The sequence below is a fragment of the Chenopodium album genome, chromosome 27 (assembly GCF_948465745.1).
Source record: "Chenopodium album chromosome 27, dcCheAlbu1.1, whole genome shotgun sequence".
In the NCBI taxonomy this organism is placed as follows: domain Eukaryota; kingdom Viridiplantae; phylum Streptophyta; class Magnoliopsida; order Caryophyllales; family Amaranthaceae; genus Chenopodium; species Chenopodium album.
Genome location: NC_137860.1, coordinates 2450965 through 2703219, shown reverse-complemented (window position 1 = coordinate 2703219; position 252255 = coordinate 2450965). Strand labels below are relative to the sequence as shown.

Here is a 252255-nt window from a genome sequence, read left to right as displayed (position 1 = left end):
TACCTATATAAAACTATTAACTAAGAAAAGTTCCAATCTCGTTATCTTCATGCACTAAATGTCTCGAAGCTTTGTTCCTTTCAATAATAACACTTGGATGTTGGATCTACTTATTTCTTGACCTTTGTCAAGAATCCTGAAATAATTCAAAATGGGAATGATATGTTTTAGTATATATAAACAAATATAAAAAATGTCAAACTTTAGAGAATGAATATTTCAGTGTGTTGTGTTAGCTTATGCACAAAATATATATTTCCTACGTTTTCTTTTACTTGCAACACTCCCTAAAAAGGAAATGTCACAATACTTGAAACATACTATAAAAGGAAAGTTACTTTAAGGAAAAACTATACTATATCCTGAAAGGAATGGTGTCCTTCGAACAAGTGTACTATTCCGTTAGCGGGTTCAGAATTATTAGAAAGCTAATATATTCAGTAAGGTCAAGTGATCGGAATGCCTGGGTGGAGGACGCTTCCGATCAGTAATATTAATGGATAATTAATGTTACAGCTTAATCTTGACTGAACCCTTCGGGTCACACCCAAGCATTCAACAAACCGAAACGACGAATTAATTCGGAAGGAATTAATGAGTCGACCGAGTAATATTTATTTAGACGTCGGAAATTCGAGCTTAGAGCGTCGAAACCGAGCGTCGGAAGTCGAGTCGAAAAATAGTGAAAGACGAGACGAGAAATAGTAATAAATCAACAAAAGACCAAAATACCCCTAGCATCGGAATGCCCAAGAAAACCGAGTGCTAAGGGCGTATAGCCTAGCATGGTGGCTAGCATGCGCACCAAGCCGAGCCTAGGCTGGCTGGTGCGTGCTAGCGCACTCATGCTAGCATCGCAAGGCTAGGCGCTGCCTAGTGCGTGCTAGCATGCTAGGCGCAGCCTTGTGCGCGCAATGGCTAGCAAGCCATGCCGCAACAAGCTGCTGGAGCTAGCACGCTAGGCGCGCCAGCTCGCCACAGCTAGCAGCAGCATGGCTAGGCCATTGCTTGCTGCCTAGCAGCGCTGGCCAAGGCACAAGGCCAGCAGCAGCAGCCCGCACAAGCATGCTGGGCGTGCTGGCCAGCAGCGGTTGGCAGCCCGCATGCGAGTGTTGGGCTTGCTGGGCTTGCTGGGCGTGGCTGCCACGGACAGCAGCACATGGCAGCCCACCTTGGCTGCCTTGGTGCCCAAGGGTGGGTGCCATGTGGCTTGTGGTCCTTGAGTGTGTGGGGAGTGAGGTGGCCGGTTATGGGAGAGGGAGTGGGGAGCAAGTTTGGTCCCCCCCCCTTCTCCAAGTGGTCCTCACCTAACCACTCACATGAGCTTGCCACTTGTTGATTTATTACTAGCTTGATTATTGATTTTATTTTAGCTTTAAAATAAAATGGAAAAATCATACTATCCCACATTGATGGGAGAGTAAATGATACTCCCATCATTTCCTATAAATACCCAAGTATGGGCATTGGGAAAGATGCTTGAGTAAGAGTTGGAAAAGGCATCACAATTAGTGAAAACCTTTGAACTCAATATAATTACTCGGGTTTTGTTGGTCGGGTCTTGCTAACCCCAAGACATTGGACCTAGTCGGTTTTGTTGGTGCGGGTGGACTTCGTTGGAGGTCTCCGTGCGAGCGGGACTTGAAGCTTTCAAGTAAGAGCTCATTTGGAGCGAAGCAAGCATCAAAGGTAATTAGCTTATCTTAATCTTGTGATTAATTTAATTATGTTTATGGTTTTATTTATTGCGAGCGCGGTCTTGGTTTTTGGGTTTGTTTCCGCGGTGAGTCGAACTCACCAAACCCCAACAGCGGTATCGGAGCCTCGCTCGTTTATTTTAAAATCATAATATTTTCAAGGTGTCATTATGGCTTATTTTTTCTGGTTTTAAGTTGCTAATTAGATTAGTAACTCGTTTTTCTTTTTTTACCTCGTATTAGAGCTATCTTCAGCTCCCGAACCTAGATTTCGACCCAAAAATAGTGAATTTTGGGTGGAAAAGGTGTTCTGGAAATGGTTTTACCCTTTTAGGACTCGGTTTTTAGCCAGAAAACGACCAGAAATGCATTTTTCGAGGGATTTTTCGTTTTGACGAAAAATTTTAAGTCTTTCTAACCTTGAAAATTGATTGCATATTTATGGTGGTTATGTAAATGGTTCTTTCCTTATTTTATATGCAATTTTAGACCACTTTAAGCATGCTTACTTGGTAGTAATTGGTGCTTGAAAGTTTGGTTTTATTTTTCACATAATTGCAAATTAATTGCATTAAGTGTGAAATAGTTGTTCTTTGTTGCTTCCAAGTATTAAAGATTCAATCTTTACTTATGATAAGTGATTGAAACTTTGAGTTACTAAATTCCATGAATTTTGGTTAAACTTTGTTGATTTAATCATTTTTTAGTTGATTGGAATCATAAAGTTTAAAACTTGTGATAGAAATTGGTTTATCTTCATATTGGAAGATATAATTTTTCATGGAGTCACAAGTATTAAAGTTGGAGTCTTTATTGAACTTATGTTCATTTTTCCAACTCCCTTTTATTTTGTCAAAATCTCAAGATTAATTTAAAGTGATTAAATTAATAGTGAGAAATGCCCTAATTTATTTTGTTACACCAAGTTAAACCAATTTTATTAAAGAATGATTCTTGGAAATAAATTTGGTTAATTGCTTTGGATGAATTATTTAAGTTGGACTTGTTATTTTTCATTTTTCCTCAAAATTGATTCTAAAATTAATTTAGAATTGATTTATAATGTCACACACAAAATTCGATAATTTTCGAAGCATTAGCACGCAACACGAGGCCTAAGAGCCCCGAGCTAGCTCTCGGCCAGCTGGGCTGCTCACGCAACCCATATGTGGCTGCCGAGGCTGCTGGGTGCTTCGTTCTTAGGTGCGTGGTGCTGTGCGTCTGTGTGTGCGAGGAAGGGCGTGGGCTGCTGCTCGCTGCCAGCAACATAGCGCACCAGCCAGCAGCAAGCAGCAGCATGGCGCAGCAGCAGCATAGTGTGTGCGCGCTGTGCATGCTGCTACGCTTGGCTTGGCTGGGCGTGGCGTGTGCGAGCACAAGCAGCCCATGGGCATGCTTGGTGTTGCGGGGGTGCGAATGGGTGTGTTACGAGCTTGTTGTACGGTACGTACGATCCCATAATTGGCACAATAACCCCGGGTTATTAAGGCGATGCTATTTTAAAGTTATTTTTAGCGTTGCTTAATATGTAAATAAGGGTAATTTTGGGTTCCAAGTCTTAGTGCTAGGCACTTAGACATTATGGAATACGTAATTTTGCTTAAATTTTCGTTTTAATTATTTTAATTATTTTGTTTATTTAATTAAAATTTTGGAGGCTAGGCCTCGGGTTTTTGAGCGACATTTGCAAAATTAATTTTGACAAATATTTGGGTTCACCGACTTAATTAATTGGATTAGTTAAGATTGGATGCGGAATTTAGTGGGAGCGTCTCTTAGTTATTACCTTAACCGGTTAAAACAACTTTGACTAGTTTAATTAGGCGTGTTAATTGGATTTACCACCTAGATTAATTACTAGTTCTCGCGCGGTTTTATGCATTGTTACTTGTTTGATCGTTGTAAAATGCATGGGCCATTCACAGATAGTGAATGGATGAATGGAATGTAAAATTCTCTCACAGGTTTTATGAAATGGCAACTAGTGGGGCCCGATTAGGATAGAAAATACGGACTGTGATCCGTGATGTATTTTTGTAAATCTAAATACGGTCTGCGAACCGTTGAGTATTTTTGTACCTTAATATTTAGATTAGTCCTAATCGTAGATACTAGCAATTATATTATTTGGTCAAGTCTTGAAGACGGGGTTCTTAGAAGACGAAGCCATGAAGTTGCAAATGAAGACCTTTTGAAGACTTGAAGATATCAAGGGGTCATGCTAGTTGCCAAATGCATCTCTATTTATGTTTTCGATATATATTTATGTTTATATATTTGAATTATATGTTAGATGCATGGTTAGGATTTCGAATGTTGAGATGATTAATTAAGTTCACTTAAATCAACCAACATAGAAACCCTAGGTCCCTTAAAATTGAGTAAAACTTGCCATTCCAAAACACACTTACCAACCGAACGAGGGTAGTGGTGGGCTACGCCAAAGCGAGGCATCACTACTTCTCCAAGGAACGTAAGGCATACTGGGTATGCAAGTGGTTTTGGTTATACTCAACGATATGAGTGATGGAGTCATAACATGTCGTGGCAAAGTGAATAAATTGTTTAGAGAGCATTGGATGCGACGATTTATTCAACCAAGAGTGGCTTGGAGCCATTATCAAAGCATTGCTTACCTTAGGAGATTGAGTGTTAAGACAAGCCAAAGCATGCTTAACCACTCTTTGTTTCTTTGGATCTTGGAATCGACTTATTCTCACCAAAATTGGGGACAATCTTTAATGTGTGAATAAGACGTTTTAAATAAGTTTGATTAAAATGCATGAATTCAATCTTATTTAAGTATAATGAATGGTTTTTCATTTCAAATTCTTTCAATTGTAGAATCATGTCTTCAAATAACTCAAACAACCAATTCTCGTTACGCTCAATTCTCGACAAGGAGAAACTGAGTGGGCCAAATTTTCTTGATTGGCAAAGGAATTTGCGAATTGTTCTCATGCAAGAGCAAAAGGAATATGTCCTTGATGAGGAAATGCCCGAGGCTCCCAATGAGGAGGTAACTCAAGCTGCCCTAAATCGATGGCAAAGTGCCAATCGAGATGTCAAATGTATCATGTTGGCCACAATGTCTCCTGAGCTTCGAAAGACTTTCTTTGAAAAGGAGACGGCTTTTGAGATCATTTCTGAATTGCAGAATATGTTCCAAGAGCAGGCCCGAACTGAAAGGTTTGAAACCCACAGGCAGATCCTTGAGAGCAAGCTCAAGAAAGGAGAGCCAGTCAGCCCACATGTACTCAAAATGATTGGATTGTTTGAAAACATGGGAAGGCTTGATGCGGGGTATTCAACCGAGATGGCAATTGACATCATTCTCCACTCGCTGCACAAAGGCTATGATCAGTTCAAGATGAACTATAATATGCATAGCATGGAGAAAACCCTCACCGAGCTTCATGGTATGTTGAAGCAAGCTGAGCAAACGCTCAAGGATGAGGGAAAGCATGATATGCTCATGATTAAAAAGGGCAAGCCGTTCAAATTTTCGGGCAAGAAGAAGAAAGGCTTTAAGGGGAAAGGTAAGAAGAAAACTTTTCCGCCTAAGTCTAAAGCTACCAAGGATAAGAGGGTAGCGTCTTTTAAATCTGATTCCGAATGTTTCTACTGTAAGAAGAAGGGACATTGGAAGAGAGATTGCCTCAAGTTCAAGGAAGATAAGAAGAACGGAACCGTTGCTTCTGAATTAGGTATATTCGTTATAGACTTTAACTTCACTAGCTTAACATCATGGGTATTAGATACCGGATGTGGCTCACACCTTTGTTCCAATTCTCAGGGACTAAGGAACGCTAGAAGGCTAGAGAAGGGAGAGATTGAACTCCGGGTCGGCAATGGAGCCAGAATTGGTGCCGTATCCGTAGGAACTCTCAGTTTGTCTTTGCCCACCGGGCTAGTTTTGGAACTCGATAATGTTTATTATGTTCCTAACATTACCAAAAACATTATTTCAATTTCGGCGTTGAACGCCAAAGGTTTTGAATTTCGAGTAAAGAACAAAGAATGTTCATTTTATCTCGATAATGTTTTATATGGTATTGCACATTCTGAAAATGGTCTTTATGTGCTTTCATTAGACAAACAAGTTTATAATGTGAATAATGATACCAAAAGAGCTAAGACCATGGAGTCAAATCAGACTTACTTGTGGCATTGTCGTCTTGGCCACATTAACATCAAACGCATCAAGAAACTTCTACAAGAAAGTGTTCTTGACTCTTTCGATTTAGAATCGTTTGAGAATTGCGAAGGATGTCTATTAGGCAAGATGATTAAACAGCCATTCTCCAAGTTGGGAGAAAGGGCAAGTGACTTATTGGGTCTTATACATACCGATGTATGTGGACCAATGAGCTCAACCACAAGAAATGGACATCGATATTTCATCACTTTCACAGACGACTATAGTAGATATGGCTATGTCTACCTCATGTCGCACAAATCTGAATCATTTGAAAAGTTCAAAGAATTTCAGAGTGAAGTTGAAAATCAGCTTGGCAAGAAAATCAAAGCCCTTCGATCGGATCGAGGTGGTGAATACTTGAGCCAAGAATTCGATGACCATCTGAAAGAAAAGGGTATACTTTCAGAATTGACACCTCCAGGAACTCCACAATGGAACGGAGTATCCGAAAGGAGAAATCGGACCTTGTTAGACATGGTACGATCAACAATGGGTCTTAGTGATCTTCCTATCTCTTTCTAGGGACACGCACTTCTAACTACGGCACTAACACTGAACCGTGCTCCATCAAAAGCTGTAGAAAAGACTCCATATGAATTATGGACGAAGAAACCTCCTAGGTTATCTTTTCTAAAGATATGGGGATGCGAAGCATATGTCAAGAAATTGATCTCTGACAAACTTCATCCCAAATCTGACAAGGTTTACTTTGTGGGCTACCCAAAAGAAACCAAAGGGTATTACTTCTACAACAAATCGGAGAACAAAGTGTTTGTTGCTCGCGATGGTGTCTTTTTGGAGAAGGAGCACCTTTCCAAAATGACAAGTGGGAGGAAAATCGAACTCGACGAAGTTCGTAAGGATGAGCAACAAAATCATAATGACAGTCAAAGTGCTCAAACAGCATCTGTTGACGCAGGTCAAAATGATCAAAATGTGCAAAGTCGAACGGACAATGCAAATGCTCAATCCATTACCCTACGTAAGTCTCTGAGGCCGAGATCTCAACCTGATAGATATCTTGGTTTAGTATTAACCGAGAATCAGGACATCCTGATTATGGATGGAGATGAACCAGCAACCTACAAGCAAGCGATGGCAAGCACCGACTCTGCTAAATGGCAAGAGGCCATGAGATCTGAAATGGATTCCATGTTTGAAAATCAAGTCTGGGACTTGGTTGACTTACCCGAAGGTTATACACCGATCGGATGTAAGTGGATTTTCAAGTTGAAAACCGACAAAGATGGAAATGTATTCATTTACAAAGCTAGATTGGTGGCAAAAGGTTACAGACAAGTTCATGGTATTGATTACGATGAAACCTTTTCACCAGTCGCAATGCTTAAATCCGTTCGGATCCTCCTAGCGATTGCTGCATATTACGACTATGAAATATGGCAGATGGACGTCAAAACCGCCTTCCTTAATGGTTATTTGGAAGAAACTGTGTATATGACACAGCCTGAAGGTTTTGTCGACCAAAACAATGCTAGGAAAGTTTGTAAGCTTAAGAAGTTCATTTATGGATTAAAGCAAGCAAGCAGAAGTTGGAATCTGCGTTTCGATGAAGCCATCAGTAAGTTTGGTTTTATCAAGAATCCAGATGAATCTTGTGTTTACAAGAAGGTCAGTGGGAGTGACATCGCCTTCCTAGTCTTATATGTCGATGACATATTGCTCATTGGAAACAGCATTCCGTTGTTAAAGTCTGTAAAGGCCTGGCTTGGAAAGTGCTTCTCAATGAAAGACTTGGGAGAGGCTCAGTACATACTAGGCATCAAGATCTATAGGGATAGATCGAAAAGGATGATTGGATTGAGTCAAAGTACTTATATTGATAAGGTACTAGCTCGATTTGGCATGGAGGAGGCCAAAAGAGGTCACCTGCCAATGTCACATGGCATAACCCTAAGCAAGAAGCAGTGTCCACAGACACCTGATGAGCGGGTAAGAATGAATCAGATTCCATATGCTTCGCTTATTGGATCTATCATGTATGCCATGATATGTACTAGGCCAGATGTGTCGTATGCCTTGAGTGCTACGAGCCGTTACCAATCAGACCCAGGAGAGGCGCATTGGACTGCGGCCAAAAATATCCTAAAGTACCTGAAAAGGAACAAGGATAAATTCCTGGTGTATGGTGGTGCAAAGGATTTAGTTGTGGAAGGTTATACCGACGCAAGCTTCCAGACAGACAGAGACGATTTCAAATCGCAATCCGGATATGTGTTCTGTCTAAATGGAGGGGCGTTTAGTTGGAAGAGCGCAAAGCAGAGTACAACTGCAGATTCTACAACTGAAGCCGAATACTTGGCAGCTGCTGAAGCAGCTAAGGAGGCTGTTTGGATTCGTAAGTTCGTTGGCGAACTTGATGTTGTACCCTCTATAAAGGGTCCAATAGCCCTCTATTGTGATAACAATGGAGCTATTGCTCAGGCCAGAGAGCCTAGGGAACATCAGAAGGTCAAACATGTCAAGCGGCGTTTTCACATGATTCGAGAATGGAAATCAGAGGGTGAAATCAGAATTTACAAAGTTGGAACGGATGACAATGTAGCCGATCCACTTACTAAACCTTTGCCTCAAGTGAAGCACAACAAGCACGTTGAGGCAATGGGAATCAAGCATGTAGGAGACTGGCTTTGATTTCCTTGTTTAGTGTTTTAGTTAATTTTGAGAAAAGTTAATGTAAGACACTAAGGAAAACCATTCATGTTTTGGAGTAATATAAAATTTCATGCAACATTTTATTACTCCGTTATGCTATTTAATTGTGGTTTAGGATTAAATAATGAGTCCATTCGATTCTGAGAATATTCAAAATAGGGTATCAAGACCAGTCTTGGTAAGGAAACACCTATTAAGTGAACATTAAATATTATAATCGAAAATTATCCCTAATCAAGGTCATTTAAACGATGGACGATTAATGACCAATTAAGATTAGTGTGTAGTCTGATTTATAGCACCGTTTCATGTGCTACGAGGACATGATTGTCATAAATCATTTGCACAGGTATTGGTTTAGAACCATACTGGATCGACCTATGAGAATACTTTAAGAAATTAAAAATTTGTCATAAGTATACTTCTCATTATGGCTATCGGAACCTATTTCCTCGACCATGAGTATTGTGAGTTCTCTTGTTTGAGTACTAGTTCGCTTTGATGTTGTCAAACGTCTGCCGTAATAGGGGATTATAACGGCAACACTCGGGCGGCTAGGTCCTCTCAGTAAGAGGAGCTACATTACAAGACTGGGAATGTCCCCCTAGTAAAATAGGGAAGATGTCTTTGTTGTATACAAGGCCTCTCGTAGAGCGAGACTGTAAAATGCATGGCCGTGCTCGGATGGATTTTAGAAATCATCTGTTTATTGACAGTCGGACTCGGAATCGGGAAACACTTCTGGACGTAATAAGGATGACAAAAAATTAAATCTTACCTTATAGTTCATGAAGAGACATTAAGCGACATAGGAAAAGGCTGTACACAAAATGAGCACTTGTCCGGAAGGACAAGTGGGAGATTGAAAGGAATGGTGTCCTTCGAACAAGTGTACTATTCCGTTAGCGGGTTCAGAATTATTAGAAAGCTAATATATTCAGTAAGGTCAAGTGATCGGAATGCCTGGGTGGAGGCCGCTTCCGATCAGTAATATTAATGGATAATTAATGTTACAACTTAATCTTGACTGAACCCTTCGGGTCACACCCAAGCATTCAACAAACCGAAACGACGAATTAATTCGGAAGGAATTAATGAGTCGACCGAGTAATATTTATTTAGACGTCGGAAATTCGAGCTTAGAGCGTCGAAACCGAGCGTCGGAAGTCGAGTCGAAAAATAGTGAAAGACGAGACGAGAAATAGTAATAAATCAACAAAAGACCAAAATACCCCTAGCATCGGAATGCCCAAGCAAACCGAGTGCTAAGGGCGTATAGCCTAGCATGGTGGCTAGCATGCGCACCAAGCCGAGCCTAGGCTGGCTGGTGCGTGCTAGCGCACTCATGCTAGCATCGCAAGGCTAGGCGCTGCCTAGTGCGTGCTAGCATGCTAGGCGCAGCCTTGTGCGCGCAATGGCTAGCAAGCCATGCCGCAACAAGCTGCTGGAGCTAGCACGCTAGGCGCGCCAGCTCGCCACAGCTAGCAGCAGCATGGCTAGGCCATTGCTTGCTGCCTAGCAGCGCTGGCCAAGGCACAAGGCCAGCAGCAGCAGCCCGCACAAGCATGCTGGGCGTGCTGGCCAGCAGCGGTTGGCAGCCCGCATGCGAGTGCTGGGCTTGCTGGGCGTGGCTGCCACGGACAGCAGCACATGGCAGCCCACCTTGGCTGCCTTGGTGCCCAAGGGTGGGTGCCATGTGGCTTGTGGTCCTTGAGTGTGTGGGGAGTGAGGTGGCCGGTTATGGGAGAGGGAGTGGGGAGCAAGTTTGGTCCCCCCCCTTCTCCAAGTGGTCCTCACCTAACCACTCACATGAGCTTGCCACTTGTTGATTTATTACTAGCTTGATTATTGATTTTATTTTAGCTTTAAAATAAAATGGAAAAATCATACTATCCCACATTGATGGGAGAGTAAATGATACTCCCATCATTTCCTATAAATACCCAAGTATGGGCATTGGGAAAGATGCTTAAGTAAGAGTTGGAAAAGGCATCACAATTAGTGAAAACCTTTGAACTCAATATAATTACTCGGGTTTTGTTGGTCGGGTCTTGCTAACCCCAAGACATTGGACCTAGTCGGTTTTGTTGGTGCGGGTGGACTTCGTTGGAGGTCTCCGTGCGAGCGGGACTTGAAGCTTTCAAGTAAGAGCTCATTTGGAGCGAAGCACGCGTCAAAGGTAATTAGCTTATCTTAATCTTGTGATTAATTTAATTATGTTTATGGTTTTATTTATTGCGAGCGCGGTCTTGGTTTTTGGGTTTGTTTCCGCGGTGAGTCGGACTCACCAAACCCCAACATATCCCTTGTTTAAAGCACATGGCCCACTAAATTACACTCCTAACAACCACTCATCCTATTTTAAAGTTTATTATATCATGTAAACCCCACCTTTCTTAATTATCGCGCTAAAGGGTGTGTTGCATCTAAAAGAAAACGGAGGAAGTATATATTAGGGGTGTTAAAAAAAAACCCGACTAGATTGTCTACACCCGATTTCCCGATGACCCGATAAATACCCGATGGGAAATTTTTATATATTTTTTTGGGACGGGTACCCGACCTGGAAAAATTACTTGTAATCCGGATCGGGACATGGGACACATATTCTAATACTCGGGTACCTGGATTTCCCGAAAATAAAAGAAAAAAAAACCTCAAAGTTTAGCCCAGCCCATTTAGTATTTCAGTATAGTGCAAATTAGGGTTCTCTCTTTTCCCCTCTCTCGCCGTTCTCTCTCTCTCTCTCTTCCCCTTTCTCTCCTCCTCTCTTCCTCTTCCTCTCTCTCTCTTCATTCCTCATCTGCCGCTCTTTCTCTCCTCCTCTCTTCCTCTTCCTTTCTCTCTCTTCATTCCTCATCTGCCGCTCTCTCTCTCCTCCTCTCTTCCTCTTCTTCTCTCTCTTCCTCTCTTCCTCGATCTGCCGACTGCCGCTCTCGTGCCTCTATCTTCCTCTCTGCTTCAAAATAATTAGGGTTCCTCTCTGCTTCGAAAGACTGCAAATTAGGGTTCACGCGAGTTCAACCCTTCACGGATCAGCCTTCACGAGTTCACGCGAGTTCAAGGCTTCAAGTGACTCAATCCTGAGTTCACACGATTTCAAGCGACTCAAGCCTTCAATCTATGGTATTTTTAGGGGTATTTTAAATTTCGTTGTAATTTGTGGTAGATTTGAATTTATGTAATCCAATTGATAGTATTATTGTGGTTATTGGACTTAATCCGTAGTGTATTTCGTTGAATTCGTGGTATTGCGTTTGTCTATGGCTATATTCTTCATTCTTCATGGAATTCAAGGTATCCGTAGTGTATTTGTTTCCCTAGTTTTTTTTTCTCCATTAGATTACAGTAGGATAAATACACAAAATTAAGTAAACATTTATTTTAAAAAAAAAATTAAAAAAATCCGAGTCCGAATTATTCGGGTCGAGACATGGGACAAATGAACAACTACCCGAAACTCCGGGTACCCAGGGTTTTCGGGTACCCGGGTACCCGAAAACCTGGGCACCCGGATTTGAACACCCTTAATATATATACCCTAAGAAAAGAGATTAGGCCTTATAAACATAAATCAGCCCATTAACTAAATACAATACTAAGTACAACATTACGCCTTAACAAAAAAGCACATCGATACCCAATCTAAATGTCGGTCATTACTGCTCAAAAACTTGTCATCCCCAACTCACTCTACCTACCTATATTTGTGTCTATAACTTGTCACTCAAAAATTTATGATGATTCACATTAATACTCTATTCCATCTAAATATCTAATTTTACAACTAAATCACCTTTGTCAGAGGAAGGATTATTGCTCAACATCGATATTTCGATAAAGCTTCCCCCCCTCAAATGGCAAGTTTAGACATCTATAAGTGTCTTAGTGTCTACAAATATACCAACTTTAAACCTCGATGGATTTGCAACTTTCAATTCAATTAAAATCAATCTAGTGAATTTCTTCGACGCTCTAACAAAGAAACACCATTTCAAATTACTCCACAATATGTATTTAACATCGCTTTTATTATAGTGGATTTTATTAAGATTGCTATTGTTCAGACATTCCATTTTACAACAGTAAGGCTAATACATTTATATTATAGCGGTTCTTTGAAAAAGTGCTAGTAAAAGTATCTCAATATGGTTTATTAAAAACTGCTATTAAATGCTCAAAGAAAACTTCGCAGTGTTTCAGCATTTGTTTTCACTCCATTTATAACAAAACTTATAACCCCAACCCTAAGTCCCTAACGCATTTTCTACATTTCTCTCTTTGTATTTTTTTTTTTTTTTTTTTTTTAACCTTGAATTATTAAACTATTTTTCACCAGTACTCATCTATAATTTTTTTATGATTTTGTCTTAGTCTTCATTCCTCAACCACCTTCTTATATTGTTCTCTCTCAAACTCTAATTTAAAGTACAAAAATATGGTATTATAGTTTCAAATAATTGTGAAGGGTCTTTTACTTTTGTAATTATTAGGGTTTTAATTCACTAATTTGTTCGACACTGCCACTATTATCACTTAATCAGAGTCGTTACCAAATCTTAGCTTCAAATCGACTAAATCTTGCAGCTTGAAATAGGTATGCAAGATCTATCTTAAATTTTGTGTACATTTTGGTTTACAATGGGTTTTGGTTTTAATTTTGTCTTGTTATAATTGAATTATTGATGAAAGGTTAAAATGATTGGGTTTTAGATTGTTCTTAATTAGGGCGGAGGTTTTTATTTTAATTTTTAATTTTTTAATTTATTTATTTTTTTATATTGCTTTATTTAACAGAAGTGTTTTATGGATTTATAGACCCATTGCCACCATAAGCTCTTGTGTCAAACACAAGAATGCCAATGCTTGGCGCAATATTATATTTTTCCGCTGACCTAGCACTCCTTCCGTTGGCATGTAATGGCCCTGCTTGATTGTAAAACTTTGCATGGCACCTAAGTACACCTACGCTAATATACTAATGCATGTGACTGAATGTTAGTTTTAGTTTTAAGCTTGCATGTCATATCTTGCTATAACATGCATGGAAATATGGAGTGTTTTCTAAGTACGTTTTGTCCAATCTTTTAAACACAAAATATTTTAATTATTGGTATATATGTACACTTTTTAACTTTTTTTTTTTATTTGACAAGTATTGGTATATATACTTATATTAATTATTATATCAATAATAATGTAATTATATGTAGGCATAAGAGACACAATTTAGGTTTCTAAATGGAGCAATATATTAGACTCATAGAAAGATAGATAGTGATAGAGTATCACCATTAAAAAAATATACATAGAAACTTGATTGATAAAAAAAAAAACTATTGAAATAAAACTCTGAAACTTTGATATGCGGACAAGAACTCTAAAGAGTAATTTTAAATAACTTTATCATGAGTTATTTAAAAGAATTATTGTACTTACCCCAATCTATACACTTCTAATTAGGGCATCTTTTTAGCCTAAACTAAAGATTTATCTTATTTAACGCTCCAAGTTTTTGCCAATATTCAATCACCTTGTATAACCCATCATAAATGTAAGTAATACCATTCTTTTGTTCTGCCCTTTGATGAATTGGTAGTGTCATGAATACCAATTTGAACTGATCCTAGTATTTCACAACACTAATTCATAAAACACTTTGGCAATCTATTCATCTATATATGCACACTTGCTTACCTTATATAAAAACCATTAACTATAAGAAATTCTCTATTCTTGTTATCTTCATGCACTTCATGTTCTTGAAGCTTTGTTCCTTTCAAGAGAAACACTTTGATCTACTTATTTCTTGACCTTTATTAAGAAATCTGAAATAATTCAAAATTGGAATGATGTGTTTTTGTATAAATAAACAATTATCAGTCATTACTTCAAAACCTTAATAACCCAATATTTGTCATCCCCAACTCACCCTATCAACCTATATTTGTGTTAAAACTTGCCACTCAAATTTATGATGATTCACTTTTAATTGTTGCTTCATAGATTTTCATTTTTCAACATCTATCGTTGCTTGGATCACTTATACACTTCATTCCATCTAATCACCTTTGTTAGAGGAAATATTGCTCAACATTGATACATCAACAATGTTTTTCCCCCCTCTTTCTCCTAGCCTGCATAGTCTTCACCAATAATATCGATCGTTTGATAACCCATTATTACAAAATGGTAAGTTTAGACATTTATAAGTGTCTCTCCAAATATACCAACCCTAACCCTTGATAGATTTGCAACTTTTAATTCAATTAAAATCAATCACTCTCTAACGAAGAAACACCATTTAACATTACTCCACAATATATAGTTTTAACAACGTAACACTTTTATTATAGTGGTTTATTAAGATAGCTATTATCCAGGATTTCTATTTTACAACAGTTTTAAGAAAATTAGTAAAGGCTAATTAATACATTTATAGTGGCTATAAAATGATAGATTCATTGAAACCTGCTATAAAATGCAACTCTACAGTGTTTTCCCATTTGTTCGCCCTCCGTTTATAGCAAAACTAAAAACCCTAATGCTCATTCTCTATTTCTCTTATTTTAATTTCTTACATTGAAATCTTGAATACTTAAACTTGTTCATGAGTACTCTATAATATTTTCATAATTTTCTCTTAGTCTTCATTCCTCAACAATCTTCTTGTATTGTTAAATTTTGTTCTCCTCTCAAACTCTAAATCCAAGTACAATAATATGGTTTTATAGTTTCAATAATTGTGAAGGCTCTTCTACTCATTGTAATAATTAGGGTTTTATTTCACGTACTAATTTGTTCGACACTGTCATTATTATAATTGAATCAAAGTCGTTATCAAATCTTCAAACCGACCAAATCTTGCAGCTTTAAATAGGTATGCGAGATCTATCTTCAATTTGGTGTACATTTTGGTTTACAATGGGTTTTGGATTTAATTTTGTCTTGTTGTTATAATCGAATTGATGGCAGGTTGAAATGAAAGGTATTACATATCTTGGATCGTGTTTTAGATTGTTCTTAATAAGAAGAGTTCTTTTTTTTTTTTCCACTGATGTGTTTAATAGATTTATAGACCCAGTTCCTAAAACAAAAAAAAAAAAAAAAAAAAAAAAAAAAAAAAACAAAAAAAAAACAAAAACAAAAAAAAACTACAAAGTGTCAAACAAAAGAAAGCCAACGCTTGGCACAAAATATTTGCGCTGACCTAACGCTCCCTCGTTGGCATATTCACCTAATAATACATGCCAAGTGATTGCATGTTAGCCATAAAGCATTGTTATTTGTTTTACGTACTATGTAATTTTATGCTTGCATATCTTGCTCTATTTACATGGAATGTTTTTTTTTTTTTGAATTATATTTTGTCCTGTCTTTCAAATACGAAACAATTTTATTGTTAGTATTTATTTATATCTGTTAATTGTTATATGTGAGATAGCCAATTTAGATTTCAACATGAAGCAATATATCAGACTAATAGAAATATGGTAATAAAACATCACCATAAAATACATAGAAACTTGATTGATAAAAAATCTATTGAAAAAAAACTCTAAACATTTGATACTTAAAAATAAATGTGGACGAGAACTCTAAAGAGTAATTTAAGATAACTCTCTGATGATGAGCTATTGAAAAGAATTCTTGTACTTACCCCAATTTATACACTTTTGATTAGGGCATCTTCTTAGCCTAAACTGAAGATATATCTTATTTAACGGTCCAAGTTTCCGCCAATATTCAGTCACCTTGTATAACCCATCATAAATGTAAGTAATACCATTCTTTTCAGCATTCTTAAGTCCACGAATAACCCTAATAACGTTTCCTTCATCTTTACTATTCCTTAATGCCAGATTACCTCCTGTAAATTCTTGGCGCGGTTTGGTGACTCTACTTATAGTATCGTAAGTGCCTCCTTCTCCGGTGTATATCACCTCTTCCGGACTCACTAAAATGTCATAATACCCTTCTGTGGCAACAACAGATATTGCTAAAATTTGTCCGTCTGACCTACGATCATAGTCAATACCGCGAACTCTTTGAGCATGAATTCCCATAATATTAAGTTCCAATCTATAATCAAACTTGTCTTCAACTTCGATTCCTTCAACTCGTCCCATGGTTTTAGGTGGTTCATTGAGTAGTTCACCTCTTTGCCCAAGCCTTTTCCATGCAACGAGGTCAATCCTATTGCTCAATTTAAACTTTTCCTTTTTAAGTAACTCACATTCTTTCTTAAACAAATCCAATAGTGTCTTTCTTTGTCTTAGTACACGATTGAATCTAGGAACTTGATTAAGCCTGCGGCGAATACCAATTTGACTCATTATAGAAGTATCTCAGCTCCTTTGTGTTCTTAACCTTGAACAAACAAGTTTTCTTCTCAAAATTTCCTTTTTAAACAAAAGATTGAGTTGTCCAATATAATTCAGTTTGTCATCCTGCATGAAGGTGTGTAAATGTAATGAGAAGCAAATCAAATTAATGTAGTTACTATGAACAGTACAAATAGAACCGTTGCAAACACATTAAACTTTAAATATTTAATAACTAGAGTACATAGAACCTTTTTGAAAATTGTTTGAAAATAGATAATATTAAATAGTAAATGTATGTGTAGTAAGGATAGAGGAACCATAATAGAATATGATTTGGAAAAAAAGGTTAATTATGATATTAAAACAATAAAAGAGTTAAACAAACAACAAAAGAAAAAAAAGGAAAGATTAATCAATCAACAAAGAAAAAAGATGGAAATATTAATCAATTAAGAAATAAATGTAATTCAGGGCATCTTCTGATTTATTGAACTGAACTAAAATGAATTGTTTTGTGAGAGAAGGAAATTAGAAACTGAATTGAAGTGAACTAATTGGAGCTGAACTGAACTAAACAGAACTTATTGGAGCTGAATTGAAAGTAAGTTGAAGAGAACATGCCCTAAGTCCATAAATAATAAATAACAATAAATAAATTACATTACTTATTTTATGTTTATACAATCAACCAATTTATACATAATTCTAAATTTTCAATCAATATAAAATTTATATAACTAAAATCATCTTCCTTAAATTATTATTTTAATTTATCAATGATTATATATTAGTAAATTTAATATCGTTATATGCTCTACATTAGTATTGAGGTTCATTTAAATAGGAATTCCAAAATTCTTCTGTTTTTATTTTATTTTATATTATTATTTATTTTTTTCTCATTTTACAAATCTAAACCATTTCATTAAATACTAGAACTTCAAACCCCTCAAAACTACAAACATGAGAAAAAAAAACCTTTGCTTCTTCACTTCCTTTAGATCCACGATAACTCCATAATTAAATTATTATGATATGTTTGCAATAATTAAGCAATTGTTTACTTCATCACCTTTTCATTTATTGAACTTAAAATATTTTTACTGGGCTGAAATTATCTTTGTTGATCTTGTATAATTTTTACAAAATTTATATTTTAATTATTTACTAAAATGATTTTAATTTTTCTGTACTCAAATTTATTTTTATTGATTTTCTTTAACCGAATTAAATTTTTATTTTACTGATTCTCTATTATAATTCTTCTTTATAATTATTGAATTTTACTAAATTGAACTTAGTTTTATAGATCTGAATAATTATTACTGAACTGAAATTATTTTTATTGAAATGAAATTATTTTACTGAACATTATATTTTTTTTATGGTGAAGAGAACAAGGCCTAAACTTAATTAAGTTAAACACGTATTAACTTTGTTTGTGTTAAATTCTTTTTTTAACAAGTCCATCGAGAACAAATACTTTTTTTTCTCAAAATATGTCAAAAGAAAAATTAAAAGGAAAAAAAATGGAAACTAATAATCCCACATTTGGGTTTTTTGCTCAAAACAATTTTACCTTTTCGAAATCCCAAAATAAGCGATCCCACCTATAACCAGCATCTGCTCAAAACAAGCCTTAGCCTGTTTTAGAAGGTGACTTGCCACGTGTTACCTTTTGATTGGGGGTTTTTTTTTAAAAAATAAATTAAGATTAATTAAAAAAGAAAAAACCTGGTTTTCAAAAAATTAAAAAAAAAAAAGAAAAAAGAAAAAAAAAACTTGTCTTCTTCCCTCTTCCCCAAGTACCTCTCTACCATAGCTCCTCCTCCCCCTGCTAGACCCAACCACCCTACCGGAACTCCCCTTCCCCCTGCCAAGCCCAGCCGCCCTTCCCCACCCTTGCTTGTCCCAATCTCTTCTCGCCGGCAAAGTTCCACCCTTTTTCCCTATCCACGAACAACAACCCCCCACCTCTATCTCTAACCTCTTCACGTCGACGAACTTAAGCCCCAACCTTTAACCCCTTTCCTCGTTTCTCGAAGACGAACAACCCCTACTGGTAATTAACCCCTTCCCTAGGACAAACAACAACCCTTACCCCAATTAGAGTTTTGCATGGGCCAGGTGGGAGAAGGTGAGGTTTGCCGACTTGGTGGCCTAGGGTTAGGTAAGGGGGTCAACTGGGGTGGAGAGAGCGAAGGCAAAATGAAATTTGGGATTTGAGGGTGGTCGGGTCTAGGGATCGGATTAGTTGAGGGGTCTGCTGGACTAGGCGGCGAGGTTGGGTGGTGTGGTGCGGTGGTGGGGGGTTCCGCAGGTCCAAGCGAGGTTGGGACAAGTAGTGGTGGGGCAGTGTTGATGAAGTGGTGGTCTGGTTATGGAAGGGTGGTGATAATGGTGGAGTTGCCATTGAAGAGGTTAAGGAGGAGAGGTTTAAGAACTATTTTTAAAAAAATAATCAACCTGTTAAACAGGTTATGGGTAAAAGGGGTCATTTTGAGCAGATGGGGGGGGGGGGAGTTTGAAGGTGGGATTGTTTGGGATTTCAAAAAGGTGAGATTGTTTTAAGCAGAAAACCTAAAGGTGGGATTATTAGTATCCTTTTTTCCAAATTAAAATTTTGATAGAAATAAGAAATACACAAGAATTGCAAAACAAATTATATATAACCTAATTCAATAAAAAAAAATTTAATTAATTCAAAACATAACATTTGATTTGTTAAAAAATATTATTCTTTTTTTTTATTCTTTATTTTTATTCTTTTTATTCTTTTTTATTTTTTTGTTTTTTTGTTTTTATTTTTTTTTGTGTAAGGATTTGTATGTTTGACGAAATTATTTGGGTCCTATACAAATATATCCAATACATATTAAGGAGTATCAAATACAAATAAGAACAAAATGAATGCATGAAAAGGTAAAGATTTAGTTAGAATGACACTTTATAATGCTAATAATATGAATATATATGATGATACATAGAAAAATTATTATAACTAAATCAAGCAAATTGCACAAGTAACACTTAAGGGGTATATAAAATAGAGAAAGAGATAGAGGAGCATACCAAGGACATAGGCCATTGCGCACTTTGTTGTGGAAAATGGGAGAAAAAGAAAAGAGCAAAGCCTCCAATTTGAAGAGGAGAAAGAGGTGTAAAGGTAAACAAGTTGGAAGTATGGATTTATAGTGAAATAATTAGGGTGAAAAGGGGGGACGCATCACATTTCAAGTTCAACAAGATATGCATGCTATCCTACATAATTTGATTCTTCCCATTAATGTTTTGAAGCATAATTTTCTTAATTATGGAAAGTAAAGATTTTAATTGTATATATATTAGGAATGAAAAGATTTTTTCCACCTAAGTACCAATAAACCACATTGTGATGAACTGGAATACAATTAGGGCCTGTTCACATTTACTTAATTTCAGTTCAGTTCGGTTCAGTTCAGCTCCAATCAGTTCAGTTCAGTTCAGTTCAGCTCTAATCAGTTCAGTTCAGCTCTTAATTTCTCTCTCTCATAAAATATTCATTTCAGCTCAATTCAGTTCAGTTCAGTTCAGTTCAGCTTCAATCAGTTCAATTCAGTTCAGTTCATCTCCAATCAGTTCAGTTCAGCTTAGTTCAGTAAATGTGAACATGCCCTAAGTAGTGAAAAAACAAAAAATGGTTGAATCCGATTTTATTTTAGTTATGTTTTAAAATTCTAACCGTATTATTACTTTCATTTCATACTTTACTAGGGACGTATGGTAAAATATGTAATATTAGGCCTTATTTTCTTTATCTTTAAAAAATAATATGTAGTTTAAAAAATATTACTCAGGAGAAATAAGTTCAATCTAGCAAAAATAAGTTATGTTCAGCAAAAATAATTCCAGTTCAATAAAAATTAGTAGCTTAAAAGTGAAAATATAATTGAGAAGCAATAAAGTAGTACAGTATAGTAAAATTTATTTAAATTCAATGAAAAAATAAAGTTCAACAAAAATAATTTAAGTTCAGTGAAATTAACTTTTGTTTAGCAAAAAATAAATAGGTGAAGACAACATGTTGTTACAATGTTAAACAAATTCCATTAATTGAGTTTCTTTTTTCACTTTTGGGTGGGAAATAAAAGTGTTTCTATCCATCTTGCATACAACGATCTTACATTAATTTTAAGTCGGTAAAATTAATTTCGATTATGTAAAATAACTTAATTAAGTTTGGCAAAAATAATTTTAGTTTTATTAAAAATAGTTTCAGTTCAATCAAAATAAGGTGAAGAGAACAAAGACCAAATATATAGAATTTTTAATGAAAGTATGTTTTAAACTATAAAAATAAATTAAGCATAGAAAATAAATTTATGTTCAATAAAAATATTTGCAGTACAACAAAAACAATATATACATGGTGAAGAGAACAAGTATTTATAAAATTGTGTCGTTAGATTTTTATTAAACCTTTGCAAAGTAAGAACGTGCAGAATTGACGAATATAAGTCGTTTATTCGGGCTAGCTATCAGATGAAATTAAATGCCCTAAAAATTGTATCAAACGTTTAAGGTTTAAAATAAGAGAAAAAAAAATTTTGATGTAAAATATGTGAGGGCATTGTAACAGTATAATTGGATCTTGCCCTAGTTGATCTATTAAATCAACCAATGTTTTCAATCTAGAGAGAATTTTGGTAATATTACATTACAGTATTATAACGTGAGGTTATAACTACTTGTCTAACAAAGGGGCTGTTATCTTCAGTTTAATTTCAATTCAGTTCAGTTTAGCTCCAATCATTTTAGTTCAATTCAGCTCCAATCAGTTCAGTTCAATCGATCTTAGCTTAGTTCAGCAAATTAGAACAGGCCCTATGTTGCGAACTCATATTTAATGGAAACTAACTGAAGCTATCATTTGATAACTTTGCATCGTATGTTAACTTCAAGTTTCATTCCTCCATTGAACATTCCATTGACACCACCATCTTCATCATATCTAGATCTAAGTTTCCTCTATTAAACCTTCCACTGATACCACCATCTTCATCGTGTCCAAGCTTCCTCCATTGAACATTCCACTAACACCACCATCTCCAGTGGCCTCGTTGTCATTAAGGTTGATTTTCGAAGATCTAGGAAGGAAAGAATAATAAGAAAAGGAAAGCTTTAATGGAGGAGGAAGGAGGGGGAAGCTTCAATGGAGGATGGAGGAAGCAGTAATAGATATGGAAAATTAAAGAAACGGAAAAAACATCAATGTTAGTCTTTGTTATACCAACATTAGATATGGTGGTAACCTAGCAATGTTGTACAGATTATCATTCCGCTTCTACCAAAACAACCATTACTAAATGATGGCATAGTCAGATACACCCTTTAGATTTGCTTTATAAGTGAATCTATTAGATCAATTTGCATTTTCGATCTCTAACATTTGATTATTTTTATAGCAAAAGGCTCATATATGAATATTAATGTTTCCGTCCTTGGTAACAAATTGCAAAGATGAGTTGTACAACGTACTTATACTAAAATTATTGGCAAGGATGGATGGGAAGAAAAGACTAGAACAATATTCTGATCTTGTCGATATGCAAATACCATACATGGTGAAAATTGATGGAATTTAAAGAAAAACGAAGGTCTTGTGAACATTATTGTTGTCTCCTTTGTTAGATTACTGCAAAAATGAGTTGTTCAAGAACTAGGACGACTAGAGTAGGGAAGAACACGTACAAATGTTCATGTGTGTTATACCATGCACATCGCACTTCCTCACTTAGGCCTCAAATCGACATATCAACATATTTGTAGTCTTGTGCGTGCGTGTGTGGGTCTCTATACTACTTTAATAATAATATTTGCTAAAAACAAGATAAAAACAGTACAAAATCTAAGCATTTAACGTAAAATATGTTAAAACTAATACAAAAATTTATCAAGTGTCATGGCTGTTTACACTTCAGAAATTATTTTATTTAAAATTTATCTAAGAAAGGCATATGTTTACAAAAAAGATTTAATTTGGTCTAGCTGTAGCACAACATATCAACATGAGCCCAGTTATATAAGGAAAACTTCTTTCTTCTCAACTTCTAATGTCGGAGCACCATAGACACCTTCTCCTCTCTTTTAAGTAGCCTACGTTCCACAGTATAGATTTACAGTCTCTATTTAAGGCTAGTTTTATTCACTTTAATTATGAATTGAATTGAATACATGAAGATATTCTTTCCCTTTCTCATCTCTAATTAAAATTTCAACATGGTATCAAATCTGATATAGATCGAGATCGAGATCAAGAGAAAGAATTGGACGTAAGCCTATGTAGATCATCTTTCATTTTATGGGTGTAGTAAAAACAAATTGAAGGACAATCCACCATGGCAAGAGAGAATGATGCAGGAGCATCCAAGATTTCATTTCTTGATAGTTTTTAATGTTTCTTTAGATAGATTTTTGCTTACAAGTTTTTACCTTTCACTTGAAAAGGTTTTTCTTATTTTTAGCACCTTAGGATTCCTTAATTAGTTTTTTTTTAAGGTAGTTAGTTTAATGTGGATTACTAGGAATTCAAGTTAGAGTTGAATTAGTTTTCTAAACCTAATAGGATTAGGATTCTATCTATTTTATCTTTTCCTTGTAAAGCCTATAAATAGGCCACATAATTAGCAATAAAATTCAGAGTTTGATTCTGGGAATTAATCCTTTGTGAGCATTGCTCATTTGATTGTTAATAAAAAAAAAATCACTTGTTGCGACTCGTGATCATCTTCTAGTTGCGACTTGGAAGAGACCCTCTATTCCTGCGAGAATTAGAGTACTATCCATTTACTTTCATTCATAATAAACATATTTTTCATCACTATAATTCACAAAGCCATTAAACCACAATCGCGGTTGCATTCTACACAAAATCGGACTAAAATCTGCATTAGAGAATAGGGTGTAAGCCTATATAGATTGTCTTCTGTTTTATGAGTGAAAACAAAATGAATGAAAATCCACCATGGAAGGAGTGGTTAGAAAAAAAAACGTGATAATTATGAGCATCTTGAATTTATGATGGCGAAGAGAAGTGTGAGCATGGTATCAATGCTAGGTTAGATCAAGAAAAAAAAGATAAAAATAGGTGATGATGTATATGTTGGCCATTTTTCGTTTTATGAGTGAAAAGCAAAACGAATGGCAAACCACCATGGAAAAGCTAAGAGTGCTAAAAAAATTTTTTTTTTTCAAAAATAGTTTGTGAAGATAAGTGTCACATGTCAAAAACAACCGGTTGTGCGGAGAGAAGTGCCTTGTAAATATGTTTCATAAATATGAAATTGTGTGGGTGATTAATTGTGTATCACAAAAAGATGTGTCAGCTAGATATCAAGAAATTTGCTTGTCAAATAAATGGAAAAAAGGAGACTGTGTTATGGCAGAAGTAAATTTTGTATAACTGATGGATAACAAGTTAGAGCAAGCAAATTCAATTGTTACTTGGACTCGGGAACGAGTGTCAAACGCGGACCCGTATCCAAGTATCCGATTCGACAATTTTCAAAATTTTAGGACACGGGGACACTGTCCAAAATTTGGACACGTGTGTGGGGACACGTCATTTTTTTAACAAATAAATCGTATATAACAAGATTATAAACTATCAAAATTTCATTAATATCAAAGTAAATTATGTTAATAAGTGTACTAAGAGCCTCAACACTCGTGGTACCCCCTCCGTTTTTTTATATGCATCACTTTGACAATTGCACTATTCACAAACCATAATTGGCTTAATTTTTTCACTTCTAAAAAATGAATAAATGTTATTATGTTATATATCATTGGATTCGTTAATGTCTAGTTTCATAATATAATTTTGTTACAGTTTTTACTAATACACAATTAAAGATATTTATGGTCAAAGTAGCTTCTTGGAAAATGTGCCGGTCAAACTGATGCATATATAAAAAAACAGAGGGAGTATAATTTTATACCACGGTGTAAATATTCATCCAAAATATGACAATTTTTACTACAATGGTGGTATAAAAGTATACCATGGAATGGTATATACCATCCCATGGTAAACATTTGCTTTGGTCCCCGTGTAACATAGACCAACTAGGTCACGCCATGTGGCCTGGTTATCATGTATGTTATATATATATTTTTTTCAATTGCATTTTATGAAAAAATTATTAAGTAAATAATTATGAAAAAAATTACCATTGTTCATAATTTTTCAAGACCTACACATAGACACCCATATTGATATAATTTTATATATTTCTTCGAATTCACTTTTTACTACCTAAATTGCTTATTTTATTTAATTAACTTTACAAACATTAATTAGTTATTTCAAATCATAAAAATAAAATATAATTACAATTAAATTAATTGTATAATTAATACATATAGGAGAGAGAACGTGTGGTGGTAAACTTTTTTTATACCATGAGTAGGGTGATTTTTGGAGAAAGTATATTGTATTGTGGTATAAATAATGTGGATGAGTGAGAAAGTGGTAGAGAGAGAGGGATGATATAAATTTTTATACCATGAGTGATGATGGTCTAACAAGTCCTTAAATAAAACAATAACAAAGTGGAGAATGAGGTGTGAGTGGCCCCAAAAAAGTAGATATATCCCTGCCTTATAAAAAGTAGAAACATACTCATATGAATAGTGTAATGCCAATTATACCCTTCAAAATGTGTATTTACAACTATACCCTCTAAAATATTTATGTACTTTTATGCTTTAATAAATGTTAGTTGTCTTGAACATTTATCCCACCTAAATATAGTTGATTACATATTTTCTCTTATTGTTTTTTTTAGGAAAAATTTCTCTTATTGTTAATTTAACTAATTTTGTGATTTAAAAGCCAAACCAAAAAAACCTTCAAGATATGGCTAGCTATGATGCACGCATCGCGCGCGTTAGCTGCCCTAGTATGAATAAAGGAGCTAACAAGTCCTTAAATAAAACAATAATAAAGTGGAGAATGAGGTGTGAGTGGGCCCAATGAAGTAGATATGAATAAAGGAGCTAACAAGTCCAATCCTTAAATAAAACAATAACAAAGTGGAGAATGAGGTGTAAGTTGGCCAAAAGAAGTAAATCCCTACCTTATAAAAAGTACAAAATTACTCTTATGAATAATGTGATGACAATTATACCCTTCAAAGTATGCATTTACATATATACTCTCATTAATATGTACAAGTTATTTAATGAATAGAGTTTGGACAATTATACCTCTTAAGAATAGTGCGTGGACATTTATACCCCAAAAGTATATTTGTTTATATATTTTCTCTCGTTATGCTGCCAATAACTAAATTTGTGATGTAAGGTCAAACTGAAAGAGATTCTAGATATGACTAGCTATAGCGCGAGCATCGCCCGCGTTAGCTGCCCTAGTATGAATAAAGGAGCTAATATGTCCTTAAATAAAACAATTACAAAGTGGAGAATGAGGTGTGAGTGAGCCCAAAGAAGTAGATATGAATAAAGGAGCTAACAAGTTCTTAAATAAAACAATAACAAAGTTGAGAATGAGATGTGAGATGGCCTTAAGTAGATATGAATAAAGGAGCTAACAAGTTCTTAAATAAAACAATAACAAAGTGGAGAATGAGGTGTGAGTGGACCCAAAGATATAGATATGAATAAAGGAGAAAATTTCTCCTATCCCTCACTTGATATGCTAGCGTTTTTTTTTTAAAAAAATCCGCCTTAGGTTATAGCTGTAAACCATAAAAATTTAAACCTGTAATTTACAAATAAAAAGTGTTAAAAAATATATGGCACAATGATTACATTGATAATTTATGGGTTATAATTCTCGAAGATCTCTTGATTCAATTCTCCAAATGGTTAGGGTTTTGATATGTTTATAGTACGGGGCCTTGTCGGCTTAAATCCATACTATGTACCTACAATGTTTGGTAGTATAGAGGAGATGGAGTTTTTGTGACTTATTCCATCCGAGCCTCATTAAACCTTAGCTTGAAACTACGACCTCTTAATATAGAGAGTCATAGAGTAGTTTACAAGATCATAATCATATATATATTCTACGAGATCTGGAAGATACATATCTTATATATATTTCGATATTATTATCTCTTTATTTACATATATCTGACACCTAATAATCAGCAAAATTTCGGTGTCAACAACAGCTGTGACCCACCCACCCCCTATTCCTCCTTTCTCCTTCCCTTTTTCTTTCACTTTGTTCGTAAAATATAGCTATGTCCGCCATTTATAATTTCTACTCATAATTATCTAAAATCATGGCATAGAACTTCAATTTTCAAGTCCAATTATGAGGGTTTTCTATGGTTTTGTATCTGAATGGCTAGGTAGGATTTAGTATGGTCTTTTCTTGTATTTTTTTATAAAAACAAAAAAATTTCAAATTTGTTTCTTCTCTTCTACTCTCTTCTCTGAGTTTAAGTGTCCGAGTGCAAAGTGGAGAATCCGACACGAATTTTGTAAATCCCTAAAAGAATGCTTGTTCAACATATTTATAAAAGTTATTTTTCACATGAAATTTTCGTAAATAAATTTTATCCAGCTTCTCGTAGTGAGAAATAAGTTTTGTTTCTCACATTGCATTTTTGTAAATAAACTAATAATTGTATTCAACTTTATTCAATTGTAGAGCCCACAATAATGAAAAAGTTATTGATTTATTCACAAAAATACCCTCATGAGAAACAAATTTCATTTCCTAATATGAGAAATGGGAAATTTCCTTTTATAAAATTGAAACAAAATGATCAATGTTGAAAGAAAAAAAAAACAACATGCAAATATTAAATAACATATACTTATTTAAAGATAACAAATATATATTAAAAATAACAAGAAGTTCATATTAAAATAACATGAATTTTATACACGGTACTCCAGGAGTAACATAGAATTTGCGGACTACATATTCTTAATTATCATCTCAATTAATTATCGAAAACGCAGAAGGCAATCAGGCATATCAACCCCCACCAGACTATCACCCTCTCTTTTTGCATTGGCAATAGCAATATGACAATATCACCTCATTTCCTTTTGAGTCTTTAACAAGCTTTTAAGTTTTTAGTTCTTAAAAATATTTGAAATTTCAATCAACAAACTGAACAAATCAAATTCTGTTATGAATTTTTTTGGGGCTGCCACGGTGGCGGACCGCAGTCGTGAAGTATGGGTAGCGGTGCAAGGCTAGTCACCTAAAAGGTGGAATTGATCTGCTGTTGTCGCCGGAAATCAGGCCCGATTATGGCCCTGTGCAAAGAGACCAACAGCACAGGGCCCCCAAACTAAAGGGCCCAATTTTCGGTAGCAGCCAGTTTTTTACTTTGTTTGTAGCATACTGTAGGCTATAGGATGTTACTCTTGTGTCGTATACTCACTTCTTGGGTGTAGTAAAATCTACTACAGTAATTATTTTGTCCTATTCATACTTTTCAATTTTCACATGTTCTTCAGTAATGCACTAATGCCTAGGAAGTAGAAAATTCAAGAGTTTCCAAATTTTTCTTTGTTGTCATATTTCATTTACTTTCTTTTTATTTTAATTTTTTCTTTTTATGGGACATTTCCTAACTCTCTTGTTTTACCCAATTATAATTATTGCCTTTTTGGTGCAGCAGGCCACATGGTGTGGCCTGCTGCCAAGTCAGCAAAAATAATGGGAGTTACTGGTATTGTCAAGGTTACTTGTATTTTTCAAGTGTTGTATTTTTTTTTCAGGAGTTACTTGTATGATTACTTATTTAGGGGTTACTTATAATTTTTTTTTTCAAGAGTTATTTGTATGGATTACTTATTTAGGGGTTACTTGTTTTATTTTTTTTTTCAGGAGTTACTGATTACTTGTATTTTTTAGGGGTTACTTGTTTTTTTTTTAAGGGGTTACTTGTATGGATTATTTATTCAGGGGTTACTTGTATGAGTTAATTCAAGAGTTACTTGTATGATTAATTATTCAAGGGTTACTTATATGAGTTACTAGCTTATTTAAGGGTTACTTGTATGCATAGGTTACTTGTATGAGTTACTTATTCAAGGTTACTTGTATGAGTTACTTGTTCAAGGGTTGCTTGTACGTATGCCCTGGCCTATACCAAACCAGTAACACCCTACAAGTAACCCCGACCAAAATTAGTAACACCCTACAAGTAACCCCTGACCAAAACCAGTAACATCGTACAAGTAACTCTTGAAAAAAAAAAATTGTATTCTGGGTTACTTGTTTCAATTTTGGAGTTACTTGTATTATGAGGTTACTTGTATGGAACACTTGAATGGGTTGAGTAACCCCAGATCAAAATCTCGTACCAAACCAATAACACCCTACAAGTAACCCCTGACCAAAACTAGTAACACGTATACAAGTAACCCCATAATACAAGTAATACCTACAAGTAACCCCTGACCAAAACTAGTAACACCCATACGAGTAACCCCAGAATACAGGTAACACTTACAAGTAACCCCTGACAAAACCAGTAACACCCATACAAGTAACCCCAGAAACAAGTAACACCATACAAGTAACCCCTGCCGCACCATGTGGCCAGCCGCATACAAAAATTTGTGATCTATTTATCTTATCAATTTACCATCCTCTTACCTCTTTTAATTTTCAGCTAACATATATTGTGATGTGTCAATAATATTCATTGTAAATAATATTTTCACAATCCTTCAATAATCTTCAATATAATAGCACTTTTAAGATTTCATACTTAACAATTACATCTCTTGATTTCCGGCTATCATCAAATTCACTTCTTATAAATTTTTAATCAATTTAATTGTTTTTATCAACATCTAACTACTCAAAACGATTTAAAGTTAAGCTATACATGGTATAATTTTCAGTATACATTCTCATTTATTGTTGGTGAAATTTTGAATTTCAATTTAAATATACTACCTCCGGTTCAATTTAGTCGCAACAAAGGACACTTTTACGCAAACCAAGGCAAAAGATTGAAAGCATGATTATGGAAAATAAGGATACGTGCTTAACTATTAATCCAACAATTAAAAAAAAAAATCAACCTTAACTAAAATAAAACAGTAACCCACCACCACCACCACCACCGCTACTAACACTACCAAGCATCACCCAAACCACCCACCACCACCACCAAGCATCACCCAAACCACCCACCACCACCCCACGAACCAACGAAACCAACCCACGAATCCAGCAACCCCAACGAAACCAACCCACGAACCCAGCAACCCCAACGAAACCAACGAACCCACCACCACTACGAAACCAGCACCAACGAAATCAACCCACCAAACCAACGAAATCTACCCACGAAACCAACCCACGAAACCATACCCACGAATCAGACCTGCCGATCTGAAACCACGAGCCAAACCCGCCAATCTGAAGCCATACCCACGAACTAAACTCGCCGATCTGAAACCAAAAACCAACCCGCCGATCTGAAACCACAAACCAAATCCTCCGATCTGAAACCACGGAACTCGGCCCACGAACCAAACCCACGACGCCGCCGTTATGCAACCCCCCACCGCTCTTAACACCACAAAGCAACCATGAAATGGGGTTGGAGGAGGAGAGAGAAAATTAAGGGATGAGGGTTTTATTAATTAAGGTTGGGGTTTAATATAATAAAATCAGATTTGTAAATTTAATAAGGTTGTTTTAAGAAAAAAGTAAGGGTATATTGGTCAATTATCACCCAAAAACATACTAAAAAAGGAAAGAAATAAGTTTGTTGCGAGTAATTTGAACCACCCCAAAATGGAATTTGTTGCGAGTAAATTGAACCGGAGGTAGTATATTGTAGTAGGAGCCAATTTTATTTATTTATCTATTTCATTTTTTTTTTGTTGAGGGCCCTTTTTAACGATTAGAACAGGGCCCCGTAATGGAATGGAACGGCCCTGCCGGAAATCGTGGTGGGTCCGACTTATCAGTATGTGCTTTACTTGGTTAAGTTTTGTAAATTTCATCATAAATAGCTGCTTGCACTCCACGTGTTCGACAAAATGTCATAGAGTGCTGACATTAACTATGTTACGCATTCTTTGTATTATTACTTTTACACTATTCTCCCCTCCTTTTTATCCTACTCGTAGCTTGTTACTAGTATTTGCAATTGAGGAAGAACAATATTAACTTTTTATTATTTTACTCTAATATAATTTCATCGTTGTTGCAATATTATTGAAACGGAGGAAGCATTAAGTTTTGTTATTATATTATTTGCCTCAATGTGTATTTTTCACATATCGTGGAGTTTTGTTATTATTTTAAGGTACTAAATATTTATGGAATTAAGCAAACGCAAATAAAAAGGTGTGAATCTTGTGATTTATTGAGTACGGAGTAATAATAATAAGGTGAAAAGAATAAAGCCAAGTCAGCATTTGCGCAATTAAGGGCCTGTTCTCATTGCTGAGCTGAATATTTTATAAGAGAAGGAAATTAGGAGCTGAGAGAGCTGACCTGAGCTGAACTGAATAGAACAGAATTGAATTTCAACGTAAGAGAACAGGGCCTAAATGATAGTTGCGTTATTGAGTTGTAGTATTGTTCAAACCATTGATGGCCAGTCTTTGTCGTGCGTTAATAAAACATGCTCGAAAGACCAAGTCTTATTTTGGGCTAGTTGATAGCAAATTTTCTCATAATTTCTACAAGTCCTTTACTATCTTACCAAAATATTGACTTGAGTTTGTTTGCTCAAGTTTTCTACGCATTATAGTTATCACTAGTGTTGCCATCAACTTAAATGTGTATGTATTTTGTACTTATCATCAAAAATAAGAAAATGTCAACTTAAATGTTCTATGTATTTTCTAGTTTAATATCCATTTAAGTGGATGGTATGTACTTGATGCTTTATTTGCTGATCTCTTAACACCAAAAAATTTGCATCAAATACAAAATTCACACTATGAGGTTTATGCTTCTTGATCAACCCTTACTTTGTTTGATATTATCGCAGTTATATCTTCTTGTTATCCTTAAAAATTCCTTCGCTTTATCCTTAGCACAACGACCCCTTTGCCATGTCTTCGAGAAGTTAGCTTTGCTGCATTTGAAGCAGAGTTTCCTCCTAGACTGTCTTTCTGATAAATCTTCTATTCCTTCTTATCCTAAGGTGAAATTATGGGGATCTTATGAAACTGATGAAACTGGCAATTGTTATACGTGAATTTAGCTTATAATGACTTCAACTTCTCTCAAATCCCGACTTCAATTGGTCGGCTGGATCAGTTGAGACATCTTAATCTATCTCAATCAGCATTCAGCGGCCAAATCCCATCACAGGTTTCGAAATTGTCCAGGCTTACTCACCTTGATCTTTCTCATAATGGTAACAGGTTAGGTAGTACTCAGCTTAATCTTAAACTTTATAATCCTAATCTGCATAAGTTTGTTCAGAATTTAACAGGGTTAAACCAACTCTTTCTTGATTGGGTTGACATATCCTCTACTCTTCCAATTTCCTTGACTAATATAACTTCTTTAAAAGCCGTTTCTCTTATGCACTGCAATTTATGTGGTGAACTTCCAGCTAGTGTTTTTCATCTGCCAAATCTTGAAGTACTTGCTCTGAGTTCTAACAGAGAAACTGGAAATCTTCCTGAGTTTCGATCAAGCACCCACCCTCTTATAATTCTGGACCTTTCTGCCACTGCTTTATATGGAGAGTTGCCGTCTTCCATTAGAAACTTTGGTTCCTTAGAGAGACTGAGGCTGTATGGTTGCCATTTCTCTGGAAAAATTCCATCTTCACTTGTTAATCTGACAAAAATCACTCAATTGTCTCTTAGTGCCAACAATTTTGAAGGTGACATACCGGCCTCTGTCAAAAATTTAACTCAACTTCGTATGCTTGGCATTGCGAGTCTCAAGTTGAAAACTGGAGACTTGCGCTCCTGGTTGCCTAAGCTCAAAGAACTGACCGCCTTATGCCTAGGCCGCATTTCTGTGGAACTTCTTCAATAATTGCTTAGATTATGTATATATCATCATGAATAACTGCTTGCACCCACATGTCCGACAAAATGCCATAGAGGACTATTTTACGCATTATTCTTATTATTGCAACAACGAGACTTTTACACTATATACCACTCTTTTTGATTCTCAGTTGTTTGGTTGAAGAATATTATTAATGCTTGTGAATTTTTCATATTCGTCTGAATATATAATTTCAAATTTCAATATTTTGACTTTTAAAGAGTGACAGATGGCTTTAAAATTTGGAATGACTTTTCTCTCTTTGATGGAGTTGCTGCACAGATTGTCAGAAATACATCAATGTCCAAGTTAAACATCTATTTAAGTGGATGGTACTTAATGATACTTTATTTGCTGATCACTTGACAACAAAAACTTTTGCATCAAATACAAAATTCACACCATGAGATTTTTGCTTCATGATCAACTCTTTCTTTGTTTGATATTAATTATCAGTTTCTCTTGTTGTTATACTTACTAATTCCTTGGCTTTACCCCTTTGCCATGACTTTAAGAAGTTAGCATTGCTGCATTTCGAGCAGAGTCAATGTTTCCTCTGGTGCCTGAGATTGATTATACAAGTGAAGATCAGGAGATACCGTAACTCTCAGGCTGCTTAAGTGGTCTCGCAGTCGGGTTTGTTATTGGACAATACTACATCACAGACAGGTAGCATTAGTGGTTCATGCAGACATTCAGAAGAATGAGATGGAGAGCCCCATTACACAGGAGGTAATGTTTCTTCACCATGCCAAATTTAGTTTATATTCTTTTTCCTTTACTACTACTGTTTAAAATAAATCAGTAATGGCCAAAGTTGCTTTTCTTATATATACTTTTTCCTTAGGCAATTTAAAATATTTTGACCTGCTTACATTTTATGGAGTAATAAGATTACTAATCAATGTAATGCACAAGATTTAATGAAACAGAGTAGATTATGTAATAAATGTACCATGATGTATTATGTTTGTAAGAGTGCTTATTTCTGTAGCAATTTCCTTGATTAATCATCTGAATTATAATGGCTTGCTCTGCACCTGTGCTATCATACAATGCCGCCCCTTGATACTGGGAGCTCTGTTGAATGTGTTGATGATGCACTAAATTGCTAGTTTGAATTAATTTTTTTAATAAAAGAACAAGAAGAGTAGGCTAGTTAGTAGTTACATAACTGAATTTATTTACAAGTAGGGGTTTATTAGATATTTATTGCAAAACTTGTATTATACAAAGTTGCCCACAAAATTCCTGTAATATACAACCATTCTGTCTAGAATATAATTAAAGTACGGAGTACTGTAATATATACTTCGTACAAAGTACAACAAACATACACATGCTTATTACAATAAAACTGAAAGGTATGATAAAAAGGGGGGAATAAATACCAATGCTTTGTTTGATAGCTCTTCGTTGTAACTAGTCCTTCAAAACTGTAACGAGAGGGACATGCCGAATCTTGGGCCAGTCACTACCGTTTGGGCGTTGGCATCTTTCGGTCAATCCTCGACAACCTTCAATTAAGAGCATATTAAGGGAAGTGAGCTTGCGGAAACCTTCTGGCAGAGAATTCAATTTGGGACAGCTCCACAACCGCATGAATTTTAGAGAGGAAAAGCAGCTTATCCATTCTGGTAGTTCCCTCAATTCATAATTGCACGTTATTTCTAGAGAACGGAGGTTTGTCAAATGTTGAAGCCCAATTGGAAGAACCAATAGCTTAGGTATGTAATGGACTTTTAAAGAACGAAGTCTTTTAAAGTATTCCCATGGCAACTGTTCATCTGGTGAAGGTGATAGATCAAGCTGTTTACATGTCATAATAACTAACTTCTCTATCGCAGTCAAATGTTCCAGGCCTTGAACGAAAAATCTCAAGCTACTGCAATGCATGAATTTCAAAGAACGGAGAGAAGACATACTTTTGAAAACATCTTTTCCTATTTCTTCTGTGCTAAACAGCTTCTCATCCTGGACAGCTAGTGTAGACAGTTGGTGCAGGCATTCTGTTGAGAGGGATTTGAGGTCTTCCACATTACTGATTGTCAACTTTTTAATCTTTGAACCAGATCCTGAAGTTGATGACGAAGGTAAGGCCATCTTCGATACTGAGATAGTCTCATTTGTGTCCAATAGTTTTAATTTCTCCACATTGGGACATAGCGGCAGAGATATCAGCTTTGGACAATTTTCTATCTGCAATTTTGATAGATTAGAAAATGACATTAATAGGAAGCGTTGTTCGGCCAATTGATGGTGTGATGCTTCCTTGGAGATATTCTTAGCCGTTCCTTCTCCTTTCCACCATCCCTTCAAAGCATCCATATTCACCAATGTAAGTTGTTGAAGTGATGGGAAGAATACTGTTTCCATCATTGGTGATTTGGATGACATTGTAAGATCATTTGTACTGCTCTCCATGTATTCCACACATTCCAAATGTATAAGACTAAGGCGCTTTAAGAAAGGTAGTTGACTAAAAGTAGGCACTTGCTGACATCTTCTAAATATACAAAGTGTAATCTCAACAAGGTTTGGAAGAGTAATACACAAATTATTCGTCATTGCCCAACTTGGGAGCTTTTGACCTCTATACCAATCAATATTCATGTGTCTTAAATTAGGATGTGGTTTAAGTCCTTCCAGCACTGCTTCATCGTGATTAATACTGCTAACATTTCCCGACTCCATATCAAATTCTATATGTAACTTAGTCAGCCCATGTTTTCCATCTAAGTTTGCCTCAGTTGATTCTAACAAAGGATTTTTTAACTCTCCTCTAATTGTTATGTACAAGACTCCTTTCAGGTTATTAAGTTTCTTTAAAGCACTCAAGTTAGCAGCATGGGGCTTGTTTGGCTTATTTACTAACAAAGGACTGTTTTTATGGTTGACTACAAATCGAGGTAGTTTTCTAAGAGAGGTCAATTCACCTAATCCTGAAGGCATGTATATCAGAGAATCACATTGACCAATATCAAGGTTTGTAAGATTGGTAAGTTTTCTAATATTTTTAGGCAGTGTTTGAAGGCTGAAACAGTTAAATAGGTTTAATGTTTGCAAATTGTGAAGCATTGTGATTGAATCAGGGAGCTGTCTAATAGGTGTCTGGGACAGGTTCAAGTACCTTAAGTGAATTAGCTTACCTATTGAACTGGGCAAACTTCTGATTCCAAGGTTGTGTAGATCCAACACTCTCAGGCATTGAAGAGTTGATATTAACTCTTGACAAATCGATTCACTGAAGGGCGATCCATCTCTCATTTGCCAAGGCAAAAGAAATGTTCGTAGAAGCTTCTTATTCGGTATCCAACTTGGTATCTTCCATTCTGAAGTCAAACGATAACCAAAAGACAAGTGATAGAGTCCCTTGTTTGAGCTGCTTTCTCCGGACTTTGCAATAACCTTGCAGTTGACTCCTGCCACTTCTTGAGCAAGATCATGCATTAAGTCGTGCATTTTGCAGCTCAAAATGTTTCCCCATTCATTTCTTTTTATATCCTGAAAGAAGCACCTTTGCAACAAAATAAAAAAATATTCCTCAGCAAGTTCTTCCAGACTCTGGCCTTCATCACTTTTAGAAATTATAAAGCCCTCGGCCATCCAAAGACTCATCAGTGTTTCCTTATTGAACTCATAGTCTTTTGGAAACAAAGAGCAGTAAGCAAAACAATTCTTCAATGGTGACTGTAGATGCTGGTAGCTCAGCTTGAGAATGTCCATAATGCCATTTTGGCTGTCACATATATTGGCAAGACTTTTATTCTTGATTGAAAACCACTTAGTCTCGTCTTTGCCATAAAGAAGACTGCCTACAGTTCTTATGGCCAAAGGAACATTTGCACACTTCTTAACAATTTCCTTCCCAATCTCCATAAGATGTGGCTTCTGTTGCCCTTGTGCAGGTTTAAAAGCCATTTTTTGAAACAAATCCCATGACTTCTCTTCTAACAGGCCTTGTAATTCATAGGCAGGAACAGTGCCCATAATATTTGCCACCTCCCTTGATCGAGTAGTTACAATTATCTTACTCCCCTTTCTACCAATGTTCAATAGTGCCCTCAGCTTCAGCCACTCCTCGCGATTTTCATTCCAAACATCATCCAGAACAAGCAGATACCTCTTATCACCCACTTCATTTCGCAGTAGACCTTGTAACTGATCCATCTCTAAATTCGGAGTTTCTGTGTTAGTTGCTGACTTGAGGATTTTTTCTGTTATAATCTTTATATCAAAGACTTCGGATACACACACCCATAACCTTAACTCAAAGCAATTAACAACCTGATGGTCATTATATATGAGTTGAACCAAAGTTGTCTTGCCTTGTCCTCCGATTCCAACAATTGGAATAACCTCATTCTCAGTTTCACCGGCAGCAAAGACTATATCTAAGACAGCTTTCTTATCGTCATCTCTACCAATAACTTCTTCTGCATCTACAAATGAATAAGTTTGACCCCTCCCCATTCTAGTATTTATCACAATTCCTTCCTCACGAGGGCGGTGTACAAAGGCAAACTTAGTACTATCCTCGGCTATATTATCCAACTCTTGACTAATTGTTTTAATCTTATTGGAAATGTTCAATGCAAACTTGATCTGATTGGACCTAGAGAAAAAGGTGTGTACCTCTTGAACAAATTTGTTTGCATTAAGGGTTTGTTTACGGGATGCAGCTGTAGCAACCTCATCGAACAGATCATCAGCAGCATAAACAACAGTGGCAAGCCTTTCAAGCCAACCGTGAATGACTCGGCTATCAGTTTGCCTTTCCTCAGCATCCAGGAGCACATCTTTGATGGTGTTGATAGTGTTCTTGAGCTTCTCAAGCCGAGGCTTGAATCCCTGTGCTGAGGCAATCTCATCAATTGCCCTCGATCCCAGATTCTTCAGGATCTCCTCAGCAATGCTAAACAATACTCCCTCTGCCATTCTCTGTTTTTTGGATCAAACTTCCCTACAGTCAACTATTTCAAGGGCTGTGAGTGACTGATGTACAAGGTTAGGAAGTGAGGATTATTGTAAACAATGTTTACCAGTACTAAACTTTGTTTAAGCAGACCAAAGTTCAAAAAGTAGCAAATAAAGTGGGGCACTTAGCACAAAAATCTAGAAGATACATGTGCTAATCCATAAATTATTATTGATCACAATTATTATAGTTATCCTTGGTCTTTCTTTATTATTAATTTTTCTACGCCATTCCAAATACCAACACTACGGGAGTCATGTTAGTAGACTAGTTGTACAAATATATTAGTGATCCAGTATGATTACATTTAATTTTTGATTGATTTTGCCATTAGTCAGTATTTTCTTCGTGCTCAAAACTCTGCATTTGTTATAGCATCTACAATAGTATGCAACAATCACTTGTAGTTTTACAATCTCGCTGATAAAAACCCACATGTTTATTACTTTGTTAGTAATTGAGTGACAATGAGTCCCTATTTTGGGTTGTAACACTGAATGTTTTTATTGTTAGGTAGTCTGATAACAACTTTTGTGCAGCATGTTGTTGGGTATATGTTTATTTGTGAAGATGTGGGGTTGCTCTGTTATTTTTGTGATGGAGGTTTGTATGTGCTTTGATGAATATGGTTACCAGTAAGGGTAGTAACATATGTTGCTCGCCAGTAAATATTAATTTGTTGCTGTCATCGATATTGGTGTTGATGTTGTTTATGAGTTGATGTATTCATACTGCGACCTTGGTTTAGTGCGACTGTGACGTTGGTTCTTCTATCTGTGACCTTGGTTTAGTGTGGCTGTGACCTTGGTTCTATGTACCTGATACCTTGTTTCTGTGTCTGTAGGATCTGATATCCTTTGGTTGCGTGACCATATTCTGTTGGATCTTTGTTTGTTATATTGGAGCTTAAGTTATTTCTAATCTGCTTTTAGACATCAACTGTATATATATGAAAGATTCATGAAATTAGATTATGTGTGATTCCAATTATTTGATCATAGATGGGATGAAGGGAATATGAGTTTTCTTGCCACACATGATCAGCTGACATTAAGCTTCTGCAGTTCTGCAGAATAATTTCAATTAAGCATTGCTTACAACATTTGACATCTTGATTCATCGTCAAAAAGTACGTGATCATGGTTTGACAGTAGAAAGTTTGAATGTTTGTATTCTTTTGAGTGCTAGAAGTTGATGATATTTGCTTCCTTGAGTCTTCTGGGATCTTCTGTTACACTTTACAGAGAAAAAAAATCTCACTGCTTTGACCACTTTACATACTATAATGCTTTGATGGTTCAAAGTACTGGAAGTTGGATTTGTTATTGGACAATATTACATCCCGAGAGATATCATCAGTGGTTCATGCAGTCTTTCGGAAGAATGAGATGGAGAGCCCCATTACACAAGACTACAGGAGGTAATGTTAGTTGCTTCACCATGTCAACTTTAGTTTGTATTCTCTTTTTCTTTCTCTTTCAAAGTTGCTTTTCTTATACAAATTTTCGTAGGCTACTTAACATATTTTGATCTATTACTTTTATGCTGTAACAAGACTACTAGTGAATGTGTCATACAAAATATAATGAAACAGAGTAGTTCACTAGTTTATGTGATGAATGTATCATAATGTATTATGTTTGTGAAAATAAAGAATGCTTGTTTTTTATTGCACTTTCCTTGATTCATCTGAATTATAATGACTTATTGTGCTATAGTACAACGGCGCCCCTTGATGGTGGGAGTTCTGTTGATGATGCACTGAATTGCTGGTAAAAATTATGGTGAAAACAGGTCATAGTAGCTAGGTATCTAGGAATAAATTTTTGGTTATTAATTTGGCATTAACCAAAGATATTTTGGAGTGAATCTAGCTGTGTAGTTTTAGGCCTACTGTATTTCCATGAAGTTTTTATCAACATTAGGCTCTTAGCAGCGCACAATACATTGTGATGAGTGATTGAATCTTCACAGACTTATCATATGTATCTCAGAATGAAACGGTTGAAACTTTGGTACAATTGTCTATACCTGTATACCTCTATTCTTTTCAATTTGGGACCTGATGCAAGAACTATACCTGCAAACATCTTTCTGAGTAGACCGTCTAATAGATTTTCTAATCGTTCTGTGAAGGATCCTCACATTATAGTTTTGCTTTCATTTCAGGCGATGAAGCTTTAAAATTTTACAACATCATACTGTGAATTATCTTCTGCTGTTCTGCATATTTAGGTGCTGTAATGTGTTTAGATACATGAAGTTAGATTCTGTGTGATTATGAAAAATGACCTCAATTATCTGATCATTGGGGAGATGAAAGGAATATGTGTTCTTCTTCGCCACATATGATCAGCTGACATTTAGCATCTGCAAATCTGCTGCATAGCTCCAATTAAGCATGTTGCAGCATTAGACATTATAATTCACAGTCCAAACGTATGCGATCTTGGTTGGATGGATTTGATAGTTGAAAGTTTTTATGTGTATTCATTTTGGTGCTGAAAGTCAATGATATTTGCTTCCTTGGTTTGACAGAAAAAAAAAAAAAAAAAAAAATCTCTGTATTACAATGCTTTGATGGTTTAAAGTGCTCAGCTTAAGGATTTTAACAGGGATGCTCAAAAAATTGGACTTGAAACTTTCTTTACCTTATTTGTGAACACAGGGTACAGAATACATGTTCATTGTCATATCTCTAGAGAAGTAAATCAAAGTATACATCTATTGATCTATATGCTTGGATAGTAGCCTTTCGCGGCTCTAAATAACAACAACAATGGCCTCAATCAGTCTCTAAGATCACAAAACGACCACTTAAAAGTTACAATTACAAACCCCATAATTCTGATAAGATTACAAAAAGCATATCCCAATTATGAACTGTTCGAGCTTTAGATTCAAGTTAAGGACTGAAGCAGAACAATCATTGAATCGACCCGGAGTTGGTCAAAGTAAGAAAGTAGAATGATAATGAAGAGGCCGGGTAGATTCAGATAGTCATAAACTTTTGCTCTAAGGTCATTTTTCTTGAAAGTTTATGATATGACATGGTGGTAGTTCTTTGTTGATTAATCACATTTTTTTTCTTCTTTAGATTAATTTGGTCCATTGGTCCCCTTCCCCCCACTCCATCTTTGAATGACCGTAAATTCGTGCCATTACTTCAATTATAATGTTTAAATATGTTTTGTTCTTTTCACTTAAAAAAAAAATATAAAAGATAAAAGATTTAGAAAAAAAAATAAAAAAAAAAGTCAGTTTGACATTGTTGGTGTCATCAATTGAAGTGTAAGAATCAATGAAACCGTTATTTCATGAACTAGCAATTTAGAAAATCTTTGACTATAAACTTTACATATTCACTAAACTTGAAAAGCTACATCAATCGCTTTAAAAGCTTATCTTTTTGCGTGAATCTTAGAGCCTGTTCATTTTAGCTTAATTTCAGTTCAGCTCCAATTAGTTCAGTTCAGTTCATCTCTCAATTTCCTTCTCTCATAAAATATTCATTTCAGCTATGTTCAGTTCAGTTCAGTACAACTCTAATCAAATCAGTGCAGTTAAGTTCAGTTTAGTAAATGTGAACAGACCCTTAATAATATGAATTAATGAATAACGAGTATTCATTTTAACTAGGTTGGGTTAAGTAACTAGGATCATGTTGGTGCCAAGGTTCATATCTTGAAATGTTTTTCATCACAACAAATCTAGCCTATTTATATCAATACGTTTTCACAGGAAAGCATATTTCTTAAATTTTTACTTTGGCTATATAGTTAGCTAGATTGGCTTGGGTCACATTGATTAAGGAGAAAGGGATTTGGCCTGGTCCAAATGATATTTCCTTTATCATTTATCAAAAGCCACGCGTGGTAGTATTATGATTCAATTTCAACTAGTAATTAGAATAATAGATAGAATTTGACGACTGATATACACTTATAGGGAAATGATTTTGGCACACCCTAAATTGATTTTGGTACACCCCTATGTGAGAAGAGCATAGAAAACTGTGCTCTCACATAGGGGTGTGCCAAAATCAATTTAGGGTGTGCCTAAATCAGTTTTCATATTTATAGTGTCATTGTTAAGATAACTGCTAGTATAAGATTACTATGATAGCATATCAAGCAACCATATCTTTGTAAACCTAACTTACGCGTTGCAATAGAGAGAGGACAATAAATAAAATCATTAAAATAATAATCAGAAAATCAAACCTACCATAAGGGAGCAAAAAGAATTAGGAATTTGAAACATCCAAATAAAGAGAAATATCCCTAGCCATTAATTAGTTGATTCACATGTATCATAATAGTGACAAATAACATCATCACGCTTATCCTAATTTAGCAACACCCACTATTGCAAATTTGTAAGGCCTTTTGACTTTCCTGATTAAAATTTAAATTGTGTTGCCTTAATTTAATTTGCAACAATTATCATGATCATCTGGTACTCTCCCCAATTACTTTACTATATGATGAAGATAACATTAACAATTGGAGAATGTAATAATAAAAATATGTCATAATCTAAAAAAGGCATTTCACTTTTGTTATAGTTTAGGTATTAATTAGTGTTTTCAAATAATATATTGGGAGAAGTACATTATACATTATTATGAGAAATTAAAATATAGGATTATAATAATGCAATATACCGTTTCTAGAAAGTTGATGATCGTAGAGCCTTTAACACTTGCCATCACTTATTACAACAAATTTTGTCTTGGTTATGGGACAAAATACAAAGTAGCTTATATTTCAGTTAACAACTTGTAAAGTTGTAATGTATCCATGGTCCTAACTAGACATAACAAAAATTGTACAATTATATTTCAACTTGATTGAGATTTGATTACATACATATTGTATACTGTGTTGATCACGACGAGATATAATCTCAAACCTTAACTACCATCTTTCAAGACTACCTCTTGAGGAATAAACTGTAATACCATTTTGACGTAGAACCCTCAACTAAATTTCTTTCTCTCACATTTTGACCTCACTCTATTAAATCAAATTTCGTAATATATGAATCCAAACCTAACATGCATGAAGATGATCTATATTCGAAGGGACTATAATTAAAAAGAATTCCTTTTAAATGATGAACAATAATTCCTCTAGAGCCTATGAGCAAGTAGTCAATAATTGGTAAGAACTTTATTTAAGGGAGGTCGGGTAGATAATAGAATAAAAAGAGTTCCATAAAGCTAGCTACCATTAATAATTAAGAGTTAAGAATGAACAACAAAATTGAAGGAGTTGAATGCCAGCATAAAGTTGTTTTTCATTTACTATAATTAGGCGCCTTTGTCGCCATGGTGCCATATATATCAACCCCACAAGCCACCAACACCATTTCAAAGTCTAAATCTATAAAATGAATTCAACCATTTTTGTTTTTCTTTTCTTTTTTGGATTGAGGATGGGGGACTCAAGCTAAGGGAGGACCAATATTCCCATACTTAATAATTTTCTCATGTTTTTTTTATTTTGTCCAAATTCACCCTAAATTGCATTGGATTCTCTATTTTTTAAAAATAAATAATTTAAAATTTTAAAAATAATTTTTATGTAATATTTGGTTTATATAAGGTTAATCTTTAAAAACTTCTATGAAAATTGATACACATGGTCATATAGTACTGTTTTTTAAACATGGTCATATAGTAGTTTTTTTTAAAAAAAAAAAAAAAGTTAAAAAAAAAAAAAATTATTGCAGCTTCCAAAAAATAAGAAATAAATGAACTACATCATATATATACCTATATCAATACGATGTTGCCACATTATGGAGAGTTATTATGTCAAGATAATCTACAATTAATTGTCTGGGTTTTTAAGTTGTCTTTCAAGATTACTTCTCAAATATATCAAAGTTTTTTCGACTGATGAGTACAAAGTGTGTAAGTTGAACGAGTTTATGTTGGTTAGACTAGGCATTTTAATTTCCATATCTATAATGTGTGATCTAAATTTTAATTTATTTATGTTGAGCTTGAATAATAACACTCACGTTGTAATTTAAACAACCTTGTGGTCATGTTCAACGAGAATGTTGTGATTGACAAATGCGTGTATATGTAGCACACATGTCATGCAACCTTCATCAATTTGTGTTATTGTAACATTTAATTAAGTCAAGTGATAGGTGTATGCTTAAAACTCGAATCCACAAACAACTATATTTGGCTTGAAGTAGTATATTGAAATTAAATATCCCATGAAATTTATTTACTACATATATATTCTAAGGAGGAGGCCAAATTACAAGCTTCTCTATATTTAGACCCGATTAGGCCTATTTGCCCCACCCACCTAAATAAAGAAACTTTTATGGGCCTCAATTGGATTATTCTTGTCCTATTGATGAAAACCAAATACACTGAATAATAATAACATTGTTCAAATTAAATAAATCTTAGTTCTCAAAACACGTTATTAAGCACATAAGACAAATTAGTACTAGCACTACTATTACATTGTTAGTGCAATAATAATGCAAATGTTTAAACATGTCGTACGTCCCACATAATTAAATCTTAGTAAAGTGGTATATAACAAGATTTTTATAAAATAGGTCCATAATAATATAATTCTACTATATACACTCATTCACACACCTTCTATGATAGTCACAAGCACTAAGCAAGTAGGCAAAAAGACCCACCACCAACATCAACTTGCCAATTTACATGACTAAAAAAAGCCAATGAAAGTCCCATTTAAAAAGGATCTTCCCCCCCTTCTTTCCATCCCACCACAAAACACACACTAAAAACTTCATTTCTCTCTTTTCTCTCTAAAAACTCCATCAAAATATTACACATCTTGTTTAAGAGTCCTATATATAATATAACATAATCATGTTGCGTACATTGTCCGCGCTAAGGCAACAAATTGTTACCAAGAGGAAGAGCCCTAAGGTCGCCGATGAAACCATGTTTGGTAACACCAACATGGATGCATCAGGCATGCCTATATATGCCCATGACATAAACCGTACCACCCGCCGGCAACACCAAGCTTGGAATAACGGACTCTCGGTTATTTCAACCATTGTTCGTATCCCGTTTTCTATTCTTTCTTGCTTCTCTCAACACCACGGAAACCCTTCAGACGCGATGTGGGTTACCGGAGAAATGGTTAGAACTTCGTCGGAGATTGATCAGCTAATGATCAGTGACAGCATGCGTTATGCAATTTTGATGTAGAACACACTTTTTTTAGTAGGGTTTTTTTTTGGGTTGAGGGTTTCCAAGAGTAAAATATACTTGTACATTAGTACATGTAAGAGCTATATGATGAACTACCAGTGGATGTATTTAGTCTCTGTAAATTCTAGCAAATTATCTTGGAAAATAAGGGTTTTTTTTTTTTTTTTTTTGAGCAACAAGTATAATTTAATTCGGTTTAAGCTTGGGTTGGAGTAGGTAAAGCACTTTTTCTTATTTTTTTTATTTTGGGTGGTCCAATATATGAGAAAGCTTAAAATGTATTTGTACAGAAATTAAATGGAAATTAATATTTGTACATAGCTTAACTAAAAATGTATTAGGATCTCACATATTTGATATTTGATATGCAATTTGTAGGATGAGATATATCCACAATCGAGAGATGATATATATTCAAGTTTGATGTTTATTAATAAGAAAATCCGGTATAAATCTAAGTTTGATGCTTACTAATTTGAAAAATCGATTTCATTATTATCAGGGTATCTTTAGTCAATGGCTTAATACAGTTTTATGTGTTTAAGTTGTAACATTCTACATTGTCGACTTCAAGTTGAGTATCAATATTCTCAAACGAAGTTAATACCTTTAAAATTGAGGTGGATAGTGTTTTGACCAAGGAATGTGACCTATTGGTTTGAATTCCCTTTATCTTTTGCAAGCAATTTGCCTACAAATTTTGGATCAATTTTATTTCTTTTATTATTTATTGATTGAATGTTTATCATTGGATCAATTTTTTTTTTTTTTTTTTTTTTTTTTACATACAAGTTTACATTAGTCATGTTATATTTATGTTGGATACTCAAGATACAAATTTACTAAAAATTGTGTTCCTTTTCCTTCAATAATGTTATTGGGTAATGACGGTATTCTATGACAGTAACATTTACAATAGATTGTCCTTTTGGGTGGGTTGATTGATGTCCCAATTAAATGACTATTGCCTTATTTTTAATTAATTGTCCCATGGTAAATGTGTTTTTGAGGTGGCCTACGTCCCATTGCCCCTTTCTAAGGGAGAAAATTAACTTTCTACTCAATGTTATAAAAAAATTACATATCTATATCTATACAACCCTACCACATGTTTCCTCCACTTGAAACGACATGATATCGTGTTATACAGGATCTCACAGCTTCTTTCTAAACTTTAAAAATTTCAAAATAGCGACTGAAAGAGGTCTTGACAATAAAACTCGAACCCAAACCTTGCTTGTACTTCTACTATAACGTGTTTCAATCATTAAACCAATAAATGTAAGAATTATTAATGTTTTTAGGGGGAAAAAAGTATAACCACTCTATTGGTGAGATCGTGAGATAAAAGACTATAACGTGATTTTATTACTTTTACAACCAATTGACCGAAATATCAATTTTTTTTTTTACTTTTTCCCCCTTATTTTCGTAGGCACCGAACATTTTCAAGTACGTATTAAATAACTAACTAAATATACATGCATTGCGCGGAATCAAACACTGGTAGAAAAATGACGAGAGAGAAAACAAAAGCAAGTCGATGCCTAATGTCAGTTAAAGCAAACGCAAATGTTTTTCCATAGAATGTTTTCCAAACAACCAAACTCTTTGAGATAACGCTCTATTGGATTTTGTCAACATCATCAATCACAACAAATCTCCATTGGCTATCTTCTTTATTTAAAAAAAAAGGACTTGATTCAGTCATACATATTAAATCATTATAAATTAAGACAAAGATGCTTCAGAAATACTAAAAATAATGGATTTTTTTATATAATTACTTCCAAATCATAAGGACAACGTTCTTTTGCATTGCTTTAAAAGAGATGAGATCCAATGTTATTAATGAAGAAAGATATGGGAACAAATTCTGTTATGTAACTTTATATTTCATTTGGTTCAGAAAGAATATATTCTGCACAATCTTTCCCTGCAATATGAACCAATGTCTCCTTTCTAACATGATTATCTGTATAGTGCCATGCTACTAAAGTACTTATATCACAATATAATCTATGTTTGATTTCACAAAGTTAAAAACAAGTTTCTATACTCTTCCTCCATATCCGAACACCTATATAACTTCGTCTTTAAAGAACTAGTTTAATTATATTCGCGACAATAATTGACATATATAGCTAGCTTACTACTCACAGAATCCCAACAACATTGTTATTCCCATATCTCTATGGAAATTCTTAATAAGGACCAAAGGGGGAAGTATTCGAATCGAAACCATACCGATATCTCAACATCTATAACGAAATTCTTACTGAAGAATCAACATGTTACTTTATAGGATAAAAATGAACCACATGACAAAATGACGAGATGTTAACTTAATCCATCATAATCCAAGGTTAAAAGTTTAATGGTTGACTTTTTTCGACTTTGTCGAAAATGGGGAGGTTTGACAAAACTACATCAATAGTTATCCAAATAGGGTAAGCATCATGATTAAGGGGGAAAAATGAAACAAAAACATACTTTTCTTGAAATCATGTGAATAATGTTGCCATGTTGGTAAGAAAATCATTGAAATTAAGCCAATAGTTAAGGAATATACCATATTTACTAAAGCATAGAATAATAATAGCTAATGATGTGGTTCAATCTATAACCATATTAAGTGGGATTTAAGCAAGAGAAGTAAGAAAGCACTCCAATTAGAATTTAGCTCATATAAATGGGAACAAACACCCACTAAGCTAGCTAGTCATGATGATGAGTACATGCACTTCATGACTAATGATATCCATTTATCAATTGTGATAGGGTTGCCAAATATTTGTCAACTCATACATCCAGTTAAAGCAAACTATTTGTTCATTCTAGATAGGGTCAAGCTAAGGGATAATGAAATAAAGTCAACTTATTATGATCTTCAAAAGCATCTTCAACTTATTTTCAAGTTGCTTTCTAAGGTTGTCCTGATAATCTAGAAGGCATTATTTTATTTCACCCTTACCAAACTGCCGCCTTTGGCTAAGGCTCAACAATAAATACCAACATTTAGATTAAGGGGTTATGTTACAAGTTCAAATTACACAATCATAGCAACAAAATTTCAAACGGAGTGAGTAGAATATATATTTTGCCATGTAGTTATTGTTTGTAGAAAAAAATTGGGTATATAAACAAACGTCCAGTATATGATCTCGTGTTAATCTTATCTCATATTCCCTTCATTTGCAATTGATAGACATAATAAAAGCGACGATTATTTAGAGATGTTTAGAAAAAGTTATCACAAAGTATATATTACTCTTAATTTAATTGAAAAGGTACACGAGTACTAATAATCAGCCTATTCCTAAAAAGAATCACACAGTATCACAATATAATAGTGATTTGTGATTGGATCTTTCAGTATGCCCTTAGCTCTAAGGTGATAGGGGTGTTGGATAGCTTTACATTATATTACTATATTATACAAGTACACCAAATCCCGATAATTAGAATTCATGTGACTTCTTTATCTATGAGAAGTTGAAGTAACGTGATAACTAAATCCAAATCGAGTGGAGCATGTCATGGGATTACTAACTTAATAAAACTGAATCTTATAGTTCTAACTTCTAGCATTTCATAGGACATTTGTTATGACGTCAAATCATTAGCAATCCATAATTTTCACGAGTCAAATAACTCTCTGAAGTCAACTAAAGAAAAGATGGAAGAGGTGACAACCAAATACTAAACCAGCATTTCCTCAAAAAATAAAAAACAGCTTTTTTCCTGCACATAACATTGTTCAATAGTTCAGCAACAAGGCCCTATAGTAATATGTAATTAACAAAGGAATGTGGGATCAGTACACACACTAAACAAAACACAGGGAAGCCAATGCGAAACACCAGGATTATACTGTCCTGATAACGAAAGCTAGAACACGGTAAAACCTTTGTACTAACAAAGAGTAATATCAATCACATCGAAACAAAATACTTACGACAATATGAGTACGATTTTAGGCAAACAGAAGAAGATTTAAGATTTGCTGTTAAGGATTTCCACTCCTGTCTACTTTGGAAAAGTAATTAACTAGTAAGTGAAAGGAAAAGGAGCTCAAGGTACAATTACGCGAAAAAAGGCAAGATCAAATCAAGGTTACATCAAATAAATCACTCAGGAAAATACAGGGCAGGGCAACTAAGGTAGCTTTCAAGCTTTACTAGTTATGCCTTTCTTCTTTAAAGAGGATTTTTCCAGATGCAAAGCATTATGCTCTTCTTTACCCCACATCATTAGCTACTTGTTGGAAAATGACAGAATTCATAAAGTAGATTATCAGGTAACTATGGCAATAATAGAGTCTTTAGACTATTAAAGTTACACTCTTTCTTTCCTTTCCTTACAAGAGGTGCAAGAGAGGTAAGAAGAGATCTCAGCAAGTAAGCATTGGATTATAGCTAATCAAGTGAGCACGGCTCAATCAGGACACATAGAGTATGTAAAGAGCTAATCGAGTGAGAAGGTCTCATTCAGGACCGGATTTGGGCAGAGATTTTCTGGCCTGAACTATGATTGCCTCAATAAGTCATTCAGTCAGACCAATTTTTTGAGCTAATCAAGTACTCAAGGTTTTGACATCATGGCCCCAACTATACCAGGCATGGCACCGGCATTTTTGAGCCTAAAAGTGGCCAAATCTGAGATGCCAGGCAGAAATAAACCAGAATTATGGGGTGTATGATAGATCGGCCCACAATCAGCTCTACAACATGAAAAAGTTACATAAAAAAAGATGTAATCAGCACTGAAAAAATATAGACATGGTCACCTTGATCATTAGTAGGAATCTAAGCTAAAGAGAATAATATCTTACTTCTTGTCCATTATTGAGAAATATCAGGTCGGCTGTTTGATGTTAACCTGCAAAATTGATGCATGTAGTTGGTGTGAGTAACAGAATAAGGATTAGCATCACAGAAAGGGTTGAACTTCTATGACCCGAATCCTATAACTTAACCATAATTAGCTGCTACAAGTGACGGATTAGGCATGAAAAACTCATAATTAAGTAAATTAACCGCAATTGATACCATGAGTCCATATGAGAATCTACCAGGGTATAATTATGTGTAATAAGAATCTAATAATCATCATTTACTTTTCTTACCAGAATTTAGCTATAATAAGAGAATAAGGCTAATCCAATGAGTACTGCTCCCCTAGATGCTGAGATGCGTAACAAAGGTATCTTTAGGTACAGCAGTGGGCTGTACCATGGTATTTGGATGACAACCCATGGCATGGCACAGACCACAAGTTGTGCTAATGTGCTGGATTGCTGGTCCATGGCACAATGTTCTACTGACAGTTTGATTGTGCCGAACTAGCACACTGACAATCATAACCGTGTCGTGCCATACTGCCATGTAGACTCTGCCATCATGACCGTGTCGTGCCATCCTGCCAGGTAGATTTTACCGACTGCAACCCAAGCACGGCTCCCTCATATTGCATGACCCACTAACGTAATTCAGTAAAATCTATTCAATATTGTACCCACAGATATGCTACTTGTGCTACTTATGCTACCACTGAACTTCCTTAACAACCTCCCCCTGCCCCGATACACTCCTAGGTCCTGGATAAAAGAGAACTTAAAAAATGGTAAAAATGCAACCATTACAAATCGGTAGCACCTGATACAGTTATGTCGGCCTTTATCTTCTTTGTACCGACAAATTCTCCCCGCATTCTTTCCCCATTCTAGAGATCTTTTCAGAAGAAAATTGAGAGAAAAACAAAATGATGTTCAGCATCAAAAGTTACAATAATACTACATCTAACATGTCTCCATATTTGCAAATTCAGATTGAAGGTTGAGTTCTGACTTACAAGCTTAAGAAAAAAAAAAAAAAATCCAACTTATGTCGGCTAATAACTTATGTCACTGGTTGACGCGTAACTTTGTCATAAATTGTAGTACAATACCAAATCAAGAGATATTCACCATCAATTGATTTCAAATAATTCATATAAATCTGTCTTTGATTAGCAGGATCCTTGTGCAAAAAAACAAAATCTTCACTATTTGTGACAATATATGGTTTGTGTATAGTCATTTTATAGTAGGCCTTCTATTGGACAGAGAAAGCAATACACTGTATGAGTGGTGTGACTGTATCTGCAGCATCCAAATTGTACAAATCACCCCAAACAGAACTCATCATAAGTGACATGCAGAAATTAGAAAAGGATGGGGCTACTCATACATGATAAAGGGGGAAAAAAAGGAAAAGAGAGAGAATTCATTTCATTTGCATCTTCTAAAAACATTGGTATCAAAGTAGTCATGAAATTGCAGATATTCAATGAAATAATTTCAGCAAAAGACCTTTCACATTAACATACATCAAATAGATACAATTATACTTAGTTCAGCCCTTAACTTTATGGTGAAGGCTTTAAATGGAGTGTGACCACACCACAATAGACATCTGATGATTTGCTGAATGGAATCGATCAAATGTAAAAAGAAAAACAGTCAGTTCCTATAAAAGGAGCAGCGAAGAGGAAAGGTAGGTTATATGGCAGATGAAGGATATTAGCAGAAAAAGGAAGTTAACATGACAACTAAACCGGCAAGCATAACTAAATTATTGCAAGTATATTGCAAGAATTAACGATAAAAAATGAAGGAACAAGCACACTCATAGACTAACAGCTCATATCTCCATGGAAAATCATGCCTTCGTCACCATCAGGAGATTAAACGAGAAGCAACAAGTCATCATCAGAGGTAAAGAAGTTTATATTGTTCTATAAGATCCAGACAGAACTATAGTTGACAAACGCTAGCAGTTGGTAAAGCAGAAGGATGCCATTGAGGGCTCCAGTCTCCAACATAGCATTATTCATCCAAAACAGACTATATTTCAAAGTTCAGATAGGATCCAATTTATCAAGATTAATTTCTGGTAGAAAGACACTCTTACCCTGACTTGAGATAAACAAAGTTTTCCACTATTAGATAGCAACCTAATACAACAGGTGAACTCCCTTTTCTATACCGGTGGCTCTATAAACATGGCCAAGAGAACTCAAGAAGCTTAGAAATCGCAGTTTACAAGGTTACAGAACAGGTTCAGTAAGCTTAAAAGTGAGTTACTTCTGTTTAAATTGAAATTGATTAATATTGAGTTCTACTGTTATATGTAGTATAAAAATAGAATATCCAAGAAAAAATAAGGTAAAAAACAGAATTGAAATTTTTTACTAATCAAAGTAGTTTGCAGTTGTAATATAAGTTGTTGGAATCATGAATTCATGACCATTAGCACAGCAAGCAATTGGCAATGCAACAAAATTTTGAGTTTTCAAAAAAGACAGATGGTCACTCTATGCTAAATTTCATTGGGACAACATCCAACACTCAATGGACAATTCACTTTGATAAGATTATATAAGTTTAGCAAGAAAACAAGCTTACCTTTACACACGCCAAGCGCTGTAAAGGTCAACAATCATCCCATTTTGAAATCGATGAAACAACCAAGGCACATAGTCATTAAACCATATAATGGCAATAAGTCGTATCAGTGATGACAAGGGTATATGCTGAGATACTGCCACCTTGCCACAAGATCTGCCCAGAAAAGTACAATAATACTCTGTCTATAGTTCATTTTGTACACATTTCAACAAGTAGAACTGAGAGGTGTCAATTTCAGTTTTAAATAGATTGTGAAGAGGCTGACCACTCTCTATCATTATTCATTTCTGCCCCTCGATATAGCGACTCCTCACTATATCATTTGTATTGTCAATGAGTTTTAGAAACAACAAAGTAGAGCCATTGTAGAGCACAGGACAGGAAGAGGGGGTGTCAGGGTTGAACAACTGTCCTGTGAGGCTTGGGTGCATTAGGATTTCCACGTTCATAGAAAGTTTGAAAAAGAGAAACTGCTTCTGATGCCATTATCCCTCCAGTACACTTATAGCCTTTTGCTCCTCCAACGTTGGAGTGCTCAGAGTTAGTTGAATGAAGAGAAAGAATTGAACCACATCCCCCAAACTTATCATTAGGACATCCATAGTACACTTCCTTGAATCCCATAATTGATAAAGCAGCTGCACACATTATGCACGGCTCACATGTAACATATAGAACACAGTTTGAAAATTTCTTAGCAACATCTGATTGAGAAAGCCCATCTTGTTGCCACTGCAGTAGTAGGCTATCAATAGCTTCCATCTCTGCATGTCTTGTAGCATTCCGTGTCTCGTTAGTGCGATTACTCCCAGATGCAATGACTTTCTTATCCTCAACAATCACACAACCCACAGGCACCTCAAGTCTCTCCAAAGCAAGTTTTGCTTCTTCTATTGCAAGCTCCATATAAGCATTAATATCACAAGATTTACCTGCCTCATCCGAACCCATCACCAACGACTCCAAAGTGAGAGTTCTAAGTTTTACCAAAATCAGAATTCTAAACACCACACGACCAAGGCCTTTGACTTATGAAGGAAATTCTAACAATAACACTGTTTTCCTTATATTGAGAATAAATTCTTTAATTCCTGCATTTACAAGGAAGAACAAATGAAACATTACTACAAATATAGGGACTTCTCAAAAGCCTACATACAAGAATAACAGATCAAGAATCAAATTCCAAAATCCAAACAATAATTGGGTTCGAAAATTGAAGACGAGGCAAGTTGATTACTCATATAAAATTCAGAACAGACTTGAGGGCAACATGTAGCAAAAGTTACCAGAAAATAGTAATGAATCTAATGACAATACATCTGCTGCAATCTCTACCTAGAATACTATCATTATTGAGTGTAATTATGCTAAAACGACTTTATATAGCTGCCGGTTCACAAATTAAATGTCATTTTCCAGATTATATGAACTGAAGCACTTAGATTTCCAAATAAATGAACAATAACAGGTTCTTATTGATATAGTATAGGTCTATAATTATAAAAGCAGACCCATTAAAGCTAACATATTTCGGAACCACATATTCAATAATGTTAACTATTTTAAATTAGGAGCAACTGAAGAATTAAGCATTGAATTCACCGGTGAATGCCAAATTGCTCAATAGCTTACTCGGCAATGTCTTGGAGAGTGGTACTCAAAACCCGGGATCAAATTCCGTCTATAATATACCCTTTGCGGGTCTCTATCCTACAGAATACGGAGTACATATCAATTTCACTAGTGTCTTATTTTAAATTACAGAACAAATCGTCTACTAATTGTCTAAAGATTCTAACATTTTTAAAATATCATATGACAAATATCAACATAAATATGACGAGAAATTTATAGAGACGATTTTAACAATTACAACTAAACAACTAAATAAAATTGAAAAGAGATGTTTGGGAAGATTCTAATGCTTCAATTGGTTTAATTAGATATAATGAAGAGGGTGAACTTAGAAACTTCAATTAAACAATACTTGAAAATTCTGAAAAATTAAAGGAATCAACAAGAAGGCTTCTACTTACCGACGATAGATTCGACAGAAATTGCCGAGCACCCTGTCGCCGGCGGTTGCTCCAGTTTCCGATGATGGACCTCAAATTACTGCTCGATCTCTTGCTTGTTTTGGTGATACGAATACAAGTACTCTACTACCGGACTTGAACGGTACCGTTTGGTTTAAATTTACTCATTAAAACCTTTTTTTTATTTTTTATTTTTTTATTATATTAAGGAAAATTTGACATGTACGGAGATAATCCTAACTTTGCTCGATTCGTCTAAAATAATTTCAACTTTTGATTATTTTTTAATAATCCGAACTTTAATATATATGAATTTGCTTTCAATGGTCCAGCTACTCCCATTTGACCAGTAACATATAAATAGGTAAATTTAAACAAAAAAAATATATTGTACACTTGTCATCATGTGATTGGTCGAAAATAAGTTTAATTTTAATTTTTATTCATATTATTGGTTTTATTATTTAATTAATTAACTTTAAAAACATTATTTTAAATTAAAAAAAAAAGCCACCAATCCAAGCACCACCATCCTCTGCCAGCCTGACCCCAACCACCAACCGTGAGCGCCTAGCTAGCCCATTCCCCCCATACGCTGGCTTATTTCCCCCCTCCCCCGCAAGTGAAGCCCGCCTCGCCCTTCTCCCCTTTCCGTTTTGTTTTTTTTGGTTGTTATGGGTTTTCTAGGTTGTTTTGGGTAGGGTTTATGATTTTGGGGGACGTCGAATAGGGGAGGGGGTCGTTTCGGTGAAGGAGGGGCGTTTATGTGGTCGATCGGGGTAAAAGGAGGAGGGTGGCGTGTCGCGTTGGGGGAATTTGGGGAGAGAAGCAGCGGGCTACTAAGGTTGTTCGTGGGAAGGGGCCGGAAAAGGGTGAGGTAAGCTTCGCTGGCGAGGGAGGGAGGAAATGAGTCGACTGGGGAGTGGGCCAGCTAGGTGCCGGCAGCTGAGGTAGGGGTTTGGTGCTGGGCGACAGTCGCTAGCTGGTGGAGGTTTTTTTTAAGGAAATTTGATTTTTTTTTAATTCTTTTTACATTTTAGTTAATTACTACCTCCGTTAACTATTATTTGCAACAAAAGGGGTGTTTGCGGACTCCTAGGCAAAATTTGTTTGTGAGTGTAAAATGGAGAGAGAAAAAGTTGGGTGCATGTGATGAGGAGAGAGATAGAGAGAAATGATAACTTAAAAAGGAAAGAAAACATTTGTTGCACATAATAGTTAGCATCCATTTATAGTATATGTTGCAAATTATAGTTAACGGAGGAAGTATTTTGATTTAATTTTAAATTTTTTTTACTAATCACGTAAGGTGACTTGTTATAAAAAGTTTTATAACCGGTTGGGACTATTAGAAGCAAATTCATATTAAAGTTTTGATGTTTAAAAAATTAATCAAAAGTTGAGAATATTTTGGGTGAATCGAGCAAAGTTGGGATTATTCTTATTAATTTTTCTTTTTTTTTTTTTTAATGAAAAGTTTTTGCTTTTTTTAATTTATTTTTTTAATTTTTTTGTCGGGAATGAAAAGGAAATTTTGCTATTACTTACAGAATATTGTTTAAAGACACTTTTAAGAACAACTAGCATGTGCTTTTGATTAGCACATTGTGCAAGTTGTTATTAAAACACTAAACAAATCAACTAGGAAGAAGATTAGCACAATATATGCAAATGTCAGGTGGTACAGCTTGACATTACTTGACTCTTTATATCTATTAATCTTGAAGCCAATTTAAGCAAACACCACTAAGATTTATTCATTTTTTAATTTCTGAAGAAGAAAATAAACTATCCTAGCTAGTTCAGTAGTTCTTCTTGGGTTAGCTATTTGCCACAATGAAGATTAGAGTAATCTCTAAAGAAATTATCAAACCATCTCAAAAAACACCTAACCACCTTCGATCTTTAAAAGCTTCTTTGTTTGATCATGTTAACACGCCCAACCTTATACCACTTATCTACTTTTTCTCCCAAAAACTTTCTTCAAATATTGAAACTCATGAAGTCTTGGATCGACTTAAAGGATCCCTTCCCACCACATTATCCATGTTCTATCCACTAGCAGGGCGCGTTCAAGATGCTAACTACATCGATTGCAATGATAAGGGAGTACCTTATGTACATGCCGAGGTTGCCAGTCCATTAGAGGACGTTGTCCACAAGGTAGAAATTTCTCAACTCGACAAACTTGTACATTCTTACAAAGGCCAAGATCAAGAGGGGTATACGAGCTTGTTGTTATCCATCCAAATTAATGTTTTTACATGTGGTGGACTTGCTATCGGCGTAAAGATAAATCATGCCATTGCTGATGGCTACTCAATGTTCATGTTTTTTAAAACATGGGCATCTATGGCCAATGGAAACCTCCACCACACAAGTATATGCTCCCCGTGTTTCGATGTATCAAAGGTTTTTCCACCCTCATCACCAAGAGATATAAATTACTTGGATGTAGTCATAACGGATAGACCGATGGGCAAGTGGTTTATGTTTAATGACGAAAAGTTAGATGCCCTAAGAGAAGTGATACAACTAAAAACAAACGGAGAAAGTATAAGTCTGTCGATGGTATTATCATCCCTCATTTGGAGTAGATTTAAGGTAGCTTGCCATAATAGTGCTAACAATAATATCCCTCATGAAGTGAGTTGTTCGATTAACATTCGTCGTAAAGTGCATCCACCAAATGAGCAATCTTACTACTTTGGAAACATGTATGTTACAAACATAACCAAGTTATCAAACAATGAATTTGGCAATGACTCAAACAATGAATTCGTAGTGAAAGTAAAGGAGTCCATTGGCAAAATGATGAAAAACGATGGGTTCATAAAAGCGATGCAAGAAGGTAAAGAGGACTTGAGGTACATGCCGGAATACTACGAAAGGCTAAGCAATGGAGAGATATTCACACTCGACTTTAGTGATCTACGAAGTTTACCGGTGTATGAAGCTGATTTTGGGTGGGAAAAGCCAGTTTGGGTCACAACCGCAAGTTTAATATACAAGAATTTTGTCATGTTGATCCCTGCAGGTCCGTCTACAAAGAAAATTGTTGCTTATATATTCTTGAGTCGCGAAGATATGATCAAACTCGAAAATGACATTGTGTTCAATGCATTCTTGTCTAAGACCCCTCGAGTTAGGAATAAGCTTTGACATGTACTTCAAGAAAATCACCTTTTCGTGGCCATTATTTCGTAGCATTTTTTTTTTATTCACAAGAAATTCACTTCAGCTGTATTTGTATCTCCATTCTTTTTACTATATTGTTTAAGAGTAATACTTTATTCATTTCTTTATAGGTGCATTATTTTAACTAGGCACATTTGTCAATGCATTGATATATTTATGAGAGGAACTTGTTTAATAAGGTAAGACCCTGTTCACATCACCTTATTAAAATAACATAAAAATCAGATAAGAAATATAAATAAATACTTCGTATGTAATAAAAAAAATCAGTAAATAAAATTAATTTTAATTCTATAAAGATAACTAAAGTTCAGCAAAAATTATTTAAGTTCAATAAAAAATAATTTAAAATTCAGTAAAAATAAGGTGAAGTGAATAGCGTTTAAGGCATATATCTCTTTAATAGGGTCTTTATCTTTACGGTTGTAAAAAATATCATCAATTGATTTCCAATTAAAAAAACTTTTTTTTTTTTTTTTTTATTCTTGTTGGATCTAAATTTGAAATGTCAGCACAACTTTAATGTCAGATTATTCTATTATTATAAAGAGTTGATTCCTACGTTGGTTATGTCGATGTTGTCCAAGAAGATTATGAATAAATTACATCTTATAAAATAAACAATGCATTATTAATTAACTCAAGTTGTTTTCAAAAAAAAAAAAAAAAAAAAAAAAAATAACTCAAGAAATCTCAAATGTAAGTGGTTTTCGTTGCTTTATTTGGCTCTCCAATAGATCTCAAAGCCACATTGACCTTACACTTTACATAATTTAATAGCTTTGTTGAAGTTCTTTGGATGACATTGAACACAATGAACACCAAAGTAATCTCTCGAGAAATTATCAAACCATCATACCCAACTCCTAATCATCTTCGTCTATTACAAGCCTCGTTGTTTGATCACGTAAACTCGCCCACTCTTATGCCCCTTATCTTCTTTTTTAACTCCCAAAAAACTAGTACTAATGAAGCCTTAGACCGCCTCAAAAGATCCTTACCCAGCACATTATCCATGTTCTATCCACTTGCAGGGCGTGTACAAGGCGCTGACTACTTCAATTGCAACGACGAGGGTGTACCCTATGTGCTAGCCAAGGTAGACACGCGATTAGATAATGTAGTTCACAAGGTAGAGGCATCTGAGCTCGACAAATTGTTACCCTTGTATGGCCATGAAAGCTTCATTAACACCTTGTTGTTGGCCATCCAAGTGAATGTTTTCGCGTGTGGTGGGATTGCCATTGGGGTGATGATGAGCCATGCCATATCCGATGCCTTTTCACTATCAATGTTTGTCAAGACATAGGCGTCAATGGCTAATGGTAACAACCACAATAATGGACTACTTGGTTGTCCAATTTTCGAGATATGTAAATTATTTCCTCCATCAACTACAAGCAAGGTAGAAGACATGGACGTGTATGCCAATCAAGAGAGGCCCGTAACCAAGTGGTTTATGTTTCGCGAAGCCAAGCTAAATGCCCTTAAGTCGATATTGTATTCATACACCAAAACCGGCACACATAATGGTAATAACTCGCTCATCATGATTTTATCAGCTTTCATTTGGAGTAGAATCAAGGTAGCTTGTCATAATAAAAGTTCTAGACATATCCCTCATCATGTGTTCCAAGCAATTAATTTACGTCCTAGTCTAAGTCCACCTAATGAACACTCTTACTATTTTGGTAATATTTTTGTTAATGCCATAGCAAAATTATCTCTAATTATCGACGATGATAACTACTCTAACGAGTCTTTAAGTGTGAGTACTTGGTGAAAGCGAAAGAGTCCATTGATAGAATAATGATAAACAATAACGGGTTTGTAAGAAAGTTACAGGATGGTACCCAAGACCTGAGATTCATGCTAGAGCACTTTGAAAGATCGTTTAAAGGAGAGACAGTTTCACTCGGGTTTAGCAATCTACGAAGTTTGCCAATATATGAAGTTGATTTCGGTTGGGGGAAGCCAGTTTGGGTCACCTCTGCCACTCTTTTGTACAAGAATTTGGTTGTTTTGATCCCTGCTGGTCCGTCGAGCAACGACGACATTGTAGCTTATATCAACTTGACTACCGAGGATATGGCCAAACTCGAAAATGATCCAGAATTTAATTCATTTTTATCTAATAAATCTCGTGTTAACAGCAAGTTGTAAACATGTAAGCTTGTAATATTAGATTTTATTACCATTATAGCTAAGATTAATTATAGCTTGTAATATTAGATTTTATTTAATTACATTGTTTATGTACGCCGCAGCTAAATTGGTGAATTCAAAGATGGAATCGACAACTGAAGCACATTTAAAATTGGATATGAAAAACTTAAAATTATACTAAAAAAGGATTTTTTTTTTTTTTTTTAATTTTTTTTTTTTGAAACAAGTAGACAGGAATATTATTGCATGTCAAATTCCACCAAAGCTAAAATGCTTTGGGGAAACAAGTTCATATAGAGCAATTTCCACAAATAATGCTATATTGTAAACTATTTCCGTATATACGTTGGTTCAAAAAATATTTCCCACCATACCGTCCACGTAGGCTCGGTTATTAGGTTCGTTTTTTTTTTTTTAAATCCTAGCTAGTATTAAACCGCTAATATTGATTGCGGTTCTAGCTTAATAGAATCGCTAATGGTGTTAGAGGTTCTTCAAATAAAACCTCTTACGGTATTAGAGGTTCTTTACTTTGAAGTACCGCTAATACCATTAGCGGTTCTACTAACTAGTACTTTGTATCAAGGGGTAAGAGTGGCAATTCTCGTAAATTGTGACTCCGTCGACGATGGCAACAATGGAGGTGATGAATTCGGCACCAATTTGAAGTAGTATTGTCAGGATTTGGGAGTACCACTAGTAAAAATGGAGTATCATACATTCGTGCTTTTTGAACAATCAGTATCGTGCTCTAGAAGATGGGGAAAGACTTTTTTTTTTTTTTTTTTTTTTATAATAATTTTTTTTGACAACTCATAAGAAAACTATGAAATATCTTGGCGGAAGTATATTGTTAAGTAAAAACCGCAAATGACAATAGCGGTTCTTTACTAAAATCGCTAGCGGTTTAATTTTAATAAATGAATCGCTAACGTCATTAGTGGTTTTTAGTCTCGGAGAATTCAAAAACCACGAACCTTACACTAATCTTACGTGGACGGTATTTTGGGAAATAATTTTTAAACCAACTTATATGAGGAATTAGTTTATATTTTAGCATTATTTACGGAAATTGCCCAGTTCATATAAACTAACTCATCATTTCCTCCCATGTCCCATCTAGCTATCAAATAGGCCACTTTATTCCCACTTTATTACAACATGAGAACAAATAAAATAATCAAATAAGCTAGCAATCCTACTAATATAAGAGGAATCTTTTCTTTGTTGCACATAATATGTAGTTTCTGCTTTAGAAAAATGTTACACATAATTCGAAACGGATGTAGTATCAAAAATAAATTATATAGACTACTATGTAACATAATTGTACAAAAATTTAGTTGTTGGGCAATTGGCAATTAATAAAACATTACTCGTAACTAATTAATAATTTTTAGCATGATAGATGTTGATAAATGTACAAGAAGGATTCCAACAGATCATCTTTATTATAGTAAACCTGAAAAATGGAGAGTTGTGACCCGAAGCAGCATGAAGTAGTAGCATCAAGACTTGGTGTTGATGAAGAAACTGAAAACAACAACAACAACAACAACAACAACAACAAAGGAGGTTGGATAACCTTCCCTTTCATCATTGGTATTATTTCTCTTCCCCTATCTCTGATCGTACTCTGTCTCATCGTAAAATATGTGTATTGCATTTGAATAATCAAGCTCAAATTTCAATTAATTTGACTCTAATTTTTACGATAGAGCGGAGAAATACACTCAAATATACTCCAGATATGTATATCTAATGTTCAATAATTTTTCAAGTATGAATAAACTAGAGGTGATCAACATTGGCCCGACCCAAAAATAGGGCGGGTTTGGGCAAGCATAAAACACATTTTTAGTTAAAAAGCCCGAATTCGGCCTGAAAAAGTCCGCAAAGCCCATTTTGGCCCGACAAACCTGTCACTTTTTTTGCGGATTTGGGCACGAGAAAGTGTGTTAAGGCCCGGCCCGGCCAAATTTTTGATCACCTCTAGAATAACCACAAAACACGACATGATGTTAAAAGTTAAACAGTTTTTTCTATGGCCATGTTTGGGAGAAAGCTTATTGGGGGTATATTAGCTTATTTGACTAACTTTAGCTGATTGACTAGTCAAACAAGCTAATACAAGTGTTTGGTAGTAAGCTTATTGAAAGAGCTTATTCTACTAAATAAGCTCTTTTTGAAAAATATCATTTTAGGAGCTTTTTCAATTAGCTTATTCATTAATTATTGTGAAATGACACTTATAACCTCATTTAATTTAAATTCCTATCTAAACTACCTACCTCACAATTAGCTTATTGGTCATTTCACATACTCAATCACCTTTAAGCTATCAGCTATTTACCAAACACTTTTATAAAATCAGTTAATACAATAAGTTAGTCAAATCAGTTAATAAAATCAGCTAGTCAAAATCAGCTAACTCAATCAGTTTCAGCTTTTAGCTTTCTTCCAAACAGGGCCTATATGTTATTATCACTACTTCGTATATGTTTGTCCTACTTTTTTTAAGCTGCGCAGTAATGTAGGCATGTAGCAATGTAGCATAGTAGTATTTAACTTTTAATTATGTTATATGCTATAATACCTCTGTCTCATTAACACTACTAATTTTGTAAAAGTCACAATCCATAATCAATTCGTTGCTCTTTTTTTTGCTGTGATGTAGCCTTCAAAAGTCAACTCTGTTTAGAGAGTATCTTTCATGTTTCCATGATCAAATCCTTATCAGAAGATGATCATCAATGATTACAACTTGGAACCTAACTCCTTTATAATCTATTCACATAATATCTTTACGTATAAGTCTTACTCCCTCCGTCCCTTTATTACATTCCTATTTCTCATTTTGTACTAGAATTAAGAAAGTTAAAGATTCCTTAAAACTAATACGGAGTAATTGGGAGCATAAATATGCATGTGGGGTTAGAGAGTGGAAATTTTATCATAGACCCAGGTGTACCATGCACATAGTACACTTGATCAAAATGCAAGACGTGTAAAAAACGTGGAAAGAACATTGTATATTAATATAATGAACATTATTGTATATTAACATAAAGTACATGAGTAAAAAAAGGTTTAGAACATTTCCTCCTTTGATCTAATGTATTGATTTGTTACTTATATTCCAATATTTGATTTATTATTTACACTCAATCTTATAAAATATTGTTGGTTAAAAAAAAACTTTTATTTCTTTGTATGGAGAGAGAAACAATGGAAAATTATGAATTTCAAAGTGATTTAATATTATTATGGAGTTGTTTCAATGAATCTTGTGATAGAAAGATGTAATTCACGAATTCGTTGTTTAGGAAAAAGGTACTTTTTAATTAATTTATTAATTTTACTTTTTTTCTCTTAATTTTGTGTATTTTCAAAGGTTGAAGAGGATGTTCTTCAACTTATGATGAATGTTCTTTTACCATTCATTGGATCCATATTCATTTTTTTTTATTGGAACGTTCATTGAGTTTAATTAATATGTTTTTTGGGTCTGAATTATATGTTCGTTACAATTCAATTTATTTATATTCTTTAAGGTATATAAATTTAAAATGTGTTTTGATTATAATAATACAAGATACGTTGTTTTTAATTGAATAGCTTGTTCTTTTATGTTCATTTGAAAACTAAACTTTTGAAAATAAAGATTTAAATTTTGAATTTTTGAAATTTGAAAACAAAACCCTGAATTATTTTCTGAAGAAGATAATTTTAAATAGAAATTGAATATTTTAAAATAATTTAACATTATTACGTGATAAAAATCAATTAATAATTATCTTTAACTTTTTTTGAAACTATGTCTCCGAATTTACAGTGTTCTTTATATATCAATGTTGTGTTCTTTTATAAATTAGTGATGTTCTTTACAACTGTAAGCTATGTTCTTTTCGTTTTGATTCGGGTGTACCATGCTCATGGTGCACCTGGGTGTACAAACCAACGATTAGTTAAAGAGAGATAGAGAGAAAGAAAAAGTGGTTGGGAATTAGGAGAGAGAAAATATTGGGAATTGATATTAAAGTACAAAAAAAGAAAAACAAAAAGGGTGACAAATCATCAAAAAGAGTATAATATTGTAAAAAAGTACAACTTATAAATAGAAACAGACACTTAATTTTGGTCACCCTAAAAGGAATACAGGCATGTAATAAAGGGACGGAGGGAGTATTATTATTATTTTTTTTGATGAAACAGTATAAGTTCAGTCGTCTAGGTTGAACAATTCGTTATATTGTATACTACATCACCACTCATTCAACCTTAATCATAATGCCATGTCATATAATGAACCAACATTATATTAATTACTCCATTTAAAAACACGAGGTAAAGGATATTCGAACATCCAATCTCTTATAAAAAGGGTGGTTATTTAACCTTCTAGGCCAATTATCAATCATGTTATAAAATGAAATAAATAAATAAAAAAAAAATTGCAAATCGTATAGTCTAGCTATTTTTTTTTTATCATACTCCATAAATATCAAATACATATAATAGCAAAGGTAAAGTATTGTGTAGAACGGACTCACATGAGTCCGGTCGTACAAACATAAATTGCATGAACCTCCTCTTAGAATAAGATCTCCCAGACTCTTTCTCTCTCCTCTCGATTACCACCAATCAGCTCTCATGCATATTGCATCATAATTCTAGATCACACCCTGTTCTTGGATCAGTACTCCACAATGACCCACATTACACTCCTCAACCTCTCAAAGTTCATCACCCCAGAATACTAGGCTCCTGTTGTTTTAACCTCCACCTTCTTCGCCTGTAAGACGGTCACCAAGGTTCAATGGTGTTATTCAATCTGGGAATTGTAATGTTTCTGCCTATACATTATCGAAATAGAATGGAAAGACGGTGAGAAATTCGGAATCGAGGAATAGCTTTGAGTTTGAGCTCTGATTCAGTTGTTAATGGTGGTAAGAGAAAGCAAAATTCTATGATTGATCGAGAGTTTGTGAGGCGGTCGCCGAGGTTTTCGGCTTTCAATTAAGAGATGAGCGTTGAAATTGATCAGAAATTAGGGAAAAAGACACCATATTGAAGCTGATTGAATCTCCGAGATTGTTGCTATGTTAGATCTTAATTGTTAGATTTTAGATTACAATTGTCATATATTAGATTATAAATATCAGAAATTAAATTATAATTGTCAGAAATTAGGTTATATATACTACTATATACTCCCTCCGTTCCCTTTTGATAGTCCCTTATGGACATTTTTCACGGGAATTAATAAACACAAAAATGAATAGTTAAAGTACATTGAAAAAGTAAATTGACATTGGGTATGCAAAAAAGTAGAGAGAGAAAGTAATAAAAGTACATGGGAAAACAAAATTTACATGGGAAGTTAAATTTGCACATATGTTGTTGCAAATTGGAGGGAATTTTGGTAAAAAATTAATATTAATAGTTGTTGGAATAAGCAAATGGGTTGAATATTTTGGGACTAAAATTTGTCCATAAGGGACTATCAAAAGGGGACGGAGGTAGTAAGATATTTAGATATTAGATTATTAATGTTAGATATTAAGTTATTATAGTCAGGTATTAAGTTTATTTTGTTTGGTAATAAATTAGCTAGTATGGTCAGGTATTAGGAATATTAGTGTCATGTATAAAAATATTATTGTCAGGTATAAGAATATTAGTGTCATGTATTAGAATATTATTGTCATGTATAAGAACATTAGTGTCATGTATTAGAATATTATTGTCAGATTTTAAAACATTAGTGTCATGTATTAGAATATTACTGTCAGATATTAGAATATTATTGTCATGTATTAGAATATTATTGTCAGATATTAAAATATTAGTATCATGTATAAGAATATTATTGTCAAGTATTAGACTATTACTGTCATGTATTTGGTGTTGCGGGCCTCGCGATCGAGTTTAGTAAGTCCGCGCCTTTTTTGTTGGACTTTTGTTATTGAGCCCGGTCTCACGTGAGTCTGGTCTCACACAAAACCTTTTGAATAGCAAAATAATTAAAGTAGCAAACCTGGTGGTGCACCGCTAGGGCTACACACTAATTCCTTTATAATATTTTGTCAACATGTAAGTCTTTCCATACTCGCTAACAACAACAAAGTATTAGCAAAATAGCAAGTTGCGTTTACACTTGTACTCCATTGTGTTTTGGCGCCATTAATTATACTAGTAATTTTGTCAATTTGTTTATAATACGCTCACAAGGTACGAGCACATGTGATGTGGCTGTCAACTTTGCTAAAATTATGGTGTAGTTGTAGTTATGGTCACAATAATCAAATATTTAATCTTATAAACAAATTTAACATTAAAAATTTCATTTATTGTTGTTAATATATCTGTGAAAACTTCCAAAATTATGAATTTTTTTTGTAATAATCACAGGGACAATGATAGGAATATCATTGGCAGCAAGTGCTTGGAACGCCAATCTAGTTGTATATGCAATACAACAATACAACATGAAGGAGATTGCTGCTGCAAAATTGTACAATATAGTTATGGGTGGTATGACTTTAGTCTCCGTCATTAGCGCGGTTCTTGCAGACTCTTTCTTCGGATCGTTCACCATCTTCATTGTTGCATCTTTTGTTTCTCTGCTTGTAAGTAATTGTAACGATCTAGATTTTTTTTTCGTAGATTTTGTTAGAGGCCATGACCAACTCAATCAAAAGATTAAACGGGTGGTTGAGGCCTAGAAATATGTTAAATTAATAGTCTATCAAATCATTAGTACTTTTTCCTTGGTAGTGATGTTGGTTTTTTCCTTACGATACAGGGTGTTGTCCTGTTTACGATTTCAGCTACAGTTCCGTCCTTAAGGCCTGAATTATGCATCAAAAGTAATGACTTGGTAGAATGCAAGCCCCCATCGACAATACAACAAGAATTCCTTTATGCCACAATTGCTTTGGCTGTGATTGGAGCCGGAGGCACGAACTTCCTACTAGGAACAATTGGAGCAGACCAATATCCTAACTCACCAAAACATCGTCAAATTTTCTTTAACTGGTTCCTTGGTGCCATTCAAATTGGCGAAGTTATAGGATACACTGTTGTAGTTTACCTCCAGAGTAATGTGAGTTGGGGAATCGGTTTTGGCATTGGTGTTGCTGGAAATGCATTGGCCATACTAGTCTTCTTTGGTGGATCATGCTTTTATCGGCGTGTAATGCCTCAAGGAGGAAGCCCTTTCACAAGCATAGCTCGCGTTGTAGTGGCATCTGTAAGGAAGTTTAAAACAAATGCAACGAAGTCAGAAATCAATGGTGATTCTTACTTTTATTGTACCTCAACATCAAGTATTATTCATAGAACTCCTCCAACAAATAGCCTAAGGTAATATAATCTAAGTAATTATGTTTATCTATACTCTTTTTGTCTCAAAATAATGTTTCTGTTTGGGAATATTTGTTTTATTTTTATTTTTGAAAAACTATCTACTTGTAATAAAATTCGTATTTTGTAAAATATGACCTAATAAACAATTTTCCTAAGAAACTACCTACTAAAAGGTAAAATGTTGTAAAATATTACCTTGACCGAATTTCCATTGTTGACTTGATTTTTCGGTGTGGACCCACTTCAAAACACCTAGGAAACTACCGCGAGGGTTGGTTTTCAAGGTGTTAAGACTATTTTCGAGGTGGTTGGAGGATATTTCGAGTTGATGGGGGTGGTTTCAGGCTACATGATGGTAAGAGGTGGTGGTCTTGGTGTTGGAGGGTGGTTTTGGCTTGGCGTATGTAGAGGCAATTTCAAGCAGGTTGTGTTGATTTTGGGGATGAAAGCAATGGTTTTGAGGGTGTTTTCAGGTGGGGTCAATGCCGAAAAAATAGGTTAATGATGGAAATTCAGTCAGCCATAGTATTTTACAATATTTATTAATTAAGTATTTTCTTACAACATTTTTTTTTTATTAGGTAGTCTCTCACAAAATCTAGGTTTTATTAGGTAGTTTCTGACAAAAATTTCATCTATTCTTGACAAAAAATTGATTATTAATTATTTGTTTCTCTATGTTGTTGTCATGGAAAATTAATAAGATTTCTTAATCGAGCTGCCCTAAGAAGAACTGGTGATAATAACGCGATAGCAAGCCAAAGATTCACAAAATCATGGTGCTTATGTACAGTGGAGGAAGTAGAGGACTTTAAGAGGTTTATAAAAGTATTGCCAATATGGTCATCCGGTCTAGTTTCAAGTATCATATTCAGAGTTAGCTCTAGTCTAGTTGTGCTCCAAGCTTTAGTAATGGACCGAAGCATGGGACCTCATTTCAAAATCCCGGCAGGAAGCATGCTCATCTTTATCATTGTCTCAACATGTCTAATGATCTTTATACTTGACCGAATTATGTACCCATTGGTGCAATACGTAATTCGTCGAGCATTGACACCTTTGGAGTCCATAGGTTTCGGGTATCTTGTTAACGTGTTGAGTGCAGTAGCTTTTGCCCTAGTTGAAATGAAGAGACTACATTTAGTAAAGACTAACCATTTGATGGATCAACAAGCACAAGTAGTGGCTCCTATGTCCGTTTTTTGGCTCGTCGTTCCCCTTGGGTTGATGGGTATTGGCTCAGCATTTTATTTTCCAACATTAATGGCGTTCTATTATCAGGAGCTTCCAGCTTCACTCAAGAATACTGCAAATGCCATGATTGCTTTACAATTTTCGGTTGGAAGTTATCTTGGCACCGTTTTTCTTAGTGTTGTTCAACATTCTACTTCATGGTTACCAGATGACATTAACCATGGTAATTTAGATTACCTATATTGGACGCTAACAATCTTAGGATTTATAAGCTTTCTATACTATCTTTTATGTGCTAAGCTGTACAAGTATCATAATTCCGAGAATAATAGCGAACATGGATCATTAGTTGACATCATTTACTGATATCAATGTATTGAAACTAGTTTTGAACTCATACGATACCCCTGAATGTAATCATAAAACATACAATCTTTATGATGTTTTTGGTACGGTGAACTTCATGACCGAGTCCTTTTATTATATAGTTTGTTTTCAATTATTGTTATCCATATATTTTGATTATTGTTATCACAACACATAAATATATATAGGGCCCATGGTGGCGGTGGACTGTCATCGCCAACCATATTGTACGGTGATTAAAAAGAAAAGGGTTTTTCTCATTTGTACCCAAGTAGTGGGTAGAGGTTAGATATTAAAGTAGCGGTTGATAGTATAAGTGTTTGACAAAAATATACGTAGCGGTTGCAATACTAAAAAATATCAAAATTCATACATATATAATTAAAAACTAATAAAAATTTGTCGAACGCTACCCAATACTTCTCAACGGCACTATTTTTAACGTTTGAAAAAAGCTACCACAACTCTATCTCTATCGATAACCGCTACTAGAATCGCTACCTTGCCAAACACTTATAAATTTTTTCTACTAGTGTTTTGACTAGTCAAAACGCTAATACTATCACCAAATAGGGCCTAAGCGGATAAATGGATGACTAATTTATTTTAGTAAAAGTAAAAAAAAAAATAGGACACAATCGTTGAATAGATATATTCCCTCCGTGTTTTAATAAATGTTACAGTTTGATTAGCACATATATATTTTTAGGCAATTTAATTGACTTAAATAACATAAAAGATAAGTGGAATAGTTAAAATATTAAAAAATTATAAAAGAAAGATAGTGGGGGTTAATAATTTATTGAAAAATAATGAATGTGTGAGGAATTCATAATAAAAAAAGTGATAGTGGATTTAAGTGGGAACCATGAGAGAAGAGAGATGTAATATTTAAATAAATGTAGCTTTTTGCCAAAAAAAAATGAAGTGTAATACTTATTAAAACACGGAGAGAGTATGTGAATTAGAGTAGTTTTTTTTTTCTCTTTTTAATTATTTATTTATTTATTTTGAGAATACTGATAACAACTAACCATCCTCAACATGACATTGAAAATCATGTATAGACAGTGTAATTATTGTTTACTCATATATTATTTTAATATTTCTACTTTTAATTCTCTAATCTAATGTTTCGGGGTGTATGTTAGCTTTACGTACCTATTTTTTTTTTTTTAATTTTTTTACGGTGTAAATAAACTGACCAATAATGAATTCGTTGAATTTTATAAATAAAACTCAACCCGTCACACGCCGAGCCCTGTGTCTTTAGAGCTGCTCTACTTTGCTCTGCTCTGCCCTGCTCTGCTCTACTAAAATCTACTCTGCTCTACTCTGTTCTGTAGTGTGTGGAAGCTCTGCTTTACTCTACACTGCTCTGCTCTGCTTTGTCCTGCTCTGCCTACTTTGCTATTTCATTATATATTAACAATTAAAATAACTACATCCACTATTTCATTATATATACTTTATTTTTATTTTTTTTTTACATTAGAAAGTAAGCAAATATTGTACAACACACATTAGATTGAGTTTCTTACTTTTTTTTATTTGCATTACTTTCCTTTTTGGGTGTTTTTTTTAAAAATGCATCACTTCTATATTTGGTAACTTTATACTCCCTCCGTTTTTAAATACTTGCTCTATTTCTCCATGCGCGGAGTTTTAGGAGAAATTGGAGAAAGTAATAAAATTTGGAGATAGTGGGGTCGTTGGTGGAAGAATGAAAAATTGTATAAAGCAAAAGGAGTGAATTGGAAGAGAGAGAATAACTGTTGGGTCCATCCACTAGATGAGATAAATTAAAAGAATATTGTAAAAGCTTTCCAAATAACGAAATGGAGCAAGCATTTTAAAAAAGCCACAAATGGAAAGTGAAGCAAGTATTTAAAAACGGAGAGAGTAATATATTTTATCAATTCTCTCCCTTAAACCCCACTCAACTTATTTTATCATTTCTCTCTATTTCATAGTCTCCACTAAAATAATAAAAATATCTATCCTCTCTCACATACTTTCTCATTCATGGTCACATCTACTTTTACTATAATAATTTATTTACCCACTCACAATATTATATTACTCTCCTAAAACTTTGTGCAATACAAAATTATGCAAATAAAAAAAAAAAAAAAAAAAAAAACGAAGGGAGTACAAACTTATAATGTGGTGATTAGGGACGGCCTATCTTTTTCAGTTTTGCTGTTTGATGTATGCCTTAACCAATAATGTAAGCATTGATTATATTTTTAACCTACACATTGCTTTTTAAATCATCGAAAATACTTGTTTTTAGCTGGCTTTGTCAATAAATACTTATACTTTAATTAAATTAAAAGATAGTTGACATTAACTTCAAGTTGCAAAAACTAATGTAGTTGAAATAATCTTGCTTACAACTATTATACAACAAAAGTAAGTAATTAACTAGGACAACATGTCAAAAAATGACCAAAAAAAAATAATAATGAAATTGAGCTCTTAGATTCTTAATTAGAGCTTGCTGGTAGCATGAGGTGCCTTGGACATGAGCGCAATAAGTTCTTTATCATTTTCGAATTTTGCCATATCTTCGCTACTTAAGTTGATATAAGCTACAATATTATTGGACGACGGACCAGCAGGGATTAATATAACCAAATTCTTGTATATTAGTGTTGCCGATGTAACCCATATTGGCTTTCCCCAACCAAAATCAGCTTCATACACCGGCAAGCTTCGTAAATTGCTGAACCCGAGTGCTACGATCTCTCCTTTGCTCACCCTTTCGAAGTGTTGTGTTATAAACTTCAAGTCCTCTTTACCCTCTTGCAAGTATCTTATGAACTCATCATTGTTTATTACTTTTCCTATGGTCTCCTTCATTTGGTTTAAGAAGTCGAGTTGACAATTTGATATGTTTTTATCATTGATCGTCTTACACAACTTTATTATGGCATTTACAACCATGTTACCAAAGTAATACGATTGATCATTAGGTGGACTCACTCGAGGGCGTAGATTAACCGCATGATTAACTTCGTAAGGCTTACTATCGACACTATTGTAACAAGATAACTTTATCCTGCTCCAAACGAAGGCCGATACAACCATAGGGAGGGAAGGCCGATAGCTTGTGTTATTTTCGGAAAATAGTTTGGACCTAAGGGCATGTAACTTTTCTTCGCTAAACATAAACCATTTTGTAACTGGTCTATCCTTGATGAGATTAGCATTTTGGTTTGTAAAATCATCCATACTTTCGAATTTTGGTGTCGCAGTGATACAGTCCATGTTCTATGCTTTAGGATTTGGAGGGAAAGTTTATTAGTCATATTGTTATTTCAGTTTTGTCTTTTTGTGCTTAGTTCTTTTTACAGCTGGATTAGAGAATCTTTTCTGTTAAGCCATGCTTTATTTATGCTCTCAAGTTGTAATTGTGGAATTATGAAATGAATTAACAACTTCTTCCCTAATCTCTTTCTCTCTCTATTCTGTTTCTTCTCTCCCTCTCTGTTCTTCACCCTTCTTCTCCTTATTTTCTGGTTTTCTGAAAATTCTGAGTTAAACTTAGCTCAGATAAGGTTCTACACCTTATCAGTGGTATCAGAGCAGACGCTGCCCTCTCTGTAAAATTCTGGCACCTACACTCTCTACTCGAGTATCCCGGATGGAAGCTCAGTTGCAGGCCTTGGAGAAACGGCTTGATGCTCATGCTCTAGCTTCTGATCAGAAGATGGAAGAACTTTCTTTGGCTTCTAATCGGAAGTTTGAGGATCTGCTGCACATGCTCCAGGCTATGAAGGAGCAAATGATAGACTCCAGATCACCCAGATCAGAGGATCGTTTCAATCAGCTTAAATTGGGGTATAATCCTAAACTGGAATTTCCTAAGTTTGATGGTAGCAACACTAGAATGTGGATTAAAAAATGCTGCAAATACTTTGATTTATGTAAAATTCCTGCTGATCAGAAAGTTAATTTGGCTTCTTTAAATATGACTGGGAAGGCTGAAAACTGGATATCTAGTTATTTGGCTAATAGATCCAATGTTGATTGGAATGATTTTGTAATAGATGTGAGTGCTAGGTTCAGGGATGATAAGGGGTTAAATGTGGTTGAGGAGTTCAATAAATTGCAGCAAACTGACAGCATTGAAGCTTATGTTGATGAATTTGAAAACCTTAAATCAATCATGATTCAGAATAGTCTGTGCTTGCCTGAGAATTATTTGTTGCAGAGCTTCATTGGAGGTCTTAAACCTGGAATAAGACCCTTTGTGAGAGCTTTCAAACCTCAATCCATTACTGCAGCCATGGAGTATGCTAGGCTACAGGATGAGTCTATCTTAGCTAATTCCCCAAAAACACAAAGATCAAACACCACCTACCCAAAATCATACCCAAACACTTTCCAAAACACCAAACAACCTCCATTGCTTCCTACCCCACCAGTCCCACCCTTGACCTCTCCTAAACCTTTCCAGAAACCCTTCAATAAACCTAAGTATGTCCCTGCTGACATAAGAGCTGAGAAGATAGCTAAGGGCTTATGTTATTACTGTGATGCACCATATGACAGAAATCATAAATGTCAATTCAAGGAGCCACAATTGTTCACTATTGAAATCCCTGGATTGGATGAAGTAGACAAGGCAGTTGTTGAGCTGGAGGAGCAGGACAGTGACCTTGAGATAGACCCTAAAATCTCTTTTTGTGCTTTATCTGGTGATACAAATTTTCAAACCATGAGAGTTAAGGCTATGGTGGGTAATGTTCCTGTCCATACTTTGGTGGATTCTGGTAGCTCACATAATTTCTTAGACATTAATCTGGCTGAGAAATTAGGCTGTCAATGTGAAGCAATTGAGGGTCAGTCTATTATTGTGGCTGATGGCAATAAGTTGCTGTGTCACTCTATCTGCAGACAGTTTAATTGGTCCTTAGGATCACATGAGTATGTTGCTGATGTTATGTTGATTCCTCTTGGTAGTTGTGATATGGTCCTTGGAATTCAATGGCTAAGCACTTTAGGCCCTATTTCTTGGGATTTCAGCAAACTCACTATGCAATTTCATAGAGATGGTGAGTTAGTTGAGCTTCAGGGAGTGCAGCCTAAGAAACTAAAAGTCTTGTCTGCTGCACCTTCTCAGAAATTGTTGGATGGGGCTGCTCATATTTGTCTGTTACAGGCTATTGATCTAGCTGACTCAGCTCCTTATTCTTGCTTAATGCAAGTTAGTGGAACTGAACAACACCATCCTGCTCTGCATCAGTTGTTACAGCAGTTTGCTAGGGTGTTTGAAGACCCTAGAGAGTTACCACCTTGCAGGGAGCTGTATGACCATAGAATTCACCTAGAACAAGGTGCAAGAACTGTAAACATCAGACCTTACAGATACCCTTTGAAGCAAAAAGACATTATTGAGCAGTTGGTGCAGGAAATGCTTGAAAGGGGCATTATACAGACTAGTACTAGTCCTTTTGCCTCACCTGTGGTCTTAGTTGGCAAAAAGGATGGGACATGGAGGCTTTGTGTTGATTATAGAGAGCTAAACAAAAGAACAATAAAAAATAAATTCCCAATTCCAGTCTTAGAGGAATTAATTGATGAACTCTCTGGTGCCAGGGTATTTACCAAGCTAGATCTTAGGGCAGGCTATCATCAGCTCAGAATCCACCCTAATGATGTGTTCAAAACTGCTTTTAAGACACATGAGGGTCACTATGAATTTTTGGTCATGCCATTTGGCCTCACTAATGCTCCATCTTCTTTTCAAAGTTGGATGAATGCTGTTTTTAAGCCTTTGCTTAGAAAATGTGTTTTGGTGTTTTTTGATGATATTTTGGTGTATAGCAAGAGTTTGGATGAGCATTGGAATCATCTTGCTGAAGTATTCACTTTAATGTCTCAGCATTCCCTTTTTGCTAAAGAGAGTAAATGCTCTTTTGTTACTACTAGGGTTGAGTATTTAGGGCACTTCATATCTGGACAGGGGGTTGAAACTGATCCAAGTAAGATTGATGTCATTAATTCCTGGCCTACACCATCTACTGTGAAAGACTTGAGAAGTTTTCTTGGATTGGCTGGGTATTACAGAAAGTTTATTAAGGGTTATGCCATTATCAACAAACCCTTAACTGACTTGCTGAAAAAAGGTGCTTTTGAGTGGTCTAACTCAGCTCAGTATGCATTTGTTCAATTGAAGCAGTCTCTGGTTTCTGCTCCAGTTTTGGCACTCCCAGATTTCTCAAAACAATTTGTGGTGGAAACTGATGCTTCTAAAACTGGCATTGGGGCTGTTCTAATGCAAGATAGCCACCCTTTAGCTTTTATTAGCAGATCTCTTGGCTCTAAATGGCAGCAGCTGTCTGTGTATGAAAAAGAGCTGTTAGCTATGGTATTTGCAGTACAGAAGTGGGAACAGTATCTGTTATGGTCACATTTTGTGGTCAAAACAGATCAGAAAAGCCTGAAATGGTTGTTGCAGCAAAAGATTTCTACTCCTTTTCAGCAATTTTGGCTGTCTAAGCTCATGGGGTTTGATTATGAAATTCAGTTCAAGTCTGGAAAACAAAATACTGTGGCTGATGCTCTTTCTAGGGTGTCAGGTTCTGAAATATTGTTGAATGCTATTACAGTGGTGGATTCAAATTTGGTTCAATGCATTCAGAACAGTTATCATTTGGATGACAATACTAGTGCTATTGTGTCCAAGCTTATGCAGGGTGAGTCTGTCCCTGGGTTTTTTCTGCAAGATGCATTGCTTAAAAGGCATAGCAAAATTGTGGTGGGTCCCGATGAGAATCTCAGAAAAAAATTAATCAAGTGGCAACATGATTCCTTGGAAGCAGGACATTCTGGCAGGGATCAAACACTAAAAAGGTTGCAGTCCCTTTTTTATTGGAAGGGCTTAGCAAGAGATGTGAGTCAGTTTGTTAGAAAGTGTAAGGTTTGCCAGGTCTCAAAATATGATACTGCTGCCAAACCAGGTGCCCTACAGCCTTTACCAATTCCTGAACAGATATGGACTGATATATCTATGGATTTTATAACTGGACTCCCTATGTCTATGTCTAGAAATGTGATATTTGTGGTTGTGGATAGGCTAAGCAAATATGCACATTTTATTGCACTTAAGCATCCATTTACTGCTGTTGAGGTGGCTCAAGCTTACTTAGACAATGTATTCAGGCTTCATGGTTGGCCAAGGAGCATTGTTAGTGACAGAGATTCAGTGTTCCTTAGTCAATTTTGGAAGGGCCTGTTCTCTTTATATGGCACTGAGTTTCTTTTGTCTACAGCTTACCATCCTGAGACTGATGGTCAGACAGAGGTTGTAAACCGTTGTCTTGAGACATATTTGAGGTGCTTTACTTGTGAGAAGCCTGCTGAATGGTGTAAGTATATGCCTATGGCTGAGTGGTGGTACAACACTCACTTTCACACTTCTACAGGCATGACCCCCTATGAAGCTGTGTACTGTCAGCCACCCCCAGTTCATTTACCATATTTACCTGGGGAATCCACTAATGAAGTAGTGGATAGGAGTATGCAGAAATGAGAGGAAGTTCTGAAAGTTCTCAAGACTAATTTGATTAAAGCTCAGCAGAGAATGAAATTTCAGGCAGATAAGAAAAGATCTGAGAGGAGTTTTGTGGTCAATGATTGGGTATGGCTCAAACTACATCCTTATAGGCAGCATTCTATGCAAGGTCGAAGTTGTGCTAAGCTTGCTGCAAAGTATTTTGGGCCATTTAAGGTCACTGCTGTCATTGGTAAAGTGGCTTATAAGCTACTACTTCCCAGTTCTGCTAAGATCCATGATGTTTTTCATGTTTCTCAACTTAAGGCTTTTCATGGAGATCTTCCTGCTGCAGCAATACTACCTGATATCTCAGACACCTCCCTTCCTTCTCCTAGTTTACCACAAGCTATTCTTGACAAGCGTTCTGTTCATCAGAAGGGTTGTACTACAGATCAAGTGCTGGTGCAATGGCAGGACAAACCCAGGCATGAGGCCTCTTGGATGCTTCAGTCTGATTTCCTTGCTCAGTTCCCTGGTTCAGCTCATCTTTTGCCTTGAGGACAAGTCATTTAAAGGGGGAGGGTATGATACAGTCCATGTTCTATGCTTTAGGATTTGGAGGGAAAGTTTATTAGTCATATTGTTATTTCAGTTTTGTCTTTTTGTGCTTAGTTCTTTTTACAGCTGGATTAGAGAATCTTTTCTGTTAAGCCATGCTTTATTTATGCTCTCAAGTTGTAATTGTGGAATTATGAAATGAATTAACAACTTCTTCCCTAATCTCTTTCTCTCTCTATTCTGTTTCTTCTCTCCCTCTCTGTTCTTCACCCTTCTTCTCCTTATTTTCTGGTTTTCTGAAAATTCTGAGTTAAACTTAGCTCAGATAAGGTTCTACACCTTATCACGCAGGTAGAAAAAGTTTCCATATATCGAAATAAGGGCGGTCACAAAGATTGTGATGATATTGGTTATTACTAATGGCGGCCATAGATGCCCATGTTTTGACAAACATTAATAACGAGAAGGCATCGGAAATGGCATGGCTCATCTTCACCCCAATGGCAAGACCGCCGCAGGCAAATACATTGACTTGTATGGCTAACAACAAGGCCGTATGCCCTTCTTGGCCGTAAGGGGGTAACAACTTATCAAGCTCAGAGATCTCGGCCTTGTAAGCTACATCTATCAATGGCTTATCCACCTCAGCTTGCACATAGGGTACACCCTCGTCGTTACAACTTATGGAATTAGCATCTTGAACGCGCCCTGCTAGTGGATAGAAAATGGATAATGTGTAGGGAAGGGATCCTTTGAGTCGATCCAAGACATCATTAGTACTAATATTGGCAGTATGTTTTTGGGAGTAAAAGAAGATAAGGGGCATAAGGACAGGGGTGTTTACATGATCGAACAACGAGGCTCGTAGAGATCGAAGATGGTTAGGTGTTGGGGATGAAGGTTTGACAATGTCTTCGGAGACGAATTTGATGTTTATTGTAGTTATTAAAGCCATTACAAATATTAATAGCTACTAAAAATTTATAAATGTATTCTGCTCGGTCAAAATTGCTTGGAGATCAACTATAAATCCAAGGCCAAGATTACATTGTCTAATGTGTTGCACACTTGCACGTTATAATTACGTAATTCTTTTGAATGATTCAAAACAAATTTAATTGTATAAAACTATAGTAATATTTTTAGATTAGGAACAATATATTAAAGCTTCATAGTATAGCTAGCAAGTTGTAAGACAAATTCAAGTAATTTATTTTATTAAACAGAAGATGATGTCTTATGATAAGTGCATCATGATCGATACGTTAATAACACATGATCATTTAGCACGTTGACAGAAGATGATGTCTTATGAGTTATGATGAGTGCATGGTGATCGATAATTGTAAATAAAACACTTTATATGAATAATGGATCCTTGTTATGAAATATTGTGTGGATGACCATTATATTCGTTGTATCATTTCAAAATATTCTAGTTATAAGGTTTATTATTATCCAAAAAAACCCTAATTATATTGTATGTATATATAAAGAGATGACAATTCGGGTAAATGAGTTGGGTTTAGTTCGAATTAGTGTGGGTCAACTCAACATGGGTCAGGTAAATTCAAGTAAATGTCGTAATTTATGCGGGTTGGGTCATGCTTGAGTCTGGTCACGTCGGGTCATACATCTTATGGGGGTTGTGTTGGGTTTATGTCGGACCAATATTAGGTCGGGTTACATTAGGGTCGGGTGAATAATTCGTATGTATTTACTAACCCACCTCTTCTTTGCAAAAACTTAATCCAAAAAAACCAATTTTTTTTTTTAAAACCAAATTGTTTTTCCTTCTTTAATTGGCCATTTTCACAAAGATTTGATTGTTTGGATTGAGTTTTTGCAAAAAAGAAGAAGATTAGTTAATATATACGAATTACATGTTTACGAATTAATGCAAATTAGGACGCCAAAAAGAAAAAAAAAAAACTAACGAACGTCTTCTTCAATTACACAGTTGGAAGAAAACCAATCATTCAACCTAGATCAAAACGCCGCCGGCCACCGCACGAGAATTTAAGGTCAAAGTCTTTAAAGTTTGACCCAATTTTTCGCAATATGAGAAAAATGTAGGGAAAGAGGGAGTACCTTGTAGGAATTTTACTTAAACTCAATTTTGTCTTTTTGGAGATCAAAATTTTTAAAATGATATGCAACTTTTTAGTTTGGGTCTTTTTGGAGATCAAAATTTTTAAAATGATATGCAACTTTTTAGTTTGGGCACCAACTAGACCCCAGCTTGAATCAGTCTTTATTCGAGAGAGAGGAGTTTTTGTTTATGGATTTTTTATAATATCACAATTCACAATAAGTTATACTCTGTGAGTCCGTAAAATAATATAGTACAAAATATTAGTCGTAGGCAATTGGCGATTAATAATACATAACCTTTTTTTTTTTTTTGTGCAAGATTTTGGAGGGCAAGATTTTGTGCAAGTCTTGACGAAGGTCATCAAATCGAAGTGAGGCATTGAGCTAATATGGTTGAGCATCCTCAGGGAAGGTTCAAGCTTGAGGAAAGGAAGTGGCGAGATTGGTTGGTTATTGAAGGGTGCTACAATTTATCGTTTCATCCTTGTCATTGATTTGTGATATATAAATTGAGTTTTGAATTAAAATGATTTTGGTTTTCAATTTAATCACTTGGTTGAACAAATTGGTTTGGAAGTTCTTGAGTCGGCTTTGTAGGTATGCCTTCTGAAAACCTTCACGAGACCATACTCGTCCACTAGGGTAGCCTAGGGGTTTAAAGGGCTTGTTGCACATGCTAAGTGCAATCGTGATTCCTACGACAGTAAGTATTACGATTTATTGCTTTCTAGGTTAGTTTTGTTTTCTTTCCTCGAGGACAAGTAAAGGTTAAGTGTGGGGGAATTTGATAACACATTTATATACTCATTGTTATATGTTATATTTGAGTGTTTCTCATATTTTCTCTATATATTTAATCTTTTAGAGCTATATTTCTTTATATTTCGATGTTGCTCTCCTCGTGCTCTCTTTCTTTACTTTGTAGGATTTACGCGTAAAAGAGCACATTTTCAAGCTAAGTGAGCTAGGAGCATGTAGGAGATTACGAGCCCAACATCATATGGTCACATTCCAAGCTTGAAGTTGTTTTCGAAGGAGTATTGTGTAGAAATTGCCTAGCCTTGGCCTGGTCGTGGCTTGTTGCATCAAGCTTTGGCCTGGTCGTGGCTCCTCCTTTTATGCCCAAGAGAAGCCTACCAAGATCAGTAGACACCACGGGTTGGCCGTGGCAAAGTCCCAGCAGCTTTGGGTAACCCGTGGCTATCACCTGACGAAACATCAAAGCCAAGTTTGAGGCGGTTCGGAAGACCTATTTTTAGGAAACTTCTTTACTTATTCCTAGGGATATAAATAGGCTTTGTTTAGGCATATTAGACAACTTTTTTGGACTCGTTAAATTGAGTTGAAGAATTCTACAATTCCCTTCAATTTTAGATTTACTTTGTTCAAGATTCCATCTTCAATTCCATTAATTCAAGTATTTCTTCTTTCCTATATTATTATGTCTTTTGATTATTTTGTTAATTTAATTATGAGTGAGTAGATTTATATTCTAGGGTTAGGTTGAACCGTAGTTATGAGTAATGCATGATTTCTCCCAATTCCTTATTTAATTAGATTAATTGTTTTGTTTATTGAATTGTGCTAATTTATCAATGTTAGGTTAGACGTAGTTTGATATTGATTGAACCTAGTATCTTTTTTATCAATGGAAGTTGAGATTAGATGGTTTGATTAAATTCAATAAGGGGGCATGAAATTCTCCATGGAAATAGGTAGGATGGATTGCTAGGATTGTATGGATGTTGAGTTTAATGTCTCTAAATTGCATGATACCATGGAAATAGGTTTGATTGGATTTTAGAGAAGCCATAGATACTCGGAAGGGGTTTATTGGTATTTTCAAGGGCACGTCCTTCCTTTGAGTATTATTATTTTGATTAATTGGGGTAGGGATTTATCTTTGCATTTCATACTAGTGGTGATACTTAACTCTGTATGTTTTTATTAATTGATTTATTTCATCTTGATTCTTCTTGTTTATTTTGTTTAGAATTAGATTAGTTGAATATCACTATTGATTGGTTACTTGCTTAGTAGTTACTTGAGTCTAATTAATTAGTTGAACCATAGTCTCTTGGGATCCGACCCTTACTTGCCCGTCTACATAGTAGTGGTCTTGTTAGGTTATTTTTGTTAGGTGCACGACACGCCTATGACCCCCAAAGTTTTGATTAATTCCAGAATAATCCAAAGTTGGGATTATTGAAACAAAATCCGACAAAGTTAGGATCACAGGTTTAGCTAGCTAGCCCACCTCTGCAGGTCGGCGCTTGAGAGCAGAGGAAGGGAGGTAAGGGAATCCCCTATTTCCAAACATTTTCTAGTTAGTGGGACTCGAACTTGTGACCTCTAAGTCATAGCGTGAGTTCCTCACCAGATCCACCAAGCTTTGCTTGGTTTTTACTCTAAGTACATGTTCATTACATTTTAATAATATGTTGTTTTCACTATAGCTATATGTTTATTAATTTTATATATTTTGTTTTCCCTACAAAACGGTTGTACGATGCACCGAACAACGCTTGCAAAGACCAACGATTATACGGTATCCCTTCTTAAACTAGTATCATCCCACACCACGTCACTATTCATCAACAACATTTAGCATCACACCACTTCACAATTCAATGCATTCAAAGAGGTTGAACAAAAACTTCATTAATTAAAGGACTTTTTGTGAAGAACTACCTTATACAAGTCAATTTTTGTGAAAAACTACGCACCTCGTTAAAAAAAATATTGTATGAAACTACCTTTTAAACAATACATGTCGTAAGAAACTACCTTATAAGACAAATAATGTTGTAAAAAGCTATCTTTTGCCGAATTATTGCATTGAATAAGAGACGTTTAATGACCTATTATCTATCATTTTTTTTTCTCCTTTTTTTCACCCAATTTCTCCATAGCCCTTTATTAATTCCCCTCTCTTTCAATGTTAAATCAAGCACATGGTAGCAACTTACAACATTTAGTTTTTATAAGTTAGTTTCTTACAACAATTTTTTTATAAGGTAATATTTCACAAAATTTGATGCATGTACTATAGTTTTTCACAAAAAGTCCTTAACTAAATGAAAACCATATGTATTACTATCTTAGCTAGAAATAAATCATATTAGTACTATAATATTCAACATTAATATATAAATAAATACAAGTATTAGAATGAAGAATAATGACAAAAAACAAAAAAAAAAACAAAATAATTTATTGTTGTCATTATATTCTAATTTACTTAAAATAATAAAACAAATTAACAAGTCTTTTAAATTAATAGTTGTTGGCAATTGGAAATATAAAATAAATTAATAAATTTAAGTGTGATGTTAATGTACAAGATGGATTCCAACGGATCATCTTTATTATAGTAACCTTAAAGATGGAAAGTTGTGAGTCGAAGCAACAAGAAGTATCATCAAGACTAGGTGTTGATGAAGAAAATCAAGAAAACATCAACAACAAAGGAGGTTGGATAACTTTCCCTTTCATCATTGGTATTATTTCTCTTCCTTTCTCTCTTACACTGTTTCATGAACTATTTGTATTACTTGTACATTATAATTATCAATCTCAGATCTCATTAAATTTGACAATAATTTTTACGACTAGGTTGGAGAAATACGTTCAAATATATTCTGACTTTCTACTCATAAATTTATGTGTTAAGATACTCCCTTCATCATAACCTATAGAATAATGCTCGTTTTCATTTTTAAGGTAAAAAATTTTAATTTTATGACAAAATTTCTCATTGATGCATTCACAAAAATACAGTCACGTGGTAAAAAAGAAGTGATCGATTTGTCTTGTTGTAGAGTTTTGATAATATAGATTACTTATAATTAATTTTATACATTAAAATGTAGTTATAGATAAAGATGGTAAATGAGACTATGTAATAAAATTAGGAACTATAGTATGAGATGAAAGAAATATATTGAACAAAATTAAAATAATAATTTAAAAAGGTACAAAATTTTCAAGCCTTGTTATGTTGAGATCGTGAAATACGCTCGAATAGTCACGAAATAGCTAGCTAGTCTCGTTAAGGCTCCAAATTCAAACCAAATTTCACAATCTTTATTTATTTATTTATTTATTTTTTTTTGAAAGATCTTTAATTTATTCAATTGGTATTTAGGCCTGGACAATGTCAATAAGTCAACTTTGTTTAGAAATCTATCTTTCATGTTTCCACGATCAAATCTTATCAAGAGATGATATCAATGATAACATGGGACCAACTCCATTATAATCTATTCACATAACATGATTAATATCAATATAAGTCTGGAAGTCAAGGTTTTATATTCCCCCATTATCTTTTGTCTACGTTTTATAATAAGGCCATATTTTCTTCATCTTATTTTTTGTTGAATCAAAATTATATTTATTGAAAAAATAACTTTACTGAACTTAATTATTTTTTATAACATTGAAATAAATTTTACTAAACTGAAATTATTTATACGGATTGTGTATTATATATTTTTTATAAAGTTATTTTTTTAAAGTAATCAAATTAATTTTTATTGGATTAGAGCTTGACTTATACCCCATTATGTTTTACTTGGAAAATTACAGCAACAAATGGTAGTTGGACTTTCATTCATTATTCAGATACTAACTTTGATTATTCTTATAAGCAACATTAAATACAAACTTTTATCATGAAATATGATGTTAACAAATAGATACTATTTTAAAAAATTATATTCCTAATTTTTTTTAATATTTTTCATTGACATTTAATCATATAAATTTAAGGTTAAACTTGTGGATTAACATGTGTGTCAAATTTGATTGTGTCAATTAATGAGGAACAAAGGGAGTACATAGTAAAGTTAAAATAAATAAAATCATGATCAACATCTTCCTCCATTGAAAATGCTCAAGCTTCCTCCTCCATTTAGACTTCCTCACATTAACCAAGCAACATGTCCACCACCATATTTTCGGCTTCCACATCAAAGAAGAACCCTAACAAAATATTAAGACACAAATAGCAAGATCAACCCAGAGGGTAGGGGTTTGTTGCTATCTTTGATTTTGTCGTTGTATATAATCATCTATCTATACTATATATTAAAAGGCGTTTCTTTTAAAGGAACGGTGTCACATGGCACTCTTCACAGTAAATATGTCATGTCATAATAAAACATGCTATAGGCTAGATTCGAACCCAAAACCTCCGATACATAAATGTGATACGTTTACCATCTCAACCAACTTTAATTAATGTTTTAAATTTCATATAATATTATATATTCTATTCATTAATAAGTACATTAGAGGTGATGTGAATTATGTGATTCATTTATTTTTCACAAGGCGAGAATATAAATGCATATGAGGTTAAAAAAAAAAAGTGACAACCGAGACAATGCTCGAACCACACACTATTAAAAATAGTTGATCATAATTACCAAATTATAGAAATACAAAATTAGCAACTCGGGGCATCACCCGGGACACACACTAGTTTCTTCATTAAAGGTCGTTTCAAATTAAATTTAAGTTCTTTCAAAAAAAAAAAAATTAAATTAAAGTGATGGAAGAGATATAATGGAGGTGTTACTGTATAGTTTACGTAGAAGATGAATTTTGTGGATTTAATTTTGCTTATTGATGAAATTACGTTGCTGCCCTTACCAAATTGGTGTACTTCACTACTTTACCCCTAAATTAACACGTTATGTTTATGATGAAGATAAATTTAATTATATTCTTTTCTCATATAAGTGCATTGAAAAATTAAAGAAATAAATATGAACGACTTGTAAATATGACTTGCAAACTTGCAGTTATATGGTAACAAAAATCAATCTCTTTTAAACTGCTAAGCCATGTATAGGGAAACTCGGTTCCTAACATGGTATCAGATCCTGTACATTGCTATTATATGAAAATTTAACATTAGAAGTTTAGAACACATGGAGTAACTTTTTTTTTTAATATAGATATTTCAACCCGTATCATAAATCACTAAAAGAAATAATTGCAATAATCGCAGGGACTATGATAGGAATATCATTGGCAGTAAGTGCTTGGAACGCTAATCTAGTTGTATATGCAATACAACAATACAACATGAAGGAGATCACCGCTGCAAAACTGTACAATATAGTTATGGGTGGTATGACTCTAGTCTCCGTCATTAGTGCAGTTCTTGCAGACTCTTTCTTCGGATCGTTCACCATCTTCATTGTTGCATCTTTTGTTTCTCTGCTTGTAAGTATTTGAAACAATCTTGATTTTTTTTTTTCTTAATGTCAGAGGACCAACTCAACCAAAAACTTAAGTTGATGGTTGAGGCTCGGGAATATGTTTAATTTATACTCTATCAGTCCATTAGTACTTTTTCATCAATAATGATGTTGGTTTTTCCTCACGATACAGGGTGTTGTCTTGTTTACGATTTCAGCTACAATTCCGTCCTTAAGGCCTGAATTATGCATTAGAAATAACTTGGTAGAATGCAAGCCCCCATCGATGGTGCAACATGGGTTCCTTTATGCCACAATAGGTTTGGCTGTGATTGGAGCTGGAGGCACAAACTTCCTACTCGGAACAATTGGTGCAGACCAATATCCTAACTCACCTAAGCATCGTCAAGTTTTCTTCAACTGGTTCCTTGGTGCGCATGAATTTGGTGAAGTCATAGGGTACACTGTCGTAGTTTACCTTCAAAGTAACGTGAGTTGGGGAATCGGCTTTGGTATCGGTGTTGCTGGGAATGCATTGGCCATATTGCTGTTCTTTGGGGGATCTTGCTTTTATCGGCGTGTAATGCCACGCGGAGGAAGCCCGTTCACTAGCATAGCTCGTGTTGTAGTGGCATCTGTAAGGAAGCTTAAAACAAATGCAACGAAGTTAGAAATCAATGGTGATAAGTACTTTTATGGCACCTCATCATCAAGTATTGATCATAGAGCTCCTCCAACTAATAGCCTCAGGTAATCTAAGTAATTATGTATTTATATACTCTCCTCGTCCCAAAATGATGTTCCTGTTTTAATTGAACTAGCTTGATTTGCTATAATTTAAGTTAAATTTGAAAGTCTATAATTATTTGTTCCTATATGTCATTGGCATAATCAATTAAGATTTCTTAATCGAGCTGCCCTAGGAAGAACGGATGATAAAGACGCGGTAGCAAGCCAAAGATTAACAAAATCATGGAGCTTATGTACAGTGAAGGAAGTAGAGGACTTTAAGAGGCTTATAAAAGTATTGCCAATTTGGTCATCCGGTCTAGTTTCAAGTATCATATTTGGAGTTAGCTCAAGTCTAGTTGTGCTCCAAGCTTTAGTAATGGACCGAAGCATGGGACCTCATTTTAAAATCCCAGCTGGAAGCATGCTCATCTTTATCATTGCATCAACATGCTTAATGATCTTTATACTTGACCGAATTATGTACCCATTGGTGCAACACATAATTTGTCGAGCATTGACACCTTTGGAGTCCATAGGTTTTGGGTATCTTGTTAACGTGTTGAGTGCAGTGGCTTTTGCCCTAGTCGAAATGAAGAGACTAAATTTAGTTAAGACTAACGATTTGACGGATCAGCAAGCAGAAGTAGTGGCTATGTCGGTGTTTTGGCTCGTCGTTCCCCTTGGGTTGATGGGTATTGGCTCAGCATTTTATTTTCCAACACTAATGGCATTCTATTATCAAGAACTTCCGGCTTCACTCAAGAATACTGCAAATGCTATGATTGCTTTACAATTTTCGGTTGGAAGTTATCTTGGCACAGTTTTTCTTATTGTTGTTCAACATTCTACTTCATGGCTACCAAATGACATTAATCATGGTAATGTAGATTACCTTTATTGGACACTTACAATCTTAGGATTTATAAGCTTTTTATACTATCTTCTTTGTGCTAAATTGTACAAGTATGATAATTCTGAGGGTCATAGTGAATCTGTTTCACATGATCATTAGTTGAAATTATATACTGATATCAATGTACTGAAACTAGTTTTGAACTCAGACGATACCCCTAAGTGTAATCATAAAACATACAATTTTAATGATGTTTTTGCTACGGTGAACTTCATGACCAAGTCCTTTTCTTGTTAAATAGTTCCTTTTCAATTATTGTCATCCCGATTATTGTAATTACAACACACAAATATTTTGTATTAAAGTTACAAATAGCTCGAAAAATGGATTAAAGAAAGACTAAAAAAGATGGAAAAAAATTTCACTTTTGCTACCATTCAAACATCCCTATTTCACTTTTGCTACCTACATAAAATTTTATTTTATTTTTCTACCACCTAAAATCACATAATTTAAAACTCACTAACATTAAACGGAATCTGTTAACGTTCCATTAAATTTATTAAATTTATTTTTTTTTTAAAAAAAAAAAAACAAAACCCAACCATCCTCATTACCCAACCTCTCTCATAAGCTGTAATACCCCTAATATTTTATTTACTCTAACTATATATTTTATTAAGATTGTTTTGGTTCTTTTAAATCTACAAGTAAGTTATTTATCTACTTTATGTTTCGAGGACGAAACTTGTTTTAAGGAGGGTAGATTGTAATACCCTAAACTTTTCTGTTTTGTTTTAAGTTTCGAGGACGAAACTTGTTTTAAGGAGGGTAGATTGTAATACCCGAATATTTTATGATTTAATATATTTTATTTTATAAAAAAAATAGTTATTTTTATTTATTAAATAACTTTTCTAATCTCATATTTTTAATTTAAAGTTTGAAAAGTTTAAATCCTATTTTGTTTAAATAGCACTGTACAATTTAAAGAGTACATAAGCTATTTTAAACCCTTAATAATTATCTATATTACTTATGTAAAATATATAAATATACCTTTATTTCTCTGCGCACTTCGTTTGCGGTACGAGAGTCCTCATAAGGTTGGCAGCAAGATGATTTTTCATCTGATTCCACTTCTTTGTTTCCCTAAAAGCAATAATTATCAATTACCTAACCTCAAGTTATCCTTTTTTTATTAGTATTGGGTAACCTTATTTCCTAACCTTTTTCCAATGTGATGAATTTTGCATTCCATAACTCCATAAGCCAACTTTTGATATAATTATGTCCGTGGATTTTGTGAAATCGGAGGCTCTTAATTGAGTCCATGAATTAAAACTCTCGAAAGGTAATCACACAAACTTCATGTTTAATTATTATTTATTATATGTAATCACACGAATCTTATTTCTTGATTTTATTTTATTATAAATTGTTAGTATTGATTGTACTTCGTATTGTTATATGTAAATTTTATTATTTGTGAATTATATATGATCATGATTTATATGTATATGGTTAGTGTGTGGTATTGTATGATTTAAATGTCGCATTGATTGATTGTGTTATTTCTAGGGTTTTAATGTTGTCGTTTTAAGGAGTATTGTTCTTGAGGTTTTAGGGCTACTAATATTATATTGGGTTAAAATTAGATTATATTTGGGTACTAGTTTTATTGCCCTAAGAGTTAAGACGTTTTATGAACCGAATATGTCATCATATATGAATTGGGAACCTGTGCCAATATTGAGATACTATTTATTATCAAGTTTATGATTATTTGATCGATGTATGAGATCAAAAAGGTTGAGATTATTATTTTGTTCTTGGTTTGAGGCTCAGCATTATAAACCTAGTCCTTGGTATGTTGGTAATGAGATAATGATCATGAGTTAAGAATGAGGTACAATCTTTATTTATTTTTCTATGGTCCCCTACAGTGGGAATTGGCCCGTATGTGGTCTGGTTCAAGGTGTTTTCTAATTATTGGGAGTATTCAAGTTTTTATACTTGTTGGTTTTATTCGAATTACCCATATTCAAAGCTAGGTATAGAACAAAGAGCATGGCACACTATTGGTTATGAGTAGAGTAAGGGATTATTATTATTCGAGGTTGAGTTGATTAATAGTTACTTTTCAGAGTACAATGTGTAATGTAGTTTTGAACTACAATATTTAATTGAGCTAGTAATATAGATTATTCAATTATTCTTTGTATTCTGATATGTGGCGATTACTCAGCTTTTTGCTGACGTGTGTGTCGTTTGTTTGTTGTGCTACTTGTGTTTGCGGCCATGTCTTTTTCTTATGGTGGCCCTGCGACGATCTATTTTGGAATTTGTCCTTAATGGTGAGCAGTCAAGTTTGTCTAAACAGGTTAATGAAGTGATCGTAGCTAAAGGAGCTCAAGTGTTTCGATTAGTTTGTTATAACAAGTTTGTAAAGTTGTATAAATAGCTCACCTAGATTTGTTGGGTTGTAATTATTGGGATTTTGTAAGCCTTAACACTTGACAGGTTGTCGAGTGTGGCGGTAATACCTCCGATTTAGGTGTATGCTTCCGCAATTTTGTTTAAAGGTTGTTTATTTTTCCTGTATTTATTGTTTATTATTAGTTAGTAAATCGAGGGTGTTACATAAGTGTTAGTTGAGACGAACTCTACAAGAGGGGGGGTGAATTGTAGATGAGTTCCTAGTGACTATTTTTGGAAATATAAAAACAGAATAAAACAGGAACTTGCAAAGCACACAGTATTTTACGAGGAAACCTTCTAGTGCCCAACTAGAAGTAAAACCTCGACCCTACCTTAGGGATTTCAAACACAAACACTTTCACTATAATAGGGCAAACACCAAGTTACAACCTATTATAATTAAGTCTATACTCTCAAGTTCCTAAATGAACTCTCTACAGCACAGCACCCTGTTCTACCCTGTCTAAGTCCCACACTTAGACTTTCTCGTACTCCCCAAGTACAAATCTTCCCCTTCTCACCAGAAGCTAACTCTCTATGCAATGTCAATAAAATACTCACTCCCAATTAACCCAATCCAAATACAAGAAATAAATACCTAGTATATGATAGGCAAGCTATGCATGAAACCCGAAACTAATATGACAAGTTTATAAGCTTGGCAAACTTACACAATTAAGCTCTGTAATTCTTCACGCATAAAACTCACAAGAACCTTAACTCTTTTCATTCTCTACTATTTATACAAGCATAACTCGTATAGAAAGTAGGTTTTCATAAAGATAAATAAGTTAAACTTAACTTATCTTAAAACACGGTTTTTAAGCAAATCTTTGTGAAGAAAATCTTTTCAGAAAATAAGATAGAAATATTTAGTTAAAAAGTATAATATCTTTTCAACAAACTGATTTTAGGAAATAAACATTTAAATTAAAATCTTTTTCGATTTCTATCTTTTTATCTTTTCCGATTTTAATTAATTTGCCAAGCTATTTTGTCACGCCTCTAATAAATTCCATGCATATCCTACTTAGCATATTTAACAATAAATCTAGAAGATAAAATCTTAACTAAACTATTGCTGCGCTGCGCTCTTGATCTGGTAGGTTAACTTGGGCTCCACGCTTTACTAAGTTCCTCCAAAGAACTTAGTCATCCATCTTCAGGTTCCTGTTAGGGAACGTTCCTGTTAGGGAACTTAGTTCCTGTGAGGGAACTCTTCTTCTTATTGTGAATAACTTTTTGGATAAAGAACTTCTTCAAGGCTTCCTAGAATCAGCTACTTCTTCCATCTCCAAGATCAATTTCACCTAAGCTAAACAAACACTTGAGAAACCTTTATTAGATGAGTTTGCTGTAGTTTAAGTTCCTCATCATCAAAACCTTTATACATCAACAATTTCCCCCTTTTTGATGATGACAAACTTAAGCAAACTCCTTGAGAAAGTTAAAACAAATAAAAGGTCGTATTTTTGGATTTTTAAATAAAAGACAGAAAATAACTAAGACAGAAAGTAAACTAAACTAAACTAAACTATAAGCATCATATCAGAAGAAAGTTTCTGATACTTTCTCAACTGGAACCCAGAACAACTTCAGCCTCCATGTTTGCTTCTTCTTTTCCCCCTTTTGGCATTATCAAAAAGTCCCGCTTTTTCAAGTTTATTAAGCATCTACCCACAGCCCCACAAGCAATTCATCGAGTGTGGGAAACTGAAGGCAACACTGCTAACTTCCCTTAGGAAAATTCCACTCTCCTGTTTAAGCATTCATAATAGACAATAGCATATATGTATAGGCAGTTCCAAAAGCATTCAATAAAAACCAAAAAGTTAACATCCTGCTAAAGTTATTACAATCCAAAATATTTAAAAATGTAAAAACAAACAGAAAATGTCCATGACTGCTAAGGAATTAGGATAGGCTATTTTAGGAAAGCTAAAAGGAAAATAGGATAGGCTAGGTCTGCAATAGGTCCAGGATCTGCTTGTTGTCTGCCCTCTGCTGTGCAACCAGAGCTTCCAACCTTTGCTCAAGACTTTCCAGTTTCTGCTGGAACTGCTCTTCTTGTTCCTTCATAACCTTAAGCTTGTTCTGTGCCTGCACTGATTTCTTCAGTTCTTTTAGTGCCTTCCCCTGCTCTTGCACTTGTTTTTCCAATTTCTGAAACTGAACCTTCCCTGCAGACTCCTTGACCTGAATCTCAACCCTCTCCATTCTGTCCACCAGCTCAGCCACTTGCCCTTCAAGTACCTTATCATCAGTATCCAACACTAAGGGCTTCTCCATGCTGGTCTGAGGCAGAGAGCTTGCAGATAGCCTCCTGCTCTTCCTAACAGGTTTGTCACTCACTTCCTTTTGTTTTCTCTTCCCTGTTGATTTTTCAGCCTTCTCTTCTTCCTTCTCTATTTTCTGAATTTTTCCTTGAACAACCTCTAAACTTAGACCAGCCAGAGTATCTCCATCAATCACATTCTCTGGCTTCTCATCCAAGCCAACATACTTTCCCTTGAGCTTCACACCCAAACTTTCAAAAACTGTAGACAGAATTGCACCATAACCTACTTTTGTTCCACTTGGAACACAATGAGCTAAATGCTGAAACATAAGGGAGGGAAAATTGATTTTAATCTTCCTTGACAGACAAAAGATTACAGCCATGTCCATCAAACATGCTTCACCCTTCTTGGCAATTCTTGGTAAGATGGTTTTCTTAACAAGATTAAATAACAGTTTGTTTAAGGGACTCAGATCATTATGACTCATGATGTTCTTCCCCCTTTTTCCTCCTAGGGCTTCAACTATGTCCCCACTTAAGTAATTTCCAACCTTGACACTTGACTTACCCTTAATGTAAGTCTCATACCCTTCCATGGGTGTTCTCAAAATTTTGCTCAAGGTTTCCACATCTAACTCAATATTGATTTTACCAACCTTACTAGTTATTATCCCCAATTTTGCTTCAAAATTCGCACAAAATTCAGTCATAGCACTCGGATACATCAAATTGTTAGACACTTTAACTAACAGATACTCCCACCCTTGGAACTTAATTAAATCAATAAACTCAAGAAATCTAGCACTTTTACACCAATCTAAATCAATACAGTGACCAACAACATACCTATCAGCTTGTACTTCAAGCTCAGCTTGATCAATTTCTTCCTCGTCCTCTGATTTCTCCTTTTCGGAAGCCTCCTCTTCCAATTTCGAGCAAACTCCTCAACTTCCTCAATGTGATCCTCCAAAGACTTTTCTTGACCTTTCTTCGCCTTCCATTCTTTCAATTTGTCAAGAACTGTGGTGATGTTTTCCAATTGTTCGGGGTTAGGGTTTTGCATGGTGGAAGATGGTGGGGTTATGATTTGCGTTTCAGAATTTGAGACAATCGGAAGTGATGAAACTTCTTCTTGTTCAGAGGTTTGGTTGTGTTGGGAATTTTCAGACGAGCTTAGTGAGGTGATTATGGCCATGGTTTCTTCTTCAAGAGTGTTGTAGAATAGTGTAGAAGGTTTTTCACAGTGGAGTAAATGATTTTGACAGCTTGATGATGCAAGGTGGTTGTGGGTGCCTTTTATATTTAATGAAGCGGTGTAAGGAATTTAATAAGTTTACTGAGCAGTCATTAATTGAACAAATTCAATTAATTTTCCAAAAGCAAAACACGCAGGATGTATTTACCAAAAATAATTTCTTTCTAAATTCATTTAACTTTCAAAACATAATCACTGTTCACAAATACGCAATTGGAACACGCTTTCTACACATATACAATGTACATTACTACTAGCAAAATTAATTGAGCGTTTTAATGAACTTACCTCCAGTAATTAACAACGGTGACACTTCAGCTATGTTTAGCACACCAAAGTTGTGTTAAATGCTCTTTTTGCTTTATTTACATTATTTTTGACTCTGCCATATTTTGGAACTTCAGAGGCTAGTACTTCAGCTTGATCATCCCAAGTTCCAGTCTCAATTTCTCAAACCTTTCTCTGTTCAAGGGCTTGGTTAGAATATCTGTGATTTGATTTTCAGTTTGACAAAATTCTAACTTAATATTCCCTTGCTCCACATTATCTTTTAGAAAGTGATGCCTAATGTGGATATGTTTTACCTTTGAGTGTTGAACTGGATCCTTAGAAATACATATAGCACTTGTGTTATCACAGTAAATAGGTACACATTTAAAAATAATACCAAAATCTCTGACCTGTTGTTTTATCCATAGAACTTGTGAACAACATGCTGCTGCTGCCACATATTCAGCTTCAGCTGTAGATAAAGCAACTGTGTTTTGCTTCTTGGAACCCCAAGAAACTAACCAAGGTCCTAAAAATTGTACCATACCTGAAGTGCTTTTCCTATTTACCAAATCACCTGCATAGTCAGCGTCAGTGAAACTATTCAAATCAAAAGAATCACTTCTAGGATAGAAGAGACTCAAATCGTCAGTTCCTTTCAAGTATCTAAGGATTCTTTTTACTGCTGTAAGGTGAGACTCCTTTGGATTTGCTTGGAACCTGGCACACAGACCTACACTAAAAGATATGTCAGGTCTACTAGCTGTTAAGTAAAGTAGTGAGCCTATCATACCTCGATACATAGATTGATCTATGCAAGTTCCAGATGGATCTTCATCCAATCTAGTAGCAGTTCCCATAGGAGTATTATTGGTTTTGGCATTTTCCAATTTGTATTTCTTGATCAGTTCCTTAATATATTTTTGCTGATGAATCATAATTCCCTCTTCAGTTAGCTTAATTTGCAAACCAAGAAAGAAATTTAATTCTCCAGTCATGCTCATTTCAAATTCTCCACTCATAAGGTCAGCAAAGTACTTGCACAAAGATTCATTAGTTGCACCAAATAAAATATCATCAACATAAATTTGTACAACTAAGAAATCAGTTCCATTTGACTTTAAAAACAAAGTTTTATCAATTTTACCACGTTTAAAGCCATTAGCCAAAAGGAACTTAGATAATCTTTCATACCATGCTCTAGGAGCTTGCTTTAACCCATAAAGAGCCTTGTCAAGCTTATAGACATGGTTTGGGAACTTTGCAGGAGGCTGTTCCACATAGACTTCCTCATTTAAGTATCCATTTAAGAATGCACATTTGACATCCATCTGGTACAGCCTAAATCCCATGTAAGCAGCAAAAGCAATAAGTAAACGAATAGCTTCTAACCTGGCTACAGGTGCAAATGTTTCTTCATAGTCTATTCCTTCTTGCTGATTGAAACCCTGTACAACTAGTCTTGCTTTGTTCCTGACAATAATACCATGTTCATCTAGTTTGTTCCTGAACACCCATTTTAGCCCAATAAACTTCTTGTCTTTTGGTCTAGGTTCCAGATGCCAAACTTTATTTCTTTCAAATTCATTCAGTTCAGCTTGCTTAGCATTAATCCAGTCAGCGTCAGTCAAAGCCTCAACATAATTTTTAGGTTCCATAGAAGAAAGGAATGCATTGAATGCACAGAAGTTCCTAAGCTGAGATATGGTTTGAGTTCCTTTGGTTATGTCACTCATGATTGCATCTACTGGATGAGATTTCTGATGTTTCCAGGACCTTAGAGTGAAATCTTTGATTGGATACAATCTTTCTTCATTATTGTTGGCTGGTTCTTCTGTAGGAACTTCATTCTGGATCTCAGGTTGAACTTCTTCAGGAGTTTCCACTTGTTGCCCTTCATTATGATTTTCGTTTGGTTCTTGAAATGGGGTTCCTGGTGCATCCTCCAACTCTGGTTCAGCATTTGTTTCAGGATTCGTTACCTCAGCAATTTCAACTTGCTGCTTCTGCAGTGATGCTGGTTCCTCATCTGGATTCTGCTTGCGCACAAGTCCAATTTCGAAATCATCATCACAATCCTGTACATCAACCAATTGTTCAGTCTCATCAAATATAATATGTACAGACTCCTCAACACACATAGTTCTTTTATTATAAACTCTGTAGGCTTTACTATTTGAAGCATATTCTAGGAATACTGCCTCATCACTACGTTCATCAAACTTTCCCAAGTTCCTCTTACCATTATTATGAACAAAACATTTACAACCAAAAGATCTAAAGTAAGAAATTTTAGGTTTTCTCCCTTTCATAAGTTCATAAGGAGTTTTGTTTGTGATGGCTCTAACAGATACTCTATTGAGTATATAACATGCTGTGTTTACTGCTTCTGCCCAGAAGTTCCTAGGCAGTCTGCTTGATATCAGCATTGTCCTCGCCATATCTTCAAGACTCCTATTCTTGCGTTCCACTACTCCATTTTGTTGTGGAGTTCTTGGGGCAGAGAAGTTATGGTCAATGTTATCAGGATCGCGATCCGGATCGTAGGATCGTACGATCCTACGATCCTAATCTCATCAAACGACTTGGATCGTCCTTAAGATCGGTTTTGCAAAAAATCGGGCATAGGATCGTTGGGATCGTATAGGATCGGTGGGATCGCAATCCTATGTCGATCCAACGATCCTACATTAAAGCTTATATTTGTGAAAATTTAGTCAGCCAAACATATTATGGGCTGGCCCATTAATATTCTAGCCTTAAGAATCCAAGATATCATTATCTTATTTGTAAAAAAAACCCTTTTTGATCACTTTTTCCTATCCATTTCACCGACATTCAAGATTCAAGTCATTCAACTCCAAATCTCCATTTCACCATTATCTTATTCACGCAAATCGACACATGCATGATGCATAAACTCCATTTTTTTGCTCCAAGCTTGCAAAGGTATGTTATTTTATTATGAAATTTTCAATTTTTCTTTATTTGCTTAGTAATTTAGGGATTGTTTTGGTAAATTTGCATGTTTTTGTTCGTTTTCTACTGTTATTCAATTTTGGGATTTTGTTTAGACTTCAGATTTTGTTAATTTAACTTTAGTTTTTAGAATTTATGTTAGGACTAGTAAATTATGTTGATAATCTAGAAATATTATTAAGTTTAAATTGATATTTGAAGATTGAAGTGCTCAATTTTTTTTCCTCAAATTGAAATTCCCTGTCTATATGTAGGTAGGTATTATTTATGCGACTCTGTTGAAATTGATCATTCGAACTTCAAAATTATGTCAGCCTCTGCAAGCTCTGTTAAAAATAAAAGGAAAAATTTTCCTGGTAGTAGGACTGACCCAGGCTGGGAACATGGTAGTGAGGTAGATAGTGAAACTAAGAAAGTAAGATGTAAATATTGTGGTGTTGTGCGTGCTGGTGGTGTTTATAGGCTTAAACATCACCTTGCTGGGACTGGTTGTAATGTTGAAAGATGTTTGCAAGTTTCGGATGATGTGAAACATAAATTTAGAGACCTATTACAAGCTAATGCAGAACAATCTAGTAGAAAAAAGAAAAAATTTAATGATATAGGTGAGGATGATGATAATCATGAATATCAACAAAGTAATAATTTGAACAAGAGGGGGGGGATGGATGCTTTTGTGAGTAGAAGAAAACCTGGAGTACAAACAACACTTAATCAGAAATATAAAAAGGAAGAAAGAGAAGAAGTTTGTCAACAAATAGCTCGTTTTTTTACACTAGTGCGATTCCATTCAATGTCGTTAACAATCCTGAATTTCCTATCATGGTTGAAAAAATCGCAAAGTATGGGATTGGACTTAAACCACCAAGCTATCATGAAATAAGGGTGAGATTTTTGAGTAAAGAAGTGAAAAATGTAGTGACCATGCTTGAGGAGTTCAAAGAAGAATGGAAAAAAACAGGTTGCACCATTATGTCAGATGGATGGAGTGATAGAAAAAGACGCTCCATTTGTAATTTCTTAGTGAATAGCCCTAAGGGGTCTGTGTTCCTATCTTCAATTGATACATCTGAGATCTCTAAAACAGCTGACAAAGTTCTTGAAATGTTGGATGCGGTTGTAGAAAAGGTTGGTGAAGAGAATGTTGTGCAAGTTGTCACAAATAATGCTGCAAACTACAAAGCTGCTGGAGAAAAATTGATGGAGAAAAGGACTAAATTATTTTGGACGCCATGTGCTGCTCACTGTATTGATCTAATGCTGGAGGATTTTGATAAGAAGATTAAGGTCCATAGTGCTACCATCGCTAAGGCTAGGAAGATAACAACTTACATATACTCTAGAACCATACTCCTCACTTGGATGAAAGAGTTTACCAAAGATAGAGAGCTTATTAGACCTGGTATCACGCGATTTGCTACATCTTACTTGACATTGAGGTGCTTAAATGAGCATAAAGGATCATTACTTGCTTTGTTTTCATCTAATAAATGGACATCAAGTAAGTTTTCTAAATCTGTTGAAGGGAAAAAAGTTCAAAGAATTATCTTGGATACCAGGGGATTTTGGCAGAGTGTTATAATGTGTTTGAAAGCAGCATTGCCACTTGTAAAAGTTCTACGAATGGTAGATTCCGATGAGAACCCAGCTATGGGATTTATCTATGCAGCTATGGCCCAAGCTAAAAACCAAATCAAGGAGAATTTTAACAATGTTGAAAGAAAGTAAGCTGTTAAGTTTCATATAATTTATTTTGTTTTATGTTGTTACTTGTTAGAACATAATTATAGATATATACTTGCGTATAATCTTTTTCTTATAATGTAGCTATAAACCAATCTTGGATATCATTGATGAGCGTTGGGAGGATCAACTTCATAGGCCCCTCCATGCAGCAGCTTATTTTTTAAATCCACAATTTCAATATAAGCCTGATTTTCAAGCCAATGCTGACATTAAAATAGGCTTATATAATTGTCTTCAAAGAATGGTTTCTGATCCGGACGAAAGAATGATGATTGATTTACAAATGGATGCCTTTAAAAATGCCAGAGGGCTTTTTGGGTTGCCTACTGCTGTGATGACAAGAACAAAAAAAAACTCCAGGTTTGGATTTTGGGTATAAAATTACATCTTATTTTTTATTACAACAAATCGAATACTAACATACTATTCTGAATGTGCCTTAATTCATAAAGCTGACTGGTGGGATTCATATGGGGATGAATGTCCAGAGCTTAAAAACTTTGCCATAAGAATTTTAAGCCTCACTTGAAGTTCCTCGGGTTGTGAACGAAATTGGAGTGCATTTGAAATGGTAAAACTACTATCTAATTTTTTTTTTTTTTTTTACTTTATATTATACAAATTTGGGTCATTTGATGTCTTCTAAATTTTTTTTCTATATGTAATTTAAACAGGTTCATACAAAGAAAAGAAATCGATTACATCAACAAAAAATGAACGATTTAGTTTTTGTGATGTATAATTTGAAATTGAAGCGAAGGCATGAGAAACGAGCAAGCCAGTCAATCACAGAACCAATAGTTTTGGAAGAGTTGTCGTCTGATGATGAGTGGATAGCAGAGGAAGAAGAACATGTTCTTCCAACAAATGATGCATGGTTCACTAATCTTGATAGAGCAGCAAGGAGGATTGCTAGAGAAGTTACAAGAAATGGAGATGAAAATCATGAAGACCATGATGGTGAGCTTTTTATTTTCCTTTTCATTCATATTTATTACTTGTAAAAATCTTATCTTCTCCTATTTCACCTTTTTAATTATTTTTGCCACATATTGTGTAGATGAAATCGTTGAAGTAACAAATTTGACCGACAATGATGATGACATTGCAGCAACTTATATGGGCTCAAATGAATTTAATGATGATGACGATTTTGGTGATGGCAACAACTTTGAAAATGAGCCAACTAGTACAGGAGAAACTAATGTTAGAAGTGATGATGTTGAGTATGGCAATTTGAGTTTTGGATATGATGATTGATGAATATACTTTAATTAAAACTAAGATTTTTGTAATTAAAACTATTTTATGTCATTATGTGTATTATTTTGTCATTGAAGTATTGAACTCATAACTATTGCCTTGTTCTCAAGATTTTTATGTACAAATTTATTGAGAAAGATGTCGAAATATTCGCTATAATTAGCTTTTTAATGAAGTATCGCCTTTTCAATGAGTAAATCACTAAGTATTAGCATTATTAGTGTTTTTTTTACATAAAATATGATCCCACAACAATTTTATACATCTACTATGTCTTAGAATTGAAAATTGGTAGGATCGTGCGATCCTACGATCCGATCCCACGATCCGATCCTGCTAGGCCTTTCCGATCCAACTTAGAATCCCGATCCTGAAAACATTGGTTATGGTCCATACCATACTCATTAAAAAATTCATCGAATTTGGAGTTTTCAAATTCTGTTCCATGATCTGATCTTAGATGAATCAAGTGATTACCTGTCCTTCTCTGTTCTTTCTTTACAAAAGCAACAAACTCATCAAACGTTTCATCCTTGCTTACAAGAAAGAAAACCCAAGTGAACCATGAAAAATCATCAACAATAACCATTACATATTTCTTACCACTTCTGCTTTGAATTCTCATTGGACCACAGAGATCCATATGAATGAGTTCCAAAGGCCATTTGGTAATTACCATCTTTTTGGACTTGAAGGAAATTCGGGTCTGTTTACCTTTAGCACAAGCTTCACACACTTTGTCATACAAAAACTTAATGCAAGGAAGTCCTTCCACTAAGTTCTTAGATCTTAATTTATCAAGTAAAGAAAAGCTTGCATGGCCAAATCTCTTGTGCCATAAAAGAGGATCATCCTCAATAACACTAAGACATGTTAAACTGCTGTTAGGAACCTCGTTAAGATCCACAACATATGTGTTCCCTTTCCGAGTTCCTTCTAAAATAATGTTCCCAGTGTCATTGTGGATGATTCTACACTTATTTGAAGTAAAGCTAACATAGTTACCTTTGTCACAAAACTGTGAAATACTTAACAGATTGTGTTTGAGACCCTCGACTAAAAATACATTATCAATAGCATGGGAACGTGACCTTCCTATTTTACCAATAGCAATTATATCTCCTTTCATATTGTCACCAAAGGTCACAGTTCCACCATAGTAGGCATCCAGTGAGAGAAATCTAGTTTTATCTCCAGTCATGTGCTTAGAACAACCACTGTCGAGGTACCAAGTGTTGTTCCCCCTCACTGGAACCTGCAAGAAGAATTAAACGTTAGAGTCAGGAACCCAGGTTTCCTTGGGTTCCTGTGTAACAGGAGTTGATTCATTTTTCTTAACCCAGACTTGTTTTACATGTTTGACATTCTTCTGAGTGCACTTCTCTTTCTTAGGACATTTAACCTGCTTATGTCCAGTATTGCCACAGAAATAACAAACAATACTACTAGGTAAATTAACATACTTCTTTTCTTTCTGGAACTTCTTCTTAAAACCTAAACCTTCAGTTCTCTTAGTCTGAGCTTTAGTGGTCCAATCAGGAACTCTATACTCTATTGGTTGTTTACCTTTCCTAGCTCTCTCAAGTTCCCCCTCAAGACGTGCTTTATCCGATTTTAGATCTTCCAAATTATATTTTAATTTTTCAAAATTCGGATATTCAGTAAGTGGAGGAACTTCAGAGTTAGGAGTATCTACACTGAGCTTTAGTAAAGATAATTCCATATTTAGAAGTATATTATCGTGTTTCAGGTTTTCAACAGTCTCTTTTAAAATCTTATTGTCATCAAATAGACTAAAGAACCTATATTGAATGTCAAACTTCATGTTATCGACCCACTCACTGTTCTCTTTGTAAGTTTCTAAAGCTCTATCACTTTGCTGTTTGGATCTATGTAATTCCTTTAAATCTTCCTGGATTTCCAGAACAGCATTTATTAGATTCTCTTTAGACAGATGTTTTAAACTATTGTAAGAGTACCATACCTCAGATTTTAGCTCCTTTAGTTTGGCAGCTTCATCAGTTTTTGCCATCAGACACAGATGAGCAGTCTCTTCTAAAGGTTGGTCCTCTTCTTCCTCTGAATCTGTATCTCCCCAGGCAACTAGCATGGCTTTCTTGACATTGTCCTTGGTGAAGTAAGGTTTGTAGACTCTTGATTCTTTGGATTTCTCCTTTCCTTTAGCCTTTCCTTTAGCCTTTCCTTTCTCTCCATCCTGAACAGGACAATCTTTGATAAAGTGATCCTTTGATCCACACTTAAAACACGTTGTGTTTCTGGAACTTGTGAACTTCTTGTTCCTATCAAACTTCCTATTGTTCATCATTTTCTTAAACTTCCTAACTAGCATAGCCATCTCTTCCTCATCAACTTCTGATTCTTCAGAGTCTTGAGCCTTGAGAGCCAGACCCTTATTTCTTGAATTTTCAGTGTTGGAACTCAGATGAAGTTCATGTGTCATCAATGACCCAGCTAGTTGTTCCATGTTGAACTTGGTAAAGTCCTTAGCTTCCTGCATGGCAGTCACCTTGGATCTCCAGCGTTCATCTTGTGGTAGGCTTCTTAAGATTTTCCTTGCCTGTTCATCAATAGGAATATGTCTGCCAAGGGAGTTCAGTTCATTAATAATATCATTAAACCTAGTAAACATCTCCTATATAGTTTCTTTAGATTGCATTTCAAACCTTTCATATCTAGACATTAATAAATCAATTTTGGAACGTTTTACCTCATTGGTACCTTCATGAGTTACCTGTAGCAAATCCCAAATCTGTTTAGCAGACTTGCACCCCATGATACAATTATGTTCATGAGGTCCAAGTCCACAGTGTAAATACTTTATTGCTAAAGCATTCAGTTCAAGTTTTTGATAATCTTCCTTATCATAATCAGAAATAGATTTAGAAACTACCTCATGTTTGTCATTGGTTTGAGTTATTTCAAAATCACCAGTTTCAATAACACGCCAAACCTGGTAATTTTCAGCCTTGATGAAGATCTCCATCCTGTTCTTCCAGTAGGCATAGAACTTACCATTGAACATAGGTGGACGTTGGGTTGAGTACCCTTCTTCTAGTTTCTCCTTGTAATTCATCTCTCCAGAAACTTACTCAGCAAAGTTATCTGTAAACACTTGAGAACCTCGCTCTGATACCAATTGTTAGTTGAGACGAACTCTACAAGAGGGGGGGTGAATTGTAGATGAGTTCCTAGTGACTATTTTTCGAAATATAAAAACAGAATAAAACAGGAACTTGCAAAGCACACAGTATTTTACGAGGAAACCTTCTAGTGCCCAACTAGAAGTAAAACCTCGACCCTACCTTAGGGATTTCAAACACAAACACTTTCACTATAATAGGACAAACACCAAGTTACAACCTATTATAATTAAGTCTATACTCTCAAGTTCCTAAATGAACTCTCTACAGAACAGCACCCTGTTCTACCCTGTCTAAGTCCCACACTTAGACTTTCTCGTACTCCCCAAGTACAAATCTTCCCCTTCTCACCAGAAGCTAACTCTCTATGCAATGTCAATAAAATACTCACTCCCAACTAACCCAATCCAAATACAAGAAATAAATACCTAGTATATGATAGGCAAGCTATGCATGAAACCCGAAACTAATATGACAAGTTTATAAGCTTGGCAAACTTACACAATTAAGCTCTGTAATTCTTCACGCATAAAACTCACAAGAACCTTAACTCTTTTCATTCTCTACTATTTATACAAGCATAACTCGTATAGAAAGTAGGTTTTCATAAAGATAAATAAGTTAAACTTAACTTATCTTAAAACACGGTTTTTAAGAAAATCTTTGTGAAGAAAATCTTTTCAGAAAATAAGATAGAAATATTTAGTTAAAAAGTATAATATCTTTTCAACAAACTGATTTTAGGAAATAAACATTTAAATTAAAATCTTTTTCGATTTCTATCTTTTTATCTTTTCCGATTTTAATTAATTTGCCAAGCTATTTTGTCACGCCTCTAATAAATTCCATGCATATCCTACTTAGCATATTTAACAATAAATCTAGAAGATAAAATCTTAACTAAACTATTGCTGCGCTACGCTCTTGATCTGGTAGGTTAACTTGGGCTCCACGCTTTACTAAGTTCCTCCAAAGAACTTAGTCATCCATCTTCAGGTTCCTGTTAGGGAACGTTCCTGTTAAGGAACGTTCCTGTTAGGGAACTTAGTTCCTGTGAGGGAACTCTTCTTCTTATTGTGAATAACTTTCTGGATAAAGAACTTCTTCAAGGCTTCCTAGCATCAACTACTTCTTCCATCTCCAAGATCAATTTCACCTAAGCTAAACAAACACTTGAGAAACCTTTATTAAATGAGTTTGCTGTAGTTTAAGTTCCTCATCATCAAAACCTTTATACATCAACAATAAGCCACCCTCCCCCTGCCAGCGGCCGATGCCTAAAGCTTCGGCCGGCGCCGGCTACCCCACCCCATTCCCTTTCCCCCACCTACGCATCTTGCCCCCCTCCCTTTTCCCCTTCTCGCTGCCCCAACCCTAACCCCAAATTCGAAACTGTAGACACCCAATTGTGTCTCCCCAAAACAAAACCCAATGATGAATACCTTTCGCGTCGAACCATAATCGAATGAAGTGAAAGTGTGAAAAGTCTAGTGTTGCGGTTGGTTTTTAATAAAAAAATCTGTCTTTCTGTTTTTGAAAGTCAACTCTATTTTATGAAAATAGCCAATCCAGTTTAGTTTGGTCCATGATAAGGGTCTAATAATAGTATACTTGGATGGGGCTCGAAAAGAGCTTTCCAACGATATATTATAAGCCCAATTTCGATGAATAATGAGGAAGTTATGTCCAAAATACTAAATTGGGCCTGGTTTGATTATTACATACGGCCCAATGATCTAGAGGATGGCCTATTATTATTCCTAAAGCTAGTAGGATTGACTATAGTCTTCTAGAATCTTCTAGAAGGTTCTTTTCATATCCTAGAGGAATTAGGATTGATAATTATGTATACGAGTTTTACTTGGAATAAAATAATGTTTTATATGAAATTACAATTTTAGCCTATGTACGGACTTCACGAGTCAATTTTATTGGTAAGTGGACTCCGAGCTGAAAACGTGTGAAAAATCAAAGCTGTCGCAGAATGACAAGCTTGTCGCCTGGCGACAAGATGAGTTTCTAGCGACAACGTGGAGTTTTATTCCTTTTCAAATTCTGACTTTTTTCAATCAATTTCTGGACTTTTTCCTATAAATAGAGTCCTTGGATCCCTGTTTTCATTCATTCACAATCACCTAATTCTCTCTTTCTCTTCTCTCTCGAACGATACGTGCTTTCTTTCTCTCTCTCTTTCTAGCTAGCTTTTATCAAACACAATTCCGCACTCACAAGATCTAGAAACACCTAGCCCATTTCGAAGTTGCCTTTGCCCTAGACGTAAAAGGTTTATACTTTTCTGAAGGTTTGGTCCCAAATCCCGTGTAAACTTTATAACTCTTTATTTCAATTATTTAATTTAATTCTATAATTTTATTATTTCATTGAAGTTTACCAACGCGTGTATTTTGTTATTAGAAAGAGGCACGAGGCTTCAAAGTAAGTAATTAGCTTACTCTCTATTTTATTTCAATGTAGAAAACATGTTTAGATTTGTTTAATTCCTAGTATCATTGTTAGGATATTTTTATTGCTTTCTAGAATCATGTTTAGGGTGCCTTTTATTCTTTCTAATATCATGTTAGTACCATGTTAGGTTTAAAGCTTTGATCTTTGATGCTTAGTGACATGCTAGGATTTGTTAATAATCTTGTTAGTATCATGCCTAGGATCTTGCTATTATTAAGCTTTATTATCAACATGATTATTATTATTATTATTATTATTGTGTTGCTTGATATTTTATTATTGTTATTGCTTGATCACGGCTTTTATGCATGTTTAAAGGGAATTTGTACTTGAAATAATACTTAATAAGATAATTAATAATTTGGTTTACGCTAATATGATTTTAATTCAAGTGATCGCCAATAATAGTTTTATTTGTGCATTAATATTCAACCAACATAGATTAAACAGGTTTAGGGTTAACCTAATGATTGCATGTTAGTCAAAAGTGCACATGAATACGCGTAGAATAAAGTAGAGGCCTATTTTATAGGGCGGGTCCTTTCTTTTGTAGATTGGATTCGTACCCTCATCCCCGAACCCTATTTGGTTCAAGACCTTTTGGTGTTGACGATCTCATGGATCGTTAAGGGGTGTAACCTTCACCTCGTAAACAGTTTACAAGTTCCTAAAACTTGTTGGCGACTCTTTTACTCTATTTTCTTTCCCTTTGGACGCCACCATACTTATGTGTAGATCACAGTGGGGTTCAAGCTTGGGGTTAATGCTTGAAATATTCCCTACAGAAACCAACTGGAATTGACCCCTAGCCTTTTCGACCACCACTAACCCTAAACCACCATAAGCGAAACCCTAACATTCGGTTAGGGTGGTTTCAAATTCGGGTTAGTGGTTTAGGGTTAGAGGTGCCGGTTTTTGGGGGAAAGGGATTGGGGTAGGGTCGCTGACGTCGGCCAAAGCTTAGGCGCCGGCCACTGCAGGGGGGAAGGGTGATTGATGGGGAGGGGCTGGGCATTTTAATTTTTTTTTTGTGCTGGGTTTTTTTAATTATTTAATTTAATTGACCTTATTCGATTATCACGCTTGTCAACGCACATAATATCTCTGATTCTGGACATTATAAAATTCTAAAAAGTGGATATTAATAAAATATATGCATTGGGACGATTCGAACAAGATCCTACTTGATTATATTTTATTGTAGATATAAATTACAAAAACTAGTCAAAGTGTAGTTTGTGAATAGTGTAAAAGTCAAACGTTGTCAGCTAAAAAACAAAGGAAATATTTGATATTGTTTTAAATCACTTTTTAAGAACACAATTATGTATAGATAATCTACCTACTCCATAAGTAGCAATATTTTATGTCCGTTGACCGATGCATAAACATCTCATTCATCAATTGTTAAAAGTCAGTTCTTAACCCAATCTAATTACACATAAACACAAACCAAACACCTAATCTCTTTTTAGAGGCACAACATTATTAACTTAAATCCATCTATAGACTATAGTCATGGAGTTTGGATCTAAAAGTGTAACAAGTCCTCACGTCCTAATCTTCCCCTTGCCAATTCAAAGCCCGGTCAACTCAATGCTAAAGCTAGCCGAACTTCTCATCCTTTCTACAAATGACATTCATGTCACCTTCCTCACCACCGATGTTGTCTACCACCACCTCCTCCTCTCGGCTCGTGCACACGAACGCTTTGATCACAACCCTCGATTCTCCTTTTGTACCTTCTCGGATGGCCTCCCGGAGGATCATCCTCGCGGTGGTGATAAGTTCTTGGAGATGTTGGACGCCGTGATAGCTATTAGCCAACCAATAGTCAAGGATTTGGTGTCATCATCAAGTATCACCAAAGTGACAAGTATTGTGTCTGATGGTTTGTTTACCTTTGCTTTGGATGTTGGAAATGAAGGTGGAATACCAGTTTATTACTTTGAGACAATGAGCCCTTGTTGCCTTTGGGTTTATCTTTGTCTTCCCAAATTAGTTCAACATGGAAAGCTGCCTTTTACTACAGGTATATTTGAGATTACTTTCTTTACTTTATATGATGAATGTTTAACTGATTTGGAAATAAGTTACAAACTTGCATTGTATTGTTCATTTATCAACTAATGGTTTGGTGCATTCACACTGCATAATGCATTGCGCACGTCTAAATTAGAGGTGTCATTTTGAATTTTGGATCGGGTCTGATGAGATTGGGTCGAATTGGGTTAAATCATATTAAATTATAATGTCCACGCGAGTTCAAATCTGAATAGGTTATTTATCGGGTCGATTTCGAATCTGGTCAGATCGGATGTGCTTTTGACACATCAAATCTCAATAGGGCCAAATTATGCAGTATAGTATATAAACACATTATATTAGACGTGGAGCTAGCTATGATCCTGGTAGTACCAGGAAAAAAAAAGTTAAAGAAGTTTTTTTAGTTAAATAGAATATAAAGTGCATAAATATATCTTATCTTACCAACAGCCTACTGGTTAGAGCATAAGCTTTTCTAACAAGAGGTCATGGGTTCAAGTCTTTTTCTCTTATTTTTAAAATTTTTTTGGTTAATTTGTGCTTAATTTTCTATTTATCCAATACCAAAATTCTTACCATGAAAGTTAGTTATATTACTTTGAACAAGATTTACTTTTCCATTAAGATGATGGAATTGATGATGTAATACCATTTCAAAACTTGAAGATTGGTCTAGTTTAATTGCACTCGTAATTTTTTGGTTTTTATTTCTATTAATATATGCACACTCAAATCTTTAGTTGTAGTTGCTATTTTTAATCACGCTATTTGACACACAGAATGTGTTTAGTGATTCTGAACCTATACATAGGATGAATAATTAATATATTTTTTTAATGGGTCATATTGAAAGCCTTGACTAAGCCGGCCGGGTAACATTTGATGGGTTTTAGAATACTTTGTGATTAAGGTTTAGCAAATGTGATTGTTAAATAAATTTAAATTTTTATATTAAGAACATCCTTTCACTATTAATGTTATGCGATAAGTAATTTATCTTGATTTTTTAGTTGAAAAGTTTAAGGAGACTTTTTTTTTTATAAGAGGATAGTTAGATGGTGCGGTGCCCTACCATTGAAATAATCATGGCTCCGCCACTGCATTATATACAGCTATTGAGTTGAGATGAGCCAAGGGCTACATTTTCATGAAAGCATGACACATATAAATGCATTTACCACTATATCAATAAATAAATAATAAATTGACAAAATATAAAAATGTCGACTTTTTTTTTTTTTTTTTTGGTAAGAAAGACTACTCTAATCAATTAATCATAGCACAATCCTCTATAATAAAAGTAACTCAACCAATATTTTGTTGGTAAATGTAATGCAAAAATGTTAATTTGACGCAAATACAATAAATAAAGTCCATAAACCATGATGTATGCCCTTAAGCATAACTACGTACGCACGCTCTACAAAGTAGTGATCTTACACTAGTGAAATTAATACGATTTCCTCTCGAGGAATTTTTTAAAAAAGAAATTTAGGGGCTAGAGCAAATTATGTTACAATGTTAGGTCACCGCAAATAATTTAATTTTCAACCCTTTATAAATTTATTCACAAATTTTTTTTAAGGTGGCTAAACTTTTTATTATTATAGTCTTCAAAATGTTGAGCACAATTTATTGTCATCAAATCAGCAATATTATGTATGTCTTGTGTTTTGTGAGTAACTAGCTAGTTAATCAATGAGATCGATGTTGCTTCTTATAGAAAATACCGATATGGATGCGTTAATCAACGTCCCAGGCATGGATGATTACCTGCGCCTGCGTGACCTTCCGGACTTCTGTCGAGCTCGTGATGTATCAGACCACATTATGTTGCAACGCGTTCTAGCACAGGTTAAAAATATTCGACGTTCCCAGGGCATCATTCTCAACACATTTGAAGACTTGGATGCACCTTTGCTTTCTTACATGCGCTCTCATTGTCCAAATTTACATATTTACACGATTGGACCGTTACATTTAAGCCTGATGAAAAGATTGCAAGAAAAAACTATGTTGCATCAACCATTGGTATCTTCCCATTCGAATAGTTTTTTGTACGAGGATAGAAGTTGTATGTCTTGGCTTGATGAACAACCACCTAGATCAGTCATCTATTGTAGTTTCGGGAGCCAAGTATCAATCACGAAAGAGCAACTTATGGAGTTTTGGCATGGTTTGGTTAATAGTGAAGTTTTGTTCTTGTGGATTAAAAGACCGGGGTCTGTTATTGGCATGGATGACGAGGATTATTTCGAAATGATGGAAAACGAAAAGCTAATTAATAGAGAGCTAATTGAAGGTGTTAAGAAAAGGGGGTGTATTATGAGTTGGGCACCACAAGTTGAGGTCTTAAGTCATCCGGCTATTGGAGGGTTTTTGACTCATAGTGGATGGAACTCGACAATGGAAAGTATTGCAGCCGGAGTGCCCATGGTTTGTTGGCCTCACTATGTTGATCAACTTGTGATTAGTAGACTTGCAACCGAAGTTTGGAAGATTGGGGTTGATATTAAAGATAGTTGCAATCGAGCCACAATTCAAAAGATGGTGAAAGATATCATGCATTTGAGGAGGGATGAATTTATGAAAAATTCGAGTAATTTAGCTAATTTAGCAACAAAGTCGGTCCATATAGGTGGATCTTCCTATGGATCTCTGGAGAGTCTAATCAACGACATAAGATCATAACCATGTCTCTGAAGTTTGTTGTCTTCTAACATAAATGTTTGAAAATCTTCATTTGTTTCAATTTTCAGGTTCACTAAATCATTGGAGGATCATTTGTTGGTGGAAGTTTGAGTACGCTATTGTTGTTCTATTGTTCATTTATGTGTGGTAAACATGTTGATAGAGTCAACTAGCTCGCAACCGGATTTGGGTTAGAGTTTATTAAGGAAAGGGGGCCGGGTGTGTTACTTATGTTAGACCCTACTATCTTCACCTGGATTAGAGTTTTATAGCTAGGGAAAAGGGGGTTCATGTGTTAATTGTTATGTTAAACCTTGCTATCTTCACAAGGGGGTGTGTAAGTATACGTGTTATGTTAGACCCTACTATGTTCACATTATTTTGCTGAAGTGGAATCAATTTTATTGAATTTAAATTATTTTACTTACTCCCTCCGTGTTTTAATAAGTGTTACACTTTCTTTTTTGACAAAAAGCTACATTAAAATATTGTATCTCTCTCCTCACATGGTCCCCACCCAAACCCACTACTACTTTTTTTATTATATCATTCCTCTCACATTCATTAGTTTTCAATAAACTATTAACCTTACTATCTTTCTTTTACAATTTTCTAATACTCCAACTACTTCACTTACCTACTATTTTATTTAAGTCAATTAAATTGCATAAAACTATGTGTTGGTCAAACTGTAACACTTTAAAAAAAAAAACACAAAGGGAGTAAATGAAATTAATTTTATTTATTTGAAATAATTTATTTTTCCTATTAAAATTAAATGAAAGGCATGCCACATTTTTTCTCTCCACTCCTTATATCTTTTTATTTTTTTTTTTATTTTTGGGGTGAGGGAACAATCTTACACCCCTAAAATCCCTTACTACTCCTCTCATCCATCTTATTCCTTCAACCCCTATTTTCTCCTTCCTATAGTTTTTTATTTTTTATTTAAAATCTATAAGAAATTGCACATTAAAATAAAATTCAAATCAACGACAAACTAATACGAGTCAAGGTTACACTAAAAGTAGTTAAAAATATCCTCAAGCTGATTATCTTACAATAAAATTTACGTAAACCCGTCTTACAGAAGACTTATTGCTCCTTTTAAATCATCAACTTTTAAAAACAACTTTGAACTAGGTATGTCGAGGCAGTTAATTATTTCAAAATGCCTAAATATAGTTCTCATTTGATTTATTTGGGTCAAACTTTGAAAACTTTGACCATAAATTTCCGCTAATTTATAAGAGATTATATGTTAATGTGGGATCTTGTTGGATTCGTCACATTGTATGTTTCATTAATATCTAGTTTTAAATATATTATGCATATAAAAATAGAAATATAGACGTTTTAAGAAATGTCTTGGAGCCGTGAAAATTCAAAGGAGAACTATATATAGACACTTAAGGAGTATTAATTATTTTTCTTGATTAATGGATCTACGATTTTATGACTTGCACCTCTACAACCATATCCGAAAAAATGTACGAATAGCATATTAGACAACCATGATACTCCCTCCCTTTTTTCAAATGCTACACTTGCCATACTCGGCCATATTTTTAAATGATGCATTTTCTCTTTTGGAAACATCTTACATTAAAATAATATATACAGTATGTATAACTTTATTCGCCAATGCTATTCATTCTGTCTTACTTTATCATTTTTTCTCTCTTTTAATGGTCCCACTCCCTCTTACATCCTTTATTTTGTAATAAAATAAAAACCACAATATTTATTCCTACGATTTTTTTTTACAATCATTTCAACCGTACCCCACTAACATCCTATACAATTATTATTAAAGTCAATAAAATCTCCCAAATTTTTGTGCATTATAAGTCTAGTTTTTAAAAATAATACACAAAGGAAATAATATATAATACCTCCATCTGTTTTACAATAGATGCAAAATTTTGACTTTTTTATATTTTATTTTTTAAAATTTTTTTTTTGACTTTTTATATTATTCATTAATTTAACTAAACTTATTATTTAGTTTAAAAATAAAATATCTATATATAGAATATTGTTAAATGATTCACAATTTATATTGTGAAAATATATATTAATAGTCAAGGTAATATGTTGAAAGTAAATGGACGAAGCCCCTAGATAAACAACATTTGTTCACCAATGAAATAAGGTAAATAAATAAACAACAAATTTCAATCAACATGACATTTTTGTAATTGTTCAAAATTTGTGGAATCTATTTTTCGTAAAAAGTTGTTGGTTTATTAAAACAATAAACTTATTGATCCCGACTCCCGAGGCACATATCATAACTCATAAAACATCATCTTCTGTACGTGATAAATGATCATGTGCTAGGAACATATCGATCACGATGCACGCACTTATCATACGATATCATCTTCTATTTAATAAAATAAATGACCTGAATTTGTCTTACAACTTGCTAGCTTTACTATGAAGCAAAAATCTATTGTTCCTAATCTAAAAATATTAATATAGTTTTATACAATTAATTAAGTTTGTTTAATTTTGAATGATTCAAAAGAACTACGCAATCATAACGTGCAACAAATTAGACAATAATGTAATCTTGGCCTTGGACTTATGGTTGATCTATCTCAGCTCCAAGCAGTTTTGCCCAAGTAGAATTCGTTTATAAATTCTTAGTAGCTATTGAATAATGAATATTTGTAATAATGGCTTCAATAAACACTAAATTCATATCTAAAGACATTGTCAAACCTTCATCTCCAACACCTAACCATCTTCGATCTATACAAGCCTCGTTGTTTGATCATGTAAACTCGCCTATCCTTATGCCCCGTATCTACTTCTTTTACTGTCAAAAACATACTACTAAAATTAGTACTAATGATGTCTTGGATCGACTCAAAGGATCCCTTCCCTACACATTATTTGTGTTCTATCCACTAGCAGGGCGCGTTCTAGATGGTAATTCCATAAGCTGTAACGACGAGGGTGTGCCTTATGTGCAAGCTGAGGTGGATAAACCATTGATAGATGTAGCTTACAAGGCCGAGATCTCTGAGCTTGATAAATTGTTACCTCCTTATGGCCAAGAAGGGTTTACGGACTTGTTGTTAGCTATCCAAGTCAATGTTTTTACTTGTGGCGGTCTTGCCATTGGGGTGAAGATGAGTCATGCCATTTCCGATGCCTTTTCTTTGGTGATGTTTGTCAAAACATGGGCATCTATGGCCGCCAATGGTAATAACCAATGTCATCACAATCATTGTGGCCGCCCTTATTTCGATGTATTGAAACTTTTTCCACCTTCGACACCAAAATTTAGAAATTTGGTCGATTGTGATGCCAACCAAAATGCTGATTTTGTCAACAATAGACCGGTTGCAAAGTGGTTCATGTTTAGCGAAGAAAAGTTACATGTCCTTAGATCCAAACTATTTTCCGAAACTAACACAAGTACTAGTCATAATAATAGGGCTAGAGTTACTTCCCTCCCTATGGTGTTATCGGCCTTTATTTGGAGTAGGATCAAGTTATCTTGTTACAATAGTGTCGATAGTAAGCCTTACGAAGTTTATCATGCGGTTAATCTACGCCCTCGAGTGAGTCCACCTGATGATCAATCGTATTACTTTGGTAACATGGTTGTAAATGCTATAATAAAGATGTGTACCACGATCAACGATAAAAACATATTAAGTTGTCAATGTGACTTCTTAAACCAAATGAACGAGTCCATCGGAAAAGTAATAAACAATGATGAGTTCATAAAAGAGATGCAAGATGGCAAAGAGGACTTGAAGTTTATAACACAGCACTTCGAAAGGGTGAGCAAAGGAGAGATCGTTGCACTCGGGTTCAGCAATTTACGAAGTTTGCGGGTCTATGAAGCTGATTTTGGTTGGGGGAAGCCAATTTGGGTTACATCGGCAACGCTAATGTTCAAGAATTTGGTCATATTAATCCCTGATGGTCCATCGTCCAATAATATTGTAGCTTATATCAACTTAGGTAGCGAGGATATGGCAAAACTCGAAAATGATAAAGAATTTATCGCGGTCGTGTCCAAGGCACCTCATGCTACCACCAAGCTCTAAGAATCTAAGAACTTGATTTCATACTTTTCATGGTCATTTTTTGACATGATGTCTAGTTAATTATTTGGATTTAAGGTATTATTATCAAAATTGATTTGTTGTATCATAGTTGTAAGCTAGATAGTTCCAGCTATCTATTTGTTTTTGCTAATTGAAGTTAAAGTTAGATCTTTCAATTCAATATATACTTCCTCCGTTTTCTTTTACTTGCAACACACCTTTTAGGCACGCAGTTTTAGGAGAAGATTAGTGAGGGTAGACGAGCGATTTTATCAATATAATTTTTACACGAAGATTAGAATAGGGTTAAGTATCATTTGTAAAAATTATAATTAATAATTTATCCGTTTACATTACATAAACCCGACCTCAAAACACGTGCCACAAGGCCGTGTTGCAAGTAAATAGAAACGGAGGAAGTATATATAAGGGGTGTATTGGGTGTGGCCACCGTGTGGCCGTTCAAACGAACAAAGTAACCCCTAAAACATTGATTGAGTAGTCCCTAAAACACTAACTGGGTAACCCTTATAATTCTAGCGAAATAGCCCCTAGACACTGATCTTGAAATAAACCCCTATAACACTCACGAAGTAACCCTTATTTAAAAAAAAAAAATTAATAATAATAATAATAATAATAAAGCTTTTATTTTAAATATAAAAATACCAACTAAAAACAAGTACTATATCTTGAAAGTTTTAAAATTGAAAAAGATAGGCTGTCCCTAATCACCAAATAAAAGTTCCCCTCAAAAAAAAAAAAAGGGTATTGATGACTATCAAAGACGTGTTAAAGACCGTTTAATATTAAATAGATATTGTATTATAGAGCGGAGGAGTATTGCAACTTGGGTGTACTATTGTTGCGTATTCTAATCACCACTAGTTATCGTCCTGCTATGAAATTAAGATTGCTAATACCCAAAACAACTAAACGTGGGAAGAGTTACTCACTTACTCACAGTAGTGCAATAGCATATTAATTAGAATATGACGACTTCTGGCATATTAATTAGAATATGAGCAACTAGAATAATTAAAAAAGTACGAATTACTTGACTAATAAAAACAATATTAGTTCGTTTTAAGCATATAATATCATCTATATAAACATGGCTTACAATTATACCATTCAAAAAAGACAAAATACTAGCCTTTTCTTAGCTATAATCATAGTAACATGGATGAGTTAAAGCCCTCAGTAACAAATTCAACTCCTCTTACACCTCTATCTTTCTTGGAAAGAGCAGCTCTTGTTTACGGTGATTGTACCTCAATCATCTACAACAACACCACCTACACTTGGTCTCAAACTAACCAAAGATGTCTCCAAGCTGCCTCCTCCATCTCCGCCCTCGGAATCGGAAGAAAACACGTCGTATCGGTGGTGGCCCCGAATGTACCCGCCGCCTATGAGCTGCACTTCGCAGTCCCTATGGCAGGAGCCATACTTAATAATATAAATACTCGGCTCAATCCCGCCACGATCTCAGTGATCCTTCATCATAGTGAATCAAAATTAGTCTTTGTCTATCACCAACTAAGCTCTTTAGTTCTTAAAGCATTGTCCCTCCTTCCCTCCAACCACCCTTGCCCTCGCCTCGTCCTTATCTCGGACGAGGACAATAATACAACAACCCCAAATGAATTTTGTGCCTCATATGAAGAGTTAGTTGAGAGGGGATATCCTATGTTCAAGTGGATTTCACCCTTGAGCGAATGGGACCCGATTGTACTTAACTATACATCGGGGACAACATCTTCGCCTAAGGGTGTAGTCCAATGTCATCGAGGGTCTTATATCTCAGCACTCGATTCGTTGATGGATTGGTCTGTACCAAAGCAACCAGTCTACTTATGGACCTTACCGATGTTCCATGTCAATGGATGGTCCTTCACTTGGGCGATGGCGGCTGTAGGCGCAACTAATGTCTGCTTGGAACGATTTGATGGCGCTAAAGTTTTTGATCTCATACGCCGCCATGATGTGACTCACATGTGTGCTGCTCCCGTGGTTTTAAACATGCTCATTAACCATTCAAGGGTAGCCGCTACACTAACCCTCCAGAACCCGGTGCACATCCTAACTGCTGGGTCTCCTCCACCGACCTCGATAATCTTTCAAGCTGAATCACTTGGGTTTGTTGTCGCACATGGGTATGGATTGACCGAAACTGGTGGGGTAACTGTTTCTTGTGCGTGGAAGCTTAAGTGGAATGGGCTTCCGGCTAATGAGAGAGCGAAATTGAGAGCTCGACAAGGGGTTCGTACCCTTGGGATGACAGCTTTAGACATAATTGATCCATCAACCAACAAACCAGTGAATCGAGACGGAGAAACTGTTGGGGAGGTTGTTATGCGAGGGAGTTCGGTTATGCTTGGCTATCTCAAAAACTCTCAAGCGACTTTGAAGTGTATGGGAGAGGACGGGTGGTTTAGTACCGGGGATCTTGGGGTGATCCACTCGGATGGATATATCGAGATTAAAGATCGATCCAAGGATGTGATTATAAGTGGAGGTGAGAATATAAGTAGTGTTGAGATCGAGTCAGTGCTATATACTTTTTCGGGGGTTCAAGAAGCTGCAGTAGTGGCGCAACCACATGAGTTTTGGGGTGAGACCCCTTGTGCTTTTATATGCTTAAAAACTGAAGGCGGTCAGGTAGAGGCGAGTGAGAAGGAGATTATTGATTATTGTAAGGCAAGATTGCCTCATTACATGGTACCTAAACGGATAATTTTTAAAGATGAGCTCCCCACCACTTCAACGGGAAAGATTCAAAAGTTTGTGTTAAGAGAAATGGCCAAAGCAATGGTAACGAGTCCAACACAAAAAACAAGTCGTTTATAAGTTAGTAATCTACATTCTTAAGGTTAAGTTAGAAAACCTTGTAGTGCAAAAGATCGAGTGATATCTTTGGCGGTCCATCTATGTTTAATTAATGCTTTAATTTATTAGTTTCTATATTCTAGCTAATTGCACTAGGAATAGATGTGGGTTAGTTACTACTTGATCAATTAGTTTGTTTTAAAGGTTAGTGGGCCCATTATTTTTTTGCTGGTTGTTATGGTTACTAATGTACAATCTTATGTTTAAACCCTTGTAACCTACCACTGTTTAATGCAACTCCCACAATTTATTTGTTACATATGTTTGTAAATTTATTTGATAAACTGTTTTGTAGGTGTTGTTTGTAGTTAGAGTGTGGGTAGCTTGTTGCTTAAGTCCTTCTGAAAGGACTTTCTCTTGTACATTTGTAATTTGTTTGTACAGATTGTTTGATTAATATATTTTCTTACTTATCAAAAAAAAATAAATAAATAAGTAATAAAAATCAAGATATAATATTCAAATGTAGCTATTTGTCAAATAAAAATATAGCACTTGTTAAAACACGACCGTATTTGGTATGTGTAACACTTATTAAAACAAGAAGAGAGTATAGTTTTTTGTATTTATTTATTTTAATTTTTTAACTCTCTAGTCTAGAAAATAAAAGTTTATTCTCCCCCCATTTTTCTTTAAAGGCATCATATCCCTTGTATAATCATAGAAATTTAAGAGACTATAATTTATTTGCTCTGAACTAAGTGGACAAATGGATGATTAATTTATTTTAATAAAAGAAAATAATGGGGCTCTTGAAAGAGATATGTGAGTTAGGGTAGTTTTTTTTTTTTTTTTTTTTTTTTTTAGGAAGCCGGATAACAACTAACAATCCCCCCCACAAGACATTGAAGAATTAACTACCATAAATGGTATTGAGTTTGAAATGCATGCCAAGATAAAGAGAAAATACAAGTTTATCTTCATGATAAACAAATTTTGTTTATCATGAGGGTATAACTGTCAAATTATATATCACATATATATTTTTTTTTTTGAAAGCATATATCACATATAGATCAGTGTAAGTAATGTTTATTTTACTTTAATATTTTCACTTTTAATTTTCTTATAACACTTTAGGGTGTTTGTTAGCTTCTACCTAGATTTTTTTTTTTTTTCTTCTTTTTCCAATGTTTAAGTAGATATCTTATTTAACTGAACAATAATTTTTGACGGGAGCTGAACAATAATGAAGTCATTGAAGTTTATTGATAAAACTCAACCCCTCTCACGCCTCTAATTTCCTTTGAAAGAGCAACTCTTGTTAAGGGACCGAGCAAGTAGACGTTATAAATTATATCATATATTCATATATTGAATAATGTAATTGCAACTTGAGTATACTTAAGAAATTCTATTGATTGCCTTCCAAAAAAAAAAAAAAAAAAAAAAGGAATTCTATTGATTTATAATCATTCGAATTATATACCAGAATATCAATTTATATTGATTGCGTAATCTAATGCCCAAAACATGGGAAGCATTAACCACATAATCGTACATTACAAAATCATGCTACAATCTTAGAACTTCTTTTTGTATTATTATTAAATTAAGTATGAGTGACTTGACTTATTAAAGAATGAAATTAAAAGTCAACTACAAGTATATTATAATTTTGAACCATCTTATAACATCTATATTACCATGACTGATAACTAAACAATTCAAAGAATACAAAAAATACTAACAATTCTAAGTACAAATCTTACAAACATGGAAGATCTAAAATCTTCAAAAACAAATTCAACCCCTCTTACACCTCTAACATTCTTGGAAAGATCAGCTCTTGTTTACGGTGATTGTCCCTCAATCATCTACAACAACATTACATACACTTGGTGTCAAACTAACCAAAGATGTCTCCAAGCTGCCTCTTCCATCTCCGCCCTCGGAATCGGAAGAAAACATGTCGTATCGGTGGTGGCCCCGAATGTACCCGCCGCCTATGAGCTACACTTTGCAGTCCCTATGGCAGGAGCCATACTTAACAACATCAATACTCGACTCAATCCCGCCACGATCTCCGTGATTCTTCATCATAGTGAATCAAAACTAGTCTTTGTCTATCACCAACTAAGCTCATTAGTTCTTGAAGCATTGTCCCTCCTTCCCTCCAACCACCCCCGCCCTCACCTCGTTCTCATCTCAGACGAGGATGATAACACACCAATCCCACGTGAATTCTGTGACTCATATGAGGAGTTAATTGCGAGAGGAGATCCTACGTTTGAGTGGATTTCACCCTTGAGCGAATGGGACCCGATTGTACTTAACTATACATCGGGGACAACATCATCGCCTAAGGGTGTAGTCCATTGTCATCGAGGGTCTTATATCTCGGCCCTCGACTCGTTGATGGATTGGTCTGTACCAAAGCAACCAGTCTACTTATGGACCTTACCGATGTTCCATGGCAATGGATGGTCCTTCACTTGGGGGATGGCAGCTATAGGCGCAACTAATATCTGCTTGGAACGATTCGATGGTGCTAAAGTTTTTGATCTCATAAGACAACATAATGTGACACACATGTGCGCTGCTCCTGTGGTTTTAAACATGATCATTAATCATTCAAGGCGAGCCGCTACACAAACCCTCCGAAACCCCGTGCACATCCTAACTAGTGGGTCTCCTCCACCGGCCTCGGTAATCTTTCAAGCCGAATCACTAGGGTTTGTTGTAGCACATGGTTATGGATTGACCGAAACCGGTGGGCCAATTGTTACTTGTGCGTGGAAGGTTAAGTGGAACGATCTTTCGGCTAATGAGAGAGCAAAATTGAAAGCTCGACAAGGGGTTCGTACCCTTGGGATGGCAGCTTTAGACATAATTGATCCATCCACCAACAAACCAGTGAATCGAGATGGGAAAATGGTCGGGGAGGTTGTTATTCGAGGGAGTTCAATAACGCTTGGCTACCTCAAAAACCCTCGAGAGACTTTGAAGTGTATGGGAGAGGACGGGTGGTTTAGGACTGGCGATCTTGGGGTGGTACACCCGGATGGATATATCGAGATCAAAGGTCGATCCAAGGATGTAATTATAAGCGGAGGTGAAAATATAAGTAGTGTTGAGATCGAGTCAGTGCTACATACTTTTCCAGGGGTTCAAGAAGCTGCAGTAGTGGCGCAACCACATGAGTTTTGGGGGGAGACCCCTTGTGCTTTTATATGCATAAAAGCCGAAGGCGGTCGGGTGGAGGCGAGTGAGAAGGAGATTATTGACTATTGTAAGGCAAGATTGCCTCATTACATGGTGCCTAAACGGGTAGTTTTTAAGGATGAGCTTCCCACTACTTCAACAGGAAAGATTAAAAAATTTGTGTTAAGAGAAATGGCCAAAGCCATGGTAATGAGTCCAACACAAAAATCAAGTCGTTTATAAGTTGGTAACTACATTAAAGTTAAGTTGAAGACCATGTAGAAGTTGTTGTGCAAAAGATCAAGTAAAATCTTTGGCGATGCATGTAAGTTTAATTAAATGGTTCAAATATTTAGGACTTGTTTGACATCGTTTTTTATTTTTAGTTTTTATTTTTTGAAAAACAAAAAATAAGAAACAATAGAAAAGGTGTTTCTACTTTTCTGTTGTTAATCTTTAAAATTATCATGATTTTAATTAGTTTAAGTAATATTTTATATAACATATATGATATATCATATAATCTTAAAAAACAAAAATAAAAAAACAGAAAACCACAACAATGTTTAACGAATCCTTAATTATTTTTCTTATATTCTAGTTGTACTGGGAGTCTAGGAATAACGTGGGTTAGTGACTACTACTTGATAATTAGTTTGTTTTATGTAGTTGAGATTTTAAAGCATAGTGGGTCCATACTTTGCCCATTATTGTACTATCTTATAAATAAAGCTTTTTAATCTATCCAACATTGTTTAATGCAATATCATTTGATCCCTTTTCTTTTCCTCCTATTTGTTTCTTTGCTCCAACGAGTTATTTGTTACACATGCTTGTAAATTTATTTGATTAATCTGGTTTATGTAAATTGTCGAATGTTGTGATTTTTTTTTCTTTGCATAAAATTTTTTTCATTAATAAAATCAAATCATTGATAAAAAAGTTGGCATTTACAAATGAAATCTAAATCAACAAAGCATATAATAATAAAATCTAATAAAGCTTTCCTTTCATAAACAATGATGAATTGATAATTGAATCGGGTTATATTAATTGGGACTATGGGTATGATAGAAATAGCGATGATCCGATCTCTGGTCAAGTATTTTGGGTTGATAGCCAGGTTTATCCCACATTAATACCAGAAAAAAGAGCTAATTATACTGATATGGATTTTGATGGATATAACCTTCAATCGCAGTTGAAAGGTTTTGGAATCTTGAGTCTCGGTCAAGAAACGCTAAGCAACACGAGCTTAAAACCTAAACTAGGCCAAGAATACACAAGCACAAGCTTACGTAAAACTTTATAAATTTCAATTTGACAAAAACTGATTTTTATTAAGAGCCTAAATGCCATTATATAGGCTACAAATAAATACTAAGATTTCTAATTACATTAGAAGTCCTAGATAAAATCAGCCAAATTCCTAAACACACTTCTAATAAAGATAGAACTATTTAAAAGATAAAATTTCCTAAACTTAATCTAAACTTAAAAACTAATCAAAATAAAAGATTAAAATAAGAAAATAAATCCTAACCGCTTAAAACAAGAAAAACCCTTTCAAGTGAAAGGTAAAAACTTGTAAGAAAAATCTAAAATAACAATTAAGCTACTAAATATCGAAGGTTCCGAGAGAGGTAGGATTTTTCACTATTATTCCATATCATATACACTTTATAAGATTAAGGGGACTATTACTCACATTGTCATTTGATTTTTTGGGATAGAACCTTTATGATCTAGACTCTGCTTTACTTCTGTCCCATCTTTAATTGTAACACTAGGATTAAGCAAATCTCACTTATTTATCGTATAGCACCATAAATGACAAGTTGCATGCATTTACAAATAATATACGTGGTACCAAGAATGTGTAGTAGTACAATTGCTTCTTAATTACAATTACAATCACATGCAGTAGTCAAGTTTTGTTACTTTAGATTTAAACATTAGCTTAAAAATGTCAATGAGGTCATTGTTGATTGCTTCAATTTTACAGCGCATTAATTTTACAGATGTTTAACTTGAACATGGCTTAATTAGTTGAATGAGCTTAATGCTTATGAAAAGACTTAAATTTCTTTGTTTAATTATAATGTCAATACTCGTTGCTTTGGCTCTACTATATAGTTACTATTATCTTAAAGCTCTTTTGGCCTTACCCAAAAAAAAAAACCTTTGTTTGTGTTCTTTGGATGGCAATAAACACTATGAACATCAAACTAGTCTCTCATGAGATAATCAAACCATCATGCCCAACTCCTAATCATCTTCGTTTATTACAAGCCTCGTTGTTTGATCACGTAAACTCGCCCACCCTTATGCCTCTTATCTTCTTCTTTAACTACCAAAAAGCTAGTACCAAAATTAGTACTAATGAAGTCTTATATCGCCTCAAAGGATCCCTACCCAACACACTATCCATGTTCTATCCACTTGCAGGGCGAATGCAAGATGCTAACTACTTCATTTGCAACGACAAGGGTGTGCCCTATGTACAATCTAAGGTGGACTTGCTACTAGAGGATGTTGTTCATAAGGCCAAGGTATGTGAGCTCGACAAATTGTTACCTTCCTATGGCCAAGAAGAAGGCTTCTCCAACTTGTTGTTGGCCATCCAAGTCAATGTTTTCGCATGTGGTGGGATTGCCATTGGGGTGAAGATGAACCATGCTATATCGGATGCCTTTTCATTATCAATGTTTATCAAGACATGGGCATCTATTGCTAACAATAATGGTAATGATCACCATGCACTTCTTGGTTGCCCTAATTTTGAGATATCTAAACTATTTCCACCATCATCAACACCAAGGAAAGTAAATGGCATAGACGTATTCGCCAACCAAGATACTAGGCTGATAAAGGATAGGCCTGTGACCAAATGGTTTATGTTTCACAAAGGTAAGCTAAATGCCCTTAAGGCAACATTATCGAGTTCCTCTACTAACATGGTATTATCAGCTTTTATTTGGAGTAGAATCAAGGTATCTTGTCATAAAAGTGCTAATGATATCTCTTATCAAGTGTTCCATTCAGTTAATTTACGCCCTAAATTAGCTCCACTTAATAACAAACAATCTTACTATTTTGGTAACATCTTTGTTAATGCCATAGCCAACTTATCTATGAAACAAGTGCTCAATGATGATAAATACTTGAATGAGTCATTAAGGCGCAATTTCTTGGACAAAATGAAGGAGTCCATTGCAAGAATTATACATACCAATAGCTTTTTGCAAAATTTGCGAGATGGTACTAAAGACCTGAGATCTGTCGCGGAGCACTATGAAAGAGAATATAAAGGGGAAATAGTTGCACTCGGTTTTAGCAATCTAAAGAGTTTACAAGTGTATGAAGTTGATTTTGGTTGGGGAAAGCCAGTTTGGGTCACCTCTGCCACCCTTATGTACAAGAATACGGTTATTTTTATCCCATTTGGTCCATCGAGTAATGACATTGTAGCTTATATCAACTTGACTGCGGAGGATATGGCCAATCTCGAACGTGATATAGTTTTCTCTTCATTCTTATCTAAGGAGCCTTGTCATATTAGCAGCAAGTTGTAAAATATAAGTGTAGTTTTTGGCAAAAGCATGTCAATTCTAACTTAATTAGTTGCAAATCTTATGGTCTGTATGATACTGATGATTTGGAAGGCATAGTGTTAGAATCCAATTCCTTTTGATGTATTTGTTTCCCTTTAGATGCTTTCTTAGAGTTTAGTTTATGTTTTCTAGGCTTTAGGTCCCATTATTGTGTTACTGTCAGTTCAGTGTTCACTAGGGATTCTATGCATGTACTACATTAAGCTCTTTAGAGGGCGAATGATTAATGAAATCTTAAAGCCTTCTACCAAGTGTTGTCTTGCTTTTATGCTTGTTTGTTGTTAGACCTTTATAGATATTGTGTCTTACTTGCATATTAGCTCCCCTCCAACCCAACTTGATGCGCCAAGGACTCGTGGTTCGGACCCGCTTGTGCCCGCTTTGTATCGGCCGTCACAAGCCCGACCACTCGTACTTGTCGCCCAGATAGACGCGAGTGCTCCTGAGATTCTATTGCCCGCTTGTGTTGCTTTGTGCTCACAAGCCCCTCTTCCGCTCAAGGCTAGCGTTCTTGCCGCCAAAAGGCTAGAGCGCGCCGCACGTTTCGGGGCTCAAACTCCCGGAACGTGACACATAGCCTTTGAAACTGTTGGGTTTGTTACCTTTACTGTTAGAACATTATTGTTAGAACGATTGACAATTTTTTTTTTCTTTTTTTTTTTGGTTAAGGCTTTCTAACATTAATAGCTATTCAAAAAATAAATAAAGAAATAAAATAAAATGGGAACATAAAAAAAGAACTCTAGACTTGTTAGGAGTGTTAATCAATCAATCTTTATTGGTCTAATTATTTGATCAACTTAACAACTTTCATCTGTGTATTGACATCGTGCGTGCTACACATATGCATATGGGTGCATTCAATCACAAACATGTTAACATATAATGACTCAGATGGAAACTGAAGACTAAGATTGCGTAATTGGTTTGAAGCCATTAATTGGGCAGCTTCATTCACGTATAAGTGACACAACCATTGCAAGCAAAAATTTTATAGCCAGATTAATTCTCTAATGAAAATTAATTAGAGACACAAAATCTAGAAAATACATGTTCCTATACACTTTTTTTAGGGGAGAAATTGAGGATCTTATTTACTTGTAGTGAGAATCAAACCCTTCTCACAGGAGTAAAAGGAGGGCCTCCAGCCAACTAGGGTAATCTTGATTTTCGTTCTTATATACTTGGTACAGCAAATGATAAATTTTAGTAGTACTATATACTTCATATTAGAGCAAGTCCAATGCGTTGGGTTGTCGCTTTTCATGGTATTTTTATCTTATGAAGAAATATATTTAACGGCATGATGATGTGATTACAAAAATTATTGTTTATATTAATGTAAATTCTACATAGAGTTTGGTACGAGAATTTGCCTAACAATACTATATATTAGTGAGAATTGAATGAACTGTTATACGAAGATGCCATGCAGGTTAAATTATAAGACACTTGCTTTAAGTAGGCTTAAGCTAATTAACTAGCAGCACTTTAATCAAGGTAATAACTAACAACACCCAAAATGTGGGAAACATTGCCCACTTTAATTACAAAGCAAGATCATGCTTGAATAAAAACAACTCACTAATTAACTTGAGTAAAACAGACTTACTATTGTAAAACATGTGCCCTAATTAATTCAAATTACTATACCACTATTTTATGTTTTATAGAATCTTTTCTATAAAAATGTTACTAATCAGCTTTTATTTTTTGTACAAATCCAACAAACATGGAGAATTTGAAACCCTCAATAGCAAACTTAACCCCACTCACACCTCTAACCTTCTTAGAGAGAGCAGCGCTTGTCTACGGTGACTGCCTCTCCATCATTTACAACACTACCACCTACACTTGGTCCGAAACAAACTCTCGATGCCTCTGGGCAGCCTCGGCAATCTCTGCTCTTGATATTGTAAGACACAATGTAGTATCATCGGTGGTGGCACCAAATATACCCGCCGCTTATGAGCTGCACTTTGCAGTCCCCATGGCGGGAGCCATACTTAATAACGTCAATACTCGACTCAATCCCACCACAATCTCGATGATCCTCCATCACAGTGAATCAAAACTCGTATTTGTCTATCACCAACTTAGCTCTCTAGTTCTTGAAGCACTTTCTCTCCTCCCTTCTAACCATCCCCGCCCTCTCCTTGTCCTCATCTCATATGACGACAATATTTCACCAATTCCTCCCGAGTTTTGTACCACATATGAAGACCTTATCAAGAAAGGTGATCCTAAGTTCAATTGGATCCCACCCGTGAGCGAGTGGGACCCAATTGTTCTCAACTATACATCAGGGACAACATCGTCACCCAAGGGTGTTGTCCACTGCCATCGAGGGTCCTATATCTCGAACCTTGACTCATTGATGGATTGGTCAGTACCAAAGCAACCAGTCTTTTTATGGACCTTACCCATGTTCCATTCCAATGGATGGTCCTTCACTTGGGGGATGGCGGCTGTTGGAGCAACAAATATTTGCCTAACACGGTTTGATGGTGCGAAAATTTTTAGTCTCATAAGCCGCTATAATGTGACTCACATGTGCGCTTCCCCAGTGGTTCTAAACATGCTTATTAGTCAATCAAATCGAGCCACTCCCCAAACCCTCCAGAAGCCGGTGCACATCCTTACAGCCGGATCCCCACCACCGGCATCAATTTTCATTCAAGCTGAATCACTTGGATTTGTTGTATCGCATGGTTATGGACTAACAGAGACAGTTGGGGTGAGTGTTTCTTGCGCTTGGAAGACTCAGTGGAGTGGACTTCCCTCTAATGAAAGAGCGAAGTTAAAAGCTCGTCAAGGGGTTCGCACCCTTGGGATGACAGCTATGGACATAATTGATCCAACCACCAACAAGCCAGTGAATCGAGATGGAAAAACTATTGGTGAGATTGTTATGAGAGGGGGTTCGATAATGCTTGGTTACCTCAAAAACCCTCAAGGGACGTTAAACTGTATGGGAGAGGACGGGTGGTTAAAGACTGGGGATCTAGCTGTGATCCACCCAGATGGATATATCGAGATCAAAGACCGGTCCAAGGATATAATTATAAGTGGGGGAGAGAATATTAGTAGTGTTGAGGTCGAGTCTGTGCTATATACTTTTCCAGGGGTCCAAGAAGTTGCAGTAGTGGCACAACCGCATGAGTTTTGGGGGGAGACTCCGTGCGCATTTATATGCTTCAAGGCCGAAGGAGATCGAGTGAAGGCCACTGAGTGGGAGGTTATTGACTATTGTAGGGCAAGATTGCCTCATTACATGGTACCCAAGCAAGTCATTTTTAAGGATAAGTTGCCCATGACTTCGACAGGAAAGATTCAGAAATTCGCGTTAAGAGAAATGGCCAAGGCAACGATGGTAATTAGTCCAGCACAACAAGCAAGTCGTTTGTAGGTTTTTAACAGTTTTAACATTTGGTATTAGTGTTAACATTGATTCTCTTAAGTAACTCAAATTTACATACATGTTTAGTAATCGGAAGAAATGATCGATGCAGTTACTTTTAAAGGAGTATATATGTAAAATGTTTGCATCAAATTCTATTATTGCTTAATTATATATACAATAACTAGTGTGAGTGCGTGGACACTATTCTTATTGATTGATTAGGATAAAATCCCATGAGAGTTATATATATTGGTTCTTTAGCCTATGACTAATGATATGTTTAAATTTCGGGTACCAAAATGTAAAAGACAACTTTCACCTAAAACTAAAAATTTGACAAGTCACATAACTCAAAAGTCAAAACACATAATGTACAGCATTTTATAAATCCTAGCTACTTTTCTTGCAAACCTTATCACAACCACTATTTCTAATATTCGAAAAATGATAAAGAATCCAATCTTTAAAATAGATTTAAGATCAAAGTTTAAATATTCCCAAGTTTCTGCAGGTTCACTAATTAAAAGTGCATCATTAACAAAAGAATTACATGATTTTGTAGATACATGATTTTGTAATTATTATTGTAGATACGACTATACTATTTCGTATACATTTTTTATCAAAGCAATGTGGAAAAAAAAAAAATAAAAAAAAAAAATAAAAATAAAAATAATAATAATAATAATAATAATAATAATAATAATAATAATACAATGAATATTGGATGATATCCAATTGTTTATATGTTGCATCTAATGAGAGGTGCCTTCGAAACCAATGCAATAAACTCTGTATCATTTTCGAGTTTGACCATATCCTCACTACTCAAATTGATGTAAGCCACAATGTCTTGGGTTGATGGACCAGCAGGGATCAAAATGATCAAACCCTTGAACATTAGAGTAGCGGATGTGACCCATACCGGCTTCCCCCACCCGAAATCGGCTTCATACATTGGCAAACTCCTTAGGTTGCTAAACCCAAATGAGACTATCTCTCCTTTGGTGTTTTTTTCAAAATGTTCCGTCGTAAATCTCAAGTCTTGTTTACCCTTTTGCATCTCTTTTACGAACAACCCATCGTTGCTCATTATTTTCCCAATCGACTCCTTCGTTCTCTCTAAGAAGATACTACTTAAGGAACCATATTCATCATTATTCAGATCCATAGACAAATTAGCTATGGCATTCACAACCATGTTACCAAAATAGTAAGATTGCTCGATTGGTGGATCGTGAACAATTCGACGAATGTTTGCTGAATAATACACTTCATGGGGGATATTGCTATCGACTTCGTGACAAGTGACCTTTATCCTGCTCCAAATAAACGCCGACAACACCATTGGAAGTGAAGGGAGGCTAGTCTTATTATCATCGGTCGTGTTTGTGTAGGACAATTGTTTAGACCTAAGGGCTTCTAGCTTAGTTTTGCTAAACATGAACCATTTTGTCGCCGGTCTATGCTTTATAACATCGTAACTTTGGTCATCATCGAACTCATTTTTGCTGTTTATTTGTGGTGATGGTGGAAATAGTTTCCATATATCAAAATAAGGCTGACCACAAATCTTGTGATGGTGTTGGTTATTACCATTGGCGGCCATACATGCCCATGTTTTGACAAACATCACCACTGAAAAGGCATCGGAAATGGCATGACTCATCTTAACCCCAATGGCTAGACCGCCACAGGTAAAAACATTGACTTGGATGGCTAACAACAACTTAATACTTCCCTCTTGGCCATAAGGAGGTAATAATTTGTCGAGGTGAGATACTTCTGCCTTAAAGATAACATCATCTAATGGTGTGTCCACCTCAGTGTGTACATAGGGTACACCCTCGTCGTTGCAGTCAAAGTAGTTAGCATCTTGAACTCGCCCTGCAAGTGGATAGAACACGGATAATGTGTTGGGTAATGATCCCTTGAGTCGATCCAAGACTTCATTAGTACCAATCTTGGTAGTATGATTTTGGGAATAATAGAAGAAAATCATGGGCATAAGGATGGGTGAGTTAACATGATCGAACAATGAAGCTCGTAGAAAACGAAGATGGCTAGGTGTTGGAGAAGAAGGTTTGATGATTTTTTCAGAGATCACTTTGATGTTCATAGTATTCATGCCCATTCTAAGAACTATTGTAGCTATCAAAGGTTATTGTTGATAAAAGAACGTGAGGTGGAGGGTATGGCTTGTAACTTTGAAAAAACATGGACACATATTAGAAATTCAATAACTGGGAGAACATAGCTTAAAAAAAACCCTAAAATAAAAGAGAGGAAGTACTAATATAAATTTTTTGAAGTGAAAGAAAGTATATATTGAGCACTCTAATCCAATTATCCAATAATAAGTTATTTTGTAAACTTTGATCATTTTGTGTACGATTCTTCCTAGATAGTTGTTCCTCGATGTATAATTTAAGCCCTTGCGTAATGGTAATTGGGTTTAATTAATTTTTCTTGCTTGATAAGTTTCCATTTAGAAGCTTCACTTGCGTTTGTGCTGTGCATGAAGTTTTCAAAATTAAAATCGTATTAATTTAATAGTGTCACCCACATGTAATTAAATATTTAGAACTTGCTTTAATCAGTAAAGTTTAATAATCTCGAGACTCAAGTTAGAATTTTGACCACTAGACATTGTAGACAATGTTATGTTTAATGCTAATTATCTTTTAAATTAAAATATTAATAAGCAAGATCCGGTAATTTAGCGTATATGTAATACATTATAGGTAAGAATCGATGGATCAAGCGCGCAGATAACATTGCCTTGAATATATATGAGACGAAGTCATGGAGTCGATCTGTCGATGAAGATGAATAGTTTATATTCTTATTTTACAACACTTGCACCACATTTTTGGTTATTTAAAATGCAAGTGAACATTTAGTGTAAGTTTCTTCGTTATTGACATATTTGACTTCAACATATTATATTACTTCGTATAAAATATTGTCATCAACAAAATTTGAAATCTAAGTTTTCAAATAGAATTTAATATTTCAACTTGAATAGAGCTACTTGAACGTGGTATGGAGTATGTCTCTATAAACATCGATATATATAAGCATGAAACGAAGTTTCTACAACATTAATATCCCAAAAATAAAAAAAAATAAAAATAAATAAAAAAAAAAAAGAAATTGTTTTTGGTTTTTCCAGAGCAAAACCGAGCTCCAATTAAATATTGGTTTTTCAGAGTAAATCACACTCAAATCTTTTATTGGTCTTTCAGAGTAAACCATACTCAAATCTCTTATTGGTCTTTAAGAGTTAACCACACTCAAATCTGTTATTGGTTTTACTTTAAAGCAAAACCAAACTCATATCCAAAGGAGCAAAATCATGCTCGAATCAACTCACAAAAAAGAAAAAAAAATTACACAGCGGAAATTTTGGGTAAAATTTATGAATCCCGTCAGTGATGAATTCAATTTTTTAACCCACAGCAGGGGGAAAATTTTTGTAAACGGTCCCAAGATTTAACCTGACTCTGATACCATGATAAATTAGAAACAAGAGAAAATAGAATGGCTCTGTATTGCTTTATTATTATTCATCAATAGGTTGAGTATTTATACAAAACCTACGCTCATAAGAAAAGAAATAATCTTCCTAAAAGATACTTCGTATACCATATATCCTAATGATATATTCACTAAATATTATCTTAATATATTTTTCAAAATCGTATATCGCTAACAAACAAAAAAAAAAAAAAAAAAAAAAAAAAAGAAAGAAAGAAAGAAAGAAAAAAACTCATCATATCAATAAGAAGAAGAGTTCATTATTCCAATTATAAATGGTGGGGCTATTTAAATTTAATCTATCTGCAACTAAAAAAAAAATGGGTCATTTTGATCAAGTAAGATGTAATGAATGGTTTAATTTCTTAGTCAAAAAATAGTTTTTTTTTTTTCTTCGGAGTTTTGTTACATTCGTTTTTATGTAAAAAAATTTAATACTCCGTATCTTTTATTTGTTTTTTTCCACATACAAAATAGAGAAATTTATATTTAATTTAAGATGTGCCTTTTAGCAATGAAAATTCAAATAAAACAATTTAAAACGGTCTATATTAAAGTTTAAGTATGTAGTCACTTATATATAAGGCTTATGACTCCATATGCTAGTGATTGAATAATTTCCCACCCAACTAAACCTATAAAATACATAAACAAAAAATACATTTTTATAAGATCGAAATGGAGCAACTTCCATCAAAAATTCCTCACATATTAATATTTCCTTTGCCAATCCAAGGTGCGGTCAATTCTATGTTAAAACTAGCCGAGCTCATTCTCCTAGCTTCTAATGGCCAAATCCACATCACCTTCCTCACCACCGAGCACGTCCACCACCGCCTCAAGCTCCACGCCAAGGCAGCCACCTGCTTCAACGCCTACCCGGGGTTCTCTCTTCAGAGCTTCCCGGATGGTCTACCGGAAGATCATCCTCGTGGAGGCGACAAATTTATGGAAATGTTGGATGCTGTAGAAGCTATGAGCTGCCGACTTATAAGGGAGATGCTAGTAAAAGAATCAAAGTTTGTAGAAAAAGTACCTATAACATGTATGATACCAGATGGTTCATTCAACTTTGCTTTGGATGTTGGTAAAGAGGCTGGAATTCCTGTTGTTTACTTTGATACAATTAGTCCTTCTTGCCTTTGGGTCTATCTTTGCCTTCCTAAGTTAATTGAAGCTGGTGAAGTTCCATTTCAAGGTAACATTTATATCCCTAGTTTAAGAGCAATTATGATATAAACATGCATACATGATACAAGCATACAACCCTTAAGACTAAAGGGGGTCATTTTTTGAGGTCACGTGAGAGGTCAACATTGGAGAAAGAAGTCAATTATTGTCGGATTCTGACCTCAAGGTCCCCCCAAACAACAAAATAAACTTATAAGGTCCTTTTAGACCACTTTAAATATATAAGGTCTTTCCAAACAAAATAGTGAACATACTTTTTTTTTTTTGTTTGAGAACCAACGAAAGAGTGAACATATATGTCCTTTGTAGTCAATTTTTTCTTAATTTAATTATACCTAGCCTATCTATACTAAATACTATAGGTCTATAGCGGAGTGTTTTGAAATTAATTTCCCCTTCTAAATCTATTTTTACTTACCCAACTAAGAGAGTTGGGTAGCCATTACAATTCTAGAACCTATTTTTTACTATTATTGATTTTAGTTTATCTTAGAAAATATTTTTTTTATTAAAATATCCCAAAACTATTTATGATAAAAAAAAAATTTATGAACTCTCTTTGGCACATAGATTTAGTAAATGTTTGTAATAAATTTAAGCTCAATGATATTTTCTTCTTGTAGAAAATGATGATTTTGAAGCACTAGTTAATGTCCCTGGCATGGAAGGTCTCTTGAGGCGACGTGATCTACCCGATTTTTGTCGAGCCAACAATCCTACTAGTAATGTTATGATCCAACGCATTTCGAAACAAGCGAAGCAATTTAGTAAAGCTTCAGGCTTTATACTCAACACATGTGAAGAACTAGAAGTACCATTACTTTCCATAATTCGCTATCATTTTCCAAATGTGTATGCTCTTGGTCCCCTACATCTACACTTGAAGGAAAGAATATCGCAAAACACGAAACTATCTTATAACTTTAATAGTTTGTGGCATGAGGATAGAGGATGCTTAGAGTGGCTCGATCAACAACCCTTAAAAAGTGTCGTCTTTTGTAGTTTTGGAACTCATGTGTCTATAACCAAGGAAATTCTCATGGAGTTTTGGATAGGTTTGGTGAATAGTGGGACTCGATTTTTATGGGTTAAACGACCACAGTCTGTGATAGGGATGGACGACAATGTTCACAATTGGGACGAACAAATACCTAGTGGTTTGTTAAAGAGTGTGAAGCAAAATGGGTATGTGATAGATTGGGCTCCGCAAGAAGAGATTTTAGGTCATTCTTCTATTGGAGGTTTTTTAACTCATAGTGGATGGAACTCGACAATGGAAAGTATTGTGGCAGGAGTGCCTATGATATGTTGGCCTCGTTACGTAGATCAATTAGTTATTAGTAGGTATGTGAGCCATGCTTGGAAGGTTGGATTGGACATGAAGGATGTGTGTGATAAAATTGTAATAGAGAATATGGTAAGGGAGCTCATGGATAAAAGGAAAGATGAGTTCGTACAAAAAGCAAATGCATTAGCCAGCTTAGCTACAAAATCGGTGAAGAAAAATGGATCTTCCTATTATTCATTGGATAAATTAGTTGATGACATAATCTCTTTTAGATTAGCAATGTGAGTAGAAAATTAGATAAATGTCTTGCTTGAGTTGCTTCGTGTCATTGGTTTTCTAGTCAACAATTGCATTTTTACTCTAATTAATATGCAATTCTAATTTTTTTATGTCTGAGGCCATGATCATTTTGTCTTATTTTTGCTGAACTGGAATTATTCTTACTAAATTAAAATTATTTTTGCTGAGCTTAAATAATTTTACTAAAATTATTTTTTATTGAACTGAAATTATTTTACTCATTCTGTATTACACTTCTTCTTTTAAATTTACTGATTTTTACTAAGCTGAACTAATTTTACTAAGCTAAGCTAATTTTTGTCGAACTAAAATGATTTTTACTAAATATTATTATTTTAAGTGAAATAAACAAGGCCTAAGTTGACAATTTTTTGGCAAAAGGTCATTGGTTGCACAACATATTCTTATATGATTGATTATATCATTTACAAAGCTCATTAACCATTCCATAGCAAGCCAAGCTTATGATTGCTCTACTCTACCCATTCTCCTCATAAGATAAGATAACTTTTTATTCTTTCGTATAAAAGACAGTTATTAACAAGCGTTTTATGACACTACACTTCCCCATAAATATAGATATTACCTTAATTTATCCACTTTACTCTTAGGGTATCTTTTGTTAGGGTAATCCAAAGACATACAACTGCGTGCAAAGTGATGTTTTAGGCTGTCGTCCGTCCCTAAGGATTGATATAGCCCTAATTTACCAACTTTCCTATTAGGGTATCTTTTTGTCCGAGCAACCAAAAAACAGTTACGAATTGATATTTTAAGAAACCACTTCTCTCAACTTTCCTCTTCGGGTATTTATTTAGTTTGGCCAATAGCGATGTCTGCGCCATAAGGAAATTACTAAATTATATGAAACACATAATATTATATTCTTGGTGCACTTAATAAAAATAGTTTAACAATAAATTCGTTTATTAAAAGCTCGTTTAATTTTGATCAAGCTGATCACCTCGAGCCCAAATTTAATGAGCTACTCATGAGTCAAGCTTAAACAAGTAAAAATATAACGAGCCAAGCAAGTCTCCGAAAATTGAAAGCTCAATCGAGCTTGGCTCGAGATCATGTACTCCGTATTTCTTATCAATAATCTTGGCTCAAATAGGTAAATACTCAATGACATCTCTAATTCTCTATTGACAATAAAATACTTATTGGATTTAGCTGTTAATAATGGGATCTACCCATATGATTAAAAGGGGTGTTGTGTTGACCCATTTAATCAAATAGGTTGAAAACTACAACCAAGCTTGCTATTGCATTAGATTAAAGTAAACTAGTGTGCGGCCCGGGTGTTGCACCAGGTTACCACTTTGATTAAATTGTTTATTTATGAAATATATTATCATCCATTATGTATGTTATGCATAAATGTTAAACATAATATTACTAATTAGCAAAGAGTATAGAAAGCAATTTTTAATACTCTATTGTTTGAGAAATGTTGATTATATTCCTCTTAATTTTTTTCAAACCGCTCATCTCGTTTTCTTTTTAATTGGTGCGTGTCATTTATAGTTATATTTATTTGTGTAGATGACATGAATTATCATTAGCTAAGACGGTAAAGAGTTAGATCTTGTATTCTCAAAGTCTAGTGTTCAAATCCCATCAAATGCTTTTTAATAACGCTTTTTAATATATAGGAAAAATTGACATTTACTACCAGGGAAAGCTGCTTGTGTCACATTTGCTACCACTTTAAAAAAAAATTTATTTTACTACCACCAAAACACACTAACTGTAGAAATAACTACCATATAACGGAATCAGTGAAGGATTCCATTTGTGGGGCCCATGTCATTAACTAACACACACAAAAGCTTTCTCTCTCCCCGTAACTAACCCCTTCTTTCTCTATCTTCTCACAATGAATACTCTCATCCTCCATTTTTGACTCACATTCAAGATTTTTTTCCCCCTTTTAACCAAAGAATCTAGCTTTAACTATCTTGTTGAGTCTGTCTCTCTCTATCTCTAACTTATCTTTAGATCTAGGGTTTGAGTGCGTGTAAGAACGTGACTGGAAGAGGAGGTCCAAGTGGTAGCTTCGTGAACTCCATTGCTGAACAAAGCATCTACTAACACTCGTTGACAGGTAAGGACTCTTTTCTGTACTTGATGTTAGGGGTGTCCGTTCGGTTTTCGGTTTGGATTTAGTCTAAATCCGATCCAATCCGAAATATAATTCGGTTTTCAATTTTTCAATCCGATCCGATCCGAATTTCTCTCTTGATCCAATCCGATCCAATCCGAATTAAAATTCGGTTATTTGGATCCGATCCGAAAATCCGAATTATAATACATTATTTTTTAGCTCCTAATACAATTATAAAAATAAAGCTTTAATACAAATAGAAGTCTTTAAAAGAATGAGTAAAATAAATAGTTCAACGTCAAGTCATTAATTAATTAATACAAAGTCTCCCTAATTTATTTTTTGTAGTAGTAAGTATTTGAGCTAAACTTCAAAAAATAAAGAAATCCATATTTATACAAGCTTAATTTTACAATTCGGTTTTCGGTTTGGATTGGATCCAATTAGGGTAAATCCGATCCAATCCGAAACTCCGAATTTCCAAAAAATCTCAATCCGATCCAATCCGATTTAAAGTTCGGATCCGATCCGAATTGATAATTCGGTTTGGATTGGATTGGATTTCGGTTTTTATCTGAATTATGGACACCCCTACTTGATGTGGTCCAATAAAGCAACAATGGTGGTGTTTTTGCAATTTAATTTAGTAAATGTGGGCAATTTTGGCAAAAAGTTGTGCATAAACCCTAGATTATCGCGCATTGATTAATTAATCAGTAATATAGCAATTAATTAATCAATTGTTAGTATAAAGTCATGTGGTGTGCTGCTTATGTTGTTAATTGTTAATTTGTTGGGTAATGGTTGAATTAGAAATTGATTTGTTTATTGTTGTGCTGTACTTGCTGTAATTGTAGATAAATATGGAGGGTCAGGATGAAACAGTTGACATTAAGTTGAGGTTGTTTGGTGGGTTTGTAGTAAAGCATCGTAGGGGGACAGAGTACTTAGTTTATGAAGGTGGATTTGTGTCTTGGAAGCATGATGTACCAGTGTCATACATAAGAAGTGTGAGTTACTTAAGGTTTTTGTGTAATGAAGGATTTACAAACATAGGGTGGGAGGTTCCTCAGATCTATAGTTTATGGTATAAGAAGAGTGGGAAGACTTGGGTAACAGGGAAGAGAAGGATTGATAATGATGATGATGTTAGGGGCTTCTTAGAGTCCAAACACAGAGAAGGGCATCTTGAGCTGTTTCAAACTGTGGGTGTAGAAGAGTGGGATAGGTATCATCCTTCTGTGAATGTGTCCAACCCATCCACATCCAACCCAAATGAGCCTAGTGGATCTGGGTCAGAACCACACCATTCAAAAGTAAAAGAGCCCAGTGGAACACAAACAGCCCATTATAACACAAACCAACCCAACACATCTCAAAGACAACATGCTTTGCTTTTGGAAGGCCCATCACAAACAAACTACACAGCTGATCTTAGCATTGTTCCAGTGTGTAGAAGGAGTCCAAGGTTTGTTAAGTGTGTTGAGAGTGAGCCCACTAAAGCTATTCCCAAAATGAAACCTTATAAGCCAACCAAAGCAGCCACTACAACTCCCAAACTCAAAGCAAAGAAACCAACTGAATCTGTGATTAGGAGAAGCCCTAGATTGAACAAAGGGTCTTCACATCTGAGTGATAAGGGTAAGGCTGTTTCTGGAGAGGTGACTGAAAAGGCTAAAAAAAAAAAAGAAAAGCAGTGAGGGATTGTAAGAGGGAGTTGTTTAAGGAAGATCAATCAGAATCAGGTTCATCTTCCTCAGATCTTAGTGACATAGATATTGAGTGGAAAGCTGGTGAGGAGGACTTGTGTGGCAGTGAAGAGGAAAGGGAAGAGTGGCATATTCAAACCAGGAAAGGTATTCTGGGAGAAGTTGAGAAGCGATTGCAGGTTGTAGAACATGGTGATAATTCAAAGTCAGAGAAGCAGCTACAGCAACTTGGGAAAGACATTGGATGCAATGATCTAGAGCTGCAGGCAGAGGACAGTGACTCAGAGGATCTAAGAAGTCTTCATGGCTCAGATGAGGAAGAAGATGTCACTCCCTAGTTCAGAGAAGAGACTGACTTCAAGAAGCCAGTTGTTTTAGTTCCCAAACTAAGGTTCAGCAACAGTAATGTGTTAAGGAAGGCCTTAAGAACACATGCTGTGGAGAATAGGTATGAATTTTATTACCTGCATAATGGAGGGGAAAGGATTACCACCTTTTGCAGGAAAAGGTGTAATTGTGTGTGGAATTCAAAGAGAAGTAACTTGCCACAATGCTAGTGCAGTGAAGGAGTGAAGAAGTGTGAATTTAAGGTTGCTGCAAGGAGGATCTATGATAGTAGTGCTTGGGAGATAAGAGAGTTGAGACTGAAACATAGGTGCATGATATCTAAGATGAATTCAAGTGTTACAGCTGAGTTTTTGGCAGAGAAATATGTTGAGGAGTGGAGATCCAACCCTACATGGAAAATGAAGAGTTTTAGGGCAAGGATTCTGACAGATTTGGGGATTGAGGTAGGGTATGGTAAAGCTTGGTTAGCCAGAGCAAGAGCTAAATTGATTATATATGGTTCAGCTTCAGAACAGTATGCAAGGGTTTGGGATTATGGGAAGGCAGTGATTAAGCACAACCCTGGGAGTAAGGTGTATGTTGTTGTTGAAGGAGCTGATAGACCAGAACCTCCTCTTTTCATGAGGATGTATGTTTGTTTGACTGCATTGAGGGCTGGATTTAACAAGGGATGCAGGCCTCTAATAGGTTTGGATGGATGTCACTTAAAAGGAGCATATCCAGGCCAAATACTCATAGCTGTTGGCAAGGATGGTAACAACCAAATTTATCCATTTGCCTGGGCAACAGTTGAGGTTGAAAACAAAGAAACCTGGGGATGGTTCCTTGAGTGCTTGAAGAGGGATCTAGCTGATGTCACAGGTGGCTTAGGACTGACTTTCATGTCAGACAGACAGAAGGTCAGAGCTCTGTCCTGCATAATGCTTCTGTCTGTCCTTTTTTTTTTCCTTGAAGCTATGTACTAACTGCATTTTTTTGTTTTGTTTAAAGGGGTTGCTGGAAGCTTTAGTAGATGTTATGCCCTTAGCAGGAAGGAGGTATTGTGTGAGGCACATATGGGCTAATTTTAAGCTCCAGTTCACAGGATCAACTTTCAAGGAGCTTTTCTGGGGTGCAGCAAGGGCAACAACCATGGTAACTTTACTTATCTAGCTTGTTTTCCTTAGTTTTATCACTTGCTATTTGCTTTGTCTGATAGATTGCATGACTGTATATTGTTGTATGGCTGCTTGGTTGATTTGTTTAATGCCTTAGAATTTAGTGTTGCATGTTTAATTGTAGATTACTGTGAATTAATTTGCCTAAGTATGTTTGTGTCATGCCTTAGGCCTTAGTTAGACTAAGTATGTTTGTTTAATGCCTTAGAAGTAATTATTGGTTTTTTTTTTTTTTTTTTTTTTGTTGTGGCTGCACATTATGTAGCATGATTTTGAGGTTGCTATGGAGTCTATCAAATTCCTGTCAGAAGATGCTTATGAGTATTTAGCAAACATACCAGCACAACACTGGTCAAGGCATGCATTTTCTGAGATGTGCAAGTCAAATATGCTATTGAACAATGTCTGTGAAACCTTTAATGCTGTCATCAAGGATGCAAGAGATAAGCCCATTCTCACTCAAATGGAGTGGTTAAGGAAATATATGATGAAGAGAAACTGTGAGAAATGGGAAGCACTTCAAAAAATGGATGGGAAAAATGTGCCATATGTGTCTAAGGTTTTTGAGAGAATGGAGAAGGTTTCTAGGTATTGCATAGTCCAAGTTTCTAGGGGGGACTGTTATGAGGTGGAGTTGAATGGAGATCAAGTACAAGTGGACTTGGGTGAAAGGACCTGCTCTTGCTATCATTGGCAATTGACTGGGATCCTTTGTGTACATGGTTTTGCATGTATTCTTGACAAGAGGGCAGACCCAGATGAATATGTGGATCCTTATTACAGCAAGGCAACTTACACTCTTGCATATGAGGATGCTATCAAGCCTATGCCAGGCCCAAAACATTGGGAGAAGATAGACATGAGACATCCACTCCCACCTCCAGTTAGGGTGATGCCTGGGAGACCTAAATCTAAAAAGAGGAAGCTTGAAAAGGGTGAGGTGGTAGGACAAAGTCAACCTAAAGCCCTTAAGTTCCAAAAAAAGGTGTAGGAACTGTGGTGTGCTTGGCCATTATGCCAAAACTTGTGGCAATGCACCTGCCACTGCTCCAACACCAGCACCATCAACCTCTCAGCCTAAAAAGTCAGGCAAGCCAGTTCTTAATACACCCTGGTTACAAGAATAGAGGAGAAGAAAGGAAGAAAGGGCTGCAAGAAATGTAAGTCAGCCTAACACTTTTTGACAAGTTCAATAACCAACATGGTAACTTAATTTTGACCCTTTTTTTTGTTTTTTTTTTAATATTCTCACAGACTGCTGAAGGTGGGGGCCCATGGAGCATAGGCAACAAGACTTTCCCACAAGAAAGACAGCATCAACACCAATCAACCAGCTCACAGCCTACTGCATGTACACAACAGTCCCAGACATCTACAACAACTACAGCAATCCCCTCAAAAAAGCATGCAAAAGGCAAAAAGAGACCAGTTTAACTTGTAATAGAACTAGGTTTTCAGCATTCATTAGGGAACATGTTTAGCTTTTGCTGTAGTGAATTCAGAACAGGGAAACTTCTTTGTCTGTATTCCTTAACTATTTTCAGTCCTAAGTGGTTTAACTTTGAACAATGGTCTGTAATCATCAAGTATTTGGTATCACCTATCTAAGTTTTGTAAACAATGCAAGTTCACTTGCCAATGCTATGACAGTATGGTTGATAACCATGTTTGATGTCTCATAAAGCCTGCTTTTTTCATTAATAATTGAAGTTGTTACAAGTTCAAAGTACTTGCTTCATTCAAGCAGACTTACATAACACTTAACACTACTACACTACACTTTTTTAAGCATAACTAATACACCTAAAATCATCACCACAGAACATATCCCAACCACTAGTACAACAGACCCACACACAACACTGTTCTGCTGCCCTTCCCTTGTGTATTTCTTCCTCTCTGATTTCAAAGCTTTGCACTTCAGTTTGATATTGTCATTCTCACTCAACAAGCACCTTCTCTGCCCAGTAAGGTCTTCTATTTCTCCATCTCACCCTTCATCAATTTCTTGTCCAGGAGTAGTTGATTAATCACTTCCTTTTGCCACTCACTGCCAGCTTCATCCACCCACTCAAAGCACTTGCAACCCCTTGTTTCTGTTTTAGGATCATAAAATTTGCAGGCAAGGAACTTTCTTCCGGGGTTCTCTCTTGTCCAAGAGGTTAACTTTGCCATAGGAATGGAACAATCACACTTCTTGTATTTGGATGGTGAACCCCTAATTAGAGACATGGTTACCTGCAAATCATCCAAATTAAACAACAATTACATTACTAATTCCAGTAATTAACACACTACTGTATCAATTTCAAGAATATTATACCCAATAAACAAATCCCCAATTACAATTTCCCCTAATAACCCTAATTTCTCTTATCTGGAACAAACAACAAATTAAAGCCCTAAAACCAAATTGAATGTCATAATTGTTACCAGAACTTTAATAAACCCAGCAATTCAGACCTAACAAAGCGTTAATTGAAGATTATGTTGCTAAACTGTTCGAATTCAGCAGCGACATTACCTGTTTCTCCCTTGAAATTTCTTCGCAAGCTATTCACCAAATTTCAAATTACCTAACTCACTGAATTCGCAGAAGTTTTTACAATTTAATTGTGGTTTTTTTGGCTTCAATTGTTAGGAATGATATTGAGCACACCATAGATTCAGGACAAAGGTTGAAGAAGGGTATTTAAATGGGGTGATAGTCTGAGATAGCCGTTGGTGTGGTCCCCACAAACGGAAACAGTAACGTTCGAAGTTATATGGTAGTTATTTCTACAGTTAGTATGTTTTGGTGGTAGTAAAATAAATTTTTTTTTTAAAGTGGTAGCAAATGTGACACAAGCAGCTTTCCCTGGTAGTAAATGTCAATTTTTCCTAATATATAAGTATAGATTTGACATGTTGGGTAGGTAAACTTTTTCCCACTCTATCCTATTCCCTTATGGCTAATTAGTTGTACCTGGCAATCTTGATCTGACCTGACCTGTGACTCGAAATTGATATAGTTACCGAAATCTACCCAACTTGACTTAACCCGAAAGTGGATTTAACCCGATACTCGAAATGACCCGACCTGAAATTGACTCGATATGATTTTTAATCCGAACAGACCCAATGCCTGAAATATCCCAAACTAAAACTACCTACGGAGTACGTATTACCGAACTAAGTATGCATGATTCCATAAATGACTCACACTGTTTCATCCCCAACCGTAACTGAACTCACAAATCGATTAAAATTATCGGCTTGAACTTTATCTATAGTATCAACATGAAATGACCAACTCGAATATGACCTGACTCGATTTTGACCAGACCCAAGGATGACCCAAACATACTTGACCTGACCCAATATCCGACCCGAAACATAAATTGACCCGAGTTAAACCCAATTGAATATTAGTCAACACAAATTGACCCAATCTGGACCCGACCGAAATGAACCATTTGCTAGGTCTACTTACGGCCTTACCTATTCCAAATCCCCCAATTCCTCGTGGTCTCTTACTGTCGTACCGCCAAATAGGCATCATCCACACCTTCCGGTCCTCCACTCTCCCAAAGCTTGAGCTCTAACTCAAATACTGAAGCTCTCAAACCCTAATTTCTCAGATCATTCAACCTTAAATTCCGATTCTGCTCAATTTATTTCTTCACAAAACTCCCGTTATCCTCTACGATTCAGGTATTTCTCTAGATTATTACATTCAATTTTTCGAATTTATTGTTATTGTGACTTTAATTTTTTTTAGTTTTAATTCATTATGACCGTTATTACCATGCGCGCTTTGATTTCAATTCAATTGAATTTGTAAATTTTTTGATTATCGCTTTTGATTTTGAGAGGGTTGATTGTATATTGAAATTTCAAAGTTGGGTTATTTAAAATCCTTGAAATTAAGCGTTACTGAGGCGCATTGTATGATTCCGAATGTTGATTATTCTGAATGAGTTTGTTTTTTATTTTGAGAACCCAATTTAATCTTACCTGCTGTTGAAAATTAGGGTTAGATTCTGGCACCACATATTTAGGATTGACAGGAGTTTCTGGGGTCCCAAAATGGTTTCTGCAATGACCAATTTAGGGCTTTGTTTGGGGTTGAATTTGATTGAAAGAAAAACGTTTATTCTCGTCTCCCGATTCATTGATTGATTAAGCTCAAGATATTTGGGCTTTGTTTGGGGTTGCATTTGATTGAGAGATATCTGCAATGACCCATGATTTTGATCACGGGCAACAGTCTCTGTGCTCATTGGGAAGGCTGCTTAACTCCTCATTTATGTGACTGGTGGGAATCGAGTGCTATCTCAGAGATATTAGGTCTATGATATTTTCATCGCATTTTCTTTGTAAGGATTGTGTTCTAGTATGTTTATAGCTTATGTAATATGGATCTATTAGTGTATTTTTTTCTTTCCTTCTCTTGTTCTTTAAGTTGTGGGGTTTGAATATTCACAGATCATTTAGATAAACTGCTTTCTTTGTTTACTAGAAGAATGATATTTTTCTAGTTGTGAAAATAATAGTAAGTTGATCATCATGTCAGACTGGTAACAAGTCAGAACGTTTGATAGCAAAGGGAAAATGCCTACAGAGAAAAGTCCCAACAAACTTAAATCAGAAGTTGGTGATAAGGATGTAGATAAAAATCCCAAACATCGCCGTCAAGATGCTTTACCGCTTGAGGTTTCACCAGCTTCTGAATCTAAGCAGGATGTCAAAGATGCAAGTTCCATGTTGAATAGCAAGGCTAATGGAATAAGTGAAAGAACCAATCACTCTAATCCAACAGCAGTCTCCCATGGATCGTATCATCAGGTTTCCTCAAAAATATCTTTTTGATTTTTTTTTTCTTTTGCAATTATATATTTCTGCAATGTACTTATGTGTATCACGTTATTCAATCGGTTTCCCATGCTCTGTATTTCTAGCCTGCTGATATAATTATTTAGTTATTTACTGCTACTTTTCTATGGTGTTTCCATTCTGTCTATGGCCTTTTTTTTGGCAATTAAAATGAAGGAAATTTAAAGTGAATAGAGAGTTTTCAGGAAGAGATATGTCTTAAAAATTATATACGTGTGTGTGCACATGTGCATGTGCGCTGGATGAAGTGCTTGGATAAGTTATTAAGGCTACAACTGATTTATTATGTGCTTTAACTGTGCAAATATCCAGAATAATGATATTAGCATGGATATGAGTACGTCTGTAATATTCTGAATGTGCTATCTGTTCAAATAGGCATACTTTTGAGTTTGATCACTTGGTGGTTATTCAGTATTTGCAAATCCATTTACTGGGCTGAACTAGGAGGGTACTTGTTCGTCCAATGATTTCAGTGCCCCCGTGTAAGTGTAACTATATTAGGCTTGCCTCTTCATGTCTTTTAACAGCATGATGACCGCCGAACTGCCGCCCGAGATGGCAGCCGCTCTGGACGCAGATCAACATCTGGTAAGTTTTTTTCTTTCTTAACTTGTGGTTGCTTTTCTTGTTTATTTTTTTTATCACAAATTGCTACCTTTCCACTTGAAAAATGTTCTTAGTTTGTACTAGATGCTTTCTCATAGGATGATAATAAAGCTACAATGTGACCGTATAACGGTATAACTTGGCACAATTAGAATCTAGTCATACCATTATCATGGGGAAGTTCATGGGCGAGAGTTTTCTTGATGTGGGAGTAGACGATTGTAAGATTTGCACCCTTGCCTGTCCTCTCCTTGACTATAAAACACTTCTCAGTTATTATCTTCCTTCCCTTCTATATCCTAAACCCCCCCTCCCTCCCCTTTTCTTTTGTTTGAAATCAATGCTGATGTCAAATTCACTCTGCAAGTAAGATATCTAGAGTACTGCATGCAAGGGGTGGAGAGTGATTTAGAAGTCAAAGGTTTATTGTATGAAAGCGGTTGTCTGGAAGAGCTTATATTGGCCTAACTGTCAGATGGGTATCTTGAAAGTTAAATACCCCTTTCACCAAAATTAGATACAAAAGAGTATTTAAAAAGTATTGGTGGCCATTTGAGCTCTTTTATGGCTGGAATTCTCTTTGAGGGTGCATTTTCAATTCTTTAATTTCTCTTTCCCTTTACCCTATTTATTTCCCCTTTCATTCTTATCTGAGGTGGGAAATTATTTGAAAAAAGGACAAGGGGAAATAAAGAAAGCAGGGGAACCTTTCCATCACAAGATCCAAAAGTAAATTTCCAGCAAATAAAAAGATTTAAATTAATGACTGTCCAAGCTTTTCAAGGTATTCTTTTTTAACTAAGTGTTTCAGGGTACTCTTTAAATCCCCATTGATTTTTTGGCTGCTGCTCTTGGTCAGTGGGAGAGGATGGTAATTGGTATTGAAAAGTCTCAGGTAGCTTAATAGTCTAGACTTCAGTGCTTACTGCCATTAGACTAAAGGGAAAGAGGGAAATGAATTAAGGAATATAAGTTTGAGAGACTAAAAATGTAGCAGGCACTTGTCACAGTTTCTCTGATGATGAAAATTTGAGAGATTTTGTTGGATTGGGGTAGCTCAGGTACCAGGATTTATGCATCAAGTTGATTGCAAGAGATGAAGGCTTTATTTTGAGCAAACTATTCACTCCACAAACTATACCATTGACTTGGGTGTCATAGACTCATTATTTTCTGCTTCCTTGTATTTCATTGTAGTATTTTTAGTAAGAACTATTGACAAACTCTATAATATCATTAGGGTCTACAGCTTATGAATAATCCTTAAAGAATTGGGAAAAGTCCTCCATGTTCCTTCCCCTACACACTTCGAACTAGATATCTTGACATTCTTTTCTTAATTCGAATTATTTTTGTTATACTTCTAAATTTGTTGATTAATTCTTTTTGTTATCTATTCTGCGTAGAACGTGGATGGTGGAGCAATTCCAGGGACGAAGACCAAGCAGCGCATAGATCAGCACCTTCTAATCCAAAAGTAAGGGAGGAAAAAGCTCGAGCTCAAGGTGGTGACAACCATGCCTGGCGACACGATAAATTTTTAGAAGTGGAATCTGATGCACATCCACCTACCAAAAAAAGACGACCATTTAGAGAGGAAAAACTTCCTCTGAAGTCTGAGGATGTAGATAATGCTGTTCCTGAACCTAGAAAGTTTGACCATCCTGCTAGCTCTACTGGTGGTACTGGAAGATGGGAACACAGAGCCCGTGATCGTCGCCCTTTGGAAAGAAACGAGCATGACCGAGGATATGTAAGGGAGAGGTCATTTTCTAACCGAGGACGAGTTGAAAATACTGGCTTTCCTCCCAGAGGCAGGTTTAATGGTGCTGATAGTGATGGCAAATTCAAGGGGAGAGAGAATTTTGGTGGAAGACAAGGGTATCGTTCAAGTGGTTCCCAGGTTGAGAAGTGGAAACATGACTTGTATGATGAGGCTAATAAAAGTCCAACCCCTAAAAAGGAGGAAGATCCCGTAGCGAAGGTGGAAGCATTACTTTCTTTGTAGATTGGGCAAGTGTTGGTAGAATCACTATGTTGGTTCTAGATTGAGGACTTCTTAGTTTGTGTAATTCTTATATGATTGTCTAATGTCTAGTGCTTCTAAATTCTAATTGGGCAATGTTAAGTGATCCAAAGCCTTTTACAGCTTTTGGTGTGCTGTTAGGACTTTGGTCTGTACATTTAGCATACAATTGCCTATTGCTGTGATTGATCCTGCATTTCTTTATGCTATCTTGAGACAACGCTTGAAGCATGAATTTGTAACTTCATTATACATTAGAACTTGCAGGTTCTTTTTTTCTACACCTCTCTTTTGCTAAGTGAAAGTCTAAACAGAAGACATCATAATTTTGATCATGAATGCTGATGATGCATGTTGAGCTGAAATTGACTTAGCTCGAGCTGTACCTCAGTGAGTATCATACTATGCTCAGCTTGAAGAGTTGTGTGGTCAATGTTGAGTTTTGACTCAAATTTGCAAGCTCAAGTTGTAAACACGGTCTTATAACAGCTGATGGTCATACATACTTCGGTGCTCTCAAAATGAATGCAAGCCTCAGTGAGTCGTATAATGTTAATTATGTCAAAATTATGCCACAAAATCAGCAGGATGGTAATTTGCAACTATAAGCTGTCGGTATGAATTTAAGCTAAACCTGATTCATAGGCGAACAAGGTAGTTTCTTTTGTAGCCAGATGTGGCCTAGAGAATTTGCTGTTAACATATACATGAGACATGGCCTCATCTAATAATCCATTCCCTGTTGCTCCTGAAGGTGCTCCAGTACATTTTTCTCCCCTGTCAACATTTCAGCCAGTCCTAGCAAGCAGATATACAGAGATTTTACAGATTAGAAATTAGAAAATGTGACGACTAATTCTAGACAAAGAGAGCTCTACTTGCTGCCTCGAAAAAAATTAATTTTATAAGTCTTTGATAAAAGCAGGGAACAGAGTGTACCATTGGTATAATGACGACAATCATGTTGGCCAATGCATAAATCAGTTTGCCAGCTGCTGTTGAACATATAGGCTGCTTCAACAGCATTCGATAACTTGGATGAACCAATGTACCAACACTTTTTCTTAGGAATCTTGCTAATTTTTCTTACTAGAATAGTTCCTAAACAATCAAGATGATTACCAAAAGAGAGTTATTCGTTCATTGCTTCAGGTTATGAAGTAAAAGAAATGCAATGAAAATTGTTAGAACCGCAGCACGAGTAATTCACAAATTTCGCTTACCTGGGATAGCTCTACCAGATAAGGCAGCCAGAGCCACATATATGTTTTCAGGATCCTGAGGCTGAAAATCAAACACTAACCCCTGCACACAACAACCATTCCTACAAAATAAGGACGACTTGATCAAATCTATATCTATGTGCTGCTCCTAGGATCACCATAGTGACACACGTGAATCACGAGTCTTGTACACTATGGTGGAGCATCATTCTTAGTGCTCTCAGGTGCACGAAATAATTTTCAGAACTTAAAATTTGGGGGAGGGGTGATACAAGAGAGTAACCTGGGAGTTTGAAAGAGGAGAGGTAGAAGTGATGGATGGTTTGATGATGAGCATGAAATGCTGAAGATGCCACAAGTTGAGAGAATAGGCAGCAGACATGAGTAATTGAGCAGGTCCCTTGGTTGCCCGTAGAGGCGTCGTGGCCACATAAATTTCATCTCTGCCTCTTCCCGGCGCCGTGAAGGAATTGCCAGGAAGGTTGATGGCCATTTTATCACTTCTTATGGTCAATTTACCTTTATGTTGTAATGACACATTTAGGCACAGGATGTGGTTTAGCCTCTTAGAAGTTTTCTGCTTTTCTCAGATAAGTGGCCAGCAGTGGTAGACCCATCCTTTTTTTTTACAATGGGTATCACTATATTCATTATATTGACATATTGAATTAATAATACCTTTAGCTTGGTTTTGGGCCTTTATATAAGATATATATACTTTGGATGTATTAATAAATTAAAAATCTATACAAGGACTACGACCGCGATTGTTTTGTGTCTTAATATTTCTAAGTTTGTCTTGTACTATATTGACTAGCATATTTGTTAATTTATTTACGACTATAATCTGCAATTCATAAACAGTCTACAAAACCTTTTGTGTGTTTCGGGTGTGTATAATAAATTTAGTATATGTCTCGTAACTTAAATATTTCATATTGCTGGACAGTAAAATTTTCATATCATAGACAAAGATATGGAGTAATTTGTAAAGGATTTTGACACAAACAACTTAGAAGATTGCTAGCAGGTCAAGTAGAGTATGTATGTTCAATAATAAAGGACAGTGAATATACTCTAAACAAGTATAAAACACAATACGCCGTATTTTATTGATCTAATAGCGAGCCAGAATTATACTGCCCATCTTGAATGAACATACAAAAGTCTGATAAAAGCTCATTACATCCTTATTTCACCAAAATGGGCTTAATTCGACCACATCGAAAATACAACCATTACTACATGATACATATAGCTGACCAATTTAACATATTTCTCTAGTTTAACATACACACACAAATTAAAATGAAAGGTAAAATCCATTGCATAATCTCAAGAACAGGAAGTTTTTTTTCCAAATTATGCAGTATCAGCCTCAATAACAGCAACAGCAGCCTCTGCTTCAGGTTCTGCAGGTGCTGCAGCAGGAGAATTCTTCACTTCATCACTCTTCTCAGTCGGCTTCTTCGCTTCTGCAGTGTCATCCTGCTTCACTGCTGTTTCCTCCTTTGCTTTCTTGACTTCTGCTTCCTTGGATTCCTTTTTGCTTTCCTCTGCCACAGGCTCTGGTGCCACCTTTGAGGACTCCTCGACAGGAGTAGACGACTTCTTGTCCTCAACCTCCAGCTCTTCTATTCCTTTTTTAGCCTCCTCGACTGCTTGATCATCATCCTTAGTTTCAGTGTTTTCTTTTTCTTGTTCTGCAACATGTTCTGCTTCGACTGCAGCAGGTTCTGCTGGCTGTTGTTGATCTTCCTCAGTTTTCGCCTCTTCTTGTACTGCAGTTTTTTCACCTTCTACTGATGCTGGTGGTGCTGGTTGTTTCTCTTCCGCAGAATCAGCCTTAGGCTGCTCTGGCTCGGCGACTTCTGCTGCTGCCTTCTCTTCTTCTACTTGGGGTGGTGAAGTTTTTGCTGGTTCCTCCACTTTCTTCTCCTGTGGCAGTGCATTTTGAGCTGAAGCAACCTGCTCAAGTTTAACCTTAAGAAAATAATTAACAAAGAAAAACTGTATAAATCCATATAAAGTTGCAAGTGGACCAACAATTTGTTGCTACATATCAATAAATAAAAACCACCTATGTTTCTCAATACGTGCATTATTTTGATTGAACACGTTGACAAATCAACTCAACAACTATTAAAAATAACGAAATTCAATTTTAGATATTAGTTAAAGTTAGTGTAGGAATAATGTGAAAAATGAAAATGATGCATTTATTTTATAAATGGAGGTAGCAAATGAAATACTCCGTAATGTTTTGTAATCCTGCACCACGAATGGCATTAACAAGGTTAAGATGTACGCAATTCCTTATTAAACAAGCACATAATCAAAAACCTTGATAAAATATGTTTTCAAGTACTGTATAGAATTTAGCTAGTGAGAGGATTTAAAATAGTTAAAATAGTAGTAAGGAAGACTCAAGTACAATCAATTTGATCAATAATGCACAAAGACATTATTCGATATACATATTGTACTCAATCAACATATATAGACATATAGTACTGCATATCACTACGTACTCCCTCTGTCTAAATTTAGTTATCACGATTATAATACAACATTAAAAGTATTATCAATCGTAATACCATACAACACAAGAAATATTAGGAGTACTTAATTAATCCTTAATTTTGTTGTGTATCATAAAAAAAATGACTACATTGATAAAACAATAATAGAGGAAATGAGGAAGTGAAATTGAATTATTATTTTACCTGGACAGTGGCCATTGCTATGAAGGAATTTGAGTAAATTGATGAAAGTGATTAAGAAAGAAAACAAGAAAAGGGTGTTAAAAGAAAGCAAATAAAGGAAGTAAATAAGCTGAGAAAAGGTGATGAAAAAATTGATCAATGGCAAAGAGTATTTATAGGGGTGATCAAGTGATCGATGGTGCATCTACAAATTTTATTAGGTGGGACCAAAAAACAAAAATTGAAAAAAAAAAATGAAAAGAAGGTTGTCTAGTGGGAGTATTTTGAAGACTCTTGGGACTTTAATGAATTGATAGCACTGAATTTAAGGTCAAATTAGCATGTTTGCTTGGTATAATATGAGCATGTCAAAAAGATAAAAGAGTTTTTCCATATCTTATAGTAACAAAAATGATATTAAGTAAGGATCCTGTTAACGAACGCCTCTTGGACTACATTAGTACTCCCTCCTTCTCAAAAAGAACGACTTATTTGGCCAAAACTTTGTCCCAAAAAGAATGACTCATTTGCATTAAAACATCCACCAATTTGCTACAATATTTGTGCAAAATTAGCTTCCATATATAAAAATTTAATTTTTCATGTTATTTTATTACTTTTTCTCTTTATTTTTTTACAAACCCCATGTAAATTTATCTTTCCAATATACTTTTACTTTTTTTAACTTAACTTCCTTAATACCCGCGTAATCAACCCAAATGGGTCGTTCTTTTTGGGACGGAGGGAGTATTAATTTAGAAATGCATGTCAAAATCACGCATCGATCTATGTAATTAATGTTCAATTTCATTCTATCCAACGCTACACGGACTTTCATTAGCTTTTGCCTATAAGTAATTACAACCCTATTGGCCTAGTGGGTTATTAGTAATATGAAGAAAAAAAAACTAAGATATTAAAATTAAAATCATCTTAATAAGTCATATTGATCTATCTGATTGGAAGTCAATCTACAAAACCGAATAAAAAAAAATAAAAAATAAAAAAAGAAAACTAATTCACTATTTAATGGTATTATCTTAGTTTACATGTATGCTCACCAGACCAATAATTTAATGGTATTATCTACTTGTATATAATTATTGATAGGAATTGTGGTATGAAAATAATTTTTTCAAATATGAACTTACAGACATTTAGAAAGTGACCGATTATTTAGCGTTGTGATATTTGAGTTGTAAGTGTAGATATGAAAGAGGGTTAGGGTAAACCGAGATAAATCTTGTTTATTTTGTGTTTGATATCATCATTCAATATTTGGAGTTGTGTGCTGCTGTGCTTTGTGCAGTCTCTCTTAAGGGTACCCTCACTATGATTCACTCATGTTCATACATTATACTCCTAGCTTAGAATCCCAAGTTATTGGCTATTTCTAGCAACCTCCCAAATTTCTATCTTAGTGAATTTGTTACGTATTCATTAAGTCAAACTTAGGGACTAATGAAATATGATTCATTCAAGACTTCTTTACACTGGGATCTACCATTACACGATCACATACATCTCATGCTAGAAGCTATTGTTTCATAAAGTAGAATTATTTATTTTAACTCAAGATTTAATATCTTTTTAAGGCGAAATCCAAGAGATCGTGCATGTTAAATTGTGTAATAAAGCTATGAATGAATAATGATAATATCGACCTTTTTTGTACAAATCTTTGTGAAAATTATACAATAACTCGAAATTATAGACCATCTCCCTAGTGTAAATTAAAATTCATTGAACAAAATTAAAAAAAAAAAAAAAAAAAAAAAATCTTTTTTCTCACATTTTGATGATATAGCAAAACATATGTATTCAATTTTACAAATAACTTTATAGCTTAAAAGCACAATTTAGAATTTTTTTGTTGGATCAAAGTAAATTATGTGTTAATTGTATTAGGAAATGAATATATAAAACAGAAATTACGCAAAATCCATTTATTTTTAAATATTTAGAATTTTTGAAAGAGGAATAATTTGGTATGGAGTAATAAAATGAATATAATGATAGCCATTACTTAATTTATTTTCCTGATTAATAATTAATAAAAATAAACCCTTTTCTATTTTATAGATAAATTTATTTTAACAAAAACAAAGTGATGACTTACAAGACAATCATAACAAAAACTATACCATGCATGAAAGAATGAAAGTGCATGCCTTTGATTTTAAAATTGTAAAAGAGACATATAATAAAAGAAAAGAGCCAATATGTTAGGTTTAAGTCCTAGAATCATGGTGATTTGAAAATGGTTGCTGAATTTCATTACAGAAACATAAAACGACACTATATAAGGTAGCAAAAAAGCCTTATTTTCAACAATCTTGCGCAAGCAAATGGAATAATCATGTATATCTATTGTTGATGATAATTTTGAAGATGGTTAGATTTAGCCATTGGAACCTAACTTATCAGCCACCGAAAGGCCTTCTCTAAACCACTTTTCCCCCAAATTTTCATTGGCTTTTGTTGGATGGGACTCATATTGGTGGTCATGTCTGGTTACATGGTCAATAGAAATAGTACTAGGCTACTAGCTATAGATACCCTTTACGATAGCTAGTAATTGTGATGAGTTCAATTGAAACAACTATTAGAAGAGGATCGGAATAACCGAATAAGTAGTGGTCGTTTTGTTGCCATCCATAAAAAATTTCGTAAAGTAAAGATGTACATTTTAGAAAGTTAAAGGCAGTAGAGTTGTTAAATGAATGAGAACATGGAACATATACAAGTATAATGCCATGGATAGGAAGTTCTAATTCTTAGATCAAGTAGTTTTTAAAAAAAGTTTCTTAATACAAAGTAAATGCTTATAAGTGCATGTCGAAAACTCTAAATTTCTGTAATCAAATTTTCACTTCACACTTCGTTTGAAACAGAATTACGTAGTTATACTACCTAATTTCAATCAAACTACTACTTTATCCTTAAAATTTACAATATTTAAAATACCACTCAAATAAGCTAAATAATATGTTCATTATTCACTTTTTAACCTTCAATGGTCTTGTGGCCCTTGTCTATTAAAGGTCATGACCGACAAAATCTAACCCTACTAACTTGTAACTTTTTTTAATAAGTTTGTCTCTACTACAATATTCAGTTAACCTATCTAGCAATCACATCTACTCGATTTATTATCTTTTTATCGAAAACCGTATATAAAATTGAAGAAGAAGAATGTATGCATAGTAAGAGAATGTTGTAGATCCCAACCATAGCAAACCCAAACTGAAGACTTCGTACGTTTAAGTTATTTAAAGTGACTTGATAAATGTGTAAGAAAGAGCCATGTTTTATTGTCACAATTCACTAACACATCCCATACTAAACCTCCAATTCCTTGTTTGGGCAAACGGCTAACGCCCCCCTTCCAAAAGTTGCTTAGCTTTATGGATTTCAAGTACTATGACCGATTAAAAAAAATTGGACGGTGATTAGGCCCCACTAATCACATCTTTACAGCTTCATGGCCAATCACACTTTGCCAACTGTCAAAAAGTATTAATCATCCTACGTGTTTCCTTGTCAAATCTACAACTAGTCTACTATCCTTACTAAATTACATGATTTCTTCATTGATTCATTAATGGTATAATAGGGTTGGGTGTACGGGTTTTTTGTTAGTTCTAGTGAACAATTCTTTTCATCATAAATTGATGTTAAAGATACAGCATTTTTTAGTAGTGATTTGAGATAGAAACTTAGTTTGCTTGGATTATTGGAATTCTACTTGTGAGAAAATAATTTTGTTGTATCCTACAAGGTTAATATATGATTCAACCACGAGTTATTATTCACTGACACACGATTTAGAATAATGAATCATATTTAGAATAATGAATCATAGTTTATGGTCGTGACCAATAAAAACCATGCTATCATACCTCACATACTCTGTATAATTTTGTCTAGTTTGATTTGAATAATTCTGATTTAGTTTGATTTTAACAATATTAATTAAGTAATAGGAATAATACGAAGAAATAGAAACCTAATACTTGATCTCCCTTTATTCCATATTATCTTGCTTAATGTTTAATTTATTAATTCAAATCTTTAACCATCGATATTTGTTATTACTCTCTCCATCACAATTTAATCATCACACAAAGGTTATGCACCAATATAAATTAAATTAATGAAAATAATTATTTCATTTGTTACACAAGCCGAAAACTAGTTATGTTTGCAAGGAAGATAGGCACTCCAGTTGAAAGTTGATACATTACGTTCATAATTGAGGTTACGCGTTCAACTCTTTTACTAAGTTAACTAATCATGTATAGTAGTTCATGTATATGGATAATGAGAGTATGAGAGCAAGGGAATTAACAAGGGACAAATACATCAAGCCATCCTTAAAAAAAAAAAAAAAAAAAAAAAAAAAAAAAAAAAAAAAAAAAAAAAAGAATAATGAAAAAACTAGGCATTAGCTCAATTGGTATGAGCTTACCTCAGATATAAGGAATGAAGAGGGATAGGGATTTGGGGAAAGGGATATTAAAATCCTATGTTTGTTTATAGTGATTGGCCTGGCATTAGAGAGAGGGATGTAACAAGGATAAAATCACCTTTTATCCCTCAATTTCTATACCTAAGGGGGTTGGAATTAAAATGAGGGATAGGAATTATAACTAAAATGACATTTATACCCTGAATGAAGAGAAAAAAATAAAGAAGAAAGATAGGGTTAGTAAGGGTAGCTTTGTAACTTGGTTACTTATTCTACTTTTATCCCTAACTTATACCAAACAAAGGATCACACTTTATTTAATCCTTATCCCACCCAAAATTTTATATCCTTATCCTATCCTCTTATCCTTCTTATCTTTATCCCACATACCAAATACCTGGTAGAGGTATAAGGTTCGATCCCTACCAAGTAATGGTGCTTGCTGGAAGACCTGGGAATCCTGACTCAAACCCGATGACCCGACCAGAATGACCCGAAATCGACCCAAACCCAAATCAACTCGACCCGAAGTGGAACTGACCCGACCCAAAGTTGACCCGAGACCCGAAATTTACCCGACCCGAAGTTGACCCGACCTTTAACTTGAATTAATTGACCCAAATAGACTCGAAACCCAAAGTGACCTGAACCAAAATTATCTTATACCTGAAATGACCAGAATCTGTTTAAGCTAAAGACTTGACCTTAGCAAACCAAAATAGAAAAAAACCGCAATCAAATTGACTTAATTTTCTTTTATTAATTTGTAATGTGTAACAATGTAAGTAATTTACATATTTTGAGCATTGCTTTTCTTGATTTCTTTGGGCTTTTATCTCTATAAGTTATTAAAAATTCGTAATACCTAAAATAGACTCAACAACATCTTACATGACTACATTATTGACTTTCATATAATAGCTGAAAAGATGGTCAAAGTGAGATGTGTGAATAGTGCAAAATGTCAAATCGTTGCGAGTAATTTGGGATAGAGGGATTATAAGAATTAATATAAAGTAATTAATACAACAATGACAATGATAGTAAGAGTATTAAAACTAAGATCAATAAGAGAGTGAGGTACTCGTATAACTCAATTAGTTATAGTATCCTCTTAAATTTAGGAGATTCTGAAATTGATTCTCAACCTAAACACACAAAAAAATAATAAATAAATAAAAAATAATAGATATAAAAAATAAAAAAATATATAAATAAAAAATAAAAGGTCAATAAAAGTCAAACAATTACTATATTCCACGAAAAAAGTAGTCTTAATAAATATAGTGAGTTTTTCGTCAAACAAAAACTAAATATATAAGCAGAGTTGAATTTAATCAAATGCATCACCTGAATATGACCCGACTCGAAGTTGAACCGACCCGAACTCGACCCGAAGGGTTGAACCGACCCGAACTCGACCCGAAGTGTTGACCCGACCCGAACTCGACCCGAAGTGTTGACCCGACCCGATCATCAGTTGACCCGAAATGACTAAACGCAACCCAAACTTGTCCTGATAACCTTTGGACCCGAATTTAATCCGACCACCCGAATGACCCATTTGCTAGGTCTACTCGCTGATAAGGATTCCCTTACCTTCCCCGGGGTCTAATTATGGTGGGCAAAGGCGCTAGATAAATAGGCAGGCCTATAAAATTGGGCTTGTTTTTTTACAAAAATGGGTTGATTAAAGGCCCAATAGGATTGGACCAATCTGATCAATCACAGAAAAAGTTGAAGTTTGAGCGCAGAAAAACAGAAGCAAGCAAGTTTTCTCTCCTCCATTGGAACAGCCGCTAGTAATACAGCTTGAATCTAGCTTTCTCTCCTCCATTGAAGCAGCTTCTTGAGGTAACATTTTACTTTCCATATTTTCATTTCAATCATCGAATGTCAATTTCACAATCTAGGGTTTAGTTTTACACTATCGTTGATTTAATTTTTAGTGTTGTCAATTAGGGCTCTTCTAAGGTGGATTATTCAATTGTTTGTTTAAATTACTGAAGTTATGAAATATCATAGCGGTCGATTTTGTTGCTAGAATTTTACTATGCTTAATTTTCGTTGAATTTCTTAAGCGACGGGATTTTTATATGAACTTTTTAGCATAATTTGGTTGCAAATTTTTTTACAATTTTCGAGCCAAGTCAACACGAGCCGAGGCTATTGGAGCCCGTGCCGAACATGGGCTTTGAATCTCTTGAGCCATTTTAATTCAATTTAGGGTTCTTCTAAGGTGGATTGATTATTGAACTATACACTGCTTATAATCTAATAATTACTGAAATGCTGGAATTTTTTCTGTTCATACTTTAATCAAAATTAATTTAATTTGATAAATGGGTCAAATTTGGTTGCTAATTTGTTGAAGAACCCTTGAATCGATTTTAGGGCGGAACTATGAAAAGGATCTTCTTGCCTTGGCTCAGAGATGGGCCTACTGCTCCCATTGCTTATCAAACTGAAGCTGTCAAGAAAGTTTGGGATTATATCAAGCTCCACAATCTTCAGGTATTTTGATTAATTCTTTGATTAAGCTTAATTTTAGGGTTTAGGGTTTTAGGGTCCTATGCATTTACTACATTTTGTTTCCTCAGATGTTTGAAAGTTGATCCATTGATTAGGTCGATTTTCTATTTGCATTTCGATTTAGAATGTGAAAACGTAGAGGTGTTTCGAGTTGCTTGCGGGTTTTGATTTACATACCATTCTAAATTGAGTGTTTTGAAGGTTATTGTATTTGTGTATACAAATAAGGAATTACTTCACATTAATTGTTGCATTGGTATTGAATTTTGAAAGCTAACAAGTAATGTTGAATTGGTACCTGAAATTAGAGTGTTATAATGCTTTAATAGAATGAGTGCCATATAAAATAATATATTGTTCCATTCATCTAATTTTTAAATATCAGAACGTGCATGAAATTACCTGAACTTATTAGGCCTTATTTAATACTTATTTTAGTTGAAATTTGAAACCTTTTCAGAACTTATTTTTCATGAAATCATCTTATCCGAACTTAATTGAACTTAGTAGAACTAAAATAAGTGAAAATAAGGTGAACATAACATACCCTTAAGAGTAGTTGAATAGACAGATAATGCAAGTTGCAACTTGTAGGAGCATTTTTGTTTATGTTTGCTTCAAGTCTAAACTTGCTATGAAGTAGAACCCTCCCATGTATGGATTCAAGATGCATGTAATTGCTAATTTTTGTTGAATTGTGTGTATGGATTCTTACGAGAATTGATTTTGTGGGTTGATGGGGGAGGGAGTTGTATATCAGAATCGTAGATTTTAGATTTTCAGCCTACCCATGAAAGCAATGTTGTAGGCATTTAAATGGAATTTCTGTATACTTAATGAATGGTTTGACGATTTGCATTTGAGTAGCACTCAATAATTTCAAAGGTGGTCTTGCAATTGTTTTAGGCTTTTATCCATCATTGATGCTCTGTTGGATGTCAAGGGATTCTTACGGAATTTTAAATTCATTTTAGTTTTTTCTTTTAAAAGTTTCAGGGAATTTCTACTTCAAGGACGTTGCTTTCAAATTCACCCTCTGATGCAACACCGATCTCTTCCCCTCTGATCCCAATATCAGCGGGTGGAGCTGGGAAGACTGATGACCAGACTGAAAACCAGGCTGTAAAACCAAAGCCTGAAAAGGTTCAGGCAATCTTGAAAGGAATAAAGCAGGTAATGTTTCTATGTAGATCCTTAATGTTTCAATGTAGATCCTTAATGTTTCAATGTAGATCCTTTATATTACCCAAAGTTCCCTTCGCTGGAAGTTATAACCTTCAATGTTTATCTGCTTCACGTGTCATCTTATACATTATGCAACTGCCTTACTTGAAATCAAATTTTGGATGTAGTAACATTCCATGCTTCCCTGTTGTGTGTGTTGTTTTTCTGTTTTGATAAATTGTTACCATATTATTCTATTTGCTAGGTTGAGTGAGGTTGCATTTTTTTTAATGACATTATGACTAGTATTCCAGCTTGTGTAACGACTCTGTTCATTTGTTGCTTCTAGAGTCCTAAAAAGGTAAATTTGGTTGCTGCTTTGATCCGTGGAATGCGTGTTGAAGATGCTTTGTTACAGCTGCAAGTTACTGTGAAGCGGGCTTCTAAAACTGTCTATCAGGTTTGAGTTCTTTTCGACTTAAGTTGGTACTTGGTTTTGGAAAAGTTAATGTGCAATACTCAAACCTGAATATTCAAAGTAGAGATTAATCTCTGTTTGAATATTGCATATTTAATTTTAATCTCTATTCAGAGGTTAATGTAAATTTTAATCTCAAAGTAGCTTTATTTCAGAATAGATTAAATTTTAATCTCTATTCAGAATAAATATTTCAGAGTAAATTTTAATCTATTCTGAAATTTATTCAAAGTATTCAGAATAAATATTTAAGAATAAATTTCAGAATAAATTTTTCAGATTAGATTAAAATTTTAATGTGCAATAGAGATTAAAGTAGCTTTGTTTGAATACTTTGAATATTGCACAATAAATTTTAATCTCCAAGTAGCTTTATTTCAGAATAGAGATTAAAATTTACTTTGTGAAATAAAAAATGAAGCTGAATTGAAAATTGCAAATATTGTTTGAAAGAGCTTGAGAGTTAAGGCTTCACTTAGCTTTTGGAGTACTCATGAAGTTATTATGGCATTAGGAAATCAGTTTTCTTCTCAGCATTGATGTTTCTATTTACTCCCTTTGTCCCTTATTAATAGACCACTTTTGAAGAAATTAAGTAAACCACTAATATTTGAAATCTTACCTTTTCACCATACCATAGTCTTTCTTCTCTAAGAGAAAAAACTAAAAAAATAGTCTTTCTTCAATTCATAGTAAGGACATCATGCAGGATTAATATGGTAATGTTAAAGTTTAATTTAACATTAGCAAGGTGAATTTTTCAACTGATGTGTCCATCTGACTTTAGATGGACTTCTCCCCACATTCCACAAGAAGAGGAGTTATATATATATAAATTACTAGGTCGGGTGTCTGTAAATCGGGTGTTTATTGCCAGAAGGTGGGCTTTACAGACACCCGACCTAGTAATTTTATGTAAGTACAGTGGGAAGCTTTTACTCGGGGGGGCGCTCTTGGCCCAGTGTCAACACGATCAGCTTCCTGTCGAATTTGATGTGCAACATTCCTGATTTGAGCAGAGTCCTCTTCTGGGTTGTGGATGGCCTCAATTGCGCCCTGGCAATCAGTCTTTAGAATAACATCTTTTATTTCTGGGGGAACTGTCCTAAGTGCGTGTAAAATTGCATAGCATTCTGCCTGAAGCAGAGAAATGGCATGTACTCGTGTTGAACCATTGACTCTGTCTTCATAGGGGGGTCTGCTGCCCATGCCACTGCTGGCTTCTATTCTCCTGTCCTTTTGACCGTCTTTTTCCATGAGGCCGTCTCTGAATAGCTGTAAAGGATTTTATGAGTATCCCTCCACAGGCTTTTCCAGAAGATGTCTTGAGGATGATTTTGCGAGGTGCAATGAGATGCCAGTATACAGAATTACAGACTTCACCGAGGGCTTACCGTTTTTGTTCCTATCCATTTAAACTCATCCTGCGTATCAGCTTTAGAAATGGCCATCGCTAGGATTTTTTCTGCTACTCCTGGTTGATGGACTTCTAAATGATGTTTGCATTCCAGGTTTTATCTTGTTCTATAAGGTCTGAGACCCTTGAGGTCTAGTGCCGGTGTCATGAGGAGCCTGTTTCATTCTCACCTCTTTGTCTCCTACCCATTTATTCTCTTCTATGAGTATCAACTTGCCATTTCCTACTATTACGCGCAATCTTCCTCTTATTGTCTGTGAACTGACATTTACTGATGATCTGACATGACGTGAAGAACTTAATGGCTCCATGTCCACCTATCTCTTGATTATACTTGAACATTGTGTTAATGTGCATATGCAGGTGGTTCACTCGGCTCGTGCAAATGCTGTCCATAATCATGGATTAGATCCAGACAGACTTTTAGTTGGTATGTTATACAACAGTATATCTTATGAGTTTAGGCACTCCTATGGCATAATGCATTCAAAAGACGGCTAAATATGTGACAATTTTCTTTATTCTCTATGATTTTTGCAGCTGAAGCTTTTGTTGGTAAAGGAATTTTTAAGAAAAGAGTAAGCTATCATGCCAAAATGAGACATGGGATAATAATGAAACCAGAGTGTAGACTGACAGTGGCGGTTAGAGAATTGACTCCAGACGAAGAAGCTGAAATAGCGAAACTCAGAGTCAGCAATTTCAAGAAGCTTTCAAAACGGGAACATCGGCTGGTCCCTCATAAGCTCATTGAGAGTACTCCAGTTTGGGGGAGAAAGAACAAAACCAATAGTCAGGAGTCAACTGTTAAGGCTTGAAAGAGTTTCATTTTTGTAATTCCATCTGTTGTCACACTGGATCATTGCCAATTTCTTTCTTACCTGAGTATTGAGGCGCATACAATATGATGCCGTTTGCCATTTCTATGTTATCTGTATATACATTTTGCCCAATGGATTGGTGTAAACACTAGATGTCTTCTAACACACCATGTCGCTTGTACCGGAACTACTTTAGTTAAAATATGAGATATTTCAGGTCATCATCTATGTGAACAAATTTAGCTTATTGCATAGAGTAGATTACATTTCAGAAATAAGATCCTTTTGAAGATGAAGCAATATCAACGTTGTGAAACATTGAAAGCCTCGAGAAGATGAGGCAATATTTACTAGAATTACTTTTTGTTTTACCTACCTTTGTTTGATTTTTACTGAAACGTAATATAATACTACTCCGTAATTTTTATTGAAAAATTTTAACATAAATTTTAACATTTGGATTGGATTCATAAACATGAAAATTGAAAATATTTAATTTGGATCTGATCCAAATTTGGCTATATTGAATTGCCCAAATTCGGATCGTATATTAATCCAATTATGTCAAGTTAGATATCTAAATCATCTAAGTATTTAAATTGGAAATTGGATCATTATACTTTATTTAGAGGTATTAAAAGCTTCGTGGCTCTAAGATTGTCTCATCTCTATAATCAATTCAGTTTTTAAAGGCTAGTTCATTTGAAATCATGTGAGTTCTTATTGTTAGGTATGTCAAGTAGGTCGTTCGAATAAGGTCATTTTTTGTACCACTTGATCAGGTTGATTTCAGATCAATCCAGGTCGAGGTCACTTTCGATTCTATTGTCAATATGCTTTGAATAAGGTAATCATTATCAGAAGCATTGATTATTTGGTCAGTTCATACCAAATCTAGCTATCATGCGAGTAAAACATACCATTACAAAAATGAGGCAAAACTCAGATACACCTATCGATATAATTATATTGTATTGTATGAGACTGTATGAGACTATATGAGACAATATTAATGAGAAAAAAGAACCCACACAATATAATCAACTTAAACTTAAACACGTTACGGACTACAAAATTTCCGAATCCGACACTGCTAGCCAAAACTCCAACAACCCCCCCATCCAGTAGACTTGGGGGATAACATAACAAACCAGACAAAAGACAAGAATTCTTTAACCCTCAATCTTAGGCACAAATGTTTGAGAAAGTAGAAAACTACGAGTAGTTAGTAATGACTCCCACGTTCATCTCATTTCTAAGTGCACCTCACGATCTCTTCTCTTCTTTCTCTCTCTCCTCGCTCCTTCCGGATCACCACAAGAAACCTTTTCTTCTCCACTCTTCTTCCCCCCTTCATTTCTCTCTCTCTCTCTCTTCTTTCTCTCTCCTCTTTCTCTCTCTAATCAGTTAACCAACCAACCCACAACAACAACAACAACATCATCAACATTCAATCAATCAATCATTCAATTCTCTCTCTTTTGACTTTCCATTTTTTCTCTTTTTTTTGGTTCCCCTGTTAAAGGGAATTCTGTTCTTGTTATTTTGTTTTCTGGGTTTTTTTTTTTCTTCATCAAATTTGTTCTGCATTGTTACGAATTTGTGTTGTAATTGGGTTATAATTAAAAAAAATTAATAATGGGGTTTGATGAAAATAAGGAAATTGGAGAGAAAAGTGGAGCAGAGAAAGAGATTTTAAACCCAGAAAATGATGAAAGAGACAAACTTGGGAGACAAATGAGTGAGAATTCTCTCTATACAACTGATCATGAGGAAGAAGATTATGAGAATAAACTTGAATTGGGACCACAATTTACCATTAAAGAGCAATTAGAAAAAGATAAGGTAATATTCATTTTATTATTATTATTATTTTATCATTTTTTTTTTGAATATTTGTTGAATTTGTTTTTGAATTTTGTAAAAAGATTGAAACTTTTTTAATGGGTATGTTGTGAATTTGGGAAATGCAGGATGATGAGAGTTTGAGGAAGTGGAAGGAACAACTCCTTGGAAGTGTTGATTTGAATGAAATTGGAGGTATATTCTATTTTATGATTTTATTTTTAATAATTTTTATTTGATTGGATATACATTATAGTTTTTGAAGAGATTTATTCATTATAGTTCAATTATATGATAAAAGAAAAGAACTTTTGGTGTTGCATTAATGTCATTTTTAAATTATATGATGTTTGTCCTGCAATTTTGTGAAAATTTGTCTCATTTTATATAAGCTTGGTAAATGCAATCAATTTGCCTCCTGATCTGTGTACAATAAGGGCAACGAATTATAGCGAAAATTTGTCAATGATTTTTGGTGTTTGAAGCTCAACAATGATTGAATCATTCAGAGGAGGTGGGGGTTGTAAATTTGGCAATCTTAATTCTTAAGATCCTGAGTGATTAGGATAGCTAAAGAGTTCATTTGAAGCTTTGGATGGCTTTTTGTGAACCAAGTTAGGGGTGGCTTTTTGTGAACCAAGTTAGGGAAGGAAATCTATACGCGCTTGGTTTGGGATCATACATGCCTCGAAAATTTGACTTTCTCAAATTAGAGCCAGCTTGAGGAAAGGATTAATGTGAGTCTTTAGGGCATCATTGATGATTTACTACACTTGTCTGGTGTATAGTTAATATTAGAGTTTTGAGAGGATCTGGTGCTTCAGTGATGGCAAAAGTTTTATTACTCAAGTTATATGAATGTTTCGGTTTTCTTTTAATCATAAATCGACATGTTATATTGTTGTTTTTATATTTTTCCATGAATTTTTGCATAATAATGCTCAAGTACATGCATTTGTCTAAAGAGTTTAGTATGTGTTAACACGATCACACGGGTATTGGAAGCTAAATCGAGGAGTTGCAGTAACAAATGGAAAAAGGCTTACCTGATTCTAGCTTAGTCTTTACTGCTTATAGTTAACTTGGGGTGAAAATTTCCTTTATTAAGGTCATTGAGCCGCCGTGTTTGGAAAAGAAAAAAGTGTTGTGTAGATGGACAATTCTACTGCGCTTGCTTTGATATGCTAATTCATCCCTTGTTAATGACTCTTTGTGTTGAAGAGTCCTAGCTTGAATTATGAGGTCATTTAAGTTACTGCTCCAATGGATTAGCTGACACGTGGCATGTAACTTATCCCCGTGTAATGATTAATTTTGTGTCTATGGGGGAAGGTAGTCCAACATGATGATTAATGCTTTAACTAATAATTTCAAAGCAACTGCATCTCCAGGCCACACCATAGCATCTTCATCATTACTTGTTAAGTAAATGAGGAAACTTTAAGCATTATATTATTTGGCTAGTAAAAAGAAGATTATTCATTATTACTTCTTATGTTTTTTACTGTAACACAATATGCAATCATTTAGTATGTTACTGCATGAAACTTTTTCGATTTCCTGCCACTCCTGTAACAATTCGGTTTTTGTGTATTGCAGAAGCCTTAGAACCAGAAGTGAAGATCCTAAGCCTTTCGATTCTTTCACCAGACAGACCTGACATCTTTCTGCCAATTCCAGAGGACGGAAAGCCAAAATCACCATGGTTTACTTTGAAGGAAGGTAGCCGTTACAAATTAAGATTTACGTTCCAGGTTAACAACAACATTGTACTGGGGCTAAAGTACACTAACACTGTATGGAAAACTGGCATAAAAGGTAAGCTTTTCTTACAGTATTTCTTCAGCTCATTTGAATATTGAATGTTAAAGATCAAAGATCGTGGAAACCTTTGGCTTAACTGATCCTATTTACAGTGGACAAAACTAAGGAAATGCTTGGAACCTTCAGTCCGCAACTGGAGTCATACACACATGAGATGCCTGAGGAGACTACCCCTTCTGGTTACTTTGCGCGAGGTTCATACACTGCTAGAACAAAGGTCAGTCACATTCAACTATACTAGTATATTCCTTGCTTATGTGCTCAACTTTTAGAGTTTATCTAATACGAAGTATCAGTTTATCAAATCAGTAATATGTCCCCAAATTTTTACAATGAAATTTGTTGTAGACATTGCTGATCATTTAAAAACCCGGAGAACCCTGATTTTTTTTTATTTTTTATTTTTTTATTATAACTCTATTATCGACAGGAAAGGTTAAATCAATTAACGAGCCATTGCATACTTCACATTGAATTGCTTTCTTTCTTTTCTTTTATTTTTTTTTTCTCAAAACATTTGTCTTTACCGCTGAAATCACCCTTCTGCCTTCACCACTCCATTCTGTAATCGCGTAACTCCCTTGTAAAAAAATTGCTCAGGTCGTTCTGAGCTTTCAACTGGATACTTTTTGTATCCTTCTTCCTTCCATTATGAGGCCTTACGGTCACAGTTCTAAGAATTTTGAATATTTGAAATTGTTAGGGGGTCTTTACCTCGGTTATCTTGCATATTCGCATTGATGGTCACCAACATTCTTCTGAAAGATGTGAAGTGATCTATCTTACTACTACTTTACAATTTTGCTGCCTCAGTCTGGGGTACCACGCTCCCCATTTTGCCTGTTCTTAATAAATTGTTTTTCTAAATCATAGAAGGTTCATAAGAATCATAACCTCTATTTTAATCATCAAATAATTTACTACTGCCTCGTTATAAACATACAAAAAATTTACACGGTTTCTAAATCTTGGATTTCTATATGATCTGTGTTGGGGAAAACATATAGCCTACTTAAGCAACTAGAATTCTTCTTGCTGTGATAACTGTGATCTCTTTAATGTTGCTTGCTTGGCTATAGCCATGTAAAGAATTATGTTTGCACAGCTTGCATTTATTAAAAGTCGCGGTGCAACTTGAAAGGCATGAAAATGTGTCATGAACTAAAACATATCTTCCTGTTTATTTTGCAGTTTCTTGACGATGATAACAAATGCTACTTGGAGATAAATTACACATTTGACATTCGTAAAGATTGGTTAACTACATAAGAGTTGTGCATGATCGAGTATTTTTTCACCAAACTATATCCAACTCCTCACTCCGGATTTATCCTTTCAAGATGAATGTAGGTTCTCAAATTTGAAATGGCTGCGACATTTTCTTTTCTTTTCTTTTCTTTTCTTTTTATTTTTTCAAACGTATCAACGGGAAAAGAACAAAAAAGAAGAAAAATTAAAAAAAAAAACTCAGATGTTACTTGTGTAATAGGAGTAGCTGACTTTGTTCAGTTTGCTGTTTTTTGCACTACCTTTGATTCTTGGAGACTCAAACCATTTTCAGGCTAATAGAAAATGTAGAAGTTTCGTTCTTTTTTCTTTCTATCTGTACTTCTGTAGCAGTTCAGCTGAGCTCGAGTTTATTACAAGCCACCAACATGAATACCTAGTATTCTACAAAGTGCCGAAGCCCAACTGTCCTCCAATCCTTCATTGCTTTTGCGTGGAGAATGAGACACCGAGGGGCAAACTCGTGTTGTGCCATTGCTAAAACTCTTTGGCTATCACATGGTTTGGCGGGCACTTGAATCAGTTGCCGGGTGCAATCAACTTGGTTGTACTTGGTTGCATGACCATTGAACAGTTCAAGTGTAATTTTGTGGCTTTACAAGAACACCCTACAAACATCAATGATTGTGATTTTTGGAATTTTCAATGTTGACATTGGTTTTGTTTAGATGGTTAAAGTTTGAACAAAGTTTTGGGTTGAATTTAAAAGAAACCTTACTTCTTATCTAAAAACAAGTGGGCTTACTTTTGGGATCCAGACCTTGTACAGCCCAGCCAGATTACAATAATACAAAAAAAAAAATTAGAGCTAGCCCACCCAGCCCTAAAGAAATTACAAGTAACCATAAATTATTATGTGCATATTACAAAAACTAGTCCCTTCTCTCCGTTGAACTTATGCGTTGACATATGTGTCTGGATGTTTGGTCAAACAATGTCAATTATTTAGAAACAGATAGAATATATGACTAAAAAATTGATGACCTATTACATTTGTGGACACGCTAATGATTTCATCAACAATTTTAACGTGAAAACTTGTTTCTATAACTTATTTCACTCTACACTTATTTTGAAAACTAACAAAAAAAAAATTAAAAAAAAAAAAAAAAAAAACTAGGGTGCTTTTCAGTCAGTTTTTTAAACTAAACATGATTAATATAGGTTCGCTTATTTTTCATTAAATTATACAACCTATATTAATGACATATTTGAAACCCTAGAATTAATATTTCACCTACCGAGAAGAATACACAAAAACACCAAAATTTTTAAAAATTGATAATGACATCGCCTGGCCTTAATAGCATATTAAGGGTGTAACTATATCATTACCATAACATCAACTTAATTAATCAAATTATCTGTCATTCAAAACACATTGATCTATTGACATCAGCATATAGCAATATGTTTAGCTTCTACTGCTAGAAATCAAACAAGCAATACAGCCGACACCCTCATATACCGAAACCGAATCATTTGGTTGGTCCTACATACATTCACATTCCTAATTCTAACTAGAATTATTTTCTCATTTTAATGTTGTTTAGTAATTAAATGTGACAATTTGATGTTGACTAATCTCCTAAATCACATATTTAATATCAAAGACTTAGCTATCCAATATTAACTAATTCTTTTATCACAAGTGTTAAGGCTTTTGTATAATTGATTACCTCGTGTTCTAATTTACATTCTCGCCGACGATTTTTGTTTGCCTGATTTTAACTCATTTTGAAACTAAGGTTTTTATTGTTCAACGATTAATATTTTTAGTCAATATCGAATCATTTTAGAACAAAGGCTTTGTTAACGAGGGAAACTTGTGTAGGTTCTGTATTGAATGTGAACTTTGGTAGAATGACTTGTTAAAAATCATGAAAATTACTGACAATGATGATATTCACAATCATAGCTCCGCACAACCAAGGGATTTTAGTTTTGGCCCACTTTAATCATCAACGAGTTGCATCATTCATCATGCCACATCATGCCCAAACATTTTATTTACTTTACAGCAATACTTTTTCTTTAATTTCCTGTATAATACGAAGTATAATACAAAGAAGATAATAATGGTAGCAACTTTGGCAAGTTTAGGTTTCTTGTAAATAAATTGATGTTTGGTTCGTTAAACATGAACTTAATTTTGTTGTAAGTCTGTAATATTGTTTTGTTTATGCACAGAGTTCAAGATCGATGGTCACTCTTAATCTAGGCGGGTGTTTAATAAGTAGTGTAAGATGGGTATGAAGTTATCGATCACAAGTTATCTTGATGTAAATTAATTATTATTGTACCTATCTTTTATTGATAAAGTTGGTATCTTTATAAAAGAATGGTTAGATCTCTTGATAAAAAATTACTCCTAATTCATAAGAGTAGTAATATTACCCTTGAAAATTTTATCATCTTAAAATCACTTCCTAATGTACAAACATAACCAAAAATTAAAGAAATCACCCCATTATTGGAAAAAAGTTGCCCTGATATAAAGTGTACACAATAAAATTATTGTTAAAGAAAATAATTTTAAACCCTAATGTATGAAATTTGTTAAAGAAAATGTTTTAAAAGTTAAAGACAATAGTAAATTTACAAGGCATGGTGTAGGTGGTATAAATTTGTACCAAAAATGGTATTCCATAGTATAAGTTTTTGTCATTTTCTCCCTTGCATAATATCACTTTATAGTTTATACCATAGATTTTTTTTTTTTTTTTTTGGTGCAAAATAGTTTATACCATAGATAGCATCACTCTTATGGTGATCAACTTAGAAAGGCATCGTGTTTAGTTAGTTAACTTTAAATAAGTTGGCTCCCACATAATATTTACTCGAACACAATGCACATTTCAAAAAGGAAAAAATCCTACATTGTATGATTAATCAAATACGCCTCGGAAATAACCTAGCAATTTTGCAAGAAAATGGCAATGATGGGGTAGAGTGCAAGGTTGGAGACCCCCCCAATAGTACACAACAATTATAAGTTTTGAGAGGGTTGATTTGGAAATCCCACCTTACTTGACCATTTTTCTAGATCTCTTTTTCCATCAAAACACTCATCATATACAAAGTATACATACAATTATACTACTACTTGTATATTGAAAATTAATTAATTAGATAAATAAAATAAAAAACCATACATTAATTTTAGCACCAACCAAATCTTATTTTAACATAAAAATCCCAGCTCATGAGCAACTTTTGTAAGCTTTTACCTGCCAATTACACTTACCCTTTAAATACTCTCACATTTTAGATCTTCTTTACCAATTGTCACTCTCTCACCTCTTCTCTGTACTCTTCTTTTTCAGGTCAGTCTTCTACATTTCTTTTAGTTTTCATTTTATTCATGATTTTTGTGTTAATCTAGCTTCTGATCTATTCACATTTTATGAGAATAATGTATTAGTTTGTGGGTGTTTCTCATTTACTGTTATATTAGCTGATCTATATCTATTTGCATTATAGTGCTGATGTACATGCATAATTGTAGTAGAAATTGTGCTGTTTTACTTGAAAATCTGATGAATTTGAACATTGTAGGAAGTTTAATTTTATGTTAAGTAAGGAATTTGAGCTTAATGAAAGTGGGTTTTGCTGATTTTTAGTTCAGTTTACTTAGATTTTGACTGATTTGATACTTTTTCAGTTGCTTACTCTGTTTTAATTGTTGCATGTAGCTTCAGTGTGACTAGTTCTTCGATTCTTTCTGAATCTGACAATTTTGAGTGGTTGCTGATTTACTTTTCTAAGTTGACCAACCAAGATCTGTAATTATTGTTAATTTAGTCAGACATTTTGTTTCTGGGGTTTGTTAAAATGTCAGTTTCTGTAAGGTTTACTCAAATAAAGTGTAAATCTTTGATGGGTTTTGGTCAATTTGCAGGAATTTGGTGAATTTTTGGCAAATCTGTAACATTGAGTATTGCTTAAATTAGCAAAAATGGAGAAAACCATGGTACTCTTGTTTGCTACTACTTTGTTGATGTTGAGTTCTCCTTTGGCCAATGCTCAAAAGAAGGGCAAACCTGTTGCAAGTCCAACTCCAACCCCATCTCCGGCCCCGGCACCGGCTCCAGACTATGCAAACCTGACTGAATTACTGAGTGTTGCTGGCCCTTTCCACACATTTTTGAACTACCTAGAATCCACCAAAGTGCTTGAAACCTTGCAAAACCAAGCCAACAACACTGATGAAGGCCTTACCCTCTTTGTACCCAAGGACAGTGCCTTCTCAGCCCTTAAGAAACCTTCTTTGTCCAACCTTACTCATGACCAGCTTAAGCAGCTGTGCCTCTTCCATGCCCTGCCACACTACTACTCTCTCGCCGAGTTCAAGAACCTCAGTAGCATAGGGCCTGTCAACACCTTTGCTGGTGGTGATTACACCTTGAACTTCACCGATGTCTCGGGCACAATCCATCTGACTTCAGGATGGAGTGTAACCAAGGTTAGCAGCAGTGTATACTCTACTGAGCCTGTTGCCATATACCAGGTTGACAAGGTGCTTCTTCCTGAGGCCATCTTCGGAACCGACATTCCTCCTATGCCAGCCCCAGCACCGGCTCCTGAAATCGCCCCTGCTGCTGCTGATTCTCCTGCAGATGTGGCCAAAGACGGAGACTCACCAGCTGCCTCTAAAAAACCCTTAGATTCTTCGGCCTCCTGTCGAGTCATGGCTAGCCTGGTTCTTGCATTAGCAGGACTTGCCTTGTTCTTGTAAGAAGGGATTTTGTTTGTGATTTAACTTATATGAAGTGGGAATTTTCCCAATAGTAGTACCTTCGATTGTTTCATCATTCTTTTATTCCACCTTTTTCGACGAAATTATATTGAAAAACATTGTATGTGAATGTGAGATTGGTTTCAAAAACCTTTTGTCAATGTCCATTTTTAGTTCTTCAGATTTGTTAATTATGTTTATTTTTTCTTCTTGACATAAAAATATGTCTGTCATGTTATACATTTTGATTCCTGATTAAATGTACAAATGTGCAATAGTATATATGTTGCCCATGTGTTCTTTTATAGAACTTGGCAATTTTTATGTTTTCTTAATCTTGACTGCATTTAATTATACTTTGGATCTTGATGGTGAAGGAAAGACCAAAGCTGTAATGTGAATTATTGGTGGGCCACATTAGGTGTTCTTTTGTTTTCATCAAGTTGCTCACTTTGATGGGAAAAGAATTTTATGCTAATACAGACAGACAAATATACTTGGAGTCCTAAAGAAGTGATCTAAAAATGAGCAAAGGTAATAAAGGGAAGGGCTGTTTGTCATGGTAATTGTGTGACAATGTTCAGTTTTTCACCTCATAATTGATTAGCTTCTTTTTATTATTCTGTCTTCAAGGACACAAATCAGGGTTCGGGTTTCCGAGGCGAGCACAAGCAAGGCTGCGTAGAGTGGCGACTGAGACTGGGTTTGGCCGCTTGGGGGCATGTTGAAGAAGGAGATGCTAGTCAATAAATAGGACATATGGGCTTAATTCATAAGCTTTGAGGAAATATTGTTACATTTTGTACAAAATTTTTAGAAATTAAGTGTGGGACTATAAACCAATCCTGCCCTTTAAGTAGGTAAATTATGAAAAAAAAAATGCTGGTTACTAAAACTGCACTTCTCAAAAGTCTTGCATTTTAGAATATCACTATAATAACTTTTTGTGTTTGATCACTTAAAACGACCTATAACCAATTAAGATCTTGCTGGTTAACTAAACTATGTAGCAGGATGATGCTGCCACCAAAGCTCAAATTAAGGTGTGTTGCAACTAGATTTTCATTCACCATAAGCTGTAAGATCATCTTCAGAACATGGTCAGTACGAAGTGCGAATGTAGATAGAAAACAATTGAGTGAGACGCTCCTGCTCTTTGATTTCAACAAGGGTTAGAAGAGGATGATTTATTTACAATACACCAAAGTCAATATAAACTGACCAGACAAAAAAATATTTGAGCACAAATAATTGCGAGAAAACAGTAAGAACTGTGAAATGCAGATTAAGATGCAGTAATCAGTACTATAAATGCAAAAATTTCCCATATAAAGCACAAGAAGTAGATTACATAGGCTTCTATCAGATCCTAACAGAAAAAAACAAGTTCATGTTCAGCTACATCATAATATGAACATCCCTGTTAAGGTGTTTTCAATTCATTAAGACAGAAAAAGCTTCTTTCTGCAAAACATTCAAACACTAAAAGTTAGACCATCAACTAGACCTGCTAATAACAGCAGAAGTACTGACGTGACTCGATCACTAACTAATTGAAACATGGGGGATATGTTGAATGTTGGACCAATCCTCCCCATCCGGATTCTGACATCTTTCATACAGCTCGGGGCAGCCTCGAACATCTAGCTGCCTCAGAGAAGTAAGTTTCTGTAACCATGCAGGTAGTGATTGCAATTCTTCACACTCCCAAATTCTAAGAATTTGGAGGTTGGTTAAGTACTGCATTCCTGTTGGAAGATTGCCATCTTTGGAAGTTCCCTCAATTCCAAGGAACGGAGGCACTGATGAAGGGATCTCCATGGCATACCATCTTCCTCTTCTGATTCAGGGCTGCTGAAGAGATTGGGTATATATTCTAATACCAGTGTTTCCAAGGCGGTGAGATGCTTCAACCCTCCAGAAAGACTTCTTAGTTCAGGACAAAGGCAAACTATCAGGGATTGCAGAGAAGACGAGCAGCTTTGAAAAACCTCCTCAACTTGTGACAAACTCTCCAGCTCCTTGTCCCAGTATATACAAATACGAGTAAGACAATGGAAAACTTCTGTTGGGAGCGACTTGTACCATTTTATGTTATCTGTATTCAGGGATCGTAGTTTGGGAAGACTCAAAATTTTAGCATCTGACAGTGATGATGATTGACAAGAGGATGAAGTGACCTCCCATTTTTCATCCCAACTCTTTCTTATCACACTTATTTGCAGTGTTTTATTAAAAATGTACAGTTCCAGGTCTTCAAGCTTTGGACACAACAAAACTGAGGTCATTCCCGGTCATTCTCGTACATACAATAATTTCAACTGTGGAAAACAGGGAAATGATGGTGATAGAGGTCTTTGCTTTCGGCTGCCACCTCCTACCACCTCTTCTTTACGCCATGCTTTCAAGTTTGGCAGCTTGCATAACCGAAGCTCTTCAAGACAATGAAAGAAGAGGAGATTTTGTTCACTTATCCCTGGCTTAAAAGAGTCAATGTACTCCAAATTTGGCAGGTAGAAAATAGAGAGGAATTTCAGATGAAACAGGCTTGCAAGAATAGGAAGGTATTGCAAGTTATGACAATATGACAATATGACAATTCTAACCTAACGAGATTTGGGAGAAAGGTTGCTAAGCTATCATCCCTTGCCCAACGCGACATTCTTACACAGTGATACCCAAATAACACCAATCCCTTGAGATTCGAATGTGGCTGCAGGTCTTCCAGCAAAGCTTCTTCATAAGCAATGCTTGCATCACTCTCTGCATGTTCAATACAAAACCGAATATAATTGAGACGATCCTTGCTCCTTAGATATGATACTTCTATATCGCCTTGCCTAACATATTTCAGATTCTTCGGAAGTTGGATATGCACTTCAAGCTTTCCTTTGAGGTTTTTAAGAGCCTTAAGCCCTTCTAGTTGATCAGAGCATTGCTTTAGACTTGAACTTGCTTTGACAGGAAACTTAGTCAGTGTGTGAAGACAAGTCAGCTTACCCAAGTCTGAAGGTATAGAAGTAAGCCTATAACATTCCGCTACATCCAATACCCTGAGCTTAACCAACTTGCTCAAATCTTTTGGCAACGCTTTCAATCTGATGCAAGATCTTAGTACTAAAGTCTGCAAATTGTGGAGGTTTGTAACTGATTCAGGAAGCACTTCCAGAATTACATTGTCAGAGAGGTCTAGACATCTCAAATGTAGTAATTTATCAATTGAATTCGGTAGACTTTGAATGCCCGAATCCTTCAAGACCAATGACCTTAGGCAAGTCATATTTTCCAGTAATCGATCTGTAGATAACTGATCCACCCTGCCAACCTGAAGATAGGTACGAATTTGACTCTTGCTGAAAACATTAACTGTACATTTGCTTCTTATAATGGATAGATGGCGAGCTTTTCCATCCATGTTGCAGGTGACAGGATTCACTACACGTATCTCCTTTCCTGCAGATTCTTCAGCAATATCATGCATGAGAGCATTTATCTTACACGAGACAACCTCACCATATTCATCAATTTGTGTATCTTGAAGAAAACATCTCTGTAACAACATTGAAAAATATTCTTCACCAGCGTCTTCTATGCTTTGATTTTCATCTAATGGGACAACAAAGCCTTGTGCCATCCAAAGACTAATCAACCACTCCTTTTCAATCTCAAAATCTTTAGGAAACAATGCACAATAATTGAAGCAACACTTTAACAAAGATCCAAGATGACAATAACTAAGCTTCAATAGCGGCATGATGTCTTTGTTGTTTCTGATGTCTGCTAGTCCAAACTCCTGAATCAAAAGCCACATACTCTTGCCTTGACCAAATAGAAGACTTCCTACCACCCTTATAGCAAGGGGCACACCAGCAAATCCTTCAACGATTTTTCGCCCAATCTTGACCAAGCCATCTGGGGGAATTTCTTGTTCAAATGCCAATTTTTCAAATAAACCCCAGGAGTTCTCTTCAGATAAGCCTTGCAACTCATAAACAGGACCATTTCCTATAATTTTTTGTAACACCCTAGAAATTCCTTTCCTTTAAAAACACCTATTTTACTCTTTAAAATACGATTTAGGAATATCTAAGACATTACCGCCACCGTGAGAACGGCTAAGGCAATTATCAAAGACACACAGCGAAAGACTTAAATCAAAACCATTCAAAACGAGTCAACTTAAAAGTCAACCAAACGAAAGTAAAGTTAAAACCAAAGTCAAACGAAATCAAATTAGATCAACCTACAACTTGGAACCATTGACGGACCTTATCAAAACCAATTAAATTACGAAAACCTTTGCGTTAGTCTCATAAGCATAACGTAATATAATATTTGAAAGCAATAAACCACATCTCAACTAATAGAAACTAGCATGATTCGCTCTTCACTCATGCCCCGTCATGAACATGCTTCAACACCTGAAAAGATTATCTCTACTTGTCCCCACTACTCTCCATTAAAAATGGGTCATCATAGGGCCAAGATAAAGACATGGCCAATCACACAAACACACATAATCAGCAAAGCTGAGTACATAAGCATAATTAAACACACTAACATGCTTATACCTATCAATACACACTTACCTCAATGCACCTGTTTACAAGCACACACAACAATCAACAAGACACTTTAACTAGACACTAAATAGTTCATTTAGCGTTGATTACGCATCGAACGGGTTTCCAACTATACCTCCCCCAAATAAATTGAGGTTAACTGACACGAGAGCTAATCGTGCCATCGACAAACCTGTGCCACACATAGGTGGCGGAATTCCAGCGCATAATAATAATAAAAAGGAATATACGGCGTCATGTACTCCGTTAGAAGTTATGATCAAATATAAAGTCAAATAACTCCCCCCATATGTTCATACTCAAGGTATATACGTTCCAAGAGTTTTGGTGCGTAATCTCTTTCACTTTACGTTATTTACATATTATTAGACTTGGTGATGACTCTCAAAGCATAACAATTCAATCATCAATAATTATTCAATCAACAAACATGCCAATTTAATTCTTGAATATTTAGTGACCACATAATATTTAATGTTGAACCCTTTTTAATTCTACCTTAGTGTCAAAGACACCTTAAACGCATAAAGCGCCAAAAATCCTATCCCTCGGTGTTAAAAACACCTTAAGTACACAAAGGCACCAACATACTTTTTATTCCTCGTGTACATAGACACTTATATAGCTCCTTCCTCATGCTTAAAGCATCAATAAAAATTATATGAACCTTAATAAAATTCCTTTTCAATATTCCAAACATAATTAAACAATTAGTTTGATTAAACATGCTCTCTATCATGCCATAAATAAACATGTGGTTCATAAATAATATTCCAAACTATAAAATTCCATTCAATAACTCATCATAAATAAATCATACATCTCAATTCCATCACTAATAACATCCAAATCACAAATTTCCACTTCAAACCTAGCATGATACTATTTTTAATTAATAAAACACCTTTAGCATGCTACTACATCAATCATAACTATGCTAAGTACGCGAACGTACCTCAATAAAGCCCTTAAAGTGGCCGAAAACACTACAACAATTCCCGAATCAAGTCTCCTACATAAAGGGACAATAATACTAAATTAATTACCCTTGTATACACAATTTCCAGCAACTTAAACTCACTTTAAACTATTTAAAATAATCTGAAAATTATTTAAAAACCCCTAATTAAACTCCTTTTTAATAGGTAATCACACCCTTTTATTAAAATCACAATTATACTACCTTTAATAAAATTCCAACATTTTAAACTAATCAAAAACCCCTTTTAAAAACTTCATCAAAGTACATCTTTATACTTAAATTATCCATAGAAAAATTAAATTATCTCTTACCCTTTAAACTCAAGGATAAAATTTAAAGCAATAAAAAAAAAAAACTTCGTTAAAAACCAAAAACTGCCCGAAAATCATATTTAGAGGCTGAATTTGGCCACGAGAGGGTGGTGATCACGACCAGAGGGTGGTGATCACGACCAGAGGGTGGTGATCACGACCAGAGGTCGTGAGGCTTTCTTAAAACGTTGTTTCCACATGGAAAACACTACTTTTTTGTCAAAATCGGATGAGTTTAGAACCTGATCGGGATTAATACGGGATTAATATTAACGAACGGAAATCTAAAAATTAAAACACAAATCTACGTGTTCAAAATAATCTGGAATTAAGTTAAACTAATTAGTAGTTATAATCACCAAAATTTCCAAAATATCCTTACTATAAAAGCCCTAAATCAATTGTTCATAAAAACCCTAAAAATCAAGTTTTTTTTAATTTTAAAACCCTAACTTATAATTTTATGAAATCTGAAAATAAAACACTTTATTATTTAAAATTTACAATCTTTAATCATTAAAATACAATTACCAAACATACTAATCTTGTTTAAACAATTTAAATCAAAAACCCAAATTATGAATTGTTAGAACAATAATTAAAACAAGAAGAGATAGAAAATAAGACTAACCTTTTTGTGTGGGAAATTTTTGGGGATAAATGGAGTATTTATAGTGTAGAGTAGGTTAGGGTAGGTTTGGGCTTCATAAAAATAATGGACTTTAAATGATGAAATAAGTAGCCCAAAAGTAAAAATAGGATGATTGGGTTCATAAGAAAGATGGGTTACATTTGGATTAAATACTTGTTGACCCAAATATAAATATTTGCTTTATCTATAATCCAATAGTTAAAATGGTTTGACCCAAAATATATTTTATAATTAAATAAATAATTTATAAAATACATTAAAAATACGGGGCATTACATTTTTGTCGTCTCTCTGGAACGTGTTGTTACCACAATCCAACATCCTCTTCTACCTGCCATAAAGAATTCTGCCAACTTAAGCCATTGATCAAGATTCTCTGTCCATACATCATCTAATATCAGCAAAAACTTCCTTCCTGCCACTTGCTCCATAAGTTGGTCTTGCGTTTGATCTGCTGGGCCATCATGCATCTGCTGCAAACACGATCTTAAAATCTTGTTAAAAATTTCCTTCACGTCAAACTGTTTCTGATCTTGATCAGAGACACAAGTCCACAACCTCAGCGAAAATGCACTTACAACCCTTTCATGGTTGTACACCAGTTGGGCAAGAGCAGTTTTGCCCAATCCTCCAGCTCCCACAATACTATGGAATTTAACACCCTGGTGAGCATCATCGGAATCAAGCAACATACCTAAAATTTTATCAACATCATCCTCTCTCCCAATAATATTATCTGCACCAACATACGAACGAGTTTCCTCTCTTCTCCTCCTGGAGGCCTGGCCTAGTGGGTAAGACCTCAAGACTGAAGCCAAACTTATTATCATTACTAGCAACAGTGTCTAACTTCTCTCTGATGTTCTGAACTCCTTGAGACAGTTTGTAAGCAACATCAAACAGGCTGAAACGAGAGAAAAAGAGACACACCTCTTCGGAAACTTTGCCATCTTCTATGAGCTGCTTCTGCTCAGAAAGAGTAACAAACTCATCAAGCAAATCATCAGCATCATAAATCACATCCTTGAGCTCCTGAATCAATAGCTGTGCTTCATGGGGGACCTCTAGCAGGGCACCTACATCGCGGATCATAGCCTTGACAGAAGAGACTGTGTCAAAGAGGTGATCGAGTTCTGACTTGTAACCTAAGATGGAACAGACATCTTTGAGTTGAGAACATTGCAGTGCTTCAAGGAGAGTTTGGACAACAACAGACAATGTTCCAGAATTCATTTTTCTTTCAGAGTTCAGCAGGTCTGATGGACTGATGGGAGGTAAAAGATTATGATAATTCCAAAGGGTTAGACTAGTTAATACTTAATAAGTGAGTGATCAGCAAACTCTACTCCCAAAAAAATATCAGATTAATGAAGTTGCTTCACATGTTATGAATCCAGAACACTATTAAGATATTTGTAATCAAACAGCAAATCCCGAAGTTTCAGCATTAGTCAAGCTTATTAAAATAGAGTACACTCATATAAATTTTCCTGGTTGATGAACATGGTTTGTATATTTTAATTTTTAAGTAAGCATCACCCAGAGCATAACTAAGTACTTATAAAGGAAACAAGGGGGCTTATCACCTAATCGGAAAATTAAATAAGATTGCGGAAACAACATGACACCACAATATACAATGCCTAATCAGTGGCTGGCACAAGCAACTATTCCATCAATAATTGATCCAACAAGCTTTGTCTACAACAAATACAAGATTCGGTAAGAACAGTTTCATGTATAGAAATGTAGAGATTGTTTTGCCATAAATCACATTTTAAATAAGTACTTCAGAAACTATCTTTCAACTTTTTTTGATAAAAAAGCACCATTGAGATCTTTGATCACGTATATTGTACATATTTGTTAACAAAAAATTAAAAATTATACTCAGTAGTATAACAACTTTGAGCATTGAAAGAATAAAATTATCAATTTTACTGCCTAAAGGAGGTGATTTTGTACAAAGTTTTTAGAAGTTAATTGTGGGATTATAAACCAATCCTGCCCTTCAAGTAGGTATAATTATTTTTTAAAAATGCTGGTTACTAAAACTGCACTTCTCAAAAGTCTGCAATTTAGAAACTCACTATAATTACTTTTTGTGTTTGATCACTTACAAGTTACAACGGCCTATAACCAATTAAGATCTTGCTCAAATTTATGTGTGTTGCAAGCACTAGATTTTCATTCACCGTAAGCTGTGAATCATCTTCGGAACAACATGGTCAGTATGAAGTGCGATTCTAGATAGAAAACGATTGAGTGAGATGCTCATGCTCTTCGATTTCAACTAGGTTAGATGAGGATGATATATAAATATCAACTAAATGACCAAACAAAAAACATTTTGAGTACAAGTTATTGCGAGAAAACAATAACTGCAAAATGCTGATTGAATTGCAGTAATCAGTACTATAAATGCAAAAATTTCCCATATTTATCACAAAAAGTAGATTACATAGGCTTCTATCAGCAATATCCTTACAGAAAAAACAGCAAGTTCATGTTCAGCTACATCATAATAGGAATATCTTGTTAGGGTGTTATCAAGACAGAAACAGCTTCTTTCTGCAACACATTCAAACATTAATAGTTTGGCAGACAAATAGACCTGCTAATTGCAGCAAAAGTACTGAAGTGATTTGATCACTATCTAATTGAAATATGGGGGGATGTGCTGAATGTTGGACCAGTCCTCCCCACCCGGATTTTGACGTCTTTCATACAGGTAAGGGCTGCCTCGAACATCTAGCTGCCTCAGAGAAGTAAATTTCTGTAACCAACCAGGTAGCGAGTGCAACTCTTCACACTCCCAAATTCTAAGGATACGGAGGTTAGTTAAGTAATGCATTCCTGTTGGTAGAATCACAAGCTTTGGGAGTTCCCTCAATTCCAAGGAGCGGAGGCACTGATGAAGGGATCTCTTAAAAATGAAAATGGCCATGTATCTACTATTTACACAGGCAGTCGATTCATTAGCCATTGTGCTTCAAGTCTTCAACAACAATGCAGTGCAAATAATCATCCCTGCAACCTACAAAAATCCGTCCACCAACCATGACTGGTGAAGAGAATACGTCTCCTTGAAGCTCAATTTCTGCAAATTTCTCAACTCCATCTTCTGCTGTATTATCCTCAGCAGTAACACAACTTACCTGAAGCAGAATAATTCTACCAGAACTGGAGCAAATGCAAACCAATCTTTCAGAAGGAACAGAAGGATCGGATATTAACTTTATATTTTCATCGACAAAAGCTGAAGATGTAATTGGACCTCCAACATTGTACTTCCACAAAATTCTACCCTTTTCCAACTCAAAAGAGTAAACATTCCCATTCCTAGAACATACCAGAGCCTGAAAACCAAGTGCCTTAGAGATGCATGGTCCGGCAAATATTGGACCATTAGTTTTCACCCTCCAAACAATTGATCCTTTCGAGTTTAAAGAGAGAACATCCCCGTTAACTAAGCAGCATAACACATGGCCATCAGAACTTATGGAAAGAGATCCAAATATCGGAGCTTCAAGTTCAAGCTGCCACACAACAGAGAATGCAGAAGCCTTTAACATTATAGCTGTCAAATTTCCATTGGTTGTGCCCAGGTAGAGCATATCATGAGCCTCATCGATTGCAGGGGAGCCAAATATGCTTCCTGTGCAAGGGAATTGATAGACACATCGATAATTTCTATAATCTAGAGCATACAGATTATGATCATGTGAGCCACACCATATGAGGTTCCTGCACTTGTCTATGGTGGGTTGTGACTTCACTTCACCACCTGTTTGAAAAGTCCAGTTTATGATTCCATTCATTATATCAACAAAGTATATGTTTCCTTCGTAGCACCCAACTACAACCTGAGAGAAATCTCCATCAATCATAGCCGAACATTCCACTCGACCTTTTAATTTTATCTCCCATCTTATGGAACCATTTCTAGCATTAACACAGAGAAACTTGTGAGAGTGAGACCCTATAAATATTAATATTTGATTATCTTTGAAAGTAACTAATGGAGATGCATCAACACAAGAGTCCAAGGGAACTTTCCATATCTCACGTAATGACCCTTTTCGGTTACTAGGAAGTTCAAATTCCTGAGTATTAGGCCACTTGATATTTAGATCACAATTGCTATTGTATGTAACCTTGTTGCAACGACTGATTGCACATTCACCTGGCATCATCGAATGAGATTCCCATAGAATGGAACTAAGAGAGCTTACACCCTTGAGATTTGAATATAAATCAGAAACTACTTTAAGATGCTTAGATTTTTTATGCTCATCACTGTCAGTCCATGTAGTTTCTCCATGTTTCCTGGACTTAACTAATCCAGAATTAGATGAATGAGGCGAGTCAATTTTCTGAGCTTTGGGCAAAGTTTCCCACTTTACTTGGTGGTCAACCTCAAGAAGACCTTCTTTCTCTGCAAGAGCTTTCTGAAGCTCTAACGGACTTGGAAACATGTACAGCAATCTCATATCAATTCCTAAGTTATGAGCTACATGAGCTGCAATTATCGAATCACCACCCATTGCAAAGAAGTCATCATCGCTACCAACGTCTGCAACACCCAAAGAGTTACAAAAGGCTTCTTTAATACGATCTACAGTTTTGCCAAGTTCAACATGACTCTTGTTTGAAACATCAACGGGAGAAAAAAATCTAGGTAGTAACATATAATCAACCTTTCCTGTAGAAGATATAGGAAGGGTTTCAGTACAACGAAATTCCTTGGGTATCATAACTGAAGGAAGTCTGTCAACCATCCAACTTTTTACAGCTTCCAAAATTTGAAATGACTTGCCATTATCTTTCAACACTAGAACCGCTTTAAGAAAGTCATGCCCTTCTTGCTCATTACAGGAAATTACAGCAGCATCCACTATGTCTGTGTGTCCTCTTAATGTATCTTCTACCTCCTCCAGTGCAATACGTTGGCCATTAACTTTAATGGTGCGATCTTCTCTTCCACAAAATACTAAGTCACCACTTGAAAGCCTTCTAGCAAAGTCACCCGTTCTATAGTAAAGCTTAGTACTCTGACACCCATGATCAGAAACAGATTCTTCTCTCAATCCCTCATAGTCCAAGGGCATAATATTACCATCAATATAATAGCCTCTCGAAAGACATACACCCGTTACACATATCTCTCCTTAATCACAGTTCCCATCTTTCTCAATAAGCCTAACACCACAATTAGAAATAGGCTTACCTATAGGAACACTGCTCCACATTTCACTTTTAAGCATTTCTGGTTACCATTTGCAGTCAAAGTAAGTACAATCACCAGAGACCTCGGTGCTTCCATATATATTTAAGATAGTAGAAGCCTTAGGCAATATCCTAGAAAGCATCTCCCATAAAGATATAGGAAAAACTTCACCACTCAACACCAATAACTTCAATGAAGACAGCACTTGCTCGGAATACCGTCCTTCTAAAGCAGGAAGAAGCGCCCTCATTAACGATGGAACAGCGGTTATTCTAGTAATAGAGTAATCATACAAAAAATCAACAAGACCAAAAAAATTCCCCTTCAATTCATGAAAAGGGGGCACCACCAAAGTACATCCTGCTAGCATAGGAGCTAGAAATTCTTGAAGATGGTCAACAAAACTTATAGATGTCTTGAATAACAAAACATCATCCTCTTTCAATGGATAAAACTCTTGCATCCACAAAAACCTATTCAAAACCCCTTCTTCTGTCCCACAAACACCTTTAGATTTACCAGTAGACCCAGAAGTATACATCAAATAGCTAAAATTTGTCAATTTCCCACTCTCACAAGTCCAACCCAAATCCAATTTCCCACATTTTTGTTCAAGAACCCCATCAAAATGTATGCATAAAACATGAAATTTGCAGCAATTAACAAGCCAATGTGATTCATCAACCAAGTGGGTACTAGTAATTTTATCAATATTCGAACACCTAATAATAATATCAACATTTGAAGATGAAATTATTGACAAAATCCTATCTTTTGGCCAAGAAGGATCAAGAGGCAGAAAAACCCCACCAAACTCTAAGATAGAAAGAACAGTAATTACATATTCTACTGAAGGTAACATGTAAATTCCAATTATTTTAGTTGTAACATTTGATTTGATGTTACCTGAGGTGGGTTTGATTAAGGAGGGATCATCACCACCATTGAAAATGTGATGAAGCCTGAAATTGAGGGAATCAACGGCAGATGATAGCTCGGAGAAAGTGAAGAACTTGTCACCTTCATATACTGGAGTACTGAATTTAGTTTCAGAATTAAGATTTTTGGGGCCTTTTTTGGCTTGAATAATGGCTAATTTGTTAGGGTTAGTAGAGGCAATTTGGTGGAATCCATGGGATATGCAGCAGTAGGAAGAGTGCTGCTTCTGCTTCTCCATACTTGTTTCTTTCCCTTTTCTCTTATTTTACTTGACCAACTCTATAACATGCAACTGATGCAAGATTATTGTTTCACTTTCGCATATGTAATTATTTTGGAGAAAATCCAAGTTAATATCCATGATAAACGAGTATTGTTTATGTCGTGGCAAAATGGTAATAAAAGTTCATTGATGTGCGTGCCCAGAAAATAAAAAATTGTTAGTATTAGTTGACGAGAAAATTATGTTTATTTTGGATTGTTTGCGACGACATTGGCTTGCAAATATATAATTCCATAGCTTTGTTGACTTGTGTGCAGTGCTAATTATATTATTCATCTTTTGATTATTCTAGTATCGTTTTAAATGATGTATGAACATGATTTTGCTTAGGATTATATATTCACTGCCTAAATTTCTATTAGATCTTGTTTTTACATGATAAAAATGTTTATAAACTATGGTTATGTACCTTATCGCAACCAATAAAATTATATCTCAATAACTATTAAAGAAGTGCATATACTATATTATGTTATTTTGATACGATATAAATTAGTACGAATATTCTAGATGTTAATTATTACCAATAATTTGCATTAGATTCTATGAGTACAATTACCGAATATAATATTGTTTCATACTGTAATTTGATATTGTTTATCATGAAACAATCCTTGATTTTTTTTTTGTAATTATTTATCATATGAAGAATTTTGCCGATTAGCTAAGTGTCAATTTTGCCGATTAGCATACTGTGATTATTTATCATATGAAGAATTTTGCCGATTAGCTAACATACAATCCTTGATTTTTTTTTTTTTTTTTGTAGAATTTTTTTTTTTTGTAAAACAATTTAACGATTATCTAACATACTGTGTGTGCTTGATAGCATGTTCATGATTATATTTCCACATTACATGATTAATACTAGTATTATAATTTTTTTTATATCTAATTAAATAGTACCCTATTTGTTTACTTTGAAAGCATGTGTCGATGAGTCGAGGATGTATTATTTTAATAATTTGTGTTTCCATTACCACCAATAATTTGAACCGGGATGAAGATCCTACTAATACTTCTTTGGTGTTTTTTTAAGAATTCCTGCAATATCTAGTTAAATTTCAGCGTGCTACTTCTTACTTAATTTTAATTGTCATACTATGTTAATTAGATTGTTAGTATTGAAGCAGGGTTAGGCAAATATCCTAGATTACTGTTTGGTCTAATAATTATATTCTCCGTGTTAATCAGTATGAACTATTAACTAATACGAATTTTTTGGTTGAAATTGCATGATCTAATAACTAATACCATATAAAGTTTTTAAAGAGTTTGTTGATGTATCTTTCTTTTGGTTGGATATTTTTAATAGCAAACTCTGTGTGAGATCAAATTGGCGAATGATTACTAACTGGACTCACTAGCTCATTCCCAGAAGTGAATAAGAAATTGCATGATTGAAAAAATACTAAACATGTTTGCATGACTATTATAGTTTGTGTAAAAAGTTCGTAAGGAATTGCAAACATGACTACATAATATTCATTTGAGTAAGAAAAATTACGAGTTAAAGAAATTAAGCATGACATTATGAGATTCTTAGTTGAGAAATGAATTCATTATGTCCATGCTTTAATTTTGAGAATTTTCAATATAAAGATTCATATAATTGGGCAAGAGAAAATGAATAACTTTGCTCTGTTAGATACATGCAATGCAAAAGAATTTATGGCTTAAAAAGAGCAAGGAATTTAAAGATTGTTGGACTATTTTTATACCCCCATATGCAAGGATTAAGGGGAGATAATGTTTATTCCATTGTTTTTATGTAATCCTTGCACATGAATAATTAAATATGTTGAAGATCAGTTTGGTACATAAACAAGCAAAAACATCAATAGTTTATTTAATAGAGGTGGCCATATGATAATCAAATATTTAGAATTACACCATCCCGAAGATGGATATGAATAAGTGTCATTACCTATATACTAGCTATAAATGTACATATTAAGTTGATGTCCTAGATTGACAAGATCAGTTGCTATTAAAACTAGCACACTTGAAGTGTGGTAATCTAAAGGGTTACAATAATAAGAATCCTTGGAAGAGGAAAGGAGCAATAGTTGACAATGACATATTTGAGAAAGTGACACATTTAATGGATCTTTTGAAGAGATCATTTCTAGTATATATATTAAAATATGTTATGATTATATAAAGTACTCCATAAGAGTATAAAATGTTGTCCAACAAGATTAGCATGTATCAAGATTACAATCAATTGAGTATTAGTTAATTGTCTTGCCAATTGCAGAAAGAAACACATTGGTGTATTTATATCACATCATACTCATGGCCATGCATAAAGTATCTCTAATAAGGTGATCACCAGTATTATAAAACTGGCCATAATTTAAATACTAAAGGAAAATTCATTGGATGTGATTATTAGGATGTGATAATTAAAAATTAGGCCATCCGGGGTTTAATAAACTTCCGTTATGGAAACCTGAAGTTTAATTTGATATGATAGAAATAATGTGCTGACGCTCTCTCATGTTGAATATATGAAATAAATAGAAGGGCAAGACATAACATTGAGATTGAGCTATATTTGGATTGTGATTTTTAATAGTTTGTGTTAAAAGAGATGCTCAACAGATAATATAATTGGTGACCAGAAGTTCACTAGAATAATTTATATGTTGACAAAATTAGAGGACCAGAAGCTCACCACGTACAAGTTATATGTGAAAATTTTAAGTAACTAGTATTATTATCAATGTTTCTAGTGATCCCGAAGATCACCACCTAGTGAAATTACAAGAAAGTTTATATTTGTATAACAATTCTATTGATTGGGGCTATTGTATGTCAGCACATAAGAATAGAATAAGAAATTAGCAACTACACAATTTATTATTCCCTATTAATATTGATCTCTAGAAGAGAACAAAATTTTATTATTCTCCAGAAGTGATAGAACTTTGTTGAATATATAGGATTATCCTACGAAATGACATTTGATGCACATGAGACTATATTCTAAGTTGGTGAAGAATTGCCCCAACATTTGAGATACTTTACCAACTTAGGGGGAAGAATTGAAGTAAGTTGGCAAAATTATATTGAAGTAAGTTGGTAAAATTATAATACTATAAATAGTTGATCTCTCTGATGATACTTTGTAAAGTTATATGCCAACTTATTATAGTGATAATGATATTATGCGCATACATTAAGATAGATCTTGCCAAGTTTTCTTTAAATCACTACACCTGAAGTGTAGATTTTATGATCGGTTCCAATATAAATATGTGACATATGACAAGATAGTGCAGTTGATACATTAAGATACCATGATGTGAGAAATACCCTTGATAGGTGGTATATATATCTAAATTATTATAATAGATGGCCTATTATGTAAGAAAAAAATTATAATGGTACCAATGAGAAATGTATTCAGATATCATTGTTAAAATAGCATGCAAATTAAAATTGTATCTTGAGGAATTATATGATACCGATATATGACGGAACCGATAAATAATATGTATATGCAGAAGGAATGGACTTGTGAATAAGGAGTCAAAAATATATGTCCATTTTGATGTCGACATGAAACTAAGATAATAAATCAAAAGCTTATCAAGGACAAGAAGTCCAACGAAATATGAATGCTAATGATCAAAAGTTTATCATGGACTAGTAGTCCAATTAGAAAATGGATTTCTGAAATCCACACTGTACAGTGTTTAATTTTTTGAGTCTTTAATTTATTTTATGTGCATGTTCAAGTTTTAGATTTATGCATTATTCATTGTATGTATAGGATATAGTTTGATGCATTATTCATCACATATATATTTTTGTTTTATATTTTACCATGAATTCTACATTTTATATTGCATGCATTAGTTCTACACAACAATTGTGTTATATGTGAATGTTTGTGGTATGACAAATTTATAATTATGATGAAGGCTTACGAGAAGAAATTTATACTTCAATGGGCTTATAATTGTGATGAAAGTTTATATGATGACGATCCAATATCATGTTATGAATCATGCATGGAAAAGTTCCCGAAGAACTTACATACAACATACTCAAATATATATAGCCCTTTAAGTTCTATATTTTGAAAAATTACAATGTTGATATTGTTATCAAACTCATTGAGAGTATTGGTGACTAAATTATTGAAATATCAACCTGAAGTTTAACCATGTGAGAGTTAATCGATTTTGTATTCATTGGAGAGCTCTCGTATAAAATGCAAAATGTCTAAAGAAGAGTAGTAATGAGATATATTACAGCAAGAATAATCTTCTTATGGTCTAGAAGAACCATGAGTAAAGTATATAGTAATTGCTATGTTATATAATTACTAATTCATATAAGCTTAGATAATGAAATCAAGATATCACGAGTTGCCATAAATTATAATCAATATTTGGGTTAATAGCTACTTTTACGACCTCTAGACAGACATAATTTTGATGGTAAGGCAACTTGAAACAAAAATGTCATATACAAGTAAGATAGTGGTAAACGCAACATAAGCTTGTTCTCAGAAATATAGAGAAATGAAGATGCATCACAGTGGAGATTTGAAGATTCAAGTTTGATCAGGGAGGATCAACTATCAAAGAATGTTATTTAGCTACAAGTGTGAAGTTACTAAGGCATTGGATTCATTACATTGGAAGATCTCAAGTTATGCTTTCATCAGGGGGAGAAAATACGCGCTGCACTCTTTTTCCCTTAACCATGGTTTTGTCCCACATTGGGTTTTCCTGGTAAGGTTTTTAACGAGGTAGCATGTCAAGGCGTATTACGAAAATGATGTACTCTTTTTACTTCACTAGGGTTTTATCCCACAGGGTTTTTCCTAGTAAGGTTTTAACGAGGCACAATCTTTGATAATGGACATCCAAGGGGGAGTGTTATGAAATATAATAATGTATGTCCATTATGTATAACATTGTAACCTCCTAGGCATTATTACTTCCCTAAGTAATATCTTGTGTAACTCCTTTCAACTTATTGTATTCCTTTTGTAACCCTTGCTTATAATGACTCTTCATTGCTCTTGGAGAGTTACTATGTCCTCATGTATATATATATAAATAGGCATTGCCTAATGAAGATATGAACAACAATTAACACTTCCATCTTGCTCTTGTATTTTACTATTTTTCTTTTCTTTATTTTATAACAAATTCAAGTTTATCAACATAATAAACTTTTGCTATACAACATAATACAATTGACATGTATAATTAAATAGCTATAATTCATATTAAGAACATTGATATGGGATTCCTATGTAAAATATTAGCATACATGTGGTATAGCAGAGCAAACTTAGCACAAATCACAACCTAGGCTATGTTTTGTTAACATTTTAGGTGTCATAGGTTCACATAAGTTTAAGAAAAATAAGTTTTGATGAGGGTTGATAAAAAATTATAATTAAAATTAGTTAGAGTTTTTGCGATGCACGGTTTATATAAAACTTATTTGTAATTTGTATTTTTTTTTTAAAACAAAAATGGCTATTATACATGAATATAAATAAGTATTACATACAAAAAATATTTGTAATTTTAAAATTTTTTATTTTCATCAAAATTATGATATAGTATCGTACTTGTTTAACGTCGTCTAATACATAGTTTAATATAAAAGGCCATTTATTAGTTAACTATTTAAAATTGTTTCAATTTCCTACAATAGATTGATATGTGTAATGTAGAAGATTCTAATATATTAAATTTCAAAAATATTAAATATGATAGCTAAAAAAAATGACATCATCATTGCATTTAGGCGGGAATTTTTTTATTCAGAAAGCGACACGTGGGCGGTGGTGATGTCATCGTACTCAGTTTTAGTATAATAGATAGATAGATAGATAGATAGATAGATAGATAATAGATGAGTTCCATTAAGGTGATATAAGTTTAGATAAAAATAAAATAAGTTTAGATAATTAAAAATCATATGAATGGAAGACACTCTAAAAGCATTAAATATTGGGTCGAATTTTTAAAACTTACAAACCTATGTCCAATGATACAATGAAAACCTTCATATATGAAGGTTACTTCTTAAATGGATATTCACAGAATTTACAAAATCACATTTATTTAACTTCCTCATATGCAAACAACATGTAAGATTAATAAAATCAATACTGTGAATGCAAGTATCATTTCCTTAAATCAAACCTATTAAATTGCTAATCATTTTTAATATTCCTCCGTTCTTTTATTATATACTTATATTCATACTCTCGATTATTAGTTTTATAAATTCTTTAACTTTTTTAATTTTCATATAAAATGAGAAATCATCAATAACTATATACTAAAAGACACACCAGCAATGACACGTGTCATTTTCTGGTGTGTCCTTTAGTTTTTTTTTTTTTTTTTTTAATACTGGTAATCTTTAGTAAACAAATCTTATACATAAATAAAAAGACAGCAAAATAATACATAAATAAAAGATTTCATAAATCTTATACATAAATAAAAAGATAGCAAAATAATACATAAATAAGAGATTTGATATGTTTTTCAATAACATATACGGAGTACATTGGCAAATATATAAACTAAAATAAAAATAAAAATAAAAAAAATCAAATTCTTAACATAATTGTGCCACAATGTTATGTACAACTTATTACAACAATAATTTTATTTAGATTTATTTGATTAAATGTTAAAAAGCTCCAAGAAAGTAATTTGAATTTCAAATATTAAAAAATAGATAAAATAAAAGATTTGATGTATCCTTCTACAAATAAATATTAACAACTATAAATTTAAGAGGGGAAAAAAAATCAAATTTTAACATAATTTGTGACATACATAGTGACTACCGAATGTAATGTACAAAGTTTTAAGAAATCTATTTGGTTAACAACGAGAAAATTTTACCAATTTTTTATGAAATTAAATATATAATAATATACATATTGTCAAATGCGTTTAAAAATAACTATCTGGCTAATAGGCTCTTTTATAGTTATTGATTATAAGGTCTTTTAAAATAAATTCATTACATCATATAATATTTTAGAAAAATTCATATAATACCAATTTTTCACAACAAAAGGGTTATAAAAGGTGTTATTTAACAAGTTTTCCTTAATTTAATAATAGTTATTAAAAATTACCGTGCATGGCACGGGGCCTAACCTAGTATGCATATAATAAAATGACAGAAGGAGTAATACGAGTATAAATTAACACGACATGAAAACAAATTAGAACATCTAAACACGTCCAACCGAATGCGCACGGCCCACCACACCACACCACCCCACGCCCCCACCGTCCACACATGTAGGAAAGACGTTCCCAAAAAAAAAAAAAAAAAAAACCAACATTTTTTTGTTTTAATTTGTCAAACATTTATTCAAATTTTCTTCCCAAAATAACTTGGAAGCATCAAACTATAATTTTTATATAATATATAATTAAATAAATTAATTAAATTCCTTGTCATGCGAAATCAACAGAGTCCTTAATCTCCAAGGAACAAAAATGGTGAGCTTTTTATAGTCCTTATTTTTTACGTTTTTATCTCTTCTTTTCTTTCTCTCTCCTCCATTTCTAGCATTGCATTCTGAATGACAAGGTCTGTTTTTTATTTTCTCTCTCTAAATTTCTTCATTTGGGTTGTTTTTTTGTAAGATGAATCATCAATTTGTTTTTGTGGGTATTCGGAATTTTGAAATGGGTAAATTGCCTTTTTTTTTTTTTTTTTTTTTTTTTGAAATGGGTGATTTTTGTTTTTGATTAATTATTTTTTGAATTTGATTTTCTAAGGTGTTTGCATTAATGGTGGTTACAGTTATTGTGTTTTTGATGATGGTGGGTTATTTGCAGTTTTGATGATGATTGAATATTGTTTATAATGAAATATAATGTAATTTGTCAGTTTATAAAATTTACTTCACAAATGGGTTTTTATTATACTGCGTATTATTCTTTGAATTAATGAATTTGATTTCTTGCATTTGATTTTATGCATTTATTGTAATTGTGATGATGATGAAGAATGGTGGATTAATTGCAGTTTTGATGATAGAATTGATGATTGAACATTAAAAGAGTAAAAAGTTAGCACATTTCAAAGATGTCTGGGTTTGAGGGTGTACTTGTTTCTGATCCTCGGTTGCAAAGTCAATTTACCCAAGTGGAGCTTCGCAGCCTCAAGTCTAAGGTTTTGAATTCTTTGACTTCTGATTATTGTTAATTTGATAATGTTGATGTTGTTGTACTATAAAATGTTATTGTTATATGATTAATTAATGTAGATGATATGTTTGCTTGATTGACAACATTAATATTGTGGGCTTGTTTTCAGTTTTCTGCGTTAAAGTTGCAATCTGGTCATGTAACGGTGTCGGATTTGCCACCAGTTTTTGCAAAGCTTAAGGGTATCAATGGGATGTATACGGAGAATGAAGTGAGAGCTGCATTGGAGGATTCATATCCTGACTTGACACACGAGATTGATTTCGAATCATTCCTAAGGGTAAGTACGGTGTATTGCAGAATTTCACACAGACGAATTTTTGTCATTTTTTTTTTATCGAAGTTACTGTGACTACAAAGCGTTATTTGTAATGACATTCTGTTGTTTTTGTGTGTTCTCTTACTTAGTTAGTTAATAAATTGCAATGCCATTATATGTAAGGAGTTAAATCATTTGAAGTTTTTATGGCACTGAGCAGGAATATCTTGGTTTTCAAGGCCGAGCTAGTGGGAAAGGTACTGGTTATAAACGAGCTACTTCCATACTCAGACAATCAACCACCACCCATTTCCATGTCATTAGTGAATCAGAGAAGGAATCATATGTTACACATATTAACAATCATCTGGCGGAGGATCCCTTCTTGAAGAAATATCTTCCTATAGACCCAAAAACAAACCAGCTATTCGAACTTGTCAAAGATGGAGTTCTTCTTTGGTATACACTTATGGCTCATAGACGTTCTTTGCATCAGTTTATAGCTGATTTTTGGTTTGTAATATTTGGTTATTACTTGTTAGAAAGCTTTAAAACGTTACGTCTTTCTGCAGTAAGTTGATTAATCTTGCTGTGCCTGGGACAATAGATGAAAGAGCAATAAACACCAAAAAAACTCAAAATCCTTGGGAGAGAAATGAGAACCACACACTTTGTCTTAATTCTGCAAAGGCTATAGGCTGCACTGTTGTTAACATTGGCACACAGGACTTGGTGGAGGGACGAGTAAGTTCTTAACAATTTGTTGTTCATTTCTTGGTACGTTTGAATAAACTTTACTGATGCCGATACACTTAATTGTCATCATGTAGCGCCATCTGGTTATGGGATTGATTTCTCAAATTATTAAGGTATTCAGTCTACATTTTTCCACCAATTGTCTTTAGCCTTTTTTACTTCATTTTTACTGGAATATGTCTCACAAACTAGGATTAGTTACTATAGTAATGGTCGATTAATGCAATGCTCATAAGTTTTTATGGGAATCAGATTCAATTGCTAGCTGACCTTAATTTGAAGAAGACACCTCAACTTGTGGAGTTGGTGGAGGATAATCAGGTCTGAAGCTTCTTTGACATCCTTAAAACATTGGTCATGTATTTGCATGGCCATTATTTTTATAATTGCGTAAACTGCTTTGCAGGATGTGGAGGAACTCATGAATTTGCCACCAGATAAGGTCTTGTTGAAATGGATGAACTTCCAGCTGAAGAAATCAGGATATAAAAAGGAGGTGACCAATTTCTCCACTGATTTAAAGGTGAGCTCTTTAATGACCCTGAAAGTGATTTTCTATTTGACAGAACTTAAACAATCTGTTTATTTTTGCTTCATAGTAAATTAGTAAGTAGTTAATGTAGTTACCTGAGGATGGTGTAATCTAGCTTTCTAGACTTTATGGTGGTTAAGAAGTTAGTAGGATGATAAGATCAGGGGGAAGGTCAGGTAAGAGTAGGTTATTTTTGGAAATATGAAATATTTACAAACTAGGTGCATGAAAGAAACTATTTTACTAGCTTTTCATATACTTTCTACTACCCAGTGCGATAAATCTAGTTCCTTCTAGGAGTTAGATCTTTGAACTAAAAAGTACGGCGTATAGGCTGCTCATTCTGTATTCCTTGAGGAGAAATTACCTCTCTTTTTTCATTAAGATTCTATATCCTTTCCTGTATTGAAGTCTGGTAACCCTTATTTATAGACCAGTGACTAGTGGGATGAGCAGCATCTGGGATAGCTGTTGATATACTTTTTCCAATGTACTACTTCTCATCTGTTGTTAATTTGTTAGGAATGCTGCAACTATGTTAATGCACTGTCATATATAGTCTAGGAGAAACAGCTTGATTAAACTTCTCATTTCTTAGTATGTGATGTATATGAAGCTGCATCTTATACTTATCTCAGACTAGATGAGCAGCAATATTATAATAATTGTTTAATACACTAAATGGTCAAACAAAATTTTTACTTGTCCAGGATGGTGAAGCTTATGCTCATTTACTTAATGTTCTTGCACCTGAACACAAAACCAACTCTACTTTGGAAACTAAAGATCCGACTCAAAGAGCAAAACTGATCGTGGAACAAGCAGGGAAATTGGATTGTAATAGATATATCAGTCCAAAGGATATTGTAGAGGGATCAACCAATTTAAATCTTACATTTGTTGCTCAGATCTTCCAACACAGGTAATTGTTTTGCCCATTATCTTTCTTTGAATAGTTTGGTTTAGCACTTGTAATTATTTGTGTTCACTTTCTCCTCTTAACTTATTTCAGTTTAGCCCCAACCAACTTTTGCACTTATGTCTGGTAGTAATAATAATATTTTGCGCCAAGCTTTAAGTAGTCGAAATCAGGTCTTGTTTTCATAGGGTACTAATTTAAAATTTCATCTCATTTGTTGGTAAGCAGTTTTTCATATTTCTAAACTGTTTGCAAACATTATGTCCATCACTGCATATAAGCTACTTTATTGTCTCTTATTGGAGACTGAACACTGAAGTTGATGTTTTCTTTGTGAAATTGTTTTTTTTTTTAACTCAAAAACCATAGTGAAGTAAATCATGGCTTTGACGTGATTTTCATAGTTGATATGCAAAATGGAAGTTGAACTGGTATATCTTAAGGTTTAGTTTGATGGCATATTCTTTTTTATTATTATACTTTGGCAAAATGCTATTACTTTCGTTTTGGTGATTTTAAGGAGGAGAGGAGAGAGTTGGTTTTGATTTTTTGTTTGCATATAAAAAAAGAAAGCCTTACCATATATATCTAAGAGCTTTTTGACACTCATCATCATTGCACATCTTACGTGTCTCTCTCTTTTGCTTTGATCTTCTTTCATTACTATATGCCATGACTCAGTTTTGCAAATGTATCTGTTGAATGCTTCTCAAGAGTTTGTGACTTGGCTTTGCAGAAATGGTCTGACTGCTGAGGTTGATACAGAGAAGATCTCCCTCACTAATGTTTTAGATGATGACTTGGAAACTTCAAGGGAAGAGAGATGCTTTCGACTCTGGATTAATAGTCTTGGAGTTTCATCATATGTCAATAATTTGTTTGAGGATGTTAGACAAGGGTAAGCTTCTTGTCTTGTGCTGTCATATATAAAAATCCAGGTGAAGTTTGACTAGGCTGATGTTTTATCCTCCTTTGCAGGTGGGTTCTTTTGGAAGTGTTGGATAAAGTTTTCCCAGGATCAGTTAACTGGAGACATGCTAATAAACCTCCTATCAAGATGCCGTTCAAGAAAGTTGAAAATTGCAATCAAGTTATTGATATTGGAAAAAGATTGAACTTCTCCCTAGTTAATGTTGCTGGAAATGATATTGTACAAGGAAATAAAAAGCTCATTATAGGTTAGCTTGCACTTACCATTTTCTCCATATCCTTTTGATTAGAATATGAGTTCTTCGAGATGGTTGCAGCTATACTGCCATTTTTAGCGCTTCAGCATGTATCTTGTTAATCATATGGAATACTGTCTTGATGGCTTTGGTATAGGCTTTTGGATTTAATAGATTTTTTTCTTATTTTTGTTTTGAGTTTTTGGAGATGGAGACATGGAGTACATACTTACTTTTTGTTTACTTTCTAAAACTGATAATCCTTATGTTGTCTCTAGTAGAGGCCTTACCCACCAGTTCTTGTGGCTTTCCAGTGGATGAAAAGATATTACTGATTAGAAACTCTGCACTGATACTAGAAATTGTGGTATTAAAGTGGAATCTCTTTTTCTCATCTAACCAAAGTGAAGAGAGTGAATTAACATTTGCTTTAATAGTTTGTTTAGAGCTAATTTAAGTTGTAAAAAACCAAAGGCCTACTCTCCCTTTTTGTGGGGGGAGAGGGCCAAAGCTCTGCTTTTGCTCATTTTACCAGTGCATTGCCTATGATGATGATATTTCGTATCCTGCTATCTTTTAACCTTGACCTATTGATTTATTTGTAGCCTGTTTCTCTCTGGTTTGGACAGTATACTTGTGTCGAAGCAATTATTCTACCATTCTTTAAAATATTCTCTCTTGTATGCTGAAGAGAAAAACATGGGACTTTTGTAGAAAGATATAGATGTTTATAATTGGAGTACTTGCTGGTTCTCTCTCTATATCTTTCCGCATATGACTTGTACCCTTACTTTTCTGTAGAAAGATATAGATGTCTATAATTGGAGTACTTTGATTTGGGATAAAGGAACCATTTTATATTTCCAAAGATGATGTGAGTGTATGACAGAACTGATGTCAAGCTGTTCATAACCCATAATTTCTCTTCTTCCTGTTGATTGACTAACAAAAAATACTGTTTCCTTAGCTCTTTAATGAAGCCAAGTGGTTGTGTGAGATTTTATTGCATATTTCTAAGCTTGATAACCACTAAATGACACACTACATCATAATGCATTAGTTTGGATCTTTGAAATCTAGCAAATAACCTGTTTCAAATGTTGTATTTTTCAGCTTTTCTCTGGCAATTGATGAGGTTTACAATGCTCCAACTACTGAAAAATCTGAGATCTTTCTCACAAGGGAGAGAGATTACAGATGCACATATTCTTGAATGGGCAAACAAAAAGGTCAAGAGTTCAGGGAAATCTTCTCAGATAGATAGCTTCAAAGTACGTATGCTACAGTGGATTTTGGTTACAAGATTATACTACATATATCTAACCAAACTTATTAGCAGTTGAATGATATACAACTGAGATGAATCTATCTTTTACACTCGAATCTGATTTTTTATATTCAGGACAAAAGTCTATCTAGTGGGATATTTTTCCTGGAACTTCTTAGTGCAGTGGAGCCAAGAGTGGTTGATTGGACAGTTGTAACCAAAGGAGAAAATGGTACTTTGTCTCTGGGTGCACTGATGTTCAATGCTAATTTTTAAAATTTGATTACATGCATAGTTTTGCATCTTTGAAAGAGGTACAAAGTATAATGCTATTGTAAATTTTCTGTGACTGCAGATGAGGATAAGAAGCTGAATGCTTCTTACATAATCAGTGTTGCCAGAAAGCTTGGATGTTCTATATTTTTGTTGCCTGAGGATATCGTAGAGGTGAGATCTGGAGTCCATTAACTTGGCATTAAATTTTTGTTCCTTCTCATCAATTCAACCTTATAATTATATTTTGGTTAATGGTGACGAGCAGGCCATCCGGATCAAGTTCGGTTTTGGTCATGATCATATATATTGTCTATTATTTTAGATAGGGGATTCAATCAATCTCCGCCATATTACTTTTCAGGTCATGTCTATTTTGATTTAGGCCAAATTCAGATTACCTAGTTTCAGGAACATTGTGGTCTTTGACAAACTGTGCTTGGATGGAGTACCCTGGTCAATATAGCCAGTCCATTTCAGTTTCTTTGTTTTAAGCTGATTCTGTCAGAAACTCGGAAGTATTTTTTTTTTTTTTTTTTATTCAGTACTTATTCATCCTGTTTAGAATTTTTCTCTTTTCGTGTGTATGCTGATATTGTGTGCTTCAATCCTCATTTCCCTCAATTTGGTCTTTCGTTAGGTAGCCAGAAATAACAAAAATTCGTAGCTTCAGAATCAGATACCTTACTATACAATGCATTTCTTTGACAGGTAAATCAGAAGATGATACTCACCTTAACAGCAAGCATCATGTACTGGAGCCTTCAGAAAAAACCAGGGCAGCTGGCTGTTCTCGAAGAAACTGAAGATGCTTCCCCTACAGCTGCTTCCCCTACCGCTGCTGAAGATTCAATTGACCCTGAAGATGCTTCCCCTACCGCTGCTGAAGATTCAATCGACCCTGAAGATGCTTCCCCTACCGCTGTTGATGATTTGACCGGCCCTGCTGAGGCTTCCCCAACTGCTGTTGAAGATTCAACCGACCTTGCTAAGGCTTCATCTGCTGCTGTTGAAGATTCAACCTATCCTGCTCAGGCTTCCCCATCTGCTGTTGAAGGTTTAATAGACTCTGTTGAGGCATCCCAATCAGTAGTGGACCAGCCAAAGGAGAAATGATGTTAGTGCAGCAAATATTTTTTGTGTCTGCCTCGATTTTTGTTCTTTTCTGGGCTTAATAGAACGCAAAATATAAAACTAAACAAATTTTTAGAAAAGGATCAGAAAAAAAAAAAGAAAAGAAAATCAAATTTTGTTTTGGATATAGGAAAATACACACTTGTTTTTCACAATACTTGAAAACAATAGAAAAGTAGTATTTGCTCGTGTAAACTTGGAAGCTTTGTGATTAGATTTTTTTTTGTTTTTTGAAAGAAGACTTTACTTTATTCTATTATACCCCTTTTACCATGATACCGTCTTACACATCAAATGTCATAATAATTGTACATTTTCACACTTTCTTACTTTATTCACCTTTTTCTTATACAAACTCACCTTTTTACATTCTCCCTCTTACACTCACTCACATTCTTCAACAATTTCTTAGATTGGGTATCTATAGAACTTAGAAGAACGAAGGTAATATGATATTCTATAATGTTATTATAAAAAACTTTATAAAAGTATTTATGGAGACTTAAAATTACTCCGTGTTACTCCTTTATGCCAAAAAAATTACTCTTTTCATTTCTTTTTTTTTTGCCCCATTTGACTCTTAGCGCACTTTTTGTTGTACATATTTGGGTTTTATTATCTTCAACTAGGTACTCCATACTACAAAAAGTTGACAATACCAAACAAATACACTATTTCTGATATATGTATCAATGAATTCTTAAGGCAAAAAATCTTCTAGTACAAACAAAAAGGAATTGAGGTAATAATTAATACAACTATGAAAATTTCAAATTTTGTCATCCAAATTCTGTATGTTCAAAAAACAGATTTTTAGAACAAATTGGAGTTCCCTTAGATAAAGTATGGAAGAATGAGGGAGATCATGAGATCATGAGTGTATACTGGTCATCAAAAGCAATGGCATAAATTTAAGATATTCCATTTCATGTATCGTGGTAAAAAGAATGATGAGAGTATACAAGCACAAGCCACTTAACCTAACTTTGGCCATAGTATAACTACTTACTGACACTGCAGCTTTCGGCCTTATGAGTGCACCTTAACATCACTCCTGACGGTAATTCTCCTACTATGATAACAATTTATGTATTCACAATTGCTTGTTAAGAAATATTATAACAAACTTCTCTATTTTTACACCATCATCATTGAGTAATCTATAGTCTAGTTGATGGAATCAGACATCTCTTGTTCTTGTTCTTGTTCTGCAGTTTGCATCAGCATCTCAAGTCGCTTGTCAAAAAGCAAGGCACTCTCATCTCTTTCATCCAGCTCGGCAGCTTCAATCTCAAGCCACTTCTCTCGCAAATCATCAAGAATATTACCCTGGTCACTGTGTCCTCCTGCTCCTGGGGCACTAGGAGCAGTGGTTCGAAGGGAGGAGTCTCCTGATGGTGGAGGAAGAGTCAAAAGCATGGCCCGGAATTCTCTTGTATCAGCAAATGTCTCAAAGTTACATGCCATTGCATCCAGACAGTATTCTCTAATCTTCAAGACACCATACCTGTATAGGCAGGCAGGCAGCTGAATTAGCAAAATAGATACTGAGCTGCTAGTTAATTTAAAAAGATTTGTCCAGAAATTCCTTTCTTGGTTCCTTTTATTAGGCATAGATTAGCAAAAAAGCTCCAGCCTAATCACCCTTTATATATCAACAGAAACTGGAAAAACGAGTAATAAAAAGTGAAATCCTAGCTCTAAAACCCACCAAACCCAGACAAAGGTATAACCCAAACCCAGAACCAGGCCTAGGCATGGCCTTCTTCCCAGATAAAGGGAAGATGAGAAAGGACAAAAAAAAAAAAAAAGGGAAAAGACATTGCAGTGACCAATAGTTATATGACGCAAGGACATCCTAGCTGTGATTTGTTACAGAAAGGAACATGGAGATTCAAGATCATGAAAATAACTTTCAGAGTCTCAGGCAACCCACATATACGAGGTGAAATTAGAATTAAATCAACACAACATATACAAATATGTGGCAGGATGTTACAAGGAATAACTGAAATTTCATATTTTATGTCCACAGCCAATTATGAGAATTTTTTTCATTTGTCATAGTGCACAGGTTCTCAAAGGGAACATAAAAAGGTATCCATGTCTGATACATCTAATAAGTAGATACCAATGAAGACCAGAAAGACATAAATAAGTTTCTTTCTCACCCCCAAAATATAGTACTACCCCCATACTATGATTACATGGTTGTCGTACTAGTCAGATATCAGAACAACAACAAAATGAATCACTTAACATATACATTTTGCAATACTTTATTCAAAAGAAAAGAAAATAATACAAAAAAACATGCAGGCAGACAAAGGAACAAGGCATGAAACTTGATCTGATGCATCTGATGTACTTAGTGAAGATAAGAATATGAGATACTTTAACAATGAAGTACTTACATATCTGCTAATAGTAGCCAATGGCATAGTTCCGAAGGTGAGGCCATTTCTAGGTGTGGGAGTAGTGCATCAGCTACAGCACGCTTTAGGGGAAATAACAAATATCTTGAAGCAGCATCAAATAATTCCTCAGCCTGATAAGATGAAATGTCAAGAATTACAGAAAAGGGAAAAGAAAATCTACACACACTCAAATTTAAGTATCTTACCTGTCGAGGTTCCACATTTTTTAAACCATCAGTGTACCTTGACCAAGGAGATGAGTACAAAGTTAGCATATGCCAAAGAGGATAAGAAATGTGCGTAACAGGACTCGCCAAATCAGACCATGCTTGTGTAGAATAACATCAAATGCAACCATACTAATATTCGGGAAGGATCCAGGAACTCTAAAGTAGCAGCATATGAATCCCACCCTAAAATAACGACTAGCAGTACATGAATAGTATACCATATAACCATAATCAACCATGTGATATGTAGTATGTACTAAGAAATAAGTAACAGTCTTCAATAACCTGCAATAAGTTAGATAGCTTATAAGCTATTCACCACTATTAGTACTAAACAAAGTATACATGCAGCAAAATGCAGAAATGGGAGAAAAGGCACATACATAAATTCTATCATTTTCTCAAATGCCTCATGGCTTAAATCATGCTCTTCAAGACAGGGAAGGGCATGACTAAGCAAATCATCATTGACCTCCAGGAAATCATCCATCCTGGATATTCTTGTTTTGAAATACTCTGATCTGGAAGCCAGAATGACTTGATGGCAACGGAAAACTCGTCCATCAACTCGAACGGTTATATCAGCAAGATCATCTTCATGCTCATGGATTTGTAATCTACCAACAGAAGTTACTAAGCTATCAGCAACATTATCAAAATCCTGTTCCTTAGAGGAATTGGTCAAGGAGAGTAGAAGAATATGATGTAAAGCAGCAGGAAGACGGTCTTCCTCGGGAAGGGACAAACCCTGCAATATAAAACGTCTCTGAGAACTGTCTACTTCTCGCAAAGCCTTGAAGTCTGTGAATCTTTGGTGATTTAGTTCTTTCTCAATTACTCTCCGTAATGCTTCACAATGACACACACTGCAAATTCTGACTAAGTCTTCCATGTCATCTACTGCAACCTCTAGCCGGTCAGAATAAAAGAAGTGGAGAAGGCTGTAGAGTGCAGGGTAAGATAGTTTTTCCTTTGAGAATCGTACTTCTCTTCGATCCTTCCAAACACTCTCAAATTTTTTTTTAAAGTATGGTGACCGGGCACTTAAAATTACTCTATGAGCTTCTATGGGCCTACCATGCACATAGAATACAATATCTGGAGGAAAGTGATTGTAATTGGGTCCATCCAGCATCGAGGAACCTGCAGAGCAAAAGACAAGTAGAATGTCAAATACCCTAATTCTCAAAGTTAGATGGCATACAAATTATTAAGAAATTATGACCAAAAACATCCAGAAGCATTCAGATAGCAAGGATGCAATGAGGATTGGGGAGGAAAATGGTATTTTAATTCAAGACCATCAAGGAGAAATTTAATTTGAAATTACTCATTCTTTATTTCTGAGAGCTCTGGGAAAGGATGGTAGCTGGTGAGACACAGATGCATTGCCAAAAACTTATCAGGATAGATCTCTTCAAAAATAAACCAATAGTTTTTACAGGAAACATCTATGAATATGCCATATAGTCGAACCAAGGACCTCAGAAAAACCCTTAAAATACCACGAACTGAGCAAGAGAATTTTAGGTGCAAAACTCAAAAAATTTTACTCTTTTTTGGTCTTATTAAAGCTCTGATTTTTTAGTATGAGAATTATTTGATATATCATCTCTATAAGTATAGGTTCTAATGTTCAGGCGTTAAGGACTGTGACTTCCACAGGCTATTACCTTCACCAGTGCAATAATTTGAAAGAAAAAAATAAACATCAATTCCACCCTCCCTTGGTCCCGATCCAACCTTGCCACAAATTATCGTCTATACGCAAAGGAATGGCATGGTAGGAAGCAAGGCACACAACATTAAAACTTGAGGCACAACAAGACATGCAGAATACAGACTTTTGTTATTACTATCTATACAGGATTCAAGGCGATGACTTCAATAGAACTGGTGGCGCCATCCATATGGTGCCACAACATATAATGTACATGATTTGGCGCTTTCTTTTCTAAAATTATGATTAAAAAAGGTGCTACTAGTCTTCATACACAAGAACTTACATTTGTTATGCCACAATCTCATCAAGTCAATGAGGAAAGTGATAGACTTCAGATGAATTAATGTAAACAAGTATCAAGAAGGGAAGAAAGACTAAAGCCTAAAGCCACAAAATTGACATTATTTCCCTCTCTTCTAATACTTCACTGCAAAAAGGCTTTCACCTTTACAAGTGGCGAGAAATCATTTTAAGACTATCCCCAGAGAAAATTTGGTTTTTTTTTTTTTTTTTTTTGTACTAAGCAAGTAAGAAATAGTTACACCCTGTAAGTACATAACTTTCTTGTCCTGATGGAATAAGAAATACGGAGTACTATTATAGAATCAAGAAACAGGTTTGAATCCTCAAAGTCTGGTTATCCACAGACAAATGTATACAAACAGAGCAATTCCAGGCCTTAATTACTCATATTACTACACAAATATCACCTTTTCCACCCTCTGATCACCTCTCCAACAGAATGATGAAACCATGTAATTACTTGCTTATAAATACATCAATGAATTTGTCAATTCTGTTCACAGGAAGTCAGCTATTTCCAAGTACAGATGCACCAAATAAGAAAACACCTAACACTTCCTCCTTTTTTAATCACAACGTTGGAAATTTTATACTATTCGCATAAACTCCTTAGACCATCTTTTGTGATTTTATACGTTAGAAAAAACATAGTAATGTGGAACTTATATGATTTGTCTAGATAAATAATTTCCAAGTATTGCCTTTTATAACTTTTACTTAATTTTTAAAGATATTAATGGTATAAAATGTGCATTGACAAGCGTGAAAACTCCACCATCACAACTAAAAAAAAAAAAATGGAGGAAGCATCACTTCTACAAATAGAAAAGCTGTTTCTCCAGCAAAACTCCAAGAATGGAATGTCATGAACTGAAGTTTGCAATCATATTCTAAGTTCAGCTGCCACTTTATTCATGCCAAGCCTTCACAGTTCATCGTCAAATAATTCCATTCCAAAAAGTTTTCTGACATATTTGCAGTACGTTCATATGTATACACTAGTGAACCCGATCAACCCATTATTTTGCTCCATCAACTATGTACCATCACCTTATAATTGTTGATCAGAAAGGCAAACATATAAATATGATAAGCATTGTATCACCACGAAACTAGCATTCCACTGCCAAAGTACCAACAATTTAGCACCCAATCATTTACAATCGTATACGTAAGCACATAACCATCTGTTTTGGGTCGATTCAAGTTATTAACCTTCATTTGACACAATAATAACATACCATGTTTTTTCATAAACTAACCAACAACTAATACTTCGGCATACAACATCTTATCCAAATCATGTACTATAGTTCTCAAAAAAGGCATAACATTGATAAATACATCAAAAAGAACACTAAAAGCATCAAGCAAAAAACTCAAAAAAATCACAATTCAAAGGCATATAAACAAAAACTCACCAGAAAACTGAAGCTGACTATCAGACAATTCCAAATCATCCCGGTTCGCGGTACACCCAAGAAAAGTCTCCCTCAAAGCGGCCTGAAGCGGTCCAAGGGGAGGCGGGCGAGCCTCGAACGCCTTAAGAAGCTTCCTAACCTTCAAATTAAGGGCAGCATAGTGACAACGATCACCATCAAAAGTATGTTCATCACAAATGGCGCCATTTTCAAGAAGCATACGAGCAGCTTCAAGATGACCAGCTAAACAAGCATAGTAAAGTGCCACTGAATCCCACTGATCTCTGGCATTGACATTAACACCAGATTCAAGAAGATAACGAAGGCGGTCGACGTCTCCGGCTCGAGCCGCCTCGAACACGTCTCCATATGGGACTTTCTTTATGGGAAGGGATGAATTGAAATCTTCTGGACTTAGGTCTATGTTTGAGAGATCATTGGTTTGAGGGGTTGGTTTTGACATTGAAATGGGGTTTTTGGATTGATGAAGAAATTGGAATTGATTGTGAGTGATGAAATTTGTGGGGTTTTGGGGGGAAGATAATGAGGATTTTGCAGGGTGATAGAAAATGGTGGGGTTTTTCTGGGTTTGGATGATAGGTTGCAGGAAGCTGGCAAAATGCAGGGGTTTATTGAATTATACTAGTAATTGGTTGTGTTATACTGTTATTGATGAAAAAAACAACAAAAGTGAATCGCTAAACGCCCCATTCATCTTGATGATAAACAAAATTTGTTTATCTAATGACATTTTCGTAAATATATCAACAAATCATCCCAGTCAGCATGACATTTTCGTAAATAAGTGAATAACTTTTATTAAATTGCGGGTCCCACAAATGTTGACTTATTTACGAAAATGTCATGCTGACTGGGATTTTTTGTTGATTTATTTACGAAAATGCCATTAGATAAACAAAATTTGTTTATCTTCAAGATTAACTTGTATTTTCTCCAGTATGAGCTATGCCAAATACGCAAATTAGTTATGATTTTGATTGTAAAAGTTATGATATTTTCTCTGAATCTGTGGTTTACAGATCTTTATTATTGTAGATGCTGTATGGCTATTATTTAATGAAATTTTACTTCCCGCTCAAAAAAAAAAAAAAGCCACCCGTAAATTAATTAAAATCGTTAATATATTGGCGTGAGCGGACTATTACGCCCTTACAAGTGTTATAAAATTCTCTCTGGTCTCTCCCACTTCACCCAACCCCCTACACTTTCTCTCCCCTGCATAGAAACCACCACAACCACTGTTGTCGACTTCCACCACCAATCAAAGCAACCACCACCATCAATAATGGTGGCCACTAGCGCAGTCCCAATTCAACCAGAGCCCAAAATCGGGCCAACTCATCCAGTTTTAGTGTCGATTTGACCAGCAACTTCATGAACAATTATCCACAAAACTAAATTTTGGACGCATCAAGTGGTTTATCGCAATATAGGACAAAATTTTCTTATTAAAAAGGTCATCAATTCATCATCATATTTTGCTCAAGGAAATACAAAATTTAGTTAAACAACGTTAAAATGAAGCGTAGAAATACTTGACATAAATAGTTATTATATTATTTTTTATTACCCAGTTGGATTTTCAATGCAAAATAATCACTAAAATGTCATTTGATAAACGAATTTAGATAAAAAAAAAAAAAAAATTAACGAATTTGGATTATTTAGGTGATTACGTGAGGCTTGCTCATTTTGCTCAAGACAATTTTAATTCTAAATTAACAAAATATAACCGTTGTCACACATGCATATGCCAACAAAACAAAAAAAAAATGTTATTAAATGACCGATAACTTATATTAGTCTAAGAATGACTTCAGATGCACACAATGACACAATACTTTTTGAGAGCAAATATTACCAATATAACCTGTTAGTATTGTTTTTTTTCTTTAAGGGAAGGAGAAGTACAATATTTGACAAAATCGACACCTCTCACAAATCAAATTAAACTAATCTAACTTTACAATGTCAAATTAGGAACAATACATAAAACAAGTTTTGGAGCCCCGCTCGAATTTGAACTCAAAAACTCAATTCAAATCGGTCCATTTAGCCTAAGAATCTTGAATTTTTAGGTTAATTTTCCTATAGGTCTAGAATTTAGGTTTGAAAAATTCCTCCCAAATCGGGCCATTTTGGTCTAATATATTTTAATTCAAGTTTCATGGATGAAAATTATTTTAATGAGGGTAGGTTGTAGTACCTAAATGTTTCCGATTTTAAATTACAAAGACAAAACATCTTTTTAAGAAGTACATGGAAGCAAAAGTCCATATACAAGTTTAAGGAGAATTTCAATGGACAATCATACCATACCAGACACGTGATATACACATTTACTTTAAGGATACTAGATTTTTTTTTTTTTTTTTTTTTTTTTTTTTTATGTAAGGATACTAGATACTTTAATATAATTGTATATTACAAAAAAGTAATTTATAATTTTATTTAATTTTTCTTACAAAATTTGTTATCAATTTATTCATGTAGATTAATTTTTCAAAGTTTTTCTTTTTTATAAAAATAAAATTTCATGTACCCGTTTTATATCCGTACTCGATTTCGTACGCGCCGTAAAATGAGCAAATGCCAAAACCTGAGGGCCAAAAACGAGTAAAGCACTTTATTTTAAAAATTTGGTACGTACTACGCTGCAATAACTGCATACTACTACGCCACTGAAAAATGAAACTAAAAGCCTACTAAACTAAAACTTCCCACTCCTTCCACGTTCAATTTCATTTTTCCAGAATTCTTCACTGCTTCTTCACTTTCTCTCTCTTCTAGGGTTTCTGCTGCAAATTTTCTGCGATTTTTCAACTTCAGGTTGAATTTCTACCCTATTTTACTTCTGATTATAATTTTCTAAATTTCTGTAATTGGTTTTGATCATCCATAATTATACTTGTATTTCTTTTTTTAGTGCTTCGTAATTTCCTGCATTTTCAACTGCTTCTTATTTTTTTGTTGATTATGTAAATGTGTTTCATTTTCTAGCAATTGCATCTCTGTGTTCTTTTGCCATTTTTGATTGTTGCATATTGTATGATTTTGCTTTGTTTTTGTCGCTGCAATGCTGTGTAATTTTTTGCATTTTTTGTATGTGTTATGATCAATTTCGCCTTTCTATAAAATATTAATGATTTATATGCTCAAGGATTTTTTGTTCCTGTTTTCTCTCATCATTTACAATCTAGGGTTTATCTTTGATCTAATTTAAGTAGTAATTTAATTTAATTGTCAATGTAGTAAGTTTAGGGCTCAAAAATCTGAACTATTGGTTCTGACTACTAAGATTATGAAAGATCATAACCAGCAATTATGCTGTTAGAAAAGAAAAATATGAGCCTAATTGATTATTGAATCAAATATCCCTAAAAGTATGAGCCCTATTTAATTATTGAATCAAACTTGGTTGTTAATGTATTGCAAAACACTTTAATGTGAGGATTGAGTTATGAAATCAAATTTGGAGCTTATATATTTTGAATTGTGCAGTCATTTGCGGATTATTTGATGGCATCTTCAGATGAAGAGGGTGAGATTTTCCCAGAGAGCGTGACTGATTATCAATTCATAAATCAGGAAAATGAACTTGTTTCATTTGCATTTTTGCCTCTTCTTTGGCCCAAGGAAAAGCCGGTTGATAATGTCAATCTCCAGATATTCCTTACTGGTGTTTCTGATGATGGCCTCCGGAAGGTATTTAAAAAAGTTGTAGCGTGGAGATACGAGCTTTCCTATGTACAGCCTGAGATCTCGGTTTTTTGCAAGGGTGACTTTTGGGTAAAACTTCTGAAGCCCAAAAAGCTGTTTGAGCCTACAATTAGGTCACTACTAATCACTATTCAGTGCCTTCATTTTGTTAAACGTAATGTAGAGGCTACTGAAAACTCTATATGGTGCCACTTGTCAAAAGTGTTCAGGTTTGTGGAATTTCTTTGGTTTTCTATTTGCTTTTTGTAACATGTATTCATTGCATTGCATCTATTGTGTTTATTATCATGTATTTCCATGAAATAATATTTTCCGCCATGGCGCCATGTATTGCAGCAGATATGAGGTTGCCCCTTCAGAAGATGACTTTATGAATCATATTTCACTAATTAGATTTGCCGCTGAACGTGACAAGACCTTATTGAACAATGAGGTATACTTCATCTGAATCCTATTTCAGTATAAGACTTTGGATTTGTGAGTATAACTTGTGTCATTAGATTGGGTGATTATGTCTTTGAATCTGCTTCTGTAATAAAATATTTTATGTAGTGTGGTAACCACTAATTGAAGTATTCCAATTAGCCAATGTAAATCAGTATTAATTATAAAGTACCTTGATTTTTGAGGACTTTTAGTTGATGAAAATACACCAATTATATGTAGATCAACATAATGGTGAGCGAATTGTGAGCTGTGTTGTTTATATGTGCTGGAGTAAGTGTAATGGCTGGTAACAGTTGATTTTACCTGTAAAGATAGTGCTTTAGATTTATTTTAAGATATTTATGTAACCATAATCATTGTCATAATGATCAAAAGCCTTATTGTACATATTAGGATTGTTCAAGAAGGGAGTGCAATAAAAGAATTTGATATAAGTACTCGTCCAAGAACATGTAATTTTGGAAACCAGGTTAAATAGAATTGCCTTATATGTATTTCGAAGTGGCTTAAATCAAAAAAATAACTTGTGATGTTGCTTGTGGACTAGTTTGAGCTTGTCAATTCAGGGTTTTTAGTCATTATTGGTTTTGGCATATTGAGGCTGGAGATTTCCTTGGGAGGGAATAGCAACTTTGAAATCTAGAGCTTGTCTAAGCTATCATTTTTACTGCAAATCTAATTGGTTCCAGGCAGGTTGATTTCTAAACCAAACCTACTTATGGCATCTAATTTGATAGACTTGAGTATCTTTTGCTGTAGTAAGACTTGATAATCTTTGAAACTGATTACTTGTTTAGTGGGGCATTTCGAATTCAAGGGGAAATTGTGCAATTGTAGCCTTGTAGGAGCCTTGTCACTTCTAGACCATGAGTGGGAAGAATTGCCAAATCAGTGGAGATGGGTTAATCGTGTTTGTCTCCAATATTTCTTCAAGTAAATAGAGAGATTAGGATTTTAGGTGGAGTAATTATTTCAAAATAAAATTTGTGAAAGTGAAATGTTGACCCCATGAACAAACCCAATGTGAGTGAAAGTGTTGTTCCACATTGAAAGAGTGTAAATGTGTTGGAATGTGTATCCTACATTGAAGAAACAAGAAAATTGTGTTCATTTTATAAGGCTAAGGGGCTACTCCCTTCTTTGGCATATGATTTTGTATAAATTGGACACTTGTGGTGGTTGCAACTAGTCATTAAACATAAATAGAGTGAATAAAGTAACTGCAAAATTAAAAATAAATGGAGTTATTAGAGTGGTAATGTGATGGAGAGAAAATAGTAAATATAAACTTATTCGAAATGTTGTCTTTAACCCATAATATTTGCACATTTTTCTCTATTTGATGATCAGGTTATCTGATAATTGATTATTTGATGATTATTTTGTGATTTATTTTTGATAATTATTCTGTTTTCTTCGATTTTTTGTGGAAATTTTGTACCAAACATGGACATCAAAGTCAGGGATTATGTTATCTGCAAATTTTTGTGAGGAAAAAAAAATCACTGGTTAGGGTTGGATTAAAGTTAGGAATTTTATGACAACAATAAATTTAAGTAACCAAAACAAAACCCCGGTTTGGGTGTAGGTTGGACACTGTCAAGTATTAGTGCTAGGTACCTTTTGAGGAATACTTATGAATTATGATGTTAGAGTGTTAGGCTTATCATATATGTCGAGGCTTATCAAGTTATCATGTATCTCATATTTGAGCTCTGTAACTTTTGCTCCTAAAAATTTGATATATGACATTACTTTTTAGGTTGATGTTGTTTGGTGAATTTGTTGTTTTATTGATTTCAGTTGTCATGCAAATCTTTCTTTAGGTGATTTAATTTATGTTGGGAATCTCGACTTGATATAATTAAATCACCTAAAGAAAGATTTGCATGACAACTGAAATCAATAAAACGACATAAAATCACCAAACAATAACAGGCTAAAAAAGCAGTGTCATATATCAAATTTTTTAGGAACAAAAGTTATAGAGCTTCAAATATGACATACATGATAACTTGATAAGCCTCGACATGCATGATAATCCTAAGACTCTAACATCACAATTTTAAAGTACTCCTCAAAAGGTACCTGAACTAATACTTGACACTCACACAGTGTCCATCGGGGTTTTGATTTCATATAATAATGTATGAGGAATTGAGGATAATGTGTTTGTTGGTTATTCAAAATTATTGTTGACATAATAATCCAACCTTAATCAGTGGTTTTTCTTTCCTCACAATTATGCGCAGATAACAGAATCCCTGACTTTAATGTCCATGTTTGGTACAAAATTTGCACAAAAAATCGAAGAAAACAAAAAATTATCAAACATAAATCACAAAATAATCATCAAATAACTAAATATCAAATAACCTAATCATCAAGTATCTTCGATGTATCAAACTAGGAAATCCTAGCTTGTGTTTCTCACTTTCTAATTTTATCATTCTATTAAATTGAGATGGTATTTAAAGTTTCTTCTTAGGCTTTGAAGTTCATTGACATCCTTAAGAAACTTTCTATTATATTTAAAATAGATGAATTCTAGAAGAGCAAAAAGCTTGTCTATAGAATCCAACACTTGACATCATGAAATTTGTGCTTGCATTTGCTGTAAATTCTGGAAGAGGAGTAAAGCTTGCCAAAAGTAATAAACATTTTTTGTCTTGAAATTTGTGCTTGGATTTGTTTCTAATGGAGTCTTTATGGATGCTTAAGAAATGCTTTCATTACTGATTGAATACTGTACATTTGCTAAGATGACATAATTGCCTTTTCTTTATTTCTTTTAAGATGTAATTATCTTTAATTTATATGATGAATTTCTTGTACAGTACATGCTTGGGATTCTTTTGGAAAAGCCTACAAAGGGGAAAGTGCTTCAAATGGTCAGTGCAAGATGTTGAAAATTAACCTCTATTATAATGTGTATATTAAACACATGATGACATCTATCTTTCTCTGACTAGGAAGGCTTGCCTGTGAAAAGGACTGATTTTATTGTTGATGAAGAGGATGATCCTTTTGAGGTTGATGACTCAATTGACAACGAGGACTTCTTTGATACATGTTGCTCCATTTGTGACAATGGCGGGGATATTCTTAGGTATATTTAAACCAAAACTTTTTTTTTTTTTTTTTTTTTTTTGAGGAATATTTAAATCAGCACTTAGGCTATGTTTAGTTCACCTTATTTTTATTTATTTCAAATCACCGTAAATTTTTTTTTAAAGCAGATTAAATAAGTTCTTATCATAGTTATTTTTTTATGTGCAATTTTTTATCGCTAAATATCTTTAATTTCATATTAAAAAAATTATAAAAATTACATATTGATAAGTTACTCATTATTACAAAACTAATACTTGATGTATATTTTTCTTATAAATTAGCGTACATATAAGGTCATGTTTAGTTAAATTAGACAATCAGATTAGGTCAGTAAAGTAGTTCAGAACAATAAGCTCACATCAGATTATATGAGAAGAAATAAGGTGAACTATAGCCTTAGCTGTATAAAATAAGTAAAAGTTGGGAAACTAGTCAAAAGTAAATTTTGTAAAACATTAAAAATAAAAAATCATTGTGCGGAGTAAATAATTAGGTGTGTAAAAGTACAAAATAATCAATATCAAAAGTAAGATTAGAAGTTTTTCTTATACTTCCTCCGTTTCTTATTAGTTGACATGTTTGATTTTGGCACACACTTTAAGAAAGGATGGGAAAGAAAGGCAAAAGACTAAACCCCCCCCACCCCACCTACTACCCATTACCACTCACTATACACTCATCAGTCTCCTCTCTCCTCCATGAATTAATACCACCATCACCACCGATGTAAATCTTATACTACCGCTACCACCTACACCACAACTACAAAATCATTACCGCCTAAAATCACTACCGGAAAGTTTTCACCCCCACTCCATGTTTAACAATCTTCGAACTAGAGAAAAAATCGAAATTATACACCATATAATTTATTAAGTCCGGGAATAACTAATTTTACACAACAAAATTGAGGTAAAGACAAGTCAAACATTGATTAAGGGAAGGGATGCGGCCGATCGTGGAGGAGAAACAAAATTTGGATTGGCAATGAGGGAGGTTGAAGGCGCCGGGAAGGACAAACAGGAAACGGCCGACGGTGAGGAAGGAGATAGAAGGTAGACGAGAAGGAGGTGCTTGAAATTTGGGTGAATGGGTGATGGATATAGGTAGTTGTTTGGGAGGAGATAGAAAATAATTGGGGTTTCCATAGTTGAACCAGTGAGAGAGAAGAGAGAAAATATAAAGTGGGTTTGTGTAGAGGAAGGGAGGAGGGAGAATGAGTGAGGGTAATTTTGACAATTTATTATACAAAACTTTCCCAAAATAGAAACGTGTCAACTAAAAAAAACGAAGTGTATATATATATATATATATGACTCGCTCCAATCTTTTTTGTATTATTCACTTTTTTACATTCTCTCTCTTAATTTATCCTACACATCTTTCACCCACTCACTTTTTATCAATAATTTCTTAAATTGTGTGTGTGTGTGTGTATGTTTGTTGTAGATATGTGCTTCCTCTGTTTTGTTAATATTGCACCACTTGTCTTTTGAGGAAGTTTCACTAATATTGCACCCTTTTTTAGGAAAACAAATACTACATCTTTGTTCACACTGCAAATACCTTATATACCCTTACTTTTTAACACTTGTTTCTTTAGCTTATGCTTACAATCACATGGGCAAATTTGTACTTTTTTCTTTCTTTCTCCCTTCTTTTCCCACTACAACAACAGCAACAACAACAACAACAAAACCTTAGTCCCAAAATGATTTTGGGTCTCTCTTCCTTTTTCCCACTACCAAAAAAAAAAAAAAAAAAAAATTGGAAAAAAAAAAAAGAATAGAGGATGTATAGGTCATTGATGTGAAAACTCACCTGTAAAAGTTCGTCAAAACTCATTTTTTAGCAGATCAAATAATATTTTTTTTAAAAAAAATGAGAAATTGCACCTAAAATAAAAAATTGACCTGCAGTTGTCATCAATTGAATTACCCCTTTAATAGTAGAGATTAAGTGATAGTTAGAAGGTGGGGAGAAAGAGGGGGGGGGGGGGGGGGGGGATGTATAGGTAGATGAAAGATTTAATATTCAAAACTCAAAAGCATCCTCTTGGTGGAGTAAAACTCGGTTGGTTTTGGAATGATGTTGTGTTTTTTTTCTCTTTCTGGAAAATAGTTGTTTCATGCTCCACTATTTTCTATGTAATTTATGGTTTTATTACTCACAACTTTGTCAGTTTAAATTGGGTCATGCTTTCCTCTTCCTCCTGGAAAATCTGCCTCATCAAATTATGACACAAATAAATTATCAGGGTACTCAGTAATAATTCATATTAATCCTTCAAGTCATGTATTGTTTTTATTCCTGGAGAACAGACAGTTGTATTCCTTTTTTATGTTTTTCATTTTAACAGCTGTGAAGGGAGATGCATGAGATCCTTTCATGCAACTGAGGAATCTGGAGAGGGATTATGTGAAAGTCTTGGCCTGTCAACAGCGCAAGTTAATGTAGGCAACTTTCTGCTACTCAAGGTCATTTATGGACTAACTACTAGCAATATCATTTTGCATGTGTTATAATTGGTATCTTTTTGCAGGCTATTCCTGTTTTTAAATGCAAGAACTGTCGATATCAGCAACATCAATGTTTTATTTGTGGGAAGTTAGGCTCATCTGATTTATCTTGTAATCCAGAGGTATACCTTTATGGAATTTTTACTTGACTTCTCTTTTAACTTCTTTGGTACAATACTGCAATTTCGTTGTCAAGTCAAATAAACAGCCTTGTAATTGTTTACAACATGGCTTTTGTTTTTAAAGACCCTATATCAAGAATTTATTGAGTGAAAAGTCAAACAGATATATATGATTAAATACTAGTAGTATTCAACTCAAATTTATATAGTTTCTCTTCCCTTTTCAAGTAAAGTTGATAAACTACCCTATCTTATTTATCTATTTGTTTTTGGTACTCTGAAGTTATCTGGTACTACTGGGTGGATAGTAGTGTTATTGCTGGCTTGCAGTCTTCAAGTTAGCCTGTTAGGGTGCATTAGTGTTGTAATGAGTAATGACATTGTCGTATAAATAAAATGGGCATCTGCAGTACTGAGTTTCTCTTTATTTGTGTGGCACGACTTTGAGCTTTACAGCATAGTTCATCTAACACAACTTCTTTCAGGTCGTCCCCTGTATTGCTGCTAATTGTGGCCGGTTTTATCATCCTAGTTGTGTTGCCAAAGAACTTCAAAAGAGAAATGATACCCAGGATGATGATCTTGAGAATAAAATAGCTGCAGGAGAGTCGTTTGCTTGTCCTGTACATAAATGTTTTGTTTGTAAGCACGTAGAGGATAGAGAAGTTGATGAACTACAATTTGCAGTTTGTAGACGTTGTCCTAAATCATATCATAGGAAATGCTTACCAAGGTATTCGTTTTTGAATGATTGTTTTATGTTGTATATTGGTTTTAATTTATAATTGCTTAACTTTCTTTTGCTTTTTCAGAGAATTTTCTTTTGAAGATGATGATGAGAATGGAATCCTACAAAGAGCTTGGGATGGTCTTTTGCTAAAACGTATTTTGATATACTGCATGTATGTTATTTTTTGTAATGCAAAATTTGAGATCTGAACTGTGGTTTCCATCTATGTGTTTTGATTTGCTTTAAACTTTGGACAGGGACCATGACATTGATCCAACACTTGGCACCCCGTTGAGGAACCATATAGCATTTCCTGGTAAAGAGAGAAAACTTGTATCAGAGAATCGTTTGCCTAGAGTGAATGTCCTGCCTAAGAAAAGGAAAATGATTCCGTACCATCCTCCAATTGAAACTGTTGAACGGAAGATTGTAAAACAAGCGGATAAGGTACATTGTCCTAGTTTTAAGGGAAGTGATTCAACTAGGCAAGTCGGAAATGGTAGTATCAAACCTAGTTCTGATGCACAGAAGAATTCAACCTTCAGTAATCTGACTTCTGTTTCAAGACGTCATGTGAAATTTTTGCCAACATTAACTACAAGTAAAACAGTGCGTGAGCCGAGTAAATTCATTTCTGAGAAAAGTCTGAAGTCAAATGTGGTGAAGCTTGGCAATGCTAACAAATTTGTGAGGAAACTCAATACTGTTCATTCAGCTAAGCCCCTGCTAGAGAAACAAAACTTCTCAAATCCTGTTGACGTTCAAATTGAGAAAAGGTGAAGGGTTGGTTCTTAATGCTAATATGTACTTTTGGTAATTTTAAAATTCACGACATTTTTACTGCAGAATTAATGCTCTGATGGAAAATGTCAATGCTTCTTTTAATGTGGATGAATTTAAGAAGCAGCAGTTTGTTCCTTCCAATTACAAGCCTTCTCAAATTCCGTTAGATAAGACTCTGTCAAAGGTGAAAGTACAGGTCACAGTTCAGGTAAATTTTCTGAACCTGTTGAAACTTTTGCTGCTCATGTTTTTTAACTGTCAAATGTCTGTTGGCGTTTTGAATGTTCTTTTCCCCTTTTAAATGTTGCAGGCCATTCGAACAGCCTTAAAGAAGATCGAAGATGGTGGCACTATTGAAGATGCAAAGACCCACTGTAGCGCAGGATTGCTTCGCCAATTTCCATCATGGAAGGTTTGGACTGTTATAATGAACTTTCCTTTCAGTACACATAGTTGTTAATTTAGTCACCGGGATACTAGTAATTGTTAATGGAGTATTGGCCAAAATACCATTTGATGTGTAGATGCTACTGTGAATCAGTGGTATGACTTTTTGTTTATTTTGGGAATCAAAAATATTCAATACAGGAAAAATCGCCCTAATAGCAACTACCAACTATAATATAAACATGGATTGAAGTTTTGACTATGGGGATGGGTTTATGTTATTGTTGCTTTGTACCCTTCCTATATGGAAATTTTGGGTAAAAACTGATGGGTAAAGTGGGCTAGTGGGGTTATGAATATCAAATATTTTCACATGCTAGTACTTATGGGCTATGCTTTTTATGACAGCTTGCTGCCTGTGTCTTACCCATTTATCGTGATGTATATATTGTTAAAAAAGCGTTGTAAAGGAGATGATTAAATAAATGTTAAATGTTGAAAAGCTTTTCTGTTGCATGAATTTTGTAGCTTCCCCCTCTTTTGCTTGAAACAAGTTAATTTGGTTTAGATTTTACTCTTTTTATATTACTGATTTTAGCAATTAGAGTAAGTGTGGTAATGACTTCAACTAACTTGCAACTGTGCATCTGTAAGATTCCATCTACAACAGGGAGCAGTTATCAGAAGGGCACGCAATTTCATAGAGGAATTGTTTAAGATAGTTTGAATATGGATAGTGTGTAAGTTAGTATGCTAAAAATTGAGATGGATATGTTATGGCCTCATGTGAAAATCACCCTTGCATCTTAATCTCTTGCCATATTGCTCTAGATTTACACCCAACTTGCTCCTGATCATTAAATTGGCATTCTGCTCACTGATTTATTAATCTGCATGCACCTTTATTTCCTTTGGCAAGCGTAGGATGATGGCTTAAGGGACTAAGGCTTTGTTCTCTTCACCTAAAATAATGTGTTTTGAACTGAATTTTCTAAAGTCTGATCTGGTCTGTTATCCGAATTGTTTTGGTTTGTTTTGATTTGACTGAACTTTGACCTTAGTTTTATGTTAATGTGTAAGAAAAAACATTATCAAGTGGGATATTGTTAGATTCGTCTCAATGTGTCTTTTTCAAATATCTAATTTATATAATTATTGCAAATTCGTAATTAAAGGTATATGATAATATGCAAATGGAAATACGAAGATTTGATTTAACCTGAATTTTTAAGACTAGTTTGATTTGGTCTGATTTTAACAAGGCTAAAAGTTAAGAATAAGGTGAAGAGAACAAAGTCTAAATGGGCTTGATTTCAAGTAATTTATTTCATGCTAATTGAAACACTTATATTGGCTATATTGTTGCAGAAAAGGCTTGATGTGTATCTTTCACCTTTTATATATGGCATGTCCTATTCATCCTATGGACGACACTTCACAAAATCGGATAAGCTTCAAGAGGCATGTTCTTCTTTTACCAGATAAGAAATCTCTTTTATGATGATTCTTCTACTTTAATTTTCACAGACAATTGAATTTAGGTGAACTAATTGCGAATTTACTGCAAAGCTCATGATTAAAGAAATAATATATGAGATTTTTTTTAAGGGAATGTTCATGATGAATACTGCTTAGTTGATGATTGTGAAAATGCACCCTGGATATCTGCAGACGGCATTGCGCGTGAAATTATACGAACTGTTTACATCAATCAATGAATGCTATAAATATGCTTTACTGAAGTATTGCATTATTATGAAAAGACATTGACCAAATTAGAATGTATGACTACTATGACAATTATGGGAAACATTGGAAAAAGTTTATAGGGCCTTCCTTGATTGTGTGTTTTACCTTTTGAATGGAAAGGTTAATAGTAGTGTTTCTTTTTTTTTCCCCCTGTTATAGAACTTGTGTTTTTGTTACTACTAGTATAACTTTTAAATAAGCTTTTTATTGTGAGTAATGTCGCAAACTCGCATTAAAACATTGTTGTTTTTACGGTTTGGATTGGGTTCCATAAATCTTTACATAGCCACACCACCAACATTATTATTCAAATCATCTTGGTGCTCTTGTACTTTTTCCATATAATTTATTGCTACTTGCCTTAAACCTCATGAGAGTTTTTTTGACAATTTTTAAAATTAGCCGAGACATTAGCTTACTTAGTCACTTGTATAAGATTTCTTATTTTAATGCTTTAGGTAATAATTTTTGCAAAATGATAACTTCTCACTGTTGTAATTCCCTTAGATTGATATATTTCAAATTTTATCTACAACCTCTTTTTTTATTATTTGCAATGATTTGACATAAAATGTGAGTAGGAATTGTCTAATGGTTGCAAATAATATGAAATGGAGGTACTTTTAAGAGATTGGTTTCAACTTCCTTTTAGTCTTTTTAGTTTGACGGGAGATTCATCAATGACCCAAATCTATACCTTAACTTGTATCACTTAGATCTACATCAGCTACAATGTTTAGCTAAATTGTTGTCCTTATTAATGAACAATTTTTGAGGTAGAAACTTATAGTTTTTATATTTGATTTTCTAAAATTATGCAAAGAATTTGTGTGCGCATGTTGGTGAGGACAGTGGTGTCTGATGATAGATGCTAAGAAGAGAGTATTGCCTCTAGATCTCAATATACAAGTGCTTTTCGAATATATCTCATGAATATATATTCTTTTTTTTTTTTTGGGATGAGATGAATATATCTCATAAATGGTTTAAGAAGCTGTTTTAATGTAAACCTACAAATACTATCACTTATGCTGATTTCTGATTAGCATAGATTTTGCTGCTTTGCAGTTTCCATGTGGTTGTTGATGGTATTGTAAATCACGTAGAAGCATGCCCCCTCTCCTTCCTCTTCTCTCCCCCCACCAAAAATAAAAAATCCCCTTGCACATAATCTAATGATTCTTTTATTTACTTTTCCAGATAGTTGAAAGGCTACATTGGTATGTCCAAGACGGTGATATGGTGAGAACTCTTTCCTTGATCACACCTTCTTTATTTCGTACTCAAGTTCCAAGCGATGAAAAAATCTACAAGAAAAATGTAGCAGCACATCTTGGGTATGTATGTGGTGGCAAAATTGTAAAGAGGACCAAAAGTGAACGCAAAGCTAGTTGAGGCTACATTATAGCAGTCTAGCTATTCAGATGGTAGATCCTAATATGATCATTGGTATCATCACTGAGTTGCTGATGTAATTTGAACTGCCTATTGTGTTATAGATAGTGGACTTCTGCTGTGGTGCTAATGAATTTAGCTGTTTGATGAAAAAGAAGCTGGATGATGTTGGGAAGAAGTGCTATTTCAAAAATTTCGATCTCTTTCCATCAAAGGTGGACTCATTTCTCATTACTTATAAATGAATTATTGGCATCTTGATATTGTTCGTATTTTGGTACTTTGACCATTGTCAGTAGTTCCAATCCTGACTAGCTAGTCATAGTTACCAAGACACTACTTTTCTGGTATATAATATGAAATCATAGAAAGTCCACAAACCACCACTCTCTCACATAGTTTGCACATTTGGTAAAAGTACAGCTGCTCATATTACTAGATTTAAAATGTCAGCCATCCTATAACCCCCATTTACTATTTATAGCTTGCCTGGGAGGAATAATAAAATCAGCATTTTTTATCCAGTGTAGATTGTAGAAGCTTCTATATGTATAATTGTTTAATAGATGCTATCATGCTGCTAGCCTGCTTGTATAAATGGCTTAAATTGTAGCTTGGAATGGTCCTAGCTCCAAAGCTTTAAGTGATTGTAATTTGTCATAAAATTAATGAAGTTGAAAGAGAATTGTGACTAAGAAGTGAACTAAAGGAAAATCGTAAGTGGATTGTAATGTTGATGCTTTTGATCCCCACCACAGCATTACAATATCAGACCTTTTGAGTGGTTGGATAGTATGGATACTAATAAGATATGAGAGCTATCTCGATTCTCCCCTCTCCAGGATTTGGGTTCACTCATCCAGAAGACCTGAATTCTATGGTGTTGATTAATTTTCCAGTTATTATTAGGAAGGTTGGACCATGCTGTGTTATATGGGTTGTTGAAAATTTTTAACTGTGGCTTGTCTATTAAGGTTTAATTAATCACGGGCTTTGTTTGTAAGCTGGGAAATCTGGAAAGAATGAGAATATCATTGGCTGGGTCTTTTATATATTGTGTTAGATGATGTTAAGAATGAGATCAGCTGTTTCTTTGTATTCTTTGTTCTACTATCTTACCTGGTTTAGGAAACAGAATGCACATCAGATTTACTCACTCTGTTCTTGATCCAGAGATCATAGGGGCAACTGTTTACTTTTCTGTCACTACTATGCATGATTAAAATTGTAATATGGGATACTGTTGAGTGTTGATTGATTATTATTCAACGTACTGCAGAATGATTTCAATTTTGAGCGAAGGGATTGGTTTAGTGTTCAATCTGGAGAACTGGCAGAAGGCTCTCGACTGGTGAGAGTTGTGCCTGGCTCAGACTTGATATCATTAATTTTTTCATTGTTCATTGAACTTGTGCCTTTATTCTTTTTCCTGTTGGCTAGATAATGGGGTTGAATCCTCCTTTTGGAGTTAAGGCATCACTGGCTAACCAGTTCATTGATAAGGCTCTTCAATTTAACCCAAAGCTTCTCATTTTTATTGCCCCGCCAGAAACTCGAAGGTATGGGCATGAGTTATCTAATTTCTGAATCTCTCCTTTACCCCACTTTTCCCACTAAGTAAATTATCATTGTAGGCTTGATTCTGGGAAAGGTCCGACACGCACGAGGTACGATTTGATATGGGAGGATTCAAATCTACTCTCTGGCGAGGTATGTGGTATGAAGTAGTCTAATTTCTATCCTAATTTCTTACGTATTTCTGACTTTTAAGGTCGGTTATGCAATTGATTTGTTTGCTGTTAGGCATTCTACCTTCCTGGATCTTGTGATATTCGTGAAAAGCAAATATCACAATGGAACAATGTTACTCCTCCCCTTTATCTCTGGAGCCATCCTGACTGGACTAGGAAGCACAGGAAAATTGCCTACAGGTGCGGACACTCTCAGATTTCTGGTCAAATAACATGCTCTCGCCCACCACCTACTTGGAACTATATACTCGAAGAGCAGCAAGATTGTTACGGTGATTTCTCCCATCTGATGAATATGTATGGTGATCTTCCCCGCATTTTAGATGATGTTCCGGAACATAATCATAACCCAATGATAACAAATGTGGCAGGACAACCGGAAGCCAATGTGTGCATTACTCCTGTTGACAACCTGGAGGACATGGATATCTCTCCCACCAATTCTCCAAGTTACTTTATCTCTTGAGTCTTGACTCATTGACTTGTAAATTCCTTGGTTCCTTGTAAAAGTAGTTAGCGAAAAAATGTCATTACTCATATCTATCGTACTATATAAGCTGTGAAGTCTGTCAACTCTGCTAACTAGGCACACCTATACTCAGTGAATATTGCCCTATTTTGCGATCAATATTCATCATGGCCACTGCAGTTTTGTAAAGCTTAAATTGTCTTTAAGTATATCAAGCATCTTGGTTACTAGCTACGTTTATGCACAAGATTTCCTTTTATTTTAATCATCATTCGACAAACTAGAGAACTGGATTTGAAGTGGTTGTACAAAAATTATTTCCATCTTGTTTCCCAATTTGTGTTTGCTGCTCTTAGCGAGAAATGGATGTGTGTAACTACATAGGAAAGTCTACAAATAAGGATAAAACCGGTGTCATTTTAACAAGCCAATAAGGGGCATATATCAGAAGCAGCCCTCTTTAGGGATGTAATTAGTTTTTTGTTACATTCTGTTAATTTACAAAATATGTAACTACAATTCTGCAGAAATGTACTCTGTATATTACAAGCACCAAAATGCCTCCGGTCATAGTTGCACTTGCAATTATGCCTGGGGCATGTAAAATTACACTTTAGGTCTACAGGCCAACTGGATAGTTAACTTGCATCGTTAAGGGAATTCAGCCGTCTAAATCTCTGATCAAGTTCTTTCATGACAGCAGGTTCCTGCTTTTTCCTCTGCTTTGATATTGTGTTGGTCATAGAACCAATTTTATCAAAAGCAACCTGCACAAAGTAGCCAGCAATCAGGATCCAAAATTTTGAAGGGAGATGATAGCAGGAATTCCAAATTTGTTAATCAACACAACCAATAGACACCTACTCCAGGATGAACAAGTTTCTAAGCCAAAATTCCCTGGACTCTAGTACTTGTGTCATGCAAGTGTAGCTCTTATTTTATTGACGAATTTTCTGTTATCTATAATCTTATTGTCCAAAAGGACAGTGACCATGCATATGTCGGAGTGTTAAAGATACAACACAGGTTGAGTTAAAATGAAGAATCTAAGTAGCATAGTATTCTAAGCTAAAAACTGATATTGCCAGCTCCAAAAAGAAAATTCAGTACAAACTTCAGCTTACCGTCAATAAATCATCAGGGTCAAACATGTGGTGAGTAGTTTTATGCAATATGCTTATTACATCACCAACATGATGGCTCAGAAGCAATTCATCCTCTTTCATCTGCAAGTAAATATTATACTGTATAAGAAACTGTTCATCTTATCGTCACAAACTCACTCTAACCATGTCTAATTCATAAAGATTTGACCTCCAAACAAAAAATTGGAAGACAAAGATATTAATAGCACAGAGGATGAGAAAAGACTCACCTTAAATATAGCCAAAGCTACGTGGAACAAAACTTTAGCTCCCTCGTAAAATAGAACATCCCACACCCGCATAGTTGTCTGTGCAATGTACTCCAGGCAGTTATGAGAGGGAACAAACTTTAAATATTGGAAAACAGATAGATAAGATAAAATTCTTTGATCAAACCTCTGAAGGTAAGCTTTTTGAAAAGAGGCACAAGAACCATTCAGTGGCAACAAGGGAAACATCAAACTCTAAGGCTTCCAAATGAGTAGCTATCCTGCAATTTTTTGTTTCAAATTTTTTTATGAATACAATTAAAATAGTTGATATAATAGGGCAATCAATTTCTTATGGAAATACAATGGTACCTCGGATACTTTTGAGTGAGTAAATCCTGAAATACTCTTTGCTCAACATGGCACCCAGATAAGTTATTTGAGTAACAGTCACTGACTAATACATTTTCCAATAGGACAGCTAGCATCCAAAAAGCATCTTCCTCTGTCTTCATAACGAGTAACAGTAATGCTGCAACATAGTTTAAACCCTGAAACACCAAATGAGCTAGGTTAATATGTGGAGCAGGAGTACAGTTCTACATGTACAAAATACTTTTCTGTCATATAAAGGGACGGAGGGAGTAGAAATGAATGTTGTAAGTTTATGACAAGTGATACAATAATACAAACAATATTAAAATCAGCCTAAATGCTTCAATTGAAGAATCATTGAATGATACGAAATGAGAGAAACATGAAGTGTACCAGCACTAATAATGTCAATTCCCTTATTTTTCTACATTAAACGAGATAATAGAATCACCTGACAGTAACCAACATAAGAATCACGAAAAGAGTACCCAACAAGAACACGCCGGAGTGCTGCATGGCCCTCAGGTGTATCCAACCAAGGGTGGCCAGGAAAAGTCCGAGGCAAGTCCTGCAAATATATTGGAGACTTCATGAATTCTGCAGAAGAATTTACACATATTCCTAAATATATTCAAATCAATACGCATTAATGCCAGTCACAACGATGAGCCACATTTCCCATTTTCATGTCATGGACAAGCTGACCATTAATGGCCAAGGAGATACTAAATATAAAAAACTTAATTGCTATACTTGTTCATTTATCGTTACGCAATGAATTTGTAATGTTACAGGAATGCTGTCAACCCAGGTACTAGCCACACTATTTGGCTCTGCACTTTAAGTTCATATGGTCCCTTATTCGAGGGAGTGAACATATATGTATGAAATCACAATTGTAAAATGATGTTACTAATTTTCTCTAAAATTACACCACCATATTTACAAACTACTAGTACATGATTTGCACGCATTGGAGGATTAAAGGGTTCACAAGGATAACCGTTCCCTTGTCTTTCACTTCTATATCAGTTGGATTGCTCTGACAGGACCGCAAGACTGCAACTATAGTAAAGCGATATCAACAAAAATCCACAGAGCTCCAAATTTGAGACCTGTAGGCAAATTACTAAACTGATAGCGTGATGCCATAAACATGACTATCAAATTCTATCTATGGCTTCATCAGCTAGAGCTCATACAAAACCTCATGATCCACCAACTATGACAGGAACGCCTCATCACATTGTAAGCTAATAACATACATTTGGAATGCCAAACCTGCTATTACATTGGAATGCCACTACCCCATCCATGGCTCATCACACATAACTAGGGTGAAGATACATCATCACACTAATCTTACCAAATGTATCATGGCATCAATTACTATTAAGTACACACATAACAGAAAAGGAACTGGATTGGTCAATGTCTTCTTTAAAAAAGTACAAACACAGAAACCTCAATAAGGCAAATCCTAGAGTTAACCATACAAAGTTGATTACCATACAAAGAAAATCACATGCTCTCATCCAGCAAATAGTCTATTAACTTGACGTCAATCATAAATTTAAAAAGTTGATTAAACAGGAAAACATCCAAATCAAAATCAAAGTCAACAGAAAACAACCCATTTTTACAATGTAAACCAAATTAATCCACCCTGCAAACAAACAATAGCAAGAAACAATCCAACTATAAGACTGATCAACACAGCCCAAAAAGAACCAATTCAACTCACATGATCAATCTGTTTGGTAGCGGCCGTGGCCTTGCCCTCGGTCGCCTTAATAAGATCATCATAATAACTCTCAGGCACGGTCGATTTCTTCTTAGCAGCACCAGACAATGCAAACCAGATCTTAGGCCTCAAAACTGGTGGAATCCCTTTCCTAATCAACCTTTTCAATGTGATTGCATTAGCTAAAGCTGATAATTTAAGGGATGCTTTTAGGGTTGATGAGACTTGAGTATGAAGGTACCAATTAGCACCTTTGCTAGCTTCCAATGCCCACCAAACCCTTCCTTGTTCCCTCACTTTTTCTCTCACCTCATTCAACACATTCACATCATCAACATTCCCTTCAACTGAAAACCCATAAATATCTTGAAATTTTACTGTCAAATTTGCCCTCCTTGTATGAAGACTAGGCCTATAGTTGATTATTTGTGCCTGGTACTCAAATGACATATTTCTTTTGCTTTCTGTTGCATACATTTTTTTTTTTTTTCTCTTTCTGGGGTTTTCTGAATTGATCAAAGATTTTCAAATTCAAGGACCCAAATGTTTGATTTGATCAAAAGAGTTCAAATTTTGAGCTAAATTGCTTGAATTTCCAATACCCAGATAAAGAAAACCCCTAAACTTGGTCCAATAAAACTTGATAAAAATTCAAAATTGAAGAAGAATGTTCCTAGAAGATCTAATCACACACAAAAATGGGCAAAAATTGAATCTAACAACAGATAAATTGACCCCAAAAAATAAATTTACTGTACAATTCTACCCTTTTTATCCACAATTTCAAATGATTGGATGAAATGAACAGCCTCTTCTAACAACAACAAAACAAATAAAGACAAACAAAATCAGCAATAAATATCAACAACAACAAAAAAAGGAATTTATTCAAAATAATCCCAAGAAAATGGGGAATTAATTAAGGGTAATAAAAAAAGATGATAATAGAACTAAACAAGGAAAAAAGGTGGGATTTTTATTGATTTTTTTTCCTTGTGTAATCTAGAATGCAGAAAATTGAGAGGAAAAAGAGCAAAATGGGGGTAATAATAAGAAGAAGAGGATAATCTGCAAAGTATGCGGGGATTTGAGAGGAGAGAGAAAGAGAGGTGAGGAGTACACGACGGAGATTCAGCTTCTATCTTTCTTGACAGCCACCCTTGTTAGAGGAGCCTCGAGCTCACTACTTTAGGAAAATTTGTCAAAAACAACCTTTTAAAGTGTTCACTTTATTTAAAACAACCTTTTAAAATTTTTTTTGCAATTTCAGACCACATTATAAAATTTTTTTATCAAAGACAACCAAATGTTACTTTTCGGCGTTGACTCTCTTTTTCCCGATGTTGACCACGAGTGTGCGAGTCACGTGACCTCCTATATTGCTTAATACACCCCTTTTCCCCTCCAATTAACTCCTATTAAAACCCCTGCTTCTCTTTCATCCCTCTTTTTGTACGAGTGAATTGGAGGGAAAATTGATGTATTAAGCAATGTACGAGGTCATGTGCGTTGCACACTAATGGTCAACATCGGGAAAAATAGAGTCAAACGCCGGAAAGTAGTATTTGGTTGTCTTTGATAAAAAAATTTTATAATGTGGTCTGAAGTTGCAAAAAAAAATTTAAAAGGTTGTTTTTAGTAAAGTGGACACTTTAAAAGGTTGTTTCTGACAAATTTTCCTTTTTTTTTTTTTTTTTTTTTGGTTGATAAATTATGATAATTTTATTGTAATTTTATTAGGACAAGAATTTCAAACGTTATGATTTGAGAAAGCTTGAATTTTTTGGTGGGGTGCAATTTCATGACATCATTAGCATTTTTGAAATGAGGACTAATTATAATTATTAATAGGATATGAAATCTATGATTTTAGTGAGATTTGGACAAAACATAAGTATGATTAAGTTTTACTATAAAATAATTGTTTTTTTTTATAGCTAATTTCATACTTTATGTGTTATTTAATTGTATTTTAAAACGACTTTTGTGCAATTAAGGGTGACGGCTATTGTATGAATTAGGTCAGTTTCTAACATAAGCTGAAATAGTGCCGATTCCTAACTTGATTCGGATCGGTTAATCAATCAATCAATCAATCAAAGCCTTAATCCCAAAAGTGGGGTCGGCTAACATGAACCAAATTTGATTATTCCGTGTAGTCATCAACATAAATCTTTCTCCTCCATCCCTTACGATCCAAAACTTCATCCTCACGTAAATCCATGCACTTCATATCCTTCCTCACTCCTTCCAACCAAGTCATCTTTGGTCTCCCTCTTCCTCGTTTAATCCCTCCATGGTCCCACTCTTCCACTCTTCGCACCGGTGCACCCTCGGGTCTCCGTCTTACATGTCCAAACCAACGCAGACGATTTTCCCTTAATTTATCTACAATGCCCGCCACACCTACTTTCTTGCGAATAACCTCATTTCTGATTCTATCTCTTAAAGTGTTTCCACACATCCACCTTAACAGGCGCATTTCCGTAACCTCCATCTTTTTAATATGCTCTTTCTTAGAAGCCCAACATTCTGTACCATAGAGCAACACTGGTCTTATGGCAGTCCTGTAGAATTTTCCCTTCAACTTTAAGGGAATGCTGCGGTCGCATAACACTCCCGTGGCCGCTCTCCATTTAAGCCACCCTGACTTAATCCTGTGGGTCACGTCTTGATCAATGTCACCATTCTTCTGGATGATCGACCCTAGGTACTTAAAACATTCACTCATGGTCAAATCCTTTCCATCCAAACTCACCACTTCATTGCTTGTCCCCCTCTGAGTGCCAAAACGACATACCAAATATTCAGTCTTACTCCGACTTAGCTTAAACCCTCTAGATTCCAACCTTTGCCTCCATTGCTCCAACTTGACATTAACCCCATCCTTAGTCTCATCCACCAAAACGATATCATCTGCGAACAGCATACACCATGGAACCTCATCTTGAATTGGTCTAGTTAATTCATCTAGAACCGTTGCAAAAAGAAAAGGGCTTAATGCAGACCCTTGATGCAATCCGATTGTAATAGGGAAATCTTTTGTCAACCCTCCGCATGTCCTCACATTTGTTGACACATCCCGATACATATCCTTAACTAGGTCTACATACCTTCGTGGGATACCTTTCTTCAACATTGCCCACCAAAGTATCTCTCTTGGCACCTTGTCATATGCCTTCTCTAAATCAATAAAGACCATATGAAGATCTTTCTTCTTTACCCTATAAAACTCCATCATTTGTCTTATCAAATGGATTGCCTCCATAGTAGATCTCCCAGGCATAAAACCAAATTGGTTATCTGAAATGCTTGTGCATGCCCTCAACCTTTGTTCAATCACCCTTTCCCACAACTTCATAGTATGGCTCATAAGCTTAATTCCTCGATAGTTAGAACAATCTTGAGCGTCTCCTTTGTTTTTATAAACCGGGACCAAGGTGCTCTTCCTCCAATCTTGTGGGATCCTTGTAGCCGTCCATATCTTGTTGAAAAGGTTTGTTAACCAATCAATACCAATCTTACCCAAACACCTCCACACCTCTATCGGTACCCCATCAGGGCCAACCGCCTTCTTAGGTTTCATCTTCCTCAGTGCAATCTCCACCTCTACTCTCCTAATCCTTCGCACATACTCCATGTTGATTTCTTCATCACTCATAGAGGTATCTCCTATCACAACTCCATTACTTCCATTAAATAATTCATCGAAGTACCCCTTCCACCTGTCCTTGATGCCCTCCTCTTGCACTAGGACCATTTGGTTCTTACCTTTGACACACTTCACCATGCCAATATCCTTCCTTGCCTCTTGTCTTCTCTTTGCCATCTTATAAATGATCCTTTCTCCCTCCTTGGAATCAAGCTTTTCATAAACCTCCTGATATGCCTTTTCTTTTGCTTGGCGAACAGCTGCCTTTGCCTTACTCTTAGCCTCCTTATACGCTGCAAAGGTTTCATCACTCCTACATTTTCCTAAGGCTTGATAGCATTCCCTTTTTTGCTTAATTACTGCTTTCACCTCTTCATTCCACCACGAAGTATCTCTCTGTACCGAAGTTCTTCCCCTTACTTCCCCTAAGACCTCTTTGGCCACTCTTAGGAAACAGTTCTTCATTCGTAACCAAGTCATGTCCGGATCCACCTCTCCATCCCAATCCGCTTCTTCAATTACCTTTTCTGTAAAAACCTTAGCTTTTGCATCCCTTAGGGTCCACCATCTTATCCTTGGTTCTTCTTGTCTAACTTTTTTCTTCGCCTTCTCTTTCAGACGAATAGTCATTACCAATAGCCGGTGTTGGGTGACCACACTCTCCCCTGGGATAACCTTACAGTTTATGCAACTTTGTCTATCTATGCTCCTTGTGAGCAGGAAGTCTATTTGAGTTGCATTTGCTCCATTCCGAAAAGTTATCAAGTGTGAATCCCTCTTCTTAAACCAAGTATTAGCCAAAATTAAATCATATGATTGGGCAAAATCCATAATAGCTTCACCACCGGCGTCCCTCTGCCCATACCCAAAGCCTCCATGGACACTCTCATAGCCATCTCGGCTCGCCCCAACGTGCCCATTTAGATCCCCTCCAATATATAACTTCTCTGAGTGGTGGACACCCTGCACCACCTCGTCTAGGTCCTCCCAAAATTGTCGTTTCTCTTCTGCATCTAAACCCACTTGGGGAGCATAAGCACTGATAACATTCACAATCTCCTTGCCACATAGCAACTTCAGCCTTATCAACCTATCGTTCTTCCGATAGACCTCGATCACCTCTTTTGCCAACCTCTCATCGAGAACCACACCAACTCCGTTCCTAGCTCCACCATTCCTTGTTCTGTGGCTCGTTTCTTGCCCAACATACCATACCTTATACCCCATCTTGTCTCCTGATCGGTTAAGACTATTTTTTTTAAAAATCGTATCAATATAAGCCAATTTGAACCAAGTTGGCCAATAGCAAATTCAACCTATGACTCCACCCAATTAGCCAATTAGGTGGATCAAATCGATTGCTTCCAAGTCAAAGTTGCTTCAAGCTCTGTTAGCTAGTACACATGGGATAGGCTAAATCAATCCACCTCAATAGCCACCTGCCCACCTCTACATACAAGTATAGAACTGATATAAGCAATAAATTAAATGTTTTCATCATTTAACTTGAATCTCTTGCAGCTTTAATTCTCATCAACTGATGTAATAACTTGAATCTGTTATAATTCTAATTCTAGTAGTAAAATACTTCTTACTTGGAATCTAATTTGTGTTGGTATCAACACAATTTTTTGTTGATTTTAATTTTAAATGATATCATTTATACTTTATAACAACCGTACATACTTCAAAAACATATACTCCTATATCCGTAACAATCTTCATAGCAATATATAACATATAAGAATGAGAAAGAGTTTTTTTTTACTACGTAGTTGTTTAGAGTATATATGTATTATTAAACATGTCTAAATAACGAGATCAAACCTCATGTTATAATGAACTTGTAGTGTACCTACCAATATTTTTAAAGTAGTACTTATTAGATCTTATATACCAAAAAAATCAAAAAATAACGGAAAAAAGAAATACTACTTCATTCTACACATGAAATATAACTCGTACGAAGTATATGTTAGGGAAAAGTTGTTGCCCATAAACAATGCAAATCAGTCAATTTTGAAACAATAGCATTCAAACAAAACACAAAATCTTCAATAAACAACTTCATCCATATTTCACACTTCCATTCTTCAATCAAATAAAAGTAATCATAAACCATGATAAAAGTATTAAATATTTTGCTACTTTAACGAATGAATTTGTTATCATATGACTTTTTTTTTTTTTTTTTTTTTGAAGAAACATATGACTTTAATCAAGCAAAGCCCACGAGTTGGTGACAATGTTAGACCACTTCAATAATAGATAAATAAATAAATAAAATTTAAAGTAAGACTACTTCTTTCATCTTACGTCGTCTGTATCTTGGTACAACCAAGACAAAGCTTGGGAATACTGCAATCTACTTGTAATTATTTATGTATTTTCTTGGACTTGGTCCAAGATTTTCACAATTAAAATTATACCATAAAGATCTTAATTAGAATTATACAATAATGAACTTAGAATTAAGCAAAATATAAAAGAATTTCATACCATGTCTATACATTATAAAACTTAATGGTCATAATTTTTGAATAGTATTTGAATTATTTTTTCATCGATCTATACTATAACCATACCTGGCCCACCCATACCTGGTGCGAATTAATTCCACTTTGAAGGAGGGGTGGATGAGATTCGAACCCGTGACCTTTGTGTCACCCTGGCTCTTGATACCATGTTAGAGGACCAACTCAACCAAAAACTTAAACCGATGGTTGAGGCCCAGGAATATGTTTTATACTCTATCACATAGCTTTGAGCCTTTGGCAACCATGGACTAATTCAAGCTTTTCCATTTAGAAGTAGCACTAGCTTAGCAAGGAATTCGGATCAATACTTCTTAGTAAATACTTTGTATCACTAGCTAGTAGCTTACAACATAAACCAATATTAGTAACAACTGTAATTATAAACCATTAAAAAATTACAACATATTAATTTAAGAACATATCACGTCTACTAATTGTTGGCAGATTCCTACTTTTATTCCTATTGTGTTGTCATGTTGTGTATAGCTTTGAAGCAATGTCAATTCACAATATTCCAATATCGCCATACATGCATATCCACATGTACGAAAAAGTGTATAAGTGATAGATTTCGTTACTAACTTACTATCATCCTAAGTTTCCATCATTCCATGAAGTACTATTAGTACTCAATACTATCAAAAACTCCTTCAGGAGCACACTACCACAAGTCCACAACTATCATTTATCGTCTAAACTGAAATGAACACCCTAAAGAAAGAAATGAAAAAGACTTGAAAATTACACAATCTAAGAAAGAATGATGAGAAGAGTCGATATGATTAGGTGAAAATGCATTGGGCATTGACATGTGAAATTTGGTGTTTTCATGCGTTGTTTTTGGCAATAACTTAGTGGAGTTTAGTGGAAGTGTTAGACATGCATGGTTGAAGGAAAGGAAGAACTTTTAATTTTTCAACAAAACTTTGAAGATCAATAAAGATGGAATATATGTTTTGGGTAATACTTGAAACAAAATTAATACTAGTATAAATTGAGCCACACTAGGTGTTAGTGAGATTATTTAAACAACTATCCTTCTTGTCAAATTCTTCCCACGCTCGTGAGCGTTTGCTTATAAATCAGATCGATGAAGTAAATTACTAGGACAAAAACTCATTTCTTAAATTGTTAAACTTGCATGTGAAAGTGTCAAAGCAAATTGATACCGAAGGATTATATTAAGTGGGGAAGCCACCTTGTGTCTTGGTATGGCACGTGCTGATGTGCCCTACCTGGGAAAAAAAAAATTAAAATTTTGTTTAGATAGAATACAAAGTGTATTATTATGTTCAAGCTTACTAGTAGGCTCATATTGTAATCTATTATTTGGATGAATATAATGACAATTATCAGTGTTCATAAAAACTAAACCAAAAAACATGACTAAACAAGTAAACAATATGAAATCGAAGTAGAAGAACTATATAACTAATTTAAAAAGATTTTGTATATTGACGAAAGAAGCGGTTTAATGACTCTGGTTACAATTTGATTATTATTACAAATTTTGACAAATATCTAAAGGTCTGTTCTGATTTACTAAATTGAGCTGAACTGAATTAAACTGAACTGATTGGAGCTGATGAGCTGAACTGAACTGATTGGAGCTGATGAGCTGAACTGAACTGAACTAAATAGAGCTGAAATGAATTGTTTATGAGAAAAGAAAATTAAGAGTTGAGCTGAGCTGATCTGAACTAAAATTAAGCTGAACAGAACAGGCCCTAACAAAAAACCCGAAATATCAACATTTATATTCAAGATTCAAACTGTTTAATCATTTTGGGGTACGACCTCAAGACTCAAGAGGCACTATAGTTTGTATTTTCATTAACAGAATTAATTAGTCTTAAATTTTATTGTTTTGGACTGGCCCAAGAGACTAAAAAAGTAGTTTGTACTTTTATAGCTAATCAGCCCAATCCAATCAAGCAAAGTCAAAAGTAGAAACCACTCAATAATGGTTTCATTTTCGTACTCTTTGTAATCTGTATCAGATTACTATCAACCATTCAACCCTTTTTCATACACTTACACCAACAAAGTGTTAGCTCACTTGATAGATTTCTCGATAATTGAGGATATTGACCTGTAAATATTGGACCAACAAATTATAAGAATGTGATTACGAATCACAAAAATACCAAGTAATTTCTGTACGGTAAACCACCCATAAACACCTCTAATGATAATGTACTTTTTCATATTTATTTTTGTTGACCTGAATATTCAATCAAGATAATAAGAATAATATAAAATCATCGATCATGTTTTGCATTTCTACATTTGTACCAGACATGAAGAATTAAAAATCCTATTTTCAATACTATGCAACAATGAAAATGTTCATCAGGTGTACTTACCCTACCTGCCAATCTGCCATACACGGTAGCTAAATTCAATATGCGATGAATGATACTCGTATTATTTTTGTAAGGTAAAGAATACGAGTGCAAATTAATCAGCATTAAATTAGATGTCTATCATAGCAAAGATTTAGGGGAAAAAAACTTGATAATCATGGTTCAATTCCTCCATTGCCCAACTCTACCCATATAATTATTTTTCTAAAATAGGAAAAAAAATTGTTAGAGATTGAAGAGAGAGATAAAACTTCTAGCAGAAAGGAACCTTATAACCATAGAGTCATTAAAGCCAACTACGAGTATTTTAGTTGGCCAAAATTTTGAGTATTATAACAATTAAACAAATACTACCTAAGATTGAATCTCGTCAACAACTCGGCATAGAGACTCTTTGTGCTCACTAAACAATATACTCGGCACCATGTAAAGGAAAAAAAATGTGAAAAAAAAAAAAAAAAAAAAAAACTAATGTACAATTCATATCAAAAACATTATTCGGAAGGAAGATATAAATGAAATAATACTATGTACAAATGTCACAAAATAATTGAAGAAGGGAAAACCAGCAATGTCTTTATTTCACTAAACATTGTGTAAAAAAAAAGCGTCGGTATCCGACCAATGTTACAAGTTACAACTAATATTATTGTCCTTTTTCTAATCCAAAAAAAAAAGAAAAGAAAACAATTATACCTACTTCCTTAAGAACACCAATTCTTTTTCCTAAAAAAAAAAAAAAAAAAAAAAAAAAAAAGGGAAAATAACTTTTATTTTTTTTGGACTCAATACTATTTCAAAAAAAAAAAAAAAAAAAAAAAAAAAAAAAAAAAAAAACCCTAAACAGGATGAGTAAGAATAGTACAGATCAAATCAAAATCAGCCACAAAATACATTTAAATTTTTTTTTTTTTTTTTTTTTTTTTTTTTTTTTTTTTTTTTTTTTTTTGCAAATTGAACTACAAGATACGAGTAGATGGAAAAAAAAAGTAGAAAAAAAAGATTGAAAAAATTAGAAACAAAGGAGAACATCAAGAGCAATGCCTGGCTTTCCCATGTACGCCGCCGCGGCGAAACTCGAAAAAACGATCAAGTTTCCGTAGGATGATGAAAAGCTACAATAATAATCTCCACCAATTTATGAACCACCATGCCCTCCTGGCCTCCTAGCTTTCTCATGCACGCACGCATTGCGCGCATCATAACAGATCAGGATCCTCTTCAGTTCGACCTTTTCCTTCTTCTTCATCTTTATAACAAACATTATCAATACCACATACTATTCTATTAAATTTTTCTTTGTGCTATACACTCTTTACATAAAATAAAACTAAAGAAGATATAATAACTTGAATGAGTTATTATTATTACATAGAGTATAAATAATAAATAAAAAAATTAAGACAAAGAAGATGTAATTAATATTTAGAAGATGAAAAGGTGTTCCCAAGAAGATGAAGACGAAAGTTTGCCCGTTAATGTTGGTATTATTGTTGTTTACTAAGCATGAATGTAAGGAAAATTTGAAGAAGATGGACTTTTTGTTTCACACGTACTACTTGCTTAATTGTATGTTGCTTTTCTCTCTCCTATATATATTTATTTTATTTTTAAGCAAAAGAGTCAATGATTTTAAAGGGGTGATTAAATGACCCCATATGAAATGAATCAAGTATATAGTTTTTTTATACACTTGTAATTAATTTTCTTAATTATAATTTAATGGGTTTTCACGTACTATGAAGAAAACTAGCCTTGATTTGAGGGAGCAACGTAGTTCCAAAAAAGTTTTTTTTGATTCTTATTTGTTCCTTTCAACGTTTGTGGACCCATTGATGTACCAGATCCATACAAATAATACTACCATCTACACTAAATCTCATGACTTTTTTTAATTTCTACTCCGTCCGTCCCGAAAGAACGACCCAAATACCGTCCCGAAAGAACGACCCATTTGGGTTGATTACACGGGTATTAAGAAAGTTAAATGAAAAGAAGTAAAAGTATATTGGAAAGATAAATTTACATGGGGTTTGTAAGAAAATAGAGAGAGAAAGTAATAAAATTACATGGAAAATCAAAATTTTATATGGGAAAGCTAATTTTGCACAAATATTGTTGCAAATTGGTGGGTGTTTTAATGCAAATGGGTCATTCTTTTTGGGACTAAAATTAGGCCAAATAGGTCGTTCTTTTAGGACGGAGGGAGTACTTTCTATAAAGTAATAATCTTGTGATAAATGCAAACCTAAACCTACACATGAGAAGCTAAAAGATATAGGATACCCAAAGATATATCAATCAACGAGTGTTTTTGTCAAAAAATTAGAAATATTGGGCTGACTTATCAGCCTAGCCCAAAAATAGCTCAAAAAGCCCATTTTGACCCAATATTCTCGCCACTATTTTTCTGGTTTGGGGATAAAATGTTTTACTTAGCGGCGTTTTGGTCCAAGATTTGATCACCTTGATCTACAAACAACTCCAAATACTTACCGTACCATTTTAGAAATTGTATTATATATTAACGCTAATATGCATCTCTTAGGGTTACATACTTCATAACTACCCTTTATTTAAATACAGTAAGTAATACTCCTAGCATATTGCGATGCTTCTAAACTTAGGGCATGTTTACATTTACTTAATTTCAGTTCAGTTCAGCTCCAATCAATTCAGTTCAGTTCAACTCTTAATTTCCCTCTCTCATAAAATATTCATTTCAACTCAATTCAGTTCAGTTAAGTTTAGTTCCAATCAGTTCAGTTCAGCTCCAATCAGTTCAGTTCAGTTCAGTTCAGTAAATGTGAACAGGCCCTAAGGCATGACAAGGTTTTGCATCGATCAATATTATTATTATAGTGATTAATTATGCGTCAAATGAATATCCAATATTCATTTTTATAGCTCTATGAAAGAGGTGTCAATTATTTGGATCATTGTGTCTGGTTTGTATTGGGTTTAGTTGGTTTGGATCGGGTCTAGTTTAGTTTCGAGTCATGTAAAATCATTGTATTTGTATAGATTGAATTTTGAATGGAGTCATTAAAGTTAGACCAGGTCAATTTTTGACACCTCTAAACTGCCTCCATCGTGTTTACATTCCTTGATCTTAAATAACAATTGTAAGTATAGCCTTGGTGCACGTTGTAGAACAAAAATTGTGTGTTGGGGTACGTGATGTGCTCAATGACATATCGTCGTAGAAGAATCAATGATGGCTAGTAATGAGATTGGGTAAGGGGGTGGGTCATAGATGCACGTGTGGAGCCAATGCAATGGTAGTGATGGACTGATGGCTATGTATATGATGTAGTTGTAGTGATGGGACGATTACCATGCATAAGACTAGAGTGGGTCATGGTTGATGAGATTGGTGTGTGGTTGGTGTGGTGGTAGGGAAGGCTGGAGGAAGACTTTGAAGTAGTAAATTTATAAAAAAATCTTTGTTTTTATGACAAAAGCAAAAAAGAATAATCAATTCAATGAAATAAGACCTCATATTAATACGTTTTTTTTTTTTTTTTTTTTTTTTTTTTGACAAGACGGACTAAAAAAGAAAACAATCAAAACCTGATAAAAAAGCCTAAAAGGACCAAAACAAAAATTGACGCCGACGAGTGTTGACTGCCAACCAATGAGCAGGAGCCACCCAAGGATGGGGAACCTTTCGAAGCTCACAAGCTGAAAATCTGGAAATTAATTCTCTGATATCCCGAAGCAACCAAAAGCAAGAAATATCCGAACCTCCTTTGTCATGAAGAAATGAAAATAAGTTTGAACAGTCGGTGTAGATCAACAGACGCATGAAACCACAACGAGCAGCAGTCTTGAGGGCCCAAAGACAGGCTTGTAACTCCGAGTGAATAGCAGAGGATGAGAGAAAAGCTCTGGAACCGCCACCAAGCACTAAATCTGAGCTAGAAGATCTGAAAATCCAACCCGCACCTGTAGAATGATCTCTCGCATCGTATGCACCATCAAAAATCAGAGTTATATCAAAAACCGACCCAGTAGAACCTTGAAGACAGTGGAATAATGTAGCAGATCTATGCCTTGTACCAGAGCGGGAACTAGACAAGGCCACTGAACCCTTAAAATCTTGAACAGCAGAGCTACGAGATACCCAATCCTGCATGAAGAGAAGAGCCATACCCAGAGACAAAACAGCCTGTCGAAACACCTTATGGTTTCGAGCGATCCAAATAGCCCAAAAGAAAGAAACCAAATGTACCAAAGTCTCCCAAGACTTAGTTTGCCGCAAAGATAAAACCAAATCTACAAACCAGTCAGAGAAGGACTTGTCCCCATGAACTACAATAGACGAAATGTGAGGAGCAAAAGTTCAGAGAGAGGAAACAAAAGGACAATCTCAGAACAAATGTTCGATGATTTCTTGACCTCCATGACAGAGAACACAAGTGGAATCCACTGGGATTCCTCTAATCTGCAAAACTCCATTTAGAGGCAAGGCATTGTGAAGCAACTTCCAGCAAAAAAATTGCAACTTTGGCAAGAGCGGTAAACTCCAAAACCTATTCCAACACGAAGGGGGAAAGGAAGATTCTTCAGCACAGGAGTGAAGTCAGCGAAGTAACATAGCATATGCCGACTTAGTAGAGAAATTACCATCCTTTGTAAATTTTCAATATACAAAATCATCCATTGGTCTGCTAGGACGCGCGTTCCAGAGCCAAAACGCGGTGGGCCGTAGAGGAGTCAAACAGCCGATGAACCAAAGTTGAGTCCCACGCATAAGAACGCGGATTAATACGATTTTTGTATTTAATTAATGTATGTGTTGGATATGCAAGCCAAATTATTTCTTGTTAATTAGTAAATGCTTAGCTTTCAATTAACTTAGATATCTAGTTATTAATTTATATTTATATTTTCTTAAATTTCAAAGCAACACATAATACCTCAAATCCTCAATACGTGTCTAGGCCACTCCTTCCAATTGTAATGACATGGTGACATCTCCTCGCAGATGCAACCTTAATTATTCTCTTTACATTAGAAAATGTTTCTATTAAAACTTGAGCCCACAACTCCGAAACATTAATGACTTACCAACTAATCTATAACATTTTATTGCCTTTTTATTTATATACTCTCTTCAATTATCTGCAACATTTACCATAACTGGGTGCTATCTATTATCTGCAACAAATGTTTTTATTTCTATTTGTAGTAAAATTTATAGTGTAAAAAAAATCCTTACCCTTATTTTTTTGTTTTAAATTTGTTTAACTTATCTTAATTATACACAAAGGGGACCAGTGGGACCAGTCGGACCATCTTTTCTCTCCTTTTTCCTACTCAAATGTACCCACATGCAAAATTAAGTCACATGCACCACTTTCTCTCTCCTATTTCCCTCCTTTTTTCCAACTTAATTAAACACCCTAACTTGTCATTAAACTTCCCTAAATTTTTTGCCTAGGAGTCCGTAAAATTGAAACCGGAGGGAGTAATAATAAAATTGATTCGTTAATTGAACGTCATACACCATTTATAAAGAGATTTAAATTTTACAAATACATAACAATTGAATTAAATATAACAATTGAATTTTTATGGCTTACGCTATACGGGAAGAGGTTTAAACCTGAGACCATCATTACACGACGTCTGCTTACCACTTTTTTTTTTTTTCTAGAGAGCCACAAGGACGGGGGTGAGAATCGATCCCAAGATCTCCTGAAACCGAGAGGGAAGCTTTAACCACTTGAGCTATCCCTCACTCTCCGTGTACTTACCACTTTGAGACAACCCTTGTTGTTTTTAATTTTCAGTTCCAGTACATCCTAAAGTGTAATTCTTGTCCTTCTCATGTTATAAATGTGGGCCCTATGAATATGAAGATGTGCCGTGAGTGTGGAGGATAGAAGTTTCCTGAAAAAATGATACTCTTAATTTCATAATCTTACGAGTTATTCCATCTACTGACTACTCTAATCAAAACATTCATGAATCTGCTGTCGGTCTGCTTCCTTTGTTAAACCTATCACATGCACATTAATTCGACACTGATTAATCATAAATTTTCATTTTTCTATTTTTGTTTATGATTATTTCATGTACCTCATATAAATCGGACAATATATTCCTGTCTCTAGTATGTCTATGCATTTTCTGTACAAATTAACACTAATTGTGTCATTGTTATAAGTAGATGACAACATCAAAATGTATCATAGAGAATCTTAAAATCTAATATATATATTTAAAGGGGAGTTTTTTCCCGAGTTTTCAGAGAGCCACGTAGGATTTAATTTTCTTAGTGCGCCATGTAAGATTATAAATTTTAGTTTTAGCCAATTAAATAAAAGATTATTAATTTCTTTAATAATTAAATAATTCACATGCCACGTAAACAAAATTGACGAATGAGATTTTTAAGTTTAAATTAATTATATATAAAATATTATCTTTTGATAGTATGAATTTTATCTAAATATATAAGAGCAACTTCAATGGCAAGCTAATTTGACAATTAGCTTGTCATGCCACATAAGCTTTTAAGCTAATTATTATTTTAGCTACTTTTTGCTCCAATAGCTAGCTATTAGCTTAGTAGTAGTTGTTGGATAGAAAATACATAGAAAGAGCTTAATTGGTGCAATGAGCATTTTCATTTTGGCAAGTTTAATTCCCAAGCAAATTAGCTTGGCAAAGCTAATTTGCTTAGCCAAGCTAATTGAGTTTTCTAGCTCCAATGGTCAAGCTAATAGCTAGGGAATTATTGTAATTGCAAGCAAGTCCCTAGCTACAACCATTGGAGTTGCTCTAACAAATTTTAGCTCATTAGTTAAAAAAAAAAAAATTATTTTAAAAAATTCTAAAAAAAACCGTGCATCGCACGAGCTTCATCTAGTAATTAATAATAATGAACATAGAGATTATTATATAAATGAAGAATAAAAATTGCTTATTATATAGTTCAAGTAGTATATGATATCATAGTTCTTCTATTAAAAGTCACTTTAGGTGAGCTGTTTAAACATTGAAAAATTTAAATGTGATCAAATTCTTTGATGAAATATTCAATATATGGGTTAAATAATACTATCAAGTGTGGCAGCATAAGTACACAATAAAATTGATTAATTGAAAATTTGGATCTTTTGGTTTAATCTATTATATATGGTTTGATTTTGAATTTTTGCATGTCCCTACTACACATCATATATGAGATACTTGATGTTTAGTAAAAACTAAATGTGAATGTATGTGAAGCAAATAGAGCCTAATTAAATATATAAACATCATTGTGATGATTTAAGGTTACAAAATTAGGAGTAATAACTTAGTTTTATTATTACGTACATTCTATTAGCTCAAAAGATAAATATTAACCTGAAATAAAATACATATCTCATTTAACTAATAAAGTATTGATATAGGAAAAAACAACTAACTTATAAGAACCCTAATTTAGTACTCTGTAGTAGAGTAACTTTTTTATCCATATACTCTTGTGGGTGAGTTTATCCCATCCACATTTTTTGAACATTGGCTAAGGGTCTGTTCACATTTACTTAATTTCAGTTCAGTTCAGCTCCATTCAGTTCAGTTCAGTTCAGCTCCATTCAGTTCAGTTCAGTTCAGTTCAGCTCCAATCAGTTCAGTTCAGTTCAATTCCTAATATCCCTCTCTCATAAAATATTCATTTCAGCTCAATTCAGCTCCAATCAGTTCAGTTCAGTTCAGCTTAGTTCAGTAAATATGAACAGGCCCTAACATATACTACTACATAAAAACATATGCTTCGTTGTTGGAAACTATTTAAATATATATATATAAATGAGGGTGCGGTGGAATACAAGAGATGTAAAGAAAATCAATAAGAATTGAAGGTGACCTACATTATTAGTTGAACGATAAATACTATTTGGTTCTTGATTATTAGTTAAACTTACAAGATTTAGTTTTTATAAGGTAGTTTCTTATAACAATTTTTTAAAAAAGTACTCCCTCCGTTTCACTCTGTTAGTCCCATATAGAATCAATCACAAAAAATAAGAGAATGAATAATATTTGGAATATTACATTTTAGTACAAAAATTGCTTAATTAGTTCTATCTTATTAAATGTTCTGATTTTTTTCTTTGGAAAGCATCAATTACAATGCTTGCTTTAGGTGAGGAATATCAATCAAATGCCATGTCATCAATCCGCTAATGGGATTGATGACCAATCAAAATATTTAATTACTGTCATGTCATCAATCCACTAAAGTGATTAGAAATTATAAGATCGGATTAGGAAAATAAAATAACATAAAAAAAGGAATAGATTCAATATGGGTAGAACATTTTGAAACGCCCAAAATAGTATATGGGACTAACATTATGAAACGAAGGGAGTAGTTTTTTACAAAATTTGATGTATGTAAGGTACTTTTCACAAAAAATCCTTAAAATAAATCATAAAATAATTATACTTACATACTACTCCGTATATACTTTGAATCATTTCAACCAATTGTCATATTTATTCCAACAAGAGTAAGTGATAATTCATTGAAAAATGCAAATTAATTAAAGAGAACGAAGCCTAAGAATCATATTAGAATGAAAAATGCTTCATTTCTCCCAACTTTCATATAGAGCTTTGTTATATTATATTTTAGTTACTATAAATGGTTGGCATAGTATAACTAATACAAGTTTGTTTTTTTTTTTGTTTTGAAGATAGTTATTTGGACTTGTAATGTATTTATTCCTTTTTAATGCTTGTGCTATGTTTTTGAAAGGGCCAAAACAAGAATAAGACATTGATAAAAAGTTGTGTCTCGTGGTGGCAAGCTTGGGCAGCTCCATAGCTAATTTTGGTGATCCCACGACACCTATAACATGGGAATTTAGAAGTGTAGCGAGTCCCTTTCATGTTTTTATTTTTTGTTTGGTACTTTATATTTAATTTGCTATGAAACAAAAGAAGATTCTGCTTGCATATAATTAGAATTACTTCCTAATAAGCAAGATAACTATCTGGTTTCTATATTTCTTGAAATTTACGACATTTTGTCATTTTGATTCACGCTTAATCGATATGAAGTCAAGTTTGAATATTTACTCCGCAAGTTGGGCTTATATATGATCCGTAAACTTGAGGGGGTATTGGAGATATTCTAGATATTCTAGGATATTGTTGTGATATATTTAGGAAGCATATCTTATGTAAAAATATGACAGAATATTGTGGAGCTTTAGGGTATTGTTACCCTAGCATTATATATACATGTATTGTACTCTAGCCGAGAAGATCAATGAGAATTACAGTAAATATTTTGTGACTTTGTGATTAATTTAACATATAATGATTTAACTTATCAATTTCATCTTCTTTTCAGTTATTATTACCAAATATCCGACTTCTAGGTAATATTTGTTCTTTTATTGTGAATACTAACTCAAAATGGTGAAGTGGGTAGTGTCCAACCAATGTGAATACTAGGATGACATTGTTAATTTCTTAGTGAAATTAGGTTCTTAATTAGCATGCATAATAATAAAATGGTTATTGGGTGCAAGATGACTGAATCAGAGTTCTCAATCTCTAGCTCTGTCCTTGAATTTATATAATGCTCACATTCAAAACATGGTGATATTGTGATAATTAAGCTGGTTAATTATATTACTTTAATTCCTCGGCTCTGAATATAATCTTAATTTGCTTTTTCTTTCATAAACCAATGGTGATAAATACGTTAGGTTTTTCCTCAAATCTTAAATTTTATATTGACTTCATACGACACATCTATCTATCTTAATTACTTGAGATTAAAACGATAATGAAACTAAAGTACTAGAGAAAGTCTCATGCATATATATAAGGGTTACGTTACAAGTATTGTTCTAGACAATCTCTTATTCGAACTTTTCAAGTCTTGCATCTATATGTACTACATATATACTATAACTACGTACTATATATATTTAACCCCATGGTGTGCCGATTGCGTCGAAAGTTGAACTTTAGCACTTGAACCCTCATAACATCGATTATCCACCACGAGTTTTATAAAAGATTCCCTGAAGAAAATAAATAAAAAGAAATTAAATCATCTACTCTTATATTATCAATTTATCAACAACTTATTTATATTACAGGCATTATTTAAATAGTTTACGTCTTACAATAATTATATTATTACTCCATGATAAATTAGCATGTAAATTTATTTATGAATAATTATAGGGTTTTGCATCAGTGATTGTATTCTATGTACAGAATCTTCTCTGCTTTGAGGATTGTCTTCTTAACTTACCACAACAAGGCTATATAATTAAACCTCTTTAATTTAAATTCAAAGGTACTAAAATTGGGGAAAAAATTAAGTGTAATGCACTTTCTTACGTAATTAGTTCAATCCTCCTCCTCCACCACCACCTCCTCTGCCTCCTCCTGAACCGCCGCCTCCTCTACCTCCTCCTTGGCTACCTCCTTGTCCTCCGCCGGAACCACCTTTGCCACCTCCTTGACTACCTCCTTGTCCTCCGCCGGAACCACCTCTGCCACCTCCTTGACTACCTCCTTGTCCTCCGCCGGAACCACCTCTGCCTCCTCCTTGACTACCTCCTTGTCCTCCGCCGGAACCACCTCTGCCTCCACCTTGACTACCTCCTTGTCCTCCGCCGGAACCACCTTTGCCTCCTCCTTGACTACCTCCTTGGCTTCCTCCGGAACCACCTTTACCTCCTCCTTGACTACCTCCACGTCCTCCGCTCGAACCACCTTTACTTCCTCCTTGAGTACCCCCTTGTCCACCACTTTTACCTCCTCCGCCTTGACCACCACCTCTACCTCCTTGTCCTCTGCCTTGACCACCTCCTCTTATCTGATCAATATCGAATTCTTCTTCTTCTTCAAACCCTCCTCCGCCTCCACCACCTCTTCCTCCTCCTTGACCACCTCCTTTACCTCCTTGTCCTCCACCTTGTCCACCCCCTTTACCTCCTTGTCCTCTGCCTTGACCACCTCCTTGTCCTCCGCCTTGACCACCCCCTCTACCTCCTTGTCCTCTGCCTTGACCACCTCCTCTTATCTGATCAATATCAATTTCTTCTTCTTCTTCAAACCCTCCTCCGCCTCCACCACCTTTTCCTCCTCCTTGTCCTCCGCCTTGACCACCTCCTTTACCTCCTTGACCACCCCCTTTACCTCCTTGTCCTCCACCTTGGCCACCCCCTTTACCTCCTTGTCCTCTGCCTTGACCACCCCCTTTTGCCTGATCAATATCAAATTCTTCTTCTTCGAATAACCCTCCTCCGCCTCTCCCTCCATGTCCACCTCCACCATGTCCTCCTCCACCATACCCACCTCCACCATGTCCTCCTCCACCATACCCACCTCCACCATGTCCTCCTCCATACCCTCCTCCTCCATGTCCTCCACCATAACCACCTCCTCCATGTCCTCCACCATAACCACCTCCTCCGTGTCCGTTAATGTCTATGGCCTCTTCTCCACCACCACCACCACCGCCTCCTTTACCTCCTCCGGAGCCACCACCTTTACCTTTACCTCCTCCTGAGCCACCTCCACCTTTACCTCCTCCGGAGCCACCACCTCCTATACCTCCTCCTATACCACCTTTACCACCACCTTGACCTCCTCCTATACCTCCTCCTATATCACCTTTACCACCACCTTGACCTCCTCCAGAACCACCTCCTTTACCTCCAGCTTGATTGATGTCAAACGTGGGTACTTCATCCTGTCCTCCTCCACCGCCGCCTCCCCCTCCTTTACCACCACCTTGGCCGCCTCCCCCTTTGCCACCTCCTTTGCCTCTTTGGTTAATTCCTTCCCTTGTGTCTTCTACAATCTCCCCATCAACTACATACGTACACATGCATGCAAATTATTATTACAGTCATTAAATATATGTACAAGTCATATATAACATTACATTATTACTTAAATTTATTAGTTACAAAAATTAAAATTCCACTATTATAATTAATTTTAGAACATATATAATAAGAAAGGACGAAAGTAATCAAATAAAAATTATATTCATGCTCACCTTTTCCAAGTGAAGAGATGAAGAGAGCCGAACCAAGCAAAAGTCCTAGCAAAATAAACGACTTGAACGCCATTATATCTTATTTTGGTAATGTTTTGATGAAATATAGAAGTAATATACTTTACTAAAATGGTAATAAAGCCAATTTATAGGCCAACATTTTTGGGTAAAATCGACATTGGGACGTAAATTGTAGTGTTGCATGTCACCAATAAACTAACACGTGGTGAATGTCATGTGAAGGTACGATGTTGGACGTGGTGACATGCCGAAGAGGAAGATTGACACTCGTTCACTTTGGTTGCTTGTGTAGCATTTTGCTGATAAGTATATTACAAGTACATGCTACTCCATCAAAACATTTGTCGTGTTCATTAAATCGTATATGTGCTCTCTTCGTTCAGAATTAATTTGATAGTTATAATCATTGGGTTTATTGTACGGGTATCTTATCGACATTAAAGCTATTTTAGCCTAAACTAGGATTATACAGATGGAGTAGCATATTAGGTCATGTAGGTATACACTCTTATCGGCTTATAGGTTATAGCTAATTACAAGGATTATCTTAAGCTATATTTTACAAATATATGACAACTTTTTCACACATCTTAAAAATATTTATGAATGGATCAACTTGTATTAACTAGTCTCTTATTATTATTATTATTATTATTATTATTATTATTATTATTATTATTATTATTATTATTATTATTATTATATCTCAAAAACAAAAGTCATACAACTTACAATAAATTAGTTGGAAGCCGAGATACAATGTGGGCCCCCACTCCTCTAGCTATAGCAAATCCTACCCTAGTGAAGATATGAGCTGCAGCACGAACCCCAATGTCTTGCGTCGTCGAGAACCTCTGAATCCGCTTCAGTAACGCAACAGTCTCCTTCTCTAATTCCCCAAGCGATTATTATTATTATCATCCTCCGTAACAATTAAAGGGTCAATTTGTCAAAAAAAAAATAAAAAAAAAATAAAAAATTAAAGGGTCAATAAATAATAATTGTTTATAAACAATATAATCTTTATTCATGTTATCCAAAAAAAAATAATCTTTATTTCATTTTCAGAAAAAATAATAATAATAAATATTACAGAGTATTATTAGCCGACAAAAAGACATGAACCTACCCTCAATAGCATACGCTATTACTTAAAGAAAAGAATTGAACTAGAAATAAGGTTATGTCGAGAATGATAAGCTTAAAAATTTTGGTATATAGCCTTCACAACCAAATTATAAAAAAATCAAGTATACAAACAAAGAGTCAAAGACCCATGCAGTGAGACGTGGAAAATTTAAGAGCTACAATCTAAATTCTCTTTTCTATTACACTCCCTTCGTTTTTCTAAGTAAACTCATTTTCTATTTTCATTCTTTTTTTAAAATTATAATCACTTTTGCTTTATTCTTTTGATGATAATTTTATATTTATTTTTTATCATCCACAATCTCACGTTAGTAGGCCTAATTTTATTGAATGAATCCCTTATTTTCTATCTCTAGCTTTCCTATTTAATACTCCCTCCGTCCCTTAATACAATGTCTTTTTTGAGCATTTATTCCTCACATAATAAAGAGAAAGAGACATTGTATTAAGGGACCGAGGGAGTACAAAAATATCCACATGAATGATCTCCAGTTTCTTAGAAACAAGCTAATAGACTAGTACGTACATAGACATTTTTACAAACAAACAAACTTGTTTGGAAGAATTGGAACCACATAAACTTAGCTTGTACCCAAAAATGAAAAAAAAGGGCTATTTCTTGAAAGTTTGTATCAACAAATAACTAATTATGTATTAATACATATTCACAAACATTATTACTATTATAGTAGTTCAAAAGGGAGTTACTTCATTATTAAAAGAGAAAAGATCTAAAAAAAAAATTAGCATTACAAGTCACAACGTGTTAGTGGACCAACTCAACCAAAAGCTTAAACTGATGGTTGAGGTCCAGAAATATGTTTTATCCTCTATCACTACCCCTCACATAAAAGGTCCTTTGGGCTTGAAATGTGGATGCAACACAGGCTCACCCATATCTGGTGCGAATTAATTCCACTTTAAAGGAGGGGCGGATGAGATTCGAACCTGTGACCTTTGTGTCACGCTAGCGTGATACCATGTTAGAGGACCAACTCAACCAAAAACTTAAACTGGTGGTTGAGGCCCAGGAATATGTTTTATACTCTATCACAACGGTTTGGATCGGCTTTATAGAAGTTATTTCTAGGTCATGTTCGATAGACTTCACTATTATGTCCACATAATATATATTACTCCTTTTATCCCCGAAAGAACGACCCTTTTGGGTTGATTATGCGGGTATTAAGAAAATAAAAAAGATAGTACTCGTAAAAGTATATTGGATAATTAAATTCATATGAGTTTGTAAAAAAGTAGAGAGAAAAAGTAATTGAAAAAACAAAATTTATATGAGGAAGCTAGCTTTGCACAAGTATTAATATTATTAAAATTGGAGAATATTTTAATGCAATGGGTCAATTATTTTGGGACTAAAATTAGGCCAAAATGGGTCAAACAATTGGGGACGGAGGGAATATGAAAATATGAATGGATAACAACGAATTGAAGTCCATATAGAAAGATGTAGTCAAAGAGTACGTACATACTACATTAAATGCATAATTGCTACGAAGCCTACTAAAAAAACTACAAAACGATTTCTTGTCCCTCTACTAAATTTTTATCAAAAGGCTTGGATATAGGCAATCAGTCAATTGAACGATCATTTATAAAATGAACCTTAATTAAATTAGGGTATTTATCAGAAATAAGTACATCTTGTATTCTTGACTTCTTGTGGCAGGAAGAGATCATTACAATTAGCCAATTAGGTATAGGCGTATAGCATATATAATTAAAATTTAGAATACTTATATTAATGAAAATGACTTTTATGCGTAAGTATAGTTGTAGAAAAGAAAGTATATTTTGTACGTCTCTGAACAATAATTAATATTTGTATTGATTTAAAATCTAACTTTAAGTGTCAAAACATATTGATAATGACCTAAATTTCTCCAAGATTCTTAAAATATAACTTCGATAAAAAAAAAAAAAAATACTTTTATTGTTAATTTCAATTCAAATTTTCACCAAAGCATGATACTAATGTCGTTACAATTACAACAAAATTGGTAGAATATAAAATCAAATGAAAAAGATCAAATTAAACATGTATAATGAAATACTTGCAGCGAATGGCAGATTGCATTAAATATTTGTTCATGATAATAAATTAGATCTATGATTTCAACATCCAACTACAACTAAACTTTGATCATTAAATTAAATCTGGTACGGTACTTTCGTTCCTGCATCATGTTTCCTAGGGCTTATTATATAAGGTACATAAATGAACACAATATTCATCATCAAAATTTCATCAAATTATCAAATTTGTGAGTTTTTATTACAAAAAATATAATGGTTTCTAAGGTTTTTCTTCTATTGTCTCTTTTGGCTATTGTATTCCTCATCTCTTCTGAGGTTGCAGCTAAAGACTTGACTCAAACTTCCACTAATTCTGAAGAAATTAAGGGTAAGCTAGCTTTAATTTCCATAATCTTTCATTTCTCTAAAACAAAATGTAAATAGACTAGATGGGTAATTGTTACATATTTTTCGACTCGGAGTCAATTTTACTATCTTTGTGTACATGTATAACTTCAAATTTCTAATAATCACGACTTATTGTGGAGTAGTATTGTCACATAATTGCAATAGTTCTGCTGACACATATGTTAATGCACATTTAATCATTAATATATTTAATTATATATTAGTAAGAAGTATAAAAATTTGATATAATGATGAAATTATACATAAAGACTATAGTACATGGCACATATGGTTTTTGTATATTGCATGGTTAACAAAATATAGTTAAAGTAAAAAGTATATAAATTGTGCAAAAGTCAAAATGTTGCAATTATTATGAAACGAAGATATTATGAGTTATATCTCTAAATCATTCTCGTATGACCATTGTAAATGCTAAGTAAAAATTAATAGAATATCTATTAAGTAACTTATTTTGAAGTCAACACCCATTAGACTGACTAATATTCATACGTGAACGTAACAAAATATTTTGCAGATAAGAAAGTTGACACCAAAGTAGAGGATGCCAAGTACGGATACGGTGGTTACCCCGGCGGAGGATACGGTGGCTACCCAGGTGGTGGTTATGGAGACCGAGGTGGCGGATATGGAGGCCGAGGTGGATATGGTGGCCGAGGAGGATACGGAGGCCGTGGAGGATATGGAGGCCGAGGAGGATACGGAGGAGAATGTGGGCGTTACGGGTGCTGCTACCGTGGATACAATGGTTGTAGGAGGTGTTGTGCTTATGCTGGTGAGGCCGTTGAAACACACGTTGAAAACAAGCCTCGTAACTAGGAACTAATTATAATAATAGGCAGGCCTTTGGTTTGTTTATTATTATTAAGCTGCTTAACTACTATGTAATCGTATGCATGAAGTTATATTATTATGTACTACTACGTACTATGTATCATGAAATAATGTATTATGTTTGTGCCAAGTTTAAAGAGAATGTAATATGATGATGTATTAATAATAATGTAATATGCATCTTTCCTTTTCTATAATATATGATGAGTACTAATAATATTATTCACTACCTCCTACTTTGATTGAATGTATACCTTAATTAATAATTATTCAAAATTAGGCTTTGTTCACTTCACCAACAAAAAAAAATAAAAATAAAAATAAAAAGAAAAAACAATTTCAATTTTGTAAAAACCGTTTCAGTTAAGTAAAAATTAGTAATTAAAAAGAAAAAACATAATAAAGAAAAAATAAAATCATTCCATTTCCTTAAAGATAAGGTGAAGTGAATAGAGCCTCGAATAAAGGTATACTTTGCGTTTGGTTTAAACGACTTGTGTAATGATATGTCTATTTTGTAACGGATACATCATTCAGCCCGTCTTGTGTGTGGCCAGCCACACCGTGTGGCCACTTATAAAAGAATAAAGTATCTTATATAAAACTGACCAAATAACCCCTGTAACACTAATTGAGTAACCCTGTAGCACTGACAAAGTAACCCCTTTAACACTGATCAAGTAACCCCTATTACACTGACGAAGTAACCTCTGCCACACGGTGTGGCCAGCCACATATAAGACTTTGTGTACATCATTATCATCATTAATTCCTTGATTTTTGGTCAAATGTATCTAGTTATTGCTTAATTATGTACTCCCTCCGTCTCCGAAAGAACGATTCATTTGGCCTAATTTTAGTTCCAAAAAGAATGACCCATTTGCATTAAAACACCCACCAATTTGCAACAATATTTGTGCAAAATTAGCTTCCCCTTATAAAAATTTAATTTTCCATGAAATTTATTACTCTCTCTCTATTTTTTTTACAAACCCCATGTAAATTTTTGTTTTCAATATACTTTTACCTCTTTTATTTATCTTTCTTAATACTCGAGTAATCAACCCAAACGGGTCGTTCTTTTGGGGACTGAGGGAGTACTACCTCTGTCCCTATTTTACTGTCCCATTTGACTTTTCACGGTCTCCAAGACGTGTTTTAGAACGCATATATCTTCATTTCCGTACACGTAAATATTATAAAACTTGATATTAATAAAATATGCAATAAGCCGAATGTAACAAGATCACTCATGACAACATTATCTCTTGTAGTTTAACGGTAAGTTACGGTCAAAGTTTGACCCAAAAAATAACAATGGGGCAAAAATAAAGGGACAGAGGGAGTATTATATATATTTCATCATTGTAATGTACTCTCTAAGGCCCTGTTCTTTTGAGCTTCTGGGCAGAGCAGAGCAGATTCAGCAAAGCAGAGCAGAGCAGATTTCAGCAAAGCAGAGCAGAGCAGATTGAAGCAAAGCAAAGCAGAGCCGAGGAGAGCAGAGCAGATTTCATTATTATTATTATTTTTATTATTTTTATTATCATTATTATTATTATTATTATTACTAATATTGTTATTATTACCACTATTATTATTATTATTATTATTATTATTATTATTACAATTATTATTACTACTACTAATACTATAATAATAATTGTAATGCTTTATTATTGTTATTAAATATTAAATATTATTATTATTATGATTATTATTATTATTATTATTATTATTATTATTATTATTATTATTATTATTATTATTATTATTATTATTATTATTATTATTATTATTATTATTATTATTACTACTACTACTACTACTACAACAACTACTACTACTACTACTATTATTACTATTATTATAATCATTAAATTTTATTATTAAAAATTAATTATTATTAATAATATTAATATTATTAAATATTAATTATATTATTATTAATATATTAATTATATTATTATTAATATTATTATTATTAAATATTAATTATATTATTAATATTATTATTATTAAATATTAATTATATTATTATAAAATATTAATTATATTATTATTATTAAATATTAATTATATACTTCCTCCGTTTTCTTTTACTTGCAACACACCTTTTAAGCACGCAGTTTTAGGAGATGATTAGTGAGGGTAAACGAGCGATTTTATCAATATAATTTTTACACGAAAATTAGAATAGAGTTAAGTATCATTTGTAAAAATTATGATGAAAAATTTGTCCATTTACATTACATAAACCAGAGCTCAAAACACGTGCCACAAGGCTGTGTTGCAAGTAAAAGAAAACGGAGGAAGTATTATTATTAATAAATATTAATTATTATTAATAAATATTATTTATTTATTATTATTAAATATTAATTATTATTATCATTAAGTATTAATTATTTATTATTATTTTTATTAAATATACATTATTATTATTATAATAATTCAATATTAAGTATTAATTTTAAGCAGAGCAGGGCAGAGCAGAGCAGATTGAAGCAGAGCAGAGCAAATTTCAGCAGAGCAGAGCAAAGCAGAGCAGATTTCAGCAGAGCAAAGCAGAGCAGAGCAGAGCAGCTCTAAAGAACGGGGCCTAAGCTTCTCATAT

The 252255-nt window shown here is 34.6% G+C and overlaps 24 protein-coding genes and 8 pseudogenes across 28 annotated transcripts; 21 read left to right on the top strand and 11 right to left on the bottom strand.

Moving 5' to 3' along the window:
* Positions 1–16205: 16205 nt before the first annotated feature.
* Positions 16206–16907, bottom strand: LOC145619002 (histone-lysine N-methyltransferase, H3 lysine-9 specific SUVH5-like). Its single transcript, XM_081673606.1, has one exon. The coding sequence runs from the start codon at positions 16905–16907 to the stop codon at positions 16206–16208; it is 702 nt and encodes a 233-aa protein (XP_081529732.1).
* A 17434-nt stretch (positions 16908–34341) lies between these two features.
* LOC145619001 (disease resistance protein RGA2-like) lies at positions 34342–37857 on the bottom strand. The gene has a single exon (XM_081673605.1). It carries the CDS (start codon positions 37855–37857, stop codon positions 34342–34344), a length of 3516 nt encoding a protein of 1171 aa, XP_081529731.1.
* A 6920-nt stretch (positions 37858–44777) lies between these two features.
* On the top strand, positions 44778–45125 carry LOC145619000 (uncharacterized). Its single transcript, XM_081673604.1, has one exon. It carries the CDS (start codon positions 44778–44780, stop codon positions 45123–45125), a length of 348 nt encoding a protein of 115 aa, XP_081529730.1.
* A 7337-nt stretch (positions 45126–52462) lies between these two features.
* LOC145621199 (tRNA-specific adenosine deaminase TAD2-like) lies at positions 52463–54741 on the bottom strand. Its single transcript, XM_081675937.1, has 2 exons — positions 54618–54741; positions 52463–53669 (listed from the first exon to the last, which is right to left on the bottom strand). The coding sequence occupies exon 2, from the start codon at positions 53527–53529 to the stop codon at positions 52972–52974; it is 558 nt and encodes a 185-aa protein (XP_081532063.1). The 5' UTR covers positions 53530–53669; positions 54618–54741; the 3' UTR covers positions 52463–52971.
* Positions 54742–56453: 1712 nt separating this feature from the next.
* LOC145618999 (stemmadenine O-acetyltransferase-like) lies at positions 56454–57779 on the top strand. Its single transcript, XM_081673603.1, has one exon. The coding sequence runs from the start codon at positions 56454–56456 to the stop codon at positions 57777–57779; it is 1326 nt and encodes a 441-aa protein (XP_081529729.1).
* Positions 57780–58614: 835 nt separating this feature from the next.
* Positions 58615–59978, top strand: LOC145618998 (stemmadenine O-acetyltransferase-like; annotated as a pseudogene).
* A 1472-nt stretch (positions 59979–61450) lies between these two features.
* On the top strand, positions 61451–68912 carry LOC145618997 (protein NRT1/ PTR FAMILY 2.4-like). The gene is made up of 4 exons (XM_081673602.1): positions 61451–61583; positions 66396–66613; positions 66790–67349; positions 68057–68912. Exons 1-4 carry the CDS (start codon positions 61451–61453, stop codon positions 68910–68912), a joined length of 1767 nt encoding a protein of 588 aa, XP_081529728.1.
* Positions 68913–71359: 2447 nt separating this feature from the next.
* Positions 71360–77932, bottom strand: LOC145618996 (stemmadenine O-acetyltransferase-like). Its single transcript, XM_081673599.1, has 2 exons — positions 77325–77932; positions 71360–72150 (listed from the first exon to the last, which is right to left on the bottom strand). The coding sequence occupies exons 1-2, from the start codon at positions 77930–77932 to the stop codon at positions 71406–71408; spliced, it is 1353 nt and encodes a 450-aa protein (XP_081529725.1). The 3' UTR covers positions 71360–71405.
* A 4524-nt stretch (positions 77933–82456) lies between these two features.
* LOC145618995 (protein NRT1/ PTR FAMILY 2.3-like) lies at positions 82457–87027 on the top strand. The gene is made up of 4 exons (XM_081673598.1): positions 82457–82571; positions 85091–85308; positions 85477–86033; positions 86184–87027. The coding sequence occupies exons 1-4, from the start codon at positions 82457–82459 to the stop codon at positions 87025–87027; spliced, it is 1734 nt and encodes a 577-aa protein (XP_081529724.1).
* Positions 87028–96438: 9411 nt separating this feature from the next.
* LOC145618994 (uncharacterized) lies at positions 96439–99137 on the top strand. The gene is made up of 5 exons (XM_081673597.1): positions 96439–96769; positions 96862–97855; positions 97959–98208; positions 98552–98837; positions 98938–99137. The coding sequence occupies exons 1-5, from the start codon at positions 96439–96441 to the stop codon at positions 99135–99137; spliced, it is 2061 nt and encodes a 686-aa protein (XP_081529723.1).
* A 7148-nt stretch (positions 99138–106285) lies between these two features.
* On the top strand, positions 106286–109504 carry LOC145618992 (7-deoxyloganetic acid glucosyltransferase pseudogene; annotated as a pseudogene).
* Positions 109505–112185: 2681 nt separating this feature from the next.
* LOC145618990 (stemmadenine O-acetyltransferase-like) lies at positions 112186–113577 on the top strand (the record flags this gene model as incomplete). The annotated part of the gene is made up of 1 exon (XM_081673595.1): positions 112186–113577. A coding segment is annotated over one exon (1392 nt), but the record flags the coding sequence as incomplete, so codon positions are not given.
* A 1176-nt stretch (positions 113578–114753) lies between these two features.
* On the top strand, positions 114754–116430 carry LOC145620735 (2-methylpropanoate--CoA ligase CCL4 pseudogene; annotated as a pseudogene).
* Positions 116431–118185: 1755 nt separating this feature from the next.
* On the top strand, positions 118186–119856 carry LOC145620741 (2-methylpropanoate--CoA ligase CCL4 pseudogene; annotated as a pseudogene).
* Positions 119857–121814: 1958 nt separating this feature from the next.
* LOC145618989 (stemmadenine O-acetyltransferase-like) lies at positions 121815–123188 on the top strand. The gene has a single exon (XM_081673594.1). It carries the CDS (start codon positions 121815–121817, stop codon positions 123186–123188), a length of 1374 nt encoding a protein of 457 aa, XP_081529720.1.
* A 1771-nt stretch (positions 123189–124959) lies between these two features.
* LOC145620784 (2-methylpropanoate--CoA ligase CCL4 pseudogene) lies at positions 124960–126636 on the top strand (annotated as a pseudogene).
* Positions 126637–127108: 472 nt separating this feature from the next.
* Positions 127109–128764, bottom strand: LOC145619099 (stemmadenine O-acetyltransferase-like). The gene has a single exon (XM_081673699.1). The coding sequence runs from the start codon at positions 128762–128764 to the stop codon at positions 127373–127375; it is 1392 nt and encodes a 463-aa protein (XP_081529825.1). The 3' UTR covers positions 127109–127372.
* A 2084-nt stretch (positions 128765–130848) lies between these two features.
* On the top strand, positions 130849–132934 carry LOC145618988 (7-deoxyloganetic acid glucosyltransferase pseudogene; annotated as a pseudogene).
* A 2988-nt stretch (positions 132935–135922) lies between these two features.
* LOC145618987 (uncharacterized) lies at positions 135923–139264 on the top strand. Its single transcript, XM_081673593.1, has 5 exons — positions 135923–136720; positions 136786–137094; positions 137326–138015; positions 138107–138250; positions 138539–139264. The coding sequence occupies exons 1-5, from the start codon at positions 135923–135925 to the stop codon at positions 139262–139264; spliced, it is 2667 nt and encodes an 888-aa protein (XP_081529719.1).
* A 2467-nt stretch (positions 139265–141731) lies between these two features.
* On the top strand, positions 141732–146170 carry LOC145621169 (uncharacterized). The gene is made up of 4 exons (XM_081675905.1): positions 141732–141966; positions 142829–143100; positions 143679–143739; positions 145164–146170. The coding sequence occupies exons 2-4, from the start codon at positions 142867–142869 to the stop codon at positions 145763–145765; spliced, it is 897 nt and encodes a 298-aa protein (XP_081532031.1). The 5' UTR covers positions 141732–141966; positions 142829–142866; the 3' UTR covers positions 145766–146170.
* A 135-nt stretch (positions 146171–146305) lies between these two features.
* Positions 146306–147683, bottom strand: LOC145621170 (uncharacterized). The gene is made up of 4 exons (XM_081675907.1): positions 147290–147683; positions 147007–147088; positions 146723–146884; positions 146306–146581 (listed from the first exon to the last, which is right to left on the bottom strand). Exons 1-4 carry the CDS (start codon positions 147497–147499, stop codon positions 146508–146510), a joined length of 528 nt encoding a protein of 175 aa, XP_081532033.1. The 5' UTR covers positions 147500–147683; the 3' UTR covers positions 146306–146507.
* A 409-nt stretch (positions 147684–148092) lies between these two features.
* Positions 148093–149861, bottom strand: LOC145621431 (uncharacterized). 2 transcript variants are annotated; one of them, XM_081676162.1, is made up of 2 exons: positions 149733–149861; positions 148093–148974 (listed from the first exon to the last, which is right to left on the bottom strand). In XM_081676162.1, the coding sequence occupies exons 1-2, from the start codon at positions 149745–149747 to the stop codon at positions 148369–148371; spliced, it is 621 nt and encodes a 206-aa protein (XP_081532288.1). In that variant the 5' UTR covers positions 149748–149861; the 3' UTR covers positions 148093–148368. The 2 variants fall into 2 exon arrangements, with proteins under 2 accessions (XP_081532288.1, XP_081532287.1); XM_081676161.1 differs by having other exon boundaries at positions 148093–148989; positions 149733–149855.
* A 6018-nt stretch (positions 149862–155879) lies between these two features.
* On the top strand, positions 155880–160818 carry LOC145620543 (uncharacterized). Its single transcript, XM_081675234.1, has 6 exons — positions 155880–156036; positions 156577–156696; positions 157705–157887; positions 158228–158338; positions 160137–160203; positions 160314–160818. Exons 2-6 carry the CDS (start codon positions 156586–156588, stop codon positions 160589–160591), a joined length of 750 nt encoding a protein of 249 aa, XP_081531360.1. The 5' UTR covers positions 155880–156036; positions 156577–156585; the 3' UTR covers positions 160592–160818.
* Positions 160819–161842: 1024 nt separating this feature from the next.
* LOC145620275 (rho GDP-dissociation inhibitor 1-like) lies at positions 161843–165859 on the top strand. The gene is made up of 5 exons (XM_081674919.1): positions 161843–162439; positions 162568–162634; positions 164039–164257; positions 164356–164480; positions 165455–165859. The coding sequence occupies exons 1-5, from the start codon at positions 162233–162235 to the stop codon at positions 165530–165532; spliced, it is 696 nt and encodes a 231-aa protein (XP_081531045.1). The 5' UTR covers positions 161843–162232; the 3' UTR covers positions 165533–165859.
* A 2831-nt stretch (positions 165860–168690) lies between these two features.
* On the top strand, positions 168691–170346 carry LOC145620813 (fasciclin-like arabinogalactan protein 7 pseudogene; annotated as a pseudogene). The gene is made up of 2 exons (XR_014108301.1): positions 168691–168876; positions 169452–170346. The product of XR_014108301.1 is annotated as a fasciclin-like arabinogalactan protein 7 pseudogene (transcript).
* Positions 170347–172821: 2475 nt separating this feature from the next.
* Positions 172822–178049, bottom strand: LOC145618986 (disease resistance protein RGA2-like). The gene is made up of 3 exons (XM_081673592.1): positions 177567–178049; positions 177148–177478; positions 172822–174293 (listed from the first exon to the last, which is right to left on the bottom strand). The coding sequence occupies exons 1-3, from the start codon at positions 178047–178049 to the stop codon at positions 172822–172824; spliced, it is 2286 nt and encodes a 761-aa protein (XP_081529718.1).
* A 1282-nt stretch (positions 178050–179331) lies between these two features.
* Positions 179332–183237, bottom strand: LOC145621370 (putative acyl-activating enzyme 19 pseudogene; annotated as a pseudogene).
* Positions 183238–190552: 7315 nt separating this feature from the next.
* Positions 190553–198053, top strand: LOC145619061 (fimbrin-4-like). 3 transcript variants are annotated; one of them, XM_081673659.1, is made up of 15 exons: positions 190553–190782; positions 191327–191461; positions 191606–191776; positions 191976–192214; positions 192328–192499; positions 192586–192624; positions 192764–192832; positions 192918–193034; positions 193754–193965; positions 194699–194860; positions 194941–195140; positions 196242–196399; positions 196531–196627; positions 196751–196842; positions 197380–198053. In XM_081673659.1, the coding sequence occupies exons 2-15, from the start codon at positions 191375–191377 to the stop codon at positions 197782–197784; spliced, it is 2220 nt and encodes a 739-aa protein (XP_081529785.1). In that variant the 5' UTR covers positions 190553–190782; positions 191327–191374; the 3' UTR covers positions 197785–198053. The 3 variants fall into 3 exon arrangements, with proteins under 3 accessions (XP_081529785.1, XP_081529783.1, XP_081529784.1); XM_081673657.1 differs by having other exon boundaries at positions 191315–191461; XM_081673658.1 differs by lacking the exon at positions 190553–190782 and adding an exon at positions 190826–190873 and having other exon boundaries at positions 191315–191461.
* Positions 198054–198710: 657 nt separating this feature from the next.
* LOC145620267 (BTB/POZ domain-containing protein At2g04740-like) lies at positions 198711–204506 on the bottom strand. Its single transcript, XM_081674912.1, has 5 exons — positions 203897–204506; positions 200833–201592; positions 200426–200462; positions 200217–200350; positions 198711–199309 (listed from the first exon to the last, which is right to left on the bottom strand). Exons 1-5 carry the CDS (start codon positions 204357–204359, stop codon positions 198970–198972), a joined length of 1734 nt encoding a protein of 577 aa, XP_081531038.1. The 5' UTR covers positions 204360–204506; the 3' UTR covers positions 198711–198969.
* A 2930-nt stretch (positions 204507–207436) lies between these two features.
* On the top strand, positions 207437–221314 carry LOC145618985 (protein ENHANCED DOWNY MILDEW 2-like). Its single transcript, XM_081673590.1, has 22 exons — positions 207437–207846; positions 207974–208070; positions 208190–208193; positions 208304–208370; positions 208478–208536; positions 208882–208994; positions 210922–210975; positions 211057–211193; positions 213558–213651; positions 213741–213839; positions 214325–214572; positions 214652–214741; positions 214827–215345; positions 215416–215560; positions 215663–215764; positions 217108–217200; positions 218689–218730; positions 218988–219098; positions 220163–220234; positions 220324–220442; positions 220518–220593; positions 220687–221314. Exons 1-22 carry the CDS (start codon positions 207437–207439, stop codon positions 221098–221100), a joined length of 3165 nt encoding a protein of 1054 aa, XP_081529716.1. The 3' UTR covers positions 221101–221314.
* Positions 221315–221500: 186 nt separating this feature from the next.
* Positions 221501–225760, bottom strand: LOC145620863 (uncharacterized). The gene is made up of 7 exons (XM_081675584.1): positions 224577–225760; positions 223284–223400; positions 222830–223008; positions 222645–222738; positions 222479–222556; positions 222228–222329; positions 221501–221870 (listed from the first exon to the last, which is right to left on the bottom strand). Exons 1-7 carry the CDS (start codon positions 225051–225053, stop codon positions 221742–221744), a joined length of 1176 nt encoding a protein of 391 aa, XP_081531710.1. The 5' UTR covers positions 225054–225760; the 3' UTR covers positions 221501–221741.
* Positions 225761–248615: 22855 nt separating this feature from the next.
* Positions 248616–249660, top strand: LOC145620536 (glycine-rich protein-like). Its single transcript, XM_081675225.1, has 2 exons — positions 248616–248763; positions 249322–249660. Exons 1-2 carry the CDS (start codon positions 248649–248651, stop codon positions 249621–249623), a joined length of 417 nt encoding a protein of 138 aa, XP_081531351.1. The 5' UTR covers positions 248616–248648; the 3' UTR covers positions 249624–249660.
* Positions 249661–252255: the final 2595 nt, after the last annotated feature.

What these genes read in the sequence shown, in the direction of transcription:
- LOC145619001 (XM_081673605.1), bottom strand. Translation starts at nt 37,857, where the DNA reads ATGGCAGAGGGAGTATTGTTTAGCATTGCTGAGGAGATCCTGAAGAAT.
- LOC145620275 (XM_081674919.1), top strand. Translation starts at nt 162,233, where the DNA reads ATGGGGTTTGATGAAAATAAGGAAATTGGAGAGAAAAGTGGAGCAGAG. An exon ending in AGCAATTAGAAAAAGATAAG is followed by an intron (nt 162,440 to 162,567) that starts GTAATATTCATT and finishes TGGGAAATGCAG; the next exon opens with GATGATGAGAGTTTGAGGAA. An exon ending in TGATTTGAATGAAATTGGAG is followed by an intron (nt 162,635 to 164,038) that starts GTATATTCTATT and finishes TGTGTATTGCAG; the next exon opens with AAGCCTTAGAACCAGAAGTG.
- LOC145619000 (XM_081673604.1), top strand. Translation starts at nt 44,778, where the DNA reads ATGTTGCGTACATTGTCCGCGCTAAGGCAACAAATTGTTACCAAGAGG.
- LOC145619061 (XM_081673659.1), top strand. Translation starts at nt 191,375, where the DNA reads ATGTCTGGGTTTGAGGGTGTACTTGTTTCTGATCCTCGGTTGCAAAGT. An exon ending in AAAGATGGAGTTCTTCTTTG is followed by an intron (nt 192,215 to 192,327) that starts GTATACACTTAT and finishes GTCTTTCTGCAG; the next exon opens with TAAGTTGATTAATCTTGCTG. An exon ending in AGTTGGTGGAGGATAATCAG is followed by an intron (nt 192,833 to 192,917) that starts GTCTGAAGCTTC and finishes ACTGCTTTGCAG; the next exon opens with GATGTGGAGGAACTCATGAA.
- LOC145621169 (XM_081675905.1), top strand. Translation starts at nt 142,867, where the DNA reads ATGCCTACAGAGAAAAGTCCCAACAAACTTAAATCAGAAGTTGGTGAT. An exon ending in CCCATGGATCGTATCATCAG is followed by an intron (nt 143,101 to 143,678) that starts GTTTCCTCAAAA and finishes GTCTTTTAACAG; the next exon opens with CATGATGACCGCCGAACTGC. An exon ending in TGGACGCAGATCAACATCTG is followed by an intron (nt 143,740 to 145,163) that starts GTAAGTTTTTTT and finishes TATTCTGCGTAG; the next exon opens with AACGTGGATGGTGGAGCAAT.
- LOC145618987 (XM_081673593.1), top strand. Translation starts at nt 135,923, where the DNA reads ATGGAGGGTCAGGATGAAACAGTTGACATTAAGTTGAGGTTGTTTGGT. An exon ending in TCATGTCAGACAGACAGAAG is followed by an intron (nt 138,016 to 138,106) that starts GTCAGAGCTCTG and finishes TTTTGTTTAAAG; the next exon opens with GGGTTGCTGGAAGCTTTAGT. An exon ending in CAGCAAGGGCAACAACCATG is followed by an intron (nt 138,251 to 138,538) that starts GTAACTTTACTT and finishes CACATTATGTAG; the next exon opens with CATGATTTTGAGGTTGCTAT.
- LOC145620536 (XM_081675225.1), top strand. Translation starts at nt 248,649, where the DNA reads ATGGTTTCTAAGGTTTTTCTTCTATTGTCTCTTTTGGCTATTGTATTC. An exon ending in TAATTCTGAAGAAATTAAGG is followed by an intron (nt 248,764 to 249,321) that starts GTAAGCTAGCTT and finishes AATATTTTGCAG; the next exon opens with ATAAGAAAGTTGACACCAAA.
- LOC145621170 (XM_081675907.1), bottom strand. Translation starts at nt 147,499, where the DNA reads ATGGCCATCAACCTTCCTGGCAATTCCTTCACGGCGCCGGGAAGAGGC. An exon ending in CTCCTCTTTCAAACTCCCAG is followed by an intron (nt 147,089 to 147,289) that starts GTTACTCTCTTG and finishes TGTTGTGTGCAG; the next exon opens with GGGTTAGTGTTTGATTTTCA. An exon ending in ATCTGGTAGAGCTATCCCAG is followed by an intron (nt 146,885 to 147,006) that starts GTAAGCGAAATT and finishes TTGATTGTTTAG; the next exon opens with GAACTATTCTAGTAAGAAAA.
- LOC145618999 (XM_081673603.1), top strand. Translation starts at nt 56,454, where the DNA reads ATGAAGATTAGAGTAATCTCTAAAGAAATTATCAAACCATCTCAAAAA.
- LOC145619099 (XM_081673699.1), bottom strand. Translation starts at nt 128,764, where the DNA reads ATGGGCATGAATACTATGAACATCAAAGTGATCTCTGAAAAAATCATC.
- LOC145618994 (XM_081673597.1), top strand. Translation starts at nt 96,439, where the DNA reads ATGTCAGCCTCTGCAAGCTCTGTTAAAAATAAAAGGAAAAATTTTCCT. An exon ending in TAATCATGAATATCAACAAA is followed by an intron (nt 96,770 to 96,861) that starts GTAATAATTTGA and finishes AAATATAAAAAG; the next exon opens with GAAGAAAGAGAAGAAGTTTG. An exon ending in TTTTTGGGTTGCCTACTGCT is followed by an intron (nt 98,209 to 98,551) that starts GTGATGACAAGA and finishes TAATTTAAACAG; the next exon opens with GTTCATACAAAGAAAAGAAA.
- LOC145618997 (XM_081673602.1), top strand. Translation starts at nt 61,451, where the DNA reads ATGGAGAGTTGTGACCCGAAGCAGCATGAAGTAGTAGCATCAAGACTT. An exon ending in AACCTTCCCTTTCATCATTG is followed by an intron (nt 61,584 to 66,395) that starts GTATTATTTCTC and finishes TAATAATCACAG; the next exon opens with GGACAATGATAGGAATATCA. An exon ending in CATCTTTTGTTTCTCTGCTT is followed by an intron (nt 66,614 to 66,789) that starts GTAAGTAATTGT and finishes CTTACGATACAG; the next exon opens with GGTGTTGTCCTGTTTACGAT.
- LOC145621199 (XM_081675937.1), bottom strand. Translation starts at nt 53,529, where the DNA reads ATGGGTTCGGATGAGGCAGGTAAATCTTGTGATATTAATGCTTATATG.
- LOC145618989 (XM_081673594.1), top strand. Translation starts at nt 121,815, where the DNA reads ATGGCAATAAACACTATGAACATCAAACTAGTCTCTCATGAGATAATC.
- LOC145618985 (XM_081673590.1), top strand. Translation starts at nt 207,437, where the DNA reads ATGGCATCTTCAGATGAAGAGGGTGAGATTTTCCCAGAGAGCGTGACT. An exon ending in ATGTCCAAGACGGTGATATG is followed by an intron (nt 218,731 to 218,987) that starts GTGAGAACTCTT and finishes ATTGTGTTATAG; the next exon opens with ATAGTGGACTTCTGCTGTGG. An exon ending in TGGCAGAAGGCTCTCGACTG is followed by an intron (nt 220,235 to 220,323) that starts GTGAGAGTTGTG and finishes CCTGTTGGCTAG; the next exon opens with ATAATGGGGTTGAATCCTCC.
- LOC145620267 (XM_081674912.1), bottom strand. Translation starts at nt 204,359, where the DNA reads ATGTCAAAACCAACCCCTCAAACCAATGATCTCTCAAACATAGACCTA. An exon ending in AAAATGTGGAACCTCGACAG is followed by an intron (nt 200,351 to 200,425) that starts GTAAGATACTTA and finishes TCATCTTATCAG; the next exon opens with GCTGAGGAATTATTTGATGC. An exon ending in TGGCTACTATTAGCAGATAT is followed by an intron (nt 199,310 to 200,216) that starts GTAAGTACTTCA and finishes CTGCCTATACAG; the next exon opens with GTATGGTGTCTTGAAGATTA.
- LOC145618986 (XM_081673592.1), bottom strand. Translation starts at nt 178,049, where the DNA reads ATGAATTCTGGAACATTGTCTGTTGTTGTCCAAACTCTCCTTGAAGCA. An exon ending in AGAAGAGAGGAAACTCGTTC is followed by an intron (nt 177,479 to 177,566) that starts GTATGTTGGTGC and finishes GATGCTCACCAG; the next exon opens with GGTGTTAAATTCCATAGTAT. An exon ending in GGCAGAATTCTTTATGGCAG is followed by an intron (nt 174,294 to 177,147) that starts GTAGAAGAGGAT and finishes AAAAAATTATAG; the next exon opens with GAAATGGTCCTGTTTATGAG.
- LOC145620863 (XM_081675584.1), bottom strand. Translation starts at nt 225,053, where the DNA reads ATGTATGCAACAGAAAGCAAAAGAAATATGTCATTTGAGTACCAGGCA. An exon ending in CAAAAAGCTTACCTTCAGAG is followed by an intron (nt 222,557 to 222,644) that starts GTTTGATCAAAG and finishes TACATTGCACAG; the next exon opens with ACAACTATGCGGGTGTGGGA. An exon ending in ACCCTGATGATTTATTGACG is followed by an intron (nt 221,871 to 222,227) that starts GTAAGCTGAAGT and finishes TACTTTGTGCAG; the next exon opens with GTTGCTTTTGATAAAATTGG.
- LOC145618996 (XM_081673599.1), bottom strand. Translation starts at nt 77,932, where the DNA reads ATGGCTTTAATAACTACAATAAACATCAAATTCGTCTCCGAAGACATT. An exon ending in TGGAAACTTTTTCTACCTGC is followed by an intron (nt 72,151 to 77,324) that starts GTGATAAGGTGT and finishes AAAATTCGAAAG; the next exon opens with TATGGATGATTTTACAAACC.
- LOC145620543 (XM_081675234.1), top strand. Translation starts at nt 156,586, where the DNA reads ATGAAAAGGATCTTCTTGCCTTGGCTCAGAGATGGGCCTACTGCTCCC. An exon ending in TCAAGCTCCACAATCTTCAG is followed by an intron (nt 156,697 to 157,704) that starts GTATTTTGATTA and finishes TTCTTTTAAAAG; the next exon opens with TTTCAGGGAATTTCTACTTC. An exon ending in TCCAGACAGACTTTTAGTTG is followed by an intron (nt 160,204 to 160,313) that starts GTATGTTATACA and finishes TGATTTTTGCAG; the next exon opens with CTGAAGCTTTTGTTGGTAAA.
- LOC145618995 (XM_081673598.1), top strand. Translation starts at nt 82,457, where the DNA reads ATGGAAAGTTGTGAGTCGAAGCAACAAGAAGTATCATCAAGACTAGGT. An exon ending in AACTTTCCCTTTCATCATTG is followed by an intron (nt 82,572 to 85,090) that starts GTATTATTTCTC and finishes CAATAATCGCAG; the next exon opens with GGACTATGATAGGAATATCA. An exon ending in CATCTTTTGTTTCTCTGCTT is followed by an intron (nt 85,309 to 85,476) that starts GTAAGTATTTGA and finishes CTCACGATACAG; the next exon opens with GGTGTTGTCTTGTTTACGAT.
- LOC145619002 (XM_081673606.1), bottom strand. Translation starts at nt 16,907, where the DNA reads ATGAGTCAAATTGGTATTCGCCGCAGGCTTAATCAAGTTCCTAGATTC.